The sequence below is a fragment of the Carassius gibelio genome, chromosome A14 (assembly GCF_023724105.1).
Source record: "Carassius gibelio isolate Cgi1373 ecotype wild population from Czech Republic chromosome A14, carGib1.2-hapl.c, whole genome shotgun sequence".
Classification (NCBI taxonomy): domain Eukaryota; kingdom Metazoa; phylum Chordata; class Actinopteri; order Cypriniformes; family Cyprinidae; genus Carassius; species Carassius gibelio.
Genome location: NC_068384.1, coordinates 9,136,117 through 9,424,474, shown reverse-complemented (window position 1 = coordinate 9,424,474; position 288,358 = coordinate 9,136,117). Strand labels below are relative to the sequence as shown.

The window sequence follows — 288,358 nt, the reverse complement described above, 5'->3', positions numbered from 1 at the left end:
CAACACTACCGAAAAAACAAAACATTGATATCTTATGAGACTGATGAATATGATTGGTTTTCCTTCATCAAGACAGCTCAGTTATCGCATGTGCTTGCTAAATTCCACCATTACTGCACTAAATTTCATTTAATGAGATACTGATTACATTACATATATTTACTCCTGTATGCAGACAAAATAAATAAATAAAAATAAACTGTCTAGGGTTACGTACTGTATATGGTCAACATGGATGGATTAGTAAATGTTGTTCAATGAAAACAGATTTTGATTCATGACTGATGACTGAAAAAAAAAAAAAAAAACTTCTGCTTTTGTTCCTCTGCATGGTTACTTCTTTTTGGAAAACTGGTATATAAAGAATTTGTATGCCAGTGTACATTATGAGAGGGGTTGTTTGTGCAATGCATGCTAGAATATACATCTTTCTTCTCTCACCTCCAAAGGAGTGTCTGTTCTCATCTAGTAGGAAAGCATAATCATCAAAAGTGTCTTACAAGTTAAAACTGAATAGGAGAATAAAAAGAAGCATGTGCAACCTAAATGTCAGATTTCAAAGTAAAAAAAAAAAAAAAAAAAAAAAAAAATATATATATATATATATATATATATATATATATATGGACAGGGTTCTCTAATTAAATTAACTTGTAAAACGTCACAGAAAGTATTTTGACATAAACCAAGGAATTAAAAGTACAGAAAGTTAAGGCAAGAGAAGAAAGTACTATCAGAAATACTAAAGTAGTATTAAAAGTACTGAAACCATAATATTTGACTTGGAGAAACATTTTATGCTCACTAAGTGAAAGGGGGTGTACAGATATGAGAAAGTACACATTTCATCTATTAAGTGTTTGCTAATCATTGGCATGGTTCTTAAATGTTCTGGCAGAGAAATCTCTTAGCCTGCTTATTTACTGATGTGAGATGATGTGCCCTTTTGACTAACACTGTCAGCACCCACCCAATCCAATTGCAGTCAGGCAGGTGACATTTTAGCAACCCTATTTGACTCTCAGATGCTTACCTCTGGCAAATAATGAAAGGAGAGCAGCTCCTGAAAAATTCAGTTCCTGGAATGATCTGGCAGAAAGATCTGAATCTGGAGTGCTTTGAAGTGGAATACTAATTCTGGACTAACAGGTAAGAGGAATTCAAATGAGAAATTGCTTTTTTGAAGGCTCAAGCCACACCAATAATACTGTAACAGAGATAGAGGCTCTTCAAGAATCCATCAAGTTTGGAATGCTATCTACAATCTGATGTGAAGACCAACAGATAAAAAAAAAAAAAAAAAACACACCATCACATACATTTCTCAGTGATAAAAGCATGCAGTTACAAAACTTGTATGAAGCTGAATGTTGCTACATATGCTCTCCACTAAAGTCAATTATCAGTGTCTAATCCGTCTATCTTTCCATTCTTACTTGGTCCAACTCCCTTATCATTCCTGAATTGCATATTTGACCTTCATTTACGCACCTCTGCAGGTTACCGATAAAATCACGGCAAGTTTTCATACTTTTGTTTGGAGTATTTTTTCTTCTCAAAATTTGTCTGGGTTGTCTTTTATTTTGCCTCCAAAGTAATCACTGAAGGTCTTGCTTTACAGTATGCCTAACCTTACCCTAGAAGATTGATGACTTTCTTATTTGCATTTATTGATCTTTGGTGTTAATGAGGTTCAAGTATCTAAAGAAGAAAGGTGATGAGGCTTGTCTTTCACATGTTGGAAACAACGATGCCCGTAATACTTGGGGTGGGGGGAATAGCATATAATGAAATGCATATAAAAGCATATAAAATGTTTCAATGTGCAACAGAACTTAAGCCAATCACCTGAGCTAATCCTCTTAAAAAAAAAGAAAAGGTTTGCAATGGTGCCATAGAAGAACCATTCAGTTCTTAAAGATTTTTTTCTCTTTGAATGAAGAACATATGATCTAAAGAACCTTTCTCAAGAAAAAATAAATACTATTTTGTGCATTGAAAAGGTTGTATGGATGTTAATGGTTTTAGATTGAGCCACAGATGCTAATAAGTAACATCTATTTTTAAAAGTTTAAATAAAAATATAGGTTAATTGCCTATTAAAACATGATAAAATGGTGATGTCCTCATAGTTACTTTATGTTCACCAGCACAAGCTAACTATGATATGACCAAACCTTGACCTGCTGATGGGGATATCCTTCAGGACTCAAATCATGGTCTATTAAATGTTTTTAATTAAATGTAATATTCTTTCTCCCACTCTTCCAAGATCAGACACCTGCCAAGGAGATCCTGCAATGCTGGCAGGTCTCCCTTACACTGCTGAAATTGTGAAAGCCCTCCACTCCATTTGGTTTTTTGGGTCACCACCAAAGCAAACAAACAAAACACCTTTTAATCTGACCTGCAATCAATCTCTAATCAGTATACCGCAGAAAAGAGAAGCAACAGAGAATCAGCAGCAGAAGAAAAAGAAACGTCTTAGTGGCAAGTTGTAATGAAAGCAATTTTCTGGAACAGGTGGTAGAATCCCATAATTGATTTCTGATGAAAATGGAATTGAAAGTTTAGAAAGCGATATAACGTTTAAAGCTGATCACTTTTCTAAAGTCTAATTACCCTCACAGAGAAATTAGGCTTACTAGCAGTGAAAACTAGCTTTGTAACTTTGTAACTTTGAGTTGAGCTGAAACCAGAGCTAGCTTCAGGACAGAGAAGCAGAAACCATCACGCTTAGTACTTCCAGGGCAGCAGCTAGCAGAAACTGGCAATACAAACATATTCTCCACCACAAGCACCTATCACCAGTGTCATTCCAGTATGTATATTTAAAATGTTTTTTTTTTTTTTTTTTTTTTTTTTCTGAAGACGTTGTAGAAATATTTAAGTGACAGAGCCACTCACCGGAACCTGTTTTGGATCTCTAATGAGCAGCAGCAGTCAGCCATTGCTCTTTTAGTACAGTGCAAACAGCATGTGCTCTCATGCCTTTCATGCAACTCGTTCTGTATAAAGAATTTTTTTAAAAGGGATGTGGTATCAGACTGCCAAGCCTGTTAAAATATTGAAGGCGAGAAAAAGAACATATTTGAGAAGGGTAATGGAAAGTAAGAATAAACGGTGAATGCGTCTCAATAAACAAGCATTTATCATTCCTGTTATATCATGTTTACACTATACAGTACTTGGTTTAGCCTCATAGGTCAACTCCACAGGCGGCCCACATCAGTTCACTTATCATTTGATTCATACTGCACACAAAACCAGCAAGAGCTGCCAGAAATCAGACGATTTCATGTTAAGGTACCAGGATGTTACAGTATACACTTTTGAAAAAAATACAAATAATAATAATAATTGTTGGATTAGCCAAAGTTTGCCAGGTTAATGATACCAAATCTAATCAAAGGTATTTAGGAAACTGACTATGAATGAATTGCGCCACTGACTGTGTCGTTTATTTGCACATGCTGTCTGTTTGCTTTAGCATCTGATTTACTAAAGGAATTATGCAAATCAGGTAACAGTGTTAACAAGACCCAAAATTAGTGCTGAGCACAGTTTGCATAGCACAATTCCTTACATTGTTTGATATATGTCCAATTACAATGTTCTTCTGCATTTTTTGGTGATGCAAAAATAAGACAATTATGCTACAATTATTATTATTATAATTATTATTAGTATTATTATTAGTAAATATAGGATACTGGCCAAGTATCCAATGTATCTAAATACTTTTAGTTTTGACAGGTATTATCTAGGGCAATGATAAATCACAAATACCAGGACATTAAAATACTATTTTTAAAACCATGCTTGTAAAACCCTGTGGCATGTGACAATAAATTCATAAATTCATGTGTTCATGCATTATATATCCATGAGTCATGTAATGCAGCTCTTAAAAGTATGAGCAATGTGGCTAAAATCCACAAACTGTGTTTGAGAGCCTGTGGTACCATGGGTTTACACAGAAAACCAGTGGAAGCAATTAAAATATTGCCCATAACACATGTTTTGTAAGTGAAAGCGTCCTTCAACACTTCAGTCACTTAAGATATTTTTTCTTGAGATCCAAAATAAATAAACAAATAAACAAATTAGCATTGCAATTACTGTAATCACTAAAATAACAGAATAAAAAGCAAAACACATTCTTATGCAATATAATGCTCTTACTCTGTCTCTGAATACTGATGTTGGGATACTTAGCTTTATTTATTTTTATTTTTTTGCATTCTGTTGCTATATCAGGAAATCATATGTATCAACTGAATGGTTCTGTAATTTGGAATAAGCGTGTGTTATGCATACAATACAAGTTGGCATGAAGGGGTGAAATACTTATACAGGAACATGGAGCACTTTCAGTGGACCATCATTCCTTTATAACTGCTATATTTTTTCATGCATTATTTCTTGTAGTTGTTGACTGCAAAAGACAAAGAATAACTGGAATTTTTATCTCAAAATCAGAAAAAGATACTATAAGAGATTTTAGAATTAGATTTTTTTAATAGCACACAAAGCTGCCAGTTATTATTATTATTATTATTATTATTTTTTTAGGTATCTGCTTTATTTCCCATTGATTGATCTTGGCCCCAATGTAAATAAAAAGTGTTTCACACTATGATCTTTATACTTTCAAGCGAACTATAGTGTTCTACAGGACAAGAAAAAGCTGGCTAGCATTACAGCAAGCCAATGCTATAAAACTCAAAATGCGTTTAGCTGCAAAGATCACAGTTTCTGTTTGGAAGAAATTGCCTAAATTTCTTCATGCTAATGTTTTTATGCCTGAGGCCATGTTAAAAGCATGGAGAAGGTTTCTCAACATTCTCAAAAATCATGAGATACTGTCTAAAGCCAACTTGTTAGTTGTACAGCTTTTCTTCTAAACATTGTTAATATATCCTTTGTAATATGTCCCTCGTCCATGAGCAAAGATTTATTAAGGTTGAAATTAATACATAACAACTGAATGGGAAACCTCTGCATTAAGGAAACAAAATGCTTTTAAAAAGAATAACAAGTCAATCTGAAGTCAAACGATTTGGAAGGTTACAGAGAAGAACTCTTTGAGTTCGTGGAAACAAAACAAACAAAAAGTGATGCAATTTGGAATGTATTTGAGTATGAAATGAGGAGAAAAACAACACAAGCACATGGATTAGTGCACGTAAACCCTGTGCTCTTTGGTGTTTAATATGAAAGCACAGTGGGTCTTGATCACTAATAATCAAGTACAAGTGTTCTCACTTCTGTTCTGTTTCCAAATACCCACACTTGAGGTCTTTGTCACTTGAGAGCATGTGAATGTGACAGTGGATGCACAAGACTGTCACCGGTCTTAATAATGCCAAAGTGCAGTGTCCTTAACACACACTAAACCTCTCCAATACTGCTCCGAAGCGCTATACAACGCTTAGTGTATCCCATCATGCATCATGCTTTGGAATTAATCGTGAGACTTTTAGCAGAGATCTCACAAGAGGTCACACAAACCTTTCCAATGTATCTGAAATATTAATAATAATAATTAGATATTGAGAATAATTTAGTAGTAAAACAAAGTGTTGCACGTTTTCTTGGTTAACAGAAAAGTATATTTATTTGTACATCATTTGCAACTGCTTTTTATCACTTAATTAGAAGCACCACAAATTAAATTGTCATCTTTAATAGGGACTATTGAAAAGACATTTAGAAGTTTATTTTAAAATGCAAAGTTGAAACGAACTTTGTCATGTTAAGATCGACACAAACTTGTGATCTTCATGCTCACTTGGGCCAAACAAAGAAAATGTGCCAAGATGGCAAGTGTGGGTATTTGGACTGTACAACAGTTTAAGAAACAACAAATGCTGTGCAAATGATAACGGCAGGAATGTTTGATAAAAGGGACAAACTATCACAGACCAACCTGCCTCTGCAGCTTCATGCCTTCTCCATTTCTGAAGGAATACCTCTCCACAAACACAACTGGGGTGACTGCTTCCATTACGTCTTTTCAGCTAAAAAATACATACAAGGGGAAAGAAAATAAAACAAAATTATTTACAGAATGTTAATAGTGATCTGTGAGCAATATATTTAAGATATAAACTAATATGGATGAACTGCAAGATGGGAAATTTGTATTTTATTTTATTTACACTAAAAAGGTATTACAACAAGCATGGTGCAGTAAATGTGATAACTGTGAAATATGTCATATCAAACCACATTAAAACACTACCATTACAGTGGTACAACTATAGTTATTTTGGTGATCATTGTGCTATTACTATACCATAGTAAAACTACAGTTACTGTGGTAAAAAACATGATAAATGTCTTGTTTACTGGGTTTTACCTAATACTATTGTAGGTGTCATGGTTACCATGATTTTACTACAAATACAACTTACACCTCTGAACATGAAATTAATATTGAACGGATCCCAGGTCTATGGCACGTCAGGTGACAGATAGAGTTTAATCACCCATGTTAGCAGCTGTGTTCATGTAGTTAAACACAATGAAACTCAAAGACAGCCTCGGATGACTGATATAATACAGAGAGTAAACATAAGGCGCTCATCTGATTAATAAAGAAGACAGAATACATTTTATAACAGGCATTAAACGAGAATATTTACTACTACTCACCCAACCTGCGGCTCTTGTAAACTGACGGCAAGTATCGCGATGTGTGCTGAATGAGACTTCTTGAACGTGATTTCATAGCGATAAACATCTCATGTCAGTGAGAGACTGCAGAGCAAAAGTGGGCGTTTATCACCATATGGGTGTTTTGAAACTGCTGGGTGTTTCTGAATCATGCAATCTAAATTATCCCCCTTACCCAACCCCACCCCTAAACCTAACGTCACTATTACATCAACTAATCAGGTATCATGGTGTAAAAACACCTTGATCTCGTAACTCCCATTACTATCCTGCAGAGACCTATACTTGGTCAGTGACGCTAGAGGCGCTTGACTGTAGGCTTGTTCGACTTCATGCAGTTTTGCGCAAACCGATCGTCGGCTGACTTGAAGCAGTGCATGCCGGTTAGAAATTTTGTCCGACTTGATACAGCGCTGACGCCACGTGACTGTGACGTGTGCCGTCAAAGTACCACGAGAGCGATTCGAGAGTAGCCGGAGAACTCAGCCAGCGCAGCTTCTGAAGAGCGGCTGCACAGGTTCTGATGACGACACAACTGATCCACGATTGGCTGGATTCACTGATGACACCGATGACGTGCGTTTCAAGTTTATTGCGAGTCGGCTTCAGTTTCAGAAATTCTCATATGGACTTTAAAAACAGTTCAATACGTTTTTATGTCGTCTTCATCTTATAAATCATATTTATTAAATATTGTTTTACTGTATTTACTTTATTGTTAATATAAAGTTTGTGTATGTTTATTTTGCATGACTTTCTTTTTTATACAGACCTTTTACAGTATTCAGCAGCATAACCTATTCAAATGAGCATTTTTAAGAACTAAAATGTTAATCTAAAAAGCATACAATCTAATGTGGTCATAAATGTATGCTCCTATACAAATAATACATTATGTTCCTCCATTTGTTTGGTTTCTTCATATTCTTTAGTTTATTTTGCTGTGTTTATACTTCACCTGCATGTGGTTAGCAAACTGCTAACAACTTGCTGTAACTTCAACTTAACAACATTCAAGACCCTTCCAAAACACCACTTATACACACATTAAACGCGATCAAGTAAGCAATCGCCACGTGATCCGCCATGACTGACGTAATTGCAGCAAACTACGGGAGCCACAACGTGTCCGGCTTCATATCTCCGTTTTCAGCTCCTCCCCACCTGCACGCGGCTACTCTCGCCGATCGGTTGCATCCAGCCGCAGCCGATGTCGAACACACCTTGTGCTTCAGCTTTGGACGCTTTGGGAGTGAGAATGGGTGGACGCACAGCACGTGATGCGCGTGGTGGGAGCGGCTGCGCTGTATATTAATTATGTAGTATTATTATTATTTAGGTCTTTTTCGGTTATTATTTCGAAGCTGTTTATTGTATTTTTTCTGATAGTTTATTTATTTACTTTTTGGGATCTTTTTATTTAAACTATTTTGTTTAAACTAAATGTGAAAATGTGTTACAGTTATGTGTCAAGGACTTGATATTGAATTCTTTACAAAAAAAAAAAAAAAAAAAAAAAAATCTAGGCCTATATATAAAAAAGCAATAAAAAAAAGTAAAAAAAAAAGAAAAAAAAAAAAGAACCATTGCACATTTTACAGCAAAACAAGTTTTAATATGTGTTTTTGTCGCCAGCAATACAGTATATTGCTAAGTTTCAGTGAATTTCTTCTGTTGTCCTGTGGAAAAAATAAATAATAATAATTAATTAATCAGAAAGTATTGTGCTGATGCACGAAAGATGCATCCAATAGAAATGCATTAGTTTAAAAAACGTGCTGCAATCACGAAAATAACGAAATAAACGTGTCCCTGCCACGAATAAATAGATTAAATTACGTGACCAAATCACGAACTGCTGGGATAATGTGGGCGTGTGCCTTCAATCTTACTTCTTTCCTCCTTCTTCCTCTCATTCTGAGCAACAACAATGCAATCAATGGATTAAAAAGAGCTATGAACCTAAAATTTTCAGGTTAAGTAAGTTTTAATTCCGGTGAAAAATACTACAGAAATTAAGGTAATCAGGTGTACATTTTTATCAAAGGTAATTTCTGTAGTCTACATTGTAAAAATAATATAGATCAGGGGTGGTAAGCGCAAAACCTGCAGGAATTACTAAAATAAAATGTGTGAGAGAGAAGGGGATGTAGGCGATCATGAGGAAAATCTTGCGATTCAGATTCCTGGCCGATCATTCAGTTCAGCTCTAATAATTCCCTCTCTTTCTTGTAGCAATCAAAAATAAAATGGCTGTTCTATAAATGTAAAAAAAATGTAGACCTTCAAAATAATAATAATAATAATAATAATAAAGATTTGTGAATATTACATTGCATAAAGTTTTGCAAATAAATTTAACTGATTTAAGTTTATTTATTTATTTTTTATTAATAATATTAATATTTATTGATTTTTATTCATACATTTTAGTGTATTAAATTATATTTTTGTGTGATTTTATAAATCTTTTCTTTTTTTATAAATCTTTTCTTATTTAACAATTTTTATAATACAATAAACCTTCACGCCAAAGATTCACGCCATTGGTTAAGCCAGTGCTTCTATGAAAAAATCTATACTGAAGCCACCAGTGTATGAAACTCAGGGAAATCAAGTTATGGTCTCTGCTGCTATATAATTGTTTTAACATTGGAAAAATTACAAATAATGTGTTTAAAGTCACAACTTATTATTTACTGACATGATTTCAAACTACATTATGTACATACACATATGCACTACACATATACTGTGTGAAAGAAGAGCACAGTATTTCTTCCTTCAATATGGCTCGTGGTTCAAGGGTACAGTCATTATCACTGAAGCAGGGTGGTAACAGCATAGTTACAAACTGAAATCCCAGAGAAACTTGGGAGTGGTGGTTCCAGGTTTTAATAGAAACCAGGGGAATATAAAAACACAGATATATTCCATGAGCATTAGTTTTTAACATATATTTTGACAGCAGCCAACTAACACTGCAACAAGGGATAACAGTGCAATGATCAATGATTCCCTCTTGGGAAAACAGTCAGTGTGAGGCTTAGTTAGTTCTTAAGAGTGTCAAGAAGATTGTACGCTACTGTATAGCGGGGAACTCATTTATTTCGAAATCCCAGCCACAGTAGATCAATATAACATCATGCATCCCTCTGCTCTTGCATGAGTGTCTCTGGGCTTTCATTAATGCACAATAATCACAGCTGAGTATAATGGTTTCTTGGTTTCTCCCTCTCTCTGTCTCTCTCTCTTCCCACTCTCCCTCCAGGCAATGCATCTCATGCACGAGATGTGTCACGCTAAGCAGAATGAATGGCCATACTTTGAAAACACAAATTGCAAAGTAAACAGATTAGGTTTGTAAACTACTCCTCCATCTCCTTACCCGCCTCCTTCTTCCCGCTCATTTCTTCCACTCATCTCCCTCTGGACCAACAGGATGGGATTGATGAAAAAGGGACTCTCTCAAGCTGGTCGGTCAACTAGTCTGATCTCTACCAGTTTAACCTGACATCAATATGCATTTCCCCTCGTATGACTAAAATAACTCTGGGCTTGGAATCTGTCCCACTGGCTCAAAGTAGGAGCATCTAGGGCATGCACCACCACCACCAGCAGACACTAAATTGTGATAAAAGGATTCATATTGTGAGCACATTCTTCCACTAAAGCAGAAACAGAGAGAGTGATAAAAAAATGAGAGATTGTAAGGTTTCTATTTATGTTTGTTCACAGTATTTTATCTTGCTCTACTTGGAGCAAAACAAAAGGAGTTACCGTCCAATAAAATAACATTTGTTCATTCCTCTGAGGCAGAGAATATAGGAAATTACATTTGGAAGTCTATTCTTCTCCACAAGAAACATTACGACACTGCTGACCTTATTTTGCTCTCCTTGGCCCCAGTTCTGCAAGAACATCTCTGGTTATGCATGTAACCATGGTTCCTCGAAGGAACGAGACACTGCATCAAATGCTATGGGGAACACCTTTATCGTGAGTGACTCTAAATATCTTGTGCAATCTATCCAATGGAAAGGCGTGACACCATGGGTAGGGTTACGTAAGCGACCAGGAAGCTATAAAAGCACATGCCACACAGCTGGCATCAGCTTTGAGGAGAGAAGCAAGCGCTGGCAGGGCAGCTGGGAGTATGGCATCGAGATGCAGCATCTCATTTCTTCAAGAAACCATGGTTACATGCATAACCTGAGACGTTCCTCTTCGGGACTTCGAGATGCCTCGAACGCTATGGGGAATGAGGTGCCCAAGCCACTAGACTTCCACATCCCTACCTAGTGTGTATCCAAAGAGCACAGCTAAGGCAAGAGAGCAAAAAAAACAAAAAAAACAAAACACGAAGTGGCTCGCATATCAAGGTCATAGAACCTCACAAAGGTTGAGGGCGTGGACCATCCCGCAGTGTTGCAGATGTCCTGCATCAATACATCTGCTAAGAAGGCCTTATAGGGTGCCATACCCCATGTGGAGTGAGCCCTGACTCCCAATGGCGAGGGGAGATCAGAGGACTTATAGGCCAAATTGATATCCTCAACTATCCAACGGCTAAAGGGCTGCTTAGTTGCAGGAAGAACCCATTTTGGGAGGACCATAGTACACAAGCAGTTGGGACCGTCTTTCTACACAGGGCAGCTCTGTGGATGTACTGTATGTGTCCAGCGTTAGAACTGGACATATGCAGTTAAGCTTCTTCCCCAGAAGGGAGGAGAACAGAAGGCCTACAGCTCTATTGGTTGTGGTGTGACAGAGGGACTGTGAATTTTCATATCCTGGACATGTGAGAGTAGATCTTTCCGGTGAGGGACGCATCTGTCACTAGCGCTACGTGGTGACAAAGAGCTCCCAGCACCGGGCCCCGATTCAAGAACAAAGGTTTCTTCCACATGTCTAAGGCACAGAGACATCATCATGTGGCGTTGATAGTTTGAAGTGGATTCTCATGTACAGCAGGCAAAAGGTATCACGTTGGATGAAGCTGTCATTAAACCTAGTAATCTCTGAAACTGTTTTACAGTGAGTGACTGGCCTTCTCGGACTCTCTTGACTGACGTAAGGATCGACTTTGTTCCATCTCAAACCCAGCTCCTCAATATTGGTATGCTTTGCCCCCAAAAGCAAACCTAAGAAACTTCATGTGTTGGAGAACTATGGAGGCAGCTAGATCGGTGCCCTTCAGCCTAGGACCAGCAACCGATCTAACTGTTCCAGAGACCCCCGAAGGGGTAGTGAGCGAGAAGGGGTAGCAAGTCTCTTAGGCTCTCTATGCTCTGGGCGGAAGTAACCGAGAGCAGCGCTCGCTTGAAGCCACTGCACCCTGGAGCTTTGGCAGGTTCCTGGTGGCTTATGTCACCCCGCCCGTGTCATCACACCCTTACATTGTATAGATTGCCCACGATATTCAGAGTCGCTCACACTAAAGGAATTCCCCATAGCGTTCGACGCAGCTCGAGTTCCTGAAGAGGAACAAATCCTACAAGATTATTAAAATAAATGAGTTCAAACACTTTTTAAATTCCCAATGTAATACTATATGGAGCTTTTAAGAGTCCCCATTTTATAGCACATCCAAAGCAGTGATTACTTTCACCAGTAGAGGTTGCTGCAAGCTATACTGATTACTAGTCACGCACGGTTAAAGTAACCACGAAGAATGTGTCAGATTTTGCATGTAAGCATGGTTCCCAGGAAAGGGGAATGAGATGCTGCATCCGTTAGAGGGTGCTATGGGGAATGCTTCCATCATGACCAGTGTCTGAAGTGACAAATAAAAGTGACAACTTGACTTGACTTGAAAGAGACATGCATGAATTACTGAAGCATACCCCAGAGGGCACTATGGGGAACGGTATATCCACTCTTCCATGCTAAAGGGATGAGTTCCTTATTGGCTGAACTAAGTCAAAGGCTCATAGGAGTCCTCACCCCTGCACCAGTCACTCACCCATTACTGGAGCTTCTCAAGGACGGATGCCTCAACAGGAGATATCAAGCCTAACTACATTCTTATTGAGGCCAGCATCCAAGAAGGCCTAGCTCTAGGAGTGGATGCCTCAGCATGACAACTCTCTAAAACAAGAGGAGGCCTAATTATGCCCCAAACTCAAGACATCCTGTAAGCAGGCTCACAGAGACCCTACAGCTCACAGATGCTATCCTAGCAGAGCTTTGGGGAGCGGAGGCCTCAATAAAATAACTCTGTATAGCGAGAGAACACCTGATGATGCTTGCAGTAGCCAAGGAGGCTCAAATAGACCCTTACAATTTAGCAAGCTGCCTAGCTGAGGTCTAGTAGCAGATGTCTCAGCATAACAGCTCTCTAAATTGAGAGGATACCTAACTACCTAACTCTGGGACCCTAGACCGCTCAGAAAGATTACACTGGACCGATCACTGTAGCACTTTGTTTTGTAGCAAGTAGAGCTAAATCTGTGGAATGGCACAGCTCTTACACCGCCTCCGGGGGGAGTCGCATAGAGTTCCCATTCAAAAGCGAACTTAAACGAGAGCAGAGCTTTATTATCATCAATTATCAAGTCAAGTCAAGTCACCTTTATTTATTTAGCACTTTAAACAAAATACATTGCATTAAAGCAACTGAACAATATTCATTAGGAAAACAGTGTGTCAATAATGCAAAATGACAGTTACAGGCAGTTCATCATTGAATTCAGTGATGCCATCTCTGTTCAGTTTAAATAGTGTCTTTGCATTTATTTACAATCAAGTCAACGATATCGCTGTAGATGAAGTGATCCCAACTAAGCAAGCCAGAGGCGACAGCAACAAGGAACCGAAACTCCATCGGTGACAGAATGGAGAAAAAAAAAAAAAAACCTTGGGAGAAACCAGGCTCAGTTGGGGGGCCAGTTCTCCTCTGACCAGATGAAACCAGCGGTTCAATTCCAGGCTGCAGCAAAGTCAGATTGTGCAGAAGAATCATCTGTTTCCTGTGGTCTTGTCCTGGTGGTCTTCTGAGACAAGGTCTTTAATCAAAAGAGATACAGTTCCTGGTTTTAGTATAGTTATACACTAACTATGCATGTTAAAACAAAGTAAAACTGTGCACATTATTACAAGGCATAATAAGTTTGTGGGATTGCTTTGCACACATTGTCTCCATTTGTCTCCTGAATTACTCTACGAATAATATAAAAAAAATATATATATATATATATTAAACTAAACAATTACACTTGCAGTAAGCGCATACTTTGTAGTTAAATAAGCGTAAAAAGCAAAATAAGTCTGATTAGGGATAGCAAATATCCAAAAAATATATTTTTGTCAGCCCCAAGTCAGTACAGAAGTAGCAAAAAATACCATATGATTATTGTGATATTCATAATCCAGGTTACTAAAGATGAACAGGTCATTATTGACTCAAAATATTGTTCCCATATTTGAATCTGACAGGCACAAATTTATGTTCGTTTACATAAGCACAGGCTAGTGAGGCCACATAACACCATAAACAAATTGCGTCAACTTACATTCCAGTGGAGTCCTAGTGGCTTTATAAGAAGCAAATCTAAGTGTGGCATGGGCATTCCGCTCTGTGTTCCTGTTTTGTGGGCCGTAAAGATCAAGGGGTTTATATGGCCGGTCATTTTCCCCTGGGATGTGTTTGTGTGTTCCAAGTGATGAGGGCAGGTAGTGTAAAGCTTACTGTTGTCTATGAATGAGGTGTGGCCTGAGAGTGCTATCTGTTGTTTCATAACCCTGTACCTACAGGTGTTTCTTACACTGGCTTCATCTACGGCTGTTCTTACGGCTATTTTTGTATATTGTCTGATCCTACCGTTTTCATTGTGCTGTGCATGCAGCTGACTTTGTGGCCATCACTGTACTGGACCGCTGCTTCTGTGAGTTTTCTATGCATTTATATCCACAGGTGAATGTTTGACGAGCTGTGATACTGAAGTTTTTGTTCAGTGATTGTTGTATAAGTCAAAGCATAAAATCACTTAACACGTCTTATATAAAAATAGCTTATAAACTCAAACTATACCTGTACACCATGAAAAATACACAGATAAAAGGAAAAAAAAAATGCATTTATATTTACACAATATAATGGAATGCTGGTGCATCAAAAAATAAACCAGGAACTATACAACTGGTCTGAGTAGAATAATATTGGACACAAACCGCATTGCTTCTTAAGCATACTATCAACACGGAATCTGAACATGTGAAAGGGAACCAGATTTGAGGTTCTTCTCAATTTGAGAACTAGTCTCCCATCATGCAAGCTGAAAGCATCATGTAGCAGCACCATCATAAATAAGGATTACAAAAATCATCTGTAATATGGCCAAAAGTGTCAACCAATCAGGTTTAGCAATTTTAATTATTTATGTAATTATTATTATTTTTTTTTATATTTTTTTGCGCTGTGAATGAGGTAGTTGCATCACAGTTGCATGTAATGCCTGATTGGTTATCAAAGCAGTGTGAGGATTATGAGTCAACAATAAAATGTAGATGCACACAAAGAATCCAAAGCTTACCATGCCATTGTTTGAAGGCCTCGACCCTAACCATCCGCCCACCCTGACTCCAGTTAGGAGGCTTAAGTTTGAGGCAATACTTTAATGAATCCAATGTTGTGAATTTTCAATGTACGGTTCACACTCAACTAGTTATCCTGAACAGTTGGAGAGGCCCACAGCTGGCCACAGTACAGCAAGACTGGGCTGCCAAACATTTATAATAATGGCCATTCACTAGCACAATGTGGGATTAACACCGCAATGAACTTGGAAAGTGTCCACCACAGTTCTCACTCCATCTCTCTTCCTCATCCAATCCCCTTGTGAAAAGGTATGTACAAAATAAGCTTTATAAAAACATTATGCAGTATATGAATATTGTCAAGATCAGTTTTGCTTCTCAAATAGATTCATTATGCTTAAAGAACATTTTAACCAGAAAAAAAAGAAAAAGAAAAAAAAAAGACATACTAATTAAGACTATTTTAGTCGTGTTTGAAATACATGCAGGTTTCGATGTTTATATTTGCATATCATTTTAAATGTCTTCATAAAGACCTCCGTTGACAAGTTGTCATTTTGTGCACATCTGATCATACTTCTGATGTGGATCTGTGTGTACGGTGTGCATCTGTGTTTTGTTGAGTCGTCTTTGAGGGTTGCTGCCATATTCTCTCAGTATTTTCTCATTTCAGAAGGTGATTGGTATTTGGATGGATTTGTCTATCAGACTCAGAGAGTGATGGCTAGAGCTTTTAACAGGTTAATTTTCTAGTCCAGAATCCCTGTGATTGCTGGGAGACAGCACAATCCTGGGAGAATTAAGTCTTGCTATCTCCAGTGCTGCATTATATTGGAGCCCTGCAAACCGTTCTTCTCCAAAGAAAGAGATTTAGATGTTGTGTCATTGACTGATAAAGCCCTCTATCCATACACATTCAGAGAGAGAGAGAGAGAGAGAGAGAGAGAGAGACATCAACATCCATTGGGAAATAAATACCTAATGCACATTCGTAAAATGCATGCTAACTCTAGTTCACTGTATCATATTGAAACAGACATTTCTAAAGCCTCTAAATTATCAGTTTAATCAAAACTTTTGTGCTGAAAAACACTGTCATACATGATTGATGGTTTATACATTTTAGTAAAAGGGCTTTACGTATCATTGACACAGTACGTGTATAATTTTGCTCTTAAATATTTAATTATTTTTATAAAGTAAATTTAAGAATAAATTTCATATTTAGTAATATTTTAAAGATGAGCATGCTGAAGTGAAGCAGCTCACTGTAGGTTTACTTGATTTTTTTTTTTTTTATAATTCATTTTATTTGTTTAAGTATTGAATATGATTCAACAGGTTTTTGAGGAATGCTTTTTTATGAGGAATGCTTTGCCCCTCATAAAGCTAACCATTTAAAGCAGCATATACCATATAGCATCTTATATTTATATATACGACATAGTATTGGGATTTTTTGCAAACTGTAATATGTATTTAGGAGCAAGTCTGCAAATAAATCAAAATCCCTTCGGGTGAGATTACTTAAATTGAATGTCATAAAATGACAATTCAATACATGAAATGGTAAAACAAACATCTTAATGATCATTTTAAGATGTCTAATTTTTGGGATGGAAAAACATAAATTGCAATATCCTACTGATTACTCAACTTCAAAAGGCTTTGATTTCATAAAAAAAAAAAAAAAAAAAAAAAAAAAAAAATGAGAGCAGGGCATCACTGTTGCATGTTCTACGGGCTTGTGCAATAGTGCTTCAAAATGATTCTCAGTCAATGAATAGAGCACATTTATCCCAAGCGATTGAACTCAAGTTGATGAATTGTGAAAATAATGTCTACTTTATGTCCTTTATATATCATGTTATACATACAATTGAAAGAATGTATAATTTATCTCTCATCTAAAGAATCAACGTGCAATGGGCTAGTTGCATATCTCCGCCATCTTGGATTTCCGGTCTTGCGAGTGTGTGCGTAGATATTTCCGGTTGTGCTTAAAGTCAGTGCAGAGAACCGGAGAAGTCCAAATATTACCTTCTATATGTTTACAGGATTTATAATATCACTTCATATGCAAATAAGATATACACTGCTATTATCACTATACTATAAATGTTAACTGAGCCAGTGGATTTGAAACTTGTGAATGTTTGGGTCCGGTGAATGTTCACTTCTGTTCACGAAATGAAAGTTGAACTCATGGTTTGTATACACAGCTAATGTATGTTTATTTTACCAAATTTGTAAATGTACAAATTACTTATTTCTCGAAAATGTTTGCATTATTATTATATTAAATATTTACCTCGTGAGATGTGGGCTGCGATTTATCTTCAGAAGTATCCATTTCTCAATTGTACACATACATCAGTCTGTTTCATCGTCATTTTCACAACATATTTTATTATTTTGCACAGTAAAAAATACGTGACTAATTTTAATATCTGTTTAATCTGATAGTTAATGCAAAAAAATAACAATATACATGGCTGCTCATAGACAGATAATGATTTATGCTGCAGATCTTTCACAAAACAAATAAACAGATAAAAACACACATGAATGCAAACAGCAATCTTTTATTTAAGGCAAACCTACCATAATTATATTACGTTTAATTGTACAGTTAGTTATAAATTATGTTATCAAATAAAGTTAATAAAACATGCTTTATCAGAAATCTCTGTGCGTCTTGTTTGACAGTCAGAAACATTTATCTTACATAACAGAACAAAACCAGCTCTTCGAAAATGAAAAGTATTGCATATTTGAGAGGTTTGTGTTTGAAAAAAGAAATCCCTGTGGACCTGACCTGACGCTGATCCGCATAATCAACAGAAGAATAAAGCAATCTCCGCGTTGTATATTGATGAATTTCCACACAGAGGTACGCAAAATATAGGGAGGATGTTTCCCCATGTTTTTGATATACCACTATCGGCTGTTAAATTTGAAAATCATTAATTATATACATCTAGCCAGGTTTCGCATGTAAGTTTCCCTTACAGTCAATGCGAGCGTCGCAAGACCGGAAATAAGTACGCACACACTCGCGTCGCTAAAGCTCACCGGCGCCATCTTGTGCACCTAGCCCATAGTATAGATATTTCAAAATAAGAGTTATGATGCATTTCAGGCTTGTTTATTATTAAAAGTCTCGTCATTTTTCTGAGCATTATTGGTATTTTGGTAACACAATAAATTGTATTTCATTTAATTTAATTTCATTTTCATTTAATTCATTGTAAACTATTGTAGTTTCTGGCTGGGATGCTTCCCCACATGAAGAAAAGTCAAAGAACATTATTTGACATATTCAATATATGAGGCTTAGTTAGTTCTTAAGAGTGTCAAGAAGATTGTACGCTACTGGTGGGGAACTCATTTATTTCAAAATCCCGGCCACAGTAGATCAATATAACATCAAGCATCCCTCTGCTCTTGCTTGAGTGTCTCTAGGCTTTCATTAATGCACAATAATCACAGCTGAGTATAATGGTTTCTCTCTCCCTTTCTCTGTACACTCATACATTTGACTAGTATCAGTAAATTATGTGTCCCATTCACTGAGAGTGACACTATATGGCAAAGTAAAGAGAACTCTACCATTTAAATGCTGTCATTTAGAATAATTTACAGTGCATAATATCAGTATAAACGTAATTAAATGTAATATTAGCCTATGTTATTAAAATGACATAAATGTATTTTATTTATTGAAATCACACATTGTTTTATCACGTTATTTGTTATTTGTCACACCTAGTAGACCATTCTTGTGCCTTGGGTAATGGGAGGATTTTCCACCCGGCTACTACCGCAAGTATATTTGAATATATATATATATATATATATATATATATATATATATATATATATATATATATATATATATATATATATATATATATATATATATATAATACTATAAGGGTAATAAAAGCCTTATGCATTAAATATTATACCAAACAGAAGTTTTTAAATTATTAAAAGCATATATAAAGTTTCAATAAGCAGTTCACAACTATTTCGTGTGTCAGGTTTTCCAGGTTAAAAATGTTGCATTTTAAAATAATTCTAATTTCATTATAGGAGGCAATACATTTACTGTATACCTGATTCCTTGTGAATTTAATGACCAGCCACCATTTGATTAATTCCATACAGCCAAGTCATCCATAACCAAGACAGCAACAAATGAAGACTTTAACACCTGCTGATCCTGGTGTCCAACCTTGAGTTTGATAAATCAGGGGATGTTTGAAGAAATCCTCCTCAGACGGGTTCTCTACCTGTGTTTTTTGTATTTATTTTTTATACCAGAATTAATCCATTCTAATTGGTCACTCAGTTCAGAGGCAAATATAAGTAAGGCAAGGGAACAGAGCAATACATCTGCCTGCTAAACATACTAATCTGTCTGTTATTATTATTCTGGAAATAATTACCACAGCCCTGAGAGGCATAGAGGGAAAAATGAGGCGATCAGGAATGTCGGGGACGAGAGAGGGCCTCTAAGCTGAATTAAGCAGGGACGGGCCCCGCAGGATTGCTGCTTGACACCGGCTGAGAGAAGATGGGATGGCGTCCTCAGGCCTCTTCATACTGACGGAGCTCTTGGGAAACAGAAAGAGACTGTCAAATGTAGTCCTGAAAAAAAAACAAAAAACAAAAAAAACAAAAAAAAAAACAGGCATAGATGTATGTTAGGAAATCTTCTCCTAAAATGGAGACAAACACAATTTTAAATGATCTGAGAGGGGGAAAAAAGGAGACACAGGTGTTGTGTATTTGTATATTTTGTGTACAGATACGTTTACTGAAGTTTATAGATAGACAGGCAAGCTTAATATAATGGGCTTTTCACACGTTAAATTTTTAACCCAGGGACTTAACCCATGGTAATTCCGAGTTATCCTATTGCATTTTTCACATTGCTCATCCTTTATCATGGGTTACCAATTAATCTTAGGGAATCAAGTTTTCACACTATTGAAGAGCAATTCCCTAAATGCAAAGAGGGAAGGACAGAGGGTGAGTATGCGTGTTTATCAGTGCACTTTAGGTCTCAGGGCTAACAGAGGTCTTGGGCTGTCTCTAGGCCTGACATTGCCCTGAGCCCTCTGATGTCAATGTCCCAGTCACTTAGAAGCCAGCCATACATACACATGAGGACCTGTCGCTACCAGGGCAACCTGTCACCTAGCAACACCTGCAGGCCAGTGACACCTGTCCTCACTGTCTCTCCAATCTCACCCTGTCTATCCCCGTTTCACCCCGATGGCATGCTGTCACACCCCTGTGTCATTTTATGACAACCTTATGTCACGCTGTCATGGACTTTGTCAAGCAGTGGGAGGGCAATACAGCATGTCCTAATTTGTACGGGAGCAAAGAGGAGAATCCATGGCAGGAAATGAGCTAATATCTTAATGATGTCTCTTACGCTCCTAAATGAGACGATTCACACTGCGCCACTGACTGTGAAGTACTAAAACCCGGAATAGTCAAAGTCACAATATAATATTAGCGAGTCTAGCGCTGAATATATTGCACTATAACTTTGTCACTCAACTTTCAATGATGGCTGCTACTGAATATACGGATGAATTTGTAACACCAGTGGTTCACAGTGTTTAGGTTTTGCGGTTAAGAAATAAGTGCTATACAGTGTCAAGAGTTTGAGTGCTAATGCAGCTCAGCCACAACTTCCAGAGCTTCATCCATCAAGTTAGAGGTTCAGTTCATTTGCCTAAGAATGTGGAGAATGATAGCCCATTTCACCCAAACAATGCAATAAATCTTTGTTAAAGGAGAAAGTGAAGCACAAGGGGACTTTGGCGCGATCACAGAGGCACACCGTACCTCTTCTCCCATTGCCTCCATTACACAGCCTCTGCCAAGTGTTTAGTTTTGAAGTGCATCAAAGAAAGATTGCCCTGCCCCCACTTAAGATAGAGAGGCATCAGAGAGAGGAGTGGGGGTGTAAAAGTGTTTTGTGTAAGATGAATTTTAATTGTGTCGTTTCCCAGGGTTGATGAAGTTTTCCATTTAAAAAAAGAAATGGAACCGGGGAGATGTAACTGATGAATTAGTCTTATGATACTAATTGTAGTGCCATAGCTTTATGAGACAAGAAAGAGACAGAGATAGAGACACACACACACACACACACACACACACACACACACACACACACACACACACGCACATTACCATCAAAGATACAAAGCTAAGACTCAAAAATAAAAACTCAGTGACCATAATCTAGCAGCCACAACCAAACACGGCTTCCAAATGAAATGAAATGAAAGAGGACACAACACACACAGTTTTTGACAATCTCATATTAATCTTGATTACCTATATAGTTGTTTGTCATAGTCTTTTTTCTCAGATTTATGAAAGAAAGATACAGCTATCTATCTTATTTCTCCCATTAGATTTGACATTTGACATGGTGACATCCACTTTCAGCTATTTTTAGCTGTACAAAAAAAAAAAAAAAAAAACTTCTTGATATTGCAGACTGGTGTGTCTTATAATAATATCTGAGTCTATTATCTTAATTATGAACACATTGGTGTTGTGGTGCAAACAGTTTTACCGTTTGTTATTGTTCTCGTTATTTCCCAACAGTGGCTAATGAACCCGAAGTCTTGCACATTCACAGAACACTTCTTACTTCCCCATTGAAAAATAAGGTGGATAAAATTCTCTCTGACATCAACCGTGCCCCTGAAGGCATGCCGTGGGTGGAATGAACGAGTCAAGAGCATGTTAAAGTTGTTTACGTACTTACTGTATGTGGTAATTATCAACAAAACATTGGAATTGTTTTACTCCCCACATTTTTAGCCCGATTTAGCCCCGATTTCCCCTTCCTGAGAATCGGAGCAAACGTCTTGTCGAGCACCTCGATCTGTCCCGATGTTCGGCGCGGATTATCTGGTAATGTAAGGTGTTCATCGATCAAATCTCACAATCTCACTAGTGCGTTTAACAGTTTCTGTAACTTATTACACAAAGGGCAATGCTGTTTAGCTTTGTTAACTAGATGTTAGGGCTGTGCAAAAAAACTAATGCGATTTTCATGTGCATCTCGTCAGTAAAAACGCTCCTGTGATTATAAGAACATCTCCAGCACGTGCGTTCTAGCCCAATCACGTTAGCAGGAGGGCAGAGCGCGCTGAAGGAGGGACTTCATAGAACAAGGAAGTCATCAGCCCGTTGTTATGACAGTGAACACAGCGGTATACAGATAGGTGAATTGTGTGAAAAATACTGTGTTTTTTTACACGCGAAACATGAACACATGTTATATTGTACACTGTAAACACCCTCAAAGCTTCAAAAAAGCGTGAATAACGAGACCTTTAAAATCATAAGGGAAAAACTTTTCAGTTTTTGACTACATCATTGAAAACAAGAAAAATAGGCCATCAAAATCCAAACCCATCACAGTAGCAAGAAGGAGGCCAAAAAGGTTGCTCATTACTGCTCACAGCACTTAATGCCAGCACTTAACACATCATTCACCATTGTAGGCTCCTTTTATTTTGTATTGTTTATTTTTTTTGTTACACCTGCCAAACTGCCAAACATAATGCTGAACAATTATAACCACACACAATATAAAAGCATAATGACTAATTAGGCTGCGCAAATATCAAAGATGCATAAATTTACAGAAAATCCATATGGTACACCGATGGTTTGAGCTTCAATTAGCAATTTAAGAATTGGCACCAGGCATGTGAGGCTAAAGGAGGGTGTATAACCTATACCAGCAGTTACCTGGAGCACAGCTATCAATCTGATCAATAAACCTTTGCTTGCTAAACTCAACTATATGTGACATTCTTACTCTTGGTTCTTTGCTTCCATTTGCATAGGCTATTGGTCGAAGGATTGGGGTTGGTAAGATTTTTTAATGTTTCTGAAAGAAGTAAACCTTTCTTAATAAAAGTGTCTGGAAGCAGTGTAGGAGCTGCGAGTAGGTGTGTGAGCCCTCTAGAAAACTGCATACCAAATGTTTGTGCACTTTCATGCAAATAATGTGTATAATGTCCCTGTACAATCTATCCACCAGAAACCTCCACTGTAATTAAAGTCTTTTCATATAGAAAATTAGAGTGTGTGATCTTTATATAGCAACTAATTAACAGAAAACCACTCCTCACTAATGAGACCATGGGAAAGTAAGCACCCCACTAAAAAAATCACGAAGTTACACTGAATATATATAGTGTAGGATTTGCATATGCTCAAGCCAATGTGAATTAGGGTGATATTGTATAATATCGGGTGATAAATAATGTGATTTTTATCTGAAAGTCCTCAACAAATAAAGACGTTTGTTAGACCGCCGAATGTGATAGCACACAATTTCTACCTATTTATTTGGAAAGGGTCTTGAAACCTGCAAAGGTAGCTTAGTTTAAGAAAGAATAGGTCCAAAGTTGGGAATGCGGTGCCCTTTTTTCAGATTTACCGCATTTTTGGATCAAACACGTCTATCTTGCCTGCACAGGAACAATAGAGTCCTCTTTTCTCTGCTATTGAGAACGGACGGAGTGCGGCACCAGGGAAACAAGATTCCAGAGCGGCTAAACTGAGAGGCGGGTATTTTCTCCCTGATCAGGTTCCTTCTGAAGCGCGGACCCTTGTTTGCTGCTAACCGGGCGAAAGGGTAATTAGGCCTGGTTTCACAAAAGGCCCCACACTATGAGAGCAGACTGGATGACTCATTAGGAGATGAGAGATTAGATTAAGCTTAGGTATCCTCAGAACTCTGCTATACACCTGCCTGCTGGAGCACACAGCCAGGCAGGTGATCCTTTCCTCTATCTCTGTGGCCCCCTTGTTACCTGACCCACAAGAGAAGGTCGGACTCCCTTGGGGCAACTAATGGATGTTAAAGGAAGAAGAGGGCAGGCGGAGTTGAATTTCAATGCAGGGTGAATATTTCCAATTGTGAGAGCACTTAAAAGTTTTTTTGCATTTAAAAAATAAATAAAATGCAGCTTTAGTCATCAAAACTGACATTGGTGGCTTGGATTATTTTGTGAAAGACTAGGGTTAGACAACGTGACCTCAATAAAAAGTTATTCAGGTTTTGTTTCAAGGTAATTTGACAGACAGGCCAACACAGGCAAGCAGAAAGTGTCAACGTCTATCATCGACAGGATTGCTAGAGAGTGAAAACACTTTTTTTTGTCTCTTAGAGAACAAAGCAATTCTTTGTCAGTGACAGAAAAGTGTTCCCATCTAGACAATTAGCCACATTGTGTAAAGATGTCATTTACGACCACACGCATACCTGAATGAGCAGAAAATAGTTGTTTTGAAAGTTTTGAAAAGACCTTGACAGTTTGGTTAATTCTTGAAAGATAATACTTTTTGACAACATGCCCAGTTTCTGTTGTAAAGAATAGTGTCATACTTCACAGTGGGGACGAATGTGAAAGACCACTAGTGAAAATAATTTTTTAAATAAATTAATTTAGGACAACAGTTCAAAAAAGCTGAAATTAATTTGCTTTAAATAGTGAACATAAATTGTATTTATTTTTATTTTATTTAAATGTTGTATGTTAGAGTTAATGTTATTAATGTTCTGTTCTACAAACCAAACAATTCAACAGTTTAGGTCAGTAAGAAAAATAAAATAAAAATGGTTGTGAAAGAACTCTCTTAAACTCACCATGCCTGAAGTAATAAAATAATAATAAATACACTAAAAAAGTCAAATTGCTAAGTATTATTACAATTTAAAACATTGCTTATCTATTTTAATACAATATAACTTTCTGTCTTCAGTGTCACATGATCCTTCAAAAATAATTTAAAATTATACACAAACACAAATTTTACATGATGTTAACCTATCTTAAAAATAAGCTGAGAAATCCATTGTACCTAATGCATTAGTTTAATACTAACAAATTGTAAAGTGTCACCAAAAATTATTATTTAAAAAATTAACCAAAATCAAACTGAGTTAAAGAAACAAACACACCAACTGTTTATTTATTTATTTTCATTTAAAATAGGTAAAAAAAACAAAACAAACAAAGGCAAAGATACTTTATTATAAAAGGTTAAAAATATGAGAGTTACTTTCCACGTTTGTATTGGATTTTGAATCCTTAATTTTAAATGTGGGCTCTCTTTGAACCAATTATCCTTTATTATACATTCACTGATGTTGTGAATGAAACTAAGCACTGCACTGAAATCTAATTTGCCCAGTGTTTGCCCAGCCATAACCCTTTTGCACACAAAGCAAGCTTTGACATGTTAAAAGTCCTCTAAAACCCCGAGAACTCTTATCTCATGACACAACAGGCAATTGGTCACCACAGAAACGGAGCATGATTTACTCAGAGGATGAATGGAGATCTTTAGTTTTCTTTCACTTTCCCCCAAAACCCTTTATCCCTTCCTCTCTCTCTCTCTTGGTGGCCTGCAGTCAGCACACTGCCCAGATTTGCCTCATTTAAACTGACTTCTCATTGGCAGATTTGACAAGCAAGCAAAATAGCAAGGTTCCTCTGTCTCACTCATTGCTTAGAGGAGACTATATGAACCGGCGGTCATCAAAAGCCAGTAAAACCAACTTGTGTGCCGAAGCACAGAGCCTTAGCTCCCCGTATGAGTCCCCGTATGCAGTACCAAGTGAAAAATAATGAAGGGAGAGGACTAACGAATACCCTGAATGAAAAGTACAAGGGGGGTTACGGTCAAATGCCGACATGTCCTTTAGTTTTAAGGGTCTGCAGAAGAAGGAAATTTTGCAGCAGTCTTTCACCATGTACTGTATGAAGAGCTCAAAAGGGAATGATGACACAGTGTTTTGCGCTTGTTACAGACACGTTGCTTTATTTTGGAACTCCAAACTGTGTGCCTCACTGCCTAGAATTTCTGCTAATCTGAGCCGCTGGAATTACCAGTGCGTAAGCTTACATTTTTTTCTCTTGTCTAGTCCTTCAGCTATCTGTGGGTTGTGGGGGCTTGGTGTTCTTGAATCAAAGGTTGCCCGGTCCCATTCCCACTGTCTTCTGCCTCTCCGTGGTGATCCGGCTCCGCGGTATCAGCCAGGTTGTGTAGATGGTTCAGTGCTGGTTATTTTTTCCTTTTTATTGTTTTAACAAACTGTTCTTTTATCAGGAAAATCCCACATGACTCGTTCACTCGTTTGTGCATCGGCACTAACAGGATGTATATTTATACTGCCTCGGAACTTTTAGGCCTGAATTTAGCCTTTTGTCTGTCTGCAGAAACTTACAAAATCTGTACCACTCTAGGAATTGCACGTCGTCCCCGATATATACATCAGAGGTTGTTCTGATATTCTGGACCAGGTAGCTCTACTCAAACCACTGAGATCTAGAAAAAAGACAGATATCCAGCCATGGCTAAATGATCATACCCACTCTAATAGGCGGCAATGCAGGAAAGCAGATTGTATGTGGAAGAAACATAAACTTAGGGTCTTATATGAAATGTTACAATGCTAAATTGCATAATTTCTCTGAAATAATTGCTAAGAATGCCCATACGCCTAAGGTAATTTTTTGAACAATCAATGCTCTCCTGAACCCTACCACAGTAGCAAACTCTGGTGCAACACCTAAAATTTGCAAACAGCTCCTTGAATTTTTTTGTGTGTACAGAATTCAAGATATTAGAGCAAAACTATCACCGCCAGTCGTGATTTGTTCTGAATCCCTGTTGTCTTCTAGTTCTTTTAGGCATTTTGATTCTGTCTTGCTCATTCAGCTGCAATATAAAGTTTCTTAATTGAAATATACAAATTATCTTATGAATATCATTCCGTTAAGTTTTCTTAAATGTATTTTTAATTCAGTTGCCCATCTTATTGGCCATTATTAACAGTTCTCTGGCCAGCGGAGTGGCCCCCACAAGTTTCAAACTTCTTGTGGTGCAGCGTCTCCTTAAAAAAAAAAAAAAATCATTAAATCATCTAGAAAGAGTAGTCGGCATTCAGGGGGTTGCATTAAGTTGGTTCTCCTCCCGTCTTAAAGGTTGTACAATCTCAGTTAATATGGGTAAGCATAATTCATCCTTCATCATGGTGTCCAGCAAGGTTCCATTTTGAGTCCTCTGCTTTTTTCTTTATACATGCTTCCTCCTGGCTTTGGTTTTCAGAAATATGATGTCTCTTATCACTGTTATGCTGACGATACACAATTTTATCTTCCTGTCAAGTCTAGGAATGGAAACTCTATTATAAATCTTATCTCCTGTCTGGAGGAAGTTAAAACATGGTTGTCAGAAAACTTCCTAAAGTTGAATGAAGACAAAATTGAGGCCATTGCTTTTGGATCTTCATTGCATGTCTCAAATATTAGAGACCAACTTCCCTGTATTTAACACTGCACAACAGACTCATAGGCATCATCAAAGGATGCTTCTTTCATCTCTGATCCTTCACCAAATTAAAACAGTTTCTCTAAAAGAAGGACCTAGTGATCCATGCACTTATTACATCCCAACTTGATTAATGTAATTCAGTATATATGGGTTTATCTCATTCCTCCATATATCATTTGCAGTTGGTCCAGAACGCAGCAGCTAGACTTTTGATGAGCACTAGGAGGAGAGAGCACATTACTTCTGTTCTCACTTCCTTGCATTGGTTATCAATTAAATACAGAGAGGAGATTTTAAGGTTTTGCTGTTTGTTTATAAAGCTCTGCATGAGCTAGCACCTCAGTATATTGCTGATCTCCTTAAACGATATTCTGTGTCAAGCTCTCTCCGCTCTTGTAACCAATTGCTTCTTTCTGTTCCCCAGTCCCGTTTAAAGACTAGGGACTGAGCTTTTGCAGTTGTGACTCCTAAACAGCGAAATGCACTTCTGTGAAGTTGCAGTGAGATCCTCGCCCACTTTGGACACTTTTAATTAAATCTAGACTGAAGACTCATTTATTCTCTTTAGCCAACTTGAAATGTTTTACAATGTATGGTGTTGCCTGAGAATATTGTTAAAACGTTGTTTATGGTTTATTTTACATGCTTTTATTTGTATCTAATAAGTTTTTATTATTTGTTGTTGCTTTCAATATTATTTAATTACGTTTATAAATTGTACAGCACTTTGGCACAACACTGTTTATACACTGTTTGTGCTTTATATATAATTTGGGAATGAACATTACTGATTTACTGCATTTTTAATCAAATAAATGCATAATTGATGAAAATAAGAGACTTTTGACTGTTATCTTTGACCGGTAGTGCAATTAAAGCAGAACATATTAGAAAAACAATGTATAATAGATTTGTATTATAGGTGCTAATAGATAGTATAGCAGACGGCTGCATGTTCCATTTAAAGCAAACTGAAATAGGCCTTTTACTATGACAACCTGCTTCAGTAATATTGTGATTGTGGTGACTTGAAATCTATCTGGCAAGTTGGAAGGTACTTTGCTAAATGATCACACAGATGTCAACTATAGATAGATTCGACTTTAAGTGCTGTACGTTTGCTATACATTGTGCCATGCAAATTTCCCCTTGAGGATCAATAGTTGTCAAAACAAATTCTATTCTATTCTATTCTATTCTATTCTATTCTATTCTATTCTATGCAACTTGTGGCAATGCCATATGAAAAGGTTGTTGCCTTGGCAATATTTTATGTCTACAAAAGCTGAGATTTAGATAGAAATAGAACTATCAAATGAGACAGAATTGTGAGGGTATAAAAAATAATCACATCACTGCAAAAGAAAGTCATTGTGCTCATAGTAACAGAGCATTTGCATTGCTTTGTGCACTAAAATGATCACACACATGATCAGAAGATGAGCTCCAAATCACCTTCTTATGATTTACCTTGATGAACATATCTAGATCAGCCCTTGATGAACAAAAACTATACATTTTCAGATAATGCCCAACTGTCTTTGTTCAAAGGCTCCACCCATCTCCCTCTCTCCCTTCTGTCATCAACAGTCTCTAAATTGAGCAGTGCATTTGCTCTGCAGAACTCTTATGCTTGTAGGCAATAAAACACATTGTTAAAGTGACATGTAATTACCCAGGTTCTTAAAATAAAGTACTGATGAAGTCACAGCCTCTTATTATGTGCAAATGCATGAGGATGTCAGATGATCAATAATAAGAGAGGATAGACATTACATACCAAGCAATTAGCATGAGTCCTGTTCGGATATGTGTGTGTGTGTGTGTGTGTGTGTCACTTACCTTTTTTTTTGTATTCCATAACTTCTTAATACCATAGGAATATGTTGACACAAGTTTAGTAATTGAATGTGTTTATCTTGAAGTTTCAACAACTAAAAGTTATTGATTTAAAGCACCTTTAGAAAAACTGTAAACCATGTTTGTCTCAGTTTATGATGTTTTTCATGTTAAACATTTAAAGAGAGGGAGAGAGAGAGAGAGAGAGAGAGAGAGAGAGAGAGAGAGAGAGAGAGAGAGAGAGAGAGAGAGAGACAAAGAGATAAGATCTTATCTTGTCACGGCAACCACTGACTTAAATGCCATGAATCAGGACATTTTAGGGACATTCTGTTTACGGTACAATCATATGGGTCTTGTATCCCAGAGGGCCTTCAGCTTTGTTTTACCATACGTTCCAATCAAAGTGAACAATACTTTTCCAATGGCAGGTATCGCATGTCTTTTCAACCTTTTCACTGTTTGTTTTCATGCTACTCCTGACTTGTTGAACGACTGAATGGACTCATATAAAAAAGAAAGGAGCACCAGACATGGAAAGATGTAAGCAAAGGACAGAATGAGGCATGCTTAGAGAATGAGCACGAGAGACAGAGAGAAAAAAGCGAGGAACCATGTGTGATAGATGGAGATGTTGGCATAAACACAATGCGCCTGGCTCTTTTAAATGAAAATCCAATTTTGAAAAGGCTCACAGAGTTTATAGGGGGAAAAGCAAACAAAAAGGAGAGGCCAAAATTGGCCAGCGAGCTGAGAATACTCACACAGATGAGCTATATGGTGAAAAAGCATTGCAAATCCTGAGGGCCCAGAGAGAGACAATGATCTTCAATTACCAGCTGCTCTGTTCCCAATTTCAGACAAGAGAAAAAGGGTATGGGAGTAAAGAGAACAGGGTTGAGCTGAGGAAGGCATCAGGGGAAGAAAAAAAAAAGGGAAGGAGATTGTTAAATAGGAAATGAGACAGATGGAGAGATTGGATGATGGTGATGTGCAGAAAAAAATTGTGGATGTGCAAATCAGAGTGGGAGAAAAGGGATGGATGGTATAATTTCAAATTCATTCTAGATGGTGAGGGCCAGAGTACCATCTCTCTCTTTTTCGCATCCCCATCGGTTTTGAGATGCTTTGCGGCCGACACTTCATTTGCAGATCATATCATCTGTAAACACCCTGTTACACTTGTCTGCATGCTGTTTTCTCCTCTCCCCTCATCTGTCCTTCATTTTAAAGAATGCAAATAAGTAAACAATCCGTACGAGCAAGGGTAAACAAGGCCTCTACAACAATAAAGATGCATGCCTACATCCTACGCTCACAGGAGAGAGTGTCTGCAATCCCTTTAATTTAATGGAAAGAGTGTCCTTTCCTCTGAATGAATGATTGCACAAGTTCAAAATACCTGAGCGACCAGCTTTGTGAATGCTGCATGCATTTCTGGCATTGCTAGACACATTTGTCATGTTGCAAAAATGCTCAAGGGGAATCCAGTAAGAATGAATAGCGCCCAATGAAAGCAATGTTTAGTTTCATGCACTGTCTGTGTTGTTTAAGCACCACAGGATTGTAGGTGGTTAGTTAATTAAATATAGGTATGTTTTACTGTATTGTTGATCAAACAAACAAAAACTAAATACATAAAAAAGTGTATGCAGCTATAGTGAGCATAAGAGACTTATTTTTAAAAAAAATCAAATTCTGAATGGAAGAATAAATAGATTAGAATTTTTTTTTTTTTAGGAAAATCTTTATATTTAAATTTACATAAATGTATTTTAGAAAAAGGTTCCCAGTGATATAGTGAAAATGTGTAACCAAATGCAAACTATATTGTTATATCAAAACTATAAATCACATTTAAACCACTTTAGCCAAAGTTCCCCATAGTAAACCCGAGTGCATATGTGACTAGCTAATCACAGTTTGATTAAATGTTTAGAGCAGCAGGCAAATGATTATTGAATCTTATTCTTTCTTTATATGGTCTAGAACTTATTTGTCAAGCATCCATGAAGTTTTAGAAATTTACTGTGTTGTATTATTGGAGCAAAGGTGATTCTTACCCAGCATTGCAGCTGTCACAACACTAATTGCAGACTCCTCGCAGTTCACAAGGCACCGAACAAAGATATTTTTTCCTTTCTTTTACATAGCAGCTATATTTCCAAGCTTTTTTATATATACCTGTGAGTATTGTTGCCAGTGGATGGTCGGTTTTGCGTCAGAAGTCTACTGAACAAAGGCATCAAATCTGAAGCCAAATCTTAAACCCTTTTCCAAGTGCCTTGGGTCATTATTGCCCTAATTAAATCAGAATAAAAAGAAAAAAAGAAAAGAAAAGAAAATTAGATTCTGCATTTGATTACATGTCAGATGAAGTGCAGCATTTATTTATTTCTTTGTCTCACCCACAAGGGAACAAACATTGCTTAAGATTCATCAGCAACTGTCATGTTCCAGGCATTCTCACTGTGCCGGCTTGAAAGAGGTGCCGGAGGGCTTCCTTAACACAAGAGCCCCACTAGTAAAGCACTTTAATTACACGCACACTCACCGCCGGTGTCTTTTTTCTCTCCTATTCTCATTCCCTCCCTCATTTTTCTCCTCTTTTTCCATAAAGCACAGCGGCTTCATGTTTACTAGAGGAAGAATGCTTATTTCCACTGCTTTTCACTTTCTCTTTCCTGTTAATTCTAATCTTGGCAGAGCTCCCAACATCTTACTCCTTATCTCTCTCTCTCTCTCTCTCTTTCTCTCTCGCTGTATGGAACAGGTGGGCACAGAGAATCATAGAAATCGATTCTTCTTCATCTGGGTAAATGAAATAGGAAACAATACCCTCTGTTTAGGCTTCAGATCCACTTCCCTTCTCCTACGCGTACATCTGGAGACTGGCAGCCCGCTCTGCTTGTTGGCAGCGCCTCACAGCTGATGCCATTCTCTGGCCAGGCACATCCTCAGAGAAGCCCACCAATCAGAGCTCGGCTCACTCCACTCTGACATCAGACAACCCTTGGCAGGAATAACAATGAGATTCTGCTCACTAAGTTGACTAATTGGCTACTTATTCTAATGTTCATTATTATTAGGGTGTTTTTAAATTACATTTCCCAGCAGTACCTGGAACATCAATATGTCAGAACCTTTGACATGATCAACAAGGTTTGAAGAAAACCCACGAGAACTGCACAATATTTTGCCAATGTCACCTCTCTGACTTCTTTAGAGAAGATTTAGATAACCATATGGCATGATATAATCAATAAAACCATACATTTGCAAGCAGGACGTGAATCAGCACAGCACACGGTGTTCCCGTCGGTGTACAAAATGATACGAGTTACCGGGCTTCATAACTTACCGGAGTCATTTTGAGAGCGCCGTTCGACTGTAATGAAAAATAGAGACTACAAATAATCCATCTTGTAAATAAAATACACTCCGCTTGTTGTTCTAACATCAGGTCATACCTTAAGCTGTTCAACAATATTGATTCACACCACTTCTAAAATGTCTGTGCAGTGAAGCATTTAAGATGTAAGTTTAAAGTAATACTTACAGAATGTCTAGATCACTTTCATTATTTCCATGGCTGTAGACTGATGTATTGAAACTGTCAAAAGGCCAATTCTTTCTCGCTTTCCTTCTACTGCTGGAATCAAAGTGATGGCATTTCTATTAGCCTGCATCTCCATGGTGATGCCTGAACAGGCACCCTAAACTGGCTGGCAGTGAAAGGGCGGCATGATGCGGTCTCTTTTATTACTGCTAAATGTCATTTTCTTAAATCACTATTGGTTGTGGTTTTCCAGTAAAACAAAATATTTAAAAACGATCTTCAAACATTTTTTTTTCTCATTTAATAACCACTACTACTGCTATTACTACTACTACAGAAACAATAAGGCAATTTTCCACTAGGTAAAACAAAACAAAAAACATTCTACAGTAATAATAATAATAATAATAATAATAATAATAATAATAATAATAATAATAATAATAATAATAATAATTTATTATTATTTACAAACTGGAAGTTTGATTTATTTGTACAGTTTTAAGCGCGAATCAAACTAATTAAGATTATGATAAAACTTATTTACCAATGGAGTGTATATACATTTTACATTCAAATTATGCTCAATGATAATGAAAACCTAAATTGTTTATAAGGTTTAATTATTATTATTATTATTATTATTATTATTATTATTATTATTATTATTATTATTATTATTATTATTATTATTATTACTATTTGCTTTATGGTCATAGAATCGCAGAGATAGTCATATTTAATGTTTGAGTAAAATATACCTATTCCTAATCCACTCATAAACTATAAATTGTAAGTCTTTCTGTCGATGACTTAAAAGAGATTTGTAAATGCATGCAGAGCCTTTAAAGTATCCGAGAATGTAAATAGATATCATTCTCTTTGCCTTTATTACCATTAAAGAATTCCAAGAAGAGAAGGAAATAGAGGCCTTGGGAGAACGACTCTAATGAAACAAGCAATAAGAGATAATGATATGATTGCAGACATGTATTATCCATGGCTATGATGCACAAAGATCTTATTTACACAGATCCTACTGAAAACAGATCTTTCCAGTTCACAAGAGGCAGAGAACTCACCACCTCTTCATCTGATACACAGAGATCAGTGCAGAGGGAAAAAGAAGAAAAGCTTCACTCGTATGTGACTCAGATCTACTAAGCAGTGAATAACTGAGAGAAAGTTCCTTGCTCTCCATCTGTTTGCTAAAAGTAATTGGTATGAATTTTTTCTTTAAGTTGAAGTAACTAGAACTGCTTTTGAACTATCATGAACCATGTCGTCGCAAAGCAGGTTTAATTTAATTTAGCCAATACAGTCTGCAGTGGAAATATAGCAATGTTAGGTACAAATTGAATTTTTCCATGTTAAAATTGGATTTTGAGATGCTAATTCACTTTTCACAAATTATCATTCTATCAAGCTTTCATTTAGGACATGGCAAATTTACTTTATACTATCACACAATCAAATTTATGAGACCAGAAGAAAAAGGAATTAATGGCTTAAGAGCTTCCTATACTCTCTTCTTCTCTCTCCACACCTCTCTCCCAGATCGCAGACTGTGATACTGTGAAATTCCTGCATGAAACACATCTAGCTCTCTGTAAAAACATGAAGGCACACATAGGAGCGGGACCAACAGGCTTACCAACACCAAAAAGATGCCAACAGCTCACCGCTAGTGTAAGGACAGCAGCATGCAATTGTTATTCCTTCACGGCCTTTTCGGTTAATGCAGTTATGCAGCTGAAACATGCTAACCCTCCACCACACACACACACACACACACTCCCATCTGAGAGATGAGTCCCCGTTGATAGAGACAGCCCTCATGATAACTGTGTGCTTCGACATCCAGCTTAATGAAACTCCTGAGATTTCCATCAATCTTCTTTCCTCCACTTTCTACTCCCCCTCTTTCTCTATTTCCCTTTCCTATGCTAACTCTACCCGCCCATCTCCCTGACTCCATCTTTTTCTCTCTCTCGCCACAAATCTCTCTCTCTTCAAATAAGTCCCTGTCTTCCACTCCCACCTCTTTCGCTTATATACTTTCCTGCTATTATTCTCTCTCTTTCCTTCTGTATAGTGTCTTTGGCTCATGGTATGTTGGCAGTCTTGAGCTCCAGCGTTGATCAGCTTCATTCTGTTCTCATGAAATGGTAGCGTGCCGGTACCCTTGAGCCTAGCCACAGTATTTGGATGCTTACAAAATGAAAGAAGTCAGCTCACATGGCGTGAAATGAAAGAAAAGAATAAGCTGATGCATGCGAAAGAAAGAAAAGAGAAAGGCTGAGCTGTTCTGCATGATGGAGAGAGATTGAGTGAGGAGGGGGAACAGGGCATTCTGCTAGAACCACAAAAATGGAAAATGATGCAATGATGATAAAATGCATAAATGAATGAATGAATATCTATATATCATTATTTATTTATAAAAATATATCTAAATATCCTTGAAACAATCAACAAACACTCATCAGCACCAGGTGCTTAAAACCCTGTGTATCGGGCATAAAACATGTCTTTCCTATATATTCAATTTGGTATTAAAAATAAAGTGCTGTCGAACTGTATTCATTCAGTATGACATAATTTCACTATTTCTGCACATGACAACTGACTGGAGTTAGTTCATCTAAATGTAGCTATTGCACTCTTTCTCCCAGCAGGCTCTAAATGGCACGTTCGGCTTCCTGCTAACTGCCAGATGTGTTTAGCCATGTGCTCGGTGTAGCTGATTTTCTCTTCCTACACTTACATTGGAAACAGACACGTGTCCATACATGAGGGATTGATATGTTATATCACGCCTCAATAAAAAAGTGACCCTGGTGTCCTTTATAAACATGGTTTTATTTATGTATAGGTATAAATGTAAAGTGACACAGTAATAAGGTGCCTGACCCTACAGGTATGTCATGGCATGCTTTGGACTTTTTCTTTACTGAATATAGCTTTCTACATTCAGAAGAATATCCATTCAGATGACAGTTTTACTATGTTTAAACTCACTTAGCAACTACATTTCCCTTCACGGAGAACACCATTTATCATTCTATCATATTTTTCATTACTTTCTCATGCTTTTTGTTTATTTTCAATTTTTTTTAAGAGTTAGGAGACGTCAACATGAAATTTAGTGCTTTATTTCCTTAATATCACAGCATAGTTGTGGTGATTTACAGCGTTAAGCTCATGATTGAGTTAAGAAGTTGGGAGCGCAGGGGCTTAGAACCGCTCTGCATTACTTTGCACAGGCTCATATATATCAGTGCAGACTGGCTTTTAATGCAAATGGCCCTATGGTCGATATTGCTGTGCTTGCTTTCCTTGACATCTTCCAATTTCCCCCCTCAGTAACAAAGTGTGTAGCATTTAAAATACAAATCACATAATACACACACAGGTGAAGGTGTTCTCTAAGCGCACAAGCTGCCTGCAGGAATTCTCCTTCTTTTTTTGCCCATTTATACTATTGATTTTCTAAATCAAAGCACTCTGCCTTGAGCAATGTTGAGACAGTGAAAATCAGTGAAACTGGTTACATTTTTGTGAGCAAGAAAGTTTCTATACTGTATATGTGAAGATCAAGGAGAGGGTTCGAAACTAGAAGTTACAATTAGGACATTGTTAAGCGCTTACTGCTAACTCAGGGGTTGTAAGCAGTGAGTACAGGTGGTCTTACTGAGCCTTAAAATATACTGTATGTTGGAGAGCACTATATTGTGTGTAATGAAATGGATAAAATAGAATAAGGCTTTGCCTCCAAAGCAAACAAATGAAATTATATTAATCCATAAAGTGTGGGTGTAATTTCCCAAAGGGTAATAAGATAGTATTACATTCATCTTGAGTGTACAGATACACAATACATGATGATATACCATGAACACAACTAAGGTAAGACACAGCTGTATATTTCAAAAGATTCTCACACCCTCGTTTTTCAATTTTATTTCCTATCTCTCTTACTTTATTCATATCTTTTTCACCTAAATTAACGATTATTAAATTACAAGTAAAGTGGGTTAAGTTATCAGATTACCCTTTTTTATGGATAAGTAGTGAACTAGGGCATTATTTGTTAAATATTATTCTAATCATATAATTTTTGTTCTGTTGGCTGCAAAATAAATTATATAGGGAGGATTTGGGGAGGAATAAACAAAACACACACACACACTCAAAGAATACACCACTAAACAAAGCACAAAAACACCTTCCCAAGCATGCATGACATTGTGGAGATTAATCAACTAATGGTTATTAGAAAGAGAGAGAGAGAGAGAGAGAGAGAGAGAGAGAGAGAGAGAATATATATATGTTTTATTATTTAATATACAGTTACAAATTTGTATACATAATGTAACATGTTACGTTTAAAAGTAGCATTCCTGAACACTCATGCACACACAATGTAGTCTGTATGCGGCTTTTGTAGGAAGCTCCACAGTCTAAGGTTGTCTCAAGTAGGAATATGCCATGCCACTCCTGCCCATAATGAATCACTGCTGAATGGAACGAAGTGCCAGAAATTGCTGACATTATGAAGCATGGCATGCTCCTGGCGAGTAAATCTCACAGAGCTTCAAAATAAATGACCAACCACAAATGACCAACCTCCAGGAACAAACTCACTCCCTCTCTCATCCTCACCCTCAGTCAAACAGTCAGTCAATCATACGCACATTTAGAAACACATCTGTTTATGGATGAAACCATGCAGATGTTTTGCATCTCGCTGTTTAATTCTAGATGTTGCGCGCTGTGGCTGTGAAGAGCTACTGTTTACAAGCTTTGAGGGAGATTTTCATCATAACACAAACATGAATGATGGCACTCCCTCCTGAAAATAAATCCATATACTAACAGACAGATGTACACTGATTTATATACATATGTATATAAATTTGAACATGTGACTCTCCCTAGCTCAACTATATGACCAAGCAGGGGATTCAGACAAGATTTAAACCTCTGCAAAATAATAAGGCTTGTTTTCTTGAAGGGGAAAAGGCAACATGGGATATTATACACTAGAATTCCTTAAATGTTGTCTAATTAAACAAAAAAATTAGTAGAATATAGATGTAGCTCCCATTAATAGTAACACTGTAATAAATTACACTTTATTTGATCTTTTTAAAATACACAAACCTTTATGTGGATGCCTGAATTCCTCTCAAGGTTTCCAACTCAATGCAATAGTGTTTTAATGAGCCTTTATTTTAAGCATGATATGAGGTTATGAGACAACAACTTGTGTAAAGGATGGGTTTGAAAGGCAGTGCCTAATCACGTAATCAAAAATTGCATATTACAGCAATTAAAGAAGCCTGTTTGTACCTTGGGTTCCATCATCATCATCACCATCATCGTTTGAGGTCCAAACTGACTGGAGGCAAAAACTTAAGTAACTGCTGACCTTAAAAATCAGAGTAATAGCATTGTAATTGATAATGTCAAGTGATCACATCATTTGCACTTTCTCCCTCCCTCCAAACAACCATTCTGTGCATTCATTAGTGTGGAATGCTTTCCAGACTTTCAGAAGAATATCAAAGGTCACACTACATAATGTCAGCCAGAGTACATGAGCTGTGCAGAGAGAAAGCCAGAGAGAGGGAGCGTTTCAGAAGTGCTGTGTGAAAGTCATTGGAGTGGAGTGAACTCAGGCTGGGCCAGTCTGGAACTGAATGTGGCTGATTGACTGTGATCTGCAGACAATCTTTCATGTGCTTTGAAGGCAGGTGGAGGGGTCTCTCTACCTAGGCCGGCTGAAATTGATATGATGGGTTTCCCCTTTCTAGATGAGCAGCTTTCTCTCTCCTTTTCTGTTTCTTTTCATGCTCTACCTTCGGCACGTACCCCCATTTATCTCTCATCACAGCTAGACAGCTTTTAATCTATGGGCACTTGTGTTTATATACTTTACTTACTATGTGCAGATACAGAGACTTTGAATTGACAAAAAGGTCTGCTTCAATGCATGGGCTACTTCATACTCCACATTAAAAAAAAAAGAAAAAAAAAAGAAAAAGAAAAAAAAAATAGTAAAAAAAAAATGATTAAAAAGCCTTTAACTGTGCTGTGGATCACATACTAATATAACTTTTTATTCTATTCATATAGGTCCATTATGCTCACCAATGTTGCATTTATTTAATAATATTGTGAAATATATTGTGAAATATTGTTACAATATAAAATAAATATATTTTTATCTAAATACTATTTTAAAATGAAACTAATTCATTTGATGGCAAAGCTGAATTTTTGACAGCCACTACTTCAGTCTTCAGTGTTACACTATTCCTTCAAAAATCATTCTTATATGCTGATTTGGAAGAAATATTTCTCCCAAAGAAACCAGGCTTTTGTTACGCATCATTGTTCATTTTTAGTGGCTTGGAAATGCCTTTGACAACAGGGCTGCATATAGACTATAGCTTGTCTTACACAACCTCATGTATTTTACCTCTTGTGTTTGATTAAATAAGAGGTAAGAATGAGGGAACAGGGCCCTGTGGAGAGCCAGGTGCACAATTATTAACCTCTCTGTCGGATAGATGTCTATTTCACCACAGGCCTGCTGTGAAGAGCCAGCCAAGGTGGACTTCCAGACCGAAGAATGGGCCAGAAAGAGAGAGAGGAACATTATCCTTGTGACTGTCTCACCCCTCTTTAGACACACACGTGCACACCCACACACACACACACAGTACAAACACATGAGCAGCACCTGATAAAACGTCCTACATACTTTTACTGCCGTTCTTCCCAAGAGTCTGTCAGGGTTTGTCAAAGTAAGCAGAAAAGCTGGCATCAGGTCGCATTTGATATGTGCCAAGTCTAATTTAAATAAAAGCATATAGCAACTAGTTATTAGATTAGATACTAGATTTTGCTTAATTATGCCGCAGATTTCATGAATGAGTTCGGAGAGGACTTTCACGTTTTGTCTTCTTGAGCTGAGGAGTTCACACTCCTTATCAACTTCCTGAACCAACTCTTCAGACATTGCTATAATTACTCTTGTGGGCTACACATTGGAAGACCATGTCTCTTCACAAACGTCACTCAAACTAAACTTCTTGTCTCCTTTTAATTAGGCTATTAATATGCAGTTAGCTCATAAAGGCCACACCAAAATGTATAAATTGCATAATTGAGCGAGCCAAATCCGTGAGTTCACTGGCAAGCTGGTAGCTGACAAGAAAAAAAATAAAGATCTAATGCCACCTTGAAAATGAAACGGGAGAGACCCTTAAGAAACACTGATTGTGATTGACACAGAAGGTGATTTAAACTGATTTTGTATAGACATGTAAAAAACAAAACAAAAGAGGAATTGTGTTATTGTGAAACTGCTGAGCCACATTTAATGAGAAGCTTCAATCTTCATACTGAGGCTCCTTCTGGATCTTCAGTGTTGTGAGAAATACATTTCACTGGAGATGTTTGCTGTTGAATTCTGCTCAGACACAGATATTTAGTATGATCTCAGAGGTAACATATCAATAAAACATATGACTCTGTGACCCTAAAAGTTTTTAACCCTCATATTCTGTTTGGTTTTTAGAGACCCTAAGGCATTTTAACAGTTTAAAAACATACTAAACATTTCAGCACCACATTGATTCTTCATGACTTTTGCTGATCTTATGCCATCTGATTATACAAAAATTTCCACTTGATCAAACATTCTCCATGGAAATGCTGCATTATGCTTTAAAACATAAATTTTCACATGCGAACAGATGACTTGCATTTTATGTGTATATGTCTTCATCGTTCTTGTCAGAGCAAAACATTACTAAAATGAATACAGTCCTATTTTTTAAAAGTGCATGCATAGTTTAATATTTCCTTAATAGGTTTTGGATAAAACTTAAAAATAAGACTTTATATATTAACTTTATATAATGTCATGAACAGGAGCATCAGCAAAATCTTTTTTTGTTTATTTTGTGTTGTGTATCTGAGTGTGACTTATTAAAAAAAGAATTAAAATATATATATATATAAAAAAAAAAAAATGTTAAATGGAGATTAGTCATCAGTTATTGGTTGGATTTTGAGATATGGTCCATGCACTTAAAAAGCGTATATAACCTTGCAGTCAGTTGTGGAGAAGGTGGGTTTAAAGAAGACTAAATGATTGGAAAACATTGTCATGTGACAAAAAATAGACTTTTTTTAATTAAAAATAAAATAAAAGTAGGAAGTAACCAAATTAATTAATTAATTAATTAATTAATTAATTAAATTACACATGGATGACTTTTTTGCAAAATAAATATGGTGAATTTTCATTTCACTTTAACGTAATATTGGACATGAAATTACAGTTAACAATACATATACAATACGTAAAACAATATCGTTACAATTTTAAGTTGTATAAATTAATGGAGATTAGTTCAATTTCAGGTTGTATAAATTAATGGAGATTAATTTATTATCAAAATATGCTTAGAAAGAAGCTTTAACCTAGATTAAAGGGACACTAAGTAGGAATTACTCCCATCTAGTGGTGAAATTGTATTTTGCATTCAAACTCATTTTGCTCTCCAGCGCCTCGCTTTTTCAAATGCGCGTTGCATCTACGGTAGGCGATATGTACCAAAAAGCTTTGACAGGATGTCTTCTAATAGCACTCGTCGATTTTTCCTTCAGGTGAACAGGTGTGTTATTTCAAACAAACTGCAACATGACCATAAACAAACGAATGTTACAGTATGAATTACTGACTGTGGAAAACATGAAATATTGTAATTAGTAGTTATGTCTTCTTTATTCGTTATATTTTCTGAATAATGTGCATTGTTAGATATAAAAAAAATATTGTAATATAGATTGTAACACTGACTTACCTGTCGAGAACAAAACTGGCCACTTCAGCGTCTCTTTTGAAATCTTTATCCAGCATTAGCTCTTTCCACCTAGAAAAAGCTTCCCCGACATTAACTCTTGTTTTCTGTAATCTACGGTCACGTTTCCTTTTACGTTCTATTTTTGACTGTTTTGGCGACGATGTTTTCTTCTCCTGTGGCGCGGCATATGTACGGTCCATAATAAGAATGCAATCCAGACTTTTAAACTTGCAGGTGCAGTTTCAAGCGCCTCTCACTGCTCTGCACCTGCGTTTCTGGCTCTGACCGAAAACGCGTTGTGGAAACGCGTTGGCTTAGTACTTTTTGTCCCTCTCTGCCATTATAGTTTTGCAAGATGGCGGAACTACATGGAAGCCTCCGTCGACCTACCCGTCCCATGTATATAAAGATAATAAATTCTTCATTTATGAGGATTAGTTTAAACATTGGCATAGGTATTTGTACACCATTGAGGGCATATTTATGAATAAAAATATTGATTTTAGATAATAAAATACCTAAAAAGTTACTTATTGTCCCTTTAACAAATGCTAGAGCAAAAAAAAAAAAAGTCAGAGAGAAGAAACAAACTCGAGTCATTCTCACCAGAACATTAGGGTTAAATCGGAGAAAACTAAAGTTTCAGATTGGGAAAGAACGTTTTTAACAGCTACCAGCTTTTGACCAATGAGAGCTAGCGTTTGCATTGCTGACTGTGCCTGTCACTGTTCGCAGGTGTGCTTGATGTCGGGGGTGTGGGCTGATGTATGGGCAGAGGTCTTGCTCAGGTGTGAGCTAATCGAGTGTCAAATGAGCCTGAGAGGAAGCTTGTGCTGAATGGTTCAACGATGCAGCTGTGGCCTCCTCCAAACTTGCACACACACAGACACACATGCACATTTACTTTTCTGCACACATGCACAATGGACAGAAAGAGTGGAGCTGAAAACATTCACCTGGATGCACACAGCAGTACCAGGCTGTTACCACACAAGTGTAAGCAGGACGGTCCATAAGCATGAGCACTAGGGAATCGAAAACAAACGAAAAATAAGATTTGTAATGAAGTGAGGCAATTTTGCCTTTTTTAATTCATTTGAGTGGCTTGTTACTGAAGGAAGCTGCTTTGTTTAAGATCTCTTTTGCCAACTTGTTCTCTGTCTGTTTGGGCTGCTTATGTTGGGGAGGTCAGGGCAGGTGAAGGTTTCTTCACCGGTGTGGAAGAGCCATCTGTGTGCTACTGGTGATCCAACTGGCAACCGTCTCCCTGACCTGCCAAGGATGGTCAAGAAGGGACTTAGCAAAAACTTCCCTCCCGCCCTCCACCTTCATTCTCTACCTCTCCCTCTATTGTCAGTCTACTTCTTTCAGCTCTTTCTTCTTCATTTCACTCCCAGGAGACTGAGAGACATGCCGCAGCTGTGCCCCAGCGAAAAGGGAAAGATTTTAGAAAAGGAGAAAAAAATGAAAAAAATGAAAAAAAAAAAAACGAAAAGAGAAGGCAGGGTGGGAGATCGACCGTGACCCAATAAGTGCAACAGCATTGAACGGTGCAGAGCAATTCTTATTCCACACCTGTTCGTGTGGTCATTCGAGCATCAGTTTAGATTTATATGTGAGGTGTACAGGAGTTTGACACATCTGTCACCCCCAGTTAATTGTGCCTCTTTCCTTCTTTAACTGTCTGCTATTCACAGATTCACTTTTAATTAGCTTCCACACTGGTGTATCAGTGCAACCAGGGAGATGTTCCCGACACACTCTCAGTCAAAGAGGACGATCTGCATCCTGTGACGAGAGGCAAATACAGGAAGTCTGAAATTACATGCGTCCTGCTTCTAAAAAAATGATTCCAATTCTGTTGTGTGGATTACATTCCCGTGGAAGACAAAACTATAATCAAGGAATCAAAAAAATAAATAAATACATCCACAAGTGCAAATATGCATGCCAGCATGGTTGTTTTCTTAGTGAGAACTGTCCTCTAGTCTAAGCATACACGTAAACAGCATTTTGGAGAAATTAGTCATTTACCACAACTTAGCAAGCTACTTCACAGGAAAGGTAAAGACACACAGGAACTCATACAAATAATGCTTATGTCAAACACACATATTCAATGCAAACAACAATGAATAATCTGATAAGGATAAATGTATTTTCTGTATTTAAAAATAAATAAATAAATAATAATAATAATTGCAATTGAGTAAAAAATGCTTTGATAGATTAATTAAATGTTAACCCAATAAGTCACTTTTCACATTTGTTGGTACAGTAATTTTTAGCAGCATGAATAGATTGACTTGTGTAAATTGCCATATAACTATTTTGCCTTATCCTAAGCTAAACTGCTATTTATAGCCGTAACACACTCCTGTTAAAGAGACACTATTGAATTTTTATGTATCCTTTCAAGAAAATCAACATCAGATATTTTGGTCTAACTTTATTTTAAATACAGACTGCAAAAGGTAAATATGCATGCAGTAGGTGGCCAACCAGAATGGGCTTTTTGCCACTGTGAGTGGCGCTACCATCTTTATCAAATGAGTGCATCAAAGCACATTTTCGCAAATAGCTGTCAGCCTTGCCAAGCCAATGCGCTACATTTGACAGCACTAGTCGGGGGAATTATTATTTTTTTTTTATTTATTTTTTTATTCACAGATAAAAGTTATGAAGTTATGAATTTATGTGCGTTTCTTAGAACAAATTCAAGCAAGATAAATGTCAAGCCTACAAGCCTGTGCTTATATTTTCTCTAAGCTACACAGTATTACACCATATTTTAGATTTAAAACATTTAATAGGTGTGCAGTATTATTGATATAATATGAATTATGTGTTGTCTTATGCTAAACTAATTGTGGTTTACTTAGCATCAGAGCATTAAAAGTGGTAGCCTATTTTAGTGAGCTACTTATATGCAAAATGTCAATATTCTCACATATTAGGCATATATTTGTCACAAATACATTTTAATTTATATTTTTAAAATCCTTAAGTAAAACAGCATGCGGTAACACTTTAGAATAAGGTTCCATTAGTAAATGTTAGTTAATGTATTAATTAACATGAACAAACAATGAATAATACATTTATTACTGTATTTATTCATCTTCGTTAATGTTAGTTAATGAAATACAGTTATTCATTGTTAGTACATGGTAATTCACAGTGCATTAACTAATGTTAACAAGCACAACTTTTTATTTAAATAATGCGTTAGTAAATGTTGAAATTAACATGAGCTAAGACTTATAAATGCTGTAGAAGGATTGTTCTTGCTTAGTTCATGTTAATGAAAGTAGTTAACTAACATTAACTAATGGAACCTTATTCTAAAGTGTTACCCAGCATGCATTTTTGTCACACACGTACTTCGTTATTCATTATCTGTTCTGTATTTTGGCATATAACCTCTTGAGAAAAAGATATATGTACACTGATTAAGAAATGTATGCATGTTTTATCAATTATTTATTTCATTTTAGTAAAACGTGAGGCACTCGCTTCCATTATTTAGGCCTAATTAAAACAAGAAACAAATAAATTAAACCTGCACGATTTAGCTAAATCACTTGAAACTCTAAGGAATGGACGGATAAATAAAACACCCTGATGTTTAAACTCTGATTCTCTCATTATAATCAACAAAATGCACACAATGTAAATAAAAGCTTAATCAATTGACAACTTCAGTGATTTTGAAGGGAGCCTTGTATGAACTTGCTTTCATATAATTCAATTAAAGTGGGTGGTGTTAGCGCAGTGGAGAAGACACACGTCTGTGGTGTGGGAGACCTGGGTTCGAATCCACTGTGAGACACCAATGTGTCCCTGAGCAAGACACTTAACCCCTAGTTGCTCCAGAGGCGTGCGACCTCTGACATATATAGCAATTGTAAGTCGCTTTGGCTAAAAGCATCAGCTAAATGAATAAATGTAAAAAAAAAAAAAAAAAAAAAAAAAAAAAAAATGCTGGTGTGTATCATATTCCTTAAAATATTAGAGTGCAGTATCTATTTCTCTACATATTGTATTCTATCTTCGTTACAAATCTTGTTTGGTTTTATTTTGGATAATTGCATGTAAAAAAATAAAATACTTTGTAATGCATACTAAAATAAATGTCTACTTTTAAACAAACCAATTCAAAATTAAAGCATTATGTAATCTGTGAAGGTTGCATTTTTTTTAAAGGCACGTACAGTATACTGTGGAGATGAGGGTCAGCACTGTGAAATTCATCTTGCAGCCGACAAGAAAACATTGTAAATAAATAATTAAAATGTCTCCTTTTTCACATTTATTAGGCTACTTCTGCCTGTGCTTTGTGGCAAACTTAATGCATCTGCTTGAGTGCGGAATATGTTAAGGCTCATTATGGATTATAGATGTTAATTTAATATAAACGTGTGATTAGATGAATAATGACTTAAATGAATAACTACTAGTAACTAAAAATCATACATGGGGGGCAGACCTATTAAATACTTTCCAGACATCTATTTTAAAGTTTTTAAAGCATTTTATGCGTTTGTATCAGTTCTGTTTAACATTGATTTTTTTCCACTCAAACACATAAACTGAAAATTATATAAAATGTCATGTTTTGAGAACGGCCAACCCTTCTCCATTCTGCAGATATTGTTGCTTTTGGTTTCTGCATTTTAAGTCACAGAAAGTCTAAAAAATGTATTGTCTCCCAGAGCCATCTCTGTATGCAGTTGCAAAAATTACAAAAGCCAAACCAAATGAGGCATTTGTCCTACTTTGCCTAAGCCTGCTCTGCAAGTTTGAAACCCTCATAAGACACTGTCCATATGAAAACGCAAGAGATTCACACCTTTATTTCAACCCCAACAAGCTATACAGAACTACCCCCAACTCCCTTTAGCTGAATTAAATTCAGTCTGTTTTTTGGCTGCGAGGAATGGTGTGTTTTCATGCTACTGGTTTGAAATATGTTGCCTGAACTCACAGGCAGCCCTACTCTTTTTATTTATTATTTTCTCTCAGCCCATATTACTATTTTCACTAGAACATAATAATGTTCTCAATTGATAATTAATCATTCTTCATACATCATTCATACAGTATTATTTATCTATCATATTAATGCATTCCTCAATAAATAACAATTATATATTTTATATTCTGTCATGATTCTGGCTTCATGTCCTGACTTTTCTCTAGTCTTGAGGCAGGATCATGACAGACCCGTGTTTTGTGTACAAGCACATGACCTTGTCTTTGAGCCATGTGCTTGTGTTGTCTCGTTCCCTTGCCCCGCCCCCCCTTGTTATCCTAGTTGTCGTGATTGCCTTACCTGTGCCACCTGTTGTGTTTTTATTGGTTCTCCTATTTAGATCCCCTAGTGTGCTCTGTCTTTTGTCGGTTCATTGTGATTGTTTCCACATTGTGATATGTGTTTCTACATGTTCCTGTGAAATATTGTTACTCTGTGTTGGTCTTGGAAGAAGACGTTGTGAGACCTGTTATTGTTTATTTGTAGTTAGTGTTCTTGTGTTTTGAGTCTTTGTTTATCGTGTTAAGTTATAAGTTATTTAGTATCTGTCCTAGTCATTGTTTTCCCCTTTTTGTGTAAATAAATCCTGTGTTTAGTACATCCTGTCTGCAAGTGAGTTCCTCCTTACCCTCCACATGACTTTCTGCTTCTACAACATTTCTTTAAGCTCAGTGCAATGGATTCTGGGATTGTCTTCTCTAAGAACACGTGCAAAAGTTGTCAACATGCTAACATGTATTCTTTTTAGCATTTTGGCAACTCTGCATGTACTGTATTCTACAGTAAATGCATGTATTCTGAAGGAAGACAATCCAAGAATGCTTTGCAATGAGCTCATGGCAAAACAATTTTTTTAAGAGGGAGCATATTTAAAGTGTCCTAACATTTGGAATGTCATTTATGATGTCTTAACATGCTGCCATCACATGCAGCTCACTAGGTTTTGGAACACAGCAAAAGAAGCAGCTGAAGCACGTACAGGTCTTCACACCTGACCTTCAAATCTCTTTGGTGTCTTAAAATCTTGTTGCCATTGTGATCATGTACCCTGGGCTTTATGATAAGCTGTAGAAACAAGTTATGCATGGCTGCACCACAGGTGTCCCTGCACTGAAGGATGTAGTTTCCACCACACATTCTCTGAAGAGGGCCTTCTCCGTTTCCCGCACTCACTTCACATACAACCACTCTGAATACTAATGCACGATCTTCCGCTCCTGTTGATTCAAATCCACATGTAGTTTATGAAAATCAATGCGTGCAACTGACCCCTGTCTGGCACTGATGCCTCGTAAGAGGTCTATTGGAATTGTTATTGATGGCACCTTAGTAATTAAGCCGTTAGATGCACACCCAGGATTTTATATAGATGTCCTCACACACTATTGTCTCAGAGGGGTTGGTTTTAGAGCTCTGACATTGATACATCCACAGTTCAATCAATGTGTAACAAACTATAGTTTAGATACTTCAATTAGAGTTTTCTCTGAGCTGCATCCTTTTGAGTCTGTCTCGTTTTTTTTTTTTCTCTTTCTCCCATAATGCATTCCATACAGCTTCAATTAAGAGTTCCTCTACTGGCGATTAGACAAGACAGTCTGAAGTACAGGACAGAACATGTTTTAATAGAGTTTCCAATTAAGTGGTGCCAAAAAACCATGTCACTGGTAAGCTCCAGTGATGGTGGTGCTGTGGGTATGAAAGTGAGAGAAAGAGTGAAGATAGAGGGACGACAAAGAGGGGGAGGGAATATCAAAGGACGTAGACTAGGTAATTGCATTAGTGGCCAATACACGTCTCATCTGCAGAGGGATTTAGGTTGTATTTTCAGCGGTGACAGTTCGCTAATGCTTTGACAGTTGCTCAGCCTTGCCACACCACAACCAAGCACTAAGGGGTAATCAAACTAAATAAATGATGATCTAACTGCCCAAAGACTTTCATGTATCTGCTGTTTCTGTGTGTTATACCAAAGGAGCAGAGCAGATATATTGAGACAACATAATCTCAAAACTGACCCTCTATGTAAAAAGTTATCCCTATTCTAAAGAAGACTGTTAGATTGCATAATCTTTCATCAAAGGTTCTTTACTACTGACAACATAATCAATTCAGCATCCTAACTATAGTAACTCCCACCTTTCAAAAAAAAAAAAAAACATCTGGCTATATATTTTGCAAAGATCATTTTACTTTTTACTTGGAAATGTTTCATATCCACGTTTTGAGCAGATGAAATAATGTAGTTAATAGGCAAACGTTTAGGATAGCATTTATTCTAAACTAAAATGCAGATTTTTATTCCTCACATGCAACCATTTTTTTTAATGATCTTCCATATTTTATGAGGCATTTACTAAGAAAACCCATGTAGATAACCCCCCCCCCCCCCATAGTAAAACATTTACTGTAAAAGAAAAGAAACTGCAAAATGTTCAAAAAGGGTTTCCATAAACTATGCCACAAAATAGCCATTTTGAGTTACACAAAGAACCTTTCAGTGAGCAGCTCTTAAAATAACCATTTTTGTCTTAGAGTGGATAACTTTTTAATAATCTAAAATGTAAAGAACCTTTTATTCATCGAAATGTTCCATGGATGTCGAAGATTCTTTATGGACCCATTGATGCCAATAAAGAAACTTTACTTTTTAAAATAGTACTGGACAACGGAAAGCTAAATGTTGTTAAAATGGAGTACATTATAATAAAAATAATAATGCATATCAACAAGAGCTGCAGCTCAAAATCGTCATTATAAAAAAAAAAAAAAAAAAAAAAAAAAAAAAAGACATGCTTCATACTTATTTATGCCATGCCTGTTTGAGTCCCACCTACAACAGACATTACCTGGGTGGGCTCAGTAACACCACACCCCTTTCTTGAGAGGAAGTGTTGTTGTTTTTTTTTCAATTTGAGCCCCCAATTGCAATGGCAAACAGCACTTTTATACCACAGCCTAGTGGGTATGTTTAATACACTTGGCTGACTTTGATGAAGCATTGCACAGAAAGCCTGGCTCACTACCCAGCTTTCTTCCCCCAGTTAAATTCATGATATGCCTATTCAGCTAAATTACAGCCAAAGAGAGACAGAAACATGGGCAGCGAGAGAGAGAGAGAGAGAGAGAGAGAGAGAGAGAGAGAGAGAGAGAGAGAGAGAGAGAGGGGGAGAAGATACAGCAAGAGAGCCTTCTGAATACGTAGTTCTCAGAACGTAATTTTGTTGAAGCACGGTAAAATAAACCCTGGCCTCTTTTCCCTATGTTTTCCCATCAAGCATTGCTCTGTAGCTATGAATGGCAATCACAGAACAGTGTAACAACATGCATAAATATAAATATAAATTCATATTTCTATTGTTTTTTTATCTCATACTAGGTCTTGTTAGCAGGGATTTTCAATAAAGAGTTAATTAATATTTTAGGTAATAAATACAAATGAACATCATATGCCTAATTTAAACTCAATGCATCATTTATGAATCTCAAGTTGTCCTTAGGCTAGATGGCCAACTTTGAAAAAAATATTAAAATAAATAAATAAAACAATCTGTGTATCTATGTATCATAAAGTGAGTCAAGACACAATTTAATCTCATTAGTATTATAGGTATTAATACTGTATGTATGGTACAATACACGTACATAACGTAATTTTAACTTTATTTATTTATTTTTACAGTCACTGAAAAGCACTAAATAGTTAATGTGTATATATAGTGTTAAGAGTTTCAGAAAACTATTTCTAAAGCCTGGTCTGAGCCGGATTTGCCAGAACTTATCCAATAGGACTGCCGGAGTAACCAAGTTCAGTGCTCACACACAATGAATTAGTCCTACAGGTTTATCAGCAAAAGGAGACTCTTTGTCCAAGAAAGACATTTTAATTGCAAATTCACATAGAAATTAAATTTAGATGGGATTTTTTTTAGTAATTTGCAGTTTTTATATGCTAGAATTATGACAGAGGCTCGAGAAGTAGTACATGTTAAGGACAGTGTTTAAATGATATGGTGTAACATTAACATTGCTTTTGTTCATTTATGTGTGTGTGTGACAAAGCTGCAGTAATGTAAGTGCAGTAGCTACTGTACTTTAAATGAAATGGCATGAAACGTTATACCTCACACATTTAAACGGTAGTGAATTTATATATATATATATATATATATATATATATATATATATATATATATATATATATATATATATATATATATTTTTTTTTTTTTTTTTTTTTTTTGACCTTTATTTAACCAGGAAAATCTCTCTGAGATTAAAATCTCTTTCACAGGAGAGTCCTGGCCAAGAATGGACAGCAGTTACAGTCACACTTACAAATTAAAACAACAAATGTACAATTGAAAACACTTAAAAACAATTACAAATCAATGAGTCTTCTTCGAATGACCGAATAATAGATTTAAAATGTTCCATAGGCAACAAAGTTTGTAATTTCAATTTTGTTTGGAGTAAATTCCATTCAAATGGAGCTGCGTACAAAAAAAGCCCTTTTTCCCAATTCAGTTCTCACAAATGGGACAGAGAGAGTAAAACAATTATCAGACCGGAGGGAATATTTCCCAACACTTTTCTTTCGAATTAGACAACCTAAATATGAAGGCAACAACCCCAGAATAGTTTTATAAATTATTAATATATATATAATATATAATATATAATAATATATAAATAAACATCACTGCAAAATACCTATGAATACTGAATACTAATGAAGCAGCAGTTTTGGATTGTTTTATCATATCATGGACATCTGCTACACCTACAATACAACAACTACTGTGAAAAGTGCTTTAGGAGGCCAGTCTACAAAGAAACAACATACTGAATAAGCATGGTAGAGTAAATTGGCCAGTCTGTCTTTGCAGAATTTGTGAAGCATATTTAGAAATGAATTATTCCTTAATGGTTGCATTATCTGTAAAATACGAGCTTCTGGTACATATATGGGACTGGACAATTATTCCAGAAATCAAAATGGATCAATTTCCATTAAATCTATGAGATGCTACAATTTACTATTTCTAAAACAAAAGCTGCATTAAGACAGAGTACGAAGATTATTGCACAACCTTTGAGAGCTGGCAGCACTAATATCAAAGACTACCATTGCACTGTCCTTTTGCTTTGCACAATGCATTCATTTTAACTAATATATTCACTAAACAGCAAGATCTTTATTTGCGTCACTCTGAAACCCCTTGACATTTGTGATGGTTTCTCTCACTTTCTCTACTAACCTACATTTGAAAATTAAAAACCTATGATTATCTTCAATTAACGAGTTGAGAGTAATCAGTGATTAAGGGAATAAAGTGAAGGGGTGGGGGGACTATTTTCATTAGAATATCGCTCTCCTTTTCTTAACTTTCACCTTTATCTTAGCTGGTGTCGGTGTGGTACTACATTTTTAATTAACCTTGTAAGTGCGTGTTTGAGTGTTTCCTCTCTCTGGTGGCCAGAACTGTCTGTAAACCTCATTACAAAATGGGTCCTCTTCTGTGGTATGATGGGACTGGTGACAGTTCTGTCCACTGAGCATTCATTGCATAGCCGCTGGGTGACCAGGAATCGACTATGCCAGTTTCAAGTAGAACGAGCTGAGCAGCAGTGTAGGAAGCAGTTCTTCAGTTTATGAAAGAGGGTGTGCTGAGACACATGCAGGTTATCAGCTTGTCAGGAAAAAAAAAAAAAAAGTATATTTTTAATAATATTCAATTAAATGTAATACTTTTTTAGTGCTACTTAAAGAAACTGAATGTATCTCTCTACTGACTTGCATTATTTGTGTTATTCCTAAAGCTGCAAGAACAGCTGATTAGTAATTATAATAACTAAGTAAATATATTGTTATTTTATTTAAGTTACATATTCAATTCACAATAATTGTTTACAACAAAGAAAACAATAAGTACCGTGTCACGGTAGGAAATCCAGTGTTTCCTCCGTGTCATGTTTTGTGATTGTTTTTGTACTTACGTTGTCTCCATGTGCTCGTTTAGTTGATTGTCATCACCTGGGTGTTGATTGTCTCGCTCCAGCTGATCTTCATCACACCTCAGCTACTTATACTCACCTCGCTCTCTCTCTGTTGTCAGATCCTCACTCATGTCTTCGTGTCCTAGTTGGATTACCGTCTTCCGTGTTCGTGTGCTGGAGTGGATTAAGTGTTGTCGTCCTCGTGTCAGTGTTCCGGTCTGTTCCTGGTTTCAACCATTGACCACCTTCACCTGCACCGCCGACTTCACCACCCAGCTCATCTCACGCCACCGTAGACCTTCCTTGCCATTGCCAACATCCTGGACTCTCTTTCTCAATAAACTACATCTGATCGCCTGCAATTGCTTCCTCCTCTTTTATCTGTCGTTACAGAAGGATCTGACCATCATGGAAGCAGCAGGCGACCGCTCCCCATCTCATCTGGAAGAATTTCTGCAACGAGCTGTGGGTCGTATGGATCGCCAAGACAAGGCGATAGATGAGATGGGTCGAGCCTTCCAAGCAATGGTGACGAAGGTGTCCGAGCTCGCTCTCCAGACGCAACACCAACAACAACCGTCACCCGCTGCGCCTCCCACGCCACCCACACCGCCGATCGTCTCCGGGGGGATTTCCCAGCCCGAACCACGCCTCCCCATCCCGGAGAAATATGCGGGTGAGCCAGAGTTCTGTCGATCATTTCTGTCTCATTGTTCTCTGCACTTCGCCATGCAGCCCCGCACGTTCTACACCGAGGAAATGAAGGTGGCATTCGTCTTATCACTACTTACGGGAAGGGCTGCCCTCTGGGGGACGGCGGTGTGGGAAAACCAAGACAGCTGCTGTGCCTCGTTCCACGCCCTTTCGGAAGAGATGAGACGGGTCTTCGACCGCTCCGTCGCCGGGAGGGAAGCGGCTCGCCTTCTCACGGACCTACGTCAGGGGGAAAGGTCCGTCTCCGATTACTCGATTGAGTTCCGCACCCTGGCGGCGGAGTGTAAGTGGAACGAAGAGGCGCAGTGGGATCACTTCCTGCATGGGTTGGCTGACCGCATCCAACAGGAGATCCGCGCCGTCGAGCTCCCCACTTCTCTCAATAGTCTGATTGACCTCACCATCAGAGTTGACAATCGACTCGATCAAGCCACCAGACGGAGGGGGAGAACAGTTCTCGCGAACAGACCGGAGGCTCAGTATCAGCGCTCAGATGTTGCGGTCAGCCCACCGGGAGATCATGAACCCATGCAGGTGGGGCGAGCTCGGCTCTCCCGGGAGGAGAGGATCAGGCGGAGATCCCTGGGACTATGTTTATACTGCGGCAGTCAAGAACATCACATCCAGCGTTGTCCGGTAAAAGACCAAGCCCGATAGTAAAACGGAGGCTACTATCGGGTGGGATCTCTGCCAGGAAGACCTCATCTACATCGACACTCCTTCCGGTGAGTCTACGGTGGTCCACCCACGCACTCGAGCATCACGCCTTGCTGGATTCTGGGGCAGAGGGTAATTTCATGGACTTCAAGTTCGCTTGTAAGCTTAACATTCCTCTCACCTCCCTCAAACACCCCATTGCACCCTTTGCTCTCAACGGACACAGACTACCAGTCATCACTCAGACCACCTTACCTGTTTCCCTCACCACATCTGGCAACCATACTGAGGAGATATCATTTTACATCACGGACTCACCTCAATCCCCCATCGTTCTCGGTCACACCTGGCTTCAGAAACACAACCCCAGGATCAATTGGCGCCTTGGATCTGTGGTTAGCTGGAGCGAGGAATGTCATTTGTCTTGTCTTTTGTCTGCTGGTGTTAATGTTTCTGAGTCTGTGTTTCAGGGGGAAGCAGTGGATTTGGCTAGCGTGCCCGCGGAGTACCACGACCTGAAGGAGGTGTTCAGTAAGTCTCGTGCTGATTCTCTTCCTCCTCATCGTCCCTATGACTGTGCGATAGAGTTATTGCCAGGTACTTCTCCGCCTAAGGGCAAGTTATATTCTTTGTCTATTCCAGAGACGGCGGCCATGGAGAAATATATATCCAGTTCTCTAGCAACGGGGTTTATCCGCCCTTCTTCTTCTCCAGCGGGGGCGGGGTTCTTTTTTGTGGGAAAGAAGGACGGATCCTTGCGACCTTGCATTGACTACCGAGGGCTGAACAACATAACGGTAAAGAATACCTATCCTTTACCGCTTATGTCTTCAGCTTTTGAGAGGTTGCAGGGAGCGTCCGTTTTCACTAAATTGGACTTACGTAATGCTTATCATTTGGTCCGCATCAGGGAGGGGGATGAGTGGAAGACTGCCTTTAACACCCCTAGAGGCCATTTTGAGTACTGCGTTATGCCGTTCGGGCTAACCAACTCGCCGGCAGTCTTTCAAGCACTCGTTAATGACGTGTTGCGAGACATGGTCGATCTGTTCATATATGTTTACCTGGATGACATATTGATTTTTTCTTCGTCTCTCCAGGAACACGTGCAACACGTACGACGAGTGCTTCTGCGGTTGCTAGAGAATGGATTGTTTGTCAAGGCGGAGAAATGCGTTTTTCATGCACAGTCTGTTTCTTTTCTAGGACACATCATTTCGACTGAGGGTGTTCGCATGGATCCTGAGAAGGTTAAGGCTGTGGTAAATTGGCCATCCCCAGAGTCTCGCAAGGCCCTGCAGAGATTTCTGGGGTTCGCCAATTTTTACCGGCGTTTCATTCGCAATTTCAGCCAACTAGCCGCTCCTCTGACCGCCTTGACCTCCCCTAGTTTGACGTTCAGGTGGTCAGACGCAGCTGAGGCTGCGTTTGTCAAACTGAAAAGCTGCTTTGTTTCAGCTCCCATTCTCGTCACCCCTGATCGTTCACGTCAATTCATAGTGGAGGTCGACGCGTCAGAGGTGGGGGTAGGAGCAGTGTTATCCCAACGCGCATCCTCAGACGGAAAGGTGCATCCGTGCGCGTATTATTCTCACCGTTTATCTCCTGCAGAAGTTAATTATGACATTGGCAATCGAGAGTTGTTGGCAGTCAAACTTGCACTGGAAGAATGGCGTCACTGGCTTGAGGGGTCGGGTGTACCTTTCATTGTATGGACGGACCATAAGAATCTCGAATACATTAGAACCGCCAAAAGACTTAACTCCAGGCAGGCTCGGTGGGCATTGTTTTTCGGTCGTTTCGATTTTACACTTTCTTACCGGCCGGGTTCCAAAAACATCAAACCCGATGCTTTATCCCGTCTTTTTGAGCGTTCCGATCGTACTGCTACTCCCGAGCCCATTTTACCGGGGACCATCATTATCTCCGCGCTCAGATGGGAGGTCGAATCGAAGGTGTTGACCGCCTTAGAAGGGGTAACGCCCCCGGCTCGTTGCCCACCGAACCGATTGTTTGTGCCGGAGGGGTTACGGTCAGACGTTCTCCAGTGGGGTCATTGTTCCAGTGTTGCTTGTCACCCAGGGGTTAGTAGAACTAGATTTCTAGTCAAGCAACGATTTTGGTGGCCTGGTATGGCTCGTGACGTCCACGATTTCGTCTTGGCTTGTTCAGTTTGCGCTATTGGTAAGACTTCCAATCGACCTCCAGATGGGTTACTCTTACCGCTGTCTGTCCCTTCAAGACCCTGGTCCCACATTTCGCTAGATTTTATCACCGCCCTCCCGCCCTCTAGAGGCAATACGGTGATTTTAACCGTAGTGGACCGGTTCTCGAAGGCGACTCATTTTATTCCCTTGCCCAAATTACCTTCAGCCAAGGAAACAGCGGTAGCTGTCATTGACCACGTCTTCCGCATACATGGCCTCCCGACAGACGTGGTTTCTGACAGGGGTCCCCAATTTGTGTCCAAATTTTGGCGAGAATTTTGTAAATTGTTAGGAGCGACTGTTAGTCTTTCTTCCGGGTTCCATCCCCAGAGCAATGGTCAAACCGAACGAGCCAATCAGGATGTCGAGAGGGTTTTGCGATGTTTGGTTTCCAATAATCCTTCGTCCTGGTGTCAGCAACTCTCAGTTGTGGAGTACGCACACAATTCTTTGCCAGTGTCATCTACGGGCATGTCTCCATTTAAGTGTAGTTTAGGGTACCAACCACCTAATTTTGTCAGTACGGAATCCGAGGTTTCGGTCCCCTCCGCACACGCACTAGTCCAGAGGTGTCACCGCACCTGGACCAGAGCTCGCAGAGCTCTGCTCCAGGCTAGGTCGCGCACCAAGGCTAAGGCCGATCGCCACCGGTCGAAGCCTCCCCGTTACGTCGTCGGTCAAAGAGTGTGGCTTTCTACCCAGAATATTCCTATGCGTTCCGTTTCTAACAAACTTGCTCCCAAATTTATTGGCCCGTTTTCTATTACCAAGATTATTAATCCGGTAACCGTGCGTCTTAGCCTTCCTCCGGCGTACAGGAGGATTCATCCCGTGTTCCACGTGTCCAAAATTAAATCGGTGATTTCTTCCCGTCTTAATCCGCCTGCTCCGGTTCCCCCCCCGCCTCGTCTCGTTAATGGGGAGACCACCTATTCGGTTAATCGTATTCTGGACTCTAGACGGAGGGGACGCGGTTTTCAGTACTTGGTGGATTGGGAAGGTTACGGTCCGGAGGAGAGAAGCTGGGTTCCTGCTCGGGACATATTGGATCACCACCTTATAGATGATTACAATCTACAGGTAAAGCAGGCTGGGAACGTCAGGTGACGTCCTAGGGGAGAGGGTACTGTCACGGTAGGAAATCCAGTGTTTCCTCCGTGTCATGTTTTGTGATTGTTTTTGTACTTACGTTGTCTCCATGTGCTCGTTTAGTTGATTGTCATCACCTGGGTGTTGATTGTCTCGCTCCAGCTGATCTTCATCACACCTCAGCTACTTATACTCACCTCGCTCTCTCTCTGTTGTCAGATCCTCACTCATGTCTTCGTGTCCTAGTTGGATTACCGTCTTCCGTGTTCGTGTGCTGGAGTGGATTAAGTGTTGTCGTCCTCGTGTCAGTGTTCCGGTCTGTTCCTGGTTTCAACCATTGACCACCTTCACCTGCACCGCCGACTTCACCACCCAGCTCATCTCACGCCACCGTAGACCTTCCTTGCCATTGCCAACATCCTGGACTCTCTTTCTCAATAAACTACATCTGATCGCCTGCAATTGCTTCCTCCTCTTTTATCTGTCGTTACATACCGTGCAAATAAACTACACATCTAAACATAGACTCGTTTTTAGTCCAGAGCGGAGCATGTGATACAGGAGCCATTCTTCTGCAGGTGCTTCATGTGTGCTGAGGATTAGTGCATGGAGGCTGAAAAGGTCATGCACCCTTCTTGGCATTTCTGAATCAGCCCAGATCCAGGAAGCTCAGATGCAATAACCTCCAGTGTTAAATTATCGGCCCCGTAGTCTTCTAAGAAAGAAGACCCCCATCATACACACACAAAGTGCTCACTGGAGTGCAATATTGTGACAATATCAGAATCCCGACCAACACTGCAACAAGATAACCGACTTCCATTTGAGTGCACAAACTTCTTACAGACTCCCTCCTTAGCAAGCTACCAGAGCCTTGTCAGATTTCGTTAGCGTTATTGACAAACAACATTTATATGCAGCAATGCCTTTCAGTGTTGGAGAAAACTATGCATTTATTATTAAGCATGCAACTGTTCAACTAATGAACATAAATGATCTTGCATGAATGTTACATTGACCAGAGGGCTTTCAAAATTGTATTTGGCTTGTGACAAAAAATACTTTAATCCCTTTATTTTTATTCATATTAATTTGCAAGCTCAGAGCAAAGAACAGAGCACAGAGTTTATGTGGTTCTGACATGAAATCACAAACAAGAGACTAAGAATTGGTGTTGCCTTTTTTTTTACAACTTACAAAGATAATCAACAGAAAAAAAATAAAACACAAACTACTGTATTAGACTGAATTCTAATTAATTAGGAAGACAGGGTCTGTACAACCTATGTTAGCAATGTAAAAAATACTTTTAATAGTATTTTTAAAAACTTTGGTTAAAGATTTGGATGTGACATGGTTTTATGTCATGTTTTTTTTTTTTTTTTTTTTTTTTTTTAAGTATCATGTTCTTGTTAATAGTAAAATATAAATGTTTTCCCCTCATTTATTTTGTATTTTTTTTTAAATGCAGGAATTAAATACCAATAAATAAATAAATAAAAAACAGAGGGGTTTGCCTCATTTCATCACACACCAGTACAAAGATAAGTTTGAAATTCTAGCTGTGTGATCACTGCATGTTCAAAAACACCATGGTGTGTTTTGCGAATGCTGTTCATCATAAGGGTTGTTGGAAAAACAACTGAGTACTTGACTTCTTCTCTATATGTCTAGTATTTGTGTAGCGAAATCAGTAATCAGATTAAAAAAATAAATAAATAAATAAATATGGCTGGATACCCTTTGGAAACATAGTTTTACAATTCACGCGACAACTGATACATCAAAGGACAATGCTACTGGTATAATGCAAAAGACTGTGAACGTGCTTCCTTTAGTTCCGTAGCTCTCTCCTATGAAGTAGCTCTGAAGGGAAAGTGTATCCCACGTGTGCCTGGCACAAAGTCCCTGGTTATGCAAGAAAATGTGAATCATTCATGCTTTAAGCCCGAGTGCTACAGCTCTGAGGACAGGGGCAGTGACATCTGTAATGAACCCAGCCACAATGACACACGCCATTGCAATCTTAAAATTAACACCATTTCATGAGTTTACACTTTTGTTTGGGACTCTTGAAATGTATAATCAATTGTGATATTTAGCAAAATGATAATGCGGATGATTCAGGTTCATATGTGTGTGTAAATATGATTGTATTAGAAAAATAAATATTAAGCTGAGTGCAATAAAAAAAAAGAGAGAATAGCACAGGTGCACACTAACTAGATAAATAAATATTCTTCTATATTTCAGGGTGTTGTGCACTAGTAAAGTTTGGGTAACGAGCCTCTTGTCTCTCAATATTGCAGACTAACATATCACAAGAAAAAAAAAAAAAAAATATATATATATATATATTTTTTTTTTTGTGATGTATATATATATATATATATATATATATATATATATATATATATATATATATATATATATATGTATGTATATATATATATATATATATATATATATATATATTATATATTATACTACTGATCCAGTAACAATACAAAACTAATTGAATTCTGCAAACTTATGCTTTAATAATCATATCTATAGCTGCTTTGGACGGATCCAGAGACGTCCACACATAAACAAATTCCTTATCAGAACTATGAAACAGAGAGATAGTAGAAAAAAGACATGGAGCTTCTGGGAGCTAACGCTGCAGGCAATGCCTGCGGGGCAAAAGGTTTGAAGACTGCAAGTTAGTCTCCTAGAAACAAATGCATACAAACACATGCACACACACATCACACATACACAAAGGCACAGTGTATACACATGAATTGAATGTATTTAACAGTAATAATGCATACACACTTACGCTCCAACTTTTTAAAGTCTCAAAACTCCATTTTGCTACAATGAATAATGAAGCGCACATCAAAAATGCAGCAATTAGCTCAGTCGATTTGCACCATACATCAGCGACAGACATGCTCTCCTCGGATATAAAACACAGCTTTTAGAGACTTTTAAACTTCATAAAAATCCAATGCTTCACCGTGAGCACACTAAGGGGCAAAGACTCAAAGTCAGCACAGCGCAATGAGCACTTCCTCTTTAGGGAGAGAAACTGCATATGAGTGTGCATTTAATCTTTATAGCGATTGGCCAAAGCTCCACCTCTGCCTGTTTTCTGATGAACACTCACTTATTGTTTGAAATTTGTCTACGAGCTGAAAAAGATGCCATCTTGCATATTTTCCTGTATTTATTGCTTTATTTATGTTTGCTGTTGGAAATAGTTTTCCTGTTTAACAATGCTCAGCATAATTGTGCTGATAATGAACTTGTTTAGTGGACTGTTCTACTGAGTATTTGCAAAATATTGCATATGGAAAACCATAGCATTAATAGAAGCTCCGGACTCTGTGCATGTGCCATGAATCACGTTGCACTGAGTCGATGGATACAGCAGCTTGTGAGCATATAAAGATGTTTTTTAAACAAGAATCGCTCTATATCGGGTCAACTTGAATTTGAGTCCAACTCAAAACACTACTGCTGATACTGCACTCAGTATCAGCAACTCAAATATAATTTTATAAGTTGCATACTCAATTTGTGCTCTGCATTTAACCCATCCAAATGCACACACACAGCAGTGAGTAGTGAACACACACACACATTTTAGTTGCAGGGCCCGGGGAGTAGTTGGGGGTTCTGTGCTTTGCTCAAGGGTCTCACCTCAGTCGTGGTATTGAGGGTGAAAGAGAGTGCTGTAAATTCACTTGCTGAGCAGGGTAAAGGTAAAACCAAAGCACCACTTAACCTTTCACCTAACGGTAGCCAGACATGCAGCAATCACACCTTTAAAAAACCTTGTGTGTTTATCTGAAACGCATGATATTATTAGAAATGATATATACACAAAACTCTTACTTTAACAGTAAAATCAAACAAACTGTTAGTAAAACCAGTTGTCAGTTTATTGCAATAGGCTATGTGTAACACACCTATCAGTCACTGCCACAGAAACAGAGATCCTCAGGGTCATGATGAACACAAAACCAAGTGTGTCCTACAGCACTGTGAATATAATTCAAATTCTGTTTAATGCTAATCCCATCCCTTTAATCAAAGCCCTGTGTTTTATTGTGTGTGTGAGACAGAGACTGAGACAGATTGAAAGGAGGAGCCATGTTAAAAGAAGTGTTCATTTGTTTTTAGCAAGGACTCAGATCCACCTCTAATATTTTGCTATCCAACTGAATCTGCAGCTCTGAACTCTGGAGAGAGTACAATCATCATATTCCCTACTGTCCATATAGAGACAGACAGACAAACAAATGCATAAAAATACAGTTCCCTTTTCTCTGACAGCATCTTTCATTGCTATGGAAGGTATTTTAATCATGTGTATTTGGGTCAATGATGTGACACTCATGCAAGAACACACTGAAAATGCTGTTTATACAGACAATGAATCTCAATTTTGATCAAAATGTTTTGGATTTCTGAATAAAATGTCGTCAAGAACAATTAGAGCATGCATTTTTGTTAGTTTTGTTTTAGACTGGTTACTCATTATTTGGCTATTCATTCATACAGTGATAACTCCAAAAAGGACAAGTCAGTGTGGTGTAACCAACATACAGGAAGCATTTCTTTCCATGCGACAAGAAAATATATGGAAAAAGATAAAGACCATGTCAAATGGACTATGTCAATGTGATGATATTCATGATATATATTAATTCATATATCATGGATGTCATAAAAAAAAAAAATAATAATAATAATAATAATAATATTAATAATAATAAAAAAAAAAAAAACTATGGGAAATGTTGGAAAAGCTATTTGAATGTTTTCAAAGTAACATGTTATGTTTTTCTTGATGGGTACACAACTTGTCATTAAATAAGGACTTTTGATAAATGTTTTAAAAGTTTTGGAAAGATATATAAAACCAGCATGAATACAAATGACATTTCTAAGAGGCTGGCACTTGCTACATTTGAAAATATTTCTCCTTTTCATGATCTTAGGCATCCTTATTTGCTGTTTCCACACTTACCTATCCATCAACTGCTAGTAAATGCAAATATACATCATCAGTTTTTCTCAGGGCTGCTCACATGTTCTTGAAAATCAAAATTCGAATTGAAATTCTAATCAAAATCCTGTCTCGTGTAAGGTTCACTCATCAGGGTGCTATCGTAGCCAATGATAGTAACACTGATAGCCAACCTACAGGTGAATTATACCCTTGGACTCAGTATCACCACCAAAAACACCTATATTTCAAAACACATCAGTTATAGCATGTTATATTTAGTAAGCTGTCAATGTATGCTATATTTCATGAAGGATCTCTTGATATTGATTTTACACAGCCTGATCATGGTTTAAGGATGTCAGACACATGCATTTTTCACCCGCTGGGTATGTCAGTGATCCATCAAGCGTGTATGAATAATTTTCGCAGTCTCAATGTGGAAATATGGTCCCACTGTATCACAAACATCTTCGCTCTCTGTTAGTTACCATATCCGCATTGGTTACCTGAAGTGGTCTTTTTTTTTTTCTTTTTTTTTTATAAAATAAAATAAATACAATAAAAAGAAAATAATAAATATAATAATAATAATAATAATAATAATAATTATTATTATTATTATTATTATTATTGTCTCTTCCTTGTTCACAGATTAATTTTGTTTTTACAGTTCTGTCATCGTTACCAAAAACAGATGGTGGATGATTTTAACTATTTATGAAATTTTGTTTACTGCTTTTTGTTTAGTCTACTAAAACTTTTCAACAGTTACTGCATGGCCCTGTTCTTTCTAAGAAACCGTCAATAGGTCAATTTCTTCCCTGAAATACAATTTACTTTCCCTCTGTTCTTCAGTCAGCAATTGTTCCTGTTGTCAATTTGAGACTCTGTCTCCCCTTCTTGTACAACAAAAAGCAATGTGAAAGCAATACTGAAAAACTAGACTTTGACTGGCTGCCCTCTTCACATATATTCAAATAAGAAGACATGAGCTGGTGTCGTCACTTTCAAATTGCTACATTGGCTGGAAATATGACAAGAGTAAGCCATTCAAAAAGCATATCATGCTTTCACATAAAAGTGAAAAATCACAGTTTGGCTTTTGACATACTATAATATTCAAAACCAAAGATGCACTTTTGCGTGGAGGTGATACAACAGAGTTTAAGTCACATTTTTAAACATTTTTCACCAATAAATAAATAAATAAATAAATAAAAAAAGATGCTAATTGATGAAGTAGACCTAATTTATTCACTTTTTATGTCTAATGTTTGTTTTCCAACAGTGTCTGTCTGCTGAGTCTCATTTACTCACTCAATGCGTCACTTAACTGGTTATTATCGACTGGTATTGAGCATATAAATGTAATGGAGATTGTAAATTACTTGCATTCTGACATTATTATTAATGATAATTATTTTATAAACAAAATCTGAAATATGTCTGAGCTTGAACAGATTAAAATGCACATCGGAACACTCATTTGTTAATTAAGTATAATATATATTTCACTTTGTAAATAGGCTTCTGTGGCTATCAGTAGGTTGATAATAAAGGCCACATACACAAATGTGGCATAAACACACATGCACACACTTCGCTTCCAGGTTCAGTGAGATTAAACAGGAGAGAGGCACACTTCAGCAGAATCCTGGGAGGAAGCGATATATTACTTCTCTCTGCTTCCTCAATATGAGACAATAAAAGCCTGTTCTCTGAAGTTTCCAGAGCTTATTTCAACCCCGAGGAACTCTGGTTCCAGCCCCAGACTTTGGCTAGGATGAAGAACAGAACTTCCAGCGCTCTCAAAGACATAGTGTTATACGAAAGGAAAGTCTGAAACTCTTGAAGCAGCTTATTACGTAGATGCTCAGACAGGGAGAAATATATAACATTTATTACTATCAAAAATCATTCAATTGAAATAGTCACCTCTCTACTCTCTCTTATATAAGTGCCTTAGCCTCTTGCTATAACTTTCCAGACTAGGGAAGGCAGACCTTGTATTTTCCTCTGTGCATTCATGTACTAAGACTTAACTATATAGATTTTTTCATGCACTTAATTGTGCCATTTAATAACACGCAATCCTGTGGGAATATTTCCCTTAAATAACACATGAATTACATTAAACACGATATTTATTTTGGATTGAGAAAAGGCTACATTCCACAGTCTCCAATTGAATGGAATAATGCTGCATTTCACTCACTCACCAACAGGGGTCAACACAAGACCCACAGCACGGAACAACTTTTATGAACTGCTAAAACTGCTTCTGCTCCTCATTAGACAATAATAAATATTTCAAACAGTAGTATGCTTCATTGTCACGTGACCCTGCATGTGAAGGGGGCATCCAGTTATCATAGAAAATAAACTCTTATTTTTTGTTTGAAATTAAAAGGTTACTTTTGCCAGTCCAATTATAGTCAGAGACACACACAAACATACACACAATATACAGTTCATGCATCATACAGGAAATGTAAGGTCAGCTTTGATCCCAGGTAAGACTGACTATTCAAACTTTAGTCTAGCTGTGATTAACAAGGTTTATTTAATCCAAATGTATGATTCTGAAAATAACAAGACTGTTACAATTGTACTCATTTCATAATCCTGAAACTTCATGATACTTCTGTGAGGTTATATTTTCAAAAAAAGTTCCAATCCATATCTTAATTGGGTCAAATGATGCAATTTCAAGTTTTCCTTTCTCTTTGGAGTGTTACAAGCTCTTGGTGCATAAACAAGATCTTTAGAATTTGCAAAGACTAAAGTACCAAATCCAAAGACATATTCTTTATGAAAGTTAAGAGTCAACCACTCCTACCTAAAACTGCTCATTCAAACACTACATCACAATGTGGGTAGATTTGCATAACGCTGCCCTAGGGCTGGGCAAAAAAATCGAATGCGATTTCCATTCGCATCTCGTCAGTAAAGCCACTCCTGTTATAAGTAGGTAATCTCCTGCATGTGTGTTCAGATCAGAGTATGTGAGCGAAGTGGAGCGACAACAATTTCCCCTCTGCGCTCTGAGCATTTAATAATCACTCCGCTCCCAGTAAATGTAAATGCCTCTCTGGGATGCCGTGTTCAAAATCGCTGGTGATTCATTCAACAGTCAACTTTTATTCTAGCTGTTGTTGCTGCCACCATGTTGTGGAGAAGCTGTGCGTTCCATTGTGAAAGCCAAACTACTTTGGTTGGCTTCCAAAAGAGGACACAACTAGAAATCAGTGGTTAAGTTGTATTTGCAACACTTTTCCAGAACTGTTCAACCCAAGTATTCAGATGTGTGCAGCACATTTTATGGAGAATGAGGACTGTTTTCTCTGATCACAAATGCAGTCATGGTTTACGTAAAAAGACAGCATAAGTCATTATAATCAGTAATAATATCCTCAATAGATGCAACAAATGTTTCGTTTGTAATAGGTTTTATTGTTTTGTCTTCTCATGCCAGGACACACAGCATCATAGATGGTAATGGTCATAACATTTCCGTCAAACGCTTGAGGCATTCGGCCAACCACAAGGCACTGGATAGCTATAGCTGGCCAATCAGATTACACCTCAATTTTCAGACCGATGAGCTTTGTAAAAATCTACGCTTTTCAGAAAGGCAGGTCATACAGGAGCAACAGTAATGTACAGTATGTGGAAAATGTTTTTTTTTTTTTTACCTCAAACAGCATAAACAGATTGCATTACACCAAATACACAAAATAATAATAATAATAATAATAATAATAATAATAATAATAATAATAATAATAATAATGTTCTTTTTAGCAACGTCATATGACCCCTTTAAACATCTAAAAAGTTCACTTTTAAGACTATGCTACATCTATGACCACATTAAAGGGGAAAACGTTTAATTTATATGATATATACTATATCATATAATCTTTAGCACAATGTACATGACACACATTCAAAATTATAATCTAAAAAAAAAACGACAACACAAAAACAATCATCATCTCTTGAAATCAAAGTTTATCTCCCTTTCTTTCTCTCCCGAAACTCTGCAGTCATTTTCAGCCCACACATGAAAACCACAGAGTCTGGTTTCATTGCCCCCAGAGCTCCAAACCTGAGACGCTTTGGACCCTGCAAAGCGCATTAAGTCTGTCACCATGCCAGCTTTAGTCAAACCGCAAAATTAGAGAGAGTCATATCTCCCTTACATCCGAGACGAGATGGAACTCTAAGAGACCATCTTTGTGCCAGTTCGTAAGGGTGGACCAAATGCAAGAACAGTGCCAATTGAAAGCAATACAGTGAATGTGATTTGGTACATTCTACTGGCAGTGTGGCTAATATGACACTCATTTAGCTAATAGCAAGGCCATTTCACAAATGGAGTTATTATGTCAGCCTGTTTCTCTGTCCCTGATCACCCGGAGCTGCAAACTGATATACGTTGCGATCTCCAGGCAATATGCTGCCGCATGTCGGCCGTCAAATCCTCCTCTGCGTATGATTATTCACCAGCCTTGAACAGGTGCAGCCACGCTCTGGCAAATATCAAGTGAGAAAGAGAGAGACTTGCTTTCCGCTGCCCTACCCCACGGCCCCTCCCTCACTTTGCAGGCAGCCTGTCCAATGTAATAGAATCTGCTGACAGCAAATTGCTCACCTGCACATTTGAGGGAAAAAAAGCACAGTTTCAAAATGTCCCCCATATGGCACAGACAGGTGTCGGTAAGTGGTCGACACTTGCACGAATGTTGGTGCAGATGCCACACAGAAAAGTTTCTCTGGCTGAAGTTAAGGAGGGAAAAAGTTCTGAAAAATCAGATTTTTTTTTATGACTACACAAATTTAAAATGAATAAAAATGTAATATTCTGCCATAGACTTTCTGTACAGAAATAAAACCACATAGGCCTAACATTTCTGCCATTACTAGCAAGGGAAAAAAGATGATAGATCAGTTCATTGAACACATATCGCCCTTCTGTGACATGTCCCGATAGTGGAACAGTCGGAACTAGTAATTAACCAGCCTTAAAGTCATTTCAGCCAAATTTAAAACATTAAAAATGCGAAATCTAAAGCTAACTTTGTCCTTAAGATTTTTGTACAAAATTAAAACCATTGTTTTTTTTTTTGTTTTTGTGTTTTTTTTGCAAAGAAATATTGTAATATTACACAATATTTTACAATCCTGCCCTGGCATTTCTGTTATAGGAGGACAGAACAACAACAGCCTAATAATAATAATTTCAATAATAATAAGTTCACAAACAGATGTTGGGAACCAAAAATAAGTATTCGTGAATTTGTGAAAAGTCAGAACTTAGCAGTATTTGTTACTGAGTAATGGCTGCAACCTGCCCCAGCCTTAACTATGTGAAACAAAGCAATCAAAAAAAAAAAAAAAAAAAAAAAAAACATAAACACAACATAAAAACAAAACAATGCCAATCTAGGCCTATCTGTTCTCTTTGTTTGCGTTTTCGCAATTCACTACAGACTGTAAATTTAAGAACTCATAGACTACCTGTCCCCTTCACTTCAGGGATCTGTTTGTAATGCAATTCTAAATTTACATAACCTGTAACCACTAGTCCATATTTGATCATTAATATACTGTATATATGAGAATGGCAACTTTAGTCCAATAAGTTCCCGGTGTGGACAGGGCCACCTGGCAAGACGCACTATGTAAAATGCTGCAGGTGGAAGAGAAAGCATCCTTTGTCGCTTCATCACGTTTTCAATTTGAAACCTAAAACCTGCTCGCTAGATGCTGCTAAATAAGTCTTGGAAGTTGCAAACAATTATATTTATCTAATTATTTATAAATTCTATAATTATATAAATTCACAAAAAGTTGCCGTACAATTTGACTTCACTTTAGTTTCAACTCTAATCTAACACACCTGAACTGACTAATCAAGGTCTTATAGTTCACTTGAAAATTACAGGCAGGTGCCAGAGCAGATATGGAACTGAACTCTGCAGAATGGTAGATTTCCAGGAGCATGATTGAGAAGTCCTGTTCCGGAGCATAGCATACAGCAAGAGTTATATTTGCCACAATGTTTTTTAATGATCAGTCCATTCTCTGCAATCCTCCTTAAACTTTACTCTCCAATTGATGGACTCTAGTGCCATTTTACATTAATTTCCATAGCAATTAAGATAGTGAGCACAAACAGTGCTTAACCGTAAGCTTTTTCATAAATAAAAACATCAGTCACTTGATAGTAGGACGGACTGACTTGGAGATAACTCTCTCAGGAAGCACATCAAGGGAATGTATGCATCTCCCGCATCTTCACTGGAGGATGCACTGCTACACTCCTAATTACATACTCCTCCATCCAACCTTAATTAGCTGTGTTTTGCACTGAACCCCAATCAATCAGTCACATTTTATTAAAGTTTGGCAGAACAGGCCTCATCATGGAAATGATAATTAAACTGCACAGAGACAACTAAACTTCCAATAACAATGTTTGATGGCCAGTGATGTGAGTCAAACCCTCATTTTTTGGTGAATAAATATTAATTAATAAAAATGGCCAATGTGCCTAGGCTATATCACTGTAAAAAATTACTGATGCAAAAAGTTGTACAAATGAGGAAATACATGTTGGCTCAACATAATGGTTGTGTCAAAAAAGAAAAATATGTTTGGTCAATGATTGCATGATTTCCATGATTGTACTACAAAATGTTCATCAAGAGAAAATAAATAATTATGTTGAGATAACTTTTAACGTTGCACAAAAAATATTATGTTGGCCGAGCAAGAGAGAACAGCGTCAATCGTCTGAGCATGCGCAAAGGAGTTCTACCAGGCAGCGCTGCAGCAGGCTGGAGTCACGACATTGCATTGGTGAGTACTTTGTGCTGCGAGTTAATGAGCAAATTTAGGTTAATAATATATCGATTGTCTATCAACAAAGTTTGAAATGGCTTTATTGTGAGTACCTACAGTGATTAGCAGTGCTGGAAAATAACGTTTAACTCATAAAGCTTAGCATTCCTTTCCAACTGGCATGTGATTTAAAGTCGACCCTAACGGTTATTAGGCATGACATGTTCCCGTTTAATATATTTAATGGTCAATATTTTCAAATTCCATTTACATTTTGGCTTATGATATATATGATAATTGACTGTAACAGACAGCTAGTCTTGACAACTTGTGCTATTGCTATCACAGAGTGACTGATAATTTAGGCTAACGTTAGTTCTAACTGTTAGTGGCATTCAAAGCACATGTGCCTTCGTGTTAGCAGCTAGTACTTTGCACAAAGCCTCAATTTGCAAGAGTGAAATAACATTTCAGTCTGATAAAAATAAATAAAGAGTTGTGCTAACACGAAAATTAATAGCTGCTAATGTTATCAGATTTGTAAGCGGTTTAACGTTATCAGTTTTCCAAACGGTTACATGTTTCCGTTTAATATTTTTAATGGTCAATATTTTCAAATTCCATTTGCATTTTGGCTTATGATATATATGATAATTGACTGTAACAGACAGCTAGTCTTGACAACTTGTGCTTTTGCTATCACAGAGTGACTGATAATTTAGGCTAAGAAATAATTTGCTTTGCTTTTAATTGTTTGCTTCTGAATCTTTCATTACCCACGGGTTTGTGCTGAATTCTTCCGCATCTACCGTATTGACCTGAAGTCAGCATTCCTGACATCGCTGGACAATCACACCCAGGGGTTGCTAAAGATGTACAGAGCCAAAAGCAAGACTGGGAAGGTGGAACAACTTGGATGAACTTCTGGAACAACTGGATGCCCAGGTATATTAATCATTTCTTTGTATAAAATATAACAGTGTTAAACAGTGTAACATAATTTACTGATACCTGTTTAAGAGAACAAACTGCCAACAGCTCACTGCTCCACAAAAACTTAACTGCAAAACTCAACATTTTAATTTCAAGGTCTCTGGCAGTTGAGTTGATAATTGTCTTGTGACATTTATCCATTGCTCATTATGTAAAAAATATAATTATATTATATGATCAGAATTTGTCAAAAAGGTTCAATGTATACTTGATTTTGATGATCTACAATACATGTACAAATCCCGCAAATACATAATATAATGTATGCCATAAATGGCGTTCAGAGATGATGGCTTATTTTTTGTATGTGGGATGCCACACGTATTGTTTACGTTATCTTATTTACATGGAGTGTACATGGAACCTCGGTGAGATTTTGATTATGGTGCTATTTTATTGTTTCAATTGGTATGGATAACAAAATGGGCAAAGCAGTCAACTTCCCCGATTAAGACCTTGAGATCAACATGTATGCATTAGAGAGAAATATTTTGGTGTAGTATTAAGCTGTTTTTCTCCTATCATATAGCTCCGTTTGACCAGCACCTACATACTGGGCAGAATTGACTCATTTCACCATTGGTTAATCTTGATCAGCCTCATGAAAGTCACCTGACATGCTTTTGGTCAATATGACCGAACAAAAAACAGCCATCGTGCGCACAGCATGTTTGAGACCTATTTTAGGACTGTTAGAAAACCACTCTCAGTATCTAACCTAAGTAGACTCTGGTAATGTTATTCAAACAGTCTTAAAGGGATACCCCACTGACATTCTTCTAAATATCTTCCTTTCTCTTCAGCAGAAGAAAGAAATTCATACAGGTTTGAAACAACATGAGGGCGAGTATATGATGACAGAACTTTCATTTTTTGGTGGAGTATCTCTTTAAGGGATCTGTAGACTTGCTGCACTTGTTAGCTGATTATCCCTCTCAGATTGTAATCTTGATTGTATTTCAGGAAACTATTTCATGAAGTTGGTTGAAATGACGCCCAATGGTGAAAAGAGTAGGTGATCCTAAACTGTTGGTAGAGTATATGTGTAACCCCTTTGTTAATTATGCGACTTAATAATGTCTTATTGATGGTCTTTTTGGCAGACCACAGATCTAACTACTTATAGAAGGTCTTCTGTTCTTCGTGGTCTTCCACTGTACTTGAGAGAGCCAGCTTCAATTTCAAAGACTATTAAGGTAATTAATTTGAATATCTTTATTATGGTATTAATGTTTGTGATGCAGTAGTGATTGCATAAGACATTATGCTTTCAGTCTGACACTAAAAGACATTTATTGTGTTTCACAGGATACTGAGGCACTGGGGCCACACACAAAGGCCATGAAAATGAAGTGACTGACAGTTCTACCAACTCAGGACCTTATCCCACAGTGGTCAATGTGGCTGTAGTACTGGAGGAGGAAGTTGTCATGGACAATCTGGGAGACTTCACAAATTCCCTCATGATGTTTGTTTCGGCACTGGTTGAATACTTGTGTAATATTTTACTTGAGCCTAACAGGCAAATTCATATGTATTTAAATAAATAAATAAAATGTTTTTTTTATCAAAGCCTAGTGTGTAATTTATTTGAAATAATGAAAAATAGACTATTTTGACCAAGAATAAATATTTAATACAACATTTTATTTCAATTTGAGTCTGCTTGTTGGCCCAACAAGCTATGTTTAGTCAACAGAAAATATTTAATTGATACAACATTCTATTTCAAGTTCAGTCTACATGCAGGGGTAGTCAGCACAACACAAAAAAGTTGGTTTCCGCAACTTAAATTGGGCCAACTAAAAATTTTAGGTGCAACGGGTCACTAGAAATTTTTATGTTGGAGAGGCATATTTTTTTTTACAGTGATGAATTTGTAGTCTGGCAGTCTGCAGTTTGACCATTTATATAGTTTAACCCTCTTGACATGGTGGAAAATTACTAATTGCATTTAATTGGCTCATATAAACTGACTCTAATTACTCATTTGAAATTGCAACAGCTCATAATGCAGATTTGCCTCCAAAAACCTTACTGCAAACACCTAGTACACCTGAATTATGACTTATGCATCAGACCAAAATAGAAAACCGGTATATAACAAATGATTTTTCTTTCACCCAATTAAAAAAATAATTAATTAATTGCTCAATGCCCATTTTGCTGGCCTGATGAGAGGGCTTTTCCCATTGTCCTTCTCGCAATTCTGTAATAAATCCCAGATCTCAGCTGCTGCCAAAAATGTCCTGGCAATCTGCATATTGTTACTGTCACACTACTGCACAGCTATATCCCTTCTTCATTATTTCACTTAGCCAAATATCCCCCCCACCAGTCAGCACAAGTTATACGGACATTTTAATTAATTGTCAGCAGCTTATATTTGTAAGATACTGAGCTTGCAGATCGCACGTACAATAGGACCTAATTAAAAACAGGTCTAATCTCTTGTGCAAATCTGTTGTCACTTTCCGCAGCTTTCACTGAGTGCTTGTGTGTTTAGAATGATTGATGGGCCGTCAAGTGGTGGACTTGGGGATTATTTGACTTCTAAATTGAATAGCTGGTGTATTTATCACTGCAAGGCTTGACCCCGGCCTTCACAACACTAATGATATCACATTACAATAATACATGATAATGGAACATCAGTTATCACAGTATGTGAACTAATTTAATCTATATGTGCAGTCACCATTACAGTTCTAGTTTCTAATTGGACTTGTTTGAGTCCATTATGTCAGATGATGTCTGAATATAGGTAGATGAGTATAAAAGCTAGGCCAGGGTTGTAGGGGAAGGTCAGCCCATAAAAGGAGGAGTGCAAGCTTTAAATCACATTCCCTCATTGTTGGCTGTCTTTTATCCGACATCCTTGGAGGTCATCATGCGAATGTGGATGGCTGTTTCATAACTAATGAATATCCATTCCACTGTCCTCTCCTCCGACGAAGCACCTCCTCACAACTGGCTCTGAATGGAAGGTCAAGCAGCACATCACTGAAGATAAGACTGTGTGATCACAGGTGGAAAACAGATAAAGAGAGTGGAGGAAGGGATGGAAAAGGAAAAAAATATATCCAGGTTTGTGTCGCTAATAAGTCTAGGTAAGACTTTTATTTGATATGGGTCAGGGTCACATTGCACTCCTTTTAAGAGGAAATAAAGATGGCAGAATTATTCATTTAAAAGGAAAAGAGAGAAATAGTCTAATAGTCACCTGTGGATTCTTGGTCCAAATGAGAAATGCTGTGATTGTGGTTGCCTCTGAATTGGCTTTATGGTAAAATCCTTACATTACTGAATAACCCCGGGATGTGCAATACTGTGTCTCCAGAAGGCAATTTAGCCCATTCTTGACAGCAATCAAATATACAATTTGGATTATTTTTACAAGAAGTAATTCGGAAAGTCATTCTTCAAAAAATAAATACATAAATACAATGTAATAATGGCTGGGGACATTCCAGTTATCAGAGAGGTGAAAGGAATATATCCATTTAAGCATAAAATATGCTGAAGCATGCTGTAATTTTACCAACCTCCCTTATGTTGTACTGAGTGCAAGCTTGGTTACTAATTGTTTCCTATTAATGAACCTGCGGTTTAGAGTGGCAAGTCTGAGCATGTCGGCAAACAACTGGTAGCCTGATTAATTTTTCCAAGCGGCAAAATATAAACCCTTGGGAGAAGGACAAGAAAATACAAGTGACTGTGGAGAGATAAAACAAACAACGCATTGTGTGGTGGAACAATAAATGCTCTTTTTATCTATGTTGCCCGTCTCTCTCTTCTCTTGATGGATTCATGTTTTTCTCATATCGTTCTATCATTTCCCGGTCGTTCTGCCATGCGTTTTATGGCTCTGGACCACAGCTAAAGTGTTAGAAAATGCGCAAAAACTAAATATGCCAATATGAAGTTTTTGTGCCTTTTGTCACATGCTTTTTCATTATGTAGCAACCACAGTTTCGTGATGTAATGCAATTTTGACTGTTGGGTTGAAGTTTGCTGTATATCGAGGGCACATTGCGACTGCAAAGGGGGCACTCACGAGCACCCTTCTGAAATCTTACATGACGAATGGGATCTGACCCTAAAATGACAATCTGCATTGTGGGATTCTTCAGGGAGCGAACGTTCCAGTGCACTGGGAGGATTTCGCTATTGAGACAGACCTTAAAATGTCCGACTCCCTGATCAGAGCCCTGACTACTGAACTAGGAAGCTGATTGAGACGCACCTATGACTTCTTAGTTCTGTTCAGATGGTCGTCACTAACCATACTGGATCTGTTTTAGTTCAGTCTCGTCAGGGTTTTGGTTGAGTTTAGTTGCATTCCTTGTTTGAATTCTCTTCATTATGGATTATTAAAGACTTCTGGAACTTTATCTTCTTTGCGTGCATTTAACAACCAAAGTGTTTCTGTATTTGACATCTATGAAATGTTTCATTTTAGGAGTCTTTTTTTTTTTTTTTTTTTTTTAATCTTGTAACCCTGATTTTAAATAAAGTTCCCTTCTGAAGCCCACCACTCAAAACACTCTGCCTTTCATCCTCATGTCTGTAAACACATTCACAGTCTATTTCCCAATGCAAAACAACAGAGAGACAAATCACATTACTCACACTTTGCTTTGCCAGAGACTCCCACTGTCAGGTTGAGGCTAATGGAACTTGATTTGCAGGGGTCTGGCAGAAGCCACAGAATGACAGCCAACAGAGGGTCAAGATTGAGATGGAATGAGCATGTTTGTAAGAAAGAGATCAGAGGAGGATGTTGTTTGGGGAGGTGGATGGTAGGAGTTATTTTTTAATGCTCCAGTCCTGAGTGGATGATGGCAGGCAGCGAGTCTGTCTTTAGCTCTATGCCTGTGGAGTGATTGATATGAAAAGAACTACAGAAGTGCCATGGGGGTGACTCCCCTTGCCCTCGCCCACACGACATGCATCGTTTCCCCTCTGCAGTCAGCTGGGCTGCCCCCTCCGGCCGACAGTGATGGAGAGGAAAGGCTGATGTGGGGAGCGGGGGATGATGGTGGGGTATTACAGCATTGCCCCTCAGGATAGACCTCCCTCCAACCTTCATCAAAGCAAGCTTTCTCTTCACCTCATCATTCTGTCTATACTCATCCATCCATTTCTCTTTTCATCCAAGACTTTACAGAGTGATGTGCTTGTAATTATGAGGTTGAAGTGAGAGGTAGACACTCTCTCTGTCAAATCACAGTCATTACTGTCATCATATTTACCATCATTATAGTGTTCTTAAACAGTTACAATATTCTAATTCGATTGGACAAGAGGAGTTCCAAAAGTGATGATATTTAGTAGGCCTATAAAATAACTTTTTAGAAGATTTTGTATCATTAAGATTTATTCAATTTAAACTGAATTAAGGACTACGACATCACTTACTTTAATGAAGAACTGACTTTAACTGAAAATGTAATGTTTTCTATCATTCCCTTTGCATTGACACACTATTTTCCTATATGATACTGTAAAGTTGCTTTGAGACAAGCTTTATTTTTAAAAGCACTATATAAATAAAGGTGACTTGACTGCTGTGTTTGCAAGTTTTAAATCAGCCTGCCAGACTGTGCACTGCTTGAAAAAACATTGATTTTGTAACAGTTGATGCTGCTTTGCTTTTTTTTTTTTTTAATACGTTCTTTGGCAAAGAAATACTAAACAATATGTAATAACATATAAAATAGTTCTTATTTATTTTAAAATAATTAGTAATACAAAGAAAAAAAAAAGATGAAATCTAATTTCTGCCATAAAAAGAGTCAAAGTGAAGAGTCAAAAAGATAAAAAGTTAGAATATGAAATAACAGTCTTCAACGAATACTGTCATAATTATGAAGTATCTCAACTTCAAATTTTTGTCATGATTTCTAATTTTTTTTTTTTTTTTTTTTTTTTTTTTTTGTCATAAGTTTGACTTATCTTGTAATTATGACTTTTTATATCATATAAACTCTATTAAAGTATAGTGGGCATAGAAAAATTAAATATTTCAAAGTCTAGATGTGATATATATATATTAGTGTTATATCTTTAACTTGTAAATACAAACAAAACCTGTGTCCCTCTTCATTTCAGGCTGCAAAGCAACATGTGAATCTTTTAAATGGGGGTGATTCTTTATCATACCCACTTTACATTTATACAATTGGCAAACTTGTGGCAATAACTGAAAAGTGTGCAACCGGCTTTAGAGAATAAATGTTTTTCATACATATCACCTAGACTAAGAATGCCCAAACACATCTTCAAATGCTCATGTTCCTCCACTGTATGTGGGATTCTTTCCATCAGCAAAGGGGACCTTGGAATAGCTTGAGACTGTAAGCGCTGTTCCTAATAATCTTACAGAGATGTGCACCAGTAGGCTAATCTCATTTTAACATTACATACAGTGCCTGCAGTTATGTGCCTTCCTCGTTCTGCAAACCACAAGTGAGAGAGGTGGATTCAGCCTTAATGGAGAGCTAGGGAAAGCAAGAGAGGGGGGAAATAATAAGATGGTTTAGTCCTATACTGTACACAAGCTTTGAGTGATTAGCATTAAGATTTATGCGCATGCATCTCATGTCAGCAACTGACCTTCTGTCAACCTACAGGTTGTCCTTTCAAAGAATATTCATAGCTTCACATTTTCTTAGTAGAAAAACAAGGTTTATCTGGAAATTCCACAGAAAAGTTCCCCAATGTCTAGGTCATGAATTAATCTTTTTACTTATTCCTATGTGCCAGCAGATGTATACATAGATCTTCATATTTATCCTCTCTGTGACGCTCTCACTTATTCAGGGACTATGCTGTTTTTAATGTTTTTCTCTCCTTTATATTTTCTCAGTATTTCAGTTTTTCTCTCTATCATCACATTTTCGGCTATCTTCAGACTGTCTGGCTGGCAGCAGGTCAGAGCTTATTTCAAAACCCCGTCATTAGACACTTCATTTGCCTGCACGTAAGAGCCAATATTTACAGTTGGCGAGGGCGGCCACAGAGCTGTGGAGTAAAACCTCTGCTTTATCGGCCTAGAGGCTGATAACACTGACCCTCAGTCAAGCACTACCCTAAGGGAGCCACTCAGGGGCTCGGTAAATCCTCCTCATGCACACAGCAGCAGCTGAAGGAAATAAAGAACTCTTGAACTCCCTTGACAAAAAGAGCAGCCGATTTTGAACTGCTGCAATTTTTTACTTTTTTATATACTGAATGTATCTTAGTTATATAAAAAAACCAATGTTCAAAGGTTTGGGGTAAGTAAGATTATTAGTATTATTTTCCAAAAGTTTTCCCTTTTCTTCTTCTTTTATTTATTTTTTAAGTAATTATTATTATTTCAACAATAAGGAGCATTGGAGTAATGGCTAAAAATTCACCTTTGCGATCGCAGTAAATTGAATATTACTATACAATTTTATATAATCAAAATAACATTTCACAGTATTACAATTTTGACTGTATCAATCAAAAGAATGTAAACTTGGTGAGCATAAGACACTTCTTTCAAAAAAAAATTGTACGATCCTCAAACTTTCGAACTGTAGCATCCACAAATGTAGATCTATAAAACTTATATATGTATGAAACAAATGTGGAGCTATAAAACATTGAATACAAAGGTATTGAATGAGTTTACTGATGATTTCCCAAACATCTCTGGGTCCCAAGCATTTTGCATGATGCCGCTGCAGAGTATGGCTGTGGCATATGAGAGACCGTTTGTTAGGGTGAGTGCCTGTGTGTGTGTTTGGACTCCAGAGCCCATTGTGTTTACAGTATGTCGATCGATGAGACCCACGCTTGGCAGTGCCACTGGCACATTAATAAACCCAGTGGGGTTAACAGGGCTTTATTCTTCCAAGGAACAAATGCCACACATTATGAACAAGCCGAAGAACCTTAGGAGAAATTGAACTCTGCCAGGTTTGCTAAGACTGATGAAAGCAATGCTTTTTAGTGCATGAGATGTGCTGAATCAGGAAGTGCACTGCTTGTTGTTTGCAAGATGGTACAATGTGGTACATGTGTTCTCAAAAGAATGGACTTGAAAGAGGGAACACATTTTCGAAGCACTATTCCTGATGAAATAAAAAAAGAAACTGTGCTAATTAAAGCTTTATATATAATTCACATACGAGGACACAGTGTTTTACAGAACGTATTTTATTGTAAAGCTATAAGGAAAGAGTACTTACAAGATAGTATTTCTTTGATTTGCTCAGCAAAAATAAGAGAAGATTTTTTTTTCATTGTGTTTAACATGCGGATATTGATAAGAACATAATGGAACAAATAAAAGCTAAAACTCTTCAAAGCCACTGTTTTGCAAATGACACAGAACAAAAAAAAAAATAAGAGCCATAAAAAGAGACATTAAAACTTTAAAATAGACTAGAAGGCCAGTGATGATATTTTAGACACAGGCACACCAACTGAGTGCCCCCACCCATTCTCATCCTAACATATTCTACTTTTCAAAATATTTCACAATTTCTCACAATTTAATCTTTCAACGTGTTTTTTGAATCTTTTTTTTTATATATATTTTTTTAAAAGCCACGTTATTATCATGTACATAAAACTGTACAAAAGAAAACAAGTCATCACAAGCGTTTCGATATAAATATAACCAGCACTTAAGACTACAAACTTGTATTTCCTGTAATTATCTATTTAAACGGTGGCTGTTCTTCAATTTCTTATTGTAGAGTTTTTAATATTGAAATCATGTGTAAGCAGATGTCCACAAACTGCTAAAGCGCTACCGGTTCATTTCAGAGCCAAATTTATAGTAATGAAGCCGTTCAGCCACCGCGTCACAAAATAAATCACTGATTTGGTTTTTAATCTTTTTCGAGGGGTAGAATGATGCGGTTTACTCTCTAGTTTTATTATGCGCAGAGATGCATGGTGAGCCTCATTATGCACGGTGACATTACAACATTATGACATGTTCGTTCATAACTCCTAATACCTGGACAAATGCAGCAGGTGGCTCTGCTCCAAAATGAGTCCATGTGTCAGACAACAAACTGATCCTTAATTCACATTGGATTTGATTGATTTCCATGTAATCAAAAACACGATTCAGCACAAATGAAATAGAGCTTACAGTAGGATGAAATTAAACACCAGTCATGAACAGGCCCACACGGAAGCTGTGCCGGCAGAAAGCTCCATAGATTTCTACAGAACTGGAACGCCCATTATTTAAGAAGCCATGCACATCCTACACCCTTGCATGTTGGTTTATTAAATATTTGGCTAATTTGATAATGCTTTAGCAACTGATTAAGCTCTATTTAACCCATTTTCATCATGTTCAAATCCATTACTCAGATTGTCTTTCCCGCAAAAATGAATGCAAGATGCAGATTCCATTTGGGCCTACTCACAAAGTAGACAAAATTTTAAAGAAAACAAAGATTATGTGTTTTTTTTTTTTTTTTTTACTCATCACTGTTCTGCAATGGAAAACATTATAAAAACAAAAACAAAAAAACATAAGTATAGAACAAATAACCATTTTTAATTTTGCTTCAAGACTGTTAATCAAAGTATGAAGCAGGACAAATTTATATTGCGGATAATAAAACTAAAAGAGTTGTGTGGAAAGTGAAACTTAAATTAGAAGAAAGAAAAGAGAGAGAGATTGTGTTTGGTATGAAATAACAGTAGTCCAGAATAACAATGTCTCCAATTTTCTTAAACAATAAACAAAGTCATAAATACATTTAAAAAAAGACCGATTCATTCAGACTTTTTATAACACTGCTCTCTTTGAATTAAGAAACTACCTAAATTCCAGATCCCACATGAGAGTAGAATATATTGCTGTCTGACAAACAAACAGACAGCTACAATTGCAGGATGATGTTATATAATGTTTCTTTTGATTGTTTTTCACCCTACAACCAGTGTATAAGATGTTTTTATTATTACGGTATTATTATTTTTTTGTCAGATTCTTTGCACCACTGTTTCACACAGCAAGAGCCATTTTATTAAATGAGATGCCACAATTTGGCCACTGAAAATCCAAGCAAAAAATAAAAATAAAAATAAAATAAATATATATATATATATATATATATATATCAATGCGTATAGATTTAAAATTTCTTGCTTTAAAGGGAATGATTGGATCCCTCTGTGTTTCCAAACAGGTGAGTGAAGACGCAGACGTTTACACACAACACTCCAAGTGATTTGACCTATCAGTATCTGTGACAGTTGCTCTCCGGGGATAAACTCCAGGTTTTCCCAGTGGGAGCGAGAGACTGTCTACCTGTCATGCAGCATTTAAGGTTCATGCAGCATGGGCAGCTTCTGTTTGTAACTGCAGAAAACACATTTAAGGTCAGTAGTCACTGGGATGATTAAAAGAACAGGAAGTTAAATGAAGCAAATGAATGAGTGAAAGTGTCAAATGTTCTCAAATCAACACTTTGGCCGAGTGAGTTCTTTTGGTATCTCTTCAGGTCTGCCCCAAAGCTGCAACAAGCTCAGCAATGCATGAATGCAGAGACCAAATACCCTGTCAAATTGGAATTACAACTTATTTACTTAGTAAAGTCCTTAGTCAGGTGTTCAGTATGCCAGTGTTCAAATGAAAGGTCTGTCATGAATTAATTACTTCACACAGACAAAAGGAAGTGACACACCAAACGTCCATGACCTGACAAGCCAGACGTTAGCACTGTTTCCTTTCTCTTTTCTTTTAAAAAAGACTTTATCAAATATTACACCCCAAGCACAGAGCTCTGTGAACATTGAATCAACACCTATAGAGTAAATGGCAAAATCATCCATGGTGAAGAGTTGGGTTTAAGTTGTGATTTAGCTGTGTGATATTATGTAAATTAAAGAGCACTTATTGTGTGTAGCTCAGTCCTTGAATACTCATCATAGCTTTTGCTGACCTGCATCCCAACTGATGCAATCCCTGTTACCATCAGTAATCGTCAATGAACTTCCTGTAAAGTCTTTCAGAAAGACCTCGCTTTCATTTTGGGACATTTCCATCAAAAGTGTCCTGGTTAGGTGAGAGCCAGTGTGACTTGTGCGGTGATAGGTTAGTGAGATTCAGGCGTTTCTAAGGTCGCTAAAGGAGTCCTATGTCATACGTTCAAAGCACACTTCAAACAGAATCTCAGATGTTTTAGAATATACTGAATTTGTTGAATACAACTTTAATGTAGTCAAACACGATAAAATGACTGCTGTCACGATTTTTGAACCCGTCCACTTGTTATAAGCATTCAATTTGACCAGGTCAGACCCACCACAGAGCAGAGCCACAATCTCTGACAAAACCACACATCTACACAACAGAGTTTGACATGTCCGGAAACAAATAGGCTATTGCAAAGCACATGGACAATAATATAATTATATATATATATATATTTTTTTTTTTTTTTTTTTGTACTTTGAAAGTTGTTTCTCCTCCTTACGGATGGGATGGGGGGGGGGGGGGGGGGGGGGTTGGGGGTGAAAAAAGCTCTTCCAAAGGCAACTCACCTCAAGCCTCAGCTTCATTTGGATAGTCTTCTGAAATAAGAGAGGATTACAGAGGAAAAGTCACTGAGAGAGCTTCCTGTGGGAACTGATGAAGCCCGTCAAATTTGTCCAAAATGACAAATGGCATCATGCAAACCTGCTTCAGTTCATTTGTTTCCCTTGGATTTTGCCCTAAATTCCATGTTCGCTCGAGTCCCAAGTACTTAGATGGCAGAGGCTCATATCGTGGATTATCTTTAGCATTCCATGGTCCAAACGGTTGTCCTTCTTTTACTGACAGGGAGGCAAATCCTCTGAGCAATGTCCCTTCTACTATTATCAACAGAAGGAAGCCGTGACTTCAAGAGTCTGTCCAGCTAAATCATAAATCAAAACTAGTTCATCAGACATTAAGTATTTACATCACTGTACATTAACAAAAAAAATTTTCCTATGAAAAAAAAAGACAAAGGTAAGAAACAGTTACCCTTCAGTGCTAAAAGAAAGGTGAATGTTTTCTCTTTAGTAAAGTATATATGTTGAGAATGTATGTCCTTCTTGGATTGCCAGGATTTGGTTCGCCAGTTCTTCTGGCTTAGTAGTTACACACAGAAGAAAAACTAAAGTATTATTTGGATGTATATAAGTTTTAGATAAGCATAACTACAGTCCGATCATAAGTAATACATATATACACAATAATAATAATAATAATAAAAAAAAACTAAAATAAAAACAAAAAATCTGTGAAGAAATTCGGATTAAAATAGGAATATTACCTTGACATTAAATTATTACAAAGTACACTTAAAAAGTTGTCCTTACATTCTTTCACTAGAAGTTTACATGGGGATTGTGTACTTCATTTCATATTCACTAAATGATTTTCTCTTTTTTTCTAATTATTCTCTTCATATCTATTCGGCTTCCAGAGCCTCTAAGAATGCACAGGGTTGTATAAAACCTAGAGGGTTTTAAAGAAGGTCTCTAGCTGCTTTGTGTCAACAATTAGGCTTATAGCTGAGGGGATTGGAGATGACTGAGTAAATCGGGATCTGGCGGTGTGGTAGAAGTAGCAGGTGTTTTGACAATGAGGCCTTTTATCCTCTCACAGGCATTGCTGATCACAAGTAAATTGGATCGAATGTGGAATCAAACACAGGCGGACAACAGGTGAATCACAGGTAGATTTCTCTTTTGGAGCCTTGGCTGGAGGGTGTAGTGGCAGGGACGTAATCAGCTGTCTGACTCAGAGGGATCTCCTCCCGGGGGCAGTCCTTGCTGGAGTCACTGCCAGTAGAATAGGCACTAGTGTAGGGAGGCAAAAAGCGAATGCTGGCCACTTTGTTGCTCCCGCCTCCACTCCGCTCCTCTCCGTGAGGCTTAGAGCTGCTGTCCGCCATCAGGCGCTCCTGACACTCCCTCTCCTGGTAAGGCACGAAGGTGGAGAGCTTGGACCCACTCTTGGCACTCTTGGTGCGGTTGGGTGAGGGCTGTCCAGGCATCCAGCAGGAATCCGAGTGGCCATATTCCGTACACTCGTGTGTGCATTTTCCAGTCATGGCCACGTCAGGTAGAGGCCTCAGATCTGGAAGAAAAGATAATAAAATAGAGCTGACTTGAGTAATTTGTTTAGGAACATTGGTTGTACCGTATGCTTTTAATTCACAAAAGAAACCAAGCCATAGAAGTCATTTGGGAACTGGAATACATTGGTTGTGCTGTATACTTTTGACTTGACTCACTAAAATGAATTGGCTCATAGTAATTCATCAATAAATCAAACTACATTGGTCATGATGAGTCTCCGTGTTGTGACACCATTGAATAAGTATTGAATTGTATTGAAGTAACTCTGTCCCAATATTTTTTACAGTGGTGCTGCTATATTCCATCATTCTGTATGATAAGAAAGTTTAGGTCAGTATTACTATTATATTTTTGATTTTTATTTATTTTTTCATTATTATTCTGTTTCATATAGTCAACATTGAAGGAAATTCCTAGACAAAACCTGTTAAAATGATAAATTAGACAAATAAGAGAGCACTTTAAATGTAGCCCTACTATTGAAAAGCACAAATGAGTATTGAGATCACAATTTTATTGTGAAGCTTTACTTCTGCAGTCAATCAAAGCAGCACAAACAACTCTACAGACTATTCTCACCCTTGTTCACTGTAACCAATAAATGGATGCTAATGTTCACTATGAAAGGTTGGTGAAGCTGGATAGCATCACAAGAAGCAAACATTATGGGTCTGATCTGCAAAGGTCAAACTCCCTGTCTGGAAAATATAAATGCAAAAGCGGAGCCTAACCTTTCCTCTGAAAGTGACATTAGATTACTTTAATAGTGTGCATGTGAAAGGGGGGAGGGCAGAATGGCAAGTTCTTGATGGTGAAACATTTATTTCCCTAAGTGTCTGAATTCTATAAAAGGCAGTGAACAACATTATTTTGTCTCTGGTATATTTGACCATCATAGAACACACTTTTTTTTTTGTTTGTTTTACTTTTTAGATAGACCGATAGATAGACAGACAGATGAACTAAGAAACACTGAGAGCCAAACTATATTTGCTCCCTTTTAGCACTTCTATTTCTCTTTCACTATCACTCAGGGCAGAATATTCAAAATTAAGGCTCTACCAGACCAACAGAGACCTTCATCTCTGGCACACGGCACTTTTCTGATCTCCTTCCTTCGAGTTGAAGTTAACCTCAGGATTGTTTCCACTGAGGCTTGAGGCTGGAGAGACAGCCCTGCACCACTGCCCCATCACTCCCAATCCAGCTCTCTAGCACTTTTTTATTTTTTTAGCTAATTAGATTCTGCTGACCCCTTGTCACCATAATAGAATGGAAATTATTTCCAGATGAGTATCTGACATTTGGTACTGTCTAAAGTAAAGAGGAAAGATGTGTTAAGACTGGGCTCCTTGCATTTTTTTTTTTTTTTTCTGTTCTTCTCTTCTGTGATGGAGGGCTGGCACAAGAGATTTGCTTTGTGTCATTTTCATTCAGCTGCCATGCCCCTGGGGTGATATGGATTGAAATATACATACAAGGTTCAAGCTGTTTTCTCATGAATTCTATATCCAATTGTGCAGCTGTCAAAATGTCCATTTGACCATTTCATTGTAGGTAATAATGCTGTTTGACATGCAGGGGGAGGATTTTCATATGAAAGAGTCATAATAATTTGATCAAAATGACAGTGATGAATAAGAATAAGCTTTTTGTGTGTATTAGGGGACGAAAAAAAATCCAACTATTATTCAGTATCCACCTCACTAAGCCCCCTGATATGAATTGGAGTCAATTATTTCCGAATTATCTTATGTTTTATGCAGTTTTTGTATATTCAGAGTAGACTCAGGGTTACACACTAAATATAGATGTCTATGGAGGGAAAGAAAGGGCATTTAAAAATTATTAGATATTATAAATATGCTTAAATAAGTTTATATATATATATATATATATATATATATATATATATATATATATATATATATATATATATATATATATATATATATATATATATATATATAATTATATATGTGTGTGTTGCATAAATTGGAATTCCAAAATAGACTTGACACCAATTATATGTAACATGAGAATTAAGTATACACATGTTTAAATGCAGATGTATTAGTATAATAATGATCTCAAGCCCATGTAATTGCAGCCATTGTAAGAGAGCAGTGTTGTAGTCAATAGCTCATTGTTCCTTTACCCCAGGGCCCTCTAAGCCAATCCCTAATATATGCAGGCTCTTCACTTCATTCTATAACAGTTTTAGCCAATTGATTTTCAGCTTTGGCTATGCCTTAAAGCCACCCAAGGGAGCCCAACCGCTCAGGCCACAACGCACAGGTTGCCCTGGGTGACAGGTGTGGAGGATAGGAATGGGGAAACCAGCCTTTATTTGACAGTTAACACCAACACTCCAACTATTCAACAATCCCTTGTGTGCGAGAGCAGTCTGATCTTGAGCACGGATGGAAGCAGACAGGCAGAGTTGATGGAAACCTCCACCACCTCGCCTCTGCTCTACCCTTCCCAACCCTTCTTTCCGTGGTCAATTGCTGGAATGTTCTGTCCTCCTGACTCCCCGTCTGCTTATATGCAAACCTTGTTGAGGCTAATTAAACTTTGGCAGATTAAGACTTTGCCTTGTCACTCTTTATTCATGCTTAAACAAGTTATTACTTTTAGGAAAATTAAATTAGCCATCTATTAATTAACCGACATGCTGCTTTTGAGAGGATAGAAAAAGGGGGGAATAAAGTAAAACGTGAAGTAAGGGCTTGAAAAAAAAAAAAAAAGGTAAAGAAAAAAAAATCCAAAAGGAAAAAGGTTTAATGTGTTTTATCGTAATGGGTTATGCTTTTGTTCAATAATAACATTTATTTAAATGTATTTAAATTATATATTGCTAACATATTGCCTTTATATTATTAGGTATATTATTAGGAATTGTGCATTCAGCATATACTTTTTTTTTTTTGCTTTAAAAATAATCAAATTCCACATACCACAAATTCTGTACATCATGGCTATTAAGACAAGTCACTATTCAAACGATCTTACTGTAAATCAAACAAATAATCAAACAATCTTACAACTTTACCCTGCAAAATGAGAATTTAACATTTAACAGAACAAGACTGATCCAATAGATGTTCATTTGGGAATATAATGATTAGGTTAGACATGCAAGTCCTGCTCCACATTCTGACATTCCCACTTAGCTGGTGGTTTGCTTGTGGCGTTAATGTATTGATGGAGGTTTAAATTTAGACTTGTTCAATTGCCAGTTTCAATACATGCTGTACTACAAAACTAAAAAGACACTGGGTAAATTGATGCAACAGAAAATCTATTTCCAGACTCCATTTTTTTTTTAGAATGTAGAATACATTCTACAACTTATATTACAAAGTGACTTACTGTACGCAATGCAATTAACGCCAAGCATGCAAAATGTGCATAGAAGGTAGCTTTAGTTGCGCTTCATAAAAATTCAGTTTGATTTGGTGTTAATAACTGTTTAGAATTAATGCCACTATAATTTAAGTTTGTTATATATTTTTATTTGACTGCAGGTGGATTTCAAACCTTAAATTCTACTCTTTTTCATAGACACATTTTCACCTTTCTCACTGGCACAGAGGAGCGGCTTAAACCTCTGAAACATTTTTGTGTGCTTACAATCTGCATCTCTTTGCCAAATGTGTTCTGAGCAGAGTCAGAGAGTGCCATCGTTTGGACCGTGTCCCATTGGCCTACATCTGTTAAACATGGAACTTATCTGATCCACAAAAATCAATGTCCTCGCCCGCTGACCAAATTTGCTCTCCTGACTCTGCCAGCCGAGGGAAGGGGGGAGCGGCTGGTGTCATTCTGCAAACCTCCACATGTTGGCACGCTGTGTTTCAGTATGCATCAGCTGCATAGAATCTCCTCCTGGCTTTGGAAGATAAGCACATGAAGAAAGGCTATAGCCTCCGGCTAAATCAACTAGGGTAAGCTGCATAATATCTTCCACTCATGAATGTTTTAAAGTTGAGTTTGTCTGTGCACAAGCTGAATCGTTGAAGATGAAGCAAGGGTGTAGTTTTTGATTGTGCTGAAGGTCTAAACAACTGCCTGGGAAGAAGAAAATGGAGCACAAAAGCCTTCTGTATTCTAGATACAGACAAATGGATAGATGAAAAAGAAGCAAACTCAGCTGATCAGTGTCCATAGGCCATCATAGCTCCCTAAGTCTTCATTAAAATTGCACTGAACTTACATCAGTGTTGATTCAAGAATGCTTTGGAATTGTTTTGGTACATAGTCCCTTCTTGTACTCGGCTCAACAATGAGAAGTGATTCGCCATTCAAAATCTTGTTTGGGCTAGAATAAGACTTAATCACTGTACAGGAATCCAGCTTGATTGGACAAACCTAATGAAATTAGCCAGTCCACTGACAAGACTTCAGTTTAATTTTGGAGGCGTAACAGGGCTTGGTCTGAGTAGTTGATTTTTGTAACAAGAGTATTTCAAATGAACCATGCTCTATTCCAAGTTTCTTTGTGCCAAATAAAATGAATGACTATAATTATAGCTTAGGCTATGTCTAAATGACTTTTGACAGAGGGGAAGAGGAACACTGCTATAAAAGTCTGTCGCTAGCACAGCCTCCCACATGTTTCCTTCTTGCTCATGAATGTATAAATACACAATGTTATACTGTATGCCAAACACTATCTACACTACCACTCAGGCATTTAGGAAAATATATTTGGAATTAAATTAATACTTTTACTTAGGAATGCATTAAGTTAATCTGCATATTGTTATCCTTTTTAAAGGATCATTTGACCCTTAAGACTAGAAATGTATACAACTATTTCTCTGTACTGTTTTTTTAAGGTATTTTTATTAAATAAATAAAAATATTACTGACCTCACACTTTGGAGCAATAGTGTAGATGGACTTACTAAGTATGATGAGCTGAAATAATACTTAAAAATGTGGCTAAAAGTAAAGCTGTTAGTCATGTAGAATTGAATTAGATGATATGCAGATAAATGAATCCATCATAGACTTAAAAAAAAAAAAAAAAACAACAACAACAAAAAAACATGAACTGCTCCAATAGCAGGAAAATTATATACGGTGCAATTAACATAGGGTTCAAAGCATTCATTTTTTAAGCGTGGTATAATTAATCGTCCTAATTCATTACACTAAACTGGCAGGCCTACTAAAAAAAAGAAGAAAAATCTTTCAGCGAGACCCCTGTAAAATTAGAACAAAACATACTTACAGGCAAATGTCATGCTGCACAAAATCATTTTCATTATTAATGAAGAAGAACTGAGGGACACAGAAGAAAGAAGGGAAGATATCATCTTTTTTTTTTTAAGGAGAGAATATCTCTTCTCCCTCCAGAAATCAGTGGAGGGAAACTTCAATCATGCTACAAAAGTGAATAAATATATGGCTGGAGCAAGCTGCCCTCAGGCCTGCACTCTCTCCAGTCAAAATAAGCTTTTAGGACCACAGTCGAGAGAGAACCACATAACTGAGATGAGCTGCATTTTTGAAGATTTCAACTGGCATTCACTTAGGAGAAACAAACGTGTACATGCACACGCTCACAAACTTGGGGGAGAGAGATTCTGCCTCATCTGCCATCATTAGAGACCTTTGATTTCTCTTTGAAAAGAGCAGCGATATGGTTTGGGGTGATTCGTATTATAACATGGAGAAAAGCAAGGATAATAGAGAATGTGGAAAGAATATAGATAATCCTCTTTCCAGCATTTTCCTTCCAACCAAACAAAACGATTGAGCTTATTCCCAATAAATATCCTTGTTTGATACTAAACCAAAGTGGGTGAGAGAGAGAAATAAAAAAGTCATAATATTACTCCAAAAAAGGTCAATAGCCACCAAAAACGGGGGAAATCAAACAACAACAATGAAAGTATTTGAATAGGTGTCTCAACTGAATGATAATGGTCCTGGTTATCTATTCAAAGCAAAGAGGCAGGAGTTTAAAGACAATGAAATCATTTTTGAAGATGTGTTTTTCCCTGGCGGTTACACTTTAAACACTAGAAAGATGTGTTTGCACATTTCCTTCATCATACAGCACCTCGCTGACATACTGTGAGTCTCAGGCCTCTGTCCATATCATACGGCATACATTTATTTCTGTGCCCATATTACCTGGTTAAAGTATTCCAATTGCCTGCTTAAACAGAGCAATAGAGATTTGTCACGGACCCTATTTTAACCACACGTAGTTTACTGACTAAAAATAACATACCAAAGCCAACTACCTACCTAATGTTTTTAACAATTTTTTTTTTTTTTTTTTGGCCTTGATGCCAATATAAACAGTGGCAGAAAAAAAAAAAAAAAAAAAAAAAAAAAAAAAAAAAAAAAACTTACAGGTTCGGAAGACATGAAGGAGAGTAAATGATGACAGAATTTTCATTTTGAAGAGGAACTATCCCTTTAAGATGTAAATTAGACTATTAGTGTAACATAAGTTATAACACATAAATAAATTGCTCTTATTATGATAAATTGGACACTAAAGTCTTCATTGAGGAGCATTACAGTGCTACTTCTGTTAAATAACACCTTGTTGTTACTGTTGCCTTATTTATTTTTCAGAATATACATATAGTTTATAGTGTAAAGTATAGTCATTCACTAATTTTATCATGTCTAGCATCACACTTGCAGTGATGAATCTGTGTTAATAAAAATTCTGAGATTACGTGCAACTTTGACACTACCAGTGCAAACAGACTAATGGCGTTGTGGTACGATGCATCACAACACATTACCGATAGCTTCTAGTGCCGCTACGGTGTTACACACCATGACAGATGAGCGGGGAAAAGAGAGGGGCGAGAGCTGACGAACGCATATTAAAAGTTGCTTATTTTCACATACCAACACACACCCATAGAGACTGAATCGAGTAGCTACTGTTGAGTGTCATATTGCTGAGTGTATTTTTGCAACGCTGTCTTTCTTTCTGTCGGCAAAGAGCCTCGAAGGAAAAAGGGTCATGCATGAGGTCAGAGGAGGGGTCATTCAGAATGACAAAATGTCACGGCACTGCCTTCTCTGAGCCCTGGTGCCCTTGCTACCAAAAAAAATAAATAAAAATAAAAAACCTATGAGCGTGTGTGTTTAAAAGTGTGTGCAAAAGAGTTGTGAAACCACAGGCAGCTTTGGGCACACTTTGGCGTGTGAATATGAGATTAGATCACCAGAAGGGTGACATGTTTGTGATGGTGTGTGTGTGTGTGTGTGTGTGTGTGTGTAACCTGCACGCAAACATATGGCTGTCGGACATCTTGTTTTGAGACAGACCATATGCTGATTTTGGCCCTGATGAGCCTTTTTCTTCTCTTTTTTTTTTCGCAGCACAGAACACATTATACACTCTTTCATGCACACACGCTCACAGGATTACTATTCTATAGTATCAAGGGAGCCAACATCTATCCTTCCTCCAGAAAGAGTAAGCTACTCTTATCTTAGCAGGTCATGGATGCACAGGCTGCGATATATCCCTAACATTCACCTCATATTGATCTGCCAACCCAATCTGTTTCTTCACCTTTCCGATTGGAACAAAAGCTCCAGAACACAGATGAGGAGTCCATACGGTGGTAACTGTAGTTTCTACTGAAAGCTGTAAACAGTAGCTGCTACAGCAAATATAACTATGTATTATAATACAAAGAGAAAAAGGCTTCAAATATTTTGGAAAATATTGGCCTATAGATACCATAGGTCAATTTATTGAATATTATTTAGATGTTGTTGTTTATTCAGGCTGCACATACAAACTCTGTTCTTTAGGACAGACTTTTTGTACTGTCATTCTGTAAGTGGTGAAACCGGATCCGTTTGCTTAGCATAGTCAACATGCAACATTATCTACATTGGTTGCAATGCCAAGAGACTTTCTCGTGAAACAACAGAGTAGCTGTCGCTGACAGGCTGTCAGCATGGAAAGAGGACGGAAAACTGGAAGTTTTTCCTGTGCTCACATACATGATGACAACCTGCTGTGGTGGTGAACTCACAATGTGGACGAGAGAATCTCAACAACAGACGCATTTTACATCATTCATACATATACTGTGCCCCAAACTGCTGACTTGCTTGTTCATTCCTAGATAGTGAATATCACATAGTTCACCATATGAGAAAAAGAGTGAGGGATAATGAGTGTATTTGAGCATATCTCCAAACAATAATAAGCATGTTACATAGGCAGCATGTTCTGAATGGCAAGAATGTTAATCCTTTCAGAATTATATAATAAACAAACAAAAATATGGATGTAGTTTTTGTAACATCAAACCACATTTTTAGCACCCCCCCCCCATACACGCAATAAAATAAAGCTTATTTTACTTATTAACTTGCTTATTTTATTCCTGAATGAATCAGTCGTTTAAATGATTCAGTTGAAAGAATGATTAATTGAATCAGACTGAATCAGAATCAGTTGTTTTGAATGAATCGTTTAAAGTGTTAAAGTGTAATGAACAGAGGTAAAATGTGTCAGACAGGTATCTTTTTTTTAATTGTTTTTAGGTAACTAAAAACAATAAGATAATGTTCTCACTAAATCTACATCCAGCACTGAGAGAAGAAGAGTAACAAGCTATTCTCTCATTAATTAAATTTTCAGGAAGCTGGAATGCTTATTGTTGTTGTGGTAAAGGGGAACATATTAAAATAGCTGGCTTCCCATGCTGCCTATAAGAGTGCAGTCATGCGGATACGTTTGGACCTTTTTGAACCATTCTTCCACTCAATGGGACACGTTCAGCTTTCAGAACTGCAATATGATTGTTTTGTTTGCTGCACTGTTGTGTGATGTCTCTGTTGTCGTACTTTTCTTGTTCTTCTTATTCTCTCTCTCTCCCTCTCTATGCCACTGTAGCATCATTTCATGCTCCAAATTCCAAATTTACCATCATTATCTGAGAAAATGGAAAGACAAAAAAGCAGCGTTGCTTTCATTTAGCATTTTCTCTCTCAACAGTGAAAACAAAAACAGAGCAGAGTTCTACATTTGATCTGCGTGGTGATTAGCTCCTGAAGACACCAACTTCAGGAGATAAGTCAGATCTACCATCATTTCACATACTGTTCACGTAGTAAAATGGCTTGCTGTATTAAACAGAGTTAATGCGAGCTAAATCTTATAACGCCTCGGGCAAGTATCTCTCAAGTTAGACTGCTTGTGTTTCTTTTTCTGTCTTGTCAGAGGCTGAAACGAGAAAAGATAACCGAAGAAAATACACTAAAATACTTCCAAAGAAAATCGTAACATTTAATTATTTTTTTGGGGAAAAAGATTAAAGTAAAAACTGAGCTAAATCAAAACTGAACTAGAAAGAGCCACAGATTATCTTAAATGCCTGATTTATTGTTTTTCAATAAATAATGTGCTCTCTCTCGCTTGCTCTTCTCATAGGGGCACATTAGTTATGAATCGATGTGCAGCATTGCTTACAATTCAATTTATCTTCCTTATTCTCATGCCTCTTGGGATGGTATGGAGGTACTGGATGGATGGAGAGAGAGGAAATAGATTTGTGTCAGTATGTTATTGTTCTGGGTCAAACCCCACATCGTTCTAAATAAGTAGTTAAGACCCAGATTTTACATCGGGAATCAAGTGCTGACCCAACACAATTACAAAATAGCTTACTGTACAAAACAGCATTAACATTTTAAATGTTTGAAATGTAATCAAGAACTCAAGGGGGCCAAACATATGAACGATTACTAAAATAAACCAGTCTAAATAGGAAAATACGTCTTTTTTTTTTTTTTTTAGGTTTATAAGCCCAATTATATATATTATATATATATTATATGCAACATATTCTTTCACTTGGTTGAGAGACAAATCACTTATAAAAACCAAAAAACACTCACTGCCTAGATTAAAACTTAATTTACAGCTAGTGTATCAATCAGCACTACCTTTTAGAGTTTGGACGCCCACCTGAACTCACAGAATGAGGAAACCAATGTCTCTTCAAAGGAAAACAACGCGAGGCAGTCAAGGCACTGGGCCCAAAGAATCCCCATATGCTCCGAATCTCTTCCTTTTTGTCTTCTTTTTTCTTCTCCTCCACCAAGAAAAGGTGCACACAGAAACAGGGCTTTCAATATTTAAGGTGAAATATAGCAAGTGTGCATAGCTTGTGTGCGTGCTGCCGAACTTGTTTGATTCATTATTAAACACAATCCATTTTTCTCTCTGCTACTGATAGTGGGCAAAGCTCCCAGCTTTAATTCCCTTGCATTGCAGATTAGAAGCTGAATAACAATAGAAACGAGTGAGAGAGGGCACAAGAAAGTGAGAGCACAATGTCATTATTACTTTTCTCTTTTTCTCTACTTCTCTTCAACTCTGTATCTCACCTGACAGGAAGTGGTTCTAATGTTTGCTGTTGAAAGATGGAGAACATCCTATCATCTTCTCTCGACACAACGTGTGATGATTTTTGGCTCTCCCTAGCAGACTGTCAAGGACAAGTCATTGTTATGATTCCCTCAATTTGGCTTTGGGGTCTTATGAGGGAACACAGTGTAGAGTAGTAATGAACTAGGTATAGGAACGGTAGGAAGAAAATACAAAAATAGTAGTGGATGTGATGAAACTACTTCCTCTCTGGACTTTCTGATTACAGAGTGATTTGGGGGAGAAAATAACTGAGATGGGCTCACAAAGCCACAGAAGCTCTAACAAGAAGATGTGTACAAGTCTCACACTCTATTTGCACCATTGCACCTGGCCAAGTGACAGTTCGTCTGCAAGTTGAAACAATAAGAAACACATAAAAAACAAGCTTTGTGTCTGACTGCTATCCCCACTCTTTAAAACTTAAGGAAAGAGATTTGATTTTAAATGAAAATGAATGCCATTTTCCTCTTGAGAGAACCCCTAAAGTCAAATACAGTGGCTATATATACAGAATGAGCATAAATATGCATTTCATAAGGGGACATATAATAAAAAGCCTTGAGAATGTGAACAACACTGGTAGTTTTATATACAATTATTTTTATTTTTAGTACTTTTTTTAAAAATTATTATTATTATTATTATTATTATTATTATTATTTATTTATTTTTTATCAAATAAATGTAACTTTGGTCTTTCAAAGACATGTAAAAAAATTATCTATACATTCTGATGAAATATGATACTTTATGTGTGAAAAAAATATAATATAATTATACCACTTGCAGACAGATTATTTTAATTGTGCAGCAATTTGTTTTATTAAATATTTATTTGTGTGTAATTATGATAAATACAATTCAAGAAATTAAGTTAGCCTGTAAGACACACAAGATTTGTTTCTACAATGTTTAACAAGCAATTTTACTGAAAGACTGTTATCAAACACAATGCATGATTTTAAATGTGAAGGAAATGGGAATGCTCCTACAATGCATGGGTCCACTGTTGTTGGGTCATTGTTAGTCAGAAAAGTGAGCTTTGAAAAGTGTGTTTTAAGATAATATACAGGGCCACAAGTTGTAAATGGTTAAAAGAACAATTGAAAGCTGATGACTATAGAAAGAGTAGTTTCAGGTGGTGAAAGAGGACAGAGAAAATGCACAGACAATACATGAGAGTATTCTGAAGGACATGTCAGTATGACCGTGGTGTAAGTGTTTGAAACATCAACACAATGTAGTCATGGCTGTGTGTTTTGTGTAAGGCCGGTGTGTGCATCTGACCGCTGTGCTGCTAATTAACCAGGACAATACTTCTACTGGCAGCACACTGTGATCTCTCCACAGTACGCATATTTACACACGTAAAACACACACACACACACACACTGCGGGAAATCGCCCACAGAGAGATCCAGCGCAGAGGAGCAAAGTGTCCCCTGATAGCCCTGCTAGCACTCTCCCCCCCTTCAACACACACACACACCTAAAAACCTTTCATAGGGTAACAGTCACACCTGTGAAGCCACTTGAAATAAATTTTAGCCTCTGAAATAGCTGATAACTTAATATAAGTCCATATCTGAAATACTGTACATGTCAAGATTTTAATGTTTGAATAAAATTATTTTAGTTTTTGGCTGTTAGCTTCGAACCTATCAATATGCTAGAGTACTGCGAAAAAAGCTTGGAGTGCAAAAAGCTTTAACAAAAAAAGTGGTGAAATCTGGAATACCTGTGTTTTATGGTAAAATATGTTATGCTATCTCAGTTGTAAACTCAAAAATGTCTTAAAAAAAAGCAAAACAATTAAGATCTGTGACCAGTCAGTGTGTGTGTGTGTGTGTGTGTGTGTGTGTGTGTGTGTGTGTGTGTGTATACACATATACACCCACAAACACACATGCATATATACAGTATATGTTTAGGATGGGTTTATCTTTTAGCCTAACCAATGGCATTTGTCAAACCATTTCATGGGCTCTTGAATGTACATCCAGCTGGATGCTGCACACTGGTTGTGGTTGAGGAGAGACCCCCTCATGATTCAAAAGTGCTTTGGGTGTAGCCTACAGCAATACACAATAAATCACTATATAAATGCTTCATTCATTCATACAGTTTGACAGTATAGAAAATAAAAAACCTTTGTTTCAACACGCTTCAGCTGAAAGCAGTACTATTTTCAGCTCAAATTGACTTTTGACATTTAGGAATGAGCAAGACCTTGACACACAGAGGCTGGCCGGAGATCGGAACGTCGAGGTGTCCGATGACTGGTGTTTGGAGGGCTTTTCTTTAAAATCATGCACCCATGTCCTCTGTACTCTAGAATAACAAGTACCCACAGGTATCAAGCGGCACACTCATGCCAGTTCAGGCAGGGCAGGGTGGCCTAACTAGGGCAGAAACACATTCGCCCTTTGGCTCACCAAAAACCCCATCCAAAGAAAACACGCCCACACACAAAATTCAATACCCTTTCCAAAAGCACTAGGGGTGTAAGAAATAAACTCGTTGTGAGTACATGCATGTGTTTGTGTCCCGGACTTCATTGTACATTCAGCTGTACACCAACGCTAAGCACCAGCACCAAACGTGTCTGTGTTAACTGCTGCACTGCTATAACAGGGCAGCTCAGTCTCCTCTCTGACCCACACGAGGCTAGAACAACATAACACAGGAGGAGAGACAAACAACAGCTAATCCTCTGCACACAACAGCACTGCAATGGAGCCCATTAATAAGAGAGGATTAGCCACCGCTAACGCTAACGAGTGTCCTCGCCACAGGAGCACAGATCTTCTTTCCTCTTCAGATATCTGCTTATCTCTGCCTGTCCCTCACTCCCTCCTCTACTTGTCTGTCGTGAAAAAAAAGGTTTGCTGAGACTGAAAACAGTTAAGGAGAGTGATGTGAGGACAGAAGTGAAAGAAAACAGATGGAGATGAACTATGACAAAAGACTGGCATCCTATACAAAAACACTGGCTTCTTTTCTCCTAAATGTTACTTTATAACTACACATTACTACACAAGACTTTGTAGCTTACATCTAATATTTTGTTTCTTATAATTTTTACAACTTAATATCTTACAAAGTTATTTTTTTTCTAGTAAATTGTGAATTTATATTTCAAAATGTGACTTTTTTTGCAACTTTAAACAGCACGTGAATATGCCTGAATATCCTAAAATGAGTTTTTTTTGCATAACTGAGACTTTATCATACACTTTATGTTAATGTTTGCAAATATTTATCTCACTACTGCATAATCACACCTCAAAATGTGACTTCTAATTTTAATCTAATAACCTAATGACATATTAATTAGTATAAATAAATAAATAAATACATAGATCAACATGGATGAATCATCCACAATAAGATCAAGAAGAAGCATTTAGAAAAAAAAAAAAATCCATAAAAAGGTTTCAAAAAAAAAAAAAAAAATCAAACAGTATTTACTTACTAATCAAACAGTAGCATATCATTATCACCTGATACAATACTACTACAAAAATGACAAATTTGCATATGAAAAATGATGGTACAGGAGAAAAGAGGGATGGATGACAGTGTGTGAGAGATGGAAGGTAATTTGGAAAACAGTGAGGATGGAGGTGGAGAGAGTGGATTATGCTGTGAGCTGGCGCTGTCAGGCTTGGCTAGGCTGGCACAGAAGCGCAGCACTATAATAAGCACCCTCTGTTTGCCCAGCGTTAGGCCAGCATTGTGCCAGTTCGAATGGATGGGCCAAAACCGAGCCACAAAACACTAAAGACCTCACTAATGGGATTCTCTTTACAGTCAGGCATGTCCTTAGCCAGCTCGAGCAGGGCACTGGGATGTACTTGTGTGAGGACCCCGGGGGATACAGAGATCTGAGAATAGTGTGGCCATGTCCGTACAGCTGAAACTAGAACGCATCTGGCTTAGAGGTGTTGGAAATGTGCTGAGCGTGTAAGTTTGCCTGTACTGATTGATTGTGTGGTAACAGGTAAATGCCCTGTTTGGCCAAACACTGCCTCACACCATCTGTCTGAGCGCATACGCAGCCTGTTCACGTAGGTATTGCCCTTAAGACAAACATACGAATGCAGACACACATACACACACATGCCGCAAAGACATGTGCACTCACATATTCAGACAAATAGATGTGTGTACTATATGTCTGCAGGTCTTTCACCACAGGGCAGCACCTGGCATGGCAAACAGCATTGTAGAGTCAAACAGTGAAATTCTGCTGCACAGTACAGGCTGATTTAATCAAGATATGATCTATTACTGACTTAATTCACACTCACACTTATGCTTTAAATAAAGTTAAACCTGATTAGGGCTGAAGGGAATCAAAAAACAAGGATTTTTATGGGGCAAGAAAAATGGCAGAGGGATGTCGTGTTATATTTGTAAATGTAATCAGATGTATGTAAATGTAACTTTAGCAACTATATAGTGTTATAGTGCTGTTTTACAGTTTTGAATCAGAATTTTGTAAATCTGAATCCTAGCCATAAAATTTCATGATATTGTCTAGAATTCAGTCATTGTGTCTCGAATTTATATGTACTCATAACAAATTCAAATTGAGAACTACTGTAAAGTAAATTCTATCAGTTTACTAGTTTCATAGATATTTAATGTTATGTTGGATCAGATCTATTTTAGCTTCTCTGGAGGAGCTATACCTCTGGCGGACAATGGTATTTATCATGGCATTAATTAGGCCTGCAAGTTCCGTTTTAATTAAATTCAGTGGCGCCTTCCGTTTTAAATTTATTCAATTGCTTGCTGACATCACTGCTATCTCACACAGCCCACTCGTAAACACGCACGAGCACACATACGTGATGTGTTTGTTCAAGGTGTGAGTGGATAAACAAAAAAGCATGTCTTTCATCTTGTCACCGATCTCTGCCCAAATTAGAATGTGAAAATAGAGTTGCAGCTTCCTTGTCATGTGTTTTGTGATTACTGCTACCAGGCCCACTCAAGCAAAACACACACACACACACACACACACACACTTGCATCATCACCCTCTAGTCCACCCCGATACATTCAACATTATTTTGGACCTTACATATTATTTAGATGGAAGGCAAGCTGTAACAATAAAATATTTTATTTTTATGCTAAATAAAAATTCTGCCGTCTCTCCTTGACCACCTTGGGTACTGATATGCAAATGTTGGAGTGTTTCTCTTTTCTCTCTGAGAAATGAAATAAGACGGTTGATTGCTGCAGACTGTGAAAAAAAAAAAAAAAAAAAAAACATAAGAGCTACTTCAAAAACAAATTTACAGTGCACCTAAATAACAATTGACGTGTTTTTGCATTATGCAGTTTGTCTTTTATCAGCTCTTTTGCAGTCTTCTGCAGTTGTCATTTTTGACATCCTCTGTTTTGTGAATGATAAAACATTGAAAAAAAAACTTACTTTATGTGTGAGTGTCTGAAAGATATATACTTTATTTATGTGACTATATTTTTACAATTTAAAATAACGCAATTATTTCTTTTTTATATCACTATACCATATATATATATATATATATATATATATATATATATATATATATATATCGTATCAGTATATAATTTCATCACATTTCTTTTCATGTAAGAGAAGTACTCAGATGTCAATTCAAAACAGCTAGCGTCAACACTACAGACACAGCAAGCAGATGTTGATAAGTCCATTTATTGTACTAAAAATGGCTGAATACAAAGTACATTCACAAGAACAGCACTTTCTGCTAGACTGTCTGCAGAGCCGACAGAATCTCTATTACTGGCTTCATGTAAGTAAATGACTCATGACATTAATCTAGCTTCCCCATCTACTGCTTTTGTAATCATTGTCTCAGACACACAGAGAAGTAAAATCCCATATGTGATCATAAAAGAAGTTTTCACATCACGGACGTACTGTCAGGTGTACCATATATTTATATATTTGATAAATATCATTCAGAGCTAGTTACATATTTACACACATACCCCAAGTAGACACTCAGGAATGTCAATGTCTTCAATATTCACATTGATACGTGTACTCAGTTTAAAGGCAAATGTGTATTTGGTGTTTTGTTACATTGTGGCACAGTCATTAGTGTGAGGTGAAGACGTCATTGCCTTCAGATCGAGAGAGAGAGAGAGAGAGAGAGAGAGAGAGAGAGAGCGAGAGAGACTGGAATGGAGTTTATGTTACAGTCAGCCAATCTAATTAACAAACACAACTGGTTGACACTTTATGGCACTACGCTCCATTTTGGTGTACACACGTGTAAAGAAGCCAAAACAGAGATAAAGTTCCCATCTAAGCATACTTTTTCCTCTCATTTATTTTAACTTAGGGTCTTTTGGAGGGTAGACAAGAATAAGAAGAAAGTGCAAAGTCATTATTTGATTCAGCTGCAAAGCAGTCTTTTCCCTTTCTCATACCCTCGTTTGGAGCAAAGTGAGAAAGAGTTAACGGAGAAAAATACTGTTGCTGTATTTGATAAGGTCAGAGTGCATTATAGAGGAGCTATTAAGTCCTCTTAGGTGAATTTTCAATGAATGTGAGTGGGTCTGGCTGTGGCAGAAAAGAGGAGACAGAGAGGAGAAAATAGAGGAGAGGATATTGAAAATGAAAGAGAAGGACAGAGGTAAGATATACCTACCAAACCCCAGGTGATTGCAATGATAGTAAGACTCCAAATGGGGTTCAAAGTGAACAGGAGAAGTAAAGGAAGGGGGGCAAGTCCATACAAAAGAGTTCATAGCAAAGGGATGAAATGCACAGCGGAGGAGAGGCAAAAATGGAGATATAACAAATCCACTAGTCCGTATTTCCTGAAGTGTCCATAGATGAGAGATATCCGCTCCCAAAAAGCTACGGAGGAAAAAAAAAAACCATCAGGGTGGGGGTGACAAACATCCGCAGACAGACGCCCATTCTCAGTCTGCTTTTCCTTTCCGACTTTGTCCATTTGGTTTTTCCTCATTGTTTATGTGCGAAAAAAAAAGTAGTTTTATGTATTTCAGAGATGAAAAGACATGTTATGGCAATCTGTGACAAGAGGCAAGCTCTGTCCTACTCCCGCAGACCAAAAAGAAAAACATTTTGGAAAAAGAAGAATGTTTAAGGCAGTCTTTTTTGGCCGGCCCCCTTCTCTTGGTCAACGCCCGTTACAGCACCTACAAGAGGATAGATACGACTTACTACTCACGTACTGGAACGCAATACATTCCATGCAAAATATTTATAGAAAAATGAATATATAAATATTAATGGTGCAATTGAAACATATCTTTGGACGAATATGTATAAACAACATAAGGTGATGAGAAGAGCAAGGGGGCAAGACCAAAAACCTGCTCTATCATATTAAAATGTGAAATTAGAGCTCCTTTACAGTTATTTTTCTGGCATTTTAACAGTTAACGATTACATTTATTTTGCCGTTTTGAAAAGTTTTACATTGCAACTGTAAATTCAAGCCATTCATGTCACACTGGGTATGTACAAAACTTTTTAGAGGGTATGTTGTCTTTGCAAAGTTCATTAGGAGACCGATTTGAACAAACCTGCCCCCCTTAGTCCAAACGTGTACGGCAGGGCTGCACAGATGGCCATGCTCTCAGCTTTTTTTTTCGATCTGTTGTCCATTACACTATATAGAATTCTAGCATGAATGTGTCCAGGAAAAACACAAACTGTAAAAGTAAAAAGTCGCCAAAAAGTTTGCACACAATCGGCATTACTCATCACTAAGATACAAGGTTGAAATAGACTCATTTCTTTCATGAAATATAGCAAGAGCAACCACAATATTTCCCATCTACAGTTCCTGCTGGCCCACGCTGCTTTTACAGCCAATGACTGATCCAGAGGTCTCGCACAATGTTAGGACACAGACTCCTCACGCAGTAGGCACAGCTTGCCTACCGGGTGCAGATCAGCAGGAGAAATGCAACTGACATTTCATCGCATCAGTAGGCAATGAGGCACTGCACAGTAACAGTTTCAGCCACTGCTCCACTGTACCCTGCTGACACAAACACCAGCTGCTGCAATCTGTCCAGAGACCAGTGTGCGCCTTACGAATCCCGCATGTCACTAATACAGACACAGACTTTTTATCACTGCATTAAAGGCGACACACTGGCTTTGTATATAGGGCTGCCTGCTGCTGACCCATCGTTTTGGATGCACAGGTGTAAGGTGTGGACGTTACGTAAGGCAAAGCCTTTTTCACTGATTTTGCGAGATTTATTTTGGATCATTTAAACTTTTCTTAAAGTGATAGTTTACCCAAACATTTACTCAACCTTATGTTGTTCCAAACCTGTATGGATTTATTTCTTCTCTTGAACACAAAAATAAGATCATCTGAATAATGCCGGTAATCAGTTGACAGTGGTCAAACTTTTCCGTAGCATTGAAATAAATGGCTGCCGTCAACTGAGGTTACCCACATTATTATTATTATTATTATTGCAGTGGCTTTCCAATGCCGTTGCCGTTGATAATAGGAGAAAGCAAGTTTGGTACGCGTACAAAGAGAGTCCATGCAGACGGATAAAGATGCATGAAAATTGCTAATTTTGCGGTCAAAAACTGTTTGCCTCTCAAGTAGGATATTTACCAAATTAGTTTTTTCATGGAACATGATCTTTACTTAAAATCCTAATAATTATTGCCATAAAAGAGAAATCAATCATTTTGACCCATTCACTGTATTTTTGGCTATTGCTACAAATATAAACCCCAGCGACTTAAGACTGCGGTCTTTGGTCACATATATACACTGTCAGTGGCTTATGGCTTCAGATGCACCCAACAGGGCTTTTAGTGGCCTTGTTCAAGCTGTTTTCTCAGATCTAATCACTGAGACAAGAGCCCTTCCCTAATCCTGGTCCTCACCTCTGCCACCTCGACATCTGTCGAAGTGTGTGTATGAAGGCCCATGAGTGTGTCGGGCAGCATCTGGACCTAATGAGGCTCACAGCCTGCCACTGCACACGTTTAACACCTTCCAATGAGCACCTGCGTCAGAGGTAACCTCCTGACGAGATGTACCATTGTTGTTCTTGTCATGGGAGCCTTTCACCCTTCTCAACCCAGCCATTTTCAATGCTACGATGAGGTTTGATACTATAGATGAAGTCACCCCAGAGTCATGTGCACAAGGTTTACAATCCAGTCATCAGAAATGTTACTTAAGTCTGACTGACAACGATAAGTAACTTTTAGAAGACAGATTAAAAATAGTGTAAAATGGATAAGGCATCAGCCTCCAGAGCTAGGAATTGTGGGTACAAGTCCCACCTGGGTCATCACTCAGATCAGCTTCGGATAAGACTTTCTGTAATGCCTCTGGGTTCACTAACAGATGTGGCCCGTTGTCCTAATGGATAAGGCATCAGCCTCAGGAGCTGGGAATTGTGGGTTCAAGTCCCACCTGTGTCATCTTTCAGGGCTTTCATTTTAGGGGAAGTCGTGGCCTAATGGTTAGAGGGTTGGACTCCCAATCGAAGGGTTGTGAGTTCTAGTCTCGGGCCGGACGGAATTGTGGGTGGGGGGAGTGCATGATCAGCTCTCTCTCCACCTTCAATACCACGACTTAGGTGCCCTTGAGCAAGGCATCGAACCCCCAACTGCTCCCCGGGCGCCGCAGCATAAATGGCTGCCCACTGCTCCAGGTGTGTGCTCACAGTGTGTGTGTGTGTGTTCACTGCTCTGTGTGTGTGCATTTCGGATGGGTTAAATGCAGAGCACAAATTCTGTTAAAAAAATAGGCATACTCGTTAAACTTCTGATAGTATGTTTTCATCTGAGGTAAAGATAACCATTTTTATAATTGTGACAGATGGTTTGTTTTGTAGATGGTTCATAAAAACAAATCTAAAACTGCTAACTATTAACACCAATTTCATCAATAGCGGTCAGATCATTCTTTCCATTCACTGTTAACCATGTTAAATTGCAGTTCTTGATGTTAGCAGCTAAATACATGGTAAGGGTTATTGACTTGGCAGATGTTAAATTTAGACAATGGTAACATTGCGCATTGGGATAAATCAATTGGACAACATAACCACCTATTTCTCTATTATTGAAAGTATTTCAGTGATATAATCAACAGATAACCATCTGCTAAAATAAAATAAAATGGCAACTCTTCAAAAGCCCCAAATCAAGGGAGATTAGAGGCCTCCAACCTCATTCTGATTATTAACAATGACGACTCTTGGGGATAATCAACAAAGCCCCTCTTCTAAAATATACTGAGCAACCCTTAACAGCAAAAGAGAGTAAAAAGTGTGTTCCACCACGGGCAGATGGCCACAGTAAGTGGGAGTGTGACTGCTGTCAGCCTGAGCGAGATGCATTTCTCTGTTGTTAGCACTTTAAAAAATTGTGCTGAAGCTAGTGATTATTTGCATGAACACCATTTAAACACAGCTCAAGAGCTCTAATCCCACACCAAAGAGCGTGAAAAGAAAGAGATAGGTAATACATTGAGACTCAGAGGGGGTGAAGAGAGATTGCAGTGTGATTTGCTCACTTTCAGGCATTCAAATAAGCATGCTGCAAAATAAAGAAAATAAAGGGGATAAATTCCCTTGTATATTTTTATACATTTGTTTAAAGTTATTTATTTGCGTGTCCATTCTTTGATTGCCTAGCCAGCAAACCAATAACTCTGCACAAATACCATCGAATAAAACAACTAAGCCGTCTGTCAAAAATTGTAAAAATGCCAATTTCGGATACTTGTCGTCTTTCATTCTCGCTCCTGCTATCTGTCTTTCAGGAGAATAAATGTTGCACTGGCGTCTGCCCGGGAAATGTGATCATACTCGCACTGACGCCTCATTGTTTGGTGATGTCTTTATTTATCTCTTCCTCCATTCGTTTACTTTCTTAAGGCCATTATTCATGTCGTCTAACAATCTTAACTGAGCCGCTCATCAGACAGCTGTTAATAAAACTCTGTCTCTGTATAACTGGTGCGAGCAACGTGCGGGTGCCTCACAACATCTCCATATCCTCCATTTTGTATCAAAAAGCTGAATGATTAACTGTGATTTATGGCTGCGGAAGTGTCATAGCAGCAGATTTTATGAGACTACTATGAACTGATTCGAGACTACAAACAATCTACCGTTCGAGAAACGTACGGTTTGACAGCAGCACAACTCAATTGATTTGCTTTATGACTGGATTGGGTTTTAATAGCCTTGCAATGCTTCAGAAAGTCAGCGGCCACTGGTTTCAGAAAAGACTTCAGAAACTCTGAACTTCATAAAGAAGCTTAGAGACATTCAAGGTCCTTTATCTGCCCAGGCATACGGCACTTTTTTTCCCCATACTGTGAAACAGTATGACTGTGAGAGACATGTTACGGGTAGTGTTGGGGAGGTTTGAGGGTCGACCACATGAGCACCATTTGTTATTATCTGGACACAGTGAGAAGACACAGTGTGGATGCACGTTACACGCTTATGTGTGCCACAGGCCCAGTGTGGTACATTTAAGCATAGTGAGGGTACCGTGTACCAGTGGGAGACAGTATGTGTGTGTCAAAGCTAATGTGTGTGTGTCTGGACTAGCCTGCCAGAACCCAGTGAGGGTGTCTATGAAAGGGGATGCACCCTCGGCATCTCACAGGGAGCAGCAGCTGTCGTAATGACCTATCCATCAGTCAGAAATAGCAGTCAGACAACTTTTTACTTTCCTTTTATAATAAAATACAAATATGTACCTTTTGTTTTTCATACAAGGTAACCTCTAGAGAACGATTCAATTGTCTTTTTAAATTGGATGACAGCAATATTGGAACCCACAGCTAAAACTTTGCTAAGAAATTTACTTAGTGCTTTCAAGTGTACTCAAAACAAATCAACATTTAAAAAAAAGAAGAGAAAACACACACAAAAGCACTCATACCTGAAACTATACAACGCTATCTCACGACCAATTCCTACGTATTTTACGAGGTGGCTTATTCGTACGAATTTGTACAACCTCACTCGTACGATTTTATACGACCGCAGTGATGGTTAGGTTTAGGGGCGGGGTTAGGTGTAGGTAATTCGTACAAATTCATACGAATTGTGCAAATCGTAAAGTACGTACGATTTGGCAACAATCGTATGAATTTGTACGAGTGTGGTCGTACTAATTCGTACGAATAAGCCACCTTGTGAAAAATTTACGAATTGCCGTGAGATCGAGTTGAACTATATTGTACTGAGGCTTTTTCTCTTCAATGAACATAATAACAAGCACAGAAGTCTGATTATTGAACTCATCCTGCATTAATATGACTTCAAACGGTACAATAAAATCACTCTGAAGCCTAGTGCATTGTTTCTCAATCGCATCATAAAGTTGTGTGTGTACTTTATGTGTGTGTGGGCCTGGTTGAGATGGCGCACAGCTAGTTCATCCATGAGCATTCAGCTGTAACCGCAATGATGTCAGAGGATCTATCCAGCCCAGAGACAAAAGTACTGTGAGTGACTGTTTAGAGATCCAGGCGGCACTGACAAAGACTCGGTGAAGGGCAGGGGAAGATTCTGTAACTGTCGAAGCACCGGATCTGAAAGAGACGTGTCTGACTTCTTAGACTTCTCAGACCGCTGGAGTGTTTCATGTATTTCTCTTTCATTCCTTCTGCAATTCCTGCCTTGGATTTTCTCAGACGGCAGCTCACTGATCAGACTCTGTAAAGAAGTGGCTGATATAATAAAGGCAATGTTGTCTAATCGTGTGGCCAACTTCGTCTACATGCCAACATATGACTATTAATCTTCTTAGCTAGCACTGGGCCTCTTCATCTCTCATGTTTTTATGTCTACCTCCCTCTCATCCTTTCACCATCCTCCATTTTTTCTTTCCTAAGGATTAAGCATTTACAGTACGACACAGAGGCTGTTTAAGCTTTATGTTAAGCCTAATGTCAAAACTTTTTTTTACACTACTCTCTAGAAAACATGATTTTAAATGGCCAACTGTAGTGTTCTGCAGTAAAAAATTTGCTAAACGTTTTCTGAGGAAACTGAATGTCGTACATATACCTCCACAGCCTCACCAATAAAAAATACCAATAATTAGTAAATACACTAATACATTTCTATTTTAGTATGGAATAATTAAGTCACAATTAACTAGGTGTGTTACTTGCGGTTTTTTTCAGTTGTGAAATGTTATAGAAATTTGGTTTACCACACAATATAGTATAATGTTTTAATGTTGCCGAGAGATGCAGCAACTTATTGCATTAATATACAATGACTCTGAACAGTTTAACTGAATAATAATTTAGTTAAGAATAAGAATAAGAATTAAATTGAATACAATTTTAACTATATTTTACGGTTAGTACAGTAATTATGACTGGCTGACTGTATATCTAGAATTCTTTGGAACAGCTCTCTGGCTTCTGTAAAAATACTAAACATACTTTTAAAATAGTTGAAAGCACATCAGCCCAGAGGAAAAAAAAAAAAAAAAAGGATGAAAGAAAAAAAGAACAATCAATATAAATTCATCAGTGGAATGGATGCTAAGTGACTGTTTCCTTCAACCCGTCAGATCACAGTCTTTAAAAATATTTTTTGATCACCAGTTACGAGAGAAAAGTGAGAGAGACAGATAATTGCTTGTTGACGGAGATACAATCCATGTTTTTCACATGAACTGGCATTGGTCATTAAACTGACATGCTTCGTTAACAACTGTGCATTCTGTTGCTTCATGTTGCAACAAATGTTTACAGTTAAGACCGCTGTCAACACACTACACACCTGGTTAGACCTTAATTAGATCTTGAGAGCTCCGATCTGTTTATTTATTTTGTTTAATACAATTTTAGCTAATTACTTGATGTATTGTGTGGTGATATTGTTACGGTGTAGAATGGGTTAATATTCTCAAGTATTTTTTGTACAAAAAAATAATAATACATTATAATAATATTGGCAGAGGCATACTAATAGGGTTTTACTCAAAAATACTTATCACTAATAAATATATATGAGGATTTCTGTTCCAAAATGCAATAAATCCATTTTGATTAATTTCAGAAAAAAGAAAAAAAAAGTTTTCTTTACCAAAAATAGTGGCAAGATGGAAACCACTATTTTCTGTTTCAAGCTTTCACATAGCATCTTTATGTTATAATAACATTAAATTTTATTATTTTCCCCCCAAAATGCAATAAATCCATGATACCTTTTTTTTTTCTCAAAATGCAATAAATCCATTCAAATAATATGGAAGTTATTTTTCACAACATAAGTTGATTCACAAATGACAGCCTCTGAACTTGGTCAATACTTATCTTATATACAGGCACTGAACTAAAAATACATTCATCAGTCATCACTTTCAAAATGAATTCATTTGACCATCTTGTTAATGCTATAAATGAATTACAGCAATAGAATAAAATTTAATTGTGATCATGAACAACATCACATTAGATCACAGAAATTCCAAAATGACATTTCCCTTACAGAGATACTTCAGTACCGAGTATCTCTCTCCCATCTCAGATTTGCTCTATTCCTCCAGATGAGTGGATGTGCTACAGTGACAGCAGGTGACCCGTGATGTGTATTTCTTCCCCCTCAGGTGTGTTAGTGTGGCTATATACACATGCGTGCATGCACTGTGCAGCCTCTGAGCACTATGGGACCTCTCTACAATCACTGGCTCCTTTCCAAAGAGTGAGCATGACTCCCTGTGCCCTGGGCAAGATCAGACCCCACTGTTCCTCTAAGTATGTGAGCGTGTGTATAAAGCGGGGCAAAGGGGGAGACAGATGATAGAGACACCCCTCTGTTTTTAAATCTTCTGTGCGCTTGCGAATACATGTTCCTATGTCATCCTTTGTGTGTGGTAACTACTTTGTTTCTATAAAGCTTTGTTTTTTTTGCAAAAAAAAGCCTATTATAACTGCAGATTTGTATTGGGTCAGAGGCATGTTCTCTGGGAAAACAAATGGAGATGAAAAGAAAGAACTGATCTTTTTTCTGACCTCTGAAAGAGAAAAGGTCACTGGCTATTTAGCAGGTCTGTGTCCAATAATTTATGCTGAATTCAACTGTGAACTTCAAACTGTATGCAAAAGAGAGAGAGAGAGAGAGAGAGAGAGAGAGAGAGAGAGAGGGAGGGAGGGAAATATAGAAGCTGAGGGAGAGGAAGAGAATAGTGTGAGACGGGCCCGGCATGCCAGTGGGAAATACTGTAGGTAGCCAGACGTCAACCAGCATGGCCCCTACTGACCACTGAGAAGCAGCCAACACAATGCCTCATAGACGGATGGGAGTTCAGTCCTGGACCCGGTTAAAAAGAAGTTAAGGAGGAATTAATATCGCCTCCCTGTGGACTGTACACCTAAGTTTTTTTTTTTTTTTTTTTTTTTTTTTTTTTTCTCTCGCTCGCTCTTTCTTAATTCTAAGGTTCTTTCTTAAAAACTAAGGTTCATACAATTCATTCTTGTACACATTTGGTTTAAATGGTGCACTCAGTTAGCTCTTACTTGTCTTAGTAATCTTGGTATATACTGACACCTACTGGCATGGATGAATGAAGTTTTGTGATCTGCTCAAAATGGAATATGTTTAGTTGTGTAAATTGTAGTAAAACTTTGTTTTAATTGCCAACAAATGAGAGGCTAACTAAATTAATATGATTCATCTCATGCGTATTACTCAACTCAATAATATATATATTTTCTCTTCTCTGTTGGTCTAAAAACAAAGGAAATGGGGGAACAAATTCTGAGTGCACCTTAAATACTGTATAAGGCAAAGTCACATCTTAATCTCTCTGAGAGGGTCTGAGGTTACGGTTTTGTCTGCATTTGAAACTACCTGTCATGTGAGCTCAACGCTGACAAAGACATCCCGTTATATGTGAAGTGTGAAAACAGACACAGTAGCTTCAACTGCTGCAGAAATAGACAGGAAGTGGTGAATTTATTAATCTGTCGGAGATAGTAAACATGAATGGCTTCACAGCAAATTTTAAATTTTACTATTTTACTGTTAAGAGGTGACATAACAGCAAAAAAAAAAAAAAAAAAAAAAAAAGAAAAAAAGAAAGAAAGGAGAGCAGAGAACAAAGACTACCAGAAAATTTTATGAGAATGATGAGGTGATCATAGACTAAAATCGTGTCATCATGAATCTGTGAAGAAAGATATTTATTAATTTTTTTTTTGCAGCATGTCTGACATTATCTAAAATTCTAGATGTTCTGTATTATTGTGATGTTGAAGAGGACTGTAGAAACTGCAGGGCTCTTGCCCATTCTGACTTGTCTGTATCATGCAGCCACAGGCAGTGCAGTAATGGTGAAGTATGAAGCCTTCCAGTGTGACCTCTCATGTGGCCTTCAGTGACAACTTTGAATGACAGCACGAGTGACTGTTCGACATGCTGCCCTCGAGAGGGAATGTCTCCAGAGCATGATGTGCTGGTAAACATGCTTGCCGACCAAAATACAAATGCATGAGGGTCTCATGAAGTCAAACAAGGTAGAAGGACGGATATGGATGCTAAAAGAAAGGGAAAATGGATACAAAATAAACAACCTTACCCAACTAGACATTTAAAACATTTCTTCTCATCTTTCTCAGTCTGACCTCAGGATTTGAGTCCGGGTCAGACTCTAAGCCCCCACCCTGCATGCCTGCCAGGACTTTAGAAGTCTTATCCCCATGAATCCAAGCAGTTAGTCTTAGATCAGATGGTCTAAAACTCTAGTGGAAACCAAGTCTTGCATTTAGAATTAAAGCCAGAAATGAATCCTAAAACGTTCTGTACAATTGACAAATTTTATCAGGTCTCTAAACGCACCACTTCCACTTTCATGCTTCCATGCACCTTTTTATTTACTCATTCTTATTTGTTTATATGATTATTTATTTATGCGTTTGAAAGGGGTTAGAGTCTTGAAATCGGTCTCAGTCTGTTGCCTGCGTAATCCTAATCTTCCGTTCAATAATCAGTGGTCCTTCTGGTAGATACAAGGGTGGCTATGCTCTGCCTTTGATGGGATTATGTAGTGCTCGCAGCAGGATCTAGACACACAGGAGCGGACAAACAAAAGATGAGCCCAGTAAGTCCCCTTATCCGCTCATTCTGTAAGTGGATTTTATGGGCGGCCATCGCACCGTTGTGCCTTTTTCTCCATATGCTTCACTTCAATAAAAGAGAATGAGGGCGACTTGCCACAGGTGCAATCAACCCTCTAAACATTGTTCCTTATCTGTGACTTCATCCAACCAGACTGACTGGTTTAGTGAGACAGACTCTGTGAAAGAGTCATAGTCACATGAAAGAGCTCTTAAACGTTGCCAGTAGCTTGGGGCACGTAGATGATCTTTAAATCTGTTTATATTGTAGTCTGTTTATTTCTTACCTAAATCCACAAAGGTGTGCCAAGACATACACCCTAATTCCAAAGGCTAAACCTGTTTTGACTTCACTTTGAACAAAGGAGTTTGAATATGCAGTAATAAATTCATGTTAGCATTTACACTAAAGAGAATTACTCAAAAGGTGACATGTTTTACTTGGGATTTTACACCTGTCTTGTGTACAGACAGGGTTGAACAATGCACACTGCTGCTATGCTTTAGCTAAATGCTAACAAGTGAAAACATGCTGCATCCAACACATTCTCATGGAACTATTTTATGCTTTGATTAATTGCAGGCTAATTCAAATAATCTCATTTGTACGTTTTCAACTTACAAATTTCTGACGGTTCTCCTCAATGTTGTTCTTTGACCACACACAAGCCAAATATCATATCTGATTGGTTATTCGGACTGAATAACCACTGGACAAATAAAATAAAAAAACTTTGTTGTTCATGCAAACAGTAAGTAACAGGAAGTTACTCTGCCAAAAATAATGTATATAAAAGTCACATGAATAACACATGATCTGTAAAAGTCACATGACTACTAAGTTATACATATATAATGTTAGCCAGAACAGATGGTAGGCTACTGTATCCCTCATGTTTTCAGAAGTCCCTGAGTTATAAAATGTTCTTACAAAAAATGTTGTTTAAAAAAAAAACATTTTTGGTAAGAACATTTTATAACCTCTATGTTTTTGAAAATGAATGTATATAGACATTAGATTGGATAATATAACAATTTATGGTTCGCCAGTAACACACGACAGCTGTAAAATAGTTGTATATAAAATATAAATATAAATTGTAGAAGAGAAAATCTTACACAATGTAGTACACAAGCACCGCAAAACTAGAAACTCACAGACAACAGTTTAAGTATGCTGCAAATGGCCATAATAAATGTTAAGTTAAGATGAGCATTAGACAGTACAGTGTTTGCCAATGAAGTAAGCTTAAAGATACTGCTGGGAAGAACCAGATCTTCACCTTTTAGAGTGACATGGTAATTCAAGTGTAGTATTTTTCACTAATTACAGTTTGTTGATATTAGCTACCTAAAAATATTTAATTATTAATAAATATTTAACATTCCCTAGGCAGAGAACGACTACACCACACACTCTCTTTCTCCATTTCACTCACACACACATAGATACACACATTAGCAAACACTTACACACACACACACACAAAAAAAAAAAAAAAAAACATTCAGAAGAAGGGACACAGTTAGCTAAATTACCCAAGGTGAAAAATAGTAAAATTAAAATAATAAAATAAAAATACGGCACTAATCCTGAGGGGGGAAATAAATCAATAGCCATAGATGGTCTCACATCAGAATCAAATATTGCACTTCTTAAGATTCTGTCTCAACATTTCTCTCTCAACACTTAAAATGCCCTAGAGCTGAGACAGAGGACGACACACGCACGCACTTACACAAATACTTAAAAACACGCTTTCTCTAAGGCTACTTCAGCAAAAAAAAAAAAAAAAAAAAATGTTGTAATGCCAGAAAAACGCAGAACTAGTTTAACTAGTTAGGTGAAGAACCTATGTTTTAACAAAAGACCCCAAAATGTAAGCAGTAGATTCAGAGCACAACATGCACTTTTAAAAAATTACAATATTGAACAATATATAAAATATTGAAAGTAAAATTATGTATGTAAAAAAAAATATGGCACTCATCCTGAGGGGGGAAATAAATCAATAGCCATAGATGGTCTCACTTCAGAATCAAATATTGTACTTCTTAAGATTCTGTCTCAACATTTCTCTCTCAACCCTTAAAATGCCCTAGAGCTGAGACAGAGGACGACACACGCACGCACTTACACAAATACTTAAAAACACGCTTTCTCTAAGGCTACTTCAGCAAAAAAATATGTTTGAATGCCCGAAAAACGCAGAACTAGTTTAACTAGTTAGGTGAAGAACTTATGTTTCAATAAAAGACCCCAAGTAAATCTAGCAGTAGATTCAGAGCATAACATGCCCTTTTAAAATATTACAATTTTTCCTTTCTATATAAAATATTGAAAGGAAAATGATGTATGGAAAAGCTAAATCGACCTTGCTTGATTCTGACTGGTCAGAGGCCTCGGGAAGGGCTGAGCAAGCCTTCAGTCTCATATGTTACTATCACCTCTTTCATTTAACATCTAATTAATGCACTGAATACAGCAGGCACTAAATTGCAGCTCCCCCCAGCAAACACACACATATACTGTACATATAAAACCACTCACAGATATTACTGGGACATGAAATCTAACTTGGCAATTTATAATCTGTTACCTCTCAGTAAGCCTGTCTGTGTGTCTGGTTAAACCTTGAACTGCTGCTTCTGCTACTGTGAGTCAGTGACATACAAAACCCCACAACCTGCAAGTCAACTCTACCTCAGGAAATGCTAAAACCTCAGCGAAAAATACAGTCGGTGTGTAGCGTGGGTGTGCGTGGGAGTGTGTGTGTGCTTATCTCAGGGAATAAGTATTGGGAGTTATTCCAGGAAGTTTTTCTGCTCAGCTGGCACAGTTGCTCAATAAAAGCTCTTGTGTGCGTAAGCCGCTTGTACAGCTGAGCGTATTTTAATGAGCTCTATCCCACTCTCCCTGACTGCTGCATGCTGGGATTACCTTTCGGGGTCACGTCCATCCTAATCCCATCAGCACAACATGGCTCAAAAACCAACAAGCCACTGCTGACCTCCACAGGTAGACCTTATGCCACAAACCCCCTGACAAAGATTCTCACCTATTTGTCACCTTCACTTACAATTTTTTTAAGCATTCAGTAGGTAGATGTGAAAAGAGCCCAGAAGGACAGAACTCAAATCAATGTTCCTAACCTGAGAAGCCGAGTTCTGATTGTTTTGATGGAGATCGACCTTACTGAGGCTTTTCAAGAAGCTTGCGATCCTATAGTGCATTGCAGCAGGTGAAAGTAGCACACATGCATGCATTATAGATGCAAACTGGGATTGCCTGATACAAGACAGAGGAGAACGAGAGAGGGAAGGGGAGAACTATGATGGATTGCAGAGAGAAAGTACTGGTTCAAAAGTCTTCACCGTAACAGAATAGATGAAGATAACAGGAAGGTAAGAAATACATGGATATGTGATGTTCATATCTATTGCTTGTTTGCGCACAAGTGCTTTTTAAGATGCATAGATTAAAGTGTGATTAAAATAATGTTTAACAGTTTCCTGGTGAGGCAACCTGAAAACACAGTTCCGTACAAACACGCACACACATGCACACAGATACATACACACACACACACAAAAACACACACCATCGCTCTCAACTCCACATGCTTTGACAGACAGTTGGTCCAATGTGTACTGTCATACACTCACCTAACAGTACATTCCTCTCTTGCACCTTCAGTTTCACACACTGAAAAAACAAAGCTCATGATGATTCAGACCTATTGAAATGAACACACATCAATCCATGTGATACATGTCTCGGAAACAAATGGAGAATGCATATTTGAGCCATAAAGTGAGTGGTGTTTTTTTTTTTTTTTTTGAGAATGTTAATCTCAGTTTAAAATGAAGCACAATATCTCTATGACAAAATAATATATATATATATTTTTTTAGCTGCCTGTTGATGCCATGTTTAGACTGGTTTTATCTGCCAGATACACTTATTATCAATGTGCAAACCTATTTCCTTTCATTACAGCAATGCATGCTCTCAAGGAAGTTCCTTGTTTTAGTTACTTTACTCACATACACACCAACAAGAACTAATCAATGCAGAAAAGGAGAAAAAGAGGAAAACAGCACAAAGTCAAGCTGAGTAGGCTAATAATGCTGCCAACTCCAATGCAAACTGTAAATCAACATTAAATCAATGCTTAATCAATGTGTCCCTCCCGCTTATTATCAACCTCTCAATGAATTACTAAACACTAGCTCCAGATAAATGCTGACCCCACGAGTCTTCACTCTCTCTGAGCTCCCAGCAGCAGGTCTCTGGTTTCACATGAAAGGGATTTTTACTACTGAACCTGCTGAACCAGTGGATTATGAGTTGCTTGAACCCAGTTAATATACAACTAATAAATAAATAAATTACATTTAAAATAAATATTTAAAAAAAAAAAAGAAAACATTTATTTTAATTGTAATAACATTTTAGAATTTTACTATATATATATATATATATATATATATATATATATATATATATATATATATATATATATATATATATATATATATATATATATATATATTATATATATATTATTATTATTATTATTATTATTATTTTTTTTTTGTAACTAGCAACTAAATAAAACAGCAAGTATTCTGAAACTATAGTTTTCTATACAAGCTACTGATCATTTAAAGTGACACTATAGTCAAGTTGCTCTTTTGAAAAAGTATTTACACTTCAAGTTACTAAAAAAGCAGCCAGCTACACTGAAGAAATGGGTTAGATATATATTTATATTTATTTGCAACAATGAGTCGAAAGAACAACAGCAGTATTTAATTAACTATAAAAATAAGATAATGAACATAATGAACCTATTGACTAGAATGAGTTGTTGGAAAAGAACACAGCTAAAAGAAAGCGCTAAACTATGTCACACTGCTGAGGGATGTAGTCAAAATAATTAGAAAATGTAGTTAATTACTTCCCAACACTGGTGTGTAAACTGTTGGCGTTCGTCTTACTTGCCCCTTTGTGAGTCATAAAAAGAAAAAGCTGTCACTGGTTCATTATTATCTGCAATGATCCAGGACAGGAGTAATATCCCTGCTAGAGAGAATTCATAGATCTTCATGTTGACTGAAAGATGAGAAACAGAAAAGCAGGGACACTGAGGGTGTAGTGGTTGAGCACATTCTCAATGCTATACAGGAAATTGATTCTGGCCCCCGGGGTCACAAGGACCTTGCGTGAGAAGAGTTTGCTTGCTGGTGTACTGGCAGTGGGCTGGTCAAACAGTCAAGCTTCAGACATGATAAAACCAGATCTCTGTGGCACGCAACAACAGCAGGCTCCATCAAAAGGCAATAAGAGAGGATCACTTACAAATATAAATGCTAGAACAAAAGCGCATTCAAACACGTGCAGGGGTAGAGACACATGTACACAAACATGTCATTGAAAACAGCGCTTGGCGAATAAGCATTTGACATCAGCATTCTTTTTTCAGGTCAATTACACTATATGTGTGTCTTCGTCTTTCTATCCATCTAATTATCCATCCATCCATCTGAGAATTCATCATCTAAAACATTTCCACCAAAATGCCATATGTATTATTTTAGTCAACAGTGTGAGGTGAAAATTACTTAAATCAATAAACATGAAAAAAAAAAAAAAGTTTTTCTTTGCTTTTATTTATCTTATATACCAGATTTTCAAATTTGAATCTAGTAGTTCAACATGCAAACCATAAGTTTGTTTGTCAGAAAATGCTTGCACTGATTTAATGAATATGACAAGAAAAGGGTTGAATCTCTTTTAATAAAAATCAACCCCTGTGACATATCCATGACAAATGTGGCTGCAGTTAAAAATGTCTGGTTTCCATTCCTGTCTCTAATCTCCAAATGCGGCTTTCATGACTAAAAAGCACAATGTGTTCAGACAAAACATCCTGAGAATATTCAAAGATTACACATGCAGAAAATGATCCATTCCAGCCTTACCCTACTATTTTGGCACTGTTTGCATTACAGCTTTTGTTTTTTCGATGACAATTAGCACTGGAAATTGGCCTCCCGTTTAGAGACTTACAAGCGTCATCCCATGTTTAATCGACTGCCTCATTCATTTCCGATTCTATAACACAGACAGCATGAGTCCAGAAGCAAGCCAATTTAACTACTTATCAATTGATTAACATGGAGTTGTATTAACTGTATTGTAAATCATAGGGTAAGATGCAGCATAGAGGGGGAACACCTCAAGTCTGCTCTGAGATGAAGAGAGAGAGAGAGAGAGAGAGAGAGAGAGAGTAATTCAATTAAGGGAAACACACTTCTGCACGTGTTAAGTCTTTCTACTGGAGACTTAAAGCAGTATTCAATTACCTGCTCAATCAAGCCCAATTTACTGCTAGAGTGGAAGGAAAACATAGAAACTGTAGTGAGACTGAACCTCACTTTTTCAAAGAGGGAAAAGAGACTGTGTGTGTGTGTGTGTGTGTGTGTGTGTGTGTGTGTGTGTGTGTGTGTGTGTGTGTTATAGAGAGACAGAGTCAGGCTTCACACCAAGAGTCGGTATTGATCTTGGGTGAGGTGAGGTGACATTGGTTAAAAACATAAGAGCTCTTCATTTCTGGAAACAGCGTACCGCCTACTGAGATACCATGGCATTAAGTATAGACAGCATGAGGCATTTTATAGGTACACCTAACATTACTGGTGCATGTGTGAGACACTTGGTTAGGTAAGTGGGCAGCGAAGCTTCAGGCACACCCCTGCAGCTCAACCAAACCCCCTCTCCCACCAGGGCACCATTTCCATGACAACGCTAGCTGAGAGCCCCAGCAGGACAGGAGATAAACAAGAAGCCATAACCCTACCACTGGGATGGGAGGTGTGTGCGCTTGTGCGTGTCAGGCTAGCCCTCTGAGATGCACCTAGCTGGCTTCATCCTCTGAAGCCGATGGACAACAACAACAATATCCTTTAGATTAGAAGCAGCTGTCAGTCCCTTAGGAAACAGCAGGCCTGGCAACAGTAGCACGCGCAGCAGGGGCTAACTCCCTAAGCTCCTCTCTGAACTGGCAGAGGCCGTGGTGGCTAATTCCCCGCGCTGACCACGGACCTGGCAACAGCGGCTAACTCAGTGGACTAAACACAAAGGTGGCGATCGCAGTAGTTGCTAACTCTCCAAGCGGGGTGTAAAGCTGGCAAAAGTGGCAGCTGCAACTCCATCTGTACTAGTGGGGACTAGCATGGAGCCCCAAGGATTGCAAATATAAATTGTTACAAAAGCATCACTAAGAGCTTGCTAAATTTCCATTCATCTATTTCCAAATTTGTGAAATGTTAAAGTTCCTCAGCATTTGATTACAATGACAAGATCTAGATATAAATGTAAAGACATATAAACATAAGACACAGTTGTGGGCTATGAAGTCACAATTCCACAACTGTTAGATATGAAGTGGATGGTATAAGATATAAAGGCGCATTTGTGAGATCTAACATGCAAATTGTGATAAATGCAGTCAAACTGTTAAATATAAAACTGCACTGCGAGATACACTCATAATTGTGATAAATACAGTTAAAAATCTGAATTATACAGTTGTATTGTGAAATATAAAGTTATACTTGTGAGATATGAAGTCATACATTTGAGATATTAAGTTATATTGTGAAATATAAATTCCTATTGTAAAATATAAAGTAACAAATTTGAGACATGGAGTCATACTGTGAGATAATCTAAATTGACAATTGTGAGATATGAAACCAGCTTCCATAAATAACCTCAGCATGTGCGCGAGAGTGGAACAAATCCACAGTATTATTTCACTGTGAGAATCTCTCGGATCCTGAGAAGCGACTAAATAATTCATACTTCATATTTGGTTAATCAAACAAATTAGATAAAAGGACTTCTCTTTCCAATTTAAACACCAAGAAAGTGAAACATTTTAAATATAGTTTCTATGTGAGAGAGGACAGTGAATTTGCCATACCATCATAATCCATATGCACTGCTTATCCAGTTACATCCAGAGACCTTCACAAGCTCATCTCAAATATCTTCATTCGGAAGGCCGGAACTCAAAATTGGAGAGCCTTTAAAGGTCCAGTCCCATATAACAGAGACACAGTGCTTCTGGTTACTTAACCAGCTAGCCCACAGATATTTAATACTTAATATTTCCCTGATCAAATATGATTACGGCAGTTATTCTCTTGTTGGAGAAACCTGCCATCGGCTTCCAAACCGGAATGACACAGAGGCACGGAAGCAGAGAGGAAAGGAGGCAAATGTGGTTACAGGTCTGCGGAAGAGAGAAAGAGTATATGGGGTTGGAAAGTGAGAAAGAAAGAGACAAAGACCACAGTAAAATCAATGCATGCAGAGAATGGAGAGATAATTAAGGTAGGAAAGAAGAGAACGAGAGAAAGAAAGAGTGAATTCAATCCGTACTTACATGACTCCACATCACATTTGCTAATTAGATAAGTTACATCTTAATATCAGTAGCCATTAAACACAATGGCAGCGTTCCCAGAATCTTTCGCTCTTAACAAACCCCCCATCTAGTTATCTGTGATTGTGAATTGTACAGCCTCAGTGTTTTGTCGTTGTCGATAGAGGCATAGCATGGGTTGTTAGTGATGTCCTGCTCACTGACTCAGAGGTGTGTGTGTGTGTGTGTGTTTGGCAGGCTCTTTGTAGGCTGTGTGCTCAATTACACGCTGACATAACAGGGATGTACAATTACAGCGTGACACTGCGTTCACTGTACTGCACCTGTCAGACAGCCTGCCAAGGGACGACCCAGGGATCCTTAGATGATGAAGAGGCAGGGGTGGCCGCACACACACTGGTTGTACATACTCCAGTGATTTTATACTTCCACATTCACGGTCCTATTTTCCACGGCCGCCTCTCTCTCTCTCTTTCCCTCTCGTTCTCTCGTTGCAGTAGAACTGCAGTGCTCAGCACTCTAGTCATTGTTGTGATTCAGTAGTGGAGCTCCTGTCTGCCAGATCTGCTCCAATTTACAACAGCGGCCCACAATGCACTACTCTGGGCGAAGCAAGAAAGCAACCACACCTCTCTCTTTCTCTCCTCTCAGGACTCAATCTCTCGCTTTCTACTGTAGAACAGCAGACCATCGTCAAATAAGCACAAATAAACTAGCTGCACTCCTGAAATAAACCCCTCCATGAATCTTCTCTTGCTGTCTGCTTTCTCTCTCTCCTCTCTATATCTTTCCCAGCTATAAAGCGGGTTCCACCCAGCATTAAAATGTAGTGTAAGTGTGTTTGGTTTCTGCAGCATTAGTGGCTCCAAATGGTTTTGATAAAATAATGTATGTTAATTATTTATTTATTTATTTATTGCCTCTAACTCACACAACTGATAATGCTAACACTGCTAAGATGTGCAGTGAAAATGAACAAATCAATATTAGAAGACTTTTAAGTTTAAACTAAAAATAAAATAAAAATAAAATAAAATGAAAAGTTTAAAATCTAAACTCCGTAACCAAGAGGGCACTCAGTATTTTGGGAAGTTTGTGTGCATTGGGAAACATTTTTCAAATAAAGCAAGGGTAACACTCATTTTACATATAGCACACAATGAAAATTACATGAATATGACAGTGGTCAAATGCATAAAGCACAGCATAATTTGTAATCACAAGTTTAAAGCTTATTCAATTCATACAGACCGACCGTCACACAGAGAACACGCGATCATGCTGAATACACACGCACACATCACAAGATCTCCCATCTAGACTTTTAAGTTTAAGTTTGCAAGGTTTGTGAAATTAAATGTTCATTATTCATTAAAAGATGTGTTTAAATTATATAAATGTGTATTTGCTTAATGCTGACCGCAAACAAGAAAATCTTATATTTGCCTTTCTATTACTAATAATATAAAAAAAAAAAAAAAAACATTATAATAGCTTTTGTATTAATTCCTTTGTTTAACCGTTCTATCTGATTATTAGACAGACTTCTATTCATAACAGAACTGTTAACAACAACAGTAAACAAGAGGGAGAATGTGAGCCCTGTGTGATCAGTGGCTGCCCTTCTCAGTGATTTTTAAATTAAAGTCAGGTGCGCCGTCAAAATAAAAGTCCTCGAACACATCGGCCAAGCAGAAAAACTTATATCAGCTGATATATCGCCCTTTTTTTATTATTTTGTCCAAATAAATTAAATATTAATAATAATAATAATAATAATAATAATAATAATAATAATAATAATAATAATAATAATAATAATAATAATAATTAACTAACTAACAAACTAACTAAATAGTAAATACTGGTAATCGCACAGAAATTATACACTTCATTTTTAAAATAAACCTAAACTTACATAAATTCAAACACACTGCTGTGTAATGGACCAGCATTTAATGTTCATAATTGATAATATCCTGCCCTACTCCTGCAGTCTTGATGGGCTGTTTTTTAGTAGAAAGCTTTGAGAGTGTCTCTTGCGAACACACTAACAATCTTGTCTGCATGCATTGTTAGCAGTGAGAGCGGGCATTGCTACAGCGGCTGTAAGGAGAGAAAGAGAGCAAGGCTCTGTGGGGGAGATCACCCACTTTCCCTATGCACAAGCCTTTCATCTAGCAGCTATTGCAAAGCAGCACAGCTAATTAAGAAGAACTAAGGAATGTCCAAAACACACACACACACACACACACACACACACACACTTTTTCTTCCTCATGGGGGCTGGAGGATAAATTCAGTACGGAAACAAGTGCTCAGCATTACTTAAAAAAATCTAAGGATAGCTCTGTGTGTGTGTGTGATAGAGAGACCCAGCTGTGGTCCACTGCTGCTCACTTTATTATATAATTTGTGGAGGCATTAGATCTACTTCCATAGTCCACTGGGCTTTCACAAGCTTTCCCACAATTCCAATTAAGTTGTGAGTGTGTACATTATGTATGTGCCAGTATATGTTTCTGCCTCCGAGTACAGAAAATCAAAAGGTAACTGTGACTCCATTTCTCATAATTGCAACTTTATATTAACATGTGACTTCATATCTGGCAATTGTGATTCTTCTCTTATAATTGTGATTCTTCTTCTCTCTTCATCTCTCAAAATGTGACTCAAAATGATCGTCTCAAAATTACTTTATCTCACAACTGCATTTTTTTTCTTCTGCTAATTGTAACTTCATATAAAAAAAAAAGTGATTATCTTTCACAACTGCATTTTTAATGCAATTTTACTGTATATTTGCGACTTTATGTCAGAATTGCAATTTATTTCTCCTAATGTGACTTCATATCTCAAAATGGGACTTTATTTCTCATAATTGTGCCCTGATATCAAATAATTGTTATTCAGTACCTCCAAATGTGAGTTTTTTTTTTCTGTTTCTATGTTTAAAATGCAGACAGGAAATAGTATTACCCTAGTATAAAACAACAGAAGTCAAAAGAAAGGGCCCATCATGACAGAAACAGCTGCATATGTATATGTGTGTTCTCCGCTGGCGTTGAGCAGGACGAGACGACCCAGTGCCTGGATGCATTGTGGTTGCTCATTTTAGTGAAGACTCCAAGCTGCTCCACAAGCGCCTGTCAGAGTGGAGTCATGACTGATAATCACAGTCACACACATCACGATGAAGGGTAAACTCTACAGAGAGAGAGAAAGCACCGAGGACGGGGTCAAGCGCAAAGAAAGAGAGTTTAAACAACAGATTTATGTCACTTTTTATTAAAGAAGAACGTCACGGTTGGAAAACTAGTGAGTGGGGACAGGAAGTAACAGAGACTGTGCATGTGGGAAACACTTCCAGAACATCCAAGAGCATCTGCTTTTGATTAACACACACCAGATGAAGCTATTTCAGTTCTTCTTTACTCTGTTTTCCCATCGGTCTTAAGGTTCAACACTCAGGGGGCGGTCAGCGGGTTAAACCTCCGATGAGACTGTCACAGGCCTTCCCGAGGGGAACGAGGAGACAGTGGTAACACTCAAGCATATTTCCTGACCGAACTGTGAATACTCTTCCTCCATGTCTATAACCTCCCCAGCCGCTCCCTTAACTCCTGCTCCAGGCTTTTAATGAGGGTTGCTATGGCAGCCTCTGTGTATTAACAAAGGCTGTTTAAGTGCTTCAAGAGAAAGTGGCAAGTTGCATATTTCTGTCATCATTAAATGAACTGATCGTGTTGTGAATCGTGGCACAAGAGTACACTAGACTGTCAGTGTTTAGTTATGCTGATTTTTTATTGGTTTGATGTGCTGGATTAAATAAATATGAGTGGAATTGTGGGCAGAGGGAGGAGTGATACAGAATATTTGATGTCTGCATGATCATTAAAGGAAAGCCGCATAAAGTCTGTAATTAAAGGATTTGCATGACAGACATAGTCATAAATGCATTACCCCAGTCTACACAAATCAAGCTTTGCATTTAAAATAAATGTTCTACACATTACTGCACATTTCTTTTTAAAGACTCTTGTTGAGACGTTGGCTGGAGATAAAAATTCCTGTCTCTCGGATCTTTTAAAATGGTTGCATTGCTGTGTAATTAATGTTTGCTCTCTGGACAAATTGTCAGCGGGATAAATGCTATCTTTGATTAGTTAGAAGCATTAAAACCAACTCAGATCTCTCCTTTTTATGTCTGTGCATGTACATGTGGTTCAGTGCATTAGAACGTCAAAACAATTTTCCTGTTTTCCGGCTCAAAGTAGTAGCCTGATTGATACGGGACAGATTGGATGCTGCCGTTATGGGGATGGCTTGTTTGCTCAGTTGAGACGAATGATTGCCTTCATTTCCCCTGATATGGGCGTGATGGCAGGAGAATGGCAGCCTATTTGCTCTCCTAAACGAGGGTGTAATGGACGCTTTGTGCGACGTTAGAGCGCTCTGCGGCTGCCTTTGAGAGGCTCTTGAGAAATGAACCCTGACAACTGCACAGATGTTCAAAAGGCCTTTCTTCTGTTTAGACGTGTAGACTGTTCGTTTGTTTTTTTGTTTGCTTGTTTTGAGGGAGCGATTACCAGTCGGCTACTATGAACACCAGGTCTATCTTTAGATATAGAGATAAGAGGGAGAAATCCAAATAGATCCATAACTGCTCATAAATACTCATGCACCATCTCGCTCACACAGGTGACATCAAACCACACGTCTGCCGTTCCCGGCTTTTACAGCATAATCACTTTCAGCTTTGAGCTCGTGTCATCTTTTTCATCTCTGCTCATTCCGTCAAATTATTCTCTAAAACAGTTCACCTTCATCCCCTGTTCGCTCCATTGTCTCTCCAGCTTTCACCCACTTTTCCCAGAGAAGACCCACAGACCCATCCATTTCTATTAGGCAGGGAAAATGAGCACATTAGGGAAGAGAAGGGGGTGTCGGGCGGAAATGCCCCCCCTTGGGACGCTGAGCTAGGATAATGGAATTACACTCCATTATCAGACGGAGATGAATCCATTTAGCTGGAGAGCAGCAAGCTACAGCGGAGAGATTGAGTAAGAGAGGGATGGAGAGAGGAAGAGAGTGAGTTCAGTCCAATGCTTAGCTAAACAACAACCACTGTGTTGGCTCCCTCTCTTACTCAATCAGCATAGCGCCAATTTGGTAAATCTGAGCTGTACGCAAACAGCGTATGCTCTTCTGTATCAGCCGCACTACAAGGACACGTTTTTTTTTTTTTTTTTTTTTTTTCGTGTATCTACGCTTTGGTTTGAAAGCAAACAATGCATTGGCACAGCGCGGAACATGCCATCTGAGTACTGCTCAGATTTGGCACTGATGGCAGGCTGTTCTGATGATGTTTTCATACTTTCCTGAACCTTAACACTGTTATTTATTTGGCTGGGACACTCTCACGCATACTGGTTTTCATCCAAAATAACTTAAATTGTGTTCCGAAGATGAACAAAGCTTTTACAGGTTTGGAATGACATGGGGGTAAGTGATTAATGGCAGAATTTCCATTTTTGGGTGGAGTAGCCCTTTAATAATAACAATGTTAAAATTAAACTAGCAAAAGCACAAAAAAATCACAATCCAGTCAAGTAATCTACTTGTTAATGTTTTAATGATGAAACTTTATATTAATGTAAATTTCCTCATGGGATATGAGCTATAAGTGGAACTAAAGTGATGTTTTGCTGTTTCAGGAGTAAGTCCGAGCCTATCAGAGAGCTGGTTAAGAACTTCATACAAACAAGACAATATATCAGCACAAAGTCAAAGCCTGGTTTATTGAATGGTTTATTTTTAGTTGTCTATGCACTATAAAGTGGAATTGCAGAAAACATTTCAACATGGAAAAAGTAATACACCGCTTCAAATTATTCATGCTCACATCGTCGTGAAGTGACACACCGAACCTAATTAAATTTGATGTGCACAGTTTTTTCAATGTTAAAATGCTTTTTTAATTTGCAGAGACAACTATAAGTAAGCCATTCGTGGGTTGATTTCCCCAAAGAGTGTAAACACTGTAGTTTAATGGCATTTTCACAAACATTGCTCTTTATCTGAGAAGTGCAGCATGTGGTGCCTCTCAACCAATGGTTTGAAATCAGGTCTACCCAGATAGAGGACGCATTTAGAAAATCTGATTTGGAAGAATTACTTCATTCACAAGGGCATTCTTCGTGAAGATTAGTATTATAATTTAATTATTATTGTTTTTTTTATTTACTTGTTTATGTATTTATATATTAATGTATTTCAAATAAATAAACAAATCAATAGAAAAAAATAAAATAAAATAAATAACATTAAAAATATATAATGTCTCTTTGGGGATATAATGCCATATTCCCATATTTAAAGTAATAAAGATACCATTTTCAAACATAAAGCCATATGACATACAATAATTAATTGTGAGACACTGTGGCTGTTAGATATTGATACCATTCAATGGTTTAGGGTCTGTCAGATTTGTATTTATATTATTAATTTGTTTGCAAAAAGATAACAATTATTCGGCAAGGATGTATTATATTGACAAAAAGTGACAGTAAAGACTTGTATAATATAACAAAAGTATCATCGTTTCCACAAAACATATTCTTGAGCACCAAATCAGCATATTAAAATGAGATCTGAAGGATCATGTGACACAGAAGACCCGAGTAATGGCAGCTTTAACATCAAAGGAATAAATTATATCATACAATATGATAAAGTTATTTTAAATCTTAACAACATTTCATAATTTCTGAGCCCAAACTTCTGTACAGTGATATAAAGTCACAAATGCGAGATAAGAAGAGCACTGCTGCCATGTTAACTACTACTTGAATGTTTCCAATACAGTACTTCCAATTTGAAGTAAATGCCAGTCATTTCTGTCTCTAGTGGCAGCAAATAGAACTGCAAACTGTTTGTTTGAGTCACTGACTAGGGTGAATTTGGAACAGAACTACTTGACCAATGGCAGATGGGGTCTGTTTGAAACTGGTTCACAATTATTTTCGCAAGTCTGTTTGGTGCCACTAGTAGCGCATAAATTACATGCTTCAACATTAAGGCAGCAGCTTTATTCCATGTACCATAAATACCTGATAGACATTAGTCCTTGTTTTGCACGTCCCCTCATTTCTTATGTTTTGACAGTATTCTTAAAAAAAGGTGCATGAGCCAAATTACAGGTTGCCATGCAGAACGCATAATGGTGCATTTGTGCCAAGTCAGTCGCCTCATTACCTTCATGCCTCACAGTATCATTCCACACTCACCATGCCCTCTTTCACACATTACATCCATGCATTATCCATAGTGGCTATATGAAGCAGAGCTCATTTGAAGATCGGAGCTGTATTTATAGACTAGCACTGCTGCGTTTCTCAGCTGCTGAAGTCATTTCGCTGGGACTATTTATTTTAAGATCTCCACTCTTTTATTAGCTCCATTGTATTTTTGCGACTCACGTACAGTAAAACTCTCCCCTAAGCTCCAGAGATGTCGACCCCAAGAAGCCGGAAGGAATTCATGAAGAAAACCACTATCGTCAGGGTCAACAGGCACAAGTGGAGTCTGTCTACAGTGATAACATACGCAAACACACGCCCATTTATATATATACACATCCTAAGGAAGTACTGGCGGGCAAATATGTTGAAAATTCTGACAAACGCCCCATTGCACCTGACCTCATTTCTGCATACACAGGACGTCATACTGTACTTCTCAGCGAGTGTGTGCGATCTCGTGGTTGGTGGCACCTGTCACAGGGTTCAGGGTGCAGCTGTGTGTGTACAGATGCCATAAGTGTGACCTGTCTGGGTGATCCTCCCTGCAGACACGTACACACAGTCCTGGAGCTGCAGTAAAAGCACTGATGTGGGAAGACAGCCATGACATTTAGGCCTTAGTCCACTTCACTTCCTCAGTCAAACTTATTTTCTTTTTCACTCAGAGACCTTCCTTCAGCTGATATCTTGGCTATTTCTTGGTTTGTTTCTCTTTCCATCCATTCTGACCTCTTTAACAATATATTCCAGGTTAAATACAAGCATTTGTGGCACACTATGGCATAATAAAATAAAATAAAATAAAATAAACATTGAGGTTTTAGCAAGCCACTTACAAAGGAAGTATTTTGGCACTATTTTAATTTACAGCAAAATGTAAAAACAATTTCTGTAAATACCTGTTTATTATTTGTGCTGTAATGATGTATTTTCATTTTAAGGTCATTTAAAGGTTTTATGTTTTCTGTGTCATGACAATGAATCTGTAAAATTGGATATGCATTATCAAAAGTTTGCAGTTGGTAAGATTGTTTAATGCTTTTGATATGCTCACCAAGGCTGCATTCATTTGATTAAAATTAAATGTATTTTAATATATATTTTAAAGGTGATGTATTCCTGAATGGCAAAGCAAATTTTCAGCAGCCAATACTTCAGTCTTCAATGTCACATGATCCTTCAGAAATCATTCTAATATGCTGATTCGGTGTGCAGAACACAGCTGTTTATTTATGCAAACCATTACATATTTTTGATGAATTAAAAGTAAAAAAAAACAAAAAAAAAAAAAATATATATATATATATATTATTTTAAATAGAAGTCTTTTTTAACAATGTAAAAGTTACTGTCAATTTTGATTAATTCAATGCATCCTGATTTGTAAGAAAAAATGAATCCTTTTAGTGTAGCAAGAAGGGAACGACAAGTCGAAACTGAATTTTTCTGGTAAATAACATTATGCCACAAGTGCTGTTTACTGAGCTCAGCTTGAACTGAACCCAGAATATTATATTGTATTTGCACACACATACACAGCACTAATGAATTCCAAGGTAATTGAAATTCTAAATGCTTTCACTGCCAGCCTGCCTTTTGGCTATGACTTCCACCCTCTCAGAGGCTGTTGCTGAGGGTTTCTGGCCTGTTTGGGAGCACCTTCACCCGGGCGGAAAGGAGAGGCGGCCTCCCTCGCTTCATGAGAAGTAGCTGCTCCCTAAAGCTACAGCGGAGGAGGATTATATCAGGTCTTCTTGGTGTGCTTGTGCTAATATGACTAGGTCATTTCAATATCTTGCCAGGAATTAATGGGGTTTTTGTATATGTAGATGCATGTTGACAAAGCTCACAACGTTTTAATGGAAAACATATTCAAATCGGTAGTTAATTTGTTTAAATTCTGACATTTAGGTCACATAAAAAATAAAAAAATAAAAACTTTTGCAATGCTTAAGAATTCAGATTGACTTTATTTTAGAAAAAAAAAAAAAAAAATTTGTTTAAAAGCAAAGTGAGTGTGTGATGAAGGGTGTACAAGTAAACTGCTCAGTGCAGCTCATTGCCAAACATTTGGTATATATATAAAAAAAAAGTCTTCAATATGTAGAAGGTCTAAACAGATTGTTCTGAAAGAGAGAAGAAGGAGGGACAATTAAGAGGGAGGGGGACACACCACCTCTTCTTACCGTTCTCAGGATGTTCCATCTCCCCGATGCTGCCGTCTGGGGTGGTGCGTTCATAGTGGTCTTCAGGCAGGGCGAGGGGCCCGATACGGGGTCCTGAAGAACTCTTACTACTGGGTGTCTCTGACTCTTCCAGACCACTGTCATAGTAACTGTGCTGAGAGGCATCCTGCAGATCTTGCGCCTGATTGGCTGTGGAGAAGGTCACTCGGCGATGCGGGAGCTGCGATTGGACAGAGACAGAGAGAGAGGTTAAAGGTCAGTATGCATGACTAATATATTAGTTAACCTTAGGGTTAGGAGTCAAACTCTCTACCCACTAGGCCACGACTTCCCAAATTTACACAATAATTTACATTGTTACAAAAAATATATGTTTCATATAAATGCAGTCCTTTTTCTCAACATTTTTATTCAACTAGAAAAAAAAAAAAAAAAAAAAAAAAAAACATCATAGTTTCCTCAAAGATATTAAGCAGAAAAAGTGTTTTTGACATTATAGAAATACAGACTTGGTGAGATTAAAATAATTCTTTCAAACTTTTCAACTGTAATATAGTATATGTTATATATCCCTAACTGAAATATTTCAAATTAATTAGCACTCAGCAGGCAGATGCTGCTTTCCATCCAAAGCAACATTCACTAATCACAGAGGCAACATTGATATACGTTCTAATCATAACATAAGTCATTACCAAGATCCACAGTCATTCACACTTGCACATACATCATTTCCCTTACATCTATCTATGTATGCATCACCTCGCAAGAGCAAATCCCTTGGCACATGCTGGCTATACATCCCAGAGTAGCACAAACAGAGACCTAAACACACACTCTCTCTCTCTCTCTCTCTCTCTCACTCACACACACACACACACACACCTAAGTCTCAGCGAGGAGTGTATTAAGCAAGTGTTAGCTAAATCCAGTGTGACTGCAGAATCCAGGTTTGATAAGGATGATAGAAGCCACAGCTCTCCCAAAGGAGAAGCCCACTTCACACCCCACTCCTCCCTCCAGCAGCACAGACGAGAGAATAGAACATTCCGTCAAGATGGAATAAGACAGCTCGCAAATTGGCATTTGGAGCTCGACGGAGACCCCTGTCAGCCACCCAGCTCTCCGAAGCACTTCCACCTTCCACATACCAATCACAAACCACAAACCTGCAGAGAGCAAGAAAGAGGGAGTGAGAAAGTAAAAACAAGTAGAACTCTACTCTTCCTCCCATGTTATCAATAATACAGAGATGTTCCTAAACCACATTTCTTTTTATTTTTCTGACTTTCAATCTCTCTCGCTCTCCTTCCTCGCGCCATGCTGCAGAGTTGCCACAGGGAAACACAATTACTTCATTCCTGCCTCCCTTCCCACTTCTCAGCCTCCTCTTCACCTCCACACATTTGGTTTGAGAGCTAAGCGATTTGTTTGTTTTGTTTATTTTTACAAGGTAAACATGTTTTTGTGCAGTACTCCGCTCTGAACACCCAAAGCTGCTCGTGCGGCATATAAATTGTTAAGAGCGAGAGGAGAAACTCCTAAAGTAACAAAGAAATAACTGACTGCACTTCTCTTATTCTCATGCTATCTGTTGGTGACAATGAAGTAAACCTGGAGAACACAAAGCATTTACCCAGACGGGTGAGATGACCTTGTGTCCAGCCTATAAGTGCCTCCATTGTTTAACTCTTTGTTGTCAGATCTAATAAACCTTGTGCAGAGGATGGATAATGACTGTACTGCTGTGAATGTGATGCTTTTATGTTTGCTGAAAGAAATAACTATTGTTCGACAGGGGGTCATTACTCTAGGTCTGCTTTTCTGTAGTTGCAATTTTCTAAAGTGCTGTAAATTCTATGAATTTGTAATTGCTGCACAGAGTTCAGTACAATTTCGAGCCAAAGCAGCTACTCCCGAGATGATTTTATGACCGTTTTACCTTCAAACAAATGGAATGACTCTTTTTAAAACACAGCTGACTGATAATCTGACTGAATCAGCACACTTTTGTACGCACACCTGTGACTACACATGAAATTGAGTCAAAAAAAAAGCACAGTTAAGCTAATTAACTAGTTATGTTCCTCAGTGAATAACTGTTGTGTGTAAATGTGACTGAGGAAAGCTATTATTATACACACTATCATATAATTGTTTTTGAAAAAGGTCTCTCATGCAAAAATAAAAACAGTAAAACTGAAATATTATTGCAAAAAAAAGTTTTCAATTTTAATATATTGTAATGGTAAAGCTGTGTTTTCATTTGCCATAACTCCATTAATCTTCAGTGTCACATGATCCTTCAGAAATCATTTTCTGATTTCTGATTCACTAAAATAAATATTGCTAATTACTTTCAATGTTGAAAACAACTGTGCGGCTCAATATTTTTGATGAAACTTGATAATTTTTTCAGTATTCTTTGATAAATGGAAAACATTTGTATTATATATGTAACACTATTGAATGTGCCTTTGCTGAATAACATTATTAATTTATTTTTAATTTACTTTAAAAAAAATACATACAGTATATAAATAATTATTATATCTGTAATGAAGTCAAAAATCAACAAAACAACAATTCAGCTGATTTTCAACTGAATATGTCTATGCTGCAACGTATCACACAGGATTTTAGTATAGCTGAATGGATATGTGCACCACACAAACAAGAAATATTCTTCCGTAAAGTCCATTAATGAGGACACATCACCTTTATTGCATCTGTGTTGCAGTTGCTAAATTTAATGAATGGAAAAGGAAGAGCTGGAGATAATTAGCCAAGCCTTAAGTGCATCTGATGTAATGGTAGATGGGCGTTAGTGGAGCTTTCCACTATCTCCATGCAAACAAAGGCTCAAGAGAGGCTTCAACACCTTCAGCTGCTGCCCTTTAACACTTTGGCCTGTCTTGTTTAACACATGGCTCATCTTCTCTGCTCCAGATAAAATAAAGATAAGCCACACAGTGCACGTTTGTGTAAAGCACAACACTTCTATTCAGAGAGGCGATTGGTTTTTGCTGAGGGATTCACTTTAGACCACTCGCCGTATCTGCTATGAGGCCGGCCATCCTCTAACGCTGATAAACAGAAGTGTGCAACGTCTCCAGTGGGTGCGTGTGGATGGATACACACACTCACACTGCTCTATTGTTCTCCCTGTTCAATAAGAGAGGACGTGAATAAAACCAGACGGGCAGCTCAGAGCTTATTGGATCCGTGCATTTGTATCTATGCTTCTGTGTTTCATTGTATTCTGTTCCTCATTAGTTTTCTCTGTCCATTAGGGATGATAAGACACTGGAGGGCTTCTTTATGAGACTATAATCCATCCTCTCGCACAAACACAGAGATGCAGAGATGATACAGTAGATGTGCTCCTATGATAATATGATTCCTGTATCTCATTCTCAAACTGAGGATCGAAAGAGAGAGTGGAACAGAATATAGAGAAGGTTTCGAGAGCAGAGAGAGAGAGACTGTGTGTGTGTGTAGAGAATTTCTTTCCCTATACTTTCTGTAAAAGCTGCTTTTGTTCCCCCTCTTGGTGTACTTCTACTATTTTAGCCCCCAGCTAAGACAGCACTCACTCACAAACAAAACGAGCGCCCATTATTAACCTCCCTCCCTCCCTCATTCTGGCGGTCTCACTCTCTCTCCCTCTGTTCCAAGTTAGAGGGCAGATGCCAGGGTTGAGTTATGTAAGGAATGGCAGCTATGCCTAAGGACGGGATTGGTTAACTGGGAAAAAGTACCTGCGGGACTCAAGTACCTGCCTCAGTCCTCAGACTGCAGAAAAGCTTTGAATCCTGTTAACAGCATCGGCGCGATGTGTGGAGCGAGAGAAGAGTGCAGGGAGACGAAAGTGGGAGTGATTTCGATAAATGAGGGATGGAGATGCCGAGGCGCCAGGCAAGCCAAATAGGAGGGAAGGAGTGGGATGAACAGATAAGATGAAGAATTAAGTATGAAAAGAGTGATTCATGTGATCAGGTGGGAATGGCACTCAACTGATTTTTTTTTTAAGTTAACGTGAAATCAAAACTCACCATATTTAATGTCTTAATTCATGTTTTTATTTAAGATATAATGGACTGTGTAATCTTTTTTCCTCCTTGACTTAATAATAATATTATATTATATATAAATATATTACAAAATGTCAAATAGAATAGAATAGAATATGCGACTAGTTTCTTTTCAGAAAGGCAGTATTGTGCTGTCAAAATGCGCTGATATTTATCCCTCCATCATTTCTAATCGAGTGAAGACTCATTTGCACTCTTGGAGGCTTTCAGCAGATACATCCTCCCCTGAGGAGCAGGAACACAACACTCTGCTCTCTATAGCTCCGCTGCACTCCATCTCTTCCTATTCACTGCCTCTTAATGCTACATTAGCATGTCGTATTCAGCTAGAAGCCAACGGCCCAGGTCTAAACTCTGCCTGTGGATTAGAGAGATGAGATGTGAGCAGACAGCAGCTGCCCCATCACCTGATTTAAGACTAACAACCTCTAACAGGCCCTCAAACAGACATGCTCGGCAAACACTTCGCAACGGAGCCAAGACACATTTCGGATGGTTCTGCTGTCTTAGTGATAAAGAGGCGGCCAGATTGTCATTTTTTCATGTAAAAATCTATACTAATTTGTAGAGAACTTCATTTTATCATGCCTTCAAATGCATGTTTTCTTCGCCGTCATGGATGGAGCCTATCTGTTTTGCAAAATAAATGAGCATTATGTAAATTTTCAATGGAAATGAAGTGTGACCTACTAAACATAACTCAAATGGAAAGGAGCGGTCAGGCTAGAGGAGGAGATGACTAAAAATTAATATAAACTATAAATATCAAACTATGCCTTGTTTTGTCCAAGAGTTTAAACACACACAATATACACCAATATTAATTTGTGTTATCATTTGGATTCTTTTCAGATGACCTGAGGAGCAGCTAAAAGCGACACAGAGTGACAGATCTGAAGGTTTGCCATGGCAACAAAGCTCTGTGATGGAAATACTACAGTACTGACTGAGGTAGAGTGCCGCTCGCATACACACACAGCCCCCCAAATCTCACTTCAACACAACAAATCAACTTTAAAAACCATCAAGAGTGTCTGTGAATATATTTTCAATTTACTGCCTCAGTGCACCAAACATATCAGCTCTCAAACTCTCAGATATCGCAGGAAACACAACGACAGCATGCCAATCACACACTTATCACCTCAGTTTAGATTACTCTGGAAGTTACAGTGTCAAGGGTATTTCCGATCAGTGAGTGCATGTGCGCGCACACACACACAGGATCTTGGGGACAATTGCGAACTGGTATTAAAACACCTGAGCTCTGCTACAATTGGTTCCTCCTAAAAATCAAATAGAAAATGTGCATTCCAATATATATGTATATATATATATATATATATATATATATATATATATATATATATATATATAGGCAGTTATATATATACATAATTAAATGGGGTCCGCACATGAATAAATAAATATTATATAAATACAACATAAAATTACTGAATATTGATCTGAAACTGAAATTGATGTCTTTTACATCATTACAAAAAGCTTCTATTTCCAATAAATGTTTTTTCTTTCTTTCGAATTATCACATAATTCTAAAAAAAACTTTCGAGCGGTGGTGTAGTCTAACCTGGTCTCATTGTTTTTGCGTAGGTATTAGTATGTAACTTTTAAAAAGAACAAAACAAATTTCTGTAAGTTTTGATTGATGCTGAAACATACAGTTAGGATTACAACATTCAAAATGTAAAATTGCTACCTATTTACAGCTAATATACATAAAATATTTACAAATATTTAATATCATTAAAAATTTTTATAATTTTGTTATAATTTTTTTTTCATTTTAGCTATTAGCGAAAAACATTAACCAGGTTATTATCTCAATCTACTTGTGAAGGCACACATTTCTTATTCAAATATAGATATTATACTTAGGCAAACACACCTCACCAGAAACACGGCATGTAACGCAATCTGTGATGAAGCAGACAAGAGCCAATGAACACTCGATTTTCCTGCCATAAATCCTGTCGTAAAGTTTTTTGAAGCAGCAACTTTTGAATTTGTAACAAGTGCGTCAGTGGCAACTACAGTCGATGCTCACTCAGGATGGAGATTTTGGTGTATTTTTTATGTATTTTATTTATTGGTTCCATTGTTATTTAATGGTTCCATTGTCCATCACAGCATGCTAGAGAAAATGCTTTTTGTGTCCCGCGTCAAACAAAGTAAATATTACATTATAAGTAATGATTAAACAATTGCAGAATTTTTTATTTTTTTTTATTTTAAAGTGTATCTTGTTTAGCGTATATTCTTCTAAACGAGTTGGCAGCAGATTTACAAAAAGTGTAATCTAGACAAATTATAATAAAAAATTATAATTTAGACTACACACTAGGTTCAATTTGAGTTAATTAAAAGGCATGCACTTCCCAAGAAGGGTGAGTTCTTAAGATGTTCAGATATATGTTTTTCCCTCAGATAAACTTCATAAAACAAACTCACAAAACCTAACACTTCCCTCTCTTTAAACAATACCACAGTGCAATGGCTCAATAGTTAATCTATTTTGATGTTTTTTGTGTTTGAAGGAATTGAGCAATTGCTACATTAGATGACTATTGGCCCTTTGAGGCTGTAATATAAACATTGAAATGACGAATGCGGAAGGCATATATAGATTTTAGTCAGATTTTGGCGATTCATCCCATGAAAACGATGCTGGCTGATGCATATTTACTGTTATATGTCACCTAAAATGGAAAAAACAATGTCTCTTCCTCAGTCTAAAACCCCTGACTAAGACTGGTCTGTTGGCTGGTTTTAGAGCATTTCGGGCCAATTATTCAACCCATGCTCCTTGGAAAAACATGCTTGTGGTGACATTTCTGCAAAATGACATTACTTTGCTTCTTGCATATTTTGTGACACTTTCAAAGTGAAATATTCAGTAAGTGGCATTAAAATCATGTTCAGTTCTACGTGAAACAGATGAAAATAAATCTGGCAATGTTTCATTATGTAGGTTGTTTTAGTGTATAGTAGCACTTTGAATATTAAATCTCTAGTGAGGGGCGCTAAAATGCTCTACCTCGTTAGAATATGATGCACCAACATACACTAAACCCTCCCCTAAACCTAAACATTAATTTTAACAAGCAAATGTGAGATAAAAATGCATTTGCTGAAGCAGCCATAGGATTTTAAGTGTCTGAGCTATCAAGAGCTTCACAAGCAACCCTGCTTAGGCTGGTCAGAAACGTTTCTACCAACATGGTGACCCTTCAGTCTTCAGTAATTCATTCATTTTCTTTCTGAATCACTATCATTCCTTAGCTCATCTCTTCATCTGATGAAAAAAGAGGGAAATAAGGATTGAAGAAGAGTGAAAAAGACAGAGACAAAGTGATGAGCAGCAGTCAGTCACTGTGTCTCTTTGAAGGACATCGATTGAGTCATCTATTCCCAGCGGTATATACAGCCCTCAGTATTTTCAGACAGGTTCTGTGTGGATATGTATGTGTGTGTGTTTGTACGTGTAAATGATTTTTATCACTGGAGGGGGAGGGACGATAGAGTCTTGAAGGAAGGATATCAATCGCGGAGTCACAGAGAAAACGCAAATAAAAAAAAACACTCAACCAAACGAAAGGCCTGTGACTAGCATTAGCGTGTTTAACAACAGAATAGCCAAATTCGGCCAGTATTACAAGTGAATTTGGTATGAAGTCTGGATAAACAGAAAAAAAAAAAATAAATAAAATGTGTGGAAACATTTTAGATAAAAATTTTGCAAAAAATAAATAAAGTTGCATCATGTGGGAGTACTTGTCAGTGCCCTCCAACAATGGCTACAGATGCTGCTGATAGCGCTCTATTTGTATTAAACACCAAAAATGACTGTAATTTATGGTTTTGCAATAGTAACACTGAGTAGAATCTGTTGGTTAACCATGGTAACATCTTACTAAATGATGAACAATAGGTCTAAATTGTTCATTAGTGCTTAAATGCTTTGTTCTAATCACAATGACCTCATGTGCGAATCGTAAGTGATTTTCGCTTTAGCTAGTTAGACTCGGTGGCTTCACCTTCACAGTGGCCACTGCTGTGTTAATGTGTATGACTTTCACAGAAAGCGTCATAGACCTGGGAGGCAGGTCACTTCCTCTGGTGCTCCTGTTTTCATCTCCCCACGGTGCTCTCATTCCCTGATTCCCTCTCTGCTTCCATTTTTCCTTCCCTCTTTTCGAGCAGGACATTAATCAGGTGGAAGGTGGACACTCTTAGTATCTCTCTCTCTCTCTCTCTTGCTCTACACACTCAAACTACAATATAACCTCTTATTCCTCTAAAAGAAATCAGGAGGTCATTTTAGAGAGAGAGAGAGAGAGTGTGTGTGTGTGTTGGTAAGTGTTTGTAAAAGAGCTGAGTGGCGGTCTCTGTTAGCTAGACATCCTGCTATCAGATAGCTGCTGGCAATACACAGATAAAACCAGATTAACTCTCTCTCCTTTCTCTCCCTCTCCCTCTCTCTCACACACACAGTGTGAGATCTAAAGCTAAATGACTGCTATTCGATATATGGTCTAATAGATGGAAGCATGAATGGATAATAGTTCAAATGGATATTCCCACCATTCACTAATCTTGAGGTTTGTCATATTCACATACTGAAATCGTGAGAATAAACCACTCTAAACATCATGTTACATCCAAGGGTAAGTTAAAGGCAAACTTAACCTAACACAGGTGTGCTTGAAGTTAATCTTAAAACTTCAGATTTAACTTTAGTTAGTTACTACACAGTGACAATCAAAGTCAAATTACTTTTGAATGTATGCCATTGGCAATACGCTCAAGCAGACCACAACACTGATGCTAGGAGTTTCATGGTTTAATGGTTGAATTAGACTAAACACAGACCTCATGTCAGGAAATGGGCTACAGGATGGTTGAGCAGATGCAGGTGAACATCCATAATTGCTTCTGTGGCCTCTACTGCAATGAGGCAATAGGCTTCAGGCAGTTTTGTAAAGGGCCATGTGTGTGTGTTCTGCTGCTGATGCCTGTAAATCAGTGGAACGACTTTATGGGCATCGCAAAAGACATTGGCAGGTCTTCAGCATCCACTTGTTATGGGAACTATGCACTCGCTGGGACATTCACGGGATGTTGTGAAATTCAAAGCCGAAAAAAAAATATCAAGGAAAAAACTGATGGGATATGAATTAAATGTACTGTCATTTTAATATATCGGTGGAATCAACTGCCTACCCATAACCCTGTGCAATTTTTCTTATACCTTCAAAATTGCTGATATCAAACAAATGGAGAGGAAGATGAAAGGTCTTTGAAGGAAGGAGGAAGTGAAAGGCAGAAGATGTGTAAAAAAGCGGGAGAAAAAGAGGAAGCATGTGCCAGTATGCCTTGCGTTCACCTCTTCACTTTTCATTATTTTATGCTTACTGCGTCTTTTTAAAGGTGCTTTCCTTCTTAGTCACGTTCTTGCCAGTTACTCATTTTTTTCTCCTGTTCCCGCTCTTTGTGGCCTCAGCAGGAAGGATGATGTGCGACTACTCCGCTGCCTGCAGTGCTGGTCTTTATCACAGTGTACACGCTAAATATAGCCCACTCCCTGCGTGCGGGACGGAGGGGAGTGAGCACCTACAGATGATTTAGTGTGTGCATGTATGTTTGCATTAAGATGGGTTATAGAACCTGGGGAAAGCAAACAGGTAGGATTAGCATTCATCTCAAAGGCAGTTGCTGAGTTAGCACAGGACGTCCCTTGGAAGTACGCAATTTAAAGTTTGCCAAATATAGAAGATTTTTTGAGTTCATACTGGAGTATGCAGCTAGTTTGGAATCTGCATTCAGTGGAGAAAGATGGTAACCTTAACTAGCCAGTGCTGCCCAGGCAGTGTGTATGACAAAGTTTTTTAGCATGTTTTTAGCATAGCACTTTTAATCATGTGCTTGTGTTTCTCTCTGATCTTCTTATACTGTACTTAGATTTTTATGCATGTGCTGGTACAAGCAGAGCACGTGTAATGTGAACTGCCCAGGCAGATTTTCAGACTGTGTATACTCTCTTTGCACTAATTAATTTCTTCACAAGGTGGCAAAACTGCCCAGGATCGTTGTATCACAGTCACAAAAGAAAAAGAGGAGACAACAACAACAATCTAATGGAGATTGCAGCAATAGTCTACGTGCCTGTGTTTCAGTTAACACTGTGAGGGGCTTTAGATAAAGTTAAAACGAATACAAATACTTTTTTTTTTTATTGCTCATAACTTTTGGAGAGAAATAGCAAAATTTTTAGTGACCTGAAACTGTTTAGTGTAAATGTGTCCACCACATGTGCTTACACATTCCTTCAAATGGTATACTTTAGAAAGGCTATGTTTCGACTGTGCGTATATGCTATGCTTTCAGACACAAGGTACAACACTGTCACTGGGGTGGTACACGAAAGTACAAAAGATAAACGTTACATAAGGAGGAGTGCTTATCTAAGACATCTAAGCCAGTGGTTTTCAAACCAGTCCTGCAACCGCCCCTAACACCTCACATTTTGTATGTCTCCCTATATCTGACAAACCCATTTCAGGTCTAACAGTCTACTAATGAGCTGATGAGTTGAATCAGGTGTGATAGATAAGGGAGACACAGGAAATGCGCAGTGCTGGAGGTGCTTGCAGGACCGGTTTGAAAACCAGTGATCTAAGCAATGCCAGGGGACAGAATGCTTAATATCTTCCTCTGTTAGTCAACTCGCTCATTCTTCCTCCACAAATGCAAAATATCTCAGTCTGTTTGTGAAACTCAGCAGAACATGTCTTATCTTAAAGAACCAGTTACTTTGCATACATATCTGACGTAGGTTTCAGCGGAGACTCCGAGTCTGTATCTCTCTTTCTCTGTCTCTCACTGTGCACTTGCATGCAGAATGATGAATCTGTACACATGGTGCTGATGTCAGAGAGAGTGGGGAACAGATGGTGCTCTACACTCAGAGGAGAGGTTATGAACGCCAATAGGCAGGCAAAAGCAGCCCAATACAATTATAGACATCCACTATCTAATCCTCCAGTTGAAATATGAATATAGGACTGTGTTCTTCTGGATAGGCAAATGAGGAGATGGTGAGATCATGGCGAGTTAATGCTGACATCTTTTTTTTTTTGTATGATTACAAAACGCACGGCAGACGTCACCTTTGATTATGACTTTTTATGCATTTAAGTGGACAGAATGCAAACTATGTTGTTTTGCATTTCAAAATGGCCAGACAAAGATGCAAAGAAGCTATAGAGACCAAACAAATAATGCTCAAAGAGTTCATAAGAAAATAACAAAACAAATAAACAATAATTTGTGTCTGTAGCCTAAGATGTGTTTATACTGAAACACAGATTGTGTGAGGAGCAAAAAAAAGTCCAGTTTTCTTAACGGTCAAATTGTACATAATGTTAAATGGTTCATTTTTGGCATACTGTACCCGTCATAACATGTCTAACATCTTGGTGATGAGAGCGAGGGCGACACTGGCAGGGATGACATGCTACTGTCAAAAGAAACCAAATTTTCTTAATGCAAACTAGGGCATATTGCAGAAAAATCCTAGATGGAAACAAGATTAATAATAAATAAAATCATAAATAAATAAAAACTCACATTTCCAAAAAGGGCATAAAAAAACATTTACAGCTGAAAAAAAAAAAAAAAAAAAAAAAAAAAAAAAAAAAAATATATATATATATATATATATATATATATATATATATATATATATATATATATATATATATATATATATATATATATATATATATATATATATTTATTTATTTATTTATTTTTTTTTTTTTTGCAGTAAAACAGTAAAATTGTGAAATATTACATTTATAAAATTTTCTTTTTTTCATATTGTAAAAAATGTAGTGAATAAAAATATTTTGTAAGATTCTAAATGTCTTTATTGATTTTAATCAGTTTAATTAAACCTTTGTGTGTGTGTGTGTGTGTATATATATATATATATATATATATATATATATATATATATATATATATATATATATATATGTATATATATATATATTAACAAAGGATTAATTAAATATATATATATATATATATATATAATTCATATATAAACACTAACTTTTGAACAACTCTATATCTAAAGAAAGCACAAAGAAAGAGAGAGCAACTAAATAAAGCAATGGGATGGGAACCTGTCTGCACAATGACAGATGTAATGATCCCAAAAGGAATTCTGACAAACATAATCCCAAAAGAATGCTACATATACCGTACGTGGGATTCTGTTCGGAATGCCTGAACTCTGATGTTGGACAGCCATGGGATAGAAACCGTCTAGCAAAAACAAACTTCGGCATGCAACCCGGCTTGTTCACTAGCCTAACATACTGAAACCAAGAGACACTAGAGAATTCCACAGAAACAGGAGACGACAAACAAACACACTGACAAACAAACATGCAAGCAATCTCACAAACACACACGGTATGAAAGCTGCTTATCATCTCTATATTGTGTTTGTTCACCAGAACTACAGCTGTAACTTCACAAACACACACTCATGGTTACTAATTCACAAAAATAAACATTCTCATGGGAGACATACAGTTCAAAACAATACCTGCACCAAAGCGCTTCATCAGCAGTGGCACTTTCATTTCACTGTAATAAGGCCTTCTGTTGTGCCTTATCTCAGCCCTCTTTAAACCTAATGGCATGCATACACAAAACAGCATTTGTCATGCTTTTGGTGTCATTTTTGACCGCATCTCAGATCTAGTGCATCTAGATTGCTACAAAGTTTCAGCAGCATAATGCTTTCAGGTGAACATCATGTCAACAAATCTAAGACTCTAAATTTGATCTGCGACAAACTGTTTTGGTCATAAAAGAAATGAAGTTTCTGTTTGTTTGCTTCACTTATTTCTTTCTCTCCCAGATGTCACCTTTGTGGCTTGTGAGCAAAGGTAAAAGCAGATCTTTGAGGCGGCAAAGAAATAAGAAATAAAAGGGAGAGAGAGAGAGAGAGAAATAGCGAGAGACTTCTTTGTGTTCTTAGACAAGCATCTGATCTGAACCCACAGTTCAGGACCTCTTTCTAGAATACAAAGCACTCTTTTATGCACCTCAGACAAAGCAGCGGTCTCTTCCATGGGCACACAAAGCCTCCTCCACTCGCACTGTACACCTTTTGTTTGTTTTAAGTGCTATATTTTACAATTTTAGCACATTGGTATGAGATACTTATGTTTGCTGTGTCCAGTCCTGCTTTCAGTGAGGCCCTTTAATGTTGTGTTTTGTTTCAAAAGAATTAAAAGACTGAATCGCATTAAGGTGGCATGGATATGACAGCGTGTGTCTATGAATAGTGTCTATCAATGTCACAGTAATGAAAAACACCCTTTTGAATACTTGTGTTGTGAGTGGAGAGAGAAAGTGGAATAAGATAAACACCCTGCTACTGCAAAACCAACAAGATATCCACCGCTCTTGCTAACCAAGTCAGATTGAGTTTCCACAGAAAAAAAAAAAATATATGAGTGTGTGGGTTCAGATGTGTATTTAGCTTCTACTTCCTGATTAGGCATATTTGCTCATTTCCTGAAATGCCTTGAAATTAATGAACAAACAAGTGGCCAGCGAAACCTCAATGATAATTAGCACAATTATGAAGCGACTCCCTACAGCTCTCAGATGCCAGAGACTTACAGTCATGTTTATGTGCAAATTATGAGCTGTGTGATTTATTGGCTAGTGTCTCCAAAGCCTCCAGTGGGTTTACTGGAAGTGATGTTATTGGTTTCATATTTTGAAGAGGTTCTAATTTGTTAAAGGGAAATTATGGAATCACAGTCCTGTTTGTTTTAGAGCGTCTGGTTAAAAAAAAAAAAAACAAGACACTGTCATTTGAGGTACAGATGGTAAACCAACTTGCCAGCTTTCAAACTTCCTCCTAGAGTCTGGCAAGCCCAGAACTTCACAGAGTTACAGGGTCACCTCATCAGGGAAGAGGGATATTTTTGATCACAGTGAATGACAGGCAGACATAATGAACCATGTCCCAGAATACAAAATGTAAGCCAAGAATTAAGAAGAGTCTTATTTGCAGATAAGGGGAAAATGCTGTGATAAACATCCAGCTGTTCGCTACCATTCAGAACTTTGGGGTTGGTAAGATTTTTTAAAAGGCATTTGAAGAAATTGGTTGTGATACATTTATTTTGATCAAAAATGCAGTAAAAACTGTTACATTGTGAAATATTATAAAAAATTTAAATAGCCATTTTCTATTGTAACATAACATGAAATGTAATTTCTCCCTGTAATGGCAAAGAGAAATTTTCTGCAGCCATTACTTCAGCTTTTACTATCACATGATCCTTCTGAAATGATACTAGTATGTTGATTTGTTGCTCAAGAGATAGTTCTAATCGATCTTGAAAATGCAGTTTTTAGTTTTTTTTGGAAATTGTAAATTTCAACTATTTGACAAATACACATTTCTAAAGACCACATTCATTTGAATGGATCATCAGGATACAAATCATCCCCAAGAAAAAAATAAACATATTTACGTCGATTAGAAGCATTTAAATGCATCAAAACCCCATGCTCATCCAAACACGAACAAATATGCCTTAATTTATATTCACCCAAAGTGAGGCGGGGTACCAAGGTTTGTGAATCACTGAATATTATTATTTCCCCCGTCTTTGTCATCTTATGTCTGACGCATAAACTGGACAATAACCACAGCTGGCCAGGACATTGGCCATTGTCTGGTCTGTTTTGACAATGACATTATTTTATAAATCACTATGACTTAACAGGAAAAGCATGCACATACAAAGTAGACTGATCGAATTTCCCCTTACTTACACGATGGCACAACCTTTTCATAACTATCATAATTAGAAATACAAATCAGTTAAATGTCAAAAAACAATTGATATTATCTGCCAGCTATTTGTGCAATCATTAAGATTGATGTTGTCCGTGTTCATTTAGATGCAACAGTGTAAACATGAAGAACATCAGATCTCTTTTAACTGCTATTTTATCATAATGTAATGTTTTTTTTTTTCTCCCTATGATTTTATTTCTCATTCATTCGCTTGTTTAATTCACTCTTTCTTTGTTTATAGCACTGCATGCCTTGTGTTCCTTTAGCAGTGAAGCTCACACAAATCGTAATTGTTGCTACATCCCTTTTCTCTAGAAAGGTAAGTGTATAAAGTTCCATGATACACAATGAAAATTGTTATGTTCAGAAATGCATTTTTGACCACTTCAACTAATACTAATAGGTAACTACTTAAAAATACACTACATTTTGCCTTTGGTGTGAGATTTTTTGGATGTTCTCTTTCAACAGTCAAATTTCAGGGTTTCTGATATAATATTTCGGCTATGGATAACCTTTGATGAGTGTCTGCCCATTCCAAAAGCTTGTCTTGTTCTAACAAAGATGGCCAAGTTATTGGTACTGTTGGAAGGATCTTTGATCTTCAATATGCAAGCAAAAGTCTATACACCTCTAAGGTGCGAATCAATACCCCTCTCTTCCTATTCCGTCCTCCCTGCATCCCTCCTTCCCAGCCTCTCGTCGTTTTTCATTGAACAGCAAGCTCTTTCATACTGGTGCTGCCCATTAGGATTCAAGTGTGGTGTTCAGGCAAGCTCTCTGACTTAAACAAATGACAGAGTCACTCCATCATTTCCATGTCTTACTCTCAGATTCTATTTCTCTGCCAACCATGGAGGCTGTTACACATAAATGACTCCAGTCGGCCGAAGAACAGTTCACGACTGGTTGAACTTGTACAGGTGATGTCTGATGTTTGCTTATGGGTTTGTGCATGAATTGTTGTTACACACTCTGTGTGTACTGGCTTCCACATATACACACACGAACACGCAGAGTTCACAAAGCGAACTCCGGCATGCAAAGACAAAATAATGCAAATACACAGTGTCTATATGCAAATGAACACATCACATGAGCCTTTGATTCCAAATTACACTATAACACACATAAACATACGACGAGTCAATGACAAAGTGTTCACAAATATATATATATATATATATATATATATATATATATATATATATATATATATATATATAAATCAAATTTATAAAAGCTGCTTACTTTAAGATTTTATTTCCTTTAATGACACCCAAATTATTTTATTGTAAAAATGCTTTCATGTTATATTTTTATTCTAATTTATTAATTTCATTTAAAATTTTGAGTTTCAATTTTATATTAATAATTTAACTGACCGCAACAGCCAGGCAGTGTTTACCAGAGGAACTTCAACTTCAAAAAGAAAACCAGGAACTGGCCCAAGTAACAATGGATGACTTCTGCCACTGAGCATCCTGGAAGGAAGAGTTCATGTGGTTGCATATGTTTTTTTTTTTTTTTTTCATGTAAATGTATGCATGTTTTTATTGATGAGAGGAAGTTGAGTAAGGTCTGGTTTCTAAATGTGCTTGCAGCACTGGTTGACTGAAGATATGGAAAGACCATGTTTTAGTGCACTTCAAAGCCCTAGTTTTCATATCAGACTTTTGCATTAGTGCACGTTCCAACAGGGACTCGACTAGATGTGCATATATATATATATATATCTGAAATTACCGTAACTATTACTAAACAGTACAGTTTTAAAGTGGCCGTAGTTGCTTAGAGTATGGCATGGAACCAAAGTCTTCCTCTCTGGGCTCATCATTTGGCCTAGTTCTCTGTGGTCAGCGCAGATGGAAGGGTCTTTATTTTGGCTCTTTCAGTCGACTGGTCACTTTTCTTACATTCTGCTAAAATGTTTCTCCACAAATAAGCGACTCTGATCACCCTGCCAGAAACAATAGAGGACAAATAAGCAAGATCATAGCGGCAATCCATTTCTGTCATATTTTATGTTTGTTTCTGAGCGTTTGATTGTTTGCATTAGGCCACTGGCCCATTTTGAGTGTAAGCGCTAAAACAGCAATGTTAATGGTCACAACGCATGGCATGCAGAGTGGGATGGAGTTTAGGGGCCGAGGGCTGTGCCGTGTAAACAAAACTCATCCAAAGAGATAGAAATGGAGGAAGAGAGAGAGAAAGGACACAACAAGAGGGAGAGACAGAGTAAAACTGAGTGAATAATGACCACCAGTCAAACCGGAGCACCGCAGCTGTATCTCTCCAAGCAAACGTTACGTTTCTGGCACGAAGGCCAGAGGAGATGGAAACATAAGAGGAATGGGGCAGGGGAAATTTGAGACTTTAGCACATTATCATGCTGTGGCAGGGCTGAATTCTTTTTTTTTTTTTTTTACAAAAAAATAATAATATAATAAATAAAGACAAACAAATAAGAATGCTAGAAATTGAAAGCAAGCAGAACTGGCAGGGGCAATCTTGGCTTCTCTCTAGAACCCATCTGCATTTCTTAACAATCATAAAACAACTCTAGGGCAGCATTTATCAGCCTGATACAGCCTCTGGAAAGAGGGGAATTAAAGAGCCAAAATGAGATATGGAGAGATAAAGATGCTATGTGTGCAATGGCTGCCATTTGCTGCAAGATGTCCCCAAGGGAAGCAGGTTTTGATGGAAAGCCACACATTTACACTTCAAATGTTTTCTGAGTGAGTAAAACAACAGCCGTGTCTTTCACGAGACAAGTTCAACCAGCCGTTCTTTTCATGATGCATGCTGAGAATGAAGTCGAATGGGAATGATTCAAGCTCTGGACCCGTGCCAGCTCTGATACATCGGCTGTTTCCTGCAGCGCTGGTTCTGGGTGACCCCTGTGGCGGGCATGTTACAACAGGCATGGAGATGGTTTCAGACAGGTTAGTGTCGGAAAAGAATGATATTGTCAATACTGGTTGTCATGGCTTTTAAATGACAATAAGCTGAAAACACTGGGTTAATGGGTTAAACAGTTAGAAGGTGTGCCTATGTGTTTAGCACCAGTTTCTTACATGCCACGGTCCGTTACAAATGTCAATCAAATCAACTATTCAAACCAGGTTTGTGCACCATTCAGAATTCAATAGAAAATGCCAAATAAATTCCAAATAAATTTGAAATGAGGTAGCAAACAGAATGCAGAATTGCTATTTGTTTTTAAATTGTTGCCATCAATCGATAAAATAAAAATAAATGACACATTTTTCTGTGAAATTCATTGCGATAAATCCCACTTAACATTGAAGTCTTAAAATATACTTATATATTGCAGTAATTTCACATTCAATCTTCAAATTAATATGGAATCATTATAAAGACAATCTTAATATGTTAAGTATAATTTTTGTTTTGTATGACTGAAGGCATACAGTATATCACTGATACCAATACCAATTATGTCTCAAGGAAATTATATTCTTTTTCCTAATATTTAACCAATAACTATAGCCATTCAGCAGATAAAGCCATATTGAGAACTATCAATTTGGACATTTATTAGACTTTAATAATTTAAGTGAACTTAAAACAATCTTCACATAAACCCATTATATTTTATGTCATATTTACCTGTGCCCAGTAAGTAGAAAATATAAAGAAATACAGAAAGTTATCAAACACTAAATTCTACATTTAATACAGATGAATCCTTAAAGATATAAACTACTTTTTTTAGGTAATTAGGTTATTTTGGCTGCTTTAAGACAAGTTTAATTGGGTGCTCCAGGACAGTTATGTAAACCACTGTGTTTCAGAGACATGTTCTTAAATGGGAGTCATATATAACAAATACTTACATGCAAAGTTTTAAGGCAGCTTCAGCCACCTTTTATGGTAACATGACTTACCTGACAACAAATGACACTGCATGCTCATAGTTTCTTTTGTCCTTTAATATGAAATTATATACAGTGTGTGCTATCTATCTTACTATCAGACAGACAGACAGATTATTATTATTATTTTTTTTTATTTTTTTTTTATTACAAATCAGGAAATTCCTTTTCCTGTAATTCCAATTTAACTTCCTGGGTTTGTGGGCAACTCAATTCAAATTCATTTTCATGAAAGGGAGCCAATTCAAATGGACCCAATTCAGAATTTTGCTCAACTCTGATTCAAACAAACAGCAAAAAGCCACGATGCAAAATCGACAGTGTGGGAGTGTCTTTCTTCCTCTCCCAGGCTCCTGTCAGCCTGTGGGGCAGCAGCATGTTGACAAGCGCAAACCCTGTCTTTGTCCCTGTTTGTTTGTGTGTAAACAGCAGCAAGGGCAGAGACACCAAAACACCAGGAACTCCAAACAAATGAGCTAAATGAAGAGCTCACTTGCCAGCATTAAAGGGACAGAGTTCACTACACATCTGTCTGCTAACAAGCACCCTAACAGAGAGCCTTTTGTGCACCATTTGTGACCTCACTGGTCTGAGAATGAAGAGAGGGGAACAACCCAGGGTCGCTTACAATTAAGCAAATGCCAGATCAGGAAACAACCTTTAGGATTGATGCAAGTATTTGCTTGTTTCAGACTTAATCAAACAGGATGGAGACCACAGTCTCTTTAAGATGCTTTCAGAAGCACTGAAAAACTTCGGCTACCACTACATTATGATACCCAGGGGCACCTCCATATCAAAGCAGCAATTTAAGAATACATTTATCCACACAAGCCCTTACGGTTCTATTTCTCAATGCAGCTTCTCGGTCTGAGCAGAATTAATATGCCTGCTTAAAGTCTTTTCTATTGTATCTAGTGCAAATTTGCAAATTGATAATTCCACTGTGGCCACTCTGGTACATTCAACTGACAATATAGTCTGTATTTTCCATATCAGATAGAAAAAAAAGGAAGAAGAAAAAAAAGATAAACATCAGTCTGTGTGGGTCAGTCATTTTCCTTGTCATTATTATTCAGTTTGCTTATCAAATGTGTTTAAGAATAAGAATAACAGACTTGTGGGAACAGACACAATTCCTTTGTCAACACGCATATTTTCTTGTTGAAGTCTGGCCTTCGCTAAACGGGCCGTTCAATCTCAATACATCTCCTTAATGTGGCGTGACAATTTTGGCATAATTACATGACTAATGTGTTATTAACAGAGACATGGTAATGTATTTGGACACCGTCAGGTGTTATCTCCAATTACCTTCAGCTGGGCTTTGTAAAAAAAAAAAACAATCAAGTGTGAAATAAGAGAGTCAGATAAGAGGGAGGGTTTGCAGGTCTAAATGTAAAAATGCCTTCGATTGAGGTCGTAATGTCAAGGATATTTCATTAAACTCACCAACTGCCTGCTCTGATAGCCGGGGTTGGATGAGAAGAGAGGGAGGAGAAGCAGGGATTGGATGAATGGAGCAGAGAGAATGAACAATATCATGAGAATTTCCTACAAATAATTTTATTTCATTTTAAAAAACAAGCTTATTTATTTATTTATTATTATTATTTTTTTTATTTAGCACAAGTGCTCTAACTTCTATGTCACATCTTTGTTTACCTCCTGCTTTCCGAGGGCATTATTAAGCAACAAAGCGCAACTGTTTAGTCAATCTGCACTGTTGTGTTTTGACACATGTACAAACACACATACACTATTTGTACGATGGAAGAAAGTGACCAGCGCTGCATTGTTAATGCGGATATCAGCTTGATTAAAACATGCCAGGGGCACTTTCACATTTGTCATAGACAGATTAAATTCACTTTGAGGGATTTATATTTGTCTCCTTGATTTTCTCTCTTCCATACACACATACACAAACACACACACACACTCTCTGTCAGGCACCAGTGGCCAGCACTCAGGGAGAGAGGATGCATTGCGGACATCATCTCGTTCATCATGAGTCGGACAGGGGGCAGTAGAGTTGACAGAGCTGTTCCATCAGTCACAGCAAAGATACGCTCACTCACACACACAAACACACACACACACACACATACACTCACCAGAGATAGATCAGGTTGAGGTCCAGTGAACACAGATTATCCACTTTCAACATGCACGTACTTGCATCTTTTACAAGGAGATATTTCTTTCACCATAAATTTTGAGTAATAAGTCACACATGCTAACAAACACACATCCTTAACATGGTCCCCGAGAACATTCACTGGAGACAACTACACACCCACAATTGTTTCAGGGGTCGTTGTATTATTGGCTCAAACAGGGCTTATTTCTGGAGGAGATGGTTACCTTGGCTTTGGCTGACTGTGGATCAATCTGTAATCTGTGTCTGCTATTGATGAAGGAGTGTGAAAGAGGGATAGCGGAGCTCAATTCCACCGCCTTCTATCTCACCGTCGTTTCCAAGCCGATTATGCTTGATTCTCGACATAATTCTGCATTCTGCAGAGAATTCCACAGCACATTATATAGTTGAATGAGATATTAACCTGGTGGAAAGACCAGTAAAGGTGGTCAGATTTCTTTGCTCAGCCAGTTTACCAGAACAACGATTGAAAAAGTGAAAGTGATGTGACATACAGCCAAGTATGGTGACCCATACTCAGAATTTGTGCTCTCCATTTAACCCATCCAAAGTACACACACACACACCGTGAACACACACCCGGAGCAGTGGGCAGCCATTACTACTCACTTTAACTGAAATACATTTCTGAGAAAAAAACATTTAAGGAGAACTCATCTCCCCAAATGTTCAGTAAGGCTCTCTGATGATCTCTGCCAGTAAATGCAGAACAAAGAATGAGGGTAGAGGCCTTGCACGTATAATAATATTACATAGAGACACAGCGGCTATAAGGCCAGCCAGTACTCGGTCTCTTGAATTCTGTTGTCTTTTATCATTTAAAGGAATATTCTAGTTTATAGAGATATTATGGACCATATCTGAATGCACTTAGCTTAGCAATTTAGCAGGCTAGCACACAACACCTCAGTCCATGTCACATTTCACTCTCAATAAAATAAATCAATTAAAATAAATAAATAAATCTAATGAAGCCTATTGTAATAACAGTAAGCACATTTCTCCCAAATTGTCATTAGCCATTATGCATTCTGGATGTTTGTGAGTTTTTTTGTAATTATTATTTATAGTGATAACTGTCATTTAAAGGGGATGACCTATGTATCTCTCTGTGTGTGTGTATGTGTGTATTATTTGAAAATAAATGTAAACATTTCAGGATTCACCTTGCAGTAATCCCTTTCAAACGCTTTCTGTGAAAAGTGCTGCTATTTCCCATGTTTCTCCATGCTTTTCTTCCTTCTATAATGCTCAATCTTTCTACTATGCTAAAGCGAGTTAAGACACCATGAGTATGTATATGTGTGTGCATAAGGATTTGTGCCTGCAGCAGTGATTGACAGCTCAGTGCCCTGATTAATGTGACTGGGCTCTGTGCTGGAGAGAAAAGGAGTGAGAGATCTCCCATTCCAGCTCTCAGCCACGTACAACTCTGAGAGCAAGATAGAGAGGAGATATCATGAAAGCTGCGATAGAGGGACTGAGGGACAGAGAGACTAGGGAATTCTCTCTCCTATTCATCAAAACACTTTTAATTATACCATATTGCCTCCTCTAGATTACTCCCATTTACTCCCTAGATTTAGACGCAAGGCAGCACGGAGTGGCTTTGAATCTAAAATAGCAGTCTGCTTCTCTCTTCCTCTCATTTTCATTTTATCTCTGTCTTTCTATCTCTCTCCCTCTCGATGACACTTCAGTATGTCTGTCTTTAGCATTCTGGTCTTAGAGTCGTCAGGAGCAGGTCGAAATCATTATTCAGGACAGAAATGCGATGTGGCCTCTCTCACTCTTTCTCGCTCTTTCATCTTGGTGTATGCTGCGGTTGAACTGAAACAGCAGACAAAATACTCTAATCAAATGTCAGCATTAAACATACATGATGGCTACCTTATATATATATATATATATATATATATCAGTGTTGTGGGTAACGCGTTACAAAGTAACGCGTTAGAGTACTCTAATTAATTTTTTCCTGAAATGTGTAACTTAACGCGTTAGTTTCGTGCGTAAGTAATCAGTAACTTCGTTATTTTTTAAAAAAAGTAATCCGGTATTTTAAGGAAAGGAATATCCCGACTGCAGCCTGCTTTTTTGTCAGACAGTAGGCCTAGGTCTACTGTGCCACCTGCGGATGTATCAGCGGAGCCGAAGCTCTGTGATCGTAAAGTCAATGGCTGTGATGCGTCTCTGCCCTGCGCCTGACCCTGTGTGTGTGTGGGTTTTTTTTTTTTTTTTTGAACTCCCGGCAAGATGGCAGAGTGGACAGCGTTTGGTTTATGGAAGTACGCACATTATTTTCAATTTGTCAATGAAAAAGAAAAGAACATAATGGTAAAATGCACACTGCGTTGGTGAAAAGCTTCTGTCGACCGCCAAAAATTCTACCTCAAATTTAACGCTACGTTCTAATCACTACTTTGAAGAGTAAATGTAAGAGGACTGTGTTAAAGCGAATTTAGGCTTGTGACTGTGAGTGACACTTTAATAATAATTAGTTCGGCTATTAAGCGATTTGTCATGTGCCTGTGTGGCGGTGAAGGATTTAATTCAGTTTGTTATCATTTTTGTTTGACAGGCAGCTGTTAATTTCTGTTAGATCATTGGCTGGCTGGTTGTTCATCATTTCTAAATGGATTTAAATCTGCAAGCCTGTTTAAGGTTGTGTTTACAAGTAAGCATACTTGTACTTTGATAACTGCATTATTTAAAGTTAAAGAAAAATCAGGAGTTTTCTTGTGGTGCTCATAATATACAGTAGCCTAGGCTACCCGGGCTGGGTAGGTGCGAATTTTGATTAATAATATGTTCTTTGATAATAAATAAATAAAACGCCATGTGGAATAGCCGATTGCTGACTGTCTTTCCTGTTATTGTTATCCTGCAGTGTTAATTTAGTCGGATGACTGACGTTATTCATTGTCGGGAGTCACGACTTCTAGGTGCATTTAAAGGGGCCGGGGGCTATGTCTGTCGTGTGTGAGCCGCTGCAAACGGCTTTTAATTTTTGGTAACGCATGAGTACTCTAACGCGTTACTTTTATGAATAGGTAACGCTGTATCATAACTGATTACTTTTAATTGATGGTAACGTTGTAACCTAACTAACTACTTTCCAAAGTAACTATACCCAACACTGATATATATATATATATATATATATATATATATATATATATATATATATATATATATATATATATAAAGGAGGAACTTATCTACAATCAGGATGGCAACAAGAGCAGACTGGAATATTGATCATATATATCATACATGGGTCAAGTAGTTGAAGTTGAACTTGAATTAACTTTACATAGCTGTGCATTGCATCATTACTAAGCGGGAATTTAGCTGAAGCATCCACAATTCCACACACATCCTAACACAGAAACAAAGGGATGTTTCCTCAAAAAGTTACGCTCACACATTCCAGCTGCCTTTATACTAGGAACAAAGACGAAGCAGCAAAATACAAAGCGCCAAAGAATTCTCCTTAATTAAAGTTTCCAATCTGTAAATCGATTAAATTAAATTCTGTAACAAAAGAGGGGAGAGACTGTGCCATGAAAAAGCCCACACAAACAGCCAGCAGGTGTAGTGTGAGTGTGTAATGGCTTTCCAGACACAAACAAAATTTCACTGCTGGACCTTCATCACATTATTAACTATGGTGTTACATATTTACTTTGTTGTGGAAACTAGTCTCTGGGGAATACTAAAATAATAAAAACAAATTCCACAAAAAATGGAAAGTCATAGGCGGAAAGTGAAACAACTCCAGGCTAAGGCTAACAGCAGCCAAATGTATTAAAGGTCCCGTTCTTCGTGATCCCATGTTTTAAACTTTAGTTAGTGTATAGTGTTGTTGTTAGAGTATAAATAATATCTGTAAAATTCTAAAGCTCAAAGTTCAATGCCAAGCGAGATATTTTATTTAACAGAATTTGCCTACAACGAACGACCAGTTTGGACTACATCCCTCTGCTTCCTGCAGCAATGGCATCACTAAAACAGTTTTTTGACTAATCTCCGCCCACAGGAATACACAGAAAAGGGGGCATGGTCTTGTTGCGCTCGCACGGAGGAGGAGGAAGAGTTGCGTTTGAAGAGTACTTTTGTCACCATGTCGTCGAAACGCTGTTATTTTCATCTCGGAGTCCAATCATCTTTGTTTGGCCTTCCCAGGGACGCTGTACTTAGAGATCGATGGTTACAATTTATGTTTAACTCGGTTCCCGAAAATTATAATTCACATGTAAAACTATATGCAGCACATTTTTCTGAAGACAGCTTTCTCAATCTCAATCAGTTTAATTCTGGATTTGCACAAAGATTATTCTTGAAAGATGGAGCAGTTCCCTCAGAACTCGTTACGTGTTTCTGAAGGAAGGACTTCATAGAACAAGAAAGCCATCAGCCCGTTTTTATGACAGTGAAAACAGTGGTATACAGATTTTTACACGTGAAACATGAACACGTTATATTACACACTGTAAACACAATCAAAGCTTCAAAAAACACAAAAAACGTGACCTTTAAACAACATAAACACATCTTTTTAGACAAGAACTAGACATGGGTGTCATGTAGGTTAAATAACATTTTTTCAATGGGACCGAATCTGTATTTAATGAGATTACAATTTAATAATAACATCAGAAATGTATAATCATATAATGTTTCCTTTCCATGAGTATTCAAACAGCCAAAAAATTATAGGCTATAAAGAGAGTGACATTATCACTAATGGTGATCTATCGCAAATTTAAGCACGCTCAAAAAAAATAAAAATAATAATAATAATAATATTGTTATAATCACTGAAGCTGTATAAACTGTGAAATAAATCTCTCACTTATACATCTGCGCTTTGTTCATGATGACGTATAAAGTGAAGAAAATCACAAACTGATCAGTAATACCACAATCACGTCGCAACCAAAACGAAACAGATTGACAGGTATATGCTGATAACGTTCTAATGGCCACACTTCCATGAATATTTGCATATTGTATGCATATTTGCATATAAAATATCAAAATACAAGCGATATAGTAAAACAAAGTAGCTAAAATAACCCTTTTATGTTAAAAAAAAAAAAAAAAAAAGAAAAGAAAAAAAAATTAAGGAAAGGCCCTGGACAAATCTGTTTTGAGACTACTTTTTAAAAGTGCATAATGATAACCTTTGACAACGTTCAATTCATGAGCACAGAGAGATTTGAGCATGCACAGGACACAGTTCGAGGGAGAAAATTTTTTTTAAGTGCACGCACTTTCCGGGCGAGAGCATTGTATATCTGAGCTTGACGAGAGATTCACGCTCGCACATTGTATTAATGTGCTATCGCACTACAATAATACGTTCTCGAAATTTGTTTGTAAAATAATGCCATAATATTCACTTTGTTAGCAACAGACGTAATAGAATACAGTATATTTGTTTGTACAGGGACATTTTTCACTGCCTATGTGGAAAGTGATGTGACAGTAGGTATGTGACAACACACTCTTTGTCTGTTTTGAAATGAGGTGCGGGGAAGTCTGAATAATTGTAGTCAACTGGTTAATTCAGTTCAGTGACAAGACAAGAGGATAAAAATTGACAGTCATGTCAATTTCGATGAGGATTTAGTCCATGCTTTGGAAGGTAAACTAAAAACAATTAAATAAATTATATTGCATATTCATGAAAATTATAATACATATGATGGTCAAAAACCACTCAAAACCATTGATTCATTATTTTCCCTTTCACAGATCCTGTGATGAAGCAGTTTTCAAATACAATGGTGTCTGAATTGCAAGCCCTCAGATGCAGAAAATGCAACAATGTTCAGTTTCTTTGTTTGGTTTAGTCATTTGCAGGCTTGAATTTATAATAATAAATGCACTTTATTCATTTCTGTGCTTTATTGTTTTTTCAGCAGTGTGTGTGTGTGTGGAAATTTTCATTATGCATTTTATTCAATGGAATATTCATAGTGTCCTTACAGTAATACAGGTATAACTTAAATGTTCTACAGATTGAAGTATGTCTGTAATTTCACTGATCTGTATTTTATTTATTATAATTTATGATTATTATTTTGGTCAAGAGTTTGTATCTGCAGTACTTTTTAATGTCGTAATGCACACAGGAAACTGTATAGTACTTTAAAATTTCCTAAATTTGAAAGTGTGTCCATATCATTTTAATTTAATTATTTTTTTTGTTGTTGTAATTTTTAATATACCATATTAGAATGCTGAAAAACAGCTTTATAGCAAACTAACAGTGTGTACTGGGAACACATTTCCAGCGAGCTTCAATGCTATTGAAAACGTTCTAGAAGCACATTAAAATGGAGCTGAAACTATAATCTAACAGTACTTCAAGAAGTATAAAATTATATTTTAAATAATGTGTAAATTACACTAAAGATACTTGAAGTTGTTACATCTTAACACTAAATACATAAACACTGCATTTAGCTTAAAATTGATCTTTAGTATATCTTAAAGAGCACTTAACAGGGTTTGTTGCAACTCCTTCCAGGTTAAATATTTAAAATACACCTGATATTTAGACCTTTATTCAAAAAGATACTGCCTCATTAAATAGCATCAATATAATTGGCTATTTAGTAAAGTATCCTGAAACACACCTAATAACCTTAGTTAAAACATAGTTCATCTATTTAAATTATGATTAGCCTTTTAGCTTGACAAGCCTGAATTTCAAAACAGCTTTCCCAGCACTGGTGGGAATATATATTTGTGTGTTTTTATTCGCATAAGCATAGGCAACGGGGGAAAAATCTGTGTGTTTATAATAGCATGCATAACTTGTCACATCTGTCTATATAGTTTGTAAATATCGATAAATAACGATGTGGTAAGTAAACATCCATTATCATGTGATACGCATACAAGTCTTCTCACTCTCTGCTGAAGGTCCGGTTTATCTTTGAATCACGGACAAAGAGGAACTCTAGCCAAGACTGTGGCGTATTCCAGAATCAATAGTTCCAAGTATGAGGGCTGCCAGTGTGTTTCTGTTTGTTTAAGCAAACCTACTTTATCAATATTATTCATCAGTGACAGCACTGTGAGCTCAAGGGCCTGGAATGATGGAACAGAGTGGACGAGCTAGTGAAAAGGGAAAGAGAGGAGGAAAGTAAAAAAAAAATAATAATAATAATAAGATAGTGTTTTGTGCAAGAGTGTCTGTTTGTCCAAGCAAAGTGCTGACACCTGGTACACATTTACAAACTCAAACACATACTCATTTTATTATCTTGGTTATACAGTCATGCCATGCGTGAATTGAGCTGGAATGGTTCACATATTTCACAAGAATAAAGTACTGTTTGCCTCTACTAAATATATACACACACGCTTTCCCATAAACCCCGACTATGTGCACAAACTCTGAAACCATTAGAGCAACGTGTGCGAAATGTTTTTCTACTATTAATTTCCCCGTGTAGCTTCTCTCTCACACAATAAATGGTCAGATCATAAGACAATGTATTACTCTTAGACCAACTTGATGCCAAACATCTTCTCAGAAACGTATATCTTAAATCTGCCTTCACCTGGACACAGAAAGATATGGCATTTATAAATCAAACCCCTTTGGACTAGATCACCATTCTTTTAGTTTACTGAGCCTGTTCTGAGAACTTTGAGATAACAGCAAATCTCCGTACTAGTCCACAGTAAAAGACCAATCACACAATGTCAAAAGAACAAGCAAAGGTAGCTTCATTTATAACTCTAAATCCTGTCTTAAAAGAGTTTTACAAAAAGAAAAAGAAAAATATTAAAAGTTAAAAATGATCAAAGGTGACAGTAAAAACATACATATTATTCAAATAAATGCTGATCTTTTGAACTTTCTATTATTCAAAAAAATAAATAAAAAACAACTATTAAGCAGCAGTAAATGATTTGATTTTGAAGAATTATGTGACACTTATAAATGGAGTAATGGCTGTTAAAAATTCTAATAAATGCTGGACTGCACTTACGACGGGAAAATTCAGCTTTGACATCACAGGAATAAATTATTATATATATATATATATATATATATATATATATATATATATGTATATATATATATATATATATATATATATATATATATATATATATATATATATATATAAAATGATTATATTTTTTTTTAAATATTTTTTTTAAGATATATAATAGATTAAAAGTAAAGGTGGTAAAGGGTGAAAAAAGAGTGTTAAAGCTACTATAACTATAACTATAATAGTATCATTAAAATAGGTATTTTTTGAAGTTTGAAAGCTTCAATCCCCATTCATTGTAATTCCATTGAAAATAGCAACCAAATACATTAATCAAAATATATTATCTTGTACTCCACAGATGAATGAATTTCAGACATGACAGTGCATAAATTATGAAAGGATGTAGATTTTTGGGTGAACTGTACCTTTAAAAAATATTTTTATATAATCCATAAACACCAGGAAGCATTTAACTTAGCAGAGAGTGTATTTGCATGTGTCGGTGGTAATCCATGAGAGAGAGGTGAGAGGCCAGCGAATGAAACCAGCCAGTGTTCGTCTGGTCCAGTGAGGTGTGAGTGAGTGTGATATTGTACAGCTGGGTAAGAAACAGGGAGTCTTTGTTTCAGGTGGTGTGCTGAATGCTCGTTAGCCTAATTAGCGCAGCCATGCTACTTTGCTTACAGGGCAGCCCTCAGTAATGAGGCCACAACCTCATTTCCTGTGGTGATGTCACACAAAGAAGGGACAACATCTTTGTGTTTCACCAGTCACACACAGACACACACACACACACACACACACACAGACACACACACACACACACACTCATAGCCACCATTCTGGTGCCAGTGGTCAGGCTTTTGGCTATCAGAGTCATATTTGGTACTCTCTGGTTGTTTCTTCATGCAAACACACATATATACACACATAGACCAGAAAGGAATATATCTCAAGAATAGCATTAGATGACTTAACATTTGCTGTTCAAAGACCCACATAAAAAAAAAAAAAAAAAAAAAAAAAAAAAAGGATAGAGGATAGAGTCAAAGAGTCACCTTACCGGACAGGAAAGTAGACACATCCACGAGATACTTCCCCACAGATTCAGTTACCAAACTTTAAATAACACCGGAGACACACATCCAGCCTGTGTGGGCATATTTGCAGGACGATTACAAAACGGAAATGGTGTTCTCACATCCCCTGGGCATTTACATTTATTTTAGAGCTCAGTCTCGAATGAGAAACGCCAAGATTTTTTTGTGCTCAACTGAAAAGTCTGTCAACTTTGGCTAATTTCCATCTTTTAATTTTCAACCCGTCTACTCTGATCATTTCTGCCTAAAAAAAAAAAAGAAAAGCATACAATTTCTCCAGAGTGTGATGATGACACAGCCGGCAGAGCCTTTCAAGAACATCTGCAGACGGGATCAATAAATCAAAGTCTTATTTCGTGTCTGATTGCCTTTGAACCAATTTAAACCAGACCAATGGTCAGCGTCCTTTTTGAGAGACAAAAGCACAGAGGCCTTTGAGCAGCTCAAGAGTCTAGTAGCTGTGGTATCACTGCTTCTGTCAATCAGAAAAAGGCATCAGGGACATCCCATGAATAATGCCTGTGCGGCCGTCTGTCCTGTATAAAACTTTTATAAGGTGGCTGGTCACTGACACTAGCAGCATGTAATTGACTCTTTACAGTCCTTTCTTAAAAAAAAAAAAATGCATTATCTAATGGATTGTTGGGGGGAGGAGAGTAGAAAACTCTGTTTTAGAAGGTCATTGTATGTGGAGAGTTATAAATGAGCCTACAGTGTCAGGATAGGAGATCACATGGTAGAATGTTCCAGAAGCCCCCTCATGTAAGGCAGGTGGAAAAAAACTCAACTTCTTTGTAATGCACATGATAAATTAATGCTGTTTTTTTTTTTTTTTTTTTTTTTTTATATACACAAATCATTATTGGAAGAGTTTTCACAAAACTGCACAACTGTTTTCAACATTGATCATAAGAGCTGTTTCTTTAGCACAAGGTTCATGTGACGCTGAAGACTGGAGTAATGGCTGCTGATTTTTTTTTTTTTTTTTTTTTTCTGAAATAAATAATGTATAATATATAAAATATAATAAGTATGAAATATAATAAATATGCATTACATACATAAATCAAAAATTTGACCTTATCTAACCGATCCGCTTTTCAATAGTAGTTTAAGTCGTCTGAATCTGTGATCGTTTTTGCATGAGAAAAAGGCCAAAATGAAATAATTTTTTAGTCACTTTTAGTTAGTTGTTAACCACTGCAACTGGATCACTGAATCAGAGGGTAGAACCTGAGAAACAGATCGGTCAGATTCATGAATGAATCATACAGACCAGTTCTGTGAACACTGACAAGATCTGACTCCAAAGTTTAAATGATTCATTCAGGATACCACAAATCATGAACTCTGTGAAAGCACGCAAAAATATGTTCTTCACACAAAGCTACTGTTTGACTTCAAAAGATTTGGAATATGTGACAAAAATTTACCATGAACCACTTTTACAATAGTTTTTAGATGTTTTGCATCCTTTTTAAAGATTGAAAGCTTCACTCCAACAGAAAACTTTTTGGGTGAACTATTAATGTGGGTGTGTCAGATATAGGGAGACATACAAAATGGGCAGTGCTGGGGGTATTTCATGGAGAGGTTTGAGAACCACTGCCTTAGAGAATCTCATGTTCTTGACTGTCCTTCTCTGACAACAGGTCTGTGGAGCTTAAAACATATGGGATGAAAATATAAATCTTATTCAAAAGTTCTGCGCCTCTGACTCCAGAGGTGATTTGAGGTTATTTAATAATCAGTGACTGAAATAGTCATTTTGCTCTTGCAGACACAGGGTATGACACCCTCACATCCTCCATGATGATCTACATGTCTAGCCTGATCTACATGTCTAGCCTGAGGGACTTGTAGCTACAAAAACTCTTCGAAGTGCAATGAAAGCTGTGAGTACACAAATACACATACTCTTGTCCCGCGAGGACCTCTCTACAGTACGTGTGTGTGTTTGAGAGGGAGAGGGGGGATTTTCCCTCTCATTTATTCTAAAAATGCACAGATGAAAGTTCGGAGAAGAGAGTGTATATACGGCTGCATGAGAACATAAGTGTGTGTATGTGCGTGCGTGCGTACAGGTTTGTGTTTTCGGAGTTTCAAAAGGAGATAAATGTTAAAGTTGCTGTGTAAGTGTAAATGTGTGTGTTACAAGATGTTTTCTGTGTGCACTCATGTGTGAGTTGCGAAAAAGAACATTTTTGGGCTGAATGGACCTCGCCGTCCCCTGTGCCCCGACAGAGAGATGGATGTTTTGAGCGGGGTCCAGGCAAGAGATATTAAATCTCCTCACATACAATACACGATGGATAGATGTTACAGAATCTTTGTGTTTGTAGGATTTGACGTAGGGGGTGTGTGCAAAAAACTAAAACTAAAAATAAGAAAAAAGAAAGGGAGGGAAAGCAGCTAAAGGAGCAAAAGGAAATAAGAGTGAATGGCCTTATGGAGAGTACAGTTAACTGTGGTAAGCTAGAAGTAGTGCAGAAAGAAAGTGAGGGAACTGTGAGCATAATACTCACTGGTTTATTTTGAATGTAGGGCACCTCATATCACAGGCCGTTATAGAAAATCCAAGAGTCAGCGAATCCTGCTATGAACAGAGATGGTGTTTTATGTGGGCTGTAAAGGCTCAATGAAACTTCTTCCATAACTGGAAGAGGTGAATGATAGATAAAAAAAAAGTGGTTGTTTAATGAGCATGTTTACTTTGTCCATGAAAAACAAGCAAATAGGCAAATAGGCAGCTTAATTTGCCAGCATCTTTAATGGTAATGTTCTCCACAACAGGAGTGAGAGAGAAAACAAGAAAACTGTTGGGCAAGAATAGACAATATCCATTCCAGAGTGCCAACAATCCCAACCTTCTTCCTAAAACATTCCAAAGGCTTCGAGTGGAAATGAAAAGTATGTCACTATGACACACGGAGTAAGACGTGCCCCCACAGACAAAAACCCTACCTAACAATAAGAGAGTGATTGAGAGCAAGCAATAAGAGTGAAATATGATCAAAAGGGTATTTGACATATGATCAATTATACATATTAGATGCAAAAAAAAACTCTTCTAATCTTGAAGTTCAAGTATTCAAATTATGCAATATGATGTATCTGCACTGTGCAGACAGATTTGTGTATGATCAAAGTCCCGCAAGAGTGATTGACGAGCTGATGACTCTAAGCTTTTGAATAGCCTTTGCAGTACTTTGATGACATACGCCGATCGGTCTGCGCAGTGCCGATGCATCTCGAAGAAGCCTACTCTACGATCCTTCCTAACAATAAGAGAGTGCTGTAATACATGAGCAGGGTCTGGATTATATATTAAAAACCATGCACTGTGGCAGCTTTCCTCCAGAGGACACCGCACTTTAAATGTCCTACTAGAGAACTGAAAGTGGAACAGCCCTCTACCTTGGCCTGTTCAAATATCCAACCACTCATGCCTGCACTATCCAATCAATGCTTTAATGCCAACAATAAATTGCTTTCTCATAGACCACCAATTTATATATTTATTTTATTTTCATGTAGAGATGCTACTATGGTAGAGGCACATGCACATTAATGTTGTTATGCATGACCCGGGTCGTCTTTCTTCCTTTGTTTACTGCTATGCAATGAGGGACCCAGTGTGATTTAACAGCAGAAGCCTTCTTCATCCTTTATTCAGAAGGGGGGTTACTCTCTCACTTTCTTTTTCCCTGTCTGTTGATTTATTCATTTATACTGTTCTTTTTTATTTTATTTTGTATTTCTCTTTTTTTTCACATTTCATAATCCCAAGCGGAGAGAAATGTATAATTTGATGGCATTTTTATGGTTTGGCATGACATGTACCTAATTGTCTGATGATTGTCATCACGCTAACCCCTTAGACTAAGAAAAAAAAAAAAAAAAAAAAGCTGGTCTTTGCTGGTTTAGGCTGGTCTCTAGGCCTGGCTTGATGAGTGCCCACACTTGCCACCAAAACCCAGCAATTTAAACAAGCCAGATGGCCAGAATCTGGTCTCCCTGGCTGACAAGGATGACAACTGATTTAAGATGGTATAGCTGGTCTCACAGTTTGGCTTAGCTTATAAGTATCTACAACTTGACCAGTCTAATAAAGTGAGGAGACCAGATAATTCTGTATTGACTTAGGGCTGCTCGATTATGCAAAAATCATAATCCCAATTATTTTGGTCAATATCGTAGTGCAAGTGCAAGTTCTTTTTTATGCTTTTAAAAACATGAACAAATATACTTCAATAAATCAAGCACTTCCCATTTTGCAAATGTCACATTACATTTTACTGATTTTACTGATTTGAACAGGAAATTGGGTTTTTATGGAGGAACAAAAGTGCAGTGCTGCAAAGGGGGGTGGGATGGGGCACAATAATCGTTTTATCTAGTTTACTGGACTTTCATAATCAGTTAATTGCACAGCCCTACTAAGACTCATCGTAAACCACCAAAAGCTAGTTTATAGTCAAGCTGGTCTTTAAGCCCAACAAGTTCTCATACCCTTTCTAAAACCTAAGCTGGTCCGTGGTGTTTTAAAATGTTCTAGCATAGTTTCTCAGCCTTGTCAAGTTCACAAATGCCCACAACCTCTTTAAAACCCTAGCAAACTTCACAAACCTAGTGAGGTTTGGAGACTAGATAAGACCACAAACTGTGTTAGTCAATGTTTTTCTTTTCTTTCTTTTTTTTTTATTTTTTTAACAGCAAACAAGACCAAAAAAATAAAACAAATAAATACATAAATAAATAAATTATATATATATATATATATATATATATATATATATATATATATATATATATATATATATATATATATATATATATATATATATATATATATACACACACACACACACACACACACACACACACACACACACTTTTCAGACTGGGGCAACAGCTTTCTTAAGATGTTTTTTAAAGGTTTAATTTTATTTTTATTTTATTTTTATTTTTTTTAACAGGGATGACCTTTAAAGATTCTCAAGACAGCCTAACTCTACTCTCACAGTTCAGTGAGTCATTGCAGCTGGTCTATTCACCTTTAAATCAATCTTTATAGTGTTGTATACATATAGAGGAAAGAAGAGAGTAAAGCAGGAGGATAGACTCTTTTTGTATCCTGTTCGTCTTGCAGGTCTTCTGGAGAATCACTGAGGGGGCTAAAATACTTTTCTGCCCGAACAAACTAAAGATTCACAGCTGTTGAGCCAGAAGAAATAGGGCCTCTATACAGAGTTACTCTGATCTGTTCTAGAGAGACTTCAGGCCGGTACAGAGCCCGAACTTGTTAAAGAGAAAGAGAGAAGAAATATTGCACCTTTAAGGTGAAATAGCGTTGCTGATGACTGGCACAGTGGCAAAAAGAACAGGTATGGCACAAAAAATAGATAAATAAATTAATAATAACCTGCTGATGGTTTGCCTCCCTGTAAAGAGACAGAGCGTGCAAGCGTGAGAAAAAGCAAAACGGAGGCATTCAGCTACATGGAGAATAAAAAAAGAAAAAAAAAAGAAAAGAAAAATGAGCAACAGTTGACATCCCTTTGACTCCTTTTTAAATGAAAACTGAGTACAGAAGTCATGCGCTGTGCTGAGATTTAGTACAGATCCTGACAGCTAAGCGTTCACTAAAAGGTTTTCAAGCTTGCCGAGGAAGGTTTCCCTCACCTTCATTGTGCCACCTCAGGGACGTACCCTCTTCAAACATAAAAAAGCCACCTGAACAATGCAGCTAAATAAATTGCTTGACATCACAGGGTCCTATTGATGGCATAAACTCTCTCTAGCGCTTTCCTTCACCTTCTGCTCTGTCACTTTATATTCTGCAATTTATTCAACTTGTGCACATACTCCATGTGTCTAGTCATGCCTGAATTATTCCTTACAACACGGAAACTTCCCAACAAGTACAACAAACAGCTTCTTGACACTTTACCTCATTAATCAGTGACAAATTTCATTCATTTAGTCCACAGGGGACCCTCGGTGTGCCGCCTTGGAATAGCGAGGATTCAATCGCCCAGGCAGCTGCATTAAATTTTGAGCTTCCCAGGTGGTGGTGGGGGGGGGGGGGGGGGGTATGGACAGGAAGGTACAGGATACAAATAGTGGACAAGACAAGCCAGGATTAAATACATTTGTTTTCCTCCTAGAGAAATGAGTATTGACGCAGGCAAGGAGGCAGGCGGGCAAGTAGGCAGACAGACAGCAGCCCCTTTTCCTTCTCACTCACACACACCGCTCGTCGACAGGCAGGGTGAAAATTAATTACTCAAGAGGGGGTGTGTGTGAGCAACTATCCAGGCAGCAGCAGGAGAGGATGTATGCCTGTGTGAGCATGTGTGTGTGTGTGTGTGTGTGTGTGTGTGTGTGTGTGTGTGTGTGTGTGTGTGTGTGGAGACGATAGATGTGTAATCTAGCACTCGCCTTCAAAGCAAACCACTTTACCTGACTTAAGATATCGCACATGAATATTTATCGGATTACAGTATTAGTATTTACGCCACATACTTCAGCTTGCACTGGGCTATGTGCCATTTTAAGGGTCTCACACACTTTTAATCAGATGTGTTTTCTATATTTTGCTGTGCTTAAACTAATGTCACTTGTGAAACGTGTTTAAAGCATATGTCCAATGGCCGCCCATTAGCCCAGAGCAACTGTGCAATTATCTGCTGTCAGGATATTTACACCAATCACTCGCATCCTGTTCAATTATGCATGATTTTTAGCCTGGATGCTTTATCCTTGTCTTTGTGTTGTCGTAGACCTGCTCTAAAATGGATACTCTAACCTACATGGTCCTTGAATGTTGATGTTGAATCAAATTCCCATTCATTTGAATCAATAGCAAGAAAGATAAAAAATATATAAACTGTATAATGTTTTAGAGGCGTTAAACTCCATGTTTACAAGTATCCATTGGCCAAAACAGACAATTATGCTTTTGTTGGCCACTTGCTGTGGAGTTTAATCCCCTTAGGATGGATGTCACAGGGTCAAGGGTGAAAGGAAGGGAACCCAATTCACATACAAGACTGCTGCTGTGCTGGAGATATGAGAATATCCATCACCCAATTTCAGCTCTACCCTTGTCATGACCCCAAACATCCCAAAGTACTTTTAATATACCGGTATATTAAGGCAAAGTATCAACACCAGTGCTAATGAATGGAGTGGCTGAGCTTAGGCATGATGATATGGCTTCAAATAAATAAGTACATGAATAAAATCTTAGTACTCATAGTAGTATTATTTTATGTATACTTTTTTACATTATAAATGTATCACATCGTATATTCTAATTTTACAAAGCAAGCAATGTATTTATTTGTATTCTTTTACTTATTTTCTTTTAAACAAGCACTAGATTATTTTTGGCACCAGTGTAATAAAGCAGAATAAATTTAATTAGGTTATCTTTAGGATGGGTACCCAAAGGTAACACCTCTTCCTACCAACAAAACCAGCAGTAACCATATGATCTCAAGGGATGGAAAGAAAGAGAGAGAGAGAGAGAGAGAGAGAGAGAGAGAAATGAGACTATACTTTTTATATATATTTTTTTTTATTATTTTATTTCTTTTTCTTTCTGCTAATACACGTGCACTATTTTTATGCAGCTCGGCTTGCAATACAGATATACAGTTTTGTCATGCCAATAAAGCACAGCTAAACTGGAAATTTAAATGGAGTGAGCTACAGAGCAAGATGCTCTGTAATTTTCACCGGTTCTACACAGAGACCCATTCCCAATAGGCAGAGGTAGGCTGGGTCTGACTTCCATTATTTGCTAAACTGTAAATCTCAATGCCTTTTTGTGGCTTTACTGGAGTTAACCTCATTTATCTCCTGTTATATTTTTGCTTGTTTAGAATGAATGTGATGAATAGAATTACCGCTAACCATATCAGACCATCAAAGACACCGCACAGTTGACGCAGATACAGTGAGCATAGTATCTTTTTATCTGTGCCGACTGGTCTCTTCTTGTTTGTCCTTGCTGTTTTTTAAATGGCAGCCATTAAGTCAGGCCAAAAGCAGGTTTGGTTCTTCAGAGGAACCACAGGGGGCAGTTTGCAGTTCGCAGCCCACTGACGGAGCTGCAAGTCCCCCACAGATCGCTCACATTCAACCGTGCTTCCTGCTGGGGTGGGCCTTCTTAAGCTCTCTCAATCCCCTCCTTGCACATACAAGCAATGGTCAGGAGCAAAGCCTTTATCATTCTAAGCAGAGACACTGTTGACTATCAACAGCTGATTCCGCGGACGAGGCCCCCCGCATGTCTAGGCTTTACATTTTAAAAGCATCAGACGTCTACTGGAATCTGTCAACAGACTGGAATATTGAAACAAGCCAGCTCTGACGGAAGAACAATTTCTGCCTGAAAGATACACAGGCAACGAGATGTCAAAATGCTTGTTGCCAACTTCTCACGAAGAACATGCTGATGTGAACAAGGTCGAGGAGCCTGATCATGAAGAAATATATTGCAGCATTTGAAAGGAGATGGGATACTGCTAATATGTAAATAGATAGGTGACACACATATTTGTGTGTGTGTGTGTGTGTGTGTGTGTGTGTGTGTGTGTGTGTAGTATCTCATTTAATATGAGTCCACAAAACTACATGTAAAATGACAAACAGATTAAAAAGGTGGAGAATAGCATGTAACAGCACATGACAAGTTAATATTACCAAATGTATTTTACATTAACTACCCAAATACTTTAAATATCTTGTGACTTGCTTGGTCCATCTTGCCTTAACGTGTGTTTCATTTAGGGTAACTGGTAACCAATGCCATTGCACTATTCACCATCAGCCATGACTGAGACTATTCCACAAACAAAAATGTCCGATAACTATGATAAAATTAGTAGAACTGGGCTGGTCATGTGATCTAACCCACTTCATGTGAAAATAAATTAGCTTTTATTAAGATACTGGTATGACAAGAGTCTTTATCTCATATGAGTGTACATCACTCTAAACATATTTGCCTAAAGTACAGTGCTTTATATACATACCTTTTCAAGGAAAAAAAAAAAAAAAAAAAAACTTAGTGTGCCTTTAAAAATGCATGAAAACATCTTGTGTGCACACATGCCTATTCAGACACACATTTGCATGAATCCAAACACACACACACTTATAGAAAATGGCGAGAACATCATCCATCACCCTCTAAATACGCAGTTCAGTCCCGTCAGTTAAATGCCTCATTAGTGCTGAATCCAGAAAACTGAACACACACACACACACACACACACACACACACAAACAGACTGGTAAAGGCATTATACATGAGTTTACTCATCCAAATGCCCATTTATTGGCTTTGATGAATAATATAAGGATAAATAAAGATGGGGAAACAGATCACCATGACTTCCTTTCGTCTGTTGTTACTCTGCCTCTTTTTTTTTTCCTGGCATAATGGCTAATGAGATGCAGATGATGGGCACTTCAGGAACAGGCTGGAAAGAGAGGGCACGCAGACGGGAGCGAGGACGGAATGAAGCGGGGAGCAAAAGAGGGGGCGAGGGGGAGGGTGTGTTTACCTGGCCCCTGATCTCGATTTCAGAGGCCTTTCACAAGCAAATCAAGCCATCTACAATCGTCTGACCTTTTGAAGAGGGCCATGTGTGTGTGTGTGTGTGTGTGTGTGTGTGTGTGGTGGGGGGGGGGGCACTTCAGTCAAAGCACCGCCAAGCCCTTTAAACAAATATCCACAGTGAGAGCCCACCGACTTAACTGGGACAAAACTGTTCAAGTCCTCTTCAGCGAGAATTACTAATGTCTTGCGCCCATTACTTGTCATTTCAGATGTGTGTAAACCATTTTTGTGTTTTTAAATGATCGGGTCCAGGTGTATGTGTGCAATTTTTCTTTTATTTGTCATCTGTATGCATAAAAATACAGAGTCTAGGTGCAAGTACACACACACACACACAAACTAGCCCCATTCCACACTGCAGTGAGACATTAGTATGGGTGGGAGGGAAGATGCATGTTCAGCTCTAACTACACTGAATACCAGAGCACTCTCTTCCTCTCTTTCTCTCAGCAGTTTTCCCAATCCTTTATCTGCCCTTTAAGATCTGAATTAAAACAAGAAACCCCTCATTTCTCGGTGGATCCTCAAGTGTTTGCTTGTCTCTGTGTGCGGTGAGGGAGGAGAAAACGCAATCAGTTGTCTCATGCCTCTCTCATCTCATTTGGGTTCTGATGCTCCAAAAGCCTATTATAGAAACAAGAGAATAATTAAACCGAAGCACAAGTCACTCTGATAGGAACAGATCCACCTTGTCATATGCTTGCCCAATAAAGCAACAGATCTGTCCTGTCATCCCTTCCCAGTGCTCTGTTTCCCCACAGGGGACCGACTTCAACAACGGTCTGTGTTGTAGAAATGACTCTCATGAGCATGGAAACGCAAGCTCAGCGTTTAATTAAGGAAAAACACGGTCTTACATGTACATGCTCTATAAATGCGTAAGCGAGAGTGAAAAAGAGAAAAGGGAAGAGAAAGTACAGGCCAGATTAATCAGGAGAGCCGAGAGGGGTTGGGAGGGAGAACCACAAAGGGATGGGTAGGAGAACAAGGAGAGAACAAGCGGCTGGAGGGGGAAGTGGAGAGGTAGAGGAGAATAGAGATGAGAAAGGAGTGAAAAATGGAGGGAATGCAGATTTATGGAATTATATTTTTCTCTCAGGCGGTAGGGATGTTAGCTTGCTATGCTCTCACCTCATATAAGTAAGTAGAGCTGAGCCAATCGCAAGGGTTTAGCTGAAGTACTGTGCTGACATTATAACCTCAATTTGACCTTTGACCTCTCACTGTGTTCTCTCAACCTGTGCCATTGAACATGGAGGTATACTGCAGAAATATTATGGCACCATTAAGCATCCATATGTGCTTCTATGGCTGATGACTACACTTTTGGATCAATCGATCAAGCTGTGCGGTACAATCAAAGGACATTCTTGACAACCAAGCATGTCGGTTGTTACTAACGTCCTTTGACTGACATCAAGATTATGCGAGTTGTGAAAAATGAATGAACTGAAACATGAAATATTAATCAATTACATCTGATTCTAGGCCTTTCAACAAGGAAAACTCTTGATGAGAAACAAATGGTCACCTCGCTTATGCACTTCTCGCTTGCTTTCTGGGGACTCCACTGACTAATGAATTCATTTGTGGGGTTCAAGTTTCAATCTAATCAGGAGAGATGGGATAATTAAGACAAAGCAATGTGGGGGACCCTGGAACAACCCCTAACTTGTTTATGTGACTTGAAGTAATTAATATCACACAAGTGGGAATTAAAGGTAATTGAGTCCAGGGCCCACCCACAGCATTAGTGTAATCAGTCTCGAGTGATTGGCTTCGATATGAGTGACAGCTTATTTAGCCAAGCGTATGTTGTGTTCTCAACCCTACTGAAGGCTGTTTAATTCTGAGAGTGAACAAATTCCATTCATCTTGGAGTAGAAATATTTTAATTCAACACATTTTCTGAGTACTCTAACAATGAGAGACTTGATGAGCTAAACCCACCTGCTGTGATGGAGACACAATGGAGCCTATTTATATCTGCAATAGTGAATGGTGGGTCTTTATAACAAAGAGTGAGCTATGGGAACTGTGCTACTGAGCAAAGTCCAGGACCTAACCTACTGCACGGAGACACAATTATTGCTAACAGTCATGGTTTAACAGTGTTCACAGTGTGTTCACTACTCACTGCTTTGTGTGTCCAGTCAGATGGGTGAAATGCAGAGCACAAATTTATATATGCATTGGTGACTGATGGTTCTTTATTACAAAGACCAAGCTGTGAGAAATACATGGACAAAGTCCAGATTTCTCCTTATTGCATGGACACAAAATGCTCACACACATACTAAAAGCAGAAGGTTTTAAAGTATGATGAGGTCAAAGGCCAATGGTGGTCATTTCCTGTCAATTAAGAGCTGAGAGTCAGTCATCAATCAGAGCTTTCTCAATGAAACACACACATATGTTCAAAGAAACTCCACTAAAGGTTTCTTTTATGTTTAAATATTTTGTTGTTTTTCATTAATGCAACCATAACAAGATGTTATTACAATCAGGCACATGCAACTTCATTTAGCGAAGACTGATAATATGCACTCATATTTTTAAAGTTCAAGTACATAAATACTTGAACTGAAATTCGCATGAGCAAAGCCATGTTGACATTCAGCATCTTCAGTATTCTCTCAGTTCCCAATGGGAAAATGGAGTCATGTCACAGATCAAGTTAAACAGTTCACCGTGTTAGCGTTTCCACTTCAGCGCGTCCTTGGGGTCAGGCTTGATACCTTACACCTCCGCCACAATCAACACATTCAGAAGCACAACTTCCAGACAACATCGCAGAGACTTTCAAACAAAGGCCCTGTCTATCTCTCACCAACTAGCCTTCATTAAACAGACACTGGAGTATGTAGACTGATGGATGAATGGGGAGACAGAGGGACGGACGGACGGATGGATGGATGAATAGTCAGATAGATGGAAACCCTGCATTGTCAATATCCTAGGGATACACGTAGGAGCGGGAAAGAAGCTGTTTACATTTGATCTGTGGCACTGTCACTCCTAATCAATCAATCACTATGCATGCAATAAATCACCATTCTCTTCAAAGTGCCAGTATGGGAGAACATTCACAGAGTTTCGTGATACACACGGTGGTCACAGACTACCTTGCGAATGAGAAAGGTAATCTCAAACAGTTTTGCATTTCAATAATTTGTCTTTTGGTTTAATGATGCTTAAAATGAAAAGTACTGATTTGTTGCAGTGTAGCATGAGGCTGGTGGTGCAGAGGTTGCTCTTGAAAAACCTTAGAGACACTCTCGTTATCTCTAGGGCAGTGACTGCAACCTAGATATGTGGACAAGTTGAGCTCAGATATTACCCTAAAGACCTCCACACTGAATAAGGTTATCATGATGCAGTGCGTGTGTGAGAGAGAGAAGGAGAGATGGTCATGGCTGGGGAAAAATGTAGGATTACGCATTTGTCACTGTCAGCTATGCTTGCCTCTAGTACGTAAGTACAGTGCTTCCTTCTCCTCTTTCTCCTTTACAGTCCTTCCTCATGTCTGTTTATAGAAAAATATCGACCCATACCTACAGCAAAAATATCTGAGACTTGCTTGTCAAGTCTCAAAGGTGTGCACACAAATGCAATACGGTTTGTGGGTGGGAACAGCATCAATATTCAAAACACACACACAAGCTTCTTTATAAAGAACAAAAAATACCTGTTAACCAAGATCTGTGATCCTACAATGATATAATATTTGTGTGTGAGTGTATGTATCCATTACAAATAATAGATTTCTCTCAAATTGCCCATTGCCCAATTTGATATATATATATATATATATATATATATATATATATATATATATATATATATATATATATATATATATATATATATATATATATATATATATATAATCAAATTATACACAAGAACCTTTGTAAGTGATCTATTGTGACCTGAAACACAATCATTCCGATTTGCAAAAAAAGAATCACAACATATGCATAAACCTGCATATGTGAATGTGAATGTCTTTGCCAACTGAATCATGCTTTTCTTTTGGTGTAGGTGAGTCTCTTCATCCATCCCTCCATGAATCTCTTCAACACAAACCACTTTTGCCTTCCAGGGCTCCAGACTAACATTTGAGAGCAGTGGCACCAGTGGCACTAAGTTCTACAGATGGTGGCGCCATGAGCAGATTTTGTAGCACTGAGGGTGGTGTGTTAGGTTATTCAAAATAACGATCATTTAAAGTTTGTGACTTTTCTTACTTCATACACAAAATAAAGTGCCCAATGCTGATAAAATATGATTTATTGGTGATTTGATATTTTGTAATGGTGATCTTAAAATTCCAAATATAGAGAAAAAGCATAAATGAATGGCTAATAAGCCAATAAGCGCTCCTCTGCTGCTGTCTACTACTGGTTTCAGATGCGCAGTGCGGTTTGGTTTAGTTCCACTTTCGTTTAGTTTCCTGTTTGATGTTTCTCAAATGCAACAGAAGTGGCAGCGCTTATTAGTTGGGCTATGCGGTGGTCGCGCCAGTGCGACCACTCACAGAATTTTGCACCGGCAGAAAAAATGGTTGCACAATGCAACCATCTGGTTGCAGTCTGGAGCCCTGCCTTCTTTCTCTTTTTCTCTCCTTCTTTTCATTATGAAATCAGAAGATGTGACAAGCTATATGCACATAACTGTGACTGTACAAAGAAGGAATTGCACCAGTTTTAATGGCATTGTTAAAATACACGATTGTCTGTGCTGTTTTATCACCAAATTAATGTATCCACCAAAAGTTAACCAAATACTCAAATACACAAAATCTACACTGAATGCACAACTAAGATTTGCAGATTATGCAATTTGGCATAATTTACTAGGATTGTGCAGCACTTTTCCACCCCAAAGCACCTAAATCACTCCTTAAACTGCAGAAAGTACACTAAACTAGGTTGTATACTTGGATATATTCTAAATATAGTTTTTTTTTTTTTTTTTTTTGCTTGTTTTTTTCAAGAAAAGTCTGTTTACTAACTGATTTCTTGCAGGGGGTTATAGCGCAGCATAAATTTGCTAATTTTGGAAACAATTCTGTAACAAGCCTAATTTGCAAACAAACCAAATGTGTTTGCATTTAAAAATTGACATTAATTTAATTTAAGCACGGTACAATGTTATTTCAGCTCATTTAGTGCCTGCTTGTGAGAGATGTTGCGCTGTGTTAAAGTGACATAACCTCAGTGCTGCAGTTTCACCTTCTCATTCCTGAACCATCTTTCCATCACAGAAGCTTTATGCATTTCTGATAATAACAAGCGATACAATTATTCCAAATGCTTGGTGACATAGTTAATTTCAAACAAATCATCGGTGAGCGCACAAACTAAATTAGAGTTTGAAATCATGTATTTAAAAGAAATAAAAAGGGAAATTGAACATGGGCGTTTGTGGATCTCATCTCCTTAGACTTGATGATAGTGAGGTTCTTCCCAGCAGTTAGCATGTGCGATAAAGCCCATAATTAAATAATACAAATGACAACACAAAGTAACGCTCTGTGTATACAAAACGGATGCTGTAATCTTTATTACTGTAATTCTATTATTATCAACATAATATTAATTAAAACACAGGGATTAATGAAAAAGCTATTCTCTCTCTCTCTCTCTCTCTCTCTCTCTCTCTCTCTCTCTCTTTCTTGGTCATTAAAGTTGAAGAGAAGAGATGACTTGGCAGACAGCCATGCCTCAATAAACTCCACTTGGTAACACAGCCACGTGGCAGTCTGTTCTGTTTGGTTGAGGGAAGTGTGCTAGGCTATTCAAATTAAATAGGACTGTCCTAAATGTATACACTATGGGAGAGGAGCTTAGACATGTGCATATGAACACTCCCATTCTCCTCAAACCACAAACACACACACACACAATAACAGTCTCCTCTGCCTCAAAACTAGCACTATAAAGGCCTTGGAGTATTTACACAAGAACTCCAATGAGCCTATTTACATTTTCATTTCTTACACCCCATACTCACAAATCCAGTCAGATTCATACAGCGCGATATCTGCCTCAGGGCACCAAACTAAATCAATTTCACCATCAATAGCACACAGAAAACATATAGAAAGTGTGAAACTGGTAGCAAAACTTGTCTCGATCCATATCACAGCAGAGATTCAGATTAGCTAATGGCTTATAGTTTTCATACACAGAATGAACATGACAAACTGCGAGTCAGATTTGTTTTCAGATAAAAATTTCAAGTTGATATGTGTACCAAGATTTTTGGGCAGACACCATATTGGGAAGGTAGAAGTCATACAGGTGGAATCTAGACGGGACAGCTACAGGTAGTTTTTGAAGGGCTGAGGTAGCCTACGGGTTACCCTCAGGAACTGAAGACATGAATCGACACACACAGAGACAAAAATAAGTACATAAATAAAATAAACAAAATCAAAACAACTCCTCCAGTGCAAGAAAGGCGCGAAAACCATATTGCAAGTCCCCTCTGAAAACACATGGTATGTCATTTTTTGAGGTTGGGCACTGAAAAAACAATAGTTTGTATGCACAGATGGAGGGATTGGGTTTATTGATGCATACACATATAATCTTAAGGACACTGACACAGCAAATTAAAGTACCTAAATGCGAATGAAACAACTCGCAAACCCCCAACGTGCACAGAAGACAACCACAAAAAAAGCATATGTACATCACAGTGTGACACAAGCGCGGATTTCGTTCTGCCTTCTTTCATGCAGCACTCATTTCCTTCATAACAGTTATGATTTGACTCCCTCCCCTGCCGTCACAAATAGCTCTCTTCCACCCCGAGCGCTCCGACCTGCAGCCACGATACAGTCTTCCTGCCTTCCATCAGTTATTCTCTTTCTTTTTCTTTCTATTCTGCGTGGCCCAGCATATGAAGCGCGGCACCGTGTATCTCTCTTTGGGGAAAGGCAAAGTTATTGGATTGTGAAATTACAAAATAATGAGGCAAAAATGAAAGTGCCACACTCTTTGTTTTCTTTCGCGTGCACACATCTGATAAGAAGAACGGTGGAGGGCTGGGGGGACAAGAGACAGTGAGAAGAAAGAGGGCAACTTAAAAAAAAAAAAAAGGAATGACAAACTGACAGGTGAGAGGAAAAGAGGAATGTTTGAAAAATAAGATTCTCTTTCCTCCGTATTTGCAGACATGGCATGGCTGTAAGAGAATAGAACAGGTTATCACACAAAAGGATCAATGCTCAGCTCTGTTCACAGAACTATTCAGGTGGAAGCATATGTGTGTGTGTGCTTGAGGCATGTGAGCATGGAAACCAATAACGCTACCCAAAGAGCACACAAACACACACGCCAACAACCCAACAGTGTAAACACTCTTGTTTCCCAACACAAAAAGATCATAAGTAAATGCACCTCCAATGCCCGGTCATAACAGCTCTGCTCTGAAATCTAGTGAACTACCTTTCTGTCTAATGTCTATGCTGGGAGTTTAAATGAATCAAAACTTCAGTAGAATTTCATAATTGATTTAATGCTCTACTAATAATGTCAGAAACAATATGAGTAGGTGGAGGAGATGGACCACTTGTATGTAAATGTATGAAACAATGCTTAATATGGCAGCCACAGGAATGGAAGTCCCACTGTTCACTTAAAACGAGATCACTGTAGTCTGTTTACACTGGTTTCCTGTCTGAAATAGTAGTTGTAATTTGTTTAGTCTGTTTTTAATTGCTGATGGTTTTGAAGATTTTGGTAGCTGATGGTAGAATTAATTAGTTAGCTGCTGAAAGAACTTGACTGAAGATACTTAGGCTTAAAAAAAAAAAAAAAAAAAAAAAAAAAATTTGTGTAAGGAGTAGTTTGTCCATTACATTACATTTATTAATTTAGCAGACAGTTTTATCCAAAGCCATTTACATTGCATTCGAGGTACATACATTTGCATTTTATTAGTTCTTGCTTTGGCTTGGGATCAAACCCATGAACTTTGAATTACTAGTGCCAAGCTATACTGTTAGAGCTACAGGAATGCAGAATTGTCCAAATTCACAGTATTCATAGAACATTAGTCATAAAGTACCTGGACAACCTATTCTTTGAGAGAGACTCCGAAATGTGAATCTGAAAAAAATGCTTTGCTATCCCATGTGGAGGAAAGCAAAGCAATTGATTCAATTATCACATGCCAGTATACAACATACTTTTTTATAAAGTAATTACTATAAATAATTATTTAAAATGGGATTTTGGACACAGCCTTAGACTGCACTACTCATGCAAAGTATACAGAATACGCAATACTACAAAATACTTGTGCAATCATAAAACATGTAGGATATAGAAAGAAATGACATCTCAAAGCTGACAAACATGATATCTCAGTAGGAAGAATAAGGTTAAAGCAAATTTCATATCAGGATCACACCTTAAAATGCTGTCTAGGTAGGAAGCTCATTGGGTGTGGGAAGAGAGATATCATTTTACTAATAAATGATCATGTTCCCTTTCTTTCCATGCTTGTGACAAAGCCTGGTTGATAAAGGTTTGGTGCTGATCTCTTGGCAAAGCATGTTGGTCAACCATTTTAAGGTTGTGTTAGTAAAGTAGCCTGTTGTTCATTTCATCAGAGTGTGTTGTACCCTGGACTCCAGTAGCTTTCTCTCAGGTCTGTCCACTCAGAGACACACTCATTCCTCTAACCCAAGTAGGCACTGATTGATAATTTTTGCATGCACAGCCATTGATCGTCTGTGGAGATGGTTGGCGTGTTACCCAAAGTGTTCTCCTCCATAAACATTGTCTAATCATGCGCAGCTACGTCCAAAAGAAAGTAATTACAGCCCAAGAACAAAGGGATCGATGAAGAATACAAGCACAGACACAGGAGATTATTGGGAAATGGATTGGCTTAGATCTTGGCTAAAGGAAACGTAATGAAGAGCAATCATACATTAAAACAGCTGAGTGTCCACATTATCCATCGTTTCATCCAGAAAGATGCTATAGAGGAAGTCCAAAAACAGGAAGGTTTAGAGGACGGGTGTCTTTGCATTGTTCTTGCTAATGTTTTTCTTTTCTTTTTTTCTGAATTTTTCTAGTGTCTTTGTCTCGCTCTTGGTTTTTTACAAATAAATCAGAGCTTGTGCCTAATACCTATACTAAATGTTCTTACTCGTCTGCCTGTTATAAAATAAATTATTGGGAAATCTATCCATAATGATTACAAGCCTTCTGGAAAACGTAACTGAAAAGGCTTAAAAATGATGTTCATGTTGCATTAACCCTAGCTGGACAGGCATTTGGAGATGACAGACAATACCTTTCTGACATATGACTTCACTTAAGACTGGAAACAGGGAATCATTGATTTCATGGCCTTCTGACAGCTCTCCAAATGACCATAACATTACGGCCTGGGGGCATGACCTAATTACTGCTCCAGCTGTGATTTTAAGGGAAGTGTCTTTCTTGAGGTTTAGAGGAGATTGAAAAATTAAATAAAAATAAATAAATAAAAATACACAAATAGTATTATTTTTCTTCATTTTATTGTGTAATTATCACAACTTCTTGTTCAAACTTTACCGACAGTCTTGAGGGAAGTCACATAACTCTTTAAACACTGTGAATGATTCATTTCTTAATCTGAGGAAATGATCAGCTTTGGGGCCTGTAGGTCAAGCAGGGACTCAGATTCAGGCAAAGCTGAATTGGGGACTTGTCTGTCAGTCATTGGAGAGCCTGGAGGGGCCTTGGGTCCCAGCCCTGGGCAGAGACTCTGGGGAGGCCCTTGGTGACAGACCAGTGTGCAGAAACCCTACTGTGACCACCAACAGCAAGAAAGTAGGTGAGCCAGGAAAACTATTACACTAGGAGACCTAAGAACAGTCAGTCACCATACGATATAGGGGAGGGGAGGTGTCCCATCCCCCCCCCCCCCCCCCCAATCTGAGGACTGTCAAGGTTATTTTATTCGCTTAAACATTGGATAAAGTGATTATTTTATTAATACAGATGATGCCAATCTAAGTGTGCGCTATGTTAGCAATAATTATGCTACCTGCTTGACGGATAGTAATGTCTACAACGGACAAAACTTTTCCCTTCAATTACAATTATAGATGTATTATTTGTGTCCCCTTCAAAAATTGCTTTTGAAAAAAACATATATGTTTATTGTCCCCCCACTTCCTACTGTTAGATGTAATGTACGCCCCTGCGTGATTGCCTGGAAGGACATATCTAAGCCCTAACAGATGGAGAGTTTGTTTGAAAATACAGAATGAAGAAAGATGTTCTCTTGGTCAGCAGGGAGATTGAGTGTGGTCGAACGGCCCAGGTTTAATAGCGAGAGCGTTTCTTACCGAGGCAGCGGTGACACCTGTGCTTCCAGTGGACTAGGATTGTGTTTGAGAGGAAGCAGAGAGAGAGAGTGAGAGTGATGTATGACAGCAAATGGAGTGTGACCACAGAGGACAGAGACAACATTGAGAGAGTGAGCGAGAATGAGAGAGGGGGGAAAGAGAGGGAGTGGGAGAGTTGGGCGGTAAAGCAGTTTTCTCAAAACCCCTCCAGACTCTATCAGGACTCAATTACTGCACCTGCTGGGCTCTCAAAACCACAAGCCACAGAGATGGCCACATCACACCAGAGGCAGATGTCATCCACCGATGCACTTTGGGACTTTTAAAAGATGTTTGGTGCCTCAAAAATGTGTACTTACAGCGTCTACCAACAGGGACTAACTGGATTAAATATACATAATAGTCAATATAAAGTGTAAAAAATATATAAAACATTACAACATATTTTATATTGTTATATTTGTATGATATTTATTATAAATATTTAGCAATGTTTATTTACTGGGTTAAAGGTAAGTCTGGATATGATTAGTTTGGCAAATAGTTAGCTAGTAATTAAACTGGCCAAGCAGTTTGCATAACAATGAGGTCTGATCAGCCAAGGCAGTGAAATTAGTTTGGCGTAGGGTTTGCAGAGGACAAGAGAACAGCTATGCACAGGGATGATAGGGAATATTTGTCAGATATCTTTTGAAGTACATACAGCATTAAACGGCAAAAGACCGGGTTCAAAGTTAGCATTACCATATTACCTGCCGATTAAAATTATCTCCGTCTCTAATTCGTTTTTGTATCCGTGCACAAAGCCACTGTGATGTCATTAAATGTCACCGGTAGGTAAAGAGTTTTTGCTGAAATAGATTGGCCCTCAGAATAAAATTACTTACTGATGTCAAGAGTTATATTTTCATAGAGCTCCATCCCCTCTTACTGTCATAAATGGAGGGACGGGAGAATTAAATATCATTAAATATCACACTTCTCATTACACCACGCAATTACACTGGGATCTGGGTTTCAAAGTCCTCACCAGCTGCCTAGCAGTCAAATTATGCCTCAGACAACAGTGTCGATCAAATAAAGAGACATAGGTTTTAAAGGAGAGGAGACCTCTGGGTGAATGAAAATGGCTTATGACTTACCTCTATCTTTCTGTCTCTGTATCCCTTTCTCTTTCCATCGCTCTCTAAAGGAACTGCTTTTTTTAATAAGAGGAAATGCCATTCGATCTAACCATTGATTTTATCAGTGTTTAAAGATGACATATTTAATAAATATGTGTTATGGGATCCAAAAGAGAAGGTGGAATCAATTTAAAACATGGTTAATGCTTACACACATTTGCCAGACACGCACACCATTCTCTTTGTCAGGATGTGAATACAGCGACACAGAGTGATTGATCGTGGCCACGGTTAACGGAGATACGCATTAAACTGCTGATCACAGAGTGTGGATATTTGCAATACTACCATGGTTAATTCTCATATTTCATATTCATCTGGAGACATGGAGTTTGTTCGCACTATTGAGCGTAATGAGCTATGGGGACAAGCGAGTTTACACAAGACAAGCAGTTGACTGCTGCACCATTCGATATTCACTATACTACTCCAGGTCTGAGCGTATGTGTGTGTACGACTTCCAGCGGTTCAATCAAAAAAAAAAAAAAAAAAGAGCAAAGTGCATAATAACTTAAGATGTCAACTGAGGCCATCCAGCCACTAAGAGAGAAGGGTTACGCAATTCAGTCTTTCCCACTTTACATTAAAACTACGGACAATAAATGCCTCAAGCCCTATAAACAGAATGAAATGGGAATTCTTACAGGAAAGAAACCAAATTAAGAGACGGAATGAGGGAAGTAATTCAGCATCCCTAAAATTATGTCCGCTTTAAAGTCATCACATTGATTTGCTGCACAATAGCTAAATGTGCATTCTTTCTCATTGGTGCTCTCATGCTACCCTCAGGACTGAGTTGAGTGCTAATGCCATTGTGTGACAGAGACAAACGAGTAATGTGTTTTAAAAGACAGCAGGCAGAGGATATTGCCCAAGGCTTCGAGGTAAATAGCAGTGAGACCATTGTTTGGCAAGGGAGTGAAGTCACTAGTTGACTCAGGTGAGTCAGGACACACATATTGTGTTAATGGTGCGAATAAGCAGGTGAAACCAGTATGTGACTCAAGGGGACTTCACTGGAAAGCATAACATTAGGGTCATCTGACCTGCGGAGGTGTGAGGGTGTGTGTAAAGTGGAGCTGGAGTTTCAGGGTAGAAAAAACATTTCCTGACAAGGACATCTGTCACTCAGAGTGTGTGTGTGTGTGTTGATGGTTGTATGTATTCAAATGTGTGAGGGAAAAGTAAATATGTATGATGATGTGGTAACTGAAGTGACATGAAAAGCAACAGGAAAAACTTTACTTAAATTTAATGAATTTAAGAGGACAGAACTAGTCAGTGACTGTAGTAGTAAAATATCTGTTAAAAAAAAAAAAAAAAAAAAGAAAAACATAAAAAAAAAATAAAAAAAAAATAAACACAGATACTTTCCTGCCTAGAGAACACTAGCGGGAAACAGGAATCAGTGCTTGTCAGTGTGTGTTACAGTATACGGCATAAAAGAGTGATGCAGAAACAGTAAAATTCAGCAATAAACTGTAAGAGATCTTGCAATAGATTAAAATCATTAGAAAAGAAAAGTTCAAAAACCAAACAACAGAATAAACATAAATGCACACATTGAAATGTACTGTCAGATACTTTACAGAAATAAATAAATTAATTAATTCAGCATCCTCTGCCAAATTGCATTACAGTATTGGTCGTATCCTTATTTGTTAAAGCAGTTTCTTAGTCTTCTGACAAAACACTTCTCTGCCTCCCCTAGACAGTTGTCTCTCAGTTCTGCACAAATATAATACATATAACGACTACTTGGCTACAAATCAATTTAACAGTAACACGTGTCAGCAATCGAGAAAAACTGTGATAGCAATAACAATATATTATATAAATATAATTGTATAACTGATTTGTACTACTCCTCTGTTTTCTGCCTCTCTTTTGCAGTTTGTCCCTTCAGCGTACAGAAGTGTTGGCCATGTCCCCATAGCCACTCTTGGGCTGTCAGACTATAATCTGGAGTGATTGAATGTGATTGGATGTGGCTGACTTTAGCCAACACACATAAACTGACACACCCTCACACACACACACACATTTCCTGAAGCTACCCTTGATGTATTCTACGCCACACTTTCCAGAAACAGACAGCCAATCTGCCCCAGGGTGATCACACGTTAACCAACCAATTTACAGTGGCACCTCGTACACCGCGGCAAATGCAAACTCATTAGGATTCAAGTACACACAACACACTCACACACAAATAGAATCTCATTAAAAGCAATAAAATGATTTACAAAAAGTTCCACTCAAGTCACTCATGCATCTTACATGGCCGTTAATGCTCTGTTAGCGAAGTACAACAAGTTGTTTATTTTCCTTGTTAAGACGCATTATCATCAAATGTGAATGTAGCCACACACACTGCCACACACACTGGGGTCTTCCACAACCTGCTCCCTCTTGTTCTCTCTCCAGACGTGACATAAAAGTGTGAAAGAAGGCTGAGTGAAAGGAAAGAGCGTGGACATGAATGAATTTCATGGTTATAACTCAGGAAAGAGCCGGTGTTGTGCGGCTTTGCTGTGGAACGTAGTGTGTCCCTGATGCCATGACTCCGCTGTGAATATAGCCTAGTCTTTTCACGTGCGTGAGGGACTCTGTTGTGTTTTTGATCTAAAACACTGAGAATATTTCAGTGGCAGGTGGACGGCAGGGGACACGGAGCTTGACAGATCTGGCTCAAGCTGAATTTGAGGAGGATTTGTGCTTTGGGGCCGGTTCCTGGGGCGGTTTTGGTTTGTGGCATTTAATGAAAGGACACTAAGGGCAAATTTACTGAGCTGTATCGCTTTCGCAGGATTTTATTTGATACAAAAACACCACCATCTTATTCATTAATAACTGATAACTGGCTGACATCAAGTTGAAATGAATGAATGGTTGAATGATTGATCGTATGATGTGATTTCTATTTTTCCTTTCTCTTTTGAGTGTTACAAGCTCTTGGTGCAGAAAGAAGATCTGTAAGGATGAAATTCCAAAGAGATATTCTTTAACAAAGTTAAGACTCTGCCACGCCCCCTAAAACAGCTCATTCAAACACACCCCCACATGTCTACATCACTATGTGGAAATATCTGCATAATGCCGCCCAAATTTCTAAGCAAAAAAATAAGGCTGGTATCAGTAAATGCAGTTAGTGTTGAAATAGCCAGGTCAGGTAGATGCTGTCTGCATCTGGGCAAAAGCACTTTATTTGACCTTCTGAAAGTAGATGCATTTTTAGGGATTTTTAAGATTACGTACAACACAACAGTAAAAGCATGCTGTGCTTGTCGGAAGGAGGGACTTTGCAGAAAATTACGAGTTTGAGAGAGGCAGGGCATAGAGGACCTACAATAATGTACAGTATTTAAAATGTGTTTTTTGAACATTAATAATAACAATAACAATAACAATAATAATAATAATAATAATAATAATAATAATAATAATAATAATATTATATGGCAGGCACACACTGTTTTCTGTGTTTCATTAGCATTTGTCTTTTCTTCACTGTGTGCGCTCCTTGTTGCTCTGGCAATGGAAACGACTTGTGACCCCCCAATTAACATTCTACTGACTTGTGAATCATTCCATGTGTGTATATGTAATGTCTTAATGGCACTCGTACCTATTTGCAGAGCTGATGAGTAAAAGCACTTGTCTGATCAGGTCAGGCCCGGGTCAGTGTTTACTGTGCAATAGCCCATCAAGAGAATGGATCCTTCCCCCAGCCCTGTTCATTTAGACCCAGTTAACGGCTTCAGTGAACACCTGCTGACTTGTGTCCACATATAACAGGCATTTAGCACGAGGCAGTGATCGTGTATTAAATGCACCAAAAGGCGAGAAATTGACATCAAGGCCATTTGCCGGCAAAAAAGAAATGCACAAAACCTATTACCGTTCAGTTTGTTTATGTGCCTGACAAGGGGGAAAATAACTGTTATACAGGATAAAATCAGCTTCGAATGGGAAGTTTAATTTAACAAAAAAATCCTTGTCGTTGATGTGCACACCCTTAACCCAAGTATACACACACTCACAGATACACATACATCCACAGCGTAATCTTTGTCATCCTTGATTGCATGTGGAAACAACAACATCCTGTTTCCATGATTCTGACAGATTGTAAATCAAGCCTCAGCAAACAGAAACACCCCCACCCCCCAACACACACACACACACACACACACACACACACACACACACACACACACACACACACTGAGATTAGACTAACACCTGTCAATATGGAGGTCTTTATATGACACCCCATGCAGTGCCAATCCTAGACTTCTGGGGGCCCTGGGTTTATGGAATAGGGTGTAAGTGGTTATTAACGAATGAATGAAATGCATTTGTCCGTGTTTCACTCCGCATTGAAGCACGCTCACGGAAAGCAGTTGACAAACAGTGTTTATTCTGCAGCTTGGTATGCTTTTAACAAATTTTTTTTTTATTATTATTATTTATTTTTTACATTTCACGTTACGTGATTTGACAGATTGTTACATAGAAAGGGCGACAGTGCACCACATTAAAATAAATGATCATTCATGTTTTAATTACCTCTGGCCGAATTCAAAAATGAAACTTGAATTCAAGAATGCAGTTTGAGTAACTGGGCAAACATAACATGTTTTCCATAACCATAAATTCAAGGCTGTGTGTACATATTATTAAATATACAGTAATATTTATATATGCTTTATATATATATATATATATATATATATATATATATATATATATATATATATATATTAAACTTATAACACTTATTATAATAAAAAAAAAATGCACAGAATATTGGGGAAGTATATGGGATGCACAGCTCAAATCTATGATGGACAGGAAGATAGAGTACTAATTTCTATAGTGAGAACAAGTGCAGACACTTCTTTATACAAGTCGATGTCTTCCTTTCCTAAGTAGGCAAACACTTACTGAGACAATATCAGTTCTGCTAACAGTAGCTTATCCAAACACACATGAGCACAGCACACAAACAATTACCCTGGCTGCTCTAGATTGGTTTCGTCTGAAACTGCTGTTGCCTTTGTCCTAATATCCATCGTTCTGTTCAGCTCGCGTTTCCTTTTATTTACCTCACAATTCCCCTCCCCGAATCTCTTCAGTACGCTGTCATTGTCACCAAGCATCCTGCCACTGTAGAGTGTGTGTGTGTGTGTGTGTGTGTGTGTGTGTGTTTTAGTGTGATCGACAGAGGTTTACAGCTAAATGAGGGGTGTGAAAAAGACAAAAGATGGAGAGGAGAGTGGGAAGCTGACAGAGCAGCACCACAAAAGCACTTAACAACTTCACACACACCCTCTCTCCCTCTGTATTTCTCTCTCTCTCTCTCTCTCTCTCTCTCTCTTTTCCTCCCTCTCTTTAAGTGATGACAGACTGGCAGCTCCTCTCTCCTCTCTGAAATTAAATGTCAGATGCAGTACTCTGCTTTTCCCTGTGTCTTCTACCTGTTTTTATGTTCAGCAAAAAATGAGCCCAAACTCAGCCGCTCGCTGACTCACTCACAGCTTCCCTTCTGACCTCTGTCCAGTCCTTCTCCACTTTATTGCATAATTTGCTCCAAACCAGTTTCACTCGCTGGATCTCGCTGGATTTTCCTTGTGTAGGATATTTCTGGTTTAAGCACTTTTCAAAACTTAGACCCACTATGCCCACATGTCAGCAATTATTTTGTATTATATATTATATATGAAGTATTGTTATACTATTAACCACTAAACTGATTAGTCCACGGGACGGTGAGATGAGGTGCACGCTCGGCTGGATTGTGCCACCTGGTATTAATCAGGAGGCAAAAGCCTGGCAAAGACCATAACAGCAGAACTAAGAGTTTAGAGCTAAAATATGCATTAGAAAAGAAGATCTAAATTTGCATTTTCCAAAATACCAGTGCTTGAAAACCAGCAAACCGGTAAAATTTACATTTTAGAATAAGATATAAAACATAACAGAGTAAAAAAAAAAATACTAAATTAATTGTAAAGAGATCGTTCACCCAAAGATGAAAATTGTGTCATCAAAAAAAGTTATCCGTTGCCGTTATCACTTTTAAAACGCACAGAAGAAACATCTCTCCTTTGGGCTTATCTTCAGCTCTGAGCAGTGAATTAGGCACCGGTATGGGAGTGGTACTGGGGTGGATGTTGGTATAAATCACCTCAAGGTTCGATTCGGCACTTTAAGGAGAAAGAAAATCAAAACCTCAACCTCTCTCTTACTCCCTGTATGCTCTCATTTTAGCTTTCTTCCTCTGTATCTCTGCACAAATCACCTCGACTCTGTCCGTGTCTCCCTCAGGTTATATGAGGCTGAAGATGCAGCTGGGGAATGGAGGGATTAGGACCACACTCCTACATGAATATGTCACAGATTGCATGGCATTCAGGACCGAGAGAGAGAGAGAGAGAGAGTGTGTATCCCTGTGTGTGTGTGTGTGTGTGTGTGTGTGTCACAGTCAAAGCTGGGTCTGACACACATCCATGCGCTCTGAAGATCCTGGATTAGAGAGTACTGATGTGTTTTGGGAGCAGGAGTGTGTGTCTGTGCATGTGTGTGAGAGAGTGCATCCCTGGCACTGCTAATGCTACATTTGTACTGAGATAGGCCTGTTGTGAATCTGCTCTCAAAGGCTTTATTTTGGTTCCATTAATGATGGCCTCACCCAGTAATCTCACTAAATTGGAAATCTGATGAAAAGTATAAAAAAAAAAAAAAAAATCACTTTTGGTTGGGAGAGTGCATATGCTGTGGTTCCTCCCGTTTGGAGAATGAGGAGGGGATGTAGGGCGCGAGAGGAAGAGAGACTCGTAATTGTGTCTCCGATTTAGCCTGTTTTGCATTTATTGGAGTCAGGACCGGGACACTCACTGCTCCTATGTCTCATTTAAGATGAAAAAGACGCAGCTCAGGAAAGTACACACAGTTCCACAGCTTTTCCTGAATCCTTTTTCAGCTTGCAGCCTGCATCACAGTATAAGAATATCTCTGCAAATCTTTCATTTTGCCATCATGACGTACGGTGGGGATTAGCAACCTCTTTTTGGTCTGCTGAACCTCTATGACATAAATTATTTACTGAAGCACCCAATGAGATTTTAAATAATGTTCTACATAATCAATTTATACCACCTCTCTGTGGAATATTTGACTCTGACTGGTCAATCATGGCATTCTGTGGTCAAATTGTTTTCAGAGGTGTCAAGTAACGAAGTACAAATACTTCGTTACTGTACTTAAGTAGAAATTTGGGGTATCTATACTTTACTTGAGTAATTATTTTTCAGCCGACTTTTTACTTCTACTCCTTACATTTTCACGCAAGTATCTGTACTTTCTACTCCTTACATTTAAAAAAATAGCTTCGTTACTGCTATTTCATACCGGATTGTTATCGTTCAGAGAGAGAGAAAGAAAAAAAACCTATCCAGATAAATCGCGCCATCAGGATGGAGTGAATTTGATTGTGGTTGGATGAGTATACACATATACCATTCCGACACCCTATTGGTCCATACGCGATCCATCACACCTGCACATGACACAAGTCACATCACACTGCATAGACAGTTTTGGGTTCGTTTATCAAAAAATATATTTCTTAAAAGTAGGTTGGAACCAGTAGTATCCGATCGCCTCAGAGTCAGTCCGCTTAAATTTCTAATGAAACCGGCGTCAGTCCGGTCTCCTCCCGTCTTTCAGCGCGCTCTTCAATCCGCCGACCACGGTGGAGCAGCGCGAGCTCAAACAGAGACAGAGGACACAAGGTGTGTTTACCGATAGATTGTTAGAATATCTGTATCTGTGAAGTTCTTTGTCATAAATACAGTTTACAAAAGGTCACGATCAGTCGGTTTCTCATCTAGTGTAAAGTTTTCGCTTGTCACCGCTAATCACGAAACAGCTGTTTCCTTACACTTAATTAAATATACTTCATTTAATCATACGTACATACACTACTGTGCAAAAGTCTAAGGCAGTATTTTCACTTAAAAGAATGGTGTTCGGCCAGTTATTTATATATTTTGCTGTAGAGTGTCACTGTCAGTATAAAATATCAGTTTACAATTCCAAACATTCATTTTGCCATCGTCAAACTGCTTGTGCATTCAAAATCGCACTAGATTATTATTAAAATTAATGGCAAACTACTGTCCTACTGACACATTGCAGCAAAAGATATAAATAACTGGCTTAAAACCCTTTTTTGGGGTGAAAACACTATTCTTTCTTTTCCATAAGACTTTTGCACAGTACTGTATTTTAAAAACGAGATTGTTGCTACTTTATAAAGAATGAGCATACAGTCATTCACAGAACTGATTTAAGACAGTGACAGACAGCACTCATCTTAACTAAATATCAGAGTGAGTGACAGAGATACAGTAGAAACATTATGTGTACTTTTGTATTAAATAATGACCCAGATTGTGAAATACATTTATTAGCCTTAGATTAAGGGAAGCACAACTTGGGAAATGAGAGCATCCAAGGTGAAAGCTATGGATTTATTTTAAATATTTGTAATGTTCTTTAATGTTATCCATAGTTTTTTTTGTAGTTCTTTTTTTTTTTTTTTAGTATCGGTTCAGGCACATTGAGGCGCCAGTACCATTTTAAAAGTATCGAAAAGGCACTGGACCCTACTTAAAAGTTATTATTTATTTCTCACTACTAGCTCATTTGCCAAATGGGTGCTTTCTCTTCGTCCTCCACAAATTAAGCTACTGTAGGTAGTTGGGTAGTGAGACGTTTTAATAAATTATCGTTTGCGATTAATGACGCAAATGACAATGTTGTGATATCTAGGCTATAGAGCATCACAGTCCCACCCACAGCTGGTGCCGGAACTAAAAATTCAATGCAATTTCTGCATTGACATTTGGGGTATAAGCCATTAAAACGTAACCATACATGGTAGACTTAAAACCAGCTACGGCTGTACTAAGCAACAGTATATGCTCATATAAACGTAAAAAGATCATGGGGGCACTAACCTTGTTTTGATCTAAATGCCTTTTATTCGCTATGTCTTGGCTAAGTACTTCATTACCCACAATCCTGAACAATCCCACAATCCCACAGTGATGCATCTGATTGGTGGAGCTCGTATAACCGTCTGGTTAAACCCCTTGAAGGTCCGTGAAGACTGAAGATCATTAATAAAAAAATAAAATAAAATAAAAACCTGTATTGCGTTTTTGCACGGTAGACTTATCAGTGCAATCATGATCTCCTTGGCTGCCATTGAGAGTTTTGCAGGGAGGTTGGTATCTTTAGTTAGCATTATCGTCCACTTTAGCTAGGCTACTGTAGCCTCCATATGAAATGAGTCATATCAAGCATTTTATAATGCCACTGTCAAAACAATATTTAGCCTAGACATACCTTTTTGTGCATTTACTGAACATTTGTGTAATGACAACGACGTGTTGACAACTGAGCAGTGATTGCAGTCAGATACAAAGCACTGCACCATTGCTGACGTTAGCGTTAACCACTTTCACACACGCACACAATATAAAATACACGATGATAAAATAAAAATCAATACACAATACATATATAAAACACTATTTATTTACACGATTAATACTGAAAGAACTGCTATTACTGCACATTCACTATATAAAATAAAATTCACTGGAGGAAAAAGTTCGCGTGAGCGGCCGTCATCAGATTTGGATGTCGCTCAAAAGGCTCGTTGCCTCGTTCGCAGTTGTGGCTTCAGTCGAATTCAATGGGGCGCGGTGGTTTATGGGATGAGTAGTTCCTGCGCTCGAAATGAAAATATGTACACAGTCTTGTACCTTTGACTTTTTTTGGATTTTGTCTTAATTTTTTCACTTGAAATGATATGTTATATGCTTATGAGTTCAGCCGTAGCTGGTTATCCTCACACACGCTCTAAAACTCTTTAGATACGGATTTTTCCGAAAGTGAATGGGAGAAATAAATGGGAAATTTACTTCCGGCACCAGAGCTCTCTCGGGCTGTGGGTGGGACTGTGAAGCTCTATATCAACTTTGTAACTCGTTACCCTCCGAACACTGGACATAGCAGACGTATGTACCGAATACAAGAAGCTATCAATCAAGAAGGTATCAGGATTATGAGTTATTTTTCATTTTTAGTTTTTGATTAATCACTTAGATTAATCATTCATTTGGACAGCACTATAATGTTTATTGTAAATAGTCAACCACACAAGAGTAATTGTTTTTAGCCTGCACCAATGTTCTTGTCCATTGCCCTCACAGAGTCCTGCAGCTAAGCTTGGATGTACATTTACATTCCATTCAAGGTTATTGATGACATGCCTCTGAAGTTTGACTTTTTGAACCATAACAATACTTATTGGCAACTAGTCATCATATCTCTAGCTCTTTAATGTATTTGCATTGTACTAAAATGAGTTCATTTTCAATGGGCTTATATGTGGCTGAAACAGGTAGCCTAGTGCCTCCCAAATTTTTCAACATGAACATTTTAATATAACATTATAGTCATTATGGCCTTTAGAAAAAAATTTTTTTGAGGAGGTGGGGTAGTGCACAATAGGCCCTTGTGGCACGGCCCAAGCTTTTGTTCTTAATGGCATTTTTTTACCCTTACATTACTTTTACTTTTATACTTTAAGTAGTTTTTTTAAACCAGTACTTTTACACTTTTACTTGAGTAAAAAGCTTGAGTTGATACTTCAACTTCTACAAAAGTCTTTTTAAACCCTAGTATCTATACTTCTACTTGAGTAATGAATGCCAATACTTTTGACACCACTGATTGTTTTATATAATGACTAATAAACTGTATATTAGTTTGTCATCACAGTTTCCTGTATTTCGTACTGCTTTTTTTCAATTTCAACTTTCAATTTCAAAATATATTTCTATTATTCCTCTTACATATACACTCACACACACACACACACACACACACACACACACATATATACATATATATACATATATTAAACTGTTATATTTCGACCAAATTATACCTAATTTATTTGAACCTTTTTATTTTCTCTATAGCAATCTCATGAACCTGCAACTCCAACATGAACCACTAGGGCTGGAAATGTAACTGAAGTATGATTGCTGACTTTAGAAAGGAGAATTTAACCTATACTTGGAACCTTAATTTAATTTATTTATTTTATTTTATTTTATTTTTTCAGGGTTTTTCCATGCCTGTGGGAACCTTGCAGCATACCAGTTCAAAGTCTGGAAATACACATTGTTAACTATTATTAATTATTTACTACACAGTTTTGCTTCCTGGTCTCATCTCTTTGTTCTTGTCAGATAATATTTAATCGCTTTCATGTACTGTCACACTGAAAACAAAATACATCAATACATATAAGGTTTTTTTTGTTTGTTTTTTTTTTTTTACCTGAAATTCTAAAACATTGGAGATGTGTGTTGTCTTGTAGCAGACAAACAAGTGCTGTAAGAAACAAGCATCATGGGAAACCCAGCCAGCAGGTCCATGGAGACAAACACATGACTTCCCAAAGTCTTTTTCCAGTTCATAAGCCACAGCAAATTTATGGGATTTACAAAGGTAGCAGAGAGGCAGGCAGTGAAATGCGAAAAAAAAAAGTGAGCTGGAATGACAAAGCAGAAGGGGAAGAGAGGAAGAGGGCAGCGAGAAATGAGGACCAGAGGAGGGCAAGTAGAGGACTGCAAATGGAGGCATAAAGGAGACAGAGAAGAGTGAGAGTGACAAATGAGAGACAAAATGAAGAGAGAAGCAGATATGCTTCCAATGACATGGAAATCATCATTTAGGGGCGAAACGGAGACTCTTCCACACATATCAACAAAGAATATCCAGCACATTTACATACGGTCACTCTTCTTCTCTCTTTCTCTCACTCTCTCTCACGCACACACATACTGAGACCGAGTGAAGAACAGAGGGCCCAGAGTTAACAGGCATAAAAAGCAGTGCTTCACCGAGAGTGCGGATAAATGTCACACACAGCGGCATTTCATTGTGCCTTTGGAGCGTTCTAAAGGTGCCTCTCACTAGATAAACCAAAAGAGACCTCGCCGTGTGTGTGTATGTGTGCACTCTTTCTGTAACACACATCTTTATCTACTTCAAAATCTACATCTCTTTCACCCAGAGACCCTGTGCTTTTTCCCGCAGCACGAGACTTTGGTGGAAGTCAATAGCTGTTTGTGAGAAAAGAGAGAGAAAGAAGGGAGGAAAACAAAAGCTGGCCATGAATAACTCTGACTCCAGCAGTTTGGTAGGGTTTGAGAGAGTCGATTGAATAATGAACTGCCTTTCCCCAACAGAGGCGACAAGCCTCAGACAAACTTATTTAGAAACACGAGAACAATGGACAGGCAAAGAAAATAAACACTTCTAATGGAGGGAATGTTCACGAGGCGACGTCGTACAGACAGATCAGCTCATTTCACAGCAAGGATGAGACAAATAATAAACACAAGGACACTACCTGTCAGCTTGAAGTGGCTGGCTGGGGTTGGGGGGTAAATATGAATATGACACAAAAAAGAAAAAGAAACATATTTATGGCTAGAGGACTGAATTACCAATTTGCCTCATTCATTTCATTATGACAACCTCTTAGGAAATATGGAAGTCTCCAAAAAAGCCCTTCCCTGCATGATGCTTATAACCCCTTTACACTCCAGCTTTAGCTCCTGAAAGGTGGAATAGGTCGATCTGTCACAAATACAAATAGGCCGACCCTCTTTCAAGGAAAGATGTTCTCGTTCTTTCTCCTTGTCATCCTCCTATCCTTGCTCTTTTGCTCATATATATGCTGCTGATAAAGGCATGCTAGTTATTTCACATATTGACAGGACCTACATTTAGGCCCCATCAACACGGAGACACATTTTGCTGTATACGCTTACATTTTGTATCGTATAGGCATTTCGGCCACACAGATCTGGCGTTTTGGGGAGAATGAAACCGCTATTTTTTTTTTTTTTTTTTACCGGGTCCCAGAGTGAATAATTTTGAAAACGCCTCCCTTTCGTTTTCGTTTGGACAGCGAATTCATATATTTTCTAAAACGATGACGTAATCAGCCAAAAACTCTCCCCTAGTCAGACACCGCTACGTCAGGTAACAGCAACAAAAACATGAACAAACACTGAACAATTGTGTTTTATTAACTAACATTAACACAGATTAATAAATGTATAGTTCCATGTTCGTTTGTATACCGCACACAAGGTTTATGCGCATTGCCCAAGTCATCTTCTCTGTTTTTAGTGTATCGTTTTAGTTATATGCAATGTAGCCAATGTTTGTTGATTTCTAAAACGCAAATGGCCAATCAGAGGTGTTTTGGTTGGAATCCACGCATTCACTGCTCCAGGCAATTGAACAACATTAACAGCCCATATCTCCCGCCGCAACCACCATGATTTGCCCCCCCCCCCCAAGTCGTGTGTTATGTTGCCAGGCCTGCATGTATACTACATCATTTTGTAGTTTTGAGTGGGTGCAGATATTTCTTGAGATGAGGAAAAAAAGATCTGATAGGAAAAGCTCTGGCTTCGTGTGGACGTAGCCTTAATTAGCCTTAAGTCATTGAAGACATGCTGATCAAGGGTGATAAAGTGCATGAGAGAGAAATGCAAACAAGCTTGAGAACCTTATTCTGACCTCACACATTGCAGTGGAGCGTTCCTTTACCTCATCGTCTAAAGGGCCCTTCATACATTCATCGATCCGGAAGTCAAGTTTAATGACTGACAGCGGGAGCGAAGTCATTGACGCACACATGATCAATGACTGTGAGATATTGTGGAGTGTGGATAGGATGTTAATGTTGGAGCAATGTTGAGCTGACGACTGGAGTAATGGCTGCTGAAAATCATCTTTGCCATCACAGGAATACATTTTTAATTATAATAATTTCACAATATTACAATTTTTTTGTCAAATAAATGCAGCATTTAGATACATATTCTAAAACAATAAAAAAAAAACATTTAGTGACCCCAGACTTTTGCGCAATGCTAGATAATAGTGCTATAATATAAGTTATCAGTAATCAGTTATAATTGCTTCATATGCATCTTTCATATGTTTATGAAATGTATAACTGAAATACCCAAAATTCTAACAAAAACTTTAGGAAATGCCCACCAGCAACCACCAATACTGCAAATTGGTGAACTCCAGCTATAAAAGCAGTGCATGTGTCAACAGGGCATAAACCACATTGCAACCAGGCCAGGACTCATTTCTTCATTTATTTCCTAGTTCATGCAATCAGACTGACACACTTCTTGTTCCCAGACCTCTGCCCTTGCCCTCCAAAAAGAGAGAATGAGAAAGAACAGAAACAATAAGTAAAAAGCTCCAGATTTTTTTGTGGAAATTAGATTTCCTGTTTTGAAGTCTGCATGACTCACACTTTGAAGTTGTTGGTGTATTTAAATTGTTTGTTGGTTCAATTTTCTTTAGGCTATGATTATTTCCCTTAGTGCTTTGGTGTTTTTTTCCCCCCTCATCTCGCTCTCTCTTCTGTTCTTGTCCTTTTTATTGCCTTCTCGTTTTTGACGAGTGTTTACGAGTATCTCAGGGGAGACAGAGGCTGCCTGCTGAGGAGCGAGGACGAAGATGGAAAGAACGGTGAGCTTAGCCACAACGCATTCATCTGGCACACCAATCCCACGGCTGTGTGGACACACTCCTTTATGAAACGCAGACGGGAGAGCAAGGGACGGGGAGAAAGATGGACGAGGAGACGAATACGGCACGCTCTTAATTAAAGGATGCTGTCGAAGTGCCTTCTGAAGCAGGGAAAATAGCCATAAGCTCTCTGTCCTGTCTAATCTCCTGAGTTACTACATTAAAGACGGCTTTAATTAAGCCCCTTAGGACCCCCATCGTAGAAACAGAAAATAGTCACTGTCCATTCGCCTCACAAAAAAATAAATAAAAACACACACACACAAAGAGGCCTATAGCTTGCAGCCTCCACCAACACGCACATTAGAAGCCATGTAATCGTATACTGTATACATATCCCCCACCGTGTGAGGCCCCCTCGAACTCCGGAGTGATCAAACCTAACAAGGGTGGGTGCCACACTAGGATGCTTCTCCCTCCCTCTGTTTTAATGCAACGATTAGACTGGCTAAATATCAAAAAGAGGATCTTGTATAACTTAATCTCCTGCTAAGCTCCATTTGTGAGATGGGTGTATACCGGTGGCTAAGACGATCAGGCAGTAAATAAGGGCTTTAGTACCTGGTTTGGTCTGATATCTGATTGTAATCCGGCAAACAGCAGCTGCCACCCATTCCGGCACATCTAGCTTGACTTCAAACCTAAATGTGACTACACACTGCTTGGTTTCATCAGACAAGATATTACATTCCATGTTTGTGTAGGCTAGATCTACATATCTGGACATATCTGAACTGATTTCAGGAGAATTTGGTACATTGTATAGACTAGGGTGCAATTTGTATGACCAGTTGACAGCTGAGCTAAGGCTTCAGCCCTCCTTTAACTCCCTTTTTTCTGTTTCTCTCTGTCGTGCTCAAGCCCTTTGGCAGATATCTGGCAGAAAGGAATAGACAGACCAGTGATTAAGACCAAGGCACACATTTAGCCTTCAACCCTGCCTAATGCTGAGAGATTAAAGTCAAGGGATCGAGAAGAGAGGGAGAGAAAGATATGCCTCAGTGCCCTGCTTTCTGCATGGCTCTGATGAAAGGATGGCCAGGTCAGTGAGGCTATGAGTCGCCCACAAATGAGGCAAGGGTCAGCACAAACAGGCTGTAGTCACCAGTAGGTCCTCTCTCAGGGTGAAAAAAGATGCCCTTGTCACAGTTTGACTTCATAGGGTTCACAATAGAGCCAGGCCACAGCTGTAAATTAAGGATATTCTGTACACATTATAGTTTACGTTATGAATGGAACTCATTTATTTTTTTAGGGCAGAGATGGGTTTTTCCAGCAAGAAAAAAAAAATTACATTAATTTTAAATAAATAAATATTTAATTCCACAATTTCATACATATATATATATATATATATATATATATATATATATATATATATATATATATATATATATTTATTTATCTTAACCACAAGCAACCATTTATTTCCAGGCATGATTCTTGTGAACAAGTCTTGTCACCATTCTGTTACCTCTCTCTCAATAAATACGAAACTAGGAACCAGTAGTTGTTGTGTACCACAAAGTGGCCTTTAGGTAACAGAAAACTGAAAAAAAAAATAAAAAAAATACAGTTTTTAAAGCAACATGCGGGTGGTTTATACCTGGATCAGGCATGTACATACAGAGAGTGGACATCCCATGCTAATGCCTCACTGAAGAGCACCCCGACCTTGAGATGTAGGGTGTAGATTACTCAAAGCCAGGACGGGAGAAACACTAGCGTAAGACAGCCTGAGACACCCTGCGTTCTTCACTACACCTCTCACTATCACTCTCTTTCTTTATCCACAGAATAGATTACACTTCCCTACTAACGGCTGACTGACATATCACTACACATATGCAAGCAGTCTGCCGCCTTCAAGACAGAGGAAAAGGAGAAGAAAATTGAGGGAGAGAAGAAATAGTAAAAAGGGTGGTACAACAGAACTGTCAAAATGATTCAGCTTTACAGGAAGACACATTGGCCCTCTTAAAAAAAAAAAAAAAAAAAAAAAAAAAACCTATTGTGCCTAATGATTACGTGTGAGAAGACGCCATGAAGAAACCTTACTAACCTTACTAAATAATGTCTCATGTTCTCCCTCTCCTTCTCTTCCTCTCTCTCTCTCTCTCTCTCTTTTACTTTATTTATTTTTTATTTCCTGTAAGATTGTGTTATCTCAGGCAAACAGTTTGCAGCTGAGGGGAGAAAGCTCAAGGTGAGACTAGCGGTGGCAATATTAAATGAAGTGAGGAGTGCAAAGATAGATGGGATGTGTGTGTTTGGGGTGAGAACTGACCACAGTTCTGGGCCAAAAGAAGCACAAATGCAATGTGTGTCCCTGAAGACCGAACCGAACATAAAATCAAAACACAAATAACCATTACTACCATAACTAAACTGTAACCAGTACTCCAAATATGCTACACTCTGCAACAATATTCTGCTGCCACTGTAAAAGTCAGTGTTCCCATAGTTCTACCGTTACACGTGCATATAATAAATAAATAAATAAATACAGTTAGTGGGGTGTTCAAATGAGTTCAAGCTTGGCTTTTTTAAGTTTTTGAAAGTTGTCTCTTAAGATCACCAAGGCTGCATTTATTTGATCAAAAATACAGTGAAAAACATTAATACTATAAAATTATTATTACAATTTAAAATAACCGTTTTCTATTTTAATATATTTTAAAATGTAATTTATTCATGTGATGGGGAAGCTTAATTTTCTGCAGTAGTTGATCCAGTGCTCAGTGTCACACAATCCTTCAGAAAGCATTATAATTATTATAATTAGTTGATTTGCTCAAGAAACATTTCTCATTATTATCGTTTTTATTTTTATTTTTTTATTTTTTTTTGGGAAACGTTGAATAAATTTATTTAAAAAAAAAAAAAGTCTTATAACATTATATAAATGTCTTTACTGAAAGACAATATATTCTTACTGAATATAGGAGTATTATTTAAAAACCATAATTAATAATAGAAAAAAAAAAGCAGCTGGCCAAAAGCCAGGAATGGTGAAATGGCAGGAAAGAGGGATGAAACGGAGCCCACACAGAGCAAATTGAAAAGGTATGCTGCGAAAGTGACTTTTAGCAGTACACCAGTTCTAAGTACTTCAGAGGAGACTGAGAGACAGAGCAAACAGTGAGACAGCAAGTGACCTCATTGAGTGTAGTGTCCAGTCGAGCATAAGGACCTGCACAGACCCGCGCTGCTGCTGTCCCTCTATCCCTCACTTCACACACAAGCACAGCGACTCACGGCCAGGATAAGAGGGTATGACCCGGTGTTTATCTCCCCCTGAGGTATCCAGTCTGCAAACTGCAAACTGCTGTGGCACAAGTCACATCTGTAGAGGCTAGGGATGTTCATTTCGCTTATTTTTCCTAATTGACAACCGACACTCGTTAACCAATTATTAACAGTTAACTGACAAGATTGTTTTAAAAAGAAAGGATAATTGTCTGTGACCCGTTAAAAATACTAGCATTTGTTTCCAAGGGATTAATTTTACATGTGCAAAAAGCAACAAACAGAACATGAGGATTCACATGGACTTCATATCACATCACGCAACTGCAGCGCTTTGAAAATAAATACATTACTTTGTTTGAAATAAATGCTGTTCTTCTGAACATTAATCAAATAATCTAAAATCAAAAAAAAAAAAAAATCACTGTTTGTCGCTGTATGACATAATATTCACATAATATAAAAAAACCACAGTGACTGGTAAAGATTTGACCGATAGATTGAGAGATCGATAGATGAGTGAGAGATACTTCCTCTTGTGTTCATTGAAACCCCAACTTAATTTTCCATTCCTTTACTCATCTCGCCGACTTTCTAAAACCTTATGGAAATAGTTCACCCAATATCACCAACTGTCTTCATTTGTATGACCTTGTTATATAGAACACAAAATTTGATATTCGTTAAAAAAAAACATGCTGGCCATCATCAATACAATATGTATCAGTGATGGCTACATCATGGCCATACCAAGGAACTAATGACATAATTAGAACACAGTTGAAAAGAATGACATAATTAGGAATCATATAATTTTGGTGACAATGGAGAGAACCAAATATACAAAGAAACAGCAAACAGAGAACAGCAGACACATTACCCATAAAAGTGATCCATAGGACTTATTCATTACATTCCAAGTCTTCTAAAGCAATATGATAGCTTTGTATAAGAAACCGAACAAAGTTTAATTTGCTTTTCAACTAAAAATCAAAAGCATATTCTTTTGTGTAACAGTTGTAGGCTTGTTAGAGAGCCTGCCTCCCACGCTGGAGACTGCGGTTCGAATCCTGCTTCTAAGAGACAAAGTAGAACTGATTACATTTGGTGCCGTGACCCAGTTTAGGGGGGTGAGTGTAACAGTCGTAGGCTAAAAAGTGCTGTGCGTGTTAACCACACTCCCTGATCTCAAGAGGCGCTCTAGCGACTGACACTAGAGGCCATGGGCTTTAGCCTCCATGTTAGAGCGCTCACCTCCCACGCCAGAGACTGCAGTTCGAATCCTGCCTCAAAGCAAGGCGAACTACAACCGGTTATATTTGCATGTTCATAAGTAATAGCAATGTTTAACTTCGGGGAATAAAAAATAAATAAATAAAAAACTGGAAGAACAACAGACTGATCTGGTTCTCAAGAGATTGATCCTGTCCCAATACTAAGAATAATAGATTATCAATGAAATAAAGACTTACATTTCTAACATTCATTTTTATTTAATCGGGATTGGTTGGGCATCTGAGATTAAGATACTGAAATAAATATCCACAGAGCTCTTCCAATTTTATAAATAATAATTTGTTTATTCATCCCCTTTCGACCCATTCTTTCTCTCACACACTTTTTCCCCCCATTCACTCACCAAATGCATTTTCTTGTGAAAAAAAAGAAGAAGAATCAACCCTCCCATCAGGGTCCCACCTCTCTCTGATTCCCTTCCCGTTGCCTCATTCCTCTAACAAACCCCCCGTTGACTGCAATCACACACCAGTATGCAGTGATGCCTGCCTCTCATGGCAGCCGACCGCAAGACCAATTCTCACCCTGCCGATGAAGGCAGTAGCGCTGATGGCTGTTGAACACTCTACATCCTATCTATGAGACTTTCTATCTTCAATATCTTTCTCCAATCTCTTCTCTTTCCTCTGCCAAGTTGGCACATGAGAGGTGGGCACCAGTACTGGACTAGGTTAAATATAGACATGACTTCTCTAAGGTAAGTCAAAGAAATCACATGCCCGGATGCCCCACTCCAGCAGTTTGTCACTCAAAATTTGATCCGAGAAGAAGGGAGTTTAAGCGAGTGTCTACGGAGTCTGCAATATAATTTAAATCAGAGATGAGCTTTGCAGTTTCATCTAGAGGGGAAATGAGAAAGGAAGTGTTTGCATCTTTCTATTGCCAGTTTACGTTATCCTTTAAACCACATCCTGACTGGGCATAATGTGATATGTTTCCTGGTAACAGATCTAACCACAATCAAAAAAAAAAAAAAGGAAATGAAATTAAGGACAATATTCTGACTTTTTTTTTTTTTTTTGAAAATGAATTTTGAAGCAACAAGGACTGAATGTATGTGGGGCTAAAATGGCAAATATATATATATATATATATATATATATATATATATATATATATATATATATATATATATATATATATATATATATATATATATATATATCCATCCAATGGTAGAGCATTGCGTAAGCAGCACAAGGTTGCGGGTTCAATTCCCAGGGAACACATGTTAGGTAAAAACTGTTAGCCTGAATGCACTGCAAGTCGCTCTGGATAAAAATCTTGTTATTTGCTAACTTTTAGCATGTTTTACAAATATTTTTTACCCAGAAACCAGATATTTTTGATTTGCTCTGCAAAATGCTTACTGCCTTATAGGAATGAAAACAAAGACAGAAGGACAAAAAGGATATAATACCTAATGGAAAATGCATGGAACCCACAAGTATCATGTGTCTAAGTAGTCACATCCTGTAAGCATTACTATGCTTCCTGCTGTACAGTTTGCATTATTTTATCCACATGCTTGACACAGTAGTATCATTTCTCTCTGACATCCATCACATAGCTTCCTGTGATAAAGACCTGAGAAAAATCATTATGAGGAGCACATAAGGGCAGCGGATTCCTTGTGTATCAGTCTCGCATAAACACCCACACACAGACGGCGAGTGTTGGGGGTTATAGCACAGGTCAGTGAGCGCACGCCTTGGCAGATCCGTGCCACCTGCTAACAGCCTGGAACAGACACGAGAGATGTCTGCAACATGTACCGGAGACCATTGTGCAGGTCAAAGGTCATCAAGGCCCCTCCCTGTGCTCAAAGTACCAAGCAACAAAGCAATATACTTTACACACATTTACATCCACCACTGCGAAATCCATTAACCTGTCGGCAACATGTTTACGCCTTTCTATGCGGGTCCAGATTGTGAGAGTGTAGGTCTGTGAGTTTGTGTGCTGTTGTGCTAAAAAAACAACTGTTCTGTCACTGCCATTCAAGCCAATTCACCTACGGCCATTTAAGCTCTGTCTATGGCTTCTTGGTTTGTTCTAAACACTGAGCTTGCAGTTTTAAAAAAGATCAAAATTAGAATTGAGATCCATGAGATCAAAATGGGAGTTTTGTGGCTTTATGTCCACGTGCATTAACCTAATGCTAACAGATACTGGTGTATATCTAAAAGTTGACAATTACACATGACCGCTCAAAGATTGGGGTCAGTAAAAAAAAAAATAAAGAAAGTAATACTTTTATCCAGCAAGGAAGAATCATATTGATCAAAAGTGACATTAAAAACATTTATAATGTTACAAAACAGCTCGAACAGGCCTTTTGCAGTAGGTGACCAAGCAACAGCTTAGTACGGTATAGACAAATGTAGAGACATGTACACTGCACTGCTGCCTCTCTCTCTTTGTATCCTCATTTTGAAATTAAAAACAGATCTGTAGACACAGCGAACAGGAAGTGCCTTATGAGGCAGAAGAGCAGAGCAGTGAGGCAGAACGCTAAATGTACCATAAACATGCACCATGCAAAACTCTGTAACATCATTAGACTAAAATGCTCTTAATGGCTAAGCAAAGTAAAGGCAGTATTTTTTTTTTTTTTTTTTGAGCTAGCAAATGCATAAATAAAGGGATTAAACTCTGTTGACTATACACATGAAGGGTTTGATTGGATTTCATGTTCATTTTTACGGTTATGAGGATAATTTTGGTCCATGCACCCGAGCACATCTGCGTGTGCGTATTTGTCTGAGTGAGTAGTTTAGCGTGCACAAGTGCGTTTATGCATCCTCTGTCAGGACCTATAAAGATGGACGCTGTCAGCGTCTGTGCGGAGAGTAAATATGTGTGTACGAGCAGGAGGGGGACAGCCAGGCGTAATTTCAGCAGATGTTGCCTGACAACGGCAGGGTGTGTGGATGGGCCTCTGGGGAGGAGAGAAGTTTAGTAGCAGTCAGAATCTGCAATTGCACAGGCAAAGAGTGCAGTCACAACACAGCACATGACACCTCACCCAGAAACAACGACAGCCCACAAGAGTAAAGTGACAGGGGAGAGAACAAGAGAGAGGGAGATAAAGAGAAACATTTTATGCACTGCTTGGGCCTTTATCAACCTGAGCAAGACCCTAGAGAACAACTTTATAATGCTCAGTTCATAGCTTCAGGAGACCAAGCTATGAACTTGGTAATATATATATATATATATATATATATATATATATATATATATATATATATATATATATAGCATTTTGCATGCCAGACCAGCTAAAAAGTGCCCAAAACCCTTTTAAAACTGGCCATAAGACAAGATTAGGCTGGTTTAGGTATAGGGAAGTAAGAGTATCCACATTAAATATATAGATCTACAGAATAGCTTGAAAAAATAAAATAAATACATAAATAATAATAATAACCTAGTTTTAAGTATATCACAAGAAGTTCAGATTGAGACTTGCCAAATCTGATGACAGTTTTAGACATTTAGAAGATATTTCCTAAAATACATGTGTGATCACAGGTTTTTTTTTTTTTTTTTTTTTGCCTCCAAGTAAAAAAAAAATAAAAAAAATTGCAAATTGCAAAAAAGATCAGTTTTTAACTTTCGGTAAGAAATCAGGCATCTCCATTGATCTCTATCTAGCTGCTCTGAAGGCTAACCAGAAATATTTCCCAATTAGCACGTCCTAACATACTAATCATAGACCATTAAAATAATTGTACACATATGCCCCGAGAGAGCCATATGGCTCCATATGAGGCCTCACCTGAACCAAGTAACAATTGACAGTCAGCTAGTTCTTTAACAGTGACCACAGAGGTGAACTTTGCTAATACTTATCATTAGATCAGCTCAGATAATCTAGATAATAGAGCTAAATGAGAGCTAATGTGTTCGACCTTGATATCAGGTTGTAGTGTGAGCCCAGAGACAGGCTCCTTAATGAGAGAGGCTCTGACAGGGAACGTCAGAGCTCCACACAGAGGAACCTTTGTGTTCCTGGCTGCTTACCTTTGTACATGCTTGTCCCCTTATCTTTCCAACGAGAACTGGAAGGACTTGCAAACGTGCCTTAACTGTGACTCACAAACACACTAGCAACTTAGCAAGGACATAGTCATTTTCCTTCCTTGAGTGACTTGTACTCTCAGGTATTCACTGATTACGGAGAGGTAAAAATACTCCTTTGTGTGTGCATCAAAATGGCCATCTACCTGTCTGCCACTGTTGTCCCAGATTTAAGCCCACAGGACGGGCGACTCATCCTGAGAAACAAATACTGCTGTAACATAGAGGCGCTAAGGGACCAGAATTTTAAGCAATGTAAAAATTGACGACATCATTGTATTACGCCATTTAAAATTTCGTAGTAGAGCACAACAACAACAACAACTTATTAAAGGGCCTGGCAGCTAATTAAAATATTACTGTGTCATGGGCAAACACAAACAAAAAGACAAGCTTAGTTAGGTGTCTCATTAAGTTCACACCTCAAACACTAATATTGAGAAGTGAAGAAACAGGGATATCCATTTCTCTATACTCATTCCTTTCTTTCATAAAAAAAAAAAAACACTTTCAAACCTCAAATGACAAGAGATGTCAGTGTCCTTTCTTTCTTCCTTTCCTTCCTTCTTCCATTTCATTATTTTCCTGTCAGTAAACCTCAGGGAATGTCTTTGCCCTTTTTTAACGTGCACTTGTTTGAGAACTTATTTTCGTACTCACATGCTGTGACAGCCGTTTTCTGTCCATGTGCTTCAGATGTGTGCACTAAGAAAACCGTATATCAGAAGTTTAAACTCATGTGGTTTAAAACTCATGATTTCAGTGCGATAAACATGAAAATCAGAACCAAAACAGATGTTTTTAGCAGGTCCAAGCTATAGCGCTGCTCTATTCTGAATCTGGAAATGAAGTGGAGAGCAGCAGCTCATTTGCATTTAAAGAGACATGCACGTGTTTCTGCTTCAACTCAAAATAGGCATTTTCAAAATGATGTAATAAATGATCTGTGGAGCACTTTGAGCTAAAACTTTACAGACACATTATGGGGACACCAGATAATTATATTACATATTGTAAAAAGGGACATTTTATGTATCCTCTAAAATCTATATAACTCCATGGCATATTTAAGTCCCACTTGAATGGTGGTCCCTCTGTGTCCAAAATTTATCAAAAAGATATAGGGTCAAACAGGGCCATCCTTAGGGGGGCCCTGAACATGATCACGAATGAACCCAGGAAAACAACCGCCAACAGTAACTAAGGGGGCAGGGATTATCGATAGGTAAATTACGACTTAGTATATAAATTCATTATTAGATTGTTAGAGTCAGCAAAGCTAATGATTCTCCATCTTACCTATGTGTAAAAAAATTCTATCAAGGTGGGAGAAGGGAGGAAAAAGGGCCATCATAACAATTAACAGCTCTTTATTTTAATTATCCTTGCATATTCGAAGACAACACCTGAATAATGCAAATGATCTGGTCGTTTAATATTTCTTCAGAGTTCCTTTGAAATGATTTTGTTTTCCTCTTTCTCCCCTCTATATTCTCTCCTGTTGATTCACGATTATTACTGGCGAGTTTGTTGCACCTGATTAACCACTAAGCAATCGTAGGCACTTATTTGCTTATTTAGAGGAGAGAAAGGTGGACATACTGCTGAGATAAAGATACTGCTGAAGCCATGGACTGCTAAAGGGTGACTTGCAGCTGCTGTACGGCAGCCTGGACCACAGAACTGCTTTGCATAACTGACTTCACAAAATAGATTCTCACTCCGTGATGGTTACAGTCACAAGACCACACCACACCACATGAGACAGAGAAAAAGGGACACAACTTAGAAATGGAAAGCTCTTTGTTTTATCTCCCAACTCTTGTTTTTTCCTAAACCATGGAAACATAAAAGGACGGACATCAAACCGGCATTCATTTATTCGCAAACACGCTAAGACTGAAGTTTCTACAGCCAGGAGAAATGAGTGGAGGCTAAACAAGCACACTAAGCTGAAACTCTTATGAAGGTATGCTGTAATTTAAAAATATGAATAACTTTGCTTCCTGGTTAATGGTGTGATGTCATATTTTGCATGATGTTCCATTTCAAACTATGCTATGCATACACATATAGGGACTGGTTTAATGCTGCATTATCCCCTTTTCTTGATTTCTATTGTTAAGGAAAATCACAGGGACAATGACAAACCTAAGGTACAGTACAGTGTAATATTCAGTACAAGTGGATTTTCATGAAAAGGATGATACAGTGGACAGTACCAACCAATGACAGGACCTGTGACCAAATGAACAGATAAATGACTGGATTCTTCCATTAACATGAAGCACCATGAACTGAGTATCTTTTTTGCTCTCTTATCATACCCTCTTTCTATTCATCCCTCTATGATCCCTCCCATTCTCTCTTTTTCTTTGCCCCCCCCCCATACCCCTCCCCCCCACCACCTCCTCACCTGCACTCAGAACAGTCTGTGAGTCAGCATACAACACACACTGGTCAGTCAATTGCCATGGTGACGGTGGAAGCTGAGGGCAAAATCGACAGCTTTTAAGAAGCACGGACACTGCTAGAATTTTAATGGTCGGCAGTGGCAGGAAAGGCTATGTGTGTGTGTTTGGAGCCCAGATTAGCTACCGGCATACAAGAAGCCAATCAAATAGTACACAAATCCTAACAAGACCTCTGACAACCATACCTTGATCCTATTCCTCAAACCTTAATATGGGACCCCAAAAAATAGAGATTTGATTGATAATATATATATATATATATATATATATATATATATATATATATATATATATATATATATATATATATATATATATATGTGACTTGTTTGGCTCAATCCAAGAAGAGCAATGTAATAAATGTATCATATTAATTGTGTTAAGATGTGGATCACATAAGACTGACATTTTTGCATTTTGTGAATACTATAAAACTGGCTGAATAGTAAACCAAAATCAATCCATTTGTCTAGCTATCAACATACAGAGCTTAAAATAATAGCTGATGTACCAAGATAATTTAAAATCGTTTTTGAAGAATACATTTTTATGGTGTCGGTTATTAAGTAAAAAGAGTTTACTTAATAAATATTTACTTGTAAAATGTGATGTATAAAAATGGTAATGTCATACACAAAAATGGGAATATGCAAATTAAATACTGTACCTTAAGAATTCATGTCCCTGGGGAATAATTCCAATGCACTGTTTCTGTTTAACATTAAATCCACAATGCAACACCTTCACAAAAGTTTTATTAAAAGCCAACTTGCTTTACTTGTGAAACATACAAAATACAAATTGCAAATCAACAGAAACAAAATAACACATAACAGGAATTAAACAGAAATGGGGATGTTTGCAGCTTTAAATACAGTTCCACTCCTCGCAGAATGCAAAGGGTCATATTAAACTTGACTGTGTGCTGCATTATGTGTAAAGCCCTAGCTGCTCCTGCATTACATACTTTAAACATTGCATCTTTCCAGAATAACATCACAAGTGATTATTGCTTTAAATGTGGAGACATATCACTTAGAACCATACTTCAAATGTAAAAAAAAAATAAAAAAAAATAAAAAGGATTGAACCACTATGAAAGCAGCTGAGATCTGGTTGGTTCTATTTACAAATCTGGTATAAAGAAAAGTTTGGTGTGTTAAAAATTAATTAAGCAATTTTTTTCTATATAAAGCTATTAAATTTGTTCATCAAGAATTTGAACAACAACAACAACCCCCTCCCCCAACCAAAAAATAAATAAAAAAATCCATGATTATCTCCAATGATTTGCTAATACAGTCTAAGACAAATGGTATCCATTTTTGGTTTTCTTGTTCAGTAGTAGAGAAATGTACTTGAGAAAGGTGATTAAGTTTTAATGTCAAGTAGCTTTCTATTTACAGTTAAGGTAACATTATTCACAGCCTGGTAGAAAATTCCACAGTTAATTATTTCAACAATGTTCAGTGGCACACTCTGATGTCTACAGCTGATTATTAATCTGCATTAAGCCATCTCACTTAGTTCTGTACATAAAAAAGAAGGCACTCTTTGCATCTGCAATCAATGAAGCTTGAGCAAGAACAGGGGAATTATGTCCATTAATCTGTAAAAATAACCCACTACAACTCCAGCTAAACAAAGTCTAAATAATTAAAAACATGTTTTATGTCCGCCAAAATGTGCCACGGAAACGTTCAAATATGTTCAGCTTACATTCTTCATGTGTATTTTAACTTAATCAGTGCAGTTTTCTGTTTTTATACAAAAAATAAGGCAAAACTTTATGTTGAGAAAGTTATTATATCCAAAAATGTGTTGCAAAGGATGTTGAAAGCAGGTCTGTTCATCTATTGAGTGGCAGCAATAAACACTGTCCAAATGAGAATTACCACCTCAAAGAAAATAAAAAGGTAAATAAGACTTGTGCAGGATTGGCTCCTTCATTTAAATGAGTACTAATTAAATTAAGATTTTTTTTTTTTTTAAGGGGTGGACAAATAAAGCAATTAGATATTTCAATGATGTGCAAGGCGTGTGATCAGTGCAGCTTTGGTTTGACATTCATTCAGTTCCAGCCCCTAATACATATCATTAGTCCACACATTGTTGCTGCGATACCCGTTGCTGTGGTACCCTGTGCTTTGGTAACCTGTGCTTCGGTACCCTGTGCTGTGGTACCCTGCCATGCTTTCGAAGTCGTCTCCTACCTGTTTGGTGCTATATTTTGAAGAGTTGGCCTTGTAGCTGTAATCCGAATACTGGTCCGAGCCTGTTGAGTTGTTGTCACCGGTTCCTACAAAGGTGTTGGTTGCTGGCAAGTCCTGCACTGCCTGGTGTTTCTTTGAGGCAGAAGGTGACTGAGGTTGGAGCTGAATGGATGGCAGGGGAGAATTAGATCGATAGTGTCTCCCTAGGTCTGGGCTCCCAGGGGGGTAGTTGAGCGGCAGGTGAATCCTTGGGCTATCGATGATGCTTTCATTCATGTGGTTAAACTTTAGGCCTTTCTGAAGACTCCCCCCCTCATCCTCTTCAGATGGGTTGGCAGGCTTTGGGGCTTTGCTTTTCTTTGCCTTCTTGTTCTTGTTGCTCTTAGGTCCTGGTTTGGGGGCATAGAGGTCTTTGGTCTCCTTCTTGCCTGCCTGGTAGCCACTTTTATTCTCCTTTAGCACGACATGCCTGATGATCATAGCCACTGCAATGATAAGAATGACCACACAAAAGCCACCTAAGACTGCAAAAATAATGTTACTATGCTGGTCTCGAGAATAATCAGGGTCTCCTGCTATGTCCATTTCAAGTGGCGTATAAAGACTGTGTCCAACAAGTCCTTCGACATGGGAGACATTGCCAATGGTCTCATTGACGTAGACATGAACCAGTGCAGTCGTATGGCGTGCCGGCGTGCCTTTGTCCTTAACTTTTACTACCAGACGGTGGAGACCAATGTGTTTCGATGTGAACTCTTTAGCCAATATAATCTCACCTTCTGTAGAGATGCGGAACAATCCATGCGGGTTGCCCCCTACTATACTGAAATCCATCTCTGAATTTAAGCCGATGTCCATGTCCTCTGCCTTAACACTTTCAACGTGTGTTTCTGGGCTTGTGCGGGGATCCAAGAACTTGTATGAAGAGTTTGAGGGCTTGGTGACGTATGGAGCATTGTCATTCTCATCAAGAACATTAATGGTAATGCCAACATAGGAAGAACGTGGTGGATCACCTCCGTCAACAGCTTTAAGTCGGAAACTGTAGGTGCTCTCCTTTTCCCTGTCAAAGGAAATAGTCGAAAGTATAGTGTACGTTCCATTTTGAATCATAAACTTGCCATTGTCTGGTTCTACAGAAAGTTGAACACGAGCATTCTCGCCCTTGTCGTAATCGTTGACTGTTACCATTCCTACAGGACTAAGGGGCGGCATGTTTTCTTGGACTGAAAAGCTATAACCATTAAGCATAAATTTAGGGTCATTGTCATTCCTGTCGAGCACCTTAATGACAACAGTGGCAGTTCCTCTCAAGCTTGGTACACCTTTATCAGCTGCTGCAACTAGAAATTGATAGTGATCTATTTTTTCACGGTCCAACTGGCTCATGACATGCACTTCTCCTGTGTTGGGGTTAATTTCAAAGAGCCCCTCGGGTACTGATCCACCAGTGATAGTGTAGGTCAGCTCCGCATTAGTCCCGCTGTCGGCATCTGTGGCTACCACATCCAGAACCTTGTCACCTGGCTGGTTCTCCTCAGCAAATTCTACCTCATACAAAGAAGGCGAGAACACTGGGGAGTTGTCATTCATGTCAGTCACTTGCACCTTCAGGGAATTTGTGCTGGATAGTGCAGGGTTGCCAGAGTCCACTGCTACAATTTCAATCCTGTAGTCTTTTATCCGTTCATAGTCCAGTAGCATGGTTGTCTGGAGGAAGTACTTCCTCTTGCGGTCATTGCCTGTTTCACTAGCTGAACGCAGTTGGAATGGCACATCCCCTGCGACCACACAGGTCACAACTGCATTTTCACCTTCATCTTCATCTGATACCTCCACCAAAGCCACAGCTGTGCCTACTGGCATGTCCTCCGATATGTTAGCGACACCATCATCATGCGTCACAAGCCCAATGCCCCGGATCCTGATGGTGGGTTTATTGTCATTCTGGTCCTTTACTGTAATAGTTACAAGGGCTTTGGAGTTCTTTGGTTGTGGACCATTGTCTTTAGCTTGGACGTAGAACTTGAGCATGCTAATTTCTTCACGATCCACAGTGCCTTTAACGAAAATGGTGCCTGTGTTGCGGTCAATGCTGAGGAGCCTCTGGACTGTTGGTGATGCCTGGTGGAGGCTGTAGGTCACCTCTCCATTGGGCCCCATGTCAGAGTCGTAGGCCTTCACCTAAATCAATACAACACAAAATGAAAATAAGCAAAGCACTGAATAATTAATTTACAAAAACAGATGATATATAGGATTACATATCAGTGTCAATACAGGGATTAAAACACTTGGTCATATTGCCAGCAATACATTTTACACACTTAAAAAAGACCCAAAGATCATCCAAGAACTACATCAGACTAATTGATAAATTAACTTAATTTTCCTGGAATTTAAAATAAAGCACAACTCATTTGACTCCAGAAAACAGCTTTTTTTGTAATACCATAACAAATGGGAATCGGTTTTTATTCAGTTTTCAATATAAGAAGAGAAATGAGAAATGCACTTACTCAGGGGGATAAACATGATTAGGTTGTGTTTTGTGTTAAGTTAAATTCTCCAAAATCAGCTGTAGTTTGCTAGATGAAGTTAACTTGAGAGATCACTTAAGTGGCTCAGTCTTGGCACAGATTTCTACATATTTTTTTCTGGTCTATCATGAATTTGGGATATAATTTTAAACAGCTCTGAATCGAAGTGTGGCTTGATTAAAGCTTTGAAACAATCAAGATTCCCTTGTTCCTGCTACATCCACTCCTTGTTCTGTGCTTGTCTGTGTACGAAACATGCATGGAGTTTCAGTCCATGTAGTACAGAGAACAGCTCCTAATCTGAAAGATTATTCATGGTGCTTAAATTATTATTACTCTATATGAGTCACTTCATCTCATATGCCATACTAACTGGGAATTTGTTTCATTTAAAGTATTTGAAGAACATTTCCCTGAACAAGCTGAAATACTAAAGTACAAAATGTACAACCCTCTGAAATCACAACATTAAGCTGTTTTAATACCACCACTGCTTATTTACTTTGGCTTTTAAGGATGCTTATGAAGACTGAGAGGAAAATTTAAAGGGACCGTGAGGGATCAATCGATTGCGTGTGAAAATATGATTTGGCTTTCTCATTTCTTCCGCTTTAACCCTGTTGTGTGTGAACCGAGGCTAAAGCCCATCGGGATAACTGAGACTTCCATTTACAAGAGCTTGTCAGCCTCTGTATGTGGGGCTTGAGTGCACTTCTATTGCCAAGCTGTCAAATCAGCTCCTCTATTACTTAGTGCTCAGTTTAAAGGTTTAGCATAATACTTGCTTACAGGTGAGTTCACTGAAACTCTTGTGTCATGTGCGGTCTAATAATATTTATTTGATGTATTGAATTTTAATTGAATTTACCTGTTACTCAGAGCTCATTCTTTATATTCACAAAAAAATTACATGTATACATCTTTTTACTTTACTTTATATTTTATATAAAAACATTATATATATATACATAGTCACCTTATAAAAGTATTAAATTAAAATATAATACTAAGACAAATTTGTGATGGATCCAACAGGCATTTTCATGCAATATGACTTACCATGCATTTCAAAGTATAATATAACTTTCCTGTATATGACATAACCTTAGCATTGCTAGCATCATGTTATTACATTAGTTTTGGATAGAAAGCATGACTAAACAAATCGATTACTTACTTGTAGAACAGAATAACCCACTAGGCTGTTTTCTGGGAGCTCACCCTCATAATGTGACTTCTCAAATTTGGGCACGTTGTCATTGACATCTGTAATGGTGATCCTGAGCAAGGCGCTACTCTGGCGGGGTGGAGAGCCACCATCGATCACTTTTATGTTGAGGTCATATGAATCTCGCTGCTCTCTATCCAGGTTTCCCAATACAATGAGTTGGGGCAATTTCTCATCTGAGTCCTGCGCCACCTGCAGGCTGAAAAGGTTGGCAGCTTCAGGGCCAGTCGTTAGCGCGTAATCAGCGATGCCATTGCTTCCAGAATCCCTGTCGGTGGCCACAGGGATTTGGAAAAGTGCACCCACGTGTGTGTTCTCCGGGATCGACAATGTCAAGACAGGTGAAGAGAACTGTGGAGTGTTGTCGTTCTCATCCAAGATCTCGATGCGGCCTTCGATGAGCCGAGGTCCTGTGCCTTTCATCAGGTCTGTAATAGACACCTCAAATTCTAGGAAACAAGGATCGCCCTCAAAAATGTTGCGACAGTCCTTGAGAGTCTCCCGATCGATCGAGATCTCCGTAGTATAGATATCCCCTGTTTTCCCATCCACACGCAGGAAAGGGGCGCCGACCTCAAGCTTGTAAAGGTGACCGGTGTCTGGCAAGCCCTGGTCAGATGCCAAGCTGCCAATCAGTGTGTTGGGCGGCTGCTCCTCTGTCACCTGGTAGATGATGGTGCTGACTACATCTGCAGAGCAACAGAGGAGGAGGAAAATCCACACTAGCATGGCACTCCACCGTGACCACATCACATTGGCACTCTGGCACATCATCAGTCTGTTACTGCAAAAGATCAAGCAAACAAATAAATAAAATTAGAGAAACATTCATTCTTCAGGCACAATCCTTCAAAGTCTCTGACAATGCCAAGAAGCCTGCAAAGCGATGGCCGCCACAGTTTTATGGTACTGATTCCCAGGGATTTATGATTGATTGTCCCTTTGTGTGTTGTAAACCTATCCATTTTAGAGGCAGTAAATGTGTCACAAACAGTTACTTGTGTTTGACCTTCATTCTGCAAACTTCATGTCATGTCTAATTCATAAAGACAACATATGTCCTTATTCCTGAGAGATGCACTGGATGACTGACCCTGTGAGAGGAGGAAGCTAGCAGATGTCCATTCAAATAATGGTGTTACTCTGCTTGATCTACCTTTCCTATTGATGAACTGTCTCAGCTCTCATCACCGAAAGGGTGAAAAAAAACCCACCAAAAATCAAGCATGATTCTTAAATAATAATAATAATAATAATAATAATAATAATAATAATAATAATAATAATAATAATAAATAAATAAATAATTTAAAATAAAAGGCAATACAATTAAAATTATTTTTTGGTCCATGTTACTCTAAGCTTATAGAAATCAATATGTTCTTTATTTTAGAAAGTTTGTGTGAACTGGAAGTTGCCACTGACTTTACTTCCACATTCTGATATATTCTCAAAATAAACTGAATATTATAACAATCAATATAAAACCATATAAAACAATGTTACCAATGTTACAGAAAGTGGGAAAGAAACCAAAAGCATGAATCTTCTATGTCCTGTTTGAGTCTTTAAGTTACTGAACACGTTAAAGGAGTGTGGCTTTCTAATCTTCCAGTGCCACTATAGTTATCACAGCAAATGGCTCCAAATTTATGGCAACATCACACAACCATGGGGAGGTAAAAGACGGGTCTATAGAGGGTGTCTTGACAACAGCCCCACTCCTGCCACTTCACCAAACATTAACAAACACAGCGTGACATACTGCAAAAGAACAAAAAAAGAAGAAAATCAAATAAATAAATCAGATTCTGATTAATCCATCACGTTTAAGGTCATGTTTCCTGCTGTGGTAATCACAGACCCCTGTAACATATGTGGAATGTTATCCCACCATGCTAACCATTGCTAATGAGGCAGGGCTGCTAGATTACAGCCCAGAGCAGACAGGCACCTCAACTCGACCCAGCAGTGAACCAAAGGGGGATGTGAGAGTGCTGCCACCAGTACCATTCTGCCTTTGAATACCAAGCCTAAAGAATCAAAACCAGTCTTTCAATTTCACCTTCCATGAGGTTAAAAAAAAAAAAAAAAAAAAAAAAAAAACTTTATTAAAGACCACAAATATACAAAGAAAAATGACTGTCAGCATATTGGAGCAGCCATTTGGGGACTAAAAGTTAGTGACTTCTTCCATGCACTCATCAGTATTGATTGGTTGTAGTAGTTTAGTGCATGTACCATACAATATTTTAGCATTAAACAGATTGCAAAGAAGGAAAAGAAAACGTGTGGATAGAGCAATGAAAAATGGCTAAGATAACTGCAACAAGCAAACACCACCTCACACACTCTGCTATACATGGGAAAGGCAGTTTTAATATAAACAAATTAGACACCAGTGATTACAAACACACTCACACAACTGCAGTTATAAGGCAAAGACACTGTAGGGAGAACAATGCACTAATGATGCTGAAATGAACGGTGGGATGTGTGACCCTGATCACACATATGATGAGAGCTTGACTCGTTTCTTACTAATTTCACAGTATAATTCTAAAATCTGTCGAGACAGAAGACTCTGACACACTTTCATGTGGCTAATTAAACAGCGCAGACCACAAAAGGGGCTACAGAGGTGAAAAATTCCTCATCTTTAAAAGCAATGTATCTCTCATTGTGGTTTTGAAAGACCATCTTATGGAGTTGGCATTTCACAGTGATGCGTCATAGTCTCTGCTTAAGGTGTGTGTTGAATTTGTTACCTTGTGTTGATGAAAAAAGGTCAACCTTAAAAAGCCGGCTGGGTCAAGGATTAACCAGGCTGAAAAAATGACACTAAAATGCTATTTGTTAAAACAAAAAGGAAAAGATCTATATATAAACGAAACCAAAACATCACATCTTCAACGTGCACTGGAAAAGTTAACAAAAACAACAAAGCTCAAAAACATTCTCGCATCATGAAAAGCGTGTAAATATGTTTTGCTCTCAAGGGCCCGACATAAAGAGCCTGTGTTAAGGGTCACTGTACTCTGGGAATCCTAATGTAGGCTGTAGACATCCTTTCCCACACTCTTGTATGAATATGAATGCACGTGTGTGCACATACATCTTTGGGTGTGTTAAACTTACACACAAGATCTAAAACAACCACAGCAAAGTAATGTCATTGAGTGTTTTTGACCAGATGCTTGGGCAAATGGAAAATTTTACAGAAAAACATGAAAGTCATAAAAAAAGAAAGCCAGCTGAACCTGTTTGAGGATAGGGTGGCAACAACTTGGGATTTGGCTAAACACTCTCCTGTGTAAGAGGCAAGAGGCATTTAATTGTCATTTGGATAGTTAACACTGGGGAAAACTGGGCATTGAAATGCTTGTGACGAGGCTCAGACATACAGTGACAATAACAAGACATAAGACATAGACGTACGTGGAGAGCACTGAGGTTCTTGAGGGACTACAGTGTCCATAGACAGAAAGACATGGACAGAGCATCACATGCCCATAAGTGTAATGGAAATCCATAAGTGCATATGAGTGGCCTGCCTTAATGGCAGCCATTTTTACATGATAGAAAAGGCCCTAACAGAGTCAAATCAAGCACCGCTACCTTGCAGACAGCTTACCTTTCAGTTGCAGAGAGTTAGCACATAGCCTTCATACAGGTAAACAAAAACCCTAGCCATTACAATGACATTAGGCTGTCGGTGGGGCTTTTCTTCACCTATGAGCTGTGATCGTCATCATTACATGGTCAGAGAGGCAATTTATGACAGGCCCTAAATCAACACACACTGTCCACCTCTCTAATAACGTCTTCAAATGCACCATCGTCGAGCCACAGCTAAAGTCTCCTTGCAGGGAGACAGGCGTCGCCAGAGTGCGGTATTTATGACTACTGTCATAATCCTGTGAGAATTCATTCTCAGCTCTCAGGCAGTGCAGCCTGATTCATCTTGTACTGCTGTGTATAAGCTGGATGTCATTAATATAATCAATAGCTGTGAGCGCATAGGAAGAAGTGAATTGGCGTTCCCCCTATGGAATCTCACCATTGGCTCTTTACAGATTATTCACAGTACATTTGGCCAGAATTTTCGCATCAGCCTTTCGGGGAATGCGGTTCCTTTCTCATTTCCCGTGAGCAAAAACTGCTCATTTCACAACTGTCTCTTGTAACAAAACCGCACACCATATGCACACCATCCTTTTATGCCCTCCCATGCCCTTTCAGAGATGCGCTCATATATATACTGTCGAGAAGACCATTGTGTTGTTGCACAGGGGGAGGTTAACAGATTTAAAGGGCTAATTACTATTCTAAAGCCTCCCCCGTTGACATGCTTTAAAATTGCTGTATGATTTTCTCTCTCCCTCACTCTCCCTCTTTCCTCTTAAGAGACTTGTAATGAGGAATTCATCATTGTACCAACACTCACCCTTCCTTTGCCAGCAAAAAAAAAAAAAAACATGAGGATGGCATACCTGTGCCAAGACACCCCCCCCCCCCCCACCACCAGGTGGAATCCAGCTCAGCATGAAACAGCAAGGTGATTCTTGGGAAAATAGAGCAATAAAAGCATTTATGTAACCGCCGTGGCAGGAGTTGGAATCCTGGACGAGGCACAGCGGTGGCACTGCGTCATGGTAACACACTCAGTCAATGATTGTGCTAACCCCTCCTCATTCTGGTTTCAATGCGATGATTAAAGAATTAAATTAAAGCGGTGACATTTATGAGGGTTCAGGAGTCAGCTCTTGTCTGAACCCAGGAGAATGATTGACTCAGAAGGAACGGTGAGTGCAGCATCTGTCCTAGGTTAATGGTTAACTCATCCGGCTATGCTGACATTTTAGTGTGCACCTGAAGTGCGTATTCGAGAAATATAGCATAAAAGCTGAATATTTATTTGCTTACTGTTACACGAGGTAAGCCAAAAGACTCACCAATTGAATAATGTTGCTGATAAATCAGCAAGGGGATCGAAAAGTGTGAATAAAATGCATTCATATTCACTCATTCTCATGGAGAACACGTAATTTAATCCTCCTGAAAGCACATAAATGAGCTAAAAAGTAGTTCAGTAGGCAATAAACACTAACCAACCACATCCTAAATACTGAGTGCGTCAATACTTTGATGCCAGTGACCACAGCCAATGAGTTGAGCTCATGTGAGCTTTTGTCCTCGGCTGCAGCCATCTAGCCTCTAAAGGCCACCAGCTCCACGACGTTCAGTGACCCGTTTTAGATGGGTGGCCCAAGGCCCCCCTCCCCAGCCAAGTGCCAGGCACAGAGGATTACTTTAATTATTTCATTCAGCCATTGTGGGGCCAGATTAGTCTGCACCCGCTTTCAGATGAGATGAACTGCTGCCCCGCTGCTGTCTACCAGGCTGTTACACAGAGAGAGCTGGCCAGTTACAAGGCTGGCATGCAAACTCTCACACACCATTACACAAGGCTTTACACAAAAACACACACACAATGATAGCACAGACAAAGACAGGAGGAGTGCTGCTAATATTATGGGTTAAACAGACCAAGAGGTTATAACAAAATATGTGAAATTGGTTTTGTTTTACTTAATATCTATGTATTAAATTTAAAATGCTGTCAAAATGGGAAGGATGGGCTGTAAAGCTCATTTTGAACAATAGATGATTTTTTTATCATGAATAGTATAATTGCACATTATATTTACTGTCTTTATATATGACGAGTGTGATTTAACCAAGTACTTGAATCAACATCCTTTTCGATCCTGAAACAACTTTCTAATCAACCAAACAGAAATGAGATTCAACTTTTTTAGAAAATATCTGTTTTAGGTTTACAATCAGGGTTAGGTGCTTCTAAACCTTGTTAATCAGCTATCATTCTCTACTGATTTTAGGAATAAATTATGGTTAGGGTTAGAATAAGGGGTAGGGATTAGGTTAAATCTATATTTTTGAATAGGAACATGTCTTCCTTTGCAAAATCGCGTCAACCCCTTTATATACAGTTGAAGGATCCTATATGTTGCCTAACAAGAAATTAAACCGTACATTTCTTTTAACATCACTTCCTACAATAAAACATAGGCCTACCCATAAAGACAGAAATGCTGAAATGTGTCATTTTAGGTTGGTTTTGTCAGCTGGAAATTGTCGTTACACAGTAAGTGAAAAACTAAGCTAATTAAACAAATAATTTATGCATGGACATATTAATTAAAAAGAAGAAGAAGAAGAAGAAGAAGAAGAAGAAGAAGAAGAAGAAGAAGAAGAAGAAAGCCTGTCACAGTAAAGACTAGAAACAATTCAAGGAAGCAACTCATAACCTTTGAATCTGCTCAGTTGGGCACTGTACTGGGTATTTCATTTACAGTCAAAACTGCATGTGATTTCTAACAAGAGCCCTTTTAAAAACATTTACTCGCGGTTACTTGGGATAATTGAGGTATAATCGATAAACGAGCATTTTAACCTTAAAAAGGCCTCTCTGTTGTCTACTTTCTACACTGAACGTTGAAGTCTCGGTCCATTCAAACGGTCAGCTTTAACTGGGCTCTCCGTGTGTCTGAGAGGAGTCTCATCCGTTGTATCACAATCAACTGCCCGAAATGTGCTGATTCTTCAGTGCTTTTTAACTTTTAAAAGGAATCTCCATAGAAGACGAGTATGATAGGCTATTGTCGATATATATGAAAGAGAACGTTAACTATAACAAAAATAAAGTTGTTATATAGCCCATTTGTTTAAACGTAAATCTATAACAAACACGATAGCATTTATGTTTGTCGACGTATCGTCCGACAGGCTGAGCGGTCTGCTGTTGCTATGGTTTCATCCTCAGACAACTCGATTTCTGTTCGTGAGCGCCTTGCTAGGTGACAATAAGAGCCATGGCTAACTTGTAACTTTTGTGGTAAATATCTCACCGAAAGGAGTTACACGTAAAATATGCTTTAAGAGCACACGACTTCGGATTTGACTTCCTTAGAAAGTACAAGTCTTCACAGGGGGTCAGTAGTTTCAGCAGGCTATTGAAGAAATTGAGGAAGGGATAAAATAACGTATTTATAAGATCCACAGATCAATAATCTACTGGAACGGCACGAGAATCTCGCTCAAGTGCCGCTGTGTGCATATGTGCTGATGCCTACAGAACACGATCTCGATGAGAGCAGAAGGAAAATGACTTTTACCTGCGGATGAATGCGCTCCGAGTTAGACCAGGTCATTTGCAAGCCATTGCGGGCTGCTGTACAATTTTGCATCCGGCTGAACGCTTTTGCCTACAAATAAACCAGAAAAAGAATCGAGATGTCCGATCACAGCTCCGCGGAATGAAGCCTAAGCATTCCCGTGTTTTCACACTGTTTCTCCCAGCCTGGACCAGACGAACAGGTTTAAAAGCAACCCGACGACGGGAGCGACCAGAAAGACCGGATTCCGCTCTTATGACAGGCAATGCTTTGTTCCTTGACGATTACTGGTGACTAAGTACCAAGGAAAGAAAGCCTAATTAATAGTGCGTCTCGTGAAATGTTGACTAGACGACATTCTGCGGGTAAAGTTAACCGCAAAAATGTTACACGCACTGAGATAGAAAAGTAGAGGTATATGAGAAATGCGCCAAACGAGAGCAACAGGTGTTGCGAGAGCGAGGAATAACCAAGTAAGAGAGCAAACTTAAGGGTCTATCCATAAAAGCTCACAAAATACAGATTCATTATTCTGTATACTTTGAACAGTGCTTATACAAGTGTACATGCTATAAGCGCATTTCCTGTGAGGGTTTCCTGCCAGATGTGGGTAGAAAAAAAAAAGTTATATATATATATAATCATCTTATAATTAAATTATTATTATTATTATTTATTTTTTTTTCAATCTAGATAATTCGCTCGTTTCGGGCGCACTGTAAAGAGATGAATATTTCATATCAGAGCGAGGAATCGATTAAAATCTACGCGAAGATGCACTGACCGGCACTTGAGCTAGATGAAGATGTTTTGCTATATGTGTGGATCCATGGGGTCAAAGGCTTCTATGTGTGGAAATGTAATAGCAAGCGTTGATTGGCGATCCACTCGAGCGCTCGGTTTCATGAAGAAACATCGATAGCAGTAGTGCAGGGAAAACATGTCACATGTGAGCTAATCAGCTCTGAGGACAATCGAGGGCGATGTTAACTTAAAATATCGATACATTCCTGATATTTAAATTGAGATGAGCAGCCATTCACAATCTCTGTTTATAATGAGAACTTCATTAATCACTAATCCTTGTGACAGCACTATGTCGAGCTAATATTATATGTCTGTCGTAATTATGATTTATATAAACGCACAGAAACACACACATAGGGTACCTTTCTATAAAGAAAAGTATATCTACATGGTAACCTCACTTACTGACAACACTAGAGCGCATTGGTAAGACGAACAAATATGCAAATGTATAAATATCAATAACTAAATAAATCTCATATACCTTAATGGATAGTTACTCCTCTTAGTTGTATGTGCTCTTGAAAGCTTTGCACGCTACAAATCAAGCGCTTTTGGATATCCAAAATTCAGCACCACCGCAATCCTTTCGATACAAAAGACAGCACCCTTTTCTGGTCCTGTAGAACTTTAGCAAAAAGTGTCACGTCAAAAAATAAGAGCGCGCAACTTGGCTGATGGTGGTTACGCACATCAGAGAGAAGTGTCCTCTCTTTGCGCACGAAAGGAAACCCCGAACCAGCGGTACTCCGGACCGGGCTCAAAGCATCCCGACACCTCCAATTTCACACGACAACATCCTTCAAAACGTAGACCTTCAGTCAACAACTGTCTGTGCATAAAAGTGAAAACAGAAAAATCGTCCAAGGCTATGTCCGGTAGCGTCCAGTGCGCGTGCTCTCATCATCAGTGCCGCAGCTCACCGCGCGCCTGTATACTGTGGATAGCCTATGTGAGAGTGAAGTGATTTCCGACCGAATGCGCTCTCGCTCCCCCCCCCCACACCTCTCGCTCACTCTCTCCCTCGCTCAGTGCCTCATACAAGAACATCATTTCGAATAGTTGAGGGCGGAGCTTTGCGATACGTGCTTCTGTGGACTCCACAACAAAACCTCATTCGTATTTACCCAGCCATTACCAAGTGTCAGTGTTGCCGTATCCGCTTATTATAAGCGAATATGCTTGTTATGTCAGTCGCAAGTCCGGGCTCCAGAACAGTGGCGTTTTGGCTAAGTGTGACCAACTACTAATTGAAGCTGTCAAGTATCCACATTTACAGTTGAGCCATGCTCTTCATAGATTCCATGTCCAAATATGGATAGTACTTCCCCTTTAGTATGAAAACGAGCATGATGTCTAAAAAGCAGTAGCCTATTAATGAAATAGTGAATAATATTCAATTGACAGCTGTGAACAAACTATCAAACATGCTAACTTTACTAAGAAAGTTGTTCCACAGGCTTAAATTGTACTTGTCCAACAACACTGAAAGTAAATTGTGTTTGTGACTTTGTTTGTGTTGTGTTTTTAGTACACACTAGGTCAAAGAACAAACAGGTCAAAGTACAATGTCAGCATAGTGAATGTATTATGGCAATGTATTTATACTACAAACATAAAGCGTTTAACAACCAAAAAGTATTGACCACTGACGAAGCATTTATTTAAATTGTATATGCAAAATACTTGCTATATATATATATATATATATATATATATATATATATATATATATATATATATATATATATATATATATATATATATATATATATATATATTTATTTATTTATTTATTTATTTATTTATTTATTTGATTTCTCTTCTGTGATTGCGTGCAGAAAAACTTCGAGATGCATCTTACAACCACACATACAAATACACACACAAACACACACAGAGAGAGTGGGAGAGAGAGAGAGAGAGAGAGAGAGAGAGAGAGAGAGACGATTGTTCGTGCAGGTGTATGTAGGCTATGAAATACATTTTTATGAAGAATAAAAATGATATTAACATAACGTCTAACTTTAAAATATGCTTCTTATTAATAAACATGGAGACGTCAATGTACTGTCAGTGTGCTGAAGGACATTATATGCTTTCGCCCGAAACTCAAATACAATCGTCACGCATAAGAGTTGCGAAAGCAAACACAACGAGTCGTTTACGGCGAAATGTTTCGACTCAGCGCGGTTTTCAGTCATTATCTACTTTATTCAAAAGAGATCTGCATCAACACACCATGTAAAATTATATTTTACAATCTATCACGCTGTCATGAGGGCACTATGTAGGATGGAGAGAGGGGAAAAAATCCCAGATATGTTCATTGTGCTCTTAGCGGCATCTAGAGGTCACATGAGGAATAATCAGCACACACACTGTGAGCCAAACTAATAAATACACGTAACTGTATGCACGGTGGAAAGGAGATAAAATGAACCAATTAAGCAGACGATGAAATGCAGGAACCAGAAATAGACTGTTCAGAATTGTTTAGTGGGTTAATATGTTTTAAAGGGGACAAAAATAATGATCACATTCAATATTCATCAAACTTAGCAGGGAAGCAAATTTGACTTCAATGTCTGTAACTCATATTCATCGATATGCTTCAAATATTAGTTTAGAGATATAGTCTGTAATCTGTTTAAATTAACTTTCAAAGGGATGTTTCCTTTATCAAATTTCTAATGGGTTGAACTGTTGGTGTAATGAAAAAGACCAAGTGTTGCAACACGCCCTAGTCTTACGTAATGTATAATTTTTATTCTTAAAAAGTATATTAAATGCATACACGCTGTCAGACCTGTGCCCCAATACCCACTAGCTGCAGTATAGCTTATACAGACTCAAAGCAGTATAGAGACATTTGACATTTTGTTCAGTGTATTCAGTACTAGACATTCTGCTTACCCACAGTCAGAGGTTAGCAATTAGTGAGTCAAAATTGCCATTGCCATTCTAAGAAGAAAAGTAATTTGCAAAAAAAAAAAAAAAAAAAAAAAAATATATATATATATATATATATATATATATATATATATATATATATATATATATATGAGAAAAAAAATAAGATAGAATTGCGAGAATCATATCTTTTTTTCTGAGTCGTAATTGTGAGATAAAAAGTCGCAATTACCTTTTTATTCTTTGCAAACAGGCTTCCATATTTTTCTCTAGGCATGTAGCACACACACACACACACACACGCACACACACACACACACACACACACACACACACACACACACACACACACACACACACACACATACATTTACAGACAACGTTTATTAAAACTATATATTGCTATGGGTAAAGTATCGCTTTAACTCAGACTAGGGGTTCTGAATCTGTTTTCAAAGCCACATGATTCAGTCCCCCTTCAATGCAAACTGGCTGATGCATTGTTCATTTGAAAAGTACGGATTGGTCCTTTTGTCTCAAAATGTAGATTATTTAAATTCAGAGTCTCAGCTTTCCTCATTTCTTCAGAAGAATTACAGCTACAGACCTCTGAAATTAGTTCACCTGTCCAGCTGAGCTCAGAGAATAGAGCTTTCTGTATAACCAGAAACAAGACATTTATTTGCACACAATTAATAGCATAAAAATGAGCCGTTTGTCATTCAATGAGATTGTTTCACAATGAAGTTCAACAGTTCCTTGTCCGGACAGTGATTTTAGAGGAAGGTAAGGTCTATCCTTTTTTTCTTTCAGGTGTTAAGACATCTTTAATTAATCCATGTGACTTAGAAGCACAGCAGACTGGAATTAAGGGTCTTGCCTTGTGGTCTGACAGTGGCAGGACAAAAACACACATGCATTGAAAAAGAAAAAAGCAGACGTACAGGAGCCACACTTGTGGATGAAGCCACAGGGAGCAGGGAGTGCTAGGAGTAATCCATACTAATGAGACGGTGTACCTGCTTACTGTCAGAAAAATTGAGACAGGCACACACTTCTGCGCACATACACACACACCTCTGCGCTTAAGTTTTCAGCTACACACATTGCTGACTCATTTTGATGTACCACACAGCCACCCGCATACATTTTTGCCCTTTGACTTCAATTTCAGTCTAATTTCGATTCTGGTCCACAGTGAGCTTTGACTCGTTGGTATGGGGAGAAGGCAAAACAGGCATTAGAGATTTGAATCAAAAAAAAAAAAAAAAAAAAAAAACAGCTTAATTTAGCACTGGCCCATGAGATAAGAGCTCCGTCAGCTTATCATAGAACAAACAACCATCAGACCCGATCCCCCGATCCGTCATTGTTATTAACTCCAACAAGGGGATGAATAATTCAACATGTTGATCCCTCTCTCAACACACACACACACACACACACATATTAGCATTTCATTTGCAAACACACGTGAATGCATGGACACAGGAAGGCGCATCTAATGATAATGCTTATCTCTGTGTACCTTTGTGTAGTTTATACACATATGTTCATGTGGTGTCAAAGAAGTGGACACTTCACTTTTGTGCATTCTATTTTGCCCGCAGGAAGGAATATAATTATTAAAGTGAAAGTGATGTGTAGCCAAGTATGGTATCACATCCTCTGGATTTTTACTCTGTATTTAACCCATCCAAGTGCAAACACACACACTCCTCCTTCCTAAAAGCCCTGCCAGTACCAAGACTCGAACACAACCTTTGGGCCACACATCCGACTCTAACCATTAGGCCATGACTGCCCCATAATTATGAGTTCTGGAAAGATCTTACTGAAGGTGAAGTGTTTCTGGTGCCGCTAAAGGCACTGAAATAACACGCTTTGTCTCCTTTCAAGCAAACTAGACAAAAAATAATTACTGTTTCCAAATACATTTCAAACACTCCACCCCTCTTTCGTTGTTTGGACAATGCAAATGTCCACACCCAGATGGGTCAATCAAACAACATGAGATTACTGAGATGCAATGAGGTACATTCAGTCCAAGTACTGCAGAAGTGGAAGTATGTGTTCACAAACTAGTAGGAGATGATTTACAGTCTGGTGAATTAAAGCCTACAGTTTGCCACTTAAAGTTTGAACTACAAATACATATTAATATCCGATAACAGTTTAGAAAACTGTTTCTTACTGCATAACTAATGAGGAATTATTGAATAACTAACAGGTAATTTTTCATTAACATTTAACTCACTACTGTTAATTACTAAGGAAGATGTGTTAACTAATCAATATGTAATGCAATTTTATGATTGTGTTAAGCAACAATTAAATAATAAATAATGAATGTATTCTGTCATACCTACTGAAGAACTTCCATTAATTATCTACTGGTTAAGGTTCAAGGAAATTAACTATGAAATAACTACTAATGAACATAATTACATTCTATTCCATTACAATATTAATAAATGCAATACATTTTTTAGGTTTTGCCTGTGTAGTAAACTGTTTTGTGAGTGTGTTTTGTAAGAAATCAGCTTCCGATTGGAACCCCACCACCAGCTTTACCGTTTTTTATATACAGTACTGTATGTGTGCCTCCTCAGCATATACCACATTGCCATTAATTCAATTCCTGTATGTAAAATAAGGACTGAGGGAAAGTGAAAATACAGGTAACCAATTAGTATTTAATAAAGAATTATCAAACAATTCTGCAAGACTTATTTCAAACCTGAAACACTTTAGGCCTATTCTAAAATGAAAATATTGGGAACCCATTAGTAATTAATAAATAATTATTCAATTATTACTCAAGATTTACTTAGAACCTGAAACAGTATTCTAAAGTGAAAACATAGGGAATCCATTAGTAATGAATACATAATTATAAAATACTGTAATTCTTCAAGACCTATTTCGAACCTGAAACAGTAGGCCAATTCTAAAGTGAAATTATACTGAACCCTTTATTAATTAATAAAGAATTATCAGATAATACCGCAAGGGTTAATAAAAGTAATCGTAAACTTTATAAAATACATGACACAACTAGTTTATGATTTTTATTTCAGACGGAAACATTTCTTAATACAGCATATTTTATTCCATTTTAGCATGTATACTTCCCACATTTAAATTAATTTAACAAACATTTCATAATCAAATTTTAAACATTTACAGAAGTAAATAAAGTACGGAATTAGTTTCCATTATTATGCTGATGATACTCAACTATATATCTCATCAAGACCAGATGAAATTTCTAACAAAGTATATGAAATATTTAAAAGATTGGATGACCAAGAATTTTCTCCTATTGAATTCGGATAAGACAGAGGTATTGCTTATTGGACCAAAAAGCAGTACACAGAATATCTTGGATTACAGTTTGCAACTAGACTAGTTCCTGTACTTCCCATACTTCCTCTACAGTCAAAAATCTGGGTGTTATATTAGACAGCAACTTGTCTTTTGAAAATTTGTTTTCCTATGTTACAAAGACAGTATTATTACTTCTTAGAAACACTACAAAGCTATGAATCATGTTACCTGTTTCTGTTGCAGAAAACATTGACTTTTCATGGGAAGAAATCACACAAGTTTCAGTCTGGACTCTGCACTTACAAACCCTGAGATGACCAAACACCTGATAAGAGATGATGCAACCAAAAACCAGCCTGGATATTTAGCCAGTCAAAGGCCATGGGTAATGCAGATGAGCACTTATTTTCACAGGCACATAGCAGATCAGACCACGTCTAACGTGAACTCTATTAATTTAGTAATTCATGAGCCTATGAGCACTAAAACAATCAAAAAGCACCCCAGGCTCTCTTGAGTGATCCTCTACAAAGTTTTCAAAAATATGGTGACCTGTGTTTAATCAGCAAGAAAGTTAATCTCAGAGGATGTTCTATGTGTGTAATTTTGTTTGTTTGTTTTTCTTTTTATTCCTTTTTTATTTTTTGAATGAAACCCAGCTCGCTCATCAACAAAACTCCTTTAGAGAAATTGTGTGAACCAACCACCCGTATCCTCCACCTCAGCATGGTCGCCCTCTTCTCCACTGATTCCTGACTGACATTTAGATAAAGGTGAGAAAGAAAGGCACAGCTGAGCTGATGCCTGTCGCCAGGGTAAATTCTCTGTGCCCTTTCAGCGACTCGGAAGTCAAATTATAGCTTGTGGTCTGACATTTCCATTGTATTGGTAGAGTGCTGTTTTATTCTCCTAATTAGGCCATTAGGTACATCACTGATCTTGCGCCTAGAGATGGCCGGCACTAATAAAGAACAGAGAAACCCTGGGATAAAAGAGAAGCGACAGAGAGAAACTGAGGGGAGAGATGAAGGAAGAAAGCCAGATAGATGAGAAACTAGAAAGGAGAGGGAGGAAGCCCTTGTGACAATGGCCCTGGCAAACCAAAGTAGAGACAGAGCTGTGAACTGAAAGAGATAAATAGATAAAAGACGTATACAGAGGGAGAAATAGATGAACAAATATGCAAGAGAAAATCATGGAGGTGGAATGATTTAAAGATGAATATGATGGACATTACTCAATGTTTTTTTATAGATTGAATCAGAGAGAAAGCTAAATCCAGTTTCGAGTTCACAGTGGCACAGATGACAGAACAGAGTGTGCTTTGCTCTACTGTATATCCACAATGGGATATTTATACATACTCACTCAAATATCACTCTCTCTGGATAATTGGACGCAGCTTGTGATGAAATATCAAACCAGCTCCTGAGGTTGGACTTTTTAGGCCTTCCTGTCCAGTCAGAAATCAAGTTGAGAAAGACCATTTACCCTTACAATCTCATATGCCCCCAGTTTTTGACAGATTTAAGCATATGTGACCCTGTACCACAAAACCAATCTTAAGTCACCTTGGATATATTTGTAGCAACAGCTAAAAATACATTTTATGGGCAACTTTTATTTTTTATCGTATACCAAAAATCATTAGGATATTAAGTAAAGATAATGTTCCATCAAGATATTTAGTAAATTTCCTACTGTAATTATATTAAAACTTAATTTGTATTAATTTTCATTTCTAAGAACATCATCTGGACAACTTTAAAGACAATTTTCTCAATATTTAGATTGTTCTGCACCCTCAGATTCCAGATTTTCAAATAATTGTATTCCGCCCAAATATTGTCCTGTCATATCAAAAAATACGACAATGGAAAGCTTATTTATTTAGCTTTCAGATCAAAATAAATAAATAAATAAATAACCTTATGACAACGACTATGCTCTGTGGTCCAGGGTCACATATGGAAGTGAAGTCGTGACAAGTTTGTCAAGTATGGTAACCCATACTGGGAATTGGTGCTCTGCCTTTAACCCTTCCAAGCGCACACACAGCAGTGAGAAGTGAACACACACCCAGAGCAAACTGGGGGTTCAGTGCCTTGCTCAAGGGCACTTCAGCCATGGGCACTGAGGATGGAAAAGAGCGCTGTACATTCACCCACCCCCACCTACATGTCCTGCCAGCACCGGGATTCGAACCTGTGACCTTCTGGTTACAAGTCCAACTCTATAAACATCAGGTCATAGCTGCCCTCTTTTTGTTAAAATGGCTCAGAAAATGTAATGTTATATGAGGTTAAAAAATTACTTGCAACATGTTTGCAGAAACCACATTTGCTGAGATTTTGTTGTCCAGTGCAATTAGATATGTATGATTTTAGATGTCTATATACATTTGGGTTCCTAGTGAACAGACATGTTTGTTTCTTTAGGGTAAGTGGCTTTATATTTCCTCTTTATCAGGGTGCCCAAACTCGGTCCTGGAGGGCCGATGTCCTGCAGAGGTTAGCTCCAGCCTGCCTTGATTAACTGGTTCAGGTCTATCTATTTGGGGATGGATCTAAACTCTGCACCCCTGCTTTATATTCTTGGTTTCAGTAATCAGTTTCCCAACTATAAAGTTCAAAGTTTGCAGTGAATGTTTTATATTATATTAAAACCGTGTCTGTGAATGGCAGCGAAATTGATTTATGAAACACTATGATCATTCTCGGCTATGGTAGAGTTTTTGTTATGTCAGGGGGTGTCTTTAATGTCTTAAATAAGGATTTAAATATGGCTTTACTTGTCTAACCAAGTCATTAGAAGTTTGCCCATGTAAGCATTATTAATGGGGAAAAGGCGATGTCTAATTAAGAAGTATTTGAAAGGCCTTGACCTTTCTACAGACAGTCTGTAAATCATAACTGCAGGGTTAAATATGACATTAATTTTCCGTTGTACCTACTAATAAACTGATAAAAGTGTGATGTTGGCAGGTAAGGTGGAAAACCAAGATATGTATTTAATTAGTGAATGTTCAAGACACCATCCCTGTTTTTACTTTGAGTGAAGCAATGAATATGAATTTCATATTACTTTTAATCAAACTGCAATGGAATTAAAATAAAATCTGCATTTCATTTTGAAAGGAGCCACTGAAAATGGCCTTACTCCAATAAAATAATTGCATTTGCACAAGCAAAACAAATATTAACAAATGATATGTACCTTACATCAGGTTAGTCTCCATGGCAACTACTGACTTTCACACAATGTTGAAAGGATAGGATGCAAAAAAGGTGCAATTGAGTATGCAAATGAGCATTAATTGTCATGCGAAATTGTCAGAGTGTTTTAATTATGTTGAGCCTGGCCAGGGAGGCAGACGGAATGGTGTGCAAAAAGTAGTGAGCAGAGTGAAACGTGGATCGGTGACCGTCGCTCTTCACTCTGTTTGTTTGACACATGCCCTTATTCTGTTTGATTTATATGTGCTGCCTGTCAGCCCATTATCCTTGTAAACTGCAACAAACAAACGCCTTTTATCTATGATCGATTCCGTTCATATGTGCCAGTCTAATTTTCAAGCTCTGACTTTCATTCCTGCTCTCCAGATAACATTCATTCATAGCTGAAACACACACAAGCGTACTGAAAATGCATTTCTGTTGTGATCCATCCAGATTGAGGTCCATAGTTAAATCACTCTCCATGTATAAAGCATCTTTCATCCCTTCATGTAGGCAGTAATTCGTTCCCTGGTGTTGCTGCCAAAGAGCTTCACATAAATGTCTCTGTGCAATCCTAAGTGTATGATCTCATTCCAGATATACTATCAACATTTCCATGATTCGTATTTGCATATAAGTGACCTGTAGAGTTCCAGTAGTTGGCATGCTTATGCACTGGCTAATGACTCAACATACATATGTGAACAGCAGTGATGGTAGTGATGAACAAGAAGGAGAATATAAACTAATGTTTAGGGTCAATACAATTTTGTTCATAAATAAAGCAATGAAGACATTCATTCAGCAAGGAGAAGTTAAATTGATCAAAACTTGCAGTAAAGACACAAAATATTCCTCTTTTAAATAAATGTTATTTTTTACTTTCTATTTAAAAAGAAACAGAACAACTGTTTTCAACATCATTAATAATAATAATAATAATAATAATAATAATAATAATAATAATAATGTTTCTTGAGCATAAAATCAACATATGACGTGACACTGGAGTAATGGACCCTGAATATTCAGCTTTGTCGTCACAGGAATAAATTTAATTTTTAAGTATATTAAAATTAAGAAGGTATTTTATAATGTAATGATATTTTACATTATTACAGTTTTACTCTAGTTTTAATCAAATAAAATGCAGCCCACTGAGTATGACTTATTTTTTTAGATAATTTAATAATGGCCCCAAAGTATATTTAGACAATTAAAAGTATACATATTTTATTTAAAACGACATGCAACAGTGATATCTGCAAACAAATGATGCAAAACCTTTTCCTCCCTCATAACTAATTTAGCCCTTCTGAGCAATTTTTGCAATTATTTGAACAAAAAGATGACTTTTAGTGGATTGTAATAGTTTCCCTAATGTTCAGGTTTTAAAAAGAAAGTGTTCAGACTTCTTTTTTGACAATATATGTTTTATAATATATTATATTCTTTTAAGTATTAAGTGTTAATACCTTTTGGCCAGTGTATTTGTTTTTGGTATGAGCGTTCCCAGATGACCCCCTCCTCGTTAGAAATGGCCAGTGTCCCAGCTGGGCTAGCATAGATGCTTTGAGGGTGTGCAGAGAAGTGATAGACACACACCAGTGTCTCCAACTTAGTGTTGCAGAACTCAACAGGAATGAGAAAACAGGATAAAAAGGTAACTCTTCACACCAAATACCACCCTGAAAATACTCATAACATCATGCATTTTCATCATTCATCATACCTAAGCAAGCGTTGTAAAAACATCTCTGAAAACTACACTTACTCCAAGCGGCGTCCAGCTACTGTGGTTTGGGATGATAAATTGAACATATGTATTGCAATAAATCTGCTCAAATAACTTTTTCTGGTCTGATTTTCTGTCTAATGTAGATAGAAATGGAAAGTGAATGAATTGTGCTTAGTTTCCTGAATATTGACTGGTTGTCATTTAGTTTGTATAACATTTGGTTATCTAGCTAGTTCTTAAACTGACAGTTCACCCAAAAACAACAAAAACAACAACGGAAATCTGTTAACGTTTATTCACTCTCATGTCATTTCAAACTTTTTGACTTATATTCTTCTAAGGAACACAACAAATATTTGTGGGTGCTTTCACACTTGGTTAAATTGCCGAGTCTGAACCAGAGTCCGACTGTTCTGGCTTGTTCTTACTAGAATGTGTTCACACAGTTGTTTGGTTCTGAACATGGTACGTTTGCATCATTAGAATGGCAGTGGTTTATCAACTGCAGGAGTAGATGGCAAAATGGATGGATAACATTGCTTGCTCACCTTATTTTTGACAACCACAGCATGGCACACAAGTCTATTTGTCCCAAATGTAATGCAAAGAAAAAAGAGATACAAATTCTCTGGCTTGCAGTTCATCAGTCATACTTGTCAGGACGGTGAGTGAGAAAACACAAATAGTTTTGATCAATTGATATGTCAACAACAACATTACACTTCCATCGTTTTTTAAGGTTGTGTTCACATTAGAATCGAGCCATACCCTAATTTGCATAAACTGTACCCCAGGCCGTCTTTTTCAGCCAGATTCCAATACAGTTTGTGGATGTTCACCCAAGTTCAGAAAACATTATCCAAACAAATTCAAGCAAAACCAATCCAGGCGCACAACAAATGTGGGTTCCAAAAAGACTGGACCCCACTTTCATTGTATATATATATATATATATATATATATATATATATATATATATATATATATAAAAGAACCTTCTTTTCCACAGAAGAAATTAAGTCATACAGTATGTATATATGTAACTATACCTTTAAAGGTACCTATATGAATAAATAATGGCAAAATCTTCCACATACACACTTTGTGGGCAAACAAATGTTGTGTAATGAAGCATGGCTCATCTGCTTATTCCTTGCAATGCCACATTGGATTAGGCAAAAAAGCTTGTTCCGGTGCCTTGGTGGTAGTTACAGTAAAAATATTTGATATATCTTTTCCCCCAGCATTCTATTCCACTGTAATGTGACTGATGACATTGGCAAAAACAGCAGGCTCAAGATAGAGAGTGCACAGAATGTAGATGAATGTGAACGGGAAATGTGTGCAGTGTATGTGTGTGGGGGAAAGAGAGAGAGAGAGAGAGAGAGAGGCATGGAGTCGCTGCATGGATTTAATACTAGTATCCATCACCCTCTACACAAAGTATGTGGGGGAGTGTATAGGGCTTTAAGAGGTTATTACACACGCTCTTTCCCACTGTAGGGACCAAACACACTTGGAGTCTAACCTCCAGCAAAGATGGATCACACCGACTTATCTCGTCTGAAATAAAAAAACAAACAAGCACTTCATCTTCCAACATAAAACCAAAACCAAGCTGCGCGCAGTAAAACCTAATGCCGGTCACCATGTGGTGCAGAAAGCAATACATCTGCTCTGCTGTAAATACAGTAGCTGTATCTAAACTCAGTGTGTGACAGAGCTATAGAGGGATGTATGAAATGTGTGGGCTAATGTATCTTAATGTTTTTTATGCAAATAGCCATCTTCATTGTTGAGATGCACAACATATTATTACCAAATAAGCTATCAGCCAACTGTTTTTTTAGTACTGGCTGAGACTAGATATTTAATTGTGCATGATGATTACCCTATTAAAATAATAATAATAATAATAATAATAATAATAATAATAATAATAATAATAATAATAATAATAATAATAATAATAATAATAATGTATTGAATGAATACCCATTTTTCATATTGCACGTTATGTTCTGATGACTATATATATATATATATATATATATATATATATATATATATATATATATATAGCAGTGGCAGCTCCTGACAATTATCTCTGGGGGGGGGGGGGGGGGGGGTGATGTTTGCTCAATTAATGAGGATAGGTCACCCATTCAATTGATAAATTAATGAGTAGTTAAAGATGTAAAGGGAATTGAACTACTATAGTATTAATTAAAAATAAACTGACTTTAGGAGTCAATCTCTTGCTCTCCTTATGTTTCTACATGCGTGTTAACACAATTCAGCAACAAATGAAGCCTGACGCCGTTTTTTCCAAAAAAACCTTTGCTTTCAGTTTAATAAGGAATCATTGAAGTCACATAAATCAATGTTTACACAACACACTTTTATTACACTGCTTATTTATATCATATTCCTCACTTATATTACACTGCTTACTTAAACTACTCACTTATATTACACTTCTCCATACTATCCATATGCACCTTTGCTCTTTCGTGTTTTTTTCACCATCTCCGAGAGATGATGCATTTTGGTGACATCTGTAGTTGTCTGTGCAGTGTCCGTCATGCTGATCATCACGATGGAACAAAATGCAGCGGTAAATTCCTCATTTATACGACATCCCGCCCTTTGTAGATACTTGTTTGATGTTTAAATGCTGCTGGATTAAATTGGGTCTTGGTTGTCCTAATTCTTTAATTGCCAATTTATCCTTATTGGTACGGCGAATGAATGGTATTTCTTTCAATGACATGATATAATTAATTTGTGCTGAGGTAACGTTCACCGTTATGTTGATCAAGTTCAGCTGACAAAGGCATAGCTGTCCCCATGTCTCCTTTTTTTCACATTTGATAAAGATATTAAAGTACTTTTTCATTTTTTTTCTTGTTGTTAAAATGCTAAATGGTTTATAAATATTATTGGATGTTATTGTTCCCACCAGTCGTTGCACAAGTTAAGGTTACGCATGATGACGAAAGCACGTTAGTGCGACTGCGAGCCCTCCCGGAACTCATTGAGATTGCATTGCAGTGCCTGCAGTTCGAAAATGTTTTTCTTTGAATTGAAGTCAATGAGAGCACTCGGGGCGATTCTCAGTTTGACAGAAATCGCCCAAAAATATGCAGTACTACACAAAATGCAACTCGACGCTGATATACATATATATTTGAAGGTTTTTGTTGTCATTTTTGTATGCATTTTTGTTAGCTAAAATAATTTATTTATTTATTTTTGTTAATGTTTATTTATTTATTACAAATATTTCTTAATGGTTTTCATTGTGGTGTCAGTTTAACTGAACTAGAATATTCCTGATTCCTACATTCACTTGTTGCATGTAAAATTAATAATTTATGAAGAGTTTATTTATAATTAACATTCCATACCAACATTTTCTGCCATAAAGTTTGTCGACTTATCGTCATAGGCCATAATCTAAAAATAAAAGGTTTCCTTCATTGTAATAGCACTTAATGAATTGTGTAGTGTGATATTTATTTAATAAGATCTACAATATGTGTAGGCTTAATATGTTAGTGTTTGACATGAGCACCAGCAAAGTAGCATGAAACCACATATATGCACCTGGAGAGCAATAGTGAGTGAGTGAGTGAGTGTTAAAGTCGGTCTGAGAGAGAAGCTTTCCTCTTTCCTCTGGCCAGTTCTCTCCCATGTGCAAAACAAGTCAACAGATCTGTTGCTATGGCAGCAAAGGTGAAACACAGTGGTGCTCGTTGTTGATGATGGTGTGTGTGTGTGTGTGTATGTGAGAGAGAGAGATTGATGGCTCACTGCTCTCTGCCTCTCAGATTCTCCTTTGGCTGATCTCTCAGCCTGTAAATCCCATGCGTGCGGGCTGGCCTCACCCTTATCCACACATACCCCAAGATGAGTGCCAGTTGGAAGACCAGATTATAGAGATTTATCAGCCATTTGTAACATTTATTTATTTTATCGTCTTAGATTCCTTGCGTGCAAATTTACTAGCAATTTGCCTTTATAAATGTAAATACATTTAACATAAATGCAGCAGTCATAAATTAACATGTGGTATATATATTTTTTTTCTATGCACATTTATCTACAAAGATTTGGTGTTTCTGGTGTTTTTGAATTCTGATGAAAATTTCACTGATATTATAACTAAGTATAAACAATAATATTCATTTTGAGATTTCCTAAATACAACATTTAACAATGTTATTAAATTGTTAAAGTTTTTAAAATATTTCTCTGCTGAAATAATACAGTTGTTCCCTAAAATCATAGCAAGCAATATGTTGTCCTTTTCTTTTCTGAGAAAAATTATATATATTTTTTTATTTTATTTTAACTACTGGGCATATGATATTGCCATCCATTGGTTGATGTACCTCAAAGCAAAGGATAATTAAATGCAATTAACTACTTCCTGTCATGGCTTTACTCTAAGAAAAACAATCAGTGCTGCTTCCATTCCTCAATCTATTCTTCATCAGAGGAAACAGCTTGCAAAACCAGCCAGAAATCACAAAATCTAGTGACGGTAAACGCTCAAATAATATGCCACACTTTTAAAAACGCTTTCCTGCACTCTTGAGATAAAGAGCCTAAGGAACCTGTGATTTTGTTCTCTGTCTCCCCTTCCGTATGTGAGTTGGCTTGTAAAAGAAAAAAAAAAAAAAAAGAAAAAAAAAATACAGAAAAATGACTAGCTATATAGATGGATACATGAATGAATAAGTGTTACAGTTATTAAAAGAAAAGATCTGAACTGATACTGAATATTTTGATTGGAGGCAACAATGAACAATAACTGATGACAATCTTCTATTTGCTGGATCTGTCTTCTCTCTATTTCTCTGCACAAACACAAGTGAAGCGAATAATAATGAAATCTAAATGGCCTCTCAATGTGCAGCCAATAATCAAACTCAATCACTTTAGCAAGCGTTTTCTAAGTGTGTGTCGTATATACTAACTACCAGCATTTCAAATTAACCAAGCACAAAATGCAATAAAAATATGTACTGCAACTGTATTTAAATTAACCCACTACAAATGGTATATTATATTACATTACATTGTATTATATTATACTTAGGGCTGTGGAAAAGGAAACATTAATATCTGAGGTATTTGCTGTTTAATGTGTTGAAATAATTAATGCAGTAATTCCTGAAGTAGCTTTCACAAGTCATTAATACCTGTGATACGGATGTTGTATTCAGATGATTAAAATAATTGCAGAAAACACATTTTACAGTGCGTTGGGAGGAGGGGGGGGGGTATTTTAAGTATAACAACATAATAAATTATACAGTATTATAACTTATAATAATTTTTGAACTAATAACTTTAATAATATACAAAAAAATGCTGGGTTGTTTCAGTTTTACACACAATTTTAACCCGAAAGTTGGGTTAATCCATATTTGACCCAAAGTTGGGTTGAAACAACCCAACACTTTTTAGAGTGTACCAATTAATTTTAATTTATAACTTATAACAAGTTTAACGCTTTAACACTTTAATTAAAAGTTGTTATTTATTGTAATGTTAAATGGCTATAGTTACTCATTTATCCTCAGAAATGGAGGGGGGAATATGATTATGGGAATAATTGCAGAAATACATAAATCTGTGTTATTTGTTATTTTTAAATTGATCGACACCCCTTAGACAAACTTCACTAAAAAGTGTCAAAAATTTGACTTTCCCCTCTAATTTTCTTGCAAATTGAGTCTGAGTTGCCCCAGGCACCAATAATCAATTGCAAGGGTTTAAGGCTCTTCCTTATTCCCAGCTTATGTATTTTTAAAGCAATGCCCTCCACAGTAGCCATTGTCTTTTTTTCGCTTCCCTTGGCTCTTTGCCATTCAATGCATGTGTCCTTCCGGTCCCTTGGACCTTTCTTACTCCATACTTAAGAGGAAATTCCCACTAGTGCAACACTCACAATAGAGAGCCATCCATTTGATGAAAGAGACCCATCCAGACAATGATACCCAGCTGTGTCTGAATCTCTAACCCTACTGTGTGTGCTCCCTCCTGGGCGCTCGGGAACTCCCTTACCTTTCCATTCTTGGTGTATCCCGTGCCACATAAGAGGAATCTGTCAAATGACAAACAGAATTTCTTTTTTTTTTTTTACATACTCAGGTGTGAAGACCATGGAGCAGAGTAGAAGCAACAAAACAGAAATAAAATGTGAGACTGAACAAGTGAGCGATGCAGGGTTGATTTAAGATCTGCTCCCTACTTCTGTTGAATTATTTATTTATTTACATCCTGTGGCACTGATCTGCATTCTTCACTGAGGGCTGAGACACTTTTCAGACAGCTCTGCCAAGTATTCTGCTGTGGCTGAAAGACGAAATGCATGCTGTTTCCTAAGTTATCCATAGTCATTTTCATTCCATTTCCATTCTATCATGTTATGCACCTAAACTGATTTCGAATTTTCAGATCTACATGGGGCTTTGGAGACATGTTTAAGGGGTCATTGAAACACCATGCATTTGTTGATCCTATTGCCAAGTGCACCAGCAAGAACACTGACCTTGGCCAGAAATAATAACTACAAAGCAATACGTATCAGTCTCGCGTGTGCTCACAGGTACTGAGCTGAATAATTGAAACCGATCATAACAATAAGTGCAGCTTGCAGCATGTAGATTGTTAACTTGCCTGCTTCGCTTTTAGCTCTCTCGCACTTGATTCGGGTCTTTCCTAACCTTCTGGAGACCTGATATTTTCCTCGCTTGCTTGTTTTGTGTGCGACTGAATTCATATCTTCTCTGGAGATTTTCACAGTGACCTGTAACGCTGTAACTGAGTGCCGATTGTCTCCTTGACTCTCGTTATGGATCCACTGCACACTATTTAAGCAGATGGTGTGCCTCTTCATTCACCCATTACAGTGCCTGCCCACACACACATGCAAACATTCACAAACCTCATGAACCTTCGAATGGCAGGCTGGGAAATGCTCCTGGGTTTGCATTTGAGCTCTGCCCACTGCCGAGCGCAACCCAACCTCATGAAGCAGCGGAGGATTAGTATCTTGATATTCCTCCCAATGTTTCTTCCTGCCAGGCATCGGCTGTGGGTCAGCCTGGCCCTCACTTTTGTTCTTTTCCACTGTCCATCAGAAAAGTACAAAAGCTTCTAAGGGATGCCATGGGGAAAGAGTAATGAAAGAGTGAATGAAAAGGAGGAATAAAGCCTGCTGAGCTAATAGTGTGAGGGTAAATACGAGTAAAAGAGTACAGTTTGAAAGTGCAATTAAAAGGAGATCTATACCTAGTGAACAATTCTTAAATAGACATTTAGTAATGCCCATAACATCAGTTATGTTTCATTAATTAGATGTTTTCTTCTGGTATCGATTGGCAGCTATTATGCGTGTATGTACAATAACTGTAATAGCTTCTTCCTGGGATTATGTTACTGAAATCTATTGCACATTAAAGCTTCGTGGGGAAAATCAATACTCAAGCATATGATTTGAAAGCTGCTTTTTAGTCTGATAAAAGTGCTAGTTAACCTGATACTGATTGAGGCCAAGGAAATGTTTTATAAGATCTAGCACAGTAACAGTACTGACTGAGAATCTTTTTTTTTTTATTATTATTATTATTATTCAAGCTAATACGGAACACAAGGAAGTTTGATCTCAATCCTGAAAGCTGCTTTGAGCAAACAGGAGGCAGACCATCTGTAAGTATATATTACCAAAATAAAGGAGCTCCCCTGACACACACACACACACACACACACACCAAAACACTGATTCTAAATGAATAAAGTTGCTATTCAGCCAAAGCTTTTTATGCAACATTCAGTAAAATGGACAGTCAAGCAAACCTTCTTCTCAATCAAGGTTCACCTTGCCTTCAAAAGTCTGCACTTGCAGGTTTGATTATTAAAATAAAGCAGCAGAAACAGAAATAAGTTATTTCTCAAATGACATGAATTTAAATTTAAATTTAAATGGTGGAAAGATGATCTAAGTATAAATAAAAATCGGAATTGAGCCTGCACAATTAAATATTCAGTATCAACTCAAAGACATATAAAACGAAATCAATATCAGCTGATAACCAATATGGTTTTATAAAATGCAATTTAATGTTAGCATGTTAGCTAAAATACTTGAATAATTTAAATAAATATATAATATTTTACACAAACTTAAACTTATATATATTTAGAATTAACTATTAATTTAAATATATGTATAATCTATGTATCTGTCTGCCTATCTATCTGTCCATCATCCATCCATCTTCAAAATGTGTAGTATAAAGTATCTAGGGAAGAGGGTGTGAAAAGTAGAGTGATGTGTCTAGGAAAAACGGAGCAAAAAAAAAAAAATACACAGGGAAGACATGAGCCCAAGAGGACAAAAGGGACGCCGAAAGAGATGAAATGTAGCAATTGAGAGTAAGACTCTGTTTGAAAGACACTGAGATAGCGACTAACAGACATAGAGAGAAAGAAAGGGAGATAGAGAAAGTGATGGGGAGAGAGGTGGCTTTTATCCAGGCAAACCTGGCCAGACAGGAAGTGGAGTGGTAAGCGCTAGGAGCTCCAGCAACCTGGCCCTTTTCATCTCTTCATCAGGAGGGTTCAAAGCCACAGGCGAGGCTTTGATTCCATCACTGCCACAGCTCCCTTGATGTGGAAATCTAAATTTCAGTGAATTGAAAAAAGAGGGGGAAAGGGGGTGACACATTACACCATATGAAGAAATAAATGTGCTCTTCGCCGCCCCAGAGCTGGTGCTAATGACACGGCACAGAAAAGAGGAAGGTGGGGGACAAAAAAGAGCCAGAGGAACAATCTATAAATGATACAGTATGTCTTCAAATGTTAAATATGAATCACTACTATGGCAAAGGCTGTACTGTACATGTCCACAAAGCATTACAATGTGGTTTCCTGAGTCATGTTTCCTGCTAAATGTATCTCATACACAGTTTAGCTTTAAAAGAAAATGAAAACTGAATCTATAACCAAAATTACTCCCTTAAATTTACAATAGTCGAAATATGTTTGGATGACACACACACACGCATACACACACTAACAAGTAACACAACTAATCAAACATGAAATTTTAGGTTTTAAAGAATCAAATAATATTTTCTTGTAAAACATAAAAAAGTTATTGGCCAAATTTCTGAAAGGATGCAAACGGCAGGAACACCTGCCAAAAAGTGTTTTGGTATACTTCTGTTTTATGAACCACAGTCTGATATACAAATGCAGCATATACTGTTTTGACTATCACCATATTTTAATTAATATTATCAATCAGTATTGCTTTTGCTTTTGTTTAGTTTCAGCCTGCGTTTCTCTCTCATACAATGCTCTGTCGCTATAAAAATAGATTGATTTTAGAAGCTCTTTATAACATGCCCCTCTCCGGATCTGATAAGAGATGAAGGTTTTATTGGCAAAAGATAGATCCCATCTGTCTTCAACTGCTTAATCATACTCCCTCTAGCCTCTGAAATGTCTATAAATGAAAGTGTCATTTTACAGTGACCTTAGACTCCATTCTGGCTTTTCTGAAGGTCAGCAATATTTCTCCAACTCTTAAAGTCAAATATTTCCAGTTATATCCTCAGCCTTTAAAATGGTTACATAAATGCATGCTGCTTTTGAAGTCTAAACATTTAAAAATGAGCAGGAGGCTGGTGTATTCATACGCCATTCAGTCTCTTACCTGCATTTTACTCTTAAACCAGAGTCGATTAACATTAATGACCACCATTGCTCAAAGCAGACAGTTTGAAATGGTTAGAATAAACCTGAGAAAACTCAACAAATGCCCAGAGGAACCTGACAGTAGGTGATCTTCCCACAAGTGCAGTTACTTTGCAAAGATCAATGAAACAGAATCACTTGAAAACCACAGCAAAGTGCTTAGAAACTATTGGAAAATCTCTAACGCCTTTCTACAAGCGGATGCATCTTGTAGTCAGGTCATGGGACTATAGCTGTGAACTCCAAACAATGCAATAATGAAGAGATCTATAAAGTACAATAACAAAGTTTTGAAACTTCATCCTGTGCAAGAGCATTACAATAATCAAGAAGGCAATTACTGAAACTGGCTTGGAAAAACAAAACAAATTGGAACAGGTGCGTGTGCTTTTTCTCAAGGCCAGGACAGTGACTGAAAAGAGGATTTGTGTGGTAAACTAATTAACGACGAATATTCCACCCACCTTCAAGCGACGCTTACTTTTTAATGCATTGTTTGTGATTTCTTTTTTTCACCCTTGTCGCATTTACTGGAAAAAGAGCCTCTGTTCTATATGTGGGGGGAAAAAAAAGAAACAGATAGTTGTGTTAATTACTGAGGGATAGTGACAAATTTCATAATGCTGCCATGCCTGCCTACTTAAAACCATAAAATGAAAATAGTCAAATAGTCATATGGCGGTAAATATAGATAGCCTAGATATAACATAGATCTAAATACTTTAGGTTTCAGTGCTTTATATTCCAAAATATAAATTTTCAAAATAGTTATGGTCTTATTGGTGTCAGTAAGAATCTGTGCACCTCTAAAGGAGTTTAATAAAAGCAAGAGAGTAAAAGACTAATGTACCCTCAGCAGCAGACACGAAGATACAGTCAGACACACTCAGAAAACTGCCCATTGCAGCAAAGTACCAGAACAAAATAAATACAATCCCCAGGATCACCGTAACTGTAGAGCGCGTCAGGCTTTGGTTTACTGCAACCTAACCAAATTTCTGAGCCAGCTGTGATACTGGATCTCATCACTGACACTTCTTAATGTGACTTGTCCTCTGCTGCACTAGAGGTAATATATCACCAGGATTGTCTATGTCTACAGATAGCAAGAAGATAAATTTTTTTCTGCTTTAAACTACAACACCCAATTTCCTCTTTAAATGGCTGTGCTGTAAGGTGAACCCTCATGTGCTCCCCACGGGGAATAAAATGCTCAGAGAGAAAGTAACACCTATTTATGTCACAACAAAGAATTGAACCTCACATATGGTGGAATCAATAACTCTTCATTAAGCTCCACTTATAGAATGCATTTTAAGTCATTCTGTTGTAGTACAAGTGGATATTTAGTGTAATGTTCAATGAATGGCTGACATATGTTAAGAGTAGTCAGACTCAGACCTGTCGGTAACAGCATGAGGCAGCATGAAATATAGGCCGAACAAGTTTTACTGTGAATGGGCTCATGCTTCACTAACTTTATGTGGACCTAGATGGAATCGCAGTGCTGCCTATTTCAAGTCACTCTTATCATTATTCTCAAGAGAGGTTCCAATCTCCTTGAAATCTGCTTTGGGAAATGAATGCATAGCTCCTGATTGAAAAAGCTAATTAACTGACCTTTAAAAAAAAAACGAAAAAAAAAAAAAAAAAAAAAAGCACACAAGTACTGAAATCATACCAGCATTTTGACTTTGAGGGTAAAAGTCAGCTTTCTCACTGTCAAAGCAGACCATCAGTAGACCTGAAGCAGATAATGTGCAATCTCTGACTATTAAACACCATTTGTCACAATATCAGTAACTATAATGTTTTGAAACAAAAGTGCAATTACACAAATGTGTATTGCTTTTATCAGTGGTTTTGTATGTTGGTTTCAAACATATAGTTCTACCAGAAAGACTCGGGAGATAGAAGGATGTACGAAGCATACATTTATTACAGTACACATTTGTTGCTGCACATACCATTTTGTATGTGAACTTTTCAAACTCTTCTGAAAAAAAAAAAAAAGAAAGTTAAATGCAACCTATCCAGAAAACTGTGGAAATGTCCAATATATTTTTTATCAGCCAAGACTTTAAGGAACAGCATGTACCTATACAGAATTATATATATGATTTACCTTGACATAAAATCACTGGAGTAAAGACAGTGTGAAAATTTGTGTGAAGTCTTCATTTTCACAGTCTGTATGTTCTTATGTTTTAAAATGCTCTATATAATATAGAAAACTTTCACATTTTCAGTGAGCACATTTGTGTCATTTATTTTAATTGTTCTAAATTCACAACATCCGCTTACAGCAATAACTTTTTTTTTTTTTTTTCAAAAAGCTTGATAATACTGTAAACAAAAAAAAAAAAAAACATTAGTCCAGATTGCTTGTTACTCCTCTCTTGGCTTCAACTGTGAACTCTGCTGGTGGCGGAGCTTTGTTCCAACAAGCAATCCCAAATGTGTTTCAATTACAGCTCAGGAAATCTCTTTAGCATAATTGAAAACTATAGGTGTTGATAAACAGTTTCAGAGGGACCACAAGGCTCTTCTTACTGCTCAGAAGTGCCAATCATAGCAGTGTGACTAATCATGCTGTGAATTAAAACAATGGGAGGCGAAAATTCATGCTGACCTCCTACCTGAAAAGAATGAATTACCTGCCTAAGTAATTTCCTTACCTGAACACACACACACACGCACAAAGCAATTTGTTGTTATGTGTGAAGACAGATTTTAAACAACAAGCACAGCTTAACAGTATAAACCACCAACTGGAAACACAAGGCCTTGTCAAAATCAATCAAATAGACACTTGCCTAGAGATTCTTGAACACACACACACACACATATATATATATCATATCACCAATGATGCATTTAACTCATCAAACAATCACAAGAGTGTGAAGAGTTTTCAACTCTGATGATAATAATACATGTTTTTTGAACTTTGGAATCACATGCATAAATAAACTAATAATAATAAGACTGAGATATTTGCTCAAAGTAAACAGGGTCCATTTTGATTCCATGTTGACTTTAAAGGAATCAGGATTGGAATTTGACATGGACAAGCACACAGCTGGCTTCAACAGTGAATAAGTGAACCAACACTTTGTTGTAGCAAATGATGTGGAATTGTTCTGTACACACAGCATATGGTCTCTAGCCTTTACAGCGGTGAACACTTGCCACAGTGGACTAATTTGACATACAACACTAAATCCACAATGCATGTTCTGTTTGTACAGAAGCAGTCGAGATATATAGAACATAAATGCTGTTATGTATTTTTAGATGGGCACTTTTGTTGACGGCTGTAGCTGTCTCTAATGAGACTGTAGGGTCCTGTGTACTGAGGTTGATGGAAAGGGAGCACAGCCCAAGCCACACAGGGTGTGGGCGAATAATGCAGCCACACATTAGTCCTGATAATGGAGGCTTGTGGGCTGCTGCTAGCACATTACTGCAATTGACTTCTGACCTTCAGAGAGGAGCAACAAGCCCGGCATGCTCATCTGAGAGAGGGCAGGCCAATGCACTCTCTTCGTTTTATCCAAACTGCAGTTTTCTTACATCATTTCCATCTGTTTTACTAAATGTGCTGAATACATAGTAGCAAAATACTAACATTTATAGAAGAACTCATAAATACTGTATAACTAATTTCTCAAATGGCATCTGGTCATCTATAATTTTGAAAGTGTTCTTCCAATCTCACAATTACAAATTAGACATTTTATTTATTAATACATCTATATCATTATTTGATATCTTTATGTCAGCTGTATTCAATTAGACAGGATACAAAGATAATATCTCTTTCAGACAGATATTGGGCAATTCATCATAATTTATTATCAATTTTGTCTTTCAACAATTATGGAGGCAAAATGATACAGATAAAATAAATACGATTAAAAATAAGGCTTGTTTTGTTTTAAATCCAGAACACATTTTTCCTTTACAAAACATGGTTAGATAGACAGACAACAGAAAGAAAGACGAAATGATAGAAACAAGAATATAGATACAGAATGATAGATAGGTGGATAACTAGATGGCTATATAGATACATTTTGTGAAGCATGCCATATTAATTTATGAGCTCTCACAAGTCATGAAATCATGGTGTTAGTTTAAAGAGCAGCCATTAGTTTATCTAAAATTAGTGCAAATCAAAAGCTCAACTGAAGCTCCAGATGTGTGCATCTGGAAACTAGCTATGTCTGGAGCAGTAAAGGCATAGAACATTAAAGATTCAATACCATGTCTATGAAACACATCACAACTCATATATATTGCTTTCCCTCCTCTTTCACCCTCTCTGTGCAGTATGCCCATGTGAATGCCACATATTGATGGAGAATGTAAGGCAACCCACTCTCTCTCTCTCTCTCTCTCTCTCTCACACACACACACACGCACACACACACACACACACACGCACACACACATTGTGTAAGTACAGAGATGACCCATTCTGAAGCCCTCTGCTACATTTAAATGAATCACACTGGGGTGAGTTAGTGTCAGACTTACACAGGCAGAGAGCCTAAACAGATGTTTTCAGAACTCCGCTTCTGCTGCCAGGCCTACACAACACCTCTCTCTCAGCTTCTTTTGAACTGTATCCTTTGTGAGCAGATCTGTAACTTATTTAGTTGTATAATGTAAATGTTTTTAGAACAAACCTATCAAACAATATTGTGCAAGTTAAATATCAGTGAATAAATTCATTAGGTCCAAGTATTGCTGCAGTGCACTCCTAAAAATAATGATTATTTATTGGAATCAACGGCTCTGTGGAGAACCTTTAACCCCTAAAAGGGATAGTTCACCCAAAAATGAAAATTATGTCATTAATAACTCACCCTCATGTTGTTCTAAATCCGTAAGACCTCCGTTTATTTTTGGAACACTGTTTAAGATATTTTAGATTTAGTCTGAGAGCTCTCAGTCCCTCCATTGAAGCTTTGTGAACGGTATACTGTCTATGTCCAGAAAGGTAAGAAAAACATCATCAAAGTAGTCCATGTGACATCCAGAGGGTCAGTTAGAACATTTTGAAGCATCGAAAATACATTTTGGTCCAAAAATAGCAAAAACTACGACTTTATTCAGCAGTGTCTTCTTTTGTAAGACAGATTGTAAGCAGTTTGTCAGACAACAGTTCGCGAACGAATCATTCGATGTAACCTGATCTTTTTTAAACAGTTCTCCAAATCGAACTGAATCGTTTTAAACGGTTCGCGTCTCCAATATGCATTTATCCACAAATGACTTAAGCTGTTAACTTGTTTAATGTGGCTGACACTAGTTAAAATAAACCTATATCCCGGTGTAATTCATGTACTCAAACAGTACACCCGTGAACACCCGGAGCAGTGGGCAGCCATTTATGCTGCGGTGCCCGGGGAGCAGTTCGGGGCTCCGTGCCTTGCTCAAAGTCATGGTATTGCTGGCCCGAGACTCGAACCCACAATCCTAGGGTTAGGAGTCAAACTCTCTAACTACTAGGCCACGGCTTCCCCAATATGTATGAAATAACACAAGATAAACTGCAATTTAAATGCGACAGACTGTAATGGACAGTAAAACAATCTGGCGATTTGGCAGAATACCTTTTAATTCCAGGCCACCACAGTAAATTCATACTGATGTACGGCTAAACAAAAGCAAAGCACCATAACTCAATTTGAGCGTTCCAAAACAAAGTCAAAGATCGGTAACTGGTGTTATACGTTGTTCTGCTTTGGTTTCTCCTGGGCTTTTTGAAGTAACTGTGATAACCTATTATTTCCTCAAAAAATAAATAAATAAATAGAGTTAAGATACTTATCCACATGATAAAGCAGGTCTTGAATGTCAAAAAAAAAATATCTATAACAAAATTTTAACCAAATATGTAGTTTCAATTATTTGCTTTTGTACGGCAGTATAGATGTGGGAGAAAATTAATTTTTCCAAGCCTTCTCAGTCTCCACATGGAGATTGGGAAGGAATGGAAGGCTCATTTAAGCTGGAGGGTTATGGCCAGAGAAGAAACACTTGTCCAGACAGCCCCGAGCAGTGTCCTTCCTGACCTGCTTCTTCGGCAAGTCAAGCTTCGCCGTGGTGCATTCCACAACATCCAATAGATCAGCGTACGAAGGGCAAAGGACTGAGAGTACTCAGTCTCAACTTCTTTTTCCTCATCAGTCATCTCTTGCTCTTCCTGGCCAGAAGCCAGCAGAGCACTAGTCTGTGGATAAGAGTATGTGCGGTAGATCGTATCCTCATCCAGCAGCTCACTCTCATCTGCGGCTGACAAGCGTAAAAAAGAGATAACCTTTATAAGCTCAGCAGCAAGGACCATCTGAAAACCTCATGAAATAATTTTCCTCCATGCCTTTGCAAACCTTGGGTACTGGGCCACTGGGACCCAATGGCTGTCTTTCTCCCCTTGAGAAGAGAGACAAACGAGAACAGAGCTTTTTCATAGAAAAACACTTAAAATGAATGCAGATTGCCCCCTCGAGGACATTGTGTGCATGGTCTTCATCCAAACACAAGATGCAAAGATTGTCTGTGTCATCAGGTGTCAGAAAACTACAGTAGGACATGGATCTACACACTGCTTATAAGTTTTACTTGTGCTTGCTATTATGTGAAAGAAACAAAATGCACGCTTCAAACAAAACAGCCCCTGAAAACAAAGAAGAGGATGACATGTTCTATCAGTGTCCTTTTATACCGTGGTCACACCAGTGGTGACATCATAGGCTGTCACCGACCACTGTTATTTTCGTGTTTAGACATTTTCTTCAGACACCGGTCACGCTGAAGTACTGCCCATAGCGACCGCTAGAGGACTCAGTCCAAGTTCCCTCAGAAGGAAAGATCTGTTTTTGATGATTTTAATTATTGATAGCAGACAACTGCACGCATGAGACAAACTCACGTAGTAGAGCCATGTACAGCAGTCCACAATAATATTGTGTCTCCCCTTTTCAATGAAAATACTAAAAGTTTTTGGTATTGTTTTATTTATTTATTTTTTTTAATACATTTTAGTCTCATCTTTTATTCTCAAAAATATTTCATGTTGATATAGTCACAGTTATTGTTTATCGACCTTGTTTTCTCATAAGTCTCATTTTAGTCATGGGAAGAACATGACAAACATTTTTTGTCATAGTTTTTGTTAAAAAATAACACTAAATCAAATATGTAAGTAATTCCAGATAAATGATTACAAAATTCATACACTTATTTACTTCCATTGTAAATGATTTAAAGAGCCAGTAAGATGAAAATTCTAAGCTTCATATCACTGTTTATAAGTCCTGTACAATAGGTTTAAATCCATCCAAGGTTAAAAAAAACATTGTCATTTTGTCAAAATATAATTTTAAAATTACCTCAATTTTCATAGATCCCCAAACGGTTCGCGCGAAGCTGTTCAAAAGATTCAGTTTCCTTAAACCCCACCTTTCGGTAGCATACTGTGTTCTGATTGGTCAACTGACATAGTTTTGATTGGTTGTTCCGCACACAACTTCATGGTAAACAATGGGTTAGCATCTTTTTGGGGTGAATTATGTCTTATTCCTCTCATCGCGAAGCAAACAGTAAAATAAAAAACTTGAACAGTCTCACTGCTTTTTCTTCTGTGTGGGCGTATTCAAGCCGCTCACTTCAGTTTGAATCTGAATAGCGCGTTCAGCGCGGGGGCATGGTCACATTAGATATAATGAAGGGAGACGTGAAAAATGGACATCGCATTGTTTTCATATGGATTACTTTATCACAGAACATCTGTTAGCAGCACTTGTTACACTTCATTTTAATGATGTGTTGGTAAATGAAGATCAACGCAGAGAAAGGCTGCAGACAGCACACATACTGATAAGACGTTCGGTAGAAAACAAACACATAACTTCATAATCATACTTTGCGTTGTGATTCGGAGATGCTTGTTGGTCTAAATAAAGTTGGTAATGAACCCTCTTTTATGGCCAAACACTTTGAAAATCCCGCCTTGAACTCGCCGAGGTTAGAAAAGCAGTCATCAGTGAAATGTTGTGAACACAACAAAAGGGATTTGTTGCACTGCTCTGTTACTGTGGTAAAAATGAATTTTAGCCATTGGTTCTTCTGATCTTCATTCTTTGGCAGTGAAAATAAAACAAACTTGCCTTTACAATTAAAAACACACTGTCTCCTCGACATGATGCTATCACACCAACCAGAGCGTCTGTGTGTGGGGGGTGGGGCAGGTTAGAGCTTTGTTTCTCCCAAGACGGTAGGCAGAGATTATTATGCAAAGTGTTTCTAGTGACGTACATAGAGAAAGGCAAAAGATTTGAAATCTATAACGACTCGTTTCAGCGATTTAGAGTTGACTCCTTATTTTAGAAGCCAATAACTTTATAAATCGTGCACTTTTTGGTTTAATTACTTTGCACATTGTTTACACTGATGGACAGCTACATTGTACACTGTAATACAGGTAATTTTTGATTTCCCATCTGTGTGGCTCCTTAACTCTACTAAAATAATGTTCAATCAAGCTCAGGAGTAAATAAAAGTAAAAGCCTCAAAAATCACTGAAAGAAAAAGGGACATCATTCAAATTCATGATCTAAATTTACTCAAAAACAGTGACAATATATATATATATATATATATATATATATATATATATATATATATTGCTGTTCAACACAATGGTGATTGATGTGCCAAAAAGAATAAATGCAGAGATTAATATGCCACAGAAGAGAGACAGAGAGAGAGAGAGAGAGAGAGAGAGAGAAAATAATCTATACAAAGAAAATAGAATAAGTGAAAAAGATGTCAAAGATGTCAAAGAGTACAGCTTTCCACCGTTTTGCTGATTAAAACTAATTGGCAGTTAATGGTAATGTGATTCACTAGATGAGTGCTTAATCTAATCTTCAATTTGTTTTTGAAGAACAGAATACCGGCAGCTTACATCAGTCTATTTTTATAACATTCTGTCATAATTTGAAGTATGTTAACTATATGACATTAGCACCCACCTTAAACTTAAGGTAAAGCCTTTTAACATTTAACATCATGGATAAATTCACGTTATCACTGTGAGTCATTCTGTAGGCAAACAGATTTGGCAGAAAGAATCCATGAGGGCTCAAGCTTCTTAGAATCACAGAATACTTTCTCACAAAACTTTAGGTGCAGACCCAAATCACTCATTCATTTTGTTTGGTTGGTGTACATATTTTGATTGTAAATCCAACGTGACAAAAACATAACTGAAACTCTGCCATCTTGTATTGAGCTATGGTTACAGAGGAATCGAATTCCTGTTTGGACCCAGTATAAAATCACCCACGTTTCCTAAACCTAATTAATTAATTCATTAATAATTAATAATTTAAATAAATAAGTAAACAATTAAGTACAGACAGTAGGTGGAGTTAAGGATCTAGTAGAACTTAGCTTATGAGTTATGAGCTGATGTACTTAAAATATCAACCTCCTGTGCTTGCATGTAAAACTCCTTTGGGACATAGTGGGTCCAGACAAGTCTATCCAAAGATAATATCTCATTATTATCTGCCAAAGTTAATGTACAAGCACCTGTACTTGGATTTAAATCTGAAAACATTTATCCACTTAGCCAAGATTTGTAGTTATCTGACAGTGAAAAGTCTCTGACATTAAACATCGAGTGAGTGCTATGGGAGTCACAAACGTAACAGTGTTCAGGTGTCATTATGACAGTGCTGAAGGTAGCAGGAGATTTTTCCAGATGTCTGCACTGGTTTAGCACCCAATAATTTACTAAAGGAGTTATGCAAATGTGGTAATGGTGCAACATGCTGGCAAAAATTGGGGCTGTTGCTGTCTCAATCTAAATGCATTTTACATGTGCAAGGCAATTGTATAGATGGATGCAAGGCCACATTACCATGCAAACATGAAAAAAAAAAAAAAAAGATTAAATGAAAAAAAAAAAAATCCATCAGGTTCAGAGTTTTTTTTTTTTTTTTTTATACAATCCCCACTGAGCAAACTGTTTTACACATAAGGTATATTTATTTTTATTATTAAACTTTTATTAGATTTTTGTCGTTCTAGTAAATGAAAAAAGTAATGAATCATGTAATAAACATCTGAATATCTGTCAAGCATCTAACAAATTTGCACATCACCCACACTACACACACATTCAGTCGGGGTACAAATTTTGCTTCAATGATCAAAAATGTCTCCTTTCAAATAAACTTTTATGAATCTCCTTCTTCTGAGCTCAGTAATACTGCCACATTCCAGAATGAGGCTTAATTAAATGGAAAAGAGGTTTGTTTGCATTGAAGACTGTTAGTGACTATGTTTACGCGCCAATGGGATTTTAATTCTTGACTATATATTTTTATCATAATTTCTTAGAATTTATACCACTATATATTATTTCTTAATCCGTTTTTTATTTTAATTATTTTGTTTGTACACAAGCAAAAACTTTAGAAAGCACCTGTAAGACATATGGCAGCTAACATGAGATATTAAACACTACTACGCCAATCATTAAGTATTCATGTTTCTATTTCAGAGAAATAATGCAGAATTACTCTCACTTAATTAGAACTGTTTCCTCGTTAAGAGGACATGCATTTTTAATTCCTGACATCTTGAGTGCTGTAAGTGAAATCGACGCCCCGCAGTACCTCATTATGCTGCATTTAGAGAACATGTGCATCTGTGCTTCTCACCGTACTTCCGCTCAAGATGCTTTCTTTTGCTGCTTTTTCTGGAGTCAATTTGCAGTTTGTGTGTGTGCATGTTTGTGTTAGCACTCCTCTCTTCATTTGGCAAGATAGTGATTCACTTAGTTCAGCATCCAAAAACACAGGTTTAACAACTAACATAGCTTTTTTTAAAAAAAAAAAAAAAAAAAAAAGGTGCAAAATAGCATTAGCCTCATCAGTCTTTAAAAGGCTTTAAATCACACAGCTTCTCATCTGCACTTTCTTTACCTGATTTCTACCAACAGTATATATGGCATATCTTATCTCTTTCATGACATTTGTATGGTGCCCTTTTATAATATTTACATGTATTCAACAGACAAAATGCCATCTGCTCATGCCACGGTGACAAATGACATATATTAATACGACGGAAGAGAGGACTCACAGCCCAGATTGTGTTATTAAAACCAGGAGAGCCTCTAATTGATGGTTATCAGGCTTTTCAAAAATACACACTGATTTGAAACACTAAGTCAACATGTGCGTTGGCCTATTAGACTGCTCTAAACATAATGCTGATAAATTAACAAACAGGCTATCAAGCTGGATCTCAGACAAGTTATAGAAATGCATCTTGCCATAAATTTGTTTGGAACGGGGTACAGTAAGTCCCCCAATGGTAAAACAAGCACAAGTTAAATTTAAAGAGGTTCTCTCTATCTCAAGATACTACTTAACAATATAATGGCACAAATAGAGATGCATGCATTTGTGATTGGCAGAAGCAGTACAGCCAAAAAAAAAGAAAAAAAAAAAAAGAAATAAAAAAGGAAAAACCTGATAACTGAGTCACTCACATACCTGCACTAAATTACATCATAAATAAACATCAGACTGAAAATAACCATACACTCATCTGTGTAATATCACTCTATAAGACATATGCAATATCACAACATGCAAATTCAACATAAACACTTAATTCTTCAATTTTACAAAGTCTAGTGTTCTGCAATGTTCTCTTAATCATGCAAAGTAAAATAAACACTCAAATACCATCACTATGCAAAAATAAACAACCAAACTTCTTAAAGTGTCTCTGTAAGTTTAACACTCAGAGACCCAAATATTGCTATTTATCATTTATTATTTAGCTATCTATTGGTTATTAATTAATTGCTTCAAACTAACCTTATTCTGTTATACTGGGTCTCTGAGGGATAAAAAAAAAGAACGCTCATTACTTTCTTATAAACGTTCTCTCTTTCGATCATACAAACAAACATATGCAGTCTTTTTCTCTTTCCATCCTCCTCAGTAATCTTCCACTACTACAAACAAACGAGAAAAGAATAGGTTAAGAGAGCTACATCTATCAGCCAAGTTATCTATAATCATTGGCAAGTGGTGTCGCACCACACACACACACACACACACACACACACACACACACACACACACACAATAGCCATAAAGGATTTTAATTTCAGGTCATTTGACTAATAAGAAAAGACAGGCATAGCTAAAGCAAGGTGTGCATACTTATTTAAGAAAGACCTTCATGACCAAGGTCAACAAAGGCCCTTTTATTTGCATGATGCTGACTTTAAACTTTAATCTAGATGCAAAATGTTAAGAGCGGCCCTCTGCGGGTAGCTGATTGAGAAAGAATGCAAGAAAGAAAAGTCGAAAGAAAAGCGTTTTGCATTTGAATAAGAGCTAAGGTCTGGTATTTAGCCATTGGTTGTTACTTAACTCAAGGTCAGATTCATGTAATTGGTTGCATGGAGGATTTCACAGCACCTGCTTTTCAAAGGAATGAAAATGAAGCAAGACTGACTGTAGCCTATAGCTGGATAGTAAAGAGCTCTTGCAGATGCAACTGATGTAAGGCTCAAACTTTACACAAATGTATGTTGGATAATTGGCTAGTCAGATCAATATTGCAGACCTGACCATTTCGTTCCTGAGCAGAATAAGCCATGATGTGTCATATCTCGCTAGCCCTCAGCTAAACTTAATTATTGATAGCTTCCTTTCCCATCCAAGTCATTCAAAGCACAGTGGACTAGTAGTGAGGTTGTGCTATCCAGGAAATAGTGGGTGTCACGCCAAAGGAAATTGTGTAATTGTACACACATGGCCACCTCAATATCGCACCTGACATATTCTGTTTGATATTCTACTGATCACATCACTCGTGGAGCCGAGCTCCGTGATGGCTTCTATTAAGTGTTCTGAATCCAATTTACACTCTGCCGGAGCCCCTCACGTAGTAGTAGCACAGCGCCCAGAAGCGTGGCTATGCTTGCACAGATTTTAAGATTACATGAACACACCTGTGAATGCTAAACATGAATTCACACAATAGAAAGCAAAACCAACATAAAGAAAATCGCCTGTGAAATACAGCTGCCATAAATAAAAGCGGAGCAGGTCGAATGGCTCTTTGACGTGGTGATGTGGTTTTGTTTGGAGTATCACTTTTTCATAAAATAAATGACATTTTATCATACATTTTTTCACACTGTGATTGGATTAGGCCTCAAACTGGTTACGTGTAATTTTGCTGGTTTTCTTTCCTTTTTGCCCTTTTCTTTATTTTACTTTTACTTTTCATTTCCTTGTCCTTTCTATCTCTTTCATCCTACCCCATTCTTTCTTCTACCAAATTACAAGATTAAAAACCTGAGGGACGCCAGACAATAATTATTAGATCTAATCACATTGCCAGTAGCATGTTGGCACATAATGATTACAATATGAGCAGATTGACCGGATCATTTCTTCACGTTCATGAAACTAGCACGACTGAAACTATGACCAGAAAATGCTTAAAGGTGATAGATAACCCAAAAATAAAAAGTCAATTTTTTTGGTCAAATTCAGTCATACCTGTTTGGATCGAAATGGGGATGCGTGAATCATAACATAATTTTCATTCTTGGCTAACTACCCTGCTGTATGGTGTATTAGAGGAGGGCTGTACAAAAATACTGATGGGCCAGATTTGGCCAGTTAAAGAGTATAGAGAGCTACCTGGGGCAAAGTACCTTGAGGACACATTGGTAAAAGGGCAGTAGACACATGTAAGATCATGGGTCACCCCACCCCTGCAATGGAACCAAAAATGTTTACATTTACGGCCCAGACTTTCAGAAACCAAATGTGCATAGGTCCGAAAGTACACCGAGAAAAATGCAAAAGCTCACCTTCTTTTGAAGAAGGTCCAAGAGGAACACTCATGCACACACAAGCCTATACAACACCTGTCCTGTATTTTCATATATTAGTCCTGCATGTATGAAAAAGCATCTACTTCTATGCCTCATGAGAGCAGTAAAGTGAGACAGCAGGAAACACAGGGGAGTGCACTGAACAGAAGCCAGGCATGAGAAATGAGAAACTCTGACTACAGTAGGGAGGAGGGGCTCAGAAAGGAGGCTTCAGATGTATGAGAGAGATTGATGTGAGTGGGCCCATGTAATATCTTTAAAGTGGCAGGCGGGGGCCATTCTTCATTTGTCTTCCTGAGAAATGCTCTGTCAGGGCAGCCAAAAGGAATTGGAAATGAATGTCAGTTCCTTTCCCTTTCAGACATGCTCGTGTTATGACATCCCGTCATACCGTATTTTATTATTATTATTTAGGATTTAGACTGCTTTGGTTTACCGAGAGTAGTCAGGGCTGCCGAGAAGGGGCATTCCCTTAGTTTGCAACTAAGTGGTAGGGTGAACGATAAAAAGGGAGGAGAAAAAAAAAAAAAAAACAGGATGTAGTAGGGCCATTGAGCGATATTGCAGAGCAGCTCCCTGATTTGTACTTGAATGAGGTTGAAGATATTGTAGGCGGTGCTGAGAGAATAAAAGGTAAAAGAGCAGATATTATACTTCATTCATTGCCCCAGACTTCATCTTGACACATCATGAAAGTGTGATGTTTATCTTCTCTGCATAAATTCACATTCCTCTACACCTTTTGGTTTATTGTCTGAACACAGGTGTTTGAAATGTGCGTTTAGGGCTCCCGCTAAGCATGGGATTATGGTTTCTTGAAGAGGCAGGCAGTTTGACACCACTAGAGATTAAAGGTACGCGTCGTATTCCTCCCTCTCCCCAGGGGCCGACTCTGTCATTCAGAACCGTTTGAGATGTCTGTGTTTAAAATACAGGGACAAGAGCATCGCTCAGTCGCAGCGACGCCGTCACTCACACTTTACAACCAAATAAATCTCCACCGTGCGGCCCGGGGTTGCTCCTCCGAACCTATTATACAAAGTACCTCCAGAATGCTGTAGTTGGTGCCATTGTTTGATTGATTTTCTAATCAAAAGCTGATTATGATGAAGCCCTCCCACAGAGAGCCATTAAATGAATGAAGAAAAGCACCTATGATGAGAATCAATAAAACCGAGCTGAACATAATGCACTGTTATGATGTTAGATAACGCTTTCCTTTCCTTCAGCTACGATCAGGTAAAATCTGGGTTTGAAGGTAATAAATATGGATTCGTTCCTAATAATCTGTGTCTATCTCGTGGACTTGGGATAGGCTTGAAGAGCGCCACATCTTGTAGGCTCTATAGTGATGGTTTGCATCAGGATGACTTGTACTTTTGTTGTTGTGCTGTGTGTGGCGGCAGCACTGGGGTTACCCAAATTAAAGGCAGAAGTGGAGGCGATTTGATGATATATCCAAAACCCATTACCACCATACCATGACCATGTGTGAATGTTATCATCTGCTGGCTGCTTCTAACAAGTGTTTGCAGTTGCCTTTCTGGTTGTTGATTCATTAGCAGCGGTCAGATGGATGCTGGTCAGATGGATGCTGATGGCAGCAGTTCTGTCACTGTCTGTCGTCTTTGGGCCGTCTCCGTCTGCTCGGAGTAAGGAATTGGGAGGAATGAGTTGGGTATAGCAGGTGAGATGCGGCCCTGCGGTTTTGGCATTTTGTCTATGTTTATCGTGTTCCCACGCTGTTCCTCCTCATTGCCTCTCTGTAAGGCTCTCCCTGGTGGCCTTGTCACTCTAATTAGGTGACAGACGGCAGCAAAAAATATCCCTCATTACTGTCGACATGGGCGACGCTCATAGACACACACACAATTGTTTTCCCTTTTTATATACACAGACACAGAAACACATACACAGAAGAGGCTAAAGCAAAGATATGCACTATGACAAGCATCAATCGTGTATAATGTCTCACTTGTTGTCATCCTCAAACAATTGCTCCAGAAGCTGAGACCTGTCCTTAGTAAGGGTTGAGCAAATGTTGGAAAAGCTGCCTATTATTTTGGTACGCACCTCAAGAAAATTTGATAGTAATGCCGGTTGTTCTTCTATCACTATGGTGACTGGCAGTATTGCAGGTATTGTGGCGTCTTTGGTATTTCAGGAAGCATTTTTTTTCATCACACACATTAAAGTAATAGGTCAACCTAAAAAAAATAAAAACTTGAACTAAACCTGTAGGATTCGTTTTTATCAGGTGTGATGCAATATAAGATTGTCCAGGCTGCTCTTTTACATGCAATGAAATAAATATCAGCCATTAAGTGGTAAAAACTCACCCTTCGCTATAGCTATCAAATCTTATTCATACTTGCATTTAGTTAAATAAATTCAAGCTTCATACGTCACGTCACAAGATATGCATCACAATGGTGTTTAGTGTTGAACATGGCACATTTTAAGGCATCATGCTTAAATGACCAATGCAAACAAGGTGTTTATTTATTTATTTTACAATCGCATGCAGTGACTGTTCCTTTTTTTGTCCGTCACACTTGTGTATTGAGGTGTAATATGCTTTGACAGGCAATGCTTTTCCAGTCAGTCCGTCTCCAGTAAACACACACACACATCAAACATGATAATGATCACCATTCTCTGCTTCCATGCAATTTGCAACTAGTAGTGACAGAGAAGTGTAATTATAACCTATGCAAACGATCCTTTCCCGTTGTTGCTGCCAAGACTGACAGACCCTCCAGAAAAACTTAACATGGTATATAGGATATCCGGCTTCGATGGATATTTTGTCATTTTGATGTTTCCCATTTTTATTTTGTGACAGATTGTATTATGTCAAATTAGTTTTGCTGTTTTACATGCGACATACATACATTTTTCAGTTTATTAAAATAAATTGACAATTGCTTCATGACACCTGGGTCCACATTCAATTTGAGAGAAAAAAAAAAAAAAAAAAAAAAAAAAAAAAAAAAGTAAATTTGTCAGTTTTATTTATTATTATTATTATTTTTATCTTTTAAAAGTATAGCATAATATTTATTTCTCAAATCGATATATATATATATATATATATATATATATATATATATATATATATATACAGTATTATTCAAAATAATAGCAGTACAATGTGACTAACCAGAATAATCAAGGTTTTTAGTATATTTTTTATTGCTACGTGGCAAACAAGTTACCAGTAGGTTCAGTAGATTGTCAGAAAACAAACAAGACCCAGCATTCATGATATGCACGCTCTTAAGGCTGTGCAATTGGGCAATTAGTTGAAAGGGGTGTGTTCAAAAAAATAGCAGTGTCTACCTTTGACTGTACAAACTCAAAACTATTTTGTACAAACATTTTTTTTTCTGGGATTTAGCAATCCTGTGAATCACTAAACTAATATTTAGTTGTATGACCACAGTTTTTTAAAACTGCTTGACATCTGTGTGGCATGGAGTCAACCAACTTGTGGCACCTCTCAGCTGTTATTCCACTCCATGATTCTTTAACAACATTCCACAAATCATTCACATTTCTTGGTTTTGCTTCAGAAACAGCATTTTTGATATCACCCCACAAGTTCTCAATTGGATTGAGGTCTGGAGATTGGGCTGGCCACTCCATAACATTAATTTTGTTGGTTTGGAACCAAGACTTTGCCCGTTTACTAGTGTGTTTTGGGTCATTGTCTTGTTGAAACAACCATTTCAAGGGCATGTCCTCTTCAGCATAGGGCAACATGACCTCTTCAAGTATTTTAACATATGCAAACTGATCCATGATCCCTGGTATGCGATAAATAGGCCCAACACCATAGTAGGAGAAACATGCCCATATCATGATGCTTGCACCTCCATGCTTCACTGTCTTCACTGTGTACTGTTGCTTTAATTCAGAGTTTGGGGGTCGTCTCACAAACTGCCTGTGGCCCTTGGACCCAAAAAGAACAATTTTACTCTCATCAGTCCACAAAATGTTCCTCCATTTCTCTTTAGGCCAGTTGATGTGTTATTTGGCAAATTGTAACCTCTTCTGCACATGCCTTTTTTTTAACAGAGGGACTTTGCGGGGGATTCTTGAAAATAGATTAGCTTCACACAGACGTCTTCTAACTGTCACAGTACTTACAGGTAACTCCAGACTGTCTTTGATCATCCTGGAGGTGATCATTGGCTGAGCCTTTGCCATTCTGGTTATTCTTCTATCCATTTTGATGGTTGTCTTCCGTTTTCTTCCACATCTCTCTGGTTTTGCTCTCCATTTTAAGGCATTGGAGATCATTTTAGCTGAACAGCCTATCATTTTTTGCACCTCTTTATAGGTTTTCCCCTCTCTAATCAACTTTTTAATCAAAGTACGCTGTTCTTCTGAACAATGTCTTGAACGACCCATTTTCCTCAGCTTTCAAATGCATGTTCAACAAGTGTTGGCTTCATCCTTAAATAGGGGCCACCTGATTCACACCTGTTTCTTCACAAAATTGATGACCTCAGTGATTGAATGCCACACTGCTATTTTTTTGAACACACCCCTTTCAACTAATTCAACTAATTGCTCAATTGCACAGCCTTAAGAGCGTGCATATCATGAATGCTGGGTCTCATTTGTTTTCTGAGAATCTAATGAACCTACTGGTAACTTGTTTGCCACATAGCAATAAAAAAATATACGAAAAACCTTGATTATTCTGGTTAGTCACAGTACTGCTATTATTTTGAACAATACTGTATATATATATATATATATATATATATATATATATATATATATATATATATATATATATATATATATAGATAGATAAATTTGAGAAAAAAATTAAACAAAATAAATATAAATATAAACAAAATCATATACATACTCCAGAACTAAGCATGGTAATGTACACTTTAAGTAATGTTTTGGTACTACTTGATGTAAGATGATGCACATTATACACAAGCTAACAAAAAACTTCCAGGCTGCTTCCTAGTCATGCTCCAAAGCTACTTATTCAATTGCAAGACCACACAAAACATAATCTCGAGACTCTTATCCACCGGCATTATGAGTAAACCTAGTCCTGTTAGTCAAAACAAGGACTTATGATCAGAAAATATAATTATTTTTGATCTTTTATTCCTTCATAATACTTTCCCTCAGCAGTAGGATGTAAATCAAGGAGTGTAATGCTTTTCTTATTGACTGAACATGCTCAAGCAGATGGGAGGATGTGTGCTCTCTTGTGTGTGTGTGTCTGTGTGCATGTGCATGCACTTGTTCTCCAGACGGCTGTTCTGGTGGCATACGGGCCCTCAGGCCATGTGTGTGACCTTAATGGCTGCAGCATATGTCATCAGTAATCTGATTTGGAGATTGTGAAAGAAGAAATGGAAGGAAAAGCTGAAAGAGAGAGGAAGGGATAGAATGAGAGCTATTACTCTGAATACATCTATCAAGGGACTTCCACATGTAATATTCAGATCTAGGTCATCCTGAAGTATAAAGTAAACATGATGGTATGCAGAAAGGCCTTTTTTGATATCAATACTAGTTAAAATAAATGGCAACCATCCTTATATATGCGTTAGCTCAATAATTGAGGACTTCTCAATCATTTTGATCCATCTTTGATCAAATCCCACATTTTGAATTCTAAAAGCGTGCTGCAAAATGTTAAATACATTTTTTATAAATAATAAATACTACGAAGAAATATGAGTGCTGAATGCAGTGTTTGAATCAAAGCATCATGCCTTCACAGAAATGACTATGTAGATGCTTTGAAGGCAAACGTGACAATTTTTCACTTTTATTATCCGTCATCCGGTTTTGTCACTCTCTTTTTAAAACTTGCTATAAAAATGTAGTATGTGGATTCTGATCAGCATGGTTCTGCCATCACGCCGCTTTGAATCCCACAGTGAAGAAAAAAACTAGACTTTTCATAGAAGCCTTAGATGCTGTGTTGTGTACATAAAAAATTATAAATAAAACATGGGAAAATTAATATCTATTATTGCAAATATTCAGAGTTATATTATGTGCAACAGTATTTATTTTTTATAATGAAACAAATTGGAAGGTATGGTACGATACATTTTGTTATTTGGTTATTAAACCTAGTTCAGTCATTGGATGTATTTAACGACAAGAAACAGTTACCATCAACTGCTTGTTTTTCAAAACCAAAGCAGAAGGTCTACAAGCATTTATGATAGATACACATGCATCACTGTATCACTAGCTCACACCACCTGTTACCCCAGCAAAAGCAAGATTAAGCTCTCATATGTACAAACAGTTAATCTAAAGAAAATCCTGCATATTAGATAGCATTCGCCACCCCTTTCCCTTCAGATGGCTTTCAGCCAAAATACATAATGGCATCCTGTGGATTAAGTAGGCTAGCATTAAGCCATTGCTTTCTTTAAGACCATGTTACTGAAAAAAAAAAAAAAAAAAAAACAGCAAGTAAAGCCCTATAAAAACACATATGCAAGTTTAATCCAACTGAACAAAAATACAGATATAAACAGGGAATAAACAAGAAACTGGAACACACCAATGCTATTGGCGTTATCTTTTAAAAACACAACGTGAAAAGGAAGAAAATAGCTTAGCTATACAACGTTTTAAAACTACTTTTATCAAAGCACATATACTACAATATCAAAGCAACTGTTCACACATCAAACTGACCTTCACAATCACAGAGGTCATGAAGACAGGCACCTCAATACCGTAGTATTGCCCTATGCATGTCTTCCGACACAAATACAGCTGAGGCTGCTGGCACTGGAGTCAGGGTCAAGGCCAACTGCAAACAATCAGCAGATGCCTTAAGTCTACTCCAGGCAATTTCCATCTGGGTACTGTAGTCTTAACGACTTGACCTCTGTAGTCCCTGGGTAGGAAGAGAAGTAAATGCATCTCATTAGTCGATCTGAATCGCTGGATTTCAATCCTGTTTCTTAAGGTGCGCCTAACAGAATGTTTTTGTTCCTATATCCTGGACTTCCATGCCTCACTCAATTAATCAAGTGCTGACTGAAGACTACAGACTGAACCAATTGATTTAGCTCTGTTAGTTTAACATCGGAGCTGAAAGCGATCTGTCGGGGTGGGCTTTCAATTTAAAAACCACAAAAAGCCCTTCCTTCAAACGCATACAACTGGGGGCCCTATCATACACCCTGTGAATGTGGCACAAATGTTTTTGCTAGTTTCAGCCTGACACAGTTCTCATTTTGCATTTGCATACGTTTGTGCACCCATGCCTGGTGCACCCTGGTCTAAAAAAGAGGTGTGTTCAGGCGCATTGTTAGCGTGCTACTATTCAAACTCAAACATGGTCTAAGTTAATGTCGCATTATATATAAAGTTATTTAAATAGCGCGTTAGTAGAATATGCACCTCTGGGTGGGTGGACAACATTTATTCACTTTGATTCATAAATATAAAAAATGTCATACATGTCATAATGGGTAGTCGTTCCGTGCATCAGAATGAGTCTACCTTTTTGCTCATGCATGACCAAATCTGTTTGCTCTCTGGAGACGTGTTCAATCTGTGCACCTTAAAATTCCACTGTTTAAATAGCTAATCCACAATGGTGCGAGCACAATTCGCTCTTAAAGCAAAGACTCTGATTGGTTTATTGCACAGTATGCCCAAAACACACCCATTACTCATTAAAAAAAAAATAGGGACAAAGCTTTTAGACCACATGTTGGGAGAGCAGAGCATTTTTCCTGTCGTTATACTAGCAAAAGTGGATTCAGAAACACCCCAAGTGCACCTGCGCTGTGTGCTTTAGATCATGTGCTTAGATCGTTAAAATAGGGCCCAGGGTATGTAAGAGTATTCTTAGGTTGATGTGAAATCTAAGTTTATCCAATTGACTTGCTTAATGTGAGTTCCTGTATCTCAGGCAGTAAAGAATGGTGCTAGCCATTTATTTTTCCTGTGATGGCACAGTTGAATTTTCAGCACCTTAATAGGTGTCCAGTCTTCAGTGTCACATGATAAAAATTTTGGAGGTCAATATCTAACACACGTTTCCAATCCACTCAATTGCAGATGAATGAAACCAACCCCTGCTCTATATTCTCATGAAACAACCCATGTTGTTCCACAGGGAAATTACATAAATATTATAAAATATGAAAAGCAATTTACCTTGACTTTAAAAAGGGAGTTTGCATCATGATGGCCTTGATTTTAAATGTGACTACGCATTCATGGTGCAACAGCTTTGTCTGCTTTCAGAACATGGGTTGGCAACCCACAGTGCAACTCTCTGACACTGTAAACACTTGCGGCAACTCATTTAAATCTCTGAGAAGTTTGTTCATGTCATGCCTTGTGCTCAACTTGTCTAGAATGTAACATGCACTGAAAGCAGATCGTCGAGGTCAGACATTGATGCTTTAAAGGACATCTCCATTTCCTCTCTTTCGCTTTCTCTCAATTTATCTGTCTCTCCAACTCACTCGATCTTGTTCTTTCTCCCTTTCTGTCTTCGTATGTCTTGGACCCAAATATATATTGACAGCCTACAAATTGCTTCAGGACTAGGAAGTGAGGTGTTTTAAGAGAAAGTCCTTTATAAAAGGACCTATGAAATTACTGCTGTGTGCAGATGACTGGTTTAGACAGCATTAAGACTTTTAGGAAAAAAAAAAAAAAAGAAGAAAAAGTGAAGAAGAAGTAGTATAAAACATATTGTCCCTGAGACAAGCAGGATTAAGTGTGTGAGTGTGTGTATGTTGGGGTGGTGGGGGGTGTTTTTTATTGTCATAATTGGCTTATTTCCATGCTGTTTTATTATTGAATTGGTTGGTGAGAAACAGACATTCTATACCAGTGGCTTTCACCAGCTTTATTTGGAATTCAGCATTTGGGAGTTTAAAATAAGCTTACTCAAGGCTACAGTTCAATAGGCACCACTGATTTGATTTTATTGAAATCACAGATGTATCTGCTGCTCATTTATGACAACGCGGCATAGTTGGACCATATTTTTTATTAGTATATTTTTTTTTGTATCATTTTATGAAGGCAAAATTTGATACCTATACGAAAGCATTTTCCCCCCACAGCATTCAAACAATTAAAACATGAACCTAACCTGAATACAAAATAATGAACAGATCACGACAATACAGTTGCATTGTTTAGTTTTAATAACCTGCCATGCATTATTTTTAAGCTGGAAATTCAGACATTGTGTGTGAACAAATATCTATCCTGTGAATATGTGGGCAATTTGTGTTGCTGATTGTTCTACATTCAATAAAAGTTAAACTCAACTGACAGGGTTTGTAAAATAATGTTAATTTGCAGAGTATACACATTTTATTATTATTATTATTATTATTATTATTATTATTATTATTATTATTATTATTATTATTATACAATTCTACATATGTGCATATATATATATATATATATATATATATATAAATATATATATATATATATATATATATATATATATATATATATATATATATATATATATATATATATATATATATATATATATATACATAATAGATTCACATTAGGCAGCCACTGTTAACCTCTATATTAGGTGTTTTATTGTAATTAAGTCTTGATACTCCAGATTATGAGAAGAAAATATTGAAACAATAGGAAATATTTAGATAATATATAATTTATAATTTAATTTAGATAATCAAGTCTTCTGTCAGTACTACTTTTAAAAATTAGGTTTAGAATATATAAGATTAGTTTATCTGAGAATGTGCACTAATCATGTACATTAATTCAGAGTATGCTTACTCTGTGCCCTCAGTAGTGTAAAGCTGATATGTCTCGCTCTCCTTTGTCTTTAATCTTTACAACATGCCAGTTAATGGAACTGAGTCTGGGATCAAATTAGTCACTGAAAATCCTTTTGAAGTAGCTCTATCAAATATGAGGAGATTAAAGAAAACAATGTTTTTTTTTCCTTTTCTTTTTTTTTTTTTCTCTATTTTATGACATTGCACACTGCCATGAGCCATTTATAGGAAAATGTACACGAAAGCCAACAGAGATAGTCAATGTAATATCACAAAAGCATGTACTGAATAGACAGAATAATGTAAAAAAACTAAGAGGTAGAGAGAGAAGGGGTGAAATGGAAGGGCAGAATGCCCAAATTACAATAAATGGGAATAACTAATATCCTGTGTTAAGCTGAATTAGTTTGCCTGAAGGGGGACACATTGCCAGACCACGTATTTATGTATAGTGTTTCACAAAGCTTGTTTACTCTTGACAACTATTAGATAAACACATATTTTGATAAGGCTGCGATGAGGATGCTATCTTTGTGTGTAATTAGTTAATTGGGATTAATTCTTGCCACACTGTTCATAGAGCTTACAGCGATTTAGAGCATACTGTAGGTTTTCAGTCTTGACAGACTCTTAGTCAATCCAAAATAGCAAAACTTGTCATCTAAGAATAACCAACACACATATACAGTATATATATATATATATATATATATATATATATATATATATATATATATATATATATATATATATATATATATATATACTCTTCTAATCAGTCAAAAATCACGCTGCTCCCACTCCGCTCCACTAACATACTCTGGTTTGGACACATTGATTTGTTAAATGCTTTTGAGAGAAGTCTCTTATGCTCACTGCATTTATTTCAGGGATGCAAACGCATTATGGGAGAAAAAAGGTGATAAACATGGCAGTATGTTTGGTACAATTAGTCTGCTGTTGCTTTAAGACCGCTATGCATATACAGACAGGCACGCATCCTTTTTTTCTCTCAACTGTTCACTTTCCCTTTAACATAAGCAACTGTGTTTATATGTAAACCTTGTGTGTTTGTGACAGTATTAGCGCAATCAGACTGTTTGACAGGCTTGTTGTGAGTGTGATTCGGGTGTACTGAAAAGCACATGAATGAAATATATAAATGACAAGGCATTAAATAACCTATAATTAATGTTCTTTTGTGATTCTGAATAAAGAGTATTACTCAAACATACATGTTAATGTATGTGGTGTTGTACATGTTGAGATGGAGGCGCCAGAACTGCAACAGACAGAATGTGCTCTGTAGCACGATACTACAATATTTCTTCAAAAGAAGATTGTGGAGACATTTTAATCATCCACAATCAAAAACATGATATCACACACCACACCCTTTCCCAGACTTGTAAGTCATCTTATAATTCATATAGTTGACTGTTGTCAATCACGATGCAGGGCCACAACCCACTGTATGAAGCAGACTATAAAAGTACAATTATAAGACCTTAACATTTAAGATATTGAAACAAAAAAGGCCCCTGTATTATTTTTTGTCTCATATTTACATCATATGATACTGTAAGAGGTCTAACACGAGCAGTGAGAGTAATTTCACTCATGTACTGTTTTTGTCCCAGACACCATGACTGCAAATGTAATTGTAAACAACAGTTCAGTAGATAGGAAATTAATATTGTGTTATATTTCAGATAGGCTCCATTATTGTAATTTTTTGCTCAATTTTGTCAATGAAATTATTACACTCTTAAAAATAAAGGCACTTCACGATGCCATAGAAGGACCTTTTTGTCTAAATGGAACATTTAAATAACATTTAACATATAAACATATAAAAAGGGTTCTTCAGATGATAAAAAGTTAAGAAAGAGATTGTTCTTTGTGGAACCAAAAATGGTTCTTCTTGTGACATCGCTGGGAATAACCTTTTAAGCACCTTTATTTTTAAGAGTGTACCTATAAAACCACTGCAGAACTGTCCATCTTACCCTCTATTTTCCTTCCTGATCATCTTCATGAAACTCAAAAAATAAAAAAATCAATAAATAATTAAAGCATTTTCTTTCATTTCAGCAAGACAGAAAAGCCTAGCATGCACATCTTACAAAAACTGAATCGAGTAGCACAGTATTCCCTTTCCTCTCTGACTCAGATGTCTGTCTTGGTTCATAGTTTACACTCATTAGCCCTGACAACCTTGACATGGCTTCAAGACATATTAAACTCTGACATCTCACTGTATTCTTAATAACATTTTTTTTTTCTCTCTTCCCTCGTCTGGTGAGTAAAAACAGGGGGTCTCTCAACAGCTGAACAAGTTAATATCCCTTGAGGCTGCAAAAGCTAGTTCTTCAGGTGGGGCAGCACAAAGATGAAAACATAAACTCTTTCCTTTTATTGATGAAAGCAAAGGGGGTCATTCTAGTTTACCTCGGGGCCCTCTATTGGGTTTAGTTTTTGTGGATGAGATGAAAACACTTATGGGACTCAGATATCCACAAAACAGCCTTCTTATCCGTTATTGAATTGCAGTGTTGGTGCAGCTACTGTAGGTATTTGAGAGAGAATGAGAATTTTGTTTAAGGCTTTGACACCTGAAAGAATAATCAAGCATGTCTTTCTAAAAGCAAGAAAATTGCATAGCACATCACACATCAAATGTCATCATTTACTGAAATCAGTTTCCCCTTCAGTTACAAATATAAACTTCTATATCAATCATCCTGTAACCTAGACCCTCCTGTGGACAATAAACAGTCCCTGTCTGTAACTATCTATAACTTCTCAAAATGTTATTCCACATTATGCAAATCCCCACTGTCCTCTTTAAAGTCTCCAGAGCCTGATATAACAAAATATTCAGTCAGTACCTTTCAGAGGATAACAAAAAGATTCATGCTACTCAGACCCCCATTCTCTCTTTTTTACTTCCCTTAGTCCTGTTTGAGAACACATCAACTGTGTCCTTAAAAGCCATCAACCATTATCATCTTCCTTCATCATATCCAAGCCCTTTGCCCCTGATTTGATTTTATGAGGTACCAGACCTCAAGAATAGATCAATGCCATAACATCATAATTCCTGCATATTCATACCCACCTGAGGGCAGCTCCCAAAGGGCAACGGAAACCTAGTATTGACCTTTCTCTTGTAAGATCTGGTTTCCAGCATTCATTGAGCAAGGCGAATCACAACTCTCTCTCTCTATAAATAAATAAATAAATAAATAAAAATCCCTTAAGAGCACAGCATTTCATCCATCACACATTGCTGATTATCATCTCTGGGCAGATATGTCATCTCAAAAACCCTTTAGAGAGCTAAACATACCACCTTCCCATCTGTTCTGCATCATAACTGTTATCATATAACAGTGTATCCCAGCCCAAATGGCTTAAATTGGAAATTGTATATAAGGACTTGATAAATCCCAGACCACGTGCATTAGATACAATATTGAAATAAAATGCATAATTACTGTAAATTATATATTGTTTTTGGTAGAAAAAAAAACAATCTCTCTCTATGCAAACAATAATATATATGTTTAAAAAAAATAAAAAATTTCCTCTGTGAGCAACCATGAATTATGAGGGCATTAAAATGTTTTCCTGTGATACATTTTTAAATGTTTCACTATAATTATTAGCATGCTGCTAACAGTCAATTAGTCACTCGTCTCACACCCGTGGTCAGTCAGATGGAGGTAGATTGGAGGGGGGTCAAAAAGCAGTCTGGTGTCCAGTCCTGGCTCTTCATCAAACGCTAACCGTGGCCAGAGCAGTTTGACACCAAGCAGCTGCAGCATGTCATCTATTCCTCTCTCTCTCTTCCCATCTCCGCTTAAGCACATAGAAGGCTCCACTAAGATTACAATTACTTTGGCAAACCTTCATCAATCCAGAGCTGTTTAATCTTTTCCAGTAGTGAATCTCCTGCAGCAGATGCCTGTCCTGCACTACTTTGATCACTTCCTTGCTCTCTTCCTTTGCCTGATCACAGCTGTCTCTGCTGGAGCTTAAAGACTGTCAAGTATACAAGACTTCATTCCAAATTCACACGACTTGGTTGAGGTCCATTGTGTGCTGAACTTCATAAGGTGTGGACCACACAGCTGAATTTTAAACCTTGTCAAGTTTGAGCTTCAGTACTGCAAAATTAGTCTAGTTTTCAAGGAAAAATATCTAATAATGCTTAAAACAATTACATTTCTTTGAGAAGTACACTTTTGAATGATATAAACTGTTCTCAGTGATTTGTTTTCAACCAATAGTTATTTTCCTGTTAAAGACAACAACTACTGAATGGCTGATATTACATTTGAAAACCATGTAGTATATATATATATATATATATATATATATATATATATATATATATATATATATATATATATATATATATATATATATATATATATATAATCATTTTAAATAGCATTCCAAATTGTTTATGTTTATAATGTAATGATGCATAGTAAAAAAAAATAAAAAAAAAAAAAAAAAAATCTCTATTAACAATAAGAATCATTATGGTGTCAAAATATTGTGCATTTCTAGTTTTCAGAAAACTTAAGACTTCAGTAAGGATGCATGGTTTCCTCAGAATCATGGTTTCCTAAATAATAATAATAATAGTAATACTAATACTAAGAATAATAATAAGAAGAAGAAGAAGAAGAAGAAGAAGAAGAAGAAGAAGAAAATAATAATAATAATAATAATAATAATAATAATAATAATAATAATAATAATAATAATAATAATAATAATAATAATAATTTAAATAAATAAATGCATTGAAGACTGGAAAATCTTGAGCAATAAATCAGTATATCAGAATGATTTCTGCAGGATCATGTGACACTGGAATCACAGCTGCTGAAAATTCAGCTTTGCCGTCATTTTTAGTTTTTGGAAATATACCTTGGAAATACAGTAAGAAAAAAAAATATTAAAGTTTCAATGATTTAATATATTTACAAAAAGAAAAATACTGCTAAGGAAAAGGGATTTTTGCACTGAAACAAGTTGTTGGAGATTCTTTCCTAGAAGTAATATATCCACTCCTCAGCCTTCAAAGCCTTGGCTCAAAAGGGACGGACTTAGAAAGGAAAGCTATCGTTTGAGAATAGTCTGTTCAAAAGTATTTTGTAATAAGTATCCATCTGCTCAAAGCACTCTTTATGTCTCCCCAAAGAATTTTCCTCTTTCCCTGCACTGACTGTTGTGTCCAAACTAATCAGGCTACCTGTCGTCAGCGTGGCCAGACTCAGTCTGTTCATTTGGCAGATCCAGAGAATCCTCTGTCAGCCAAGTGACAGAAAAAAAAATAAATAAAAAAAATAAAAAACTCCAAACGCTCTTTCTCGCTGACATCTGGCTCCATGGTCCATTACAGAGACAGAGCACCATGTTTGGTTCTCTTTCAACAAGGAAAGAAAGCAGAGAGTCTATAGTAAATAGTACTTAAAAATAAATAAATAAATAAAATGATACAGGTGTGACCAATACAGAAATGCTAAATGCTGGAAATATTTCACATTGGAGAGACACCTGCTTTGGCATTCAGTTGATTGCTAATTACTTTTTAAAAAACAATGAAATAAATAATTCAGAAAACAGGCATTCTGTTGCCCATCTCATTTCCTAAAAATCACAGTTGCTTAAAGGCCACAGCACTGTACACAAGTAGCACAGTGATCAGTCAGTGTCTGAGATCAAAACCAGCAACTAACATTTGTACATCTCTATTTAAAGGTCAGCTGATGATTCATGGGAGCTCTCTGATGGAAGGGACAGTTGTCTTGCCAAGGAAGCACAAACTCATGGTCAATCCTATGTACATCCGATTCAAGGTAAATTTATCACAAATGAAACACTGTGTTAGAAGATATGTGTATTCTTGTGATGGACATTTGCATGTATAAATATTACATTTGTAGTCGTTGGTAATAGGAAGTGTTATGTTTGTGTTGCATTTAAATTAATCTTTCTTCTAATCCCTGTCAAAAGCATTGGCTGTAAGTTTATTTGAATCATCAGTCTACAGGAGAGTATGTTCAGTTTAAACATGATATAATCAAAGATGTTTATGAGATTGCCAGTTTGCTCTAGCACACTCTATAATGCTTCTAACTTGCTTCTGAGTATCTATATACATTTTACTTGTCAAGGCCTTTTCAGACTGAGCGTGATGCGGAAAAGCAAGGCAACTTGCCGATGAACGGTGCATTCACACAGAGCTTGAAACAATTGATCGTTTTCTGCTGTTTCTCGCTTGCAAGCTAGGTGGCGCTGACCAAAGAACATGTGAGAATAAATCTGTTCTAAAATACCAATGATAACAAGGAACTCAGCATCCACTCTCTTCTCTCTTGCATGATACTATTCTTCAGTGTTTGTTTACACTGGTGTTTGAAACAATGCCACCACTCTCGCCCTTTTTTTGCAAAAACAGCTGCCCCAGGCACTTGATCTAAGCTCAGATCTACGTAATTGGATGGCCCGTTTCATCGCTGGGTGATGGAGGGAAAAATCAACACACAGGATGAAACAACAACAACAACAACAACAAAAACGTTCATTTTCACGCCGCGAATAATCACGTTTGGTGTGAATAGCCCCATAGGAATATATTGGTTTGATTCAAAAGCGTCATAACTGAACATATATATAAAAAAAAAATTAATAAATAAAAAAAACACCTCTAGGATATTCACAGATTGTGATGGAGCAGGCTAAACTGCACAGCTAATCCCTTATACATTGTGTTTATATTTTGTTGGTTATCATGAAAAAAAAAAAAAAAAACTGATTCTGAGCTACAGTGCTACAATGCTCATACAAATGCAAGAAGCCACCTATCAGTGGGTAACAAAATGAGTCTGAGGAACACGGCACTCCTGGTACTACAGAAGATTTCAATATAGATTTAGTATTGCAGCACCAGTACTTTTGACAGCCCTGCTAGAATATACCAATAACATAAAATAAGATTCTATAAAACTTAATCTAGTCTAATAAGAGTTTTGGTATGACATGAGGGTGAGTAAATCACAGAAACTTTTATTTCATATTAAGTGTATCTATCTGTCTCTTTCGCTCCTTCTTTCTTTGCTCTCTGAAATGAGGGATGGGTCACTTCCATGTATTTTGTTTTTACAGTGTTGCCCCTTCACACATTACCCAACACTCCAAAGCAATTCTATTAAAGACAGTCTATAACCTCAAGTAAGGTGTCCATTTGGGTCACAAATATCAAAAAAATTGCTGTAATTAGTTTTGAAATAATGAACGTTTGGCCCCTATGGCACTCCATAATTAACATTCACTTTGCATATCTTAGTGTTTGCCAGCCAACCCTGACATTTCAAGTGCTTCAAGCTCCTGTCTGAGTCTCTGTGTGCATGTGTGTGTACACAACAGCATTTCAGAAAGTTCTTCCTGAGCTTTAGAGCAGTTATGTCTGCTTCCACTTCTCCCAGTGAGACCAGAGGGTCTGTGAATGGTCTTCTTCCCCCTAAAACGCTGTCCAAGTGTCACAACCATTTATAAGGATAAGCTCGACCTGACATATGAAATCAATCCAACCGATCATGCCTGTGTGCTGCTGAAAATCAGAAGGTTTCATTGTAAACCAACACTCAGTTGTCAATTAGCAGAGTTGACACTTTATATCGGGGCTAGTTATAACACATTTTAAATTAGCTATTAAACATATATATTGCCCAAGAAAAAAATAAAAATAAACATTTTGTAACAACATGCCCCCGAAAACAAAATGTAGTGGACAAGCAGTTATTGAACCAGCATAGTATAGGCTCTTCCCCAAAATTTAAACCATAAAGCAACTATGAAAAAAGACAATTCAACAATTCATGGATATTTAAAAGACAACATAAAATACTGTGGGGGCCATCTAAGAAATATGGGGTGGGTGGCATCTATAAAGTTACAAAGGATCTCTATTTCGAATAAATGCTTTGAATATTATAAATACTACTGTGCCATGAATCTCTGTGCCAATTAGCCCCAGTCTGCTACCAAAATGCACAGAACGTATGCATGTGTATCATCTAGTTATGTCCCATTAGTTACACTGGAGTCATTAGCAGTCCATCAGTCTTGCATGCTATCCACAGTCATAACAATTCCAAATATCCATTATCATTTTGAATATGATCTTTACATGATTATTCTCTAAATGACTGCACATTCTTCCCCCTAACTCCTTTTGAAGCTCTTGGATTGACAATTCAACAAAAAGCAGCGCAAGTTATGAGAAATGCCATTCGATGCAAACGACAAACAAATAAATAGATTACAGTGGAAGGAAAAGCTAATTTCAGTGCCAGTAGTGGTAACACAATACAACCAGTTAACAGGGTATTATGATTCTTGTTGGTGGGCTTGACGTTTTTGAGGAGAGCGAGAGAAAGGAAAAGCTGGTTTTAATCTTGATACTGATGTGGTTTTGTGGTCTATTGTTTAGGGCCTTCGGGACAAAGATATGTATCGTGGCATATGTGGCATTGGAAGTGAGTAGTGAGGTTAAAAGATCTCTGGAGCTCAACAGATGAACATCTGGTTTCCAGCACAATGCAGGTCACATTTAGGCGAACAAAGCACTGCTTTTTATCTGAGAAATGTACTTATTTATAACTTTTTATTTATTTATTTATTATTAAGAGTGATGAACTCAAACTGGGAAGCATTTTCAGTTCATGCCACAATTTTGGAAGAAATATGATTACACTGTGACAGAACAACCTCTTCATGTTAGCATCACCCCATCCCATCAATACCCTACCAGGACAAAACTCATCACTGACATTCAACATTCCCAAACATGGGGATCACACAACTTTCAGTTCCCCATGGACACTTATTTTCTACTTTTTAATATATTAATTTCTAATTTTAAATAAATGGCCCTCTAAAGGTCGTAGCGCTGAAAGAGACTCTTAAGAAGTACCTGGATCTAAAGCAGATTTTTTTAGAATATTCTCCATGCTGTAGAGTAAGACCTCTGCTTGGCATGTGGAGATGAGGAAATGATATAAAACAGGGAAGAGACATAAAGAGAGAAGAAAAATGCAAAGTTGCCATTATAGCCGGCTTCACTGGTGTCATAAACAGTTTGAATGGTGATGAAAACCAAATCAATTTGTGCTTTCCTGTCTCTGGCCAGCTAATAGTACTTTAGAGCTCCTAATTGAAAGAAACTCCTCTGCTTTATGTAACGAAAAAAAAAAAAAAAAAGTGAGAGATAGCTTGAAAGATAATATATCTTTTTTTTTTCTTCATTTGAAGTTTTTCCTTCTATCCAAAAGTCAAAGATGACTTATTTTTTTTTATATTTATGTTTTATCACCATTGATCAAATGGGAAGATTGCATTAAAGCCCATCCAGCATTCCATTGATCATCAGGGACTTGGGAAAAAAGAAATGCAGACTATGTGTTCATTACCAAAGCCTTCCTCATTTTAAAAGTGGCTAAATAAATGAGTGCATGTAAATATTAAACATGGCAGAATGTGCCATATTCTTTTTGTCAGTGTTCTAATGATAGTAATCCCAGCTACTAAACAAGCGTAAATGCGTCTCTTAAATAACACAAATCAAAGTGCAGATAAATCATGATTTAATTAGCCGACTGACTCCAGCTTCATTGTAGAGGACAGCAGGCCATAAGATTCCTAATTAAAAGAATGTGATGTGTTGCGTTAATGACATGAACTCTCGTTCATCATACACAGCAGGCCAAAGTCATAAGTCTTTAGCTCCAAGCAGAGTGCAAATAAAGCTAGGGAAAATTTGTATATTAGAGAAATGTTCTTCATAAAAAAACAAAAATAGAGGCAGCCTGTCAGATATGCTGGCTAGAAATCTATATATATATATATAAATATAAATCTATATTTTTGTGTGTGTGTGTGTGCAAGATATCAGCTGCAGGACGAAACACACACACACACACCCACCCAAACTGTACTGTACATCCACAAACTTTTACTGTTTGCATTTCTAGTATAACCCTCCTTTCTTAGCTCAAGTATGCAAACCTCTTTTCCACATGTACTGGAATATGTATTACATTGAAAGTTACATTTTCAAATGAAAATGGCAACATGATGCGTTCATATGTGCTTCATTTTCACTGGAGGAAACAGCTGTGGTGTGGTGAGGGTTGAACACAGCAAAAACTTAAGCTACAGTAAATGGGGAACCGATTGCTCCCTGATTGATCCAGTGATATTTTGTAAACTGTATTTATGACAAAGAACAGAATGGGTGTGTGTTCACAGTGTGTGTGTTCACTGCTGTGTGTGTGCATTCTGGATGGGTTAAATGCAGAGCATGAATTCTGAGTATGGGTCACCATACTTGACTGTGTGGCAGCTGTGCCCTTATGGTTAGAGACTTGGACTAGTTACCCAAAGGTCACTGGTCTGAGTCTCATTGCTTGCAGGTGTTGTGGGGAGGTGAATGAACAGTGCTTTCTTCCACCCTCAATACCCATGGCTGAAGTGCGCTTGAGCAAGACACTGAACCCCCAGTTGCTCCCTGGGTGCTATAGATATAGGCAAGGCAAGGCAAAAATAAATAAATAAACATAAATAAATACATACAACATTGCTGCAAACGTACTCATCATTAGGCTAAGGTTTAGATGAGTTTATTTATCAAAACGGATTTAGAGAAATTTATCATTAGCCTACATCACTATCATCACCATGTTCATCCTCTGCAGTGAATAGGTTCCTATAAATGTTCCTACAAATCTATTAAAGAAACAAACTCATGTATATCAAAGAACACTTTAGGATAACCATGACGCTCTTTACGATTAATCCTTTATTATCGGATTTGTTGGTGGTAAATAGCTATGTACTAATTTGTCTCCTAAGGTTATAACTTTAATTTATATATATATATATATATATATATATATATATATATATATATATATATATATATATATATATATATATATATATATATATATATATATATATCAAAGTCCTTAAAAATAACTCACTATCTGTCACTATTTGATTCAAAATAGAAGTGCACTGTGGGATACTGTTTTCCACACTGTGTTCTCTCCAGTCTACTACACATTTTGGAAAATGGCCTCCAGGTATACAGAAAATTTGCATGTGGCACAGTGTAACCTGCATATTTCTAAAATAGTACAAGTAGTACTGTAATGTGCTATAACAGCAGAAAATGCAGTGGACTGAACCAGGGTACCACAGCATGTGCTGACAGCATTCAGCTGGTTGTGTGAGAGCGGAGAATATTAATGCCTGATTACTGTATGGGCACAGACAGAAAGCCCATGCTCTTTCTGATATCTGTCATGCTTAGCATCTGCCTGTCACACCTCTGTGATTGACATAAATAGTATCCGCTGCTTTGATGCCTGCTCGCTGTTGCCACGGAAACATGTCAAGCTGTTCGGGTGGTTCTCAGGAGGTTTGTGAACCGCGGCAGATTGCAAGTGCAAACCTGGTGCTCAAGATTTATTCTTCACATTTTCATTCCATGTGTCTCTCTACCATTCTGCCTGATTTTCCATCTGTCTTTGCTTCTGTATGTCTGTCAGTTTCCTGCAATTTTGTTTTGTTTCCAGCTGATATCAAGATTTGGTTGGGGTTTATCAAGAACAGGTGTCAAGCATAAACCTGGTCAAAAACATTCTGTCAAACCACTTTTAGTGTGGTCACATTGCATTGCATTTGTAGTGTAAACCCTAATTCCATCAAACCAATCCAGACACATATCTGAGATGCAACTATCAAGTGTAAACAGCAATGCGCCTCGGCTGACCACTTGTAATCGATCACCTGAGACAAATGTAAAATATCCACATGTAAAATATTACATTATTACATTTAAAATAGTTTAAAAGAAAAACACACAGGGCTCTGGGTATAAACTTTCAATGCAACACATCACACAGGCTGCCACTCTCAGTACAACATTATGTCAAATTCCTACATGAAGGTGCTATTTGAAATGCAGGTCGGCGGGGGTCGGGTGTAGTCACTTTCCTTTTTCTCTTTTGAAAGTAGACGAACCACTTGCCTAGATATGACAACATAGCATGGTGGCTCAAAAAATATTAATAAATAACTGAATCAAAGTATAACATTTCCTCTCTTTTGATTCTGATTATTCTTATTTCCAAGACACCATCTAAAATAAATTGTCAGAATAATGAACACTGACCGAGTTTTAGAATAAGGAACAAGGGGGGGGGGACAATGACGGCACGGTGGTGAAAATATACATGACTGCAGAAAGTAATCGAGTAGGGTAAAAAAAGCACTTCAAAGGCAGCTGTGAGCAAATGGAGTAGAGCTTTCATTTTGAATAAAGCCCCCGTTGCTTTAAGTCAATTGTTTCAGAAGAATCAAATAATGAAAATGGGGAAAATGCCCTTATGACATACTGTCGGGTTGAGAGAGCCAACAAACAAAAAGAACAAGAGAAAACAGAATAAAGTAGTTTTCATTTGCCTCCAAAAGTCTATTTGATATTTGAACTAAATATGTATGTTATTGATTAAGTTCTTTTACCTCCCTACAGGAGAATATCAGATCAATAATATAAGGTACACATCTCATCCATCCCTCTCTGGATTTGTTTAAGCCTTTGTTAAAAAAAAAAAAAAAAAAAAAAAAAAAAAAAACCTTAAACTGTGCATTCAAATGTTTCCCACTGTAGACATGATATTAACCTTTACTGCAGGAATACATAAGCAAAAAAAAAAAAAAAAAAGGTTTCTTTCCTTTAATGTCTTTCCAAACACACTTTGAGACAGACCATCCTTGAAATAAAATACCCTTCTCATTCATATAATGAAATTGAATGTTGGTATTAAATGACAATCTATTGAACATCATAAACAATTCAATTCTGAGCAATATTCTAGTAACATATTCTGAAGCTGTAGGATAACTTTGCATTAAGGTCTGTCTGCTCCTCTGATTATTATAGTTTTATACACCTGTAAATGTCCTGGACATGCTATGCTTTCTACATTGTATGTATGAGATATAATTAAGACAATGCTAACTTTGAGAAATTTAGTTGTGTCGAATACTGATGCCAGTGTGGTTCCATGTTGGGATTGTAGCCTAGTTTGTGTTTTAAAGTCTAGACATGTTTTCAGTGTTAAAATAAACTTTCCTTCCCCAGTTCAATATGCATAGACAACTATGAGTCATCAAAATGAAAATTGCAGATTACTGTAATTCTGGACACAATACACTTTCTGCCAAGATGGGACTTGACAAGAATACAGTCAACAATCCAATTCAGACAACCCTATATATTTTTTTCTTCTTCAAAAAACTCGCAAAGCACAATAGTAACTGTCACCTGCAGAGAAAATTATCTAAATCCTAACAAGCACTAATGACAAAACTTTTCTGTTGAACCACATTGTGCAGAATTGCACCATTTTGTTGCCTTGCTGTTCTTTAAATTACATAGACACCAGACAGAAAACACCCACCCACACAGACGTCCACAAAAAGCGCTTGTCTGTGTCTGTTTCGTGGCAATTGTAGACAGGGTACTATCATTAGTCATTCTGAAACAGCGAGGTAATGACATTTTCCATGGCTGAGCAAGAGTTGTCACAGTATTCACAGTACAGCAGCCTATGAGAGTCAATAGACAGCTAACTTAACGGAGACTGACAGTGTCGAGAGTCCTCAATCCACTCAGATTCCCAGTCTCTTTCTCTGTCTGCCTCTCACAACCCCTTCCCCTAGAAAAAAAAAAACAAAACAAAACAAAAAAACATCAGAATGAATGTGTTCCTTCACAGCAGCATCACTTCAATTATTAACAATTGTATAACCTGTTTTATAAGTCTCATTATGTTGCGGTGAACAGATGGTCTTTTAGGTGAATCTAGCCATTAACATAACTAATTATTTGGAATCGACAGAAGTCATAAATTCTCAAGAGTGAAGGCCACTGTTTTGTGAAAGCCCTTTAGATTAACAAAGCTGTTAAAAGCTATCTTATATCTTTAACTGAATCCCTTTTTAGTTTCACACAAAATGTTCCAGGTTCCTCAAAGACAACAGAGAGTGGCTTTAATCGATGTAATGCGAGCCACAATTCCAATTAGCATGGCTTCTGAGAAGCATGTGGAATGGGTAAGTGTGAGCATGGGCACAGACTGATGAGTTAATATCCCACCATGCGGAGGGTTAAAATTATCCAAAGCTTGTGAGCTAAATTCTCCCAAGAGTAGGTTAATTATCACATAATAAGAAGTGGGCAGGGCTTCCACCCACAACCTGTTATTTAAGAATAAAGTTCATTTGGTTACTCCAGTCATTCCTCGTTCCAGAAATCCAGCCCCAGCAATTAGCCACATTCATTAATATGCATAACTAAAAAGAATGGTCGCCCACTGCATGCACATATAGTTGGTCTATTAATGGGATTGAAGGCTGTTGAATAGGTTGTAGATTACTGCTTTCAAAACATGCATAACTGGATATCTTATGTATCACTTTAAACAAAATGCATTGCGTCAAAGCAACTGAACAACATTCATTAGGAAAACAGTGTGTCAATAATGCAAAAGGACAGTTAAAGGCAGTTCATCATTGAATTCAGTGATGTCATCTCAGTTTAGATTTAATAGTGTTTGTTCAATCATTGGCAATCAAAGTCAACAATATCACTGTAAATGAAGTGAAGTGACCACAACTAAGCAAGCCGGAGGCAACAGCGGCAAGGACCAAAACTCCATCGGTGACAGAATGGAGAAAAAAAAACCTTGGGAGAAACCAGGCTCAGTTGGGGGGCCAGTTCTCCTCTGACCAGATGAAACCAGCAGTTCAATTCCAGGCTGCAGCAAAGTCAGATTGTGCAGAAGAATCATCTGTTTCTTGTGGTCTTGTCCTTTTGGTCATCTGAGACAAGGTCTTTACAGGGGATCTGTATCTGGGGCTCTAGTTGTCCTGGTCTCCGCTGTCTTTCAGGGATGTAGAGGTCCTTTCTAGGTGCTGATCCACCATCTGGTCTGGATATGTACTGGATCTGGGTGACTGCAGTGACCCTCTGATCTAGATACAAACTGGATCTGGTGGCCACGGTGACCTCGGAATAAGAGATAATCCGACTAATATTACCATAGATGCCATTTTTCTAATGATATAGAAAGTACATTGGGTGTTATTGGAAGTGGTCCCGTTTCCGGTTTACCTAATTAATGCAGCAATTAATCCTTAAACGGATTTGGATATTAAAAGCATTTTAGTGTGCTATGTGTAAGCCAGGTTAAAGAGATAGGTCTTTAATCTAGATTTAAACTGCAAGAGTGTGTCTGCCTCCCGAACAATGTTAGGTAGGTTATTCCAGAGTTTAGGCGCCAAACAGGAAAAGGATCTGCTGCCCGCAGTTGATTTTGATATTCTAAGTCTGTGACTAAGAAACACCGACAGACCACAATGGTTTATTTTAATATATCAGTCAGAGTAGGGGAAACATTCATAAATCCATTTTGTTTCACATGACTGTTATGACTACTGAAAAAAGTCCATCTTTATGGAGAAAAGAGCATTATAAATATAACTAGTATTTGCCTTATGTGACCTCGTGTCTGGAGATGGAGACAAACAACATCTGCCTTAAAAGCACTTTAAAAGACCTCCCACTGGATATATATATATATATATATGTATATATATATATATATATATATATATATATATATATATATATATATATATATATATATATATATATATATATATATTAATACTGCTTCTATCTTTTCATTTTCACCTTTCTTTACAGTAAGACCCAGTCTTGGGTTGTGGGATTATTTTTATTTATTTATTTTTTATTTATTTTTTTGGCATCAGAAACTAGATGGTTTGATTCTTTATGGTCGTCATGAAATGTCTGCAGCATTGGTTAAAATTCCTCATTGGTTGTGTTAAACAACACCACTTTTTTCACCCACAAACAGCTCTGTTCACAGTGACCCGTTTCGGTGGATGTCTCTTTAAAAGCTAATGAGCTCTGCTCATCCCTCCCCTCTCTTCAGTGGAAGAGGAAAGGTGTTTTGCAAAAAAATATACAGTTTGGGACTTACTTCAGGAGTTGCAGCTTGATTAGGAAGAGTGGATACTGATCCATCCTTGAATTTTAACTATTTAGCAAAACATTCCTTCAATTGTTCCTTGTTCAGAAAGCAGTCTGGTGTAAAATGATTTGCACAGACATGAAATAATTTAGGTATCATTACATTCAAAAAACAAAAGTAATACATTGCATCTTCAGCGGCTGCTAAAATGGCAGTGTCTGTCAACAGCCGTGATGGGGCCTGTGCAAAGTGATGTCACTTTGCCAAGAATCTCTGAATGGCTTGCTCTGAGAGAGTGCTTATGATTTTTGGGGATTTAAATACAAGAACTGGGCGCTTTTTATTATTATAGGGTGGTTGTGTAAATATATTTATTTATTTATTTATATGTACATTTTCATACATGTGTTCAGCAAAAGAAAGAAATTCATACAGATTTGGAACTTGAGGGTGACCAATTTTTATTTATTTTTTATAATTGTATTATTATTATTATTGTTTTGTTTTTGTTTTTTACCACAACATTTAAGACAGTTTGATATGTTTACTGTTGATGCTTTAGTTATCGTACTGACATTATATCGTGTTTTAATTGATAGGTAGTTTAATTGATAGATACTGTAGGAAAACTCATAGATGTATAAATTATAAACTTATACCTTGTAAATCATATATATATATATATATATATATATATATATATATATGATTTACAAGGTATAAGTTTATAATTTTAATATTCATATAATTTCTGTCCAATTTTTTGGTGTCACTTTCATTAGAAGTCTTACAAAATTAGTTTATTGTATTTTATAAAAAAGCATTTTCGGTTTTCAGCAAAGCACATTCATTATTTTTTTGTTTCAGCTCAGTATTTTTGTAAGCTAAGTTACTGAATCTACAAAATAGCTAAAAAATTTACGTGATACAAGACCATCATCCCAACCGTCTACCACACAGGGTAAAGGTACTGTTATTACACCCATTTTAAGTTTGTTGAAGTTGTGTTCCAACATCATTAGCAAGTTTGGATCTCTAAATCTTGAATGACTGACTTTAAACTATTGAATGAATCAGTGTATGCCACAGTTGTTTACTTTGAACTGAAAGATGCTCCCACGTTTGACAAAAGGCCTCATGGGGCATAGCGAACTTGTGGATACAAGTTCATTCCCTTCATTTCCTTTGTTTTTTTTTTTTTGTTTTTTTTAATTTTTTTATTGTCTGTGTACTATTTTTAGTTCTTTGATTTTGTCAACATGTTGCCTATCTGTGCACTTGCTCGCATAAAGAAAGAGCTGCTAGATGGCTTTGTATTCATTTCAGTTGGCTTAAATACCAGATGGTATCTTTAACAGGGGCCTACTCAATCGATAGAGCCGAATGTCAGGCATGAAAGCTAGGATTTCCATGGTTTTAACCTTTTGGCTCAGAATGTCATAGACCGTGATCACAAAGCTTCCCAGGGGTTGTCAATCTCTTATTCATTAATCTATAACCTAATGGGTAATACATTTAAATTGAGCAGAACAAAACTCATATGGACACACTGCCTCATGTTCACCCATAAGCTCCTGTTTACATCACCGATTTCCTCCAGAGGCATTTTACAATAAATGCTTGTGAAACATATGACTGGGTCATGGCATGAAACAGAAGAGCTATTGATTTTGAGCCAGGCTCATTGATTATGTGTGTGGGTGGGTAAGGTTAGGCCCTCCAAGGCCTATTACTTTGCACCATTCCACTTACAAAACCTATTAGCGCTTACTGCGATTTCGGAACTCCTTAGACACCCACGCTTCTGCAGCTTTGTCAGCGACAAGCCAAAAATCCACAAATAATACAATTTATAACAATAATGTAATGGCTAATGCACTTTTGAATCAGCTGCAGTATGTTCAGGCCTTCCTCACCTTTTAACTGGAGCTCTTACTGGCCAGACAAGTGCATCATTCACTTTGATGGACAGGCGAATAAGCCAGTCATCTCCAGATCAATGCGAATGATTTTAACATTTCTTAAGTGGATTTGACATTTCCCAGCAAGATGTTGGTGGTTCATTGGTTAGAATACATGTCCCCTGTTGGAAGACATGCAATAAATCAATCATCCATTTATTCCTTGTTTTTCATATTCCTATTCTATTTTAAAGATCAAAATTTACAAGTATAGGTTAAGAATTTGCCAAGCAACATTAAAAACATTGCCCTACTGTAGTTACATTTTGATATAGCAATAAAATGGTTTTCATTCAACCAACATAGCCACACTTATTGTATCATTTTCCCCAGACACTCTCATTCAGACTTTCCAATGTAGAGGAAATTTAGCAACATCTGATGATGTTTATTAATGATGCTGGCATGTGAAAGAATGTCTGGGATTCGTTAATGTTATGCAACACTTGAACACACAGTCCTGGCCCCTACACAAAGAGAGAGTAGGCCACAAAGCAGCTGGCCGACTATCCATATTTATACCGGTCTGCCCAAAGGACCTCAGTGCCATTGCAATGATTTCCTTTCTATTTCCTCTTCTTTTCGATTTTTGTCCTCACCTGCCTGGAAATGTCTGTACATCTCTAGATATAGCACTGTGTACATGGAAATGTACAGATATAGACATACAGATATCTAACATGGGAACATTTGACAGCTCATTTCACATATTTCACTCTGGGAAAAGGTGTTGAAAAATTAATTCCAGAAAGATGTATGTACTGTAACTACAAAGTTGATTCAGAAATTCTTGAAAAATGAAATCACTAAAGGCCTCTGCCTTACATGTTTCCAATTGTTTCTATTCTACCTCTTTTCATTGGTGCATAAATCATAAGGAATTTGCCCACAGTCTCCAATGTTCGGTAGTCTGTTGTCAACATCATGGGCTTTTTAGTTTTTTTTTTTTTTTTTTCTTCCCTCAAGTTTCCTTTGACCTAGTGTCTGTCTCCCTTGATTTAGCTCAATCCGTTCACCTGTGTTTGTTAATTATCTTTGTTTGGTCTGTGTATTTAAGTTGCTCCCTTTCTTTTCTTCCTTGTAGAGTATTATTTGATGTATTGATGTTGTTGTGAGTTTGTATTAACCTGTTAGTGTGGATTACCATTCCTCTTGGATTACTATTAAATGGATTATTACTGAATCTTTGTCTACATCATGCACTCTTTCTCCTCTACCCAGCACCAAGTTTTACACCCGTAGTGCGCTATAAATACCCTCAACTTTAATTCTTAATGTCCATTTTTTTTCGAAATATTTGACATTTTTCCTAAAAATAAAGTACTGTATTTTCTTGTGAACAGTTACCCTATTCAGCTTTATCATATGTTACTGCTGTGCAATCAATAGATATTACAGTAAAAAATATAATATATATATATATATATATATATATATATATATATATATATATATATATATATATATATATATATATATATATATATATGTTTGTAACACTGCAAATAAAATAAAATAATACAATAAAATAAAAAAAATAAAATAAACATTGAATTTGTCAATGTCTTTGTATCTACAGTATATGGTACTTTTCAAGAATTCACAACTTCAACAATAGCAACAAAAATAATTAATAAAGCTTTGCAAGAAATTATAACAACAGTCACTGAGCCAGAATATCAGGAGATTTCATTATTATTCATTGAAAATATAATTTAAAACTGATTAAAAAAGAGAAAATAATGGCAGTGTGTTATTGCTTGACAAATAAGGTAAGGCAAGAGTAATTGGATATTCTTTAGGTGTATCAAACAAGAACTTGTCTAGATTATGTTATCCCTTCAGGTAGCTCTCACTCACAATAAGGCTGCAGACCACTGCTATATACGCAAATATCAAAGCACTGAGCTGATACTGTATCTCATTTGCATATATTTTCTATTGGCCAATTACAAGTACAAGTTCACCCTCCAGGAACAAATCCTATTTTCTTACTGTTTCTATTTTATCTTTAACATGTAATAAAGATTTTACATATTTCCGAGGTACCATCAAGGTAACCACGTTTATAACCTATTTTTTTCCCTTTACAGGCAACTTGTGCATACAGTTGCTTGAATTTTACTATGGATTTCTGCCATAAAACTAGGTCTGCTCTGTCACAATAATAGACAAACACATGACGTTTTCATGTCTGTGTTGAACATACCGTGTAAACATTCACAGTTAAAAGTTTGCAAACTTGTGGTCTGATAACTGGTTGAACTTTTATAACCTTTACTGCAATAACTTTCAGCAAATGTTTCCTGTAATTGCAGATCAGACCCACACAATAGTCAGGAAGAAAGCACCATTCCTCTTACAAAACAGCCCTATTTTGGTGACGTGTGGTGTGAATCACTGTATTGAGGTCATGCCAAAGCATCTCAATCGGGCTGAGGTCTAGTCTTCACTGTGAAGGTGTAGTTTCTTCTGTTGGAGTCATTCTTTGTTGTTGATTTACTCCTGTGTCTAACTTATGTTAAGCTTCAGTTGGTGGACAGATGTTCTCCTGCAAAATGCTTTGATAAAGCTGATGCATGATTTCTTTTGAACAGTAAAATCAGTTGGTGTTTTATAGTGCAGGGAAACCTTGACCAGCACCTCTGGCTTTTGTCTTATTGATCTGACTTCAGGTAAGCTGACTCCTGACTCTCTGATTAGCTTTAGGAGAGGTCATATTTTTCCACCCTAGATTGTGAATTTTTTCAAGGTGTGTTTAATGAAGGCATTCATATGTGTTAGTGGTGTTAAAGGTGTTAATCGTTGTTTGATTTTGCTTTGTTCATATGCTTTTAGGAGTTCATATGCTCTTGTGGTTGTGCATTTACATGCTATCCTGTTTGGCATCAAATATATGCCTTTAAATGATTCCAAATGGTATGCATGTCATTTTTTAAACCTATTGATTTTGTAAGTTCATTGATATTTGTTTAGCTTTTCTTCCCCTGTTCATTTATATTCGAGATGTTCAGATGGACTCTTCGCTAGTCTTTGAAGCATCAAAGTACACTCCTGGGTACAGTTCACACTCTCTTACATTTTTGGTGCTAGTGAATTGTTTTTTAGATGTGCTGGAACATATTGTAATTGTGTATCACTTTTTATTGACCTGTCAAAGGCTTTCGACATTTCGACATTTGACTTTAGTTTACTAAAAACCAAACTGAAATTAATTGGATTGTCAAATGTCACAATATTTCGGTTTGAAAGCTATGGACAAAACACAATAAGTGCAAATGGAAGGCCGTTCATCTGCACCATTGCAGATTAGAGGGGGGTTTAACAGGGATCTGTTTTGGGGTCTCTACTTTTTATTATTTATATTAATGACCTTAATTTGAATATTAGTGAAATTCATTTAAATTTGTATTCTGATGACACTGTGATTTATTTTAGCGCACATTTGAAAGTGACAAAAACCTAAGCTATATTATTTTCAAGAAGCAAGTGGCAAATCAACTACCACTCAAAACCTAGGGCATTATACTTAGGTAGTGAAAGATTATATTCATATTGATTCAATCTCTTAACCTTTAGCAAAACCTTTAACCTTTAGTTTTGAATGTCGCTGGGTCTCTTGCGAGAAGTAAATCAAACTTGCTTTGTGCTGCAAGGCTCGTGATTGGCTTTTTGCCAGTGATGTCACACATTCATGTGCTCCATACACTCAGGATCAAAGCCTGAGTTGACAAAGAAAGTTGATAATCAGCGTTATGGTACCAACAAAGATTGGTTTTGTCAACTCAAAACTAATCCTGTAAATCAGAATTTGTTCAGCTACCATCATGGTACAGGCCCACAGGACAACAACAACAACAACAATAATGATAATCATAATAATAATTGTACTTATAAAAATGTAACTACACACTAAATAGTCTTAGATGATTAGATGAAACAAAAGTGAATACATTCATTCAACATAATTACATAATTTTACAAAATTACACTGAAATAAATAATGAAAAAATGTCTGTTACACATACAGTTACACCATTAACAGCATTATTATAGATGGGAATTTATTTGCACATTTTGATGTACTAAATGGTAATATTCCAATCTTAATCTTAAAATACTACAATTGATTTTGTGTTTGTAACCCATTATAATATAAGTGGCATTAAAAGGCCAAATGATGACTTCATGAAAGTTTCATGTAAATAATACCATTTTAAAAATGTAATATAAAAATGTAGTCACAAAATTCATAATTTGAACAACTGCAAAAAATAGTTAATACGTTTAAAAAATAAAAAAAAAATAAAAACCATAACAGTTGAAAGAAAGAAACGATATTATTATAAGACAGCATGTCACAAAGGGCTATATATTGTGCTGAGACTTAAATAACCATGGAGACTAAACAGAAGCTGAACAAATCTTCTCTTTGCAAATGAAAAAAATAAATAAAAAGACAATACATGCATAGTTATAGATTGCAGGTCATAAAAAAACAGTTGGCATTCTGTATCCCCCCTGCAGATGTTATTTCTGCACATCAACAAACCTAAGCAGCAACAGAAAACAAACTTATTTAACATAACTCATCCTAACAAACTTCGATAAATGGAAATTGAACAGTTGGTTGTATACAAAAATAACCTATGTCTTGTAACAACAAATAAGACCTCAACATGCTTCCCTGAAATAAATATGCAGGCAGTTTACACATTTTCTTAGATCATAATGAGTTACACAGATCAACAGATAAACAAATGTGTTCTTATTCAGTTTGTTCTTCTTTCGTTCCAGTAGATGCATCCATGGCAGGAGGTTAGGACTGATGAATGCAGGGTCATAAAAGCAGGGCGGTGCTTCGTGTACTGTACAGCTCCGTTCTTTATCCCACACTCTCCATCCTTTTACATAACGAGGCCCACAGGCTGGCAAAATGTAAATACAGCAATTACAACTTTGGAGCGCTGGCCCAGTGGGCCCTCTACTCAGAGCGCTGAACGGATTTGAACTAGTCACAGTTAAAGGGTCAGAGGTTGGATACAAACTTTAGCCATGTCTGTTTACCATTGTTATATGGTATGTAAAACTGTATTCATTTTATTTGTTTGGTTTTATTTTGTTCTAAATTCTTGTTTGGTT

General features: G+C 37.5%; 1 protein-coding gene and 1 long non-coding RNA gene across 7 annotated transcripts; one reads left to right on the top strand and one right to left on the bottom strand.

Annotated features, from left to right (window-relative positions):
- The first annotated feature begins 69,192 nt into the window (after positions 1-69,192).
- Positions 69,193-72,028, top strand: LOC128027661 (uncharacterized). Of its 2 annotated transcripts, XR_008186782.1 has the most exons (5): positions 69,193-69,481; positions 70,288-70,408; positions 71,420-71,467; positions 71,560-71,652; positions 71,765-72,028. It is a non-coding gene; the product is annotated as an uncharacterized LOC128027661 (long non-coding RNA). The 2 variants fall into 2 exon arrangements; XR_008186783.1 differs by lacking the exon at positions 71,420-71,467.
- Positions 72,029-78,630: 6,602 nt separating this feature from the next.
- On the bottom strand, positions 78,631-221,496 carry LOC128027449 (protocadherin-1). 5 transcript variants are annotated; one of them, XM_052615069.1, is made up of 5 exons: positions 220,829-221,496; positions 212,288-213,122; positions 208,571-210,754; positions 129,125-129,344; positions 78,631-83,573 (listed from the first exon to the last, which is right to left on the bottom strand). In XM_052615069.1, the coding sequence occupies exons 2-5, from the start codon at positions 213,110-213,112 to the stop codon at positions 83,164-83,166; spliced, it is 3,639 nt and encodes a 1,212-aa protein (XP_052471029.1). In that variant the 5' UTR covers positions 213,113-213,122; positions 220,829-221,496; the 3' UTR covers positions 78,631-83,163. The 5 variants fall into 5 exon arrangements, with proteins under 5 accessions (XP_052471029.1, XP_052471028.1, XP_052471027.1 ...); XM_052615068.1 differs by having other exon boundaries at positions 212,288-213,116; XM_052615067.1 differs by lacking the exon at positions 220,829-221,496 and adding an exon at positions 219,538-219,723.
- Between the last annotated feature and the right edge of the window lie 66,862 nt (positions 221,497-288,358).

Coding starts and splice junctions, on each gene's coding strand:
- LOC128027449 (XM_052615069.1), bottom strand. CDS start 213,112: ATGATGTGCCAGAGTGCCAATGTGATGTGGTCACGGTGGAGTGCCATG. Junction 210,755..212,287: donor TGGGTTATTCTGTTCTACAA/GTAAGTAATCGA, acceptor GTATTGATTTAG/GTGAAGGCCTACGACTCTGA. Junction 129,345..208,570: donor CAAAATATAGCACCAAACAG/GTAGGAGACGAC, acceptor GTCCAATCGCAG/CTCCCGCATCGCCGAGTGAC.